Below are 288,358 nucleotides of genomic sequence, written 5' to 3' on the forward strand. Positions count from 1 at the left end.
TACTCAGAACTCAAAATGGACTCAAACTCAAAATGTACTCAGAACTCAAAATGGACTCAAACTCAAAATGTACTCAGAACTCAAAATGGACTCAAACTCAAAATGTACTCAGAACTCAAAATGGACTCAAACTCAAAATGTACTCAGAACTCAAAATGGACTCAAACTCAAAATGTACTCAGAACTCAAAATGGACTCAAACTCAATCGGACTCAAACTCAGTCGTGATCACTCGGCTCAAACTCACTCAAGCTCAAACTCACCATGCCACACTAGCCTCGCGCTCACTCAAACTCAAACTCACGCGTGAGTTTGAGTCCAAATGAGTCTGAGTGAGTGGACTCATGAGTGAGTTTGCCGACCTCTGGCTGTCATACACTTTCTTCATCATACACTTTCTTCATCAGGGACAATGGTAGGCTTCCATTATCTGAGAATGCCTACCGAATGCACTCCACCCCATTTCTTATCCTTCTGATTATCTCTGCCTCTAAAGCAGCATGAGGCAGAGATAATTAGAAGGAAAAGTATAATTTAAACTAAAAGCGTAAAAAGATACGAGTGAAAAGCTAGACTCCTGACACCACCGCCCTTGGTGTCTGGAATCTAAGACGAAACCTCTACACCACAGCGGCACACGCTCTGCCCTGATGCAGCCAGAGTTAAATATTCGAATGTCGTCGGACGGCACTCGAGTTTTTCAAGCAGCGCTGAGCTGGAGTGCCGTCGGACAAAGCAGCGCTGAGCTGGAGTCCCGTCGGACGGCACCGGGAGTTCCACGAGGACGCATATTTTCGGGTTTCTTCTTGACCTTTATCTTTCTTTCCCCTTTCTTTTTTCTCATACGCATCAACATGACTTACCTGCATATTTTGTTCTCTTTGGCGCCAGTATGACGTGTGTGGGCCTTAGGCCAGCCCAAACAGAAGCCCCCCGCCGCGGTGGCCCAGTGGCTAAGGCGTTTCGCTGCTGAGCACGAAGTCGCGCGTTCGATTCCCGGCCGCGGCGGCCGCTTTTCTGATGGAGGCGAAAAGCAAAAACGCCCGTGTGTTCGAGATTTCGGCGCACGTTAAAGATCCCCAGGTGGTCAAAATTAATCCGGAGCCCTCCACTACGGCGCGCCTCATCGCCTAGGTCGCTTCGGCGCGTTAAACCCTACAATCAATCAATCAATCAAAAAGAAGCCACATGTCCTTTAAAGCATTGTCTGCTCAATTCTCGATCTAACTGCTCAAATTCAAATTTTAGTGTTCGTGACGGTGGTGCAAAATTATACCGCTACGTTGCACGGCAAACTTGACGCGCATATCTCGAACCGCAGCCCTGCTCGGGAACCGCCCCCCCAAAAATGAGTTATTTTTACTTATTCTCTAGCTCCAACGTTCCACTGTGAGCGTGTGCTCCAAGTCCAGTAGTTCAAGTTGTGCAGTCGCTGCTTGTTTTCTTGCATACAATGTCCTCCGGACCATTTTAATTACTTGGAGAAGCGGCGTTAGGGTCTCCTCCAGAGTTTATTTGAGATGGCTCTGATGCATTCAAGCACGTATGCATCACTCATGGGGTACTTGGCTCAAGTGGCGGAAAATGCGACGTCATCACAGCGGTCGGCAACTGTGGACGGTCGATGTGGTCTCAACTCGTCGACAAAATTCCCCCTGACGAACGATTCCTCATTCGGCGTGGCGTGAGCTTACCTCAGGCGCGCAGTTTGTACCTGAAACGCAGCAACAGCAATGAAGGCAGGACAGGGGTCTCCCGAAGATGGGGTGGGGGTCGCGGGGGGGAAGGGGGGAGGGGGGGGGGGAGGGGCTTGAGCGCTCTGTTGTCGAAAAGAGAAACACAGGGCGTCCGCGCGCAGATACCAGGTGGGAGAGAAAGGAGGCGCGGGGAAGAGAAGGAGAGTGTGGCGTCGGTGTTCCGCGCTAATTGGAGCCGCGGAAAAAGGCGGAGAGGGAACGCGCTCTCTCCACCAATCGCGCGGATAGCGCTGGCCGACAAAACGAAACAGGTGGTCATCACTGCCGTCAACTCTCCCGTCACATGGCGGCACGAACGAGCAGCGGCGAAACACGTAGGAAACAGCTCGAAGCTATTCAAAAGCGCTTATTCGGACCGCAGAGCAACGCGTCTCAAGCGCCAAAGCCCTTCGACCATGCGAGGTGGAAGCAAAGCGCTCAACTGGGCATTCACAGTTTCCATAAAATGCTTAGGTGTCCTCGGAGTTGTTTTGTGACTGCGCATACCGATGAAACGAAATCAGCTTTGCTGTGTGATTCGCAATCATATCGATGTTCCCGCGGCCCTTGATTTTTTTTTTTACCCGAACGTGAACCCGACGTTATCGCATCAGTGCAAGGTAAAGCTCCGCGCGATTTCGGTGCCTCCTCAAGCGCTTTGTCAAAACACTTACAGGAGAACCTCTTTGGTGGCGCCATCTTCATGCGGCGGGCAGGGCGCGCACCGAGGCACACCAGGCCTTACATGACACGTATAAGGCGACTATAGGTATTCTTTAGAAGCGTGGTGATATGTTAATTAGAACAGCGTATCATTATTCCAACCGAAAGAGATAAAGTCAACAGCAAGGCACGCGGTTTCAGTAATCGTCTGCTCACGAAAAAGCAAGCAGTGGTGCATTCGGTAGCGGAAAATAATGACACTTCTTATTACAATGTAGCTACCAAAGCACCGAGGCTTGCCGCCGCAAATGTTCGTACAACACATTCTCCACTGATTTCCCCCACGTTAAAAACACCGTAGCCTGAACAAGGCGTTTCCCGTGCTTTAATTCCCTAAACATGCCCGCACCAACCAGTTTCCCACAGCGCTGAACTTCCGCTCAGCCTATCGTATAATTACCGACTACCCTGGATCAACCGTATGAGGATCTCTTGTGGTCGTTTTGGAGTGTTTTATAATGATAGCGTTAAACTTTCCGCAGGAGGGTAGCTCAGAGAATCCGAGGCGTCCGAAAAACAGCGCGTCCTGTGGCGGCGGGGAGCGCCGCCCGGCCCAGCCTGCCTCGGCGAAGCAGGTGACATGTCGGACCTGCAACCAGGGCCGTCCCCAACACGTTGCCCAACGGGAGCGCCGACCAACACCGGCTGCGACGATCCCTTGGGCGACCGACCCGCGTGCGGCAAATGCCCCGGAGCCCCCCACGCCTGTGCATCGCCGGCGCTAACGGTGGTGGCGCCTTCACGTCCATACAGGCCCCGCCCAGCTCCGTAAGTGCATGCAAGCGTGCACGCTGGACATGTTTTAGAACCAAGCCCGGGTTTCTCTTTCGGAGGCGACGATTTATGTACTCGGCACCGCTCCTCCTCGCCACCGCCGACGCCCTTTCAAAAGTTTTGTATCCGTCTCGCCCATCGATGTCTTTTTAACACGAAAGTTTTATTCCCAGATACACAAATATTTGAGTGACGTCATATCCGGAACGGAAGTGACGCCAATACAACAAAGCAAGCGGCCTGTAAAGGGTGCACCCCTGCACATAGGGTCTTGTTGCGGGGAAGCAACCTTTAGAACCAAAGAGTACGTTATACCAGTGTCCTTCAAGGGCGGGGCTTGTAATCTGAAGGCAAGATACCGTTGGTGATTAACCGTAACAGAGTGGATCCCTAGAGAGGGCAAGCGTGGCGGGGAGCGGCAGAAAGTTAGGTGGGCAGATGAGATCAAGTTTGCAGGGGGATAAACTGGTCGCAGTTAGCGCAGGACCGGGATAATTGGAGATCCATGGGAGAGACCTTTGCCCTGCAGTGGGAGTAGACAGGCTGGTCATAACGACGACGATGATGATGTGTGAAAGCGATTTTCTTCGCACACCAAGTTACGATGGATGTTTACTGCAGCAATAACAATCGCTACCTTCGCACTGCGAGTTCTGAAATTATGCAGCTTTTGGTCATCGAATTGGAACCAAATGCTAGCGAACTCTCCGAGAACATTCGTGCAACAGATTCGTGTGAGCTTTAATTGCAGTGTGCATTCCATCAGAGTGAGAGGAGGTCAAGTTGAGAGCGAAGCGGTGATGTCCAAGGGATAGACATCACTTCGGGAAGCATCCAGAACATTTTGAAACGTACAGGCGTTGTTGTGGACGCTGTGGTTGCCAGGACGCACTGTATGTGGGAGATCCACGAGTGCATAATTTGCTCGCTTACGTGTGAAACTGGAATAAATTGGAGTAGTAGGTTGTGTGGTAGGTAGGCATGTGACACACATGCCATGTGTCACATGCAAGTGCCTAGCGTCAATTTGCCAAAAATTCTCGCTCTCTATGCAAACTTTTGCCCTTTCGGCCCCAAAGTCATATCACGCAGTGTTTTCCCTCTACTGCGTGCTTAATCACAATTATGCCCGTACTATGCAGGGTCCACCACCGAGCGGTTTCCGTAGAAGCGAGCTGCCTGTCGGCCGACGGTTGCCTTGACGACCGTCGCTTCCGCGCTCTTCACGCCTACGCCCAGCCCCCCTGGGTGGTTCCGGCGCTGGCTCCCTCCGAGCCCAGCCGGCCATTGTGAAGAGTGTCTGTACCACGCCACGTGAGCTAATGCCTTTAAGCTGCGTGGTGTGGCCCCACAGGAGCTCTCGCCTCATCCGCACAGAGGTTCCCAGCGCTGTCGTCGCAGCTACTCTCGGACACTGCCGCCATTGAACGGCTCACAAAGGCGCCGCTCGACCCCGACGGCCTTGCGGTGCCGCCGTTGGGTCGAAAACGACCCTCGCTGCCGCGTGATGCAGCTGCGAAGCCTCGTTGCTTTCGGGGACGCTTTGATCTAACCCAGTGGGGGCGATCAATTATAAATAAAAAAAGCTCTCGGTTGCACTCAGCAACCCACTAAGTGTGCGTAATGTGTTTATTGCATGCTTGCCATACTACTGCGCAGTCTCGCAGGGCACACGCCTTGTACTAAAAGCTAACTAGAACATAAGGGTGCGACGGTGTGACGCTTGGTGGCAGGGCCACATTCTATTCAACAAGCAAATTCGAATTGTTGCTAAACTTACTTGAAACTCCTTGGATTCAGTGGGTTTTTTTTTCGGATCTTAGAAGCGCAGGGCCCAAAGCAGGTAGAAGCTGGTTAGTTTGAATGCAGAACCACCAAATATAGTGGCAATGTTTGCTTCAACGTTTCTCTGAAATGTAATGTCATCAGCCGGCACCCACCCATTTTTTACAAATTTGGCTGCTTTCTTGGAAACCACAATTACTGTCGCACGTGCACGTCCCTTCAATTACATTATTCTCCAGCCATGGCTAGAGCGCGAGACAGCATTATTTTTCAGACTGGGCTCGTGTGGCGAACGTCTGGCGTGGGCGTCCGCAGTAGTATTTCTGTTGAGGGTGGCCGAGCAGGAACGCCGAGGGACTGCCCCGGCAGAGCACGCAGCCCTGAGAGACTCTCACACACTCGATGCTTCCAGCAGGGACTTCCCCCGCCCCGGCGGGGAGCTTGCTTTATTAGCGCACCTAGAGTGCTAGTTTGTCCACTGATGACTGACTGACTGAATAAACTTTATTGAAGGAAAGATGGAGGAAAGGGGAAGGGGAGAAAAAGATGAAAGAATCATAGGTGGAACCCTTTGTCCAGGGCTCCAGTGGCTTCTGCTCCCGTCTTCGCCCGGCTGATTAGGTCCTTTTGGATCTGTAAGTCGGGGCTGGCGAGGGCGGCCTCCCATGATTCACGGGAAGTCAGTGGCGGGTTCTTTTGGTGTTCGGCCCCTGCCCAGAGGTGTGGGCAGGCCCACGTGGCATGGAAGAGGGTAGCAGTCTCTCCGCATAGCCTGCAGTCTTCCGTGTAGTCAGGGTGCCGTTGTTGGAAAATCTTCGCCCAGCGAGATTTATGTATGAAGGTGTTTGTTTGAATCTTACGTAGCATCTGGGCTTCACTTGCTGTTAGTTCGCGATGCGGGATTGGATAAGTAGCCCGCTCTTTTCTGGTATTTTGTAGGTATTCCCCGTACGTAGTAGTGCTTGGGTATCGTAAGGCATCAGTCACATGGGGGTGGTGAGTGAAGTCGCACGCTCGCCTGTTCGCCGCCTCGTTACCCGGCAGTCCCTCGTGTCCGGGGGTCCACGTAATGTTGTGAACTTTCTCGAGGGATTCCGGAAGTACCTTTCTAAGTGCAAGTGGTATTCTTCCTGCCGCTAGCATTCGCACAGCCGCTTGCGAATCGGTGATGATGTTGAGGCCGCGGCCATTTCGTTCTCCCCAGCGAATCGCGAGAAGGAGGGCTCCGGTCTCCGCGTGCTTTGTGGTGGTGTTTCGCATGGTGATGCAGTCTATGATGTCCCCTTCACGGGTGGTCACCACTAATGCCGCCGTTTCTTCGTCATACTTCGCTGCATCGACGTACACCGTATTATCGTGATGTTCGAATTTTTTGTGCAGGAAATTGACCCTGGCCTTTCTTCTTTCTACGTGGATATTAGGATGCATGTTTTTTGGAAGGGGCAGCGCTTTGATGTGGGATCGTTGTGCAGGGTTTAGGTCTGTTTCCTGCTCTTGGCGTCTGCGATCGGGTGGATCGCCTACTTGCCATAGGATCGCCCTCCCCGTGCGGGACTTTTCTAGTCGTATTCGTTGTGCTTGAAGGGTGGCGTTGTGCTTGAAGGGTGGCGTTGTGCTTGAAGGGTGGCGTGAGTGAGCTTCTCATTGGAGGTGAACTGGGGTAGGTTGAGGGCAGCTTTGAACGCTGTGCGTATTATGGCGTTGATGTGCTCTTCGTCCGACTTTGTGAGATTTTGAAATGGTAGACTGTAGCCGATACGAGGGATAATCATTGCTTGTACTATTCGGACGGTGTCTTCTTCCCTCATTCCATTCCGGTTGTTTGTTAGCCGCTTGATGTCCGCTCGAGCATTTCCTTGCAGGTGCATCCCGAGTATTCTTATTTGCCTCCTCTCTGGTATGGGCGCTGTTCCTATATATAGTTGAACTGGGGTGTTTTTGGACATTTCTGTGGTGCAGTGGATTCGTAGGAATTCCGACTTTTCTGGAGCGCATTTTAGGCCGTTCTCCAAAGCAAGCTTAGATATCCAATTCACTGCATTTTGAAGATTTTGCGCCTTTTCTTGTATGGAGCCTCGGTTTGCCCAGAGTGTAATGTCGTCTGCGTAGATCACGTGTCCGACATTTTGGAGTCCCTGTAGTTGTTTGGCGATTTTAATCATGGTGACGTTGAATAAGAGGGGGGATATGATAGATCCCTGTGGGGTACCGATGTTTCCCTGCTGGAAAGGATCTGTTCGTAGTTCCCCCAGGCCGATCGTCGCTGTCCTGTTTTCAAGGAAGGCCGCGACGTAATTGTAGATTCTTTCGCCACAGCCTATTTTGGTCAGAGAATCTAGTATGGCTCGGTGGGTGACATTATCAAAAGCCCCCTTTAAGTCGAGGGCTAGTACCAGGTTTTCCCCAGGGACTTTTTTGTCCGGTACTTCTTTTTTGAGTAAAAGGAAGGCATCTTGAGTTGAGAGATGTCGTCTGAAGCCGATCATGCTGTTGGGGAAAATATCGTTGTCCTCCATGTAATTGGTGAGTCGGTTGGCCACAACTCGTTCGTACACCTTACCCAGGCACGAGGTTAAGGAGATAGGGCGTAAATTTTCGATTGTGGGGGGTTTGCCTGGCTTGGGGATGATGGTGATGTCGGAGTGTTTCCACTCTGGTGGTACCTTGCCCTGCTGCCATAGTTCTTCGTTTATATATTGAGCGAGGGCTCGGATATGACCGTCACTTAGGTTTCGAAGCATTTTATACGTGATGTTGTCTCGGCTGGGCGCGCTGTTCCTGGTCATACTTGCCAGCGCATGAGAGATCTCCTCCTGCGTGATTTCCCGGTCTAGTGTGACATTTTTTACACCTCCATACGTTTTCTTTGGTTGTTCTGTTGTTCTTCCCAGGGCCCCGTATCTGTGCTGTAAGGCTTGCAATAGGTCAATGTCCGTGCCGGGGTAACTTCGTGCGGCTCTTGTTAGGTGGTGCGTCGTAGCACGTTTCGTGGACATGGGGTCCATCATTCCACGTATGAGTTTCCAGGTCTCGGATGTACTGAGGGGTGCCCCGTAAGCGCTCACAGAATGAATTCCAATTTTGCCTAGACAGATCACGGGCATGATTCTGGGCGCGTTTGGTGAGTTGCTTTATGCGTGCTTTTAATCTCTTGTTGTGCCTTTGCTTCTTCCACCGCTTGACTAATTTGCTGCGCTGTGCCCAGATTTTTTTCAAGTATATGTCGACGTCCGGTGTTGCTTCCGTCCTGGTGATGTGCTTGGTGCAGGACTCGTGAAGCTGTTTTATTCCTTTAGTCCACTCTTCTAGGTTTTGAATAGGTGATGGTCGCCGTGGCGCCATCTAGTCGAGACCCGACACACTACAATTTCCAGGGAGGGGGGGTGGGTTTACAAGTCAGTAAAAAGGCCCTGAGGGGGTGCAAAGAGGGAGGCAACCATACACGACAGCTGATCTAAAGTGCCTGAACAGGTCAGAAAAAAGGTAAGAAATGCCAAGGGGAAGGGTGTCCCCCCTTTGTCCCCCCCCCTGCCCCGGACGTCATGATGCCGGGCATAGTACTGGTGTGGTTATGTCTCGCTTTTGTGACGCAAAGTGTCGAAGTTTGAGTATGGCGCTCGTGTTTTTTTTTTTTTTTTAGTTTTCATTTCATTGTTTCTTGGTTCAGGTTAACAGTAGTTTTTAGGTGTTTTAAAAGGTCTGTTCTGTTTGTTAGCTACTGTGGCATTGGGTTAAGCTATGTAAGAGTAGGTTTGGTAAGCTTAGGCTGGCTTACGTGAGGCTGGTCAAGTAGGGTGCACGAAATTTTCGAGTTACCTTTTCTTTTTTTTTGCTGCTGTGTGCCTACCAGCCCACTAATAAAACAATGGCACATTAGATGGTCGATCGCAGAGTAAATAATTATTTACAGCCTCGTTTAATCGTGTCAGTTTCGAGGTGGCCGCCATAACGGTACGGCGCTCGTGACGTCACCGTTCTTGTTGCACCACTGCCGCTCTGGACGCGCGCGCGTGCCCACAGACCTCCATATGGCGGTCTCCACCATCTTCACGCGCCCGGGCAGCATGACGTCAGTTTCGAAACCATTACGTGCTACACACAGCGAAACAGCGCGCGCCAACCGCAGCCAGCGTGTAAGCCACGTCACGGGAGCCGTGACGTCGGCAGTTTGGGGCCAGAAGCAGATGACGTCATGTTGACGCCGATATTGAAAGGGTACCTGTTCTGAGCTTTCTCGCGCACGCGAAGATTAAAGTGGATTTAAGATATGTTATACTGAACGGCTACTGCTGAAACTTGCTGGAAGATATATCTCCATACACAAGCCTTTTACATAATGATCTCAGCTTCTAAATTTCGCGTAAGCACGTAAGCAGACTTAAGTGCCCATGCAATTTTTCTGTCGATTTCAAATGCTGTTGTGCTGTTGCAAGAGCCACTCAGAGATGGCTCTGCATACCTACCACCTGCAAAGCTACTACATAGTAGTATTTGCCTCCATTTTATCTCTACGTTACTGCACTGTAGCTGTTTAATGCCCTTATAACAACAAAGATACATTACTCTTAATTTGAAACAATAAATTTTAGTTGCAGACCCACAAAACTATTGCAATATTCGGTTGATCTCGTCATCAGCCAATCACACAAGCAGTCTCTGAGGTACACATACTTCTAGAAGGTTAATGAGCTCTGAATATGAAAGCTTCATAGCTTCCCTGGAAATACCTTTTCAGTGTGCGTGATGCTTGTTTCATAAAGCTGATTGATTGTGGGGGTTTAACGCACCGACGCAACGAAGGCGATGAGGCGCGCCATAGTGGAGGGCTCCGAATTAATTTTAACCACCTGGGGATCTTTAACGTGCGCCGAAATCTCGTACACACGGGCGTTTTTGCTTTTCGCCTCCATCAGAAAAGCGGCCGCCGCGGCCGGGAATCGAACCCGCGACCTCGTGCTCAGCAGCGCAGCGCCTTAGCCACTGAGCCACCGCGGCGGGTTGTTTCATAAAGCTACAATAGAGGTTCATAGCTTCTCAGTATAGAGTTCTCAATTGTGTTTCGACTGGTCACCTGCCGCTCAACAGGGTTGGCCAATGACCGACAGCTGCTGTCAGAAGGGCTGGGCCTATTCTCCAATTCTCATTTGGCTCAAATGTCAATTTAGGTACCATTGTAATTACCAGTGATGCCAGCTGCCATGAGAGGCTCAAGATCGATTCACCAATTCCATCCGCCACAATACCCGCCGCGGTGGCTCAGTGGCTAAGGCGTTGCGCTGCTGAGCACGAGGTCGCGGGTTCGATTCCCGGCCGCGGCGGCCGCTTTTCTGATGGAGGCGAAAAGCAAAAACGCCCGTGTGTACGAGATTTCGGCGCACGATAAAGATCCCCAGGTGGTCAAAATTAATCCGGAGCCCTCCACTACGGCGCACCTCATCGCCTGCGTTGCGTCGGCGCGTTAAACCCTAGAATCAATCAACCATCCGCCACAATGCTTCTGCATTCAGAGCACGACGCCAACACTGACGGCGACACGTACGAGTCAGCCAATACAAGGTTTGCTTGAAAGATATCAAGCCAGAAATGGGCAAAGCATGCCGGCCCAGTATAGGAAATGATTAACAATTAGCAAAGGCTACTAATGAGCAGGTTGAATAGCTGGACCTATCAAAGTAAATCAAAGTAAATTTCGTTGTAATTTTCCTGTGCTCAACCCTTCGACCCCTTCCCTATCATATTCAGTGTGCCCGTCAAGGTAGGGAAAAACCTAACTGAACCTAAGTGACAGCCAGTCACTTCGTGTGATCATGCTATTCAATGCCCATATGATGAACCTCAAGGGTTTTCGTGACCCCTTAGCCTTCGTTTCAAATGATGCACAATACAGCCCGCCTGCACCCAGCAACAATAAAATGCGAAGGAAAAAAAAAAAAAAGAAAACACCAGCAGGTGCTCAAAGGGGTCATGCAGAGAAAATACGTTTGTTTTATTCTAAAGATTTCCTGTTTTATAGTGGCCCCAGCGCTTGTCCGAAAGCAAACGATGCTTTATTCACCGAGAAATTACTCAATTTAGGTTAAAATTTTGATTCTCCCATCAAATCGTGTGTTTTCGCGACATCTGCAATGACATCACAAAAACCGCTTTGCAGCCAAATGAGGAGCCTCATTTACCGTTAGTCAACCCAGATGGTGCCACCAACCACAAAGGGCCATTTTCTGCCTTTGCTTTGTTTTTGACCATATTTGTACCTGGCCTGTTTTTGTTAAGGTAGAAATAATCGTTTCGTAAAACATGGTGTTCGCTTCACAACTATGGTCACGTAAGACACCATCGCTAATGCCAATCGGCCAGTGTCGTCTGAGAAAACCCCAAAGCGCTGCAGTGCTGTGCAGGTTAACCGAGCATAGTGCACGCAGTACCAACAGCAGTACGCATTAGTACTTCTATTCGCAACTCTCACTGTTTACCCCACAATTCTTACTGCTATAAAAAGAATGTGCCCTCAATATAAACGCAAATAGCTCGTTCGGCAAGCTTATATGCCGTGCGTAATTTGCGCTTGATTTTGCCGGCCTCAGCCAACCGGACAGCTGGGCACATGACATCGTAGGCTCTGTTGCGGGAAATGAGCTAGTGGGCCACATGGCCATTCCCTTTTTTCCTAATTATGTAGCTTATCTGAGCAAAGAGTGCATCATAAGTGGCATCAGCATGACTCTAACGAGGCTATCTTTCAAATAAACCAAACTTGTGCTTTGTCCGCATGGCCCCTTTAAGGTAGGCTCACAAAGGGCAACAATTGTATAACATTCTCACAATTGATCTGCACGGTAGCACGATCAGCTTGGGGAAGTAGCAAATTTGCCGAAATCCCATCTCTCTGAACGTCTATCGACCATTGCCTTGACTCTTATCTTTCCCAAGCTCAGAGCCAGAAGCAGGGGGACAGGCAGTGTAAAAAAATCGTATTTATTTCCTCCTTCTGAATAAAACGTTTCCACACGTTGGGGAGATGATTGGGAAGCAGGCAAGACAGTCCGTTTCGCGCTGCAGCGATCGCACGGTCACAAAGAAAATGGGGTGTCCCCTCCACCAGGTCAAATAAATAGAGTTCCGCGCTGGTAGAAGACGCACGGTTTGGTGTCCACAAGTCCGTCGAGACCGGTGCTTTTCCATGACCAGAAGTGTGCGCTGCAAGGGCAGCAGTCGACCGCGCACCGCTGAACGCGACTCCCTGCAGTTCCGCAACTGAGCAATTCTTAGTCCATCGCGCGAGTGGACACTGACAGGGCAGGCCTTGCCACGGTGCCATCAGTGACCACCAAAACCACATTTTGAGTTGGCTGCATTTCGCGACACTGCCAATGTTCCCATTCTAGGCTTTGAAATGATCTTACAATTGTTCTTTTTCAGGAATGACAACAAAAAAAACCTCGAGGTGCATGAAATTTGGTTTTGCGCCTGGATTTGCTACGGCATAATTTTGACACTAAGATCCATAGCACGTTAAAGTTGACTGAAACTCGCAGCATACATTAAAACACAAGAGTGTATGGTTTGCAACCATCGTCCAAATTTACACACTCCATGAATTCAGCCTACCAGATTCTTAAACAAGCAGATTAGCTCCATGTAGCAGCTTCTTAAAAGCATTAGTACAATCTTGTACCTAAACAAAAAAAAAATTGATAAAAAGATTAGAACATTTGAACTAGTTAACGATACAAAACTTGTGCCTGTCACCCATATGCAACTTGGGTACCGAAACAAATTTTTCGTGTCTCTCAAAATTTGTGAAGCTTAATACTGCAAGCCTGCGTAACAAATGCGTTGGCAGTTTTATATGATGTGTTCACTGACCCTCCTACTGTACAAATACCATGTAGCAAAGAGCTACAGACAATGGAAACACAAAGAGAGAGAGGGAGAGAATAAGAAAGCTGTCAGTCACCCAGCATACATTCAGATTACGAATACTTCACACACAACAAGATTTGGCAGATAAAATTACGATTCAACCTGAATCTGAGAACAAACCAAATAATTCCCTTCAAAATAAGAAGCTTCAGTCATACTTGCCACAGTGATGTTTAGACAAATGCTTCCAGTAGAGGCACAATAACTAGAGAGGAATGTGGCATTGCAGTCGTCTGCCCTGATGGATTCGGTGGTGGATTTGGATTGGCTTGCGACGAGTACTATCGATCGGATTGTAGAGCCAGTCCTGGTTTTGCTCTGCAGCCTTGCGAGTGTTGGTAAAATGCAGCATGTTTGGAAGAACAGTTTGGAAATGCATTTTTCGAAATGGGTAGCATTGATTTTAAAAAGTACCTTTCCCGCTGTTCGTGGCAGCAAATGGCAGACGTATTGAACAACTATTTTTAATCTATTTTTAATCTATGTGCACCCTTTGGTTCTGCGCAAATTGCCTAGATTTTTTGCACACAGTGTAAGTTGTAAACTTCAAATTCTTAAGTAAATGTTTTAGTTGTGAGAAATGCCCTTTGCCCTGGGGTAACAATGTTTTGAGCCCAAACAATCCAAATCAGCCACTACAGTGAATGCATGAGCGCTGTACCAGAGTTCACGTCGACAGTAAAACCAGATCCCTCTCTAGGTATTGTATGGAATTAATGAGTGCAGAGTTATGCCACATACGAGAGTTTAGTGCAAGTTTGGTGTAACAACAGCAAAGATAAGATAAAAAGCACCACAAAAAAAAGCAACTTAATGTTAGCCCTAAATTGCGTAGCTTGAGAATGTTGGCATGACTGTTGAGATACGTATTCGAGCTCTCAAAACAGCTTTGAAAAACTGCTTTTGTGATGCTTGAATAACTCCCTTCACGTACCACCAGCTAAATGTGAATGAATTGAGTTAGATAGGCCCCATTTGAGGCCTCAATGCTACGAACACATTAGTCAGCTGTGGTGTACAAGACAGCTTGTGGAAACCAAGCAGTCGATGCCACCGCAGCAGTTTTGTACTTTGCTTTAAAACCGCGCCTGCAGTCAACTCCTTCGACTGAAATGACATTGGCAATGCCGTCTAAGGGGTGCAATGACACAGCTTGTGGAAATGATCACAATGACAGCTGGCAGTGGGGGTGTGATTTAGGCTTAAAAAAGAAGAAATTTAGGCTTAAGAAGAACCGATTACTGCCACGTCAGCAACCAGGAATGAAAAAAAAAATCACAGGCCAAAAGACATTCAATGACAAATGAGCCAGCCGCAGCCACAAAAGAATCTGAATTGGTGGAGTGCCCAGTTCACGGCGTCAAGAAGTCTCCAAGTCTCCCAAGTGGCCGCGCTACAAACCGCACTTCGGAATAAAGAGGCCTCCTCTCTCACGGCGGTTTAATGCGCTAATGAGACAAATTTTTTTTGTTCACTGTTACACACCCATTTGTTACCGTCCACTTAGCAATCACCGTCCACTCGACGGAGCGATGACTCGATGCAGCAAAATCCTTTTTCGCCGCACGCACAGTAAAGACACTATACGACACTAACGGACCCAAGCACCTCCCTTCTCGCCTCGCATTTCGCTCCCATCTTGCCATCCTGCCAGCACCACACATCCACACACACACAAACACACACACCTAGACGCAGTGGACACAATCGGCAAAGCAGATGGAGCACTGTACACAGCACGGCACACAGTGGCACAAAGTTCAATGCCACTACGACGACACCACGCTGCCCGTTCCGTCCTCAAAGATGGCCGCCGTCTTTTGAAGCCCCCTCCCAGCTCAGAGGCAAGATGTGGCAAGAGGCGGCAATGAAGCAAGGTGGCAACGGCCGTCTGTCGGCCAATCCCCCGTAGTCGCACACTACGCCTCCCAACGTGCCCTCAGAGCTTGAACGAGCAGTCGGCTGGTGGGAGACACATTTTGGGCGAACCTTGAGAGAGACTCCTTGCTGCTGTTGTCATCTAATCAATGCACTCCAGGGCTGGACTACGGGAGACTGGAACGGGTGGTATGTGGCGCCGCACGCAGCTGGCTGGCCGATTAAAGAGAACACAATCATGGTGCAAGGGTGGCCAACTGCGGGCACACCAGTCACAGCAGCAGGCAATGGCGGCGGCACCTGCACGCATGAACAAAAGACCACCGCGGTGAGCTACGTTGCGTTTGTTTTTCGGCGCATCCCCTAGCAATTGCGCATTAGTGGGACAAGTGAGATTTAAAAGGAAAAACAAGGTGTTCCTAACTCTTTCGTTATGGCGGAAAAACGGCCAATTTTGAGCGCTTCCACAAAACTTTTTTTTTGTCTTGACCTAGCGGACACATTTAGCCTTGCTATGCATAAAATTGTAGCTTATAGACTGCTCTTTCAAACACATAACATCAGTTTTCTGAAAGGTACAACTACTTACGGTTATCCCTAGAAAAAGAAAGCGTTGCAGGGGTTGGAAGAAAGTTAGATGGGCAGACGACATCAAGAAGTTTGTGGGGATAAATTGGTCGCAGTTAGCACAGGACCAGGGTAATTGGAGATTAATGGGAGAGGCCTTTGCCCTGCAGTGAACGTAGATAGGCTGGCGATGAATTATTTACGGTTCAATGGTGAAATAATGCAAAAAAAAAAATGCACAAAAAGTATACACAAAACACAAATAGGCTATTTTACTGAGCCTAAACATTACTTAAGGAATTCTATGATATACAAAATGTTCCTACGTTCCTAAGCTATGATTCAATATATACATCAACGCTGTACACAAAGTTCTGAATCTCTGCAGACCCGTGAACCTAGCAGAACTGACGGCTGTGCCACTCCGCAAAGCCACTCGAGGGTAACTTGGTATCTCTAAAATATTCATTTAAGCATACTTTTATGTGCTCTCACAAAATCCTTACCACTTCAGTGGTAAAAAACAAGAAAAAGAAAAATCCAGTGCTTTTGAGAAGCATCACGCGTCACTCTACAGCGCTAATCCGAGATGAGCGCCAGGCTATCTTGAAGGCGATAACACGATACGGCGCGGTGCATTTTGCAAGATATCCCCGCCGTACGTTGTCCAGACCTTACACATCAAAGTAAAACTGCAGTCATCAGATAGGAAGCGCGTTTTGTTTATAAATACAGCGCAAAGTCAAAAACGAACCTACCCCGCAGCAGCTGTAGAAGTCCGAGGCATTTGAATGGGAGCGTCTTCAAGAGAACTGAAATCTAACGAATCCACGTCACTGATGGAGTCATCACCGCTGCTGCAGTAACAAAAATCAGCAGCAGCAGCAGCAGCTGCCGAAGTCCCTGCCACGGTTTTGCGGAGTGCGCCGTGAAGCGAACGCCATTTTCACACAACTTGCTGCTATCGCGGGCCCAAATTTCACTTTCGGCGCCATTTTCGCAAGCGAAATGTCAACAAAACATAATCAAATCAAAAAATGAGCTGTCAATATGCCAGATGGCGTCAGTTGTTCGCAAGGCACCGTTTTTAGGTTTCGCGGGACGTGTGAAATCATGGCTACACGAAAAGGTGGCTACACGTGGTCTCTTAACGTGACACTACCTTATGTGTCCAAACAATTCCGCCGATTTCAACGCAATTCAAACACCGCATAAAGGAATAGGAAAGGCTGCACGTTGTTGGTTTAGCCTGGGGTAGGTTTTTAAACGCCTCTTTCCATCTCACATGCAATTAAAAGTATATTGAAGCACGGATTACTGCCATGGTTGCCAGTACAGTTGACGACCGATTTTTCAGACACCTGGTTTTGTGGACATGCTTGATTTTTCGAACTTTTTTTCGGCACCAGGACGTCGAGCTTTTTGGGGGAACATTTGCTTTTTCAGACTGCCCGATTTTTCGGCCATTTTCGCCGTCCCTTAAGGGTCCGAATAATCGGCCGTCGACTGTATTCCGTTTGGCGGGACCTGTATGGCTGGTAGATCGAACAACTGCAATTTCAAAAGTTCTCGGGCGTAATCAGCAATATCGTTTGGGGTTAAGGTGCTTTAAGTGATGCCCTTCATTTGGAATAAAGAAAACATTCGACAAAAATCGGTTGTCTGTCCCTTTAAGGTTGAGTAGTGTGCTGTATGCTGAAAACTCGGCTTGAGAAACCATGAGCACACATGCCGGCTCATTTGCAAGTGCATTCGCTATTCTGAATCTAGCGAAAGTGGCCATGACACAACACGCAGCTTTGTTTCATTCAAGGACTGCCAGGTCGGAATTACAAATGCGTTAGTTGTAACAAACTGTAATCTACCGAAGAAAACTGAAAAAAGGGGTGGCAGGCAGCTAACCAGCAACTTTCCCACCCTTCCACCCCCTAGGAATAATTTTCTATCGAAGTGAACACCTAACCGATAATGGCTTCATTCTACTATTCTTGAATCAAAGGTAACCTTGCAGGGTAACCGTGTGTGTAAGGTAACCGTGAGTGGCCAACGCCTGGCCACACGCCGTTACCTTATGATTCCAAGCTGAAAGCAGGCATCCATCCGTTAACGGTGCACAGCGATCAAGCAGCAAATCGCGGCACTGGAGCGTTGTAATAAGCGGTTTGTTTTACCATAGAAAGTATACAAAAGTGGGCAGTGCCACTGTTGCTCATTGTTATATCCAATATATCATTATAAACAGTATTGTTATAAGGCAACTGTGAAGCTCCTACCAAAAAAAAAAAAAAAAACGCAAGTTTTGCCGTTTGAAACAAAGAACAGAACCCACGCCCTTGCCGTTACACACATAAAACATCCCACAAGACACCTATTGGGTTTACAAGGCAGTATCCAACTACAGGATTCTGCCGACACGTTTGTTGTCACGGAGTCAACATACTCACTGTCCATTTTAATGTGGCCCTTCTTTAGAGTAGTAGTTTAACCATTTGTAGTGGAAGAGGTGGTGCAGCCTGGCCCATTTGCCCTCACTAAACTACCTGCACCACCCAGCAGTGCATGCCTGAAGTGAGAAAGCAGGAATGGAGAATTCGCAAAAAACTGCAATACTAAGTCACAAACGCTTGCTTCTGATAGGACAATTTCAGGAGGGACGTGGCTTTCAAAATCAACTTTTTTATTTCTTTGTGGATTTTGATGAAAATTGGCACAGCAACTGGAAATGCTTCTGTGATAACACCATAAAAATTTGAAGTTAGTATTTTGATAACTTTTTTATGTATAAAATTTTCTTTCTGTTCCGCTTGTACCGAGCTTGAGCGGCTTATAAAACACGATAGAGAACTAGTTCGAAGTGCTTTGCATTCCCAAATGAATGGACGAGGTCGTGACAGTTTTAGAATTTTTTTTTTACAACACAATGTTTTTTAGTTTTTATTTTTTTAGAGGTTAATGTGCAACAGGCATGTCAACTGTCAACGATTATTTGAATAAAAAAATCACAAAAAACAAATCTGGAAAACCAAAAGTGTCACGACCTGAACAGTTCATCAAGGAATGTAATGCAAGAAACGGAATCAAAATAGACCCAGCGGTCACAAAGAAATCCCTGGGACAAGCGACACAGGTGGCAAAAAAAACTGTTTTGAGAAAACGGCTTCCGAAGTTGCAACGTAGGTTTCACATATCAAAAGTCGTCACGGTTGTAGCCTTTCATGTCCTTTTGAACATGGGGCTTCTGGAAGGCCTTGCCTTGAAATTGGAGTACCTTTTCAGCCTTTCTCTTTCCAGAAAACATCATTTTCAGCTCCTCCGTCAAGAGTACATACCCCCCTTTGCAAACCAAACGGAGGGGAGATGGGTTTCAATGGGCTTTCAATGCAAAGTAGGTTAGTTGGTTGGCTGTATCGCACTGGACAACCTCCTTTTGCAGTGCTGTCACCATGGCAACAAGTTAAGCATTTTTTTTACTTAAATTTGAACATTTTTGGCTTTTTTTTATGTTTTATCTTGCCTGGCACAGCAACTTAGTACTCATAGTGCAGGTGTTCATTGCCAAAAGTTTGCATACCACAAGGTTGAAAATGAGCTACTTTGAAGCTTGGTAGAGTATTCTGCATAACTCCCAACTTCAATGCAAGAGCTTATTTTTTTTTACTACTTTTGACATTCAAGGCATCCAATATTTCTCGCAGCACAGCCAGTATGCCCTGAGCAATGGTATCAATAATTTACCTAAAAAAATCACTGTTAAATGCTGCCACAGTAACGTACATTTTTAACGCAGAGAGCATATTTTTATTCCTATATTACTAACTCAAACCTGTTTGCATGAAAATTACAAGTGCACGGGAAACGTTGCGCAAGAAAGGCAATATGGCTCGCGCGCATCGCAGCGCACGCTTACCGCGACATATCGAGCTTTGATTATACCTGATATGGCTGGTCAGGTCGCTTTTAAGATTAAAACTAACGTCGCAGGCATTAATTACAACTACTGGCGTTCAATCGTAACCGGTTGCCCAGTCATGTGATGCTCCAATGCGCGTCGGCTATGCCGTGCGCGCCGCAGCGTTTGACGCGTCGACCGTTTCTTTCTCAAGGCTAGCGAGCCCACAGTCAAAACACAGCAATAACTAAGCATGTAAATATCGCAAATCCGACTAAAAGTTCACTTCACGAACCGCTATCGCAAGCGCGCACACCGCGTCACCCTCCGCGGTCTGGCGACGGTAGATTCACGCGCACCACGAAGCGTTCGATGACCTCCGCCTTTCGAGCCACACAACTTCCCGTAATCTGGCTCGTTATCTCTGGCATTCCCATCGCAATAACGTCCGTGTTGAATACCACAGATTGAACAGAAACTCGGCCGAGCGAAGCGGCGAAAATGAACTCGAACCGCTCGCTACGCAGCTCAGGTGGCCGCCATCTTGCGTTGCGCCCGCGACATCCAATCAGGAGGGTCGTTGGTCTGCGCCCCGACCGGAGGACCAATAGCGCTTCAGCATCTATTTCTAGCTTCGTTTGTGCGTCGTTTCTTTTCTGCCGTTTGTGCGTTTGTGAATGAACGAAGATAACAGAGACGAGCGGAACCGGAAAGACGATCGCTCGGCCGATCTAACCATATCAAAATGGCCGCGCCCGGTGGCACCGTTGCGGAGATAGAGCGCTCCGAAAATTGCCGTTTTTTCGGCCTTTTGCGCTGATAGTTTGTCACCGCGCCTGACAAAAGTATTTTTTTATGCCACTTTGCGACGCTTTTCAGCGTAAAAACTTTGCAGACGCACAGAATAGGAAACATAGAAGCCGAATATGTGGGTTTCAAAAAAACGATGTTTTGGTCATTTTTCCGAAGTTGAAAGCCGCGTCCCCCCTTCACTAGGAAGGTTACGGAAACCAGCCAAAATGTGAACCAAGAATAATCAAATCGGCAACGTCATCCACAATAAAGTCAGCTTCACACACACAATTCTACACCAAAATACCCTTTGGGAAGTGCAAATAGACACAATTACACTGCCTGGAGTACCCGAGACAAATAATACGTGAAGCGGAAGTGCACAAATCGCTGTGAAAGACGTGGAAAAAAATTTCTCCCACCTCCCCTCGCGGGAACCCCTGTGTAGATGGGACGCATAGGGGGTTCCGTTGTTGTTTCCGTTAGGTCGATTCTCCCATCGCGTGAAACGTGCTGTGAACCCCCTGCCGCGGCTATGAATAAACAAAATCTAACATAATCCACTTTAATCCAATCCAAGCCAATCCAATCCAATGCCCCTCGCGAAAGAGTGCTCGCTATCAGAGAGGAGAGGGGGTGAGCGGCGGAGAGCGCAGCTCGCGCGGCGAGGAGAATGGGGGAGGGGTGTGGACAGACAACGACAACGCCGTATGGAGGGACAAGGCGAGTGAATGAGATGCAGTCGCATCTAAAATTAACCACGCTCTCTTCAATTTCTCATTATGCACTGCTTTAATCACATCATTAAAGCGGTAGCTGTCCCACTGGCTGTTGCTGGTCAACTTCACGGTTTATTTCTTGCATTTCCTGTGATGATCTGCCGTTGTTGGCGCTGTGCACCAACCTCTCCTATGCTTGAACATGTACAAACAGTTTTGGTTTTTTTTTTTTTTGTTTTGTTTTCAGTGCGCGCAGACTGTGAGTGACGAACTCAATACTTCACTTCCAACCAGACCACTCGACAAGAAACGTTTGCCACTTCAAAAACGCCCTACTGGAGTGAGCGCGTGCTCGCGAGTAGGCAGCAATGCCCGCTTTTTTTGTTGCACCAGACCGGAAATAGGCCCCTCCACATTGCAGAGAAAAAGGAAAAACTCCCTGGCCTGCGATTTGTCAAAGGTCGCCGAAGAGAACGCCATGAGCCACCCCCATGTATGGGAGAGAACGTGCAGCTTTTGTTGGTAGTCTGCAGCAGAGTAGAGAGGGAACGATCATGCGTTATTTTTCATCTCGCGTATGCTTGGTGATAGTGAATAGACTTTTATAATTCTCGCGGGAGGAGATTGCTGGGACAATAGGCTTTACCCTGAAATACACTCCGAGTAGTCAGTGGTAAGTGTTGCAGGGCCCCTTTAAAAAAAGTTTAACTCGCTTTGCGTAAACAAAATAAATGTTGTTTCCCTTACTTTAGCACATGTCACTGGACAGAACTAAAGCCTCCTAGTGTCAACTATCCAGCTGCCCTGTTTGTGTATTCGGCAAAGGCTTGCAGCATGTGAAAAATGGAACCTGTCATCTGGTGAGCCATACCGGGCATGATGAACACTGAAAGGCCGTGTTCAACGAGCGCCCTCACTTCACACATGGCGCTGGTACCTGGGCTCTTCCCTCCTGCCCCATCCACTAATTCTACAGGGCTGAAACTCTATACTTTAAGAGCTCGTTCAGGGGCACATTGACGGGGTGAAGAACAGATGTCGGCCCAACATACACAATTGCCCAGCTCACGCCCTGCCTTGTGCGTGTTCTCCAACGCATGTCACAAGCGCTACCAGGTTCCTTAACCCTTTCACGGTCAATGACGAACATGTACGTCCCCGGCAAACACCTCCAAAATGGTCAACGACGTACATGTACGTCATTGCTAGTATGTTTAAAAAGCGCACCTCTTTCGATCATTTCTCTTGCTTGGCATGTGCTGCCACACTGCAGAAATACATGACATTTTTTTATTGCACCGATGGCTCTTCTCTTTTTTTACGCTTTATAATGCGGTGCACCAGCTATCACTTGCGCATATGGTCACGCGTGGGTGTGCGGCGGCTGTCATCGGTTTTGTCATCCGGACGCTTCCTGCTTCTTTCGTCTGCGAAACTTTCTCAGAATTTTGCTTACGCTACTCATGAATAAATCACGCGTACGTAACAACACAAATGGTTCTTTTTTTTTTCCTTTTATGATCACCTTAAAAAAATTACAATTTTTTCTCAAAATAGATTCGTCAGAAAAACTGATATCTGCAATAAAAAAAAATCGGCCCTCGGGGATCACATTTGGCAAAAAATTACTCCAACCTCCCCTCACAGGAACCCCTGTGTAGATGCGATGCATAGGGGGTTCCATTGTTGTTTCCGTTAGGTTGATTCTCCCATCGCGTGAAACGTGCCGTGAACCCCCTGGCGCGGCTATGACACAATTCGGCGCGGCTATGACACAACAAAATCCAACACAATCCACTTTAATCCAATCCAATCCAAGACAAGCCAATCCAATGCCCCTCGCGAGAGAGAGTTCGCTATCGGAGAGGAGAGGGGGTGAGCGGCGGAGAGCGCAGCTCGCGGCGAGGAGAATGGAGGAGAGGTGTGGACGGACAACGACAACGCCGTATGGAGGGACAAGGCGAGTGAATGAGATGCCGTCGCATCTAAAAAAAAATTTGTCCCTCAACGGGTTCACTATTCCAGAGAAACAAGACGCTGCTCACGAAATAAAAAAAAATTGCCATGCAGTGACCGCCTTGCGAGGGCCCCGCATGTGCACTCTGCTATCTCGATAGCAAGTTCTGTGCCAGAAAGTGGTGTGACGATAGTTTTCGCACACCGCTCGCTCGGTCCTTTTTATTTTGTGGCCACCTTCAGAAAAATTCACTGATTGATCGATTGCAGGGTTTAATGCGGCAATGCATGCAACACAGGCGATGAGGCGCGCCGTAGTGTAGGGCTCCGGACCAATTTTGACCACCTGGGGATCTGTAACGTGCACCCAAAATCTCGTACACACGGGCGTTCTCGCTTTTCACCTCCACCAGAGAAGCATTCCCATGCTTCTAGCCTTCCTACAACCAAAACCCTCATTGTAGGAAGGCTAGAAGCATGGGAATACTTTTATTGCGCTCCCTGGTTGCTAAGCAATGCAATGAAGTGCAGTTTAGAAGCATCATTAAAGCAGATTTTTTTTTTAAAATTGGGGATAGGCTTTGAACAATGATATCTATGAAATTAGAACTACTTGCGATATCCAAAATCTAAATTGATATTTGAAATCAGAATGCCGAAATACATCTGTTTGGAAGTTTTCATCTCAATAGCTTTAAAAATAAAAAAGTTTGTCTAAGACCAGCCTCCTCCTTAATTCGGAACTTAGCCCAAAAAACTGGGACACAGCGAAGCGGTGGCGCACGTCACTGGCCATCTTCCGAATATGACGCTACTTCCGGTCGCTGCCTCTCAGTTTCTCGCTCTTCCGGCGATGCGGCAGGGAGCAGTGGGCGGGGCGTCGGGTCAACTTTATCAACGCATACCGTTGTACCCAAGCTAAAAATGCCGAAAAAAAGTTCATACGCATAATCTGACCAAGGTAATAATTGTAGAAAGTAGTTTTATCTGGTTTTAAAAGCGCTTCAGTAGCCATTAAAGTATCTAACATCGGAATTTTATCTATTATATTACTGCAGTTTCCTGTGAGAAAACAGCACTCAAAAGCATTGTTACCCCAGCCCCATAATTGTGACACCCAAATGGTGCATTGGCAGAGTACGATGGGTGGATGGTTTTTGTCCAGCTCAACACCTTGGTTATGTGTGACATTGTTGTGGGTTCCCACGGATTAATCTAGACCACCCGGGGGTATCGACACGAGATAACCTCCATACCTCTTCTTCCTGCCTCCATGGCGGCCAGCAGCCGCAGCTCAGCGTGCCTCGGCGTGTCCGCCTCCGTCGGAGTGCGCCCCATCGGTGGAGGAGCAGGAGGCGTCCGACAGGCGCTTGGGCTGGAACTCGGTGATGATGACGGTGACGTTGTTCACCGTCACGGCCCGCTGCTGGCCCGACGAGCGGTCCACGTTCTTCAGGCGGGGGCGGCCGCCCGAGCCGTGGTGCGAGTGGCGGCCCCCCCGGCCCTCGCCCCCCTCCCCTCCGGCGGCCGAGCTGCCCCCCGTGGGGCTGCCCGCACCCGCCCGCAGCCGGCTGCCGGCCCCCCGCCGGCCGCTGCTTGGCCCCAGCTGCTGCGCCACCAGCTGCGCATTCAGCCGGGGCTTCCTGCACGCACGCACACACGAACACAAGTTCAGACTCCGAGGGTCTAATATCAGCCTGTGCTACACGGCAACTTTCAATTGACAGTTGAACACTCACCTACAAGTGCGTCCCATGTATTTACAATGCGGCACTCGAGAGACAATTGGTTCAAAGGAATTCAAAAAGCATTTGAAACGGCCGTGTAGCGCAGGCGTAACACCCCCAAACCTACACTTCGGCGTGCCGTAGTAGAGGGCCCGGGATTAAAGGGGCCCTGAAAGGCATTTTGAGCACACTAAATGAACTAGCGCAACCGTTAGATTGGGTCGTCAACGTCCTCTGTGCCAGGTACTACTCTTTTACGCGCAGCGGAAAGCTCACACTTTTGTTGCAAAGTTTGTCGTTTTTTTCTCACCCTTCCCTTCGTGTTTTTGGACGCCGCCATCTTCACATGTCTACATCATCGATTCCCCGATGTTCGTCATGAGCTAGACATCCTGCTATTGGGCGGCTTTTCACGCACTTCCGGCAAAGAGATGAGTCGTCTGCTCAGCGTCGGCTCGCCGGCTGATCTGCCAGCGGAGTGCCGGAGTGCTTGGGCATTTTACGACAAACGAAACAAGTGTAAAACAAACGCTTAACCGTTTGTATTGAATGCAACACGGCCATAACACGACATGGATATTCTGTTACCTGAGTACGTTCCATAAAGAAAGCGTTGAAGCCCCGTGGCACTTCTTTCGTGCAATCGCAGAGAACGCCCTGAGCCGAATGCCCGGGTTTGACGCATATTCAACTTCAAAAGAATCCAGAGATGCGTTTCTAACGAACACAACGTCACAACATGCGTTGAAAGTCTGAACCACGATTGACAGAGGATGGGTTGCCTCCTGCCCGTCGTAAATTCGGTACTCACCTCGCGCGCGCTTTGCGGGGACGAACAGCAAGTCACTTAACTCTGGCGCACAAGCCGATGGCTTTTAGCCACGCACACTGCACATACCCCATGCGAGGTTGAGTCGTACGTCGCTCGAGAAAGATAATCCAGACCATGGGAAGCACTATCCATTCGCAGAAGCACAACGTCGCATTTCATCGCGAAACAAAGGCGACAAAGGCGTCCACAACACACACACCATCGCCTCCTGTAATGCCAAACGCATCTCGCACTTCCCAATGGGAGTGAGTGGTACGCCTGCAGTGCCCATATGCCGCGAGGTGGGGCCCCAAGCTGAACCGGGATCACGCAACCGTAACTGACTTCTAGAGCGGTTTGTGCCTTGTTGCCAGGGCAACCGATGTTTGATATTGTCAAAGAAATGGTGCTCGCTCCAGCGTTAGAAAGCTCAGAGCCGCGCCGGAGCATGTTTTGCATAGAGTTAATACTATGTTTTGCCAACGTTGCCGCTCACCACCACGCGTCGCCCCAAGCTGAACTGGTCACATGATTGAAGCGTTTTGTGCACGGGTTCTGTATCGGTTTCAGATGACTTTTTCACATGCCGCCGGCAGGAATTACCACCGCCGCAAAATAAGACCCGGCACCAGCGGGGCCACATCTGATACGGCGCCTTTTGGATAAACAGTGCGAGGTGCATCAAGGGAACGAGCGCACGACCCTCCCCGTGCGGCTGCGAGTTCGCCGCCGATAAAAAGTCATGTGCCGCCAGCAACGTACACCGCGAAAGGGCAAGGCGAGGCCGCCGCATACATGCGGCCAGATTTTTCGTTCGCTTTTCCTGCCTTGAGGGATTCATGGTGTCAACAAAGCTTGCCCGTAGCAGACGACAGTCTGAGCAGCGCAATAGCGGAAGTACGTCACCGGTGCGGAGCTCAGCATCATGGGAGGCAAGGCTCGCGAGCCGTCAACAGCGGAGAGTAGGTCGAAAGGAGGAGGAAACGCGGAGCGACGATAATGCGCGGTTTTTGATTTACGATTTCTCAGCTAATACTCATCGCTTTAACAAAATTCTTGCGGGAGGAGATTGCAAATACATTGCTTTATTTGGGTACATGTACATCCATGCATCGGCGGAAGGTATTTCAGGACCCCTTTAACTTCAACCACCGGCGAATCTTTAACATACGCCAAAATGTGGGCACATGGGTGTTTTAACTTTCTGCTTCCACCGGTAAAATGGCTGCCACAGCCAGGACTGCACCTGCATCCTCAGGCTCAGCAATACCAACATCTTTCCAACTGAGGCACTGCACCGAATACCATCAACAAGACCGATTTGGTCCTTGGGTGCCGATGAAGTCCATCGGAAGTTGGCCATGGCAACCCCACAACCCTCACGCTCTACGCGGACACGCACAGGTGGTCAGGCATGTGCAAAAACGACAACACTCCCCATCACACTTTCTGCCATAAATGCAGGATCCCAGGGACCTCTCCCAAGTACTCTTTCCTCCACGACCACCTGCAACTGTCATGCAGCAAAGCATCAATTGCTCATTTCTCTTTTAGCACAGGATGTGAACCATGGGATACCTTCCATTCAAGCAAGAGGTACAGTTGATATGTAACTCTAATCTAAGCCAACAGAATTCTCTATACATATGTGAAATGCAAATCTTATAGGTCAGCCTCCATTCAAATGTGTCACCCTTATCGCTGCATCCTCCACATTGTGCAATGAGAAGACGCGTTAATTTTATGGCTTTCTTTTTGTGACTAAGGTGGTTAAAGCCACGTAGACCAAACATGCAGAATTTGCGCTTGACACTCACATTACCTTCCCTATTTTTAATTATAAAAATTACAGCCCCAGAACTACCAAATGTTGCCTTACCAACACCTCCCTATGGCCTGGGTGGAAACTGTATTGATCAATAGCGGGCACGGCAGAGGCGACGGCTGCAGCCGATGCAAGCCAACCTTCAGCAAGGTGCAAGACACCCTTCTGGCTTAGCGTGGGCTGTTGCACATGTGCTTGTACAAAAAGCACTGCTGTTTGCTATCTGCACTAGAAACAAAGTAACGGCTCCAACATGCTACCTCATTTACGCTGCCACTTTAGACCAATGCCTAACCTCAACAGGACTTCTGAGTAGGCGAAACAAGCAAAGCACCACTAGCAGCCAGATGAGCTGCTCACCCCGATGGCATTTACCGGACCACAGAGAAGCCGCCATCCAGACGTAGCGGCACACGTTGCATGTTCAGCAACATTAGAAATCACAACTTTGAGTATGAAGGATTCATGCCTCGCAACTTTTTTGTTAGCTTAGATTCAAGTATGATTTTTAAGGCAAAACTTTTTGCAATAACACGAAAGGAATACGGTCGCGAACGTTCAGTCGGGCCCTCCTGCTTTCTCCAGTGTGGGGAACACATCACGGCCCACAGAGAAGCAGCTTCTCACCTGGTAGAGGTTCCCTTGCGGACGTCGCACATGAGGCACTTGAAGGCCTCGGCCGTATTGCGGTAGGTGCACACGCTGCAGTCCCACACCTGCTCCTCCTTGCTGGGCGGCGCCTGCCGCTTCGGACGCCTGCACCACAAACACGTACGGGCAAGGGGACTCACTGGCAGATCGTTAAAGGCAAGTGTAGACTAATACTAAGCTTCAAGGAGTTGGAATTGGGCTTTGAGCAACAGCGGTCCATCCACACTTTGATCACTTATTGAGGCCACATGCAAGTCGCAAACACAAACACACAAGGCTTGCTCACAAAAGCTTCGCAATTTGTTTCATGACTAATACAGCTACCTGCCATGGGCCGTTCAGCCGCTAACCCTGTGGAGTACTAAGTAAAGCCCTACAGCTTGCACTTACAAGCTGTAAGTGCAACGAACATCCATCCAGGGGCATTTTGTGCCCATTAGAAATTTCGCCTGTTTTCATTAGCTGCCCAGGTGCCCACGCATTAAGAGGGCACTAAAGTGTGAAAACAAGTCCACTTATGTCATTAGGCTAGTGATCAGAAAACAATCGTCAACATGACATTTCACCTTGTACAATGAAACAAATTGCATGCACCTTACTGGGTGACTATGGGAACTAATGGGCCAAAGCAAGACGAAATAAAAAAACATGCAGATGCAATCACGTTGGTAATACCATCTAATCACCATCTCATCCTGCCAAAGCTTCCAGAATGCAACGGTTTTCCCCGTCAACCACGCAATAAGTTTACGGTTGCCCACAGTGCAAGCAACAATCGGTTGTACCAGAAGTGCAAAACAAAAATGTTTATCTTCCCCTTATTTGTGTTTTCTTGCCAATACCCTCATCTGCTGGAAGGCAAAGTAAGTAAATGCATTATTTTCGTCACATTTACCTTGAGAAACTGACACTGTTCAAAGTCAAAACAAGCAAACAAGAGCACGTTAAATTTTCATGCTTCTTTTGCGGCAATTTGCGAAGTTCCCACTGCACGTAGGTGAGCAAAATTTGGCTCAGATGTTCCTGGCCAGTGCGGTAAATTATGGGGGGTCAGGGGGGTTCGTTCTGACCCCCATTTTGTTCAGGGTTGGGGGAACACCCCTTGGAACAAGTGTTCCCCCTTAGATTTACCTTTCACACATCACATTTGAATTGCTTGACAGTTAATAATCTGAAGCCTTTCCAAAGAGCCGAAACAAAATCCAACCGTGAAGGCTGCTTTTCGTTTCAGAAGGCACTGTAAAAAATGAGCTTTCTGAAATGCTGCAGGTTACTTCTGACGTGGCGCAATTGTTTATTAGGCTGGCCCTTAAAATTAAAAGTAAATGAAGAAGCCCCGACAATCTACCGTTATTTATGTCGACGAATTTGTGGAAGCCATTAACAATGAAGCATGAATCCTATTTCTCGACTACAATTTTATTATTGTAAAAAAAATCCCTGGTGAACATAAACATGATTCACACAAAGAAGAAAGTTTCCTGAAGTTAACAAAAGCTGTTAACTTCACTGTGAAGCTGTGAAGTTAACTGAACCTGTACCAATACACGTTATAACAAAAAAAGTGCTGGCCTTTTCATCTGACGGTTCAAACTAGAAGTATGCTAGAGCCCAACGAGTTACACTTCGCAACTAACTTTGCAAACGCCTGTTTCTACTCTTGGCTTTTCAGCGCTACCATTAGGTTAGACTCCCTGACCGGCGCCAAGGCTGCGGGCCGTGCTAATAATTATTACCACAAGGCAAGCACTCATGTGCAAGCTAAGACCGGCCAGACCACTATGAGTTGGGGTTACATCCCTTTGAAATACCAGGACTCTAGAAATACGAAGCGAGCGGCAATGCCACCCTCTCGAAGAGGTAAATTCGACATTTGACCCTGCAGTGAAGCTCCTCGTTGCAATGGAGACCGCAAAGAATGATTCAAGCTTTCTAGTGCAGAAACCGAGCACAGAGGAGGCTCAAGGAGTTCATTTAAAGAAGATGCCCAAGCACCAGCCAGTAAGTTGCTACCACTGTGGAGAGGCGCACAACACAAATGCATGCCAGCATGCGGTACGGTGGGGCATTTAGCCGAAGTATGCCGTTCAAAGAAAGCGTGTGACGCAGGCAACAACTGCCACTCGAGCAGAGGGTACAAGAGGATATCCAGTAAATGCTGCAGGAAATGTGTCAATTCCTTTCCCTTGTCGGCAACACACAAAACGTGGTTAGTGGGAAGTTCCGGAACAGTTCCGCCGTTTTTTGCAACTGTTAAAGTGTCCGAAAAATCGCTCCGGATGGAGCTTGACACAGGTGCCAGGGTCTCCATCACCGGAGAGGCAGTGTTTCAAGAGAGTTTTCCCAAGCTAACAATAAAACCCTCAGACATTGTTCTGCAAAGCTAGTGCAGGAAAATAACACCTGTCAAGGGATAAGTTACTATTACTGTACAGTTCAGCAACCAGCAAGCGACATTGCCATTGTTTCTTGCCCCAGACAAATGCTCTGCACTCCTTGAAAGGAACTTGATTAGTGCTCTTGACATAGGCTTTACTGAAGTCACTTATGAGCGTGGAGGAGCTGCTTTTGCGCTACCACGTATTTTTCAAAGGTCTTGGGGCACACAAAGCCAAGTTATTCATAAAAGAAGGTGCACTTCCCAAGTTTTTCAAGCCCTGTACTATTCCATTCGCACTCCAAGACAGGGTTGCAGAAAAACTGGAAAAAATGTAGCACGAACAAGTATTCATATACCCGTAAGAACGTCGGAATGGGCGGCGCCAATGGTTCTAGTTTCAAGGAAAAACGGCAGTATTCGCGTGTGCGGAGATTTTAAGCTGGCGATCAATCCTGTTGCGGTACTAGAAAAGTACCCAGTCCCAAGAGATAAACTCCGGGCCGACCACAGAAAGCCATTATCTATTCCAGACAGTGAAGACACTCTCCCCACATGCTGAACTCATCGAAGGGTGCAGGAGTGTTACATTCCTACGAAACACCAGGACACCGGAAATACGAAGTGGGCGGCCACCTGAGCCGCCAACGGCTGCGACTCTGGAAAAGTGCATCCTGTCAAACCACCAAGATCTCGACGGCGCCCAGTGAAGTAGGAAAACAGGAGCACCAATGACGCCCCAGTTGAAGCAAGGGCCTACTTTTGACGTATATTCTTTCAACAATTGATGCAGCCGTAGCGGGAACTGAGAGAAGGTTTAATAGAGATTCGGAAGGAATTGTGACGTACAGGACACAGGAAATTGTCCTCCTGAACCGGCCATAAGAAGCAGATGTGGATGCAATCCGACAATACAAGAGTGTCGAAATAGGTAAAGTTGTGTCTTGCGTGCACTTATTGCATGGAGAACGCTGCAACCTTAAATCCACACATGACAAGGCAATACTGCAGAACATGCACACGTCCGCCCACCAGCACTTCAAGAAAGCAGAGAGTGTTGTCAGGATCGTCTTGGTGATGCCGGTCTCTTCCTGTGAAGCGGAGCGATTGTTCGGTGCCTTGAGAATACGGAAAACATGGCTGCATAGTATAATGATAGAAGAACACCTCAACTGCTTGACTTTGGCACATGTTCATCAAAACATAGTAGACCTCACACCATTACCAGAGTTGATGAAAAACTTCGTCAGCGTGTGCAAGAAACGTGCTCTCATTTTTGGACCCTTTAAAAATGTCTAAAGCTAGGAAACACCTCCTGTGATCATAACTAACATTGCACGAAATATTCCTTATTCATTCAGTCCTTGTTCAGTGCAGTCCTTTTCGTGTATCGCTCTCTGTATTTGTTTTTTTTTTTTTTGCGTTGTTCTGCCTAGATTATGTACCAACAGACCCAGTTTTTCACGTTATCCTTATTCATATTTTTTTAATACCTGAAAAACCACAGTGCAATTACGTGAGGTGTAAACCCATGCTTGTTTTTTTTTTATTCTATTTCAAAGCATGATAGTAATTGTTATATAATTGAAAATAAAACCTATATTCACAATAACAAAATTGCTGCCATGACAAGATGTGTCCCCCTTGTGAATTTTTTGGATTTAGGCCACTGTTCCTGGCCATATAATTTAAAGATCACAGCCCCCGTTCGTTTGCAGTGGAGTTCAAAAAGTGTCTCAGGGGACCTTTCACGAAAAAAGGAATGCAAAAGTACGACATTGCAAACTGGTTTGAATGTTTCCTGGAGACAATGATAAGACGTCTCTACAAACGTAAACTGGACATAGCTAGAAACTTCTGCTCGACAAATGTTACAAAAAACACTGCCCGTAAAAATTGCCAGACCTGCCAGCTTACTATCACCGACAATCCCCATTGTTTCAGTCCCAATTTTTTAGTCATGTAATGCGCTTTCCTTGAACAAGTCAATCAATGGTGAAAGAAGATTAACAAAGTGTACTGTTGGGCGAGTTGATAGTTCATTGTAAAAGATGCTACAGCGCGAAATAAAACACAGACACATGAAACACGGTGAAAGAAGAACTAACATTTCTTGACAGTGCCCGAACTGTTCCCCACGCCACCAGCAACCCGTCCATTTTCTCCACACACTGCTACCATGCACAGGCACCTTCGAGGCTTATGCCCTTGCCACACGTACACAAAAAATGACATTAAACGCTTAATGCCTCAAGTTTTAATGCCATTAATTCCCTGACACATGCAAAAATCTAATTCCATTCCCTCTAATGTAATTCTTGGTTTAAGGAGTTCCGGACAACTCATTCGCCTTCACGAACGTCATAAATCTGCCTACTCTCGAACGCGATGAGCACCAAATGAAACCAACAAAACTCTCAGCACCAGAGTGCTGACGCGGAAACGTAGCTGAACTTCGAAATAAGATGATTTTTTGTGCACTCTTGGTGGCGAAGTTCTGAAGAAGGCGAAGTTCACTAAAGCAGCAGCAAAAGGCAAAACATCGTGTTACGGGTCTTTCTGAATATTTCAGATTTGGTAACCGCTGGTAGGCAACAGCAGTTGCTGAAGCCACTTTTATAAATGGCTTGCCCCACATTTTAGAAAACACTATTTCTCAAAACATTTTCTTTCACAAGAAAACATTTTTAACACTTGTAAGACGTTTTTCCCTTTTTCTTTTTGGTCATTTTCACTCACCACCATACTTAACACATTTAACAACTTTGAATTTACACGTGTAGCACGGCCCGACCAAATATGGCCGTTCGGTATCTTAAGGCCCTAAATAATGTCATTAATCGTGTACGTGTGGCACGGGTATTATACTGCAATTCAACCATTAAACCTTTTTAATTTGTTTATATGCGGAAGTTTGTGCTCCAAGTAGTAAAATCGCTTGTGCGCTTGTGATTGTAGTTCGTTGGCCATGCACTTTTTTCCATGGCTACTTTCACACAGCAATCTACAGTTCATCAGGCTGACGGGGTGGTGCAAAGAGAGCAATGAAAAAAAAAAAAAAAAAAACGTAGCACTGAGAGGCAATTATCAGCGGTTACCAAGTAGGATTCCTTTCCGACCCTTTTTTTGAGGCGAAGAACACACTCCCGAGTTGACGACGTAGATTCGAATATACGCAAGTAAATACAAAACAGCTTTGTTAAAAGAGTGTTATTAGAATGATAAAGTAGCTTAGAAATGCTTGAACACTCTTACCGGTACATTAAATGCGAGTTATCGAAATACGCTTTGTGGGGCCTTTTGATACTACGCGAAGGTGTCTATTTGCATTCGCGACGAAGATCTAGTTCACCCAGTTCGTCGCCTTCGCAATTGTACCCCAGCAGTTTTGAATCACTTGAATTATTCGCGAAGAAAACAAAAGGCCCTTAAAAAACAAAAATATAAGTATAAATAGCTCGCGTAAACGAATAACACGCCGTTTTAAGTTCATTGACTTGTTTACCGCAAATGTAAACACTCTCGCTTAACAACTCGTGAGCGTGATTCGCGTGAACTAAAACGCAGGGCGTTAACGTTTCAACAAATCAAAAAAGCGTATCGCTAGAACTTTGCCTACGCGGTTGGGCTGCTTTCGACGCTGCTGCTCTAAAGGATGTCCATACATATTCGATCAGCGTCGTGTCACCGGGGCGATAAACTAGGAAAGAGTACGTTTCAATGGCTAGTAGGCTCGATGTGGGTAAACAGGCTTTCTTTTCAATTTTCCCTCCGCGTGCAAGGGGAAAGCGTAGGGTTTAACACACCTTCGCAGGTTTAGCACACCCCACCCGGCCGGACAGGAGGGGCGCCAGGTCACTTACCGGTTTGGACTTTTCTTGGAGTCCATGGCCTACTGCGAGCGGGCCGCGCTCGAGTGCATGCCAGGGCCGTCGGGCTGACTACGACGATTCTTGTGATGGGCTAAGATGGACGAACGTAGAAGCGGCCGGCACTGGCCGTCCATGGCTGGGGAGGGCCTAGATGTCTTGACGAGACGATGGCACCGACGACCGGGTCCTTTTTGACGCCGCAGAGGCCCGCTGGCACTTACCGCACCAGCCTCGAAGAGCTGCGGCGTCGTCATGAAAAGATGCGCAGGACGCTCAAAATGGCGGCCCGCTGGTTTTTTGCGGTCACGTGATCATGTTTTGGTCTTGGGCTTACCTCTGCAATCGCAAATTGTACGCGCGGTGTAAGTGGCGCTAGCGACGTCTTAAAATAAGAAAACAAAACCTAAACATTTTTTTTTAATTTTAATCTAACCGCAAATCATGCATCACTTAAAAATAGCAATCGTTACATAAGAAGCATGCTCAACACCACATAAAATACTTGTCTAATTTTAACAAAAAGAATAAGCTTCTTAGACAGGGTTACTCAATATTGAGTAACCCTGCTTCTTAGAGACACCCTTTTTTTAATCAGACAGTATTTTCACTTACAAATCAACCATCCCAATTCCCGACAAGACCAAGACACTCTCAATTCTAGAGCCCTTTTCGTCTTAGCGCATCTTCTAACCCTTTTCCCTTAACAGGCCCAGCTCTCTACCATCTTGATCTTCGATTTCTAAACTATACTGATCTTCAATAAATTTTCAGCTTTAGGTCAGCTTGTGGCGGCCGCATTTCGTATTGTGGTAGGGCGTAATTAATGTTTAATTAACCCCCCCCCCCCCCACCACACACACAAAGGAAGGGGGGTTTTTTTTTAGCATGCAGAAAAACAATAGAGGCTATGAGTTGGGACCAGCTGGTTTATGGTTAAAGTCCCAGCTGGGCCCTCTCTTGGGGAAGGGAATAATATTTCCAGTTTCAGTACAAAGTATATTACCTTTGTGCAAAGAATTTTAGCGCGATCAACCCAGTACTTTATCAAAGATACCCTAATTAACGCGAGAAAATGCCGGCCGTTGCGGATCCTAAACCCTGTGTGGTCCATGTGCGCGATCGATTGATAAAACATCCACTCAAATGCTAAACCTAACGCCCCCCTAACTGAATAAACTATATTGAATTAAAAACGGGGAATAGGAGGGGGAGAAAAAGATATGAAAGAATCACAGGTGGAACCCGTTGTCCAGTGCTCCAGTGGCTTCGGCTCTCTTCTTCGCAAGGCTGATTAGGTCCAAATTTTGGATCTGTAAGTCAGGGCTGGCTAGGGCGGCGTCCCATGATTCTCGTGAAGTTAGTGGCGGGTCCTTTTGATCTTCTGCCCTTGCCCATGCTAAAGCCCTCCATCACGGACAGGGCGGACGAGAGCAGTATGGAGGGGCTTTAGCCCATGCAGGGGTGTGGGAAGGCCCATGTGGCGTTTCATTCAGAACTCTCGCTGGGTGAAGATTTTACAACGGCACCCTGATTCCACAGAAGATAGGCTAGGTTTCTACCCTCTTCCAAACCTGAATTCCCACGCAGCGCCCGTGAGGACATCTTGCGGTTCCACCTACAAGTGACGTCACTCATCTATCGTGGCCTCCGCGATCGGCTACCGGCGGAGCAACGGCGCGCCGCCGGCAGCCGATCGCGGAGGCCACGCTCATAGGATGCCATTGTCGCGCCTGGTAGAAAACTATCCTCTGCTTATGCGACCGCGTGCTTTCTTGTGGCCAATATATTAGAAGCCTACTATATTATAGCTATTATAGCCATAGTATTTTAACATGACAAACAGGGTGCTTACGTCGTCTGTTAACTCACTATTTAGAAATTCAGTGACGCAGATGGTGTCGCGCTGAGAGGTGGTGTCCGGGTGCTTCGTTACGATTTCAGTGAGCGTATACAAACCCTTCGTACACCCACCCTCCGCAGGATCCAGGCCCTTTGTTCGTCTTCAGAGGGAACTCTAGGAGACGTACTTCGCTTGAGAAATACGGAGGAATATGTGTGGTCTGGTCTGGGATCGGTGCCAGGGCCGCGAAACACCATAATTTAAATATTTTCCCCAAATTTTTCTTCTGTCGAAGCGCAGCAGGAATTTGAGAAATTTATAGGGGACGAAATGTACACACTACGCACGTTTGTCGGAGTTGACCCGAAACGAATGCGCTATATAAAACATTTCCAAGATGGACCATAATATGAAAAATTTGCCCAATTACCCGATGAGTCAGCTGATTGAGCTCCACATATGCATATGCCATTTCAGTGCCACCATTCTCTTTATACTTTTGTATTTTTGAGCAATTTTGCTTTTCTTTTTTCTCTCTCTCTCTTTTTTTTTTTTTTCATGTTTGCAGGAGCAGTGGGTCGAGCTTCTGACGAGCTCCGGACCGACCTCTGACGACAACGGGAGCGGGCACGGATGGCCAGCACATCGATCCAAGGCACCTCGCCGCCGCGGGTATACGTCTCCCACCGGGCGGGTGCCCCAGCAGCAGCACATCGACTCGAAACAATCATGTTCATTCATCATCGCCATCCCGTTGGACCAAATACATTGCATGTTCGTCTTGCCCAAATGCAGCTCTGAAGCTGCATGCCCTACCGGTACCGCTGCAGTTTCGCGGCGTCCCTCGATGTAACCGAGAAAACGCGTACATAGGACACCGAAGAGAGAGTGAGGAGGAAAGAGGAGGAGGAGAGTAGGCGAAAGTGCGAGTGAGAGGGCGGTATTATAGTGCCTAGAAATTCTCCGCCGCGGCAACCCGCTACGAGATATATCTCCAGTACCGCGCGTCGTTTTTCCTGGGACGAAGGAAGTGCTTAGGGAGCATCGTAATCGTCAGCCAATTTCCTTTGCTGCAAGCGCATGCGCGAATTGCTAATAACTGAATTTAAAAACTAAAAACAACGTCATCAATAAAGCTTTATTGATGACGTTGTTTAATGATACAAATGCTTGCCATTGGCCTGAATGATAATTAGTGCATGCACAGGCATAACAACGATGAAGTGTGATATTAAAATGATCACTACGTTTGTTTACATGAATCACCCCATTTCTTCCGCGAAAGGAAATATTCAAACCGGTGTCAAATTTTACACCCCTTCCTTGACAGCCGGCCCGAGGGGGGGAATTCTTTCATTGTTAACAGGATTACACGCGCGAGAAAACGAAAAACGTTTAAATTGTCAGTTATGCCCACTTTAACGAATAATATAAGCCTGTTTATGCTAACAGGTACAAGAGAAACATTATCAGGTGGCGGCAGTAGCAGACGACGCGTGTTGCTTTTACAGGATAGGGACCGCAGCGCCAATTCGGCTAACGTTGGCCCCGCGCGGTCGTGCAGGGAATAATTGCGAATGGTGACTACGCCTCAACTCGTCGGCGCATCAGCAGTCGGCACCCCTTCATTAAAACTTTTGAACGAAGCAGTAGCATTCGTTATTACTGGCTGAGCAGTTTCCTTTCCTCTTTGAGCGCTCGCGCGAATTTTTTCTTTCTTTATTTCCTTCACGCTCGCGTGATCCCCATGGCGATCGGCAGCAGCGCACTGCTGCAGTGCGTGACGCGCATGAAGAAGTAAACAAGTGCGAAGTTGGAAGTTGGAACGAGAGCCAAGTTTCATCAGCTGCTGCCGCGCCAGTTTTGCTGCTCGGCGCACACCGGGCGGCCCGGCTCGTCTGACGGGGAACCCGAGGTGCATGTGAGAGCCCATGTTGCGAGCCCCGCAGCGGCTGCTGCTCCTGTTGCGGCGGCGGCCGTCGTCGCGGCACCTGCAGCGCTACTGCTCGAGCTCGACTACGTCGAGAAAGCCGGCGGCGGCGGCGGCTACCAGGCGCGGTGACCTGCTCTCCCTGCGGCCCTCGGAGCTGGTGGACTTCCTTCGTTCTCGGGGCATCCAGCGGTGCTTCGCCGTGACCGGCGAGGACGGGCGCGTGAGCGTGTCGCACCCCGAACTGCAGGAGCTGGGCGACTGGCTCAACTCGGGCTCCGAGCCGCAGTTCCGCGGTCACGAGGCCGTGCTCTTTCAGCTGGGACTGCGCACCGGCTGCCTGCTCTCCGCCTTTCTGTGGCGCACCGACCGCGGACAGGCCGTGCGATTTCTATCCGTCTATTCCCGCTTTGTAGACGTCGGTAGCCAGTCTGCCTGAAACGGGGTAACTTCGGGGGTACTCTAGATGTGCTGTCACTTCCTCTCGTTTGCACTGTGGTTTGGGGCCGGAACTTAACAGCTGAGGAAGCAGCACAAAGGACTACGTGTCTTAGAAGCAACAAATTTCCACAGGACACCCTGCAGTATTTTTTTTTCTTTTTTAATCTAAGAGCACCATGCGAGTTGCTCTTTAATGCAAGTTTCACCAGAAAAAGAAATACCCTTGTGCATCGTTCGTTTTACCCTCACAGTACCGAGGTTTCGTTGCATGTTGAGGGCCCTGCAGACAATTAAAGGGGTTGTTATTGGGTTCTAGACTTTTGGTCCCCTGCTTTCACTTCTCTGCGGAACCAATCGATACAGGCGCGGCCGCAAAGGATATATTGTCTCACACTGCTATTCTAAACGTCAACTCAAAGCAGCTGACACAGCTTGCGAATGTTTCGTTCAATAGACGCAATAGGCTGTTCAAAAATGAATTCAGTAGGGCATTAAAATAGATGTTACTGCCTGGAGAAATGTCCGTGTTGTAGATGTTTGAAAGCGCCCCTTTCTTTTTCTTCGCCAGTATGGAGGCATCCGGTTGCAGCCTTACTCCAGTGTGGAGCACCTCTTGCGAGATGGCCTCCGCCAGTCCACGTTGCTGGGAATCAAGGCCTCCCTGGCTGGTGTCTGGTATGTCTTGCACTTGTGTCAGCAGTATGATTGCGTCACTGCAATTGTAGCTATTTCTTGTGGGCTTCTAGGGCAACCAAGGCAGTGTGCAGTGGGGTGTGTCAAATTCCTTTGTGCTCGTTCGGTGCGCTTTCTGTCATAAAGTAGCATCTTAAACTTGGCGAATGTGCGCTAATTAGTTCCGTGCAAATAAGTTATTTTCAATGCACTAATTTTTAAAGGGATTTTGGTTGGGAGGCTTTAATAGTGACAGTCAACCTTGAGCTTGCACTTGCAGCAATTGGAATCTCACTACCATCGAAATTATCATGCAAGGGACATTGAAAACAGAGCTGTTGTGCAAAATGTGCAATTGTAAGACACCACACGTCTGCAGCTTTCGTTGAATCTTTGTGCAATAACACAAATCCAAGAAAGCATGCCAGCTATTTGCAGTGTAGGGAATATAGGGATTGTGCATATCACATATCACCACCAGGATTCATATGACTGCAGCTGCCAGCATGCAAATAACATAAGCGAGAGGTTGCAAGAGCAGACAGTGGGCGTTACTTTTCGACAAAAAGATAGACAACATGTAACTTCTTGGATACGTTTGAAATTCTTCAAATCTGTTGTGTAAGTACTGCGCCCTCTAGGCTGCGCATTCCAGCATCACTGGCGCAGATTTCATATTATAAGACAGGATGTAAAGGACAGAGATGTGCATGCTTTGTCTAAATATATTTATTTATTGATGCTGTGATCTTTTACAAGACCATAGCAGAGGTGGACAAAGCATGAATATCAGTGGTAAGTGGCAAACAACAACCAAAAGCAAACCAAGTACAAACGTAAATAACAGTGGTAGCTGCAGTGTTTCTTCAAAAGCAGAGAATCAACAAAAAACAAAGTACAAAAATATATAGCAATCATAACCACAGTGAATCTTCAAAAAGCAGACAATGTACTTAGCGTAACAACTATGTTATGTAGGTTATTCCATTCCATATAGTATTGTAGGTTATTCCATATTTGGTGCTTGAAAGTCTTATCGTGGGTTACCAACTAGCTACAAACCCACATGCTGCTGTGTTTTCTGTTTGGCTGCTGTGACTGTGCATGAAGCAGGCATTCTGTGAACCATGATTAGGCGATTATGACTGTGTTAGGGCAGTGGTGGTACAGTCAAACTCCGCTACAACGAACTCCGCTACAACGAAATTCCCGCTTCAACGAAGGTTTTTCGATTCCCCGCCCGCATCCCATAGGCCCCAATGTATTAAAACTCCCTCCACAACGAACCACTTTTTTTATTGTTCTCCCGGTTCAACGAAATTTTCCCGGGACACAAGTCACTCGATCTGCAACGGACTGAACCACTCTAACTAATTTTGATAAGTTCTAACAATGTAAATTATATAGTAGCAACATTTTCTCCGAACATCCGGACATCGAGAAGCTGCCGCTTCTCGATGTCCGGATTACCGGCGCTGACGGCGCTCAAAAGCGGCGGCGGCAGCGGAGGAGGAGGAAACCACTTCTCGCCTTTCTCGCGCTCGCCCGGCACCCGCCGGCGGGGCCCGCCGGCGAGAGCACGAGGAAGCCGGCATTGTTCCTGAGAACGTAGATTTGAGCGACTATGTAAATGCCGACGCGGACGTGATCGTCTACGAGGAGCTGAGTGATGCCGAGATCCTCAAGAGTGCTCGCGCCGCCTCCGCCGCCGCCGCCGATTCATCCGACGACGAAGAAGTCGGGCATGGCGTTCCGACGGTCCCGACGTCAGTGACCGCGTCGCAGGTCATGGACTCCTTGGACGTTTTACGTAGTTTCCTTGGCGCCCATGACGATGATGTCGCCATGCAGCTCCTCGCAGACTGTGAGCAGCGCATTCTCCCGTTGCTCGTGCGAAAGCGCAAACAGTCAAAAATCAGCGATTTTTTCAAGTTTTGGAAATAAAATGCTCCCAGAGTGTCGTGCATATCCTGTGCATATCCGTGACCGCAAATTAAAATATAAACTCCGCGCTGTGATTTCACGACGCCTGCTTTTGCGCGGATCTCCACGAGTACGACGCGCATATTACAACGCTGGTCTAAGCGCCGCGAGACGCGTTGTGACCGCAAATGACGATATAAACTCCGTGCTATAAAAAGGGTGCTATTTTTGGCGGAGCGAGCTCCAAGCAAGTTGGCAACATTGGGGCGAAAAGGTAGGTGGGAGATTTCACGACGATATAAACTCCGTGCTATAAAAAGGGTGCTATTTTTGGCGGAGCGAGCTCCAAGCAAGTTGGCAACATTGGGGCGAAAAGGTAGGTGGGAGATTTCAAAATTCTTGCTACAACGAATTTTTTCGCGATCCCCGTGAATTTCGTTGTAGCGGAGTTTGACTGTAGTACTGACAACTCTGCTTTGGCTAGGGAGTTTTTGGGACAGCTTAGTGCTTCCCTTTGTTGGTACTGTGTAGGGTATGGACTCAGTCGTGTGCTTGTGCAGGTTGGGCGGCGGCAAGGGCATCATTCCCCAGCCGGAGAACCGGCAGCATGTGCAGCCTGAGTTCCGACAAGCGCTGTTCTTCGACTACGGGGACTTCCTGTCCTCTCTCAATGGCTGCTATGGTGAGAAGAACCACTCTTGGAACCCTGTGCTTCTGTTCTATGACTGCCCAGAATACAGGTGCAACGTTCAAAACCTCGCGTGGGCCGTAACAATTTTATCGGGAGCATGAAGCGTAAAAGGTGCTAAAATGAAATTAGTCTTGTTCTGTATCACCGAGTGTAGCAGGTTTAAACTCGTGAATGATAAATGAATAGCACAGAAGCATAACTAAATTCTCCTCAGTAGACTGCAGTGAGAGGGACTCTAGGATGTTTAGGCACCTGGAAAGATGAGCACCAAATGAAAATGAAAAAAAAAAGTCGCGGATGGTCCCCATAGAAAGCTATTGAGGCACGGCCACTTCTTTATTTTATTTATTTTGTTTATCCAGTATTGCAGCTTTGACAGCCTAAGCAGGAGTGCTAGTAAGTGTACAAGGTAGAGTCCTGAACAAGTCACTTTTTGGAATACGAAGGAAAGAAACAAGGTAGAAAGATCAGAAAAACAGAACAATAAACAGCATGAATCGGGAAACAGAAGGATTTAGCATAGCTGAGAAAGAAAACAAACTGGAAAAGTGATATGCGAGCTGGTAAAAATAAAAGGCATCCAACAGTGGTGCTTTATTAACTTGAGACAGTGGCATTTTAACTTAAACATTGTTCAGTGGTATTGTATGATTGATTGCGGTCTTTTAAACGCGCCATAGCTACACCAGGAGTATGAGGCGCGTGCCGTAGTGGAGGGCTCCAGATTAATTTTGACCATTTGGTGATCTCTTAACGTGCGCCCAAATCGCAAACACACTTGCATTATTCCGTTTCGCCTCCATCAGAAAAGCAGTGAAGCAGTGACCTCTGTTGAGATCTAACCCTCATTCATGGGCTCAGCAGCGCAATGCCATAGCCATTGAGCCGTGACCTTTGCATGACTGACCTCTTTGATCGCAATTGACCACATGATGATTGCATGATGATTGCAGAGTGAAAGAAAGGCCTACTGTGGTCAGAGCAACCGATAATGGGGTTGGGCATTATCTCGTGTGATTGCAAGGATGACCATGTGGTTGGTGCACTAGTACGCTGATGTCCTGATAACATGGAAGCCAGTGCTCCTGTCAAAAGACAGTGTTGTTGCTATTAGGTGGGTGTTTACCACCAGAATCAACTTGAGCCTTTTAGCTGCAAACTCTGGCAAGTGCACGCAGGCTGTGCAGGGTTTGGAGGCAGCGCAAATGAGGTCACGTCAGCCAGCTGTTAATATCCGCCCCTCTCACCAAAATTGGGGTGCGAGAGAGGCTGCATCTGCTGGGGTTTCTGTGCCGAATGTCAAAATGACGTCAAAGCCATCGTCTCTAAGCGACAGGGCAGTGGAAATTGCATAGCTGGAGCAAACATGTGGCTGCGCTGTGGTCTTTGACCTCCTTCTGGAACACGGATGTCATTTTCTTCTTACTTTACAGAAAAGGGAGCATACGCTGTTAAGTAAAAAGGATATGAATTCCTTTCATGACAGTCGAGGTTGGGAGGAGTTTTATGTTGCCCAATAGAAACGGGCTTGTGTTGTGCTTTGTGCGGAATACAAATGCAGGATACATAGCTCCACTGGTGCACTACATCAGCTGGTGGGACCTGCCAGTTTAGTCAGGAAAACTTTCTTTCTGGCATCAAAACTTTTGTATTTGCATAATCACTTTTTTTCAGAATATCCACAGTCCCTATACAGCATGAATGTGTTTTAGTAGGTCACACTTGTATTGAAATATAAGCTCCGTTATGTGATTGCTTAGTGCAGTAGTGCCATTCAATACCACCATACCTGGGTCAAACTTCACCGGTAGGTGTCCAACCTGGGGTGTCGAACTGGGTAAAACAAAAAACAGTTCTGTTCAGGTTTGGGTGACTTCATTTCGTTCTGGTTTGACTAAACCTAATATCCAGCTGGTTCTCAAACCAATTCACCAGTGTTGAACCAAATTGGAAACCCTTTTCGACATTAATCTCATTTGCCAGGCCAAAATAGATTTGAACAGTTCCAGAAATGCAGTGGGCAAAAAAAAAAAAAAAAAACAGAAGAAGAATGGAGGAGCCCTGGAGCAGTTTTGGGCAGTCCAAAATGAAGAGAATGCCGACTGCCGCGCCACAAGGCGAGGGGAGCGGGAATATTTTACGCTTTTCTTCATGGCTCTGCGCTTGCCCAGGCATTGCCTGGCAGTGTGCACTTCTTTTATTTGTGTTTTGATGCATGATCATCACTGGCGCATTAATTGGTGTGGTTAGTGACAAAAAGACGGTCCACAGATCCGCATAAGGAACCTGTCGTCGAAATTTCTATTGGCTTGAATGAACTTTCAAGCAAATAGAAATAAATAAAAAATTGGTCCTGAGCTCTTCATATTTTGACATGGAGTGATTGTTGCCCCTGAAAAGATGTCTTTCTAGCAATGAATTTGTGTAGAGTAGTGAAAGCAACTTTAAAAAGGAGCTTGGAGAAAAGCCTGGTCACTGTAAAGTTGGCTTTCCCACATTCATGTGCAGTGAAGCCTACCCATGCAAAAAAAAAAAAAGAATTATTTAATCTTTTGCAACATGTACACCCAGCAACGCTCAACTCAGCAGCGCGAAATTCAGTTATACTAAGGCCTCATAACTTATCTAGGAGTGTTGCTATTTCTCTCTCACATCCAGAGAGAAAAATTAGGTGCTGCCGTAGTTTTTTTTTTTCTTTTTCATTTCTGATGTGCACACTAGGAAATGCATTGCAGCCAATAGGAGTTTGTGTCATGAATTTCTGCACCACATTTCTAGAATGGCCCCTTTGTTGTTCAGTGAGCCATTTATTGCTTTCGCATTATCAAAATTATGAGGCTTTGGTGTTCCAAGCTAGGTGTTTAAAATCGGGCACCACTTTGCAATATCGCTAACCACGGGCTTTGGTTTCTTTGGCATTGAACTACCATTCGCGCCCATTGCGAGGCAACAATGCGTGGGTCCCTGGACAATCAACCACAAAAGCTGGTGCATTAAAAAAATGGCTGCGTGCATGGTTTCATAGCTGCAAATGATGTTGACGATAGGGCTGTCCTGGCAGGTAACACACCTTCTTACCTCCCTCTATGTCTTTTGCTAGATCGCCGAATTTAACCATGAATAATGCAATTACGAGTGGAGCGAGGTGAATTGGGTGTAGAAGCAGAAGACGATTCTTTTTAAGGGGTGAAGCGAAAGGTTTTCCTTTTTGAAGAGCCCACCCACACTAAAATGACATTAGCAGACGAATAGGGAGCTTGGCTAGTTGATAAACGTTCATCTTTGGAAACAAGGCAGCGCTAAAGCGGACGAAGGAGCAAAAAGGGAGGTCGGATCAGTGCTTGACAAACAGAACAGTCTGTTTCTGAATGTTTCATCCGCTCTTGTAGTGCTGGTTTTTATTTGAACTCAAAGTACATAGTGTCAGGGGCTAGGTTGGAAGCAGTTTTTTTAAAGCCTTCGTAATTGCGCTTTGTCTCATAGAAAATGCTTTTTTAATTTCTGAGGGTGTTCCGCATCGTAGGTACACCTGGCAAGCTGTATTAGACAACTCTGGGTTGATTTTGACCGCCTGGGGATATTTAACGTGCACAGAAATCTCAACACACCGGCATTATGGTACGTCACCTCCATCAGAAAAACAGACTGAGTGTACTCGTAAAATAATCCCGGGACGTGCCGTTGATGTTCCTTCCTTTTCTCGGATGACAATGCGGTATATGAGGAAAACTTAGCTAAGTTTGTTGATTCGGTGTTTTGTTTGCAATAAACGGTCAAGGCTCGAAAGCATGAATCATTTTCTGCACGTGAAAATGCTCCGTGCGGACGCCAGCTGTGTGGATGCAGCTGTAAATGCGCTCGCACCTGCCTGCATGGCATGCGCCGGCAGGCTCGTCGCTGCTTGGCGACAACTCTTGGTGAAAACAAGTTTTTACATGTGGGGAAACAGGATGGTTGTGCTGGGGAAGATTGCGTTAGCGGTTGTCACCTGCGTTGCTAGTCAAAGGACCAATCAAATGTCCGCTACGATTCTGATACCCCTGTCACACGGCAGATAAAGAAAGTGACATGTAGAGCAAATGTCATGTGCTCTAAATGTCATTAGATGGGTGCCACATAAGAATACTGAATGACATTCGAGGAGAATGGCATTTAGCGACTAAATAAGGTTGGGGAGCCTATGTAGAGGCGAAATTAGCAGCCTCGACAGCTGTGGTGCGTCACTAGACAGGAAAGTTCAGTAATGAACTCAAGAATTGAGTTTCTTGACTTTACAACTGTCATTAGATTTATATTTTCCTGTTAATATTGTTTTTCCAATAAAGACAAACAAGTAGCACATACAAAAAAAAATCTTGTCTCCAGTGCACGGTAATCAGTATTTCTTGCCGACTTGTCTCTGCTTATGATGTCTACTTATGTCACCTAAAACGGCGAATTATTTGTTTTGTTTTAAAAAACTACTATGCATGAAAACATTCTAGATGCACTTAAACTAAAATTTTGCAAGCTTTCTTATTGTCACCGCTACCACAAACACGTGACTTTTGCTTCGCTGTGTAGACCTGCGTGGCCAAACCGAACGTCGTTAACAGCGAATGTCATTCTCTTTGAATGGCATTAGATTTTCCATGTGACAGAAATAGAATTCTTAAACAGGCCATGAAGGCAACGTACAAGTTTGGTTGTTTAGAAAGGCTGCTTTGTCCTGATAACGATGCCAACTTTATCACAAACTTCCAAGAATAATGAAAATATTGTTACGCCATCAAAGACGAGAAAGACGACACTTGCGAGTAGCGATGCGCTCCAGCATCTGCGATGAAGACGAAGCTGGGTGGGACACGGTGCCTGGCTTGGTCTCACCCATGGCCACCTTGTACATAAACCGTGTGTAGATAGATCGTTCATCATCCTACTATGGCTCCCCTCATCACTTCTGCCACCAACCCGCCGCGGTGACTCAGTGGCTAAGGCGTTGTGCTGCTGAGCACGAGGTCGCGGGTTCGATTACCGGCCGCAGCGGCCGCATTTCTGGTGGAGGCGAAAAGCAAAAACGCCCTTGTGTACGAGATTTCGGTGCACGTTAAAGATCCCCAGGTGGTCAAAATTAATCCGGAGCCCTCCACTAGTAGTAGTAGGTGGCTTGATGGAAAAGGAAAAGAAATGGACTGGGGATATTATTGAGCCCAGCTGGGGGCTCACCGGCATACAACCCAGTCCGGGGGGTGGGGAATATAGAAGGGGATGAATAGGATAGGGTAGAGAAAAAAGGAGATAGGTAAAGAGAAAAGTTTAGGCGCTGCGAGGAAAAGAAGCGTTGCCACAGTCACTGGGGGCCACCGAACACAGTACACATCACAAACACAGGTCCTGGCGTCGTGCTGCTGCGTCCGGGAGAAGTTCTCGATGGGAGCGGTGGAGCGTAGAGGCGAGGCTGTGCTGCGATGAGTCGTGCGCGGTGGTCCGAAGTGAGGGGAGCTTGCTGGGTGATGTTCGTGGTAGTGGAGCGGTTACTGGCGAGCGGGAGCAGGCGCTCGACGGCCCCACGCAGCAGAGCGCTCGACGCCCGAACGAAACACCCATGGCTCGCGACGCGTGGCCGGCATAATCGCGATACCGCCCCGGCCGCGCAGGAGCGAACGAAAAACACGTCCGCACCCCACGACGACCGAGGCCAAACTCGAGCCCTCCACTACGGCGCGCCTCATTGCCTGCGTTGCGTCGGCGCGTTAAACCCTACAATCAATCACTCAATGAACTTCTGCCACCACGTAACATCTGGTGAAGATGAACGATGTGATGAGAATGCACAGTGAAGAAGCTCTTGCCACCACGGATGTAAGTGAGGGGTTTGGGGAGCGCTGTCCCGCAGCAGCGACGTCCGCAAAGCAACGATGAACCGGTGAGGGCTTCTAACCATGTCGGACCACAGGGCTGGGGACCCGGCGTCGTCGTCTGGTCACATGTCGTCGCATCTTGATCGGCTGCTTACGGGCTGGGGACACGGGGCGGGGGACTTGGTCGATAGCTGGTTGGCCGCTGTTGGCTGGGGCTGGCCGACGCGGTTCACACCCCTTCGATGATTGCGCGGGGTGCGAAGTTGAGGCCAGGACGGGGATATACCCCGCACCTTACGAGATGTTGCGTGGTGGCAGAAGTGATGAGGCGAGCTATGGTGGGATGATGAACGATCTATTTACACACGATTTATGTACAAGGTGGCCATGGGTGAGACCAAGCCAGGCAACATGTCCCACCCAGCTTCGTCTTCGTCGCAAATGCTGGTGCGTGTCGCTACTCGCGAGTGTCGTCTTTCTCGTCTTTAATGGCGTAACAATATAAAGGAAAACAGGTCACTGCCCACTTTCCGGCAACTTTTCCTTGGCATCACAGGATCATGTTTGTGTGATTGGCGGCTGCCGAACTAACCCATCGCCAAGACGCATAACTGGACGACTGTAGTGCGCCCTCCAGTTCTGTTTGATTGCATCACTTGAATGCGGATGTACAGTTAACGCTCTGATAACTATGATAACAATAAATGAATGGCAGCCTACCACTGTCCCTGAAGAAGAAAATCTACGACAGCTGCATGTTACTGGTACTCACCTACGGGGCAGAAACTTGGAGGCTCACTAAGAGGGTTCAACTTAAATTGAGGACGACTCAGCGAGCAATGGAACGGAAGATGGTAGGTGTAACGTTAAGGGACAAGAAGAGAGCGGAGTGGGTCAGAGGAGAAACGCGTGTTAAGGACATATTAGTAGAAATTAAGCAGAAGAAATGGACGTGGGCAGGGCATGTAATGCGAAGGCAGGATAACCGTTGGTCATTAAGGGTAACACAGTGGGTCCCTAGAGAAGGCAAGCCCTTCAGGGGGTGGCAGAAAGTTAGACGGGCAGATGAGGTCAAGAAGTTTGCGGGGATAAATTGGTCGCAGTTAGCGCAGGACCGGGATAACAGGAGATCTATGGGAGAGGCCCTTGCCCTGCAGCGGGCATAGACAGGCTGGTAATGATGATGAAGATGATGAACTACATTTTTAGTGTTAGCCCATATGGCATCACCTTTGTCCATAACACTTCATTGTAGTGCGAGATGTGAAAGGTGTTCAACTCTTGCATTCTTTTTTTTTTTTTTTTTCCAACTAAAAAAACGTCTTTTGGGGCAGGAATAGAGCGAAGTGACGTACTGAAGCCTAGCTCTTTCAAGTTGAACGAAGTTGCATTTTGTCTTGATGGCCCTATGTTCCCTATGTGCACTGGCCACAGAAACCTGGTTCATGTGAATGCTGTGAAGAAGCCAGCACCACAGATATATCGGGTGTTGGGACCCACCCATGCAGTGTGTGCTGGTTGGTGCTTTGTATGCTAGCCTCGCTTTTAGGTGTTCAGCTTGCTCCGAAACTGAACATCTTTGATAAGGGTGCCTCAAATTCTCGTCAGGATGGCCGTTGAAATGCATATTTTTTTCTAACCCCTGCAGAAAGGTGCCATATGGTGTAAGCTAAGTTAGAAAATAAAAATAAAATCTAAGGCTTGACGAAATCTCATCTGGTTGTTTAGAAGCTTTATAGTTATAAACATGGGATTGCCAACCGAAGCTTTATTAAAAAAGACATTTCAGCTTCCATAAGGAATTTCTGTTCACTGAAGCATTGTTCAGTGGACAACGCTTCAGTGTGGAGGCCAAAACACCATTTTTTTTTTCAATAAACCTTCGGTTAACAACCCCACATTTATAACAGTGAAATTAAGTCAGCTTTCTGAATAACTATGAGCTATACTTTTCTGCTCATCCAAGATCTCTGGACGGTAGGGGTCCTGGGGAAAATATTGTAGTCTGACGTTTTTTTTTTTTTTTCGGCCGGCGTGCGTGCAGTGGCGGGCCTGGACGTTGGCGTCAACAGCCAGGACATGGCCAACGTCCACGTGAGGACCCACTGGGCGGTCAACGTGCCGGGAGACATGGGCGGGTCGGGCAACGCGGCACCGCTCCTGGCCAGAGGTGAGCAGGGCTTGGCTTGCCTCGGATTCTGTCTTGGAGCTGTGCCGAGTAGCTTGTGGGCTCAGTGGATCTTTTAGTGTGAGCCCTTTCGAGTAGCTATTTCTGCAGCATGAATAGAGACTCTAACTAGGGTTTGAGGGTTGTCAGTTTTTTGCTTTGTTTTTGTTTCTAAACTCTACTTTCTGTGTGCATTGGAAGAGAACAGTCGAGGAATGGTGTTGAGCACCATTCTTGTTTGTTCACTGTCAGGTTTCACACAAAGGTTGCACAGTATGTCTTCTTACGAGCAGAGCTGTTAAGCTTTTATTTCGGCAGTAGAGCGTTAACCGAAAACTTGTCATCACCGGTGAAGTGGAGAGGGTGAAAATGCTAGGCCAAGAAGGGTGAGGGGAGACGGACCGTTTCGTCTGCAGGCTTTCATGTCTCTCTGAAAGTGGGCCGTGTTAGCATGCATTGGAACCCGCAGCCAAGTCCAAAGCCAACAACCGTGCCACGAATCCCCCCAAAAATCCTGTGCTCCCGGAATAAGATGATAGCTCAATCGGTTTCGTAACGCGAGGGGCCGAGGTTCGATTCTGACCACTGGAAACATTTTTTTTTCTTTCCAATTGGCTGCACATGCTATCGTTCTCCCGCCGCTGCTAACCCTGTACACCTCAGGCCTCTGGGTGGCCCTGTGATTAGGTCGCCAGTTTCCCGGCGTATAAATCTTGGGTTCGGTTCTCGGGACCTCCCTAACCCCATTTTTTTCTTGAGGCTTTGAGGTCTTCTGGTGCAAAGGACAGACAAACCTTGGCCTAAACAAGTCTGCGGTTAAAAACAGTTTTTTTTACCTATGGCGCAGCTTTTGGCGGCAAAAACAGTTTTTGTTGGGGTGAAACGATGGCACTCTGTATTGGAGCCAAAACTGGCCTCTGTACCACCAGAGCTTTTCGATAAAAGCAGTTAAAAAGTTGCGCTTCAAAAAATGGCCCTCACCTGGACCCCCCCCCCACATACACAACTTTGGATCATGTGTACAGTGGCACCACTGTACTCATGATTAAAAAAAAAACTAATTATGAGAAACGTGACAATTTCACGTTCAGCTTTATTTTCAGTGTGCATATTTCTTTATTTTTCTACTATATCAAGTTATTCGTTACTTTTTTGACTCTGGTATATTTTGTGCTGTGATTGCTTTTGCGTCTGCACATTTGCCTCGACCAATTTGCACTTGTGCAGGCACCCCGGCAATTTAAACAGCAGTTCGACCTGAAGAGCTCAATTTGTAGTTGTTGCGTGTCCTACAGCTCATTGAGAGCCAAAACTAATCTAGGTGCAGATAAGGTGCCTCTAAATAAACCTTTCAAGCATGCGTAAAGCTGTCGAAATGAATCTTTAACTTTTTTTTGCCGTCAGAGGACAGCAGACGATGCGCAGCAGACGACAATGCACTCTCATGCGTGCTGGGTCGCATGTCGGCAAGAAAAAAAAAAAAAAGCTGTATTTGTTTAATAAAACAAATTGTTGACTTTTTTTTTCACAATAAAGGCTTGGTGATGCCTTTAGACGGTGACAGCAACTGCTATAGCAAGTAACTCTGCTGTATTCCATGTTGCGTCCACGTGCGCGCACGCACGCATGCACACAGTGAGAAAGAGATAAAGACAGAGAGAGAGAGAGAGAAAGATTATCGCCATGTATTTCCCGACCAATGCGAACTTTAAGTCTTAGTAAAAAGGGAGTACTGTTTGCTGAGGTAATGAATACACACAGCACAGGTCCCCAAATATGTTCTTTTAGTTCAGACGGAAACAGCGCATCCTCTCCACCTCGCGTTTTCAGTCGGAGAAAACAAAAATGTGCCAAAAACACTCTTGCTTTACTGCCATGCACGTCTGCTGATCTCATCACTCGTAAATAGCTGCCAGGTTGTAAGAAGCTACCCCTCTCACTTCTGCGTTGTGGCGTGTGAATGATTGGCCACTGCAGTGCACTCGAGATAAAGACAGGATAACACCAAGTCCTGGACTGAACATCGGAACTTCATTTTTGTTTGTCTGGCTTTTGACAGCAAGCTGGCTAGAATGAAGCACAGGGGCCAAAGGGCTGTGAGGATTGTTATGCCGCATGCATTCCAGCACAGCAGGCGTGCATTGCAGTGAACTGCACTTCAGGGCAGATTTTGCATATAGCACAGACCCCAACTTTACTCCTTCAGATTTATCTATTAGAGTGCGGTTTATACATGCGGTAAACAGCTCATCAGTGCTTTAACAAAACGCTTGTACATGCAGTACAAAACCTTCAACACCTCCCTCTCAATGCAGCAGTCCTAGGGGCAAGCGATGAGTAGATGGGTTGCGTGGTTTGAATGCAACAGCGATTGAATTTGAAAAACTGTTTTTGTCGGGGCTTTGACTTTGTGCTGGCTTGGATACTGTGTTTAGCCATGTGGTATGCAAAATTATTTTTTTTTTCACTGGTACTATTGTGGATTTTATGCCTTTAGTTTTGTTTTAAGTAGTGCAGCTGCGGTAGAACTTCAGCATGACCAAGCCAAAATTTGACGTTTCATTCGTTGTATCTGACGATTCACTAAAGTGGTTTTCATTATAACATGGTTTGACTGTACCTTGCTTTAATTCCAACTTTGTTTCATTCGTTTTTCTATTAAAAAGGGTCTGTGACATGTGTTAAAGGAGTAAATAAATGAGTGCGCCTGTTTCAAAGTAACTGCAATTTAGTTGCAAATTACTGGAGAACATTGCGTGTAGTGTTGTACTCGGAGGAATGACATAATGAAATGGTTGGCCACGAGGCTTGGCAGTGGTGTTCTGAAATGTAATTCTAGATAAAGAGGGGTTGATGTGCATTCTGTGCATAGGAGTGTCATGTCAAGTGGCTCACATTGTCCCAGTGTAGCCCCAGGGCAGCCCTAGTGTTGTCTCGGCCATGGCAAGTGACAAGAGGTTCGTGGCATCCCTCGCAGGGGTGGTGTGCGCCCTGGAAGCCCTGTTGGAGCACGGCCAGCTGGGGAGCCTGAGGGGAAAGCGTGTCTGCGTCCAGGGAGCCGGAAGCATTGGCAAGTGCTCTCTCTGTCCCTGCAATGCGTAAAGGATGTGGGCGCACACAGGCGGATGACGTACGGGCATGTGGGGTGATGCCCTGATCGTGGGAACGCTTCAAAAACTGATTACGTTCGAACCAGTTATTTGGTCAAGCTTTGAAGCTTGCCTCAAGCTTGCGTCTTGCGGCATATTTTGTTCAGTGTGAGTTGGCAAGCCGTACTTAGCCGTTTATTTATCGTTAAATTGAATAAAAATAACTTTCACCCGTTGGGCCAGTTTCCGAACCGGCCTGTTACGAAAAGGAAAGCCGTTCTTCAGCGTTTATTGCCGCCATGGAGAGAGCGTGCTAAGCCATGCACGGTGCTCCAAGCGCAGCGTTCCAAGCTTATGCGCGTGTCCCCGCAGTTCCTGTGCGTGCAAACGCGCCACTTTATTCTCAGCGTCTCTACAATCATTATCATTGGCCATGTTGGCGGCAAATTAGAAATCTACAATACGGCCCTTTGTGGGCAACTTTCCATAGGTGTCGAAACACAGTTCTTTGCTCTTTTGTGAATTGGCACCAACATGTTGGTTCATTTTATTTATTTAAACATACTGCCAATCCCATCAGGGATTTTCGCAGGAAAATCCCAGGTGCTCATGGAAGGCGCAATGTTCTGCAGTGTGTTAAACACGGTGCCTACAGGTGTTGGCTGCGTAGCTGAAGATTGTCATTTGATTTAAAAGTGAACCTACAAGTGTGGTCGCCGATGTTGACTTAGTGACAGCATACACCTGAGCTCGATTGAGCAAGTGGTTTACACGGCATCTATTTAAGTGTTCCCAAAAGTGTGGAAATAATACCCTGTTCGTAGGAAAATACTTTTGCTTGAATTCATGCATGCGTGATGTTCTACAGCGAGAATAACAGGTCATGTATAGCTTCCGCAGAGTGCTTGGCCTTCACTAGAATGTACTTGGTTACGTGTAGAATGTACTTGATATGTAGGTGGTTACGTGTAGGCCAGCAGTGGGCATTATACCTGGTAAAAAGCCAGGATAGGAGCTGTTAGAAGTTAGTGGGAGAGTCTTCTCACAGCAGAACCTTGCTGATGATTTGTAGTTTGTTTCTCGGCAAAGGAACCCTTTTCTTTTAATAGGCAGCGGTAATGGCAATAAAGCAGGAGGCCAGAAGATGCAGCTGATGGGATTAAGATGTCAAAGAGAGCTGCATTTTTAATAACATGCAAAAGGCTATTTACAAAAATTGGCAACAGAACATTGCTGTCTTAGCGATCGACTGCAACACAGTTATGCCCTAGATACCGTACTTACTCGCATAATCCTCGCACTTTTTTTTCGGAAAAGTCAATGCAAAGTTAGGGGTGCGAGAATTATGCGGGGGAAAAAAATCCAGTGCACAATGTTGCCAATTTGCCTTATGCCAATCCCGCTAAATATAGCGGTCGTTTTTTGTATATGTAAGCTCAGTGTTGCCAACAGCAGCTATTTCTTTTTATTTTATTATTTACAACGTAAACAGTCTCCCGTCGATCAGCGATCATGAAATTGCCGCCCTTGCTTTCTGGCGCGCGCCCTATCTCGTCGTCGTATGTGCGTGCCCTACTCCAGTAACGCACGTTGAAGTCGGTGACGCCGAAGTGCCTGCCTGCGGCACGGTTGCCGTGTTTGATCGCGTACTCTTTCGCTTTCAATTTGAAAGCGGCAGTGTAGCTGCCGTTCTTCTCCATGGCGAAGCGGCACCAAGCACAAAACAGAGATCAAAAAGTTCTCAAACAGGCAGCGAGCTATCCACCACTGACGCGAGTGACTCACTGACTGCTGCCGCTCAACGACGGGACCACGACGGCGACACGACAGCGGGCTGCGCGAACACCGTCTAGTTGCGCGCACGCGAAACCGGCTGAAGGCAACTTTCGTGAAACCGAGCAGGCAACTTTCGCCGCTGCAAAGTTGGGGGTGCGAGGATTATGCGAGGAACCAAAAAAGTTTTGGTGGCTCACATTAGGGGTGCGAGGATTACGCGAGTAAATATGGTATACTAGCTGAGTGATCGACTGTTAGCTACATAGTTACACCCTAGACATAGTGTTCTAACGTACATTGCACGGAGGCTCGCTGATCTTTTTTCCAAAACTGCAGCCCAGTCTGATGCTGAACGCCTCACATTGGACCAGAATTTATCGACTTTGTGCACAATGCGTGCAGCGCTGCAGGTCTGATTGGTCAGTTCGACCTTTCGGATAAACCAATGGCGGGGTCAAATGCTGCCCCACTCCTTGCCCTTAGTTTATTCGCTCTCCCAGATGCAGTGTTCAAAACAGGAGAAAGGGAATCACGCCACCGGGGTGTGTGTTCAGCCCGCGAGATTCCCAGGCATCGGCGTCGCCGCAAGGGTCGTTGCCCCTTGCAAGGGTTACGCACTGAAATTAGTCGACTCGTGGTGAGACGAACTTGAAGGGACCGTAAAAATTTGTTCGTATTATCAGAAATTCGCCTTCAGTGGAGGTTTTTTGCATTGCGGATGTTACAAGAGAGCAAAAAATGTTGCTCGTCTTAACGGGGGTCCACTGTATTGTGGCACGTGTTTGTGCCTGCGAGTTTGCAGGAAGGTGACCCACGAACAACAGCCCTTTGTTTCTCCCCCGCTGTTGTGTGCGAGGGAGACATGGTAGAGAGGAAGCACATTCCCAAAATTGCCATTATGGCGCCGAGTGGAAAAAGGCGGGGTTAACCCTTTGAGGGTCGAATTTTTTTGAAAAAAAATTTCCGCGGTGGTCAAATTAGTTTATTGCAGATTTGGAATGTACAAAATGTCTAAAGTCTAGATTAAATGGTAAAAAATTATCAGGAACAGTATTTTGGGGTCAGCATCACTCAGAACTGAAAAATGTTCAATAGTACTTCAGAGTGTGGTATTCCTTGAAACACGGCTCTACGCACAGTGCCTTATCGCAGTCTGCACACATAAAGCGCGTGTCCGTTCTCCTTTTGGAGTGACGAGTTGTGTTGGCACACACATGACATCTTTGCGTGCGGCTGCCTTGGGAAGAGGTCTGAGGCACCCTCTCTGGGAAGTGGCGCTCCGTCAGTCGCAGGGGGTCGTCTGTGGTTCGTCTTCCACGCCTTGGTCGTTGGATCTGGGCCTTGTACTGTTCCAATATTTGGGCCGCAACTCTTTTTCTAAACACAGCAAGCTTCACCGGTGTGCCAGTTCTCTCACGGTGGAGAATAAATGCATTCAGCAGGGATATGTCGAGCAAGTGAAAAAAGAACTTCTTGTTCCACTTCAGAGTTTTTCTGATGCTTTCACTGAAGCTCAGCTGCGTGTCAACTCTGTCAACCAGTCCCATTTTCTTCGTGTATTCAAGTACACATGCGGGCTTTTTCTTTTTCTCTCCGGTCACTCTGTCCACTTTATCGGAGTCTTGCATCTGGGGTCCATGCATTGATGTCAACATAGTGACTTCGAGCTTGTCCCACCATTTCAATGCAAGCAGAGTGTCTGTGTGGAAGCTTTCTATTTCACCCTTCATCTTTTTTTTTTTAAAGACGGCAGGCCCTTCCTGTTGATTCGCACAGTTCCGCATGCGTTTGTTCTGCTGCTCTGCAGAAATTCAAACAGCACTGGGCTTGTCTACCAATTGTCCCCAAACAGAGAGTGCCCTTTTCCAAGGAAGTCTGCGAGAAGGTCAGCAACAACAGAGCCCGCATATCGAAGCTCGTTTCTTTTGGGCAGGCTAAGTGTGGCTTCTGTATAAACTAGAAACCTCAGTACATACCCGGTTTTTACGTCACGCATCATGAACATCTTCACTCCAAACCGATCTCTTTTGGATGGTATGTACTGCCTGAACGAAAGGCGACCTCTCCAAGGCATCAGAGATTCATCAATGCATAAATCTTGGTATGGAAGGAAGAGGCTTGAAAATTTTTTCTGAATTGCCTCCATTACCGGTCTGATGGCCCTTAGGCGATCGGATTGCTCCGTTATCGAACTGAAGTGCAGGACGCGCATCAGAAGAGCGAAGCGATTCACAGAAAAAATCTTCTGAAAAAACGGGGTCACCAGCATCGGGTCCGTCGACCAATAGTCCTGCAAGGTGTTCTTGCGCACCAGGCCCGTCAGTAGCACTATTGCCAAGAAGCAGTAAAGCTCTGGCAGACCCACGGCCGCCTAGGCTCTGGGCCGCGATGCGCCGGAGTGACATGCACCTGCTTTTGCACTCCCGTATTTGTTCGTTTCCGTGATGATGACTGACAACAGTTGTTCATCAAAAAACAGTTGGAAATAATCCAATTCGGTTGCTTCTGCCGGAAGCAGAGAGGCCGCTACCTGCCCTGATTGCAAGTCGTCAAAGGTGAAAAGGGATGGCGAAAAATCACCTGTGTCCCACTGGGCGTCATCGCGTCTTGCTCGCTTTCGGGATGTTGCGGCTGCGCTGAGATCGGAGGTAGAACTTGTCGAATGCAGTTCGTCGTCCGAAGATGAGCTGTCTTCTCCCGAAGAAAGACTGTCTTCCGATTCAGACTCGGTGAACAGAGCAAACTCAGAGTCAGAAGAGTCATCGCTGTCGGTGCCATCAGAACGGGCAGTTTGTTGGGCCATGTCGCCGCTTTGCCGTGCATCTGAAGAACTCGAAGGCAACTGAGTAAACGAGGAGAGCGAGAATAATTCGTGCGTGCCGGTGATAAACAAGCTAATAGCAGCGCCAATATAGATAGAAATCACCTTCCGCCGCCCCCGCAACAGAGTCTCCGAGTGGGTTACTTCAGTTCCAAGCAAGGAGAGCAAGAATACCTAGTGAGCATGGGTAATAAACAAGATAAGAGCAGCGCCAATATAGATCGAAATCAACTTCTGCTGCCCCTGCAAGGGAGTGCCGATCAAGTTTCGCGCGCCTCCGTTGCGAACTGAAACCACAAAACACGTTGACACGTACAGTCGCCGTAATGCGCCGAAGCCAGAGAGTTCTGTTTTTCTTCGCAAGAAGGTAGCACAATCAAATTTCAAACACTTCTTGTAAGTCCCAGTAGGTGGCAGCACCTCCCAGGGAGCATGCATCGTTAGTATGGCGCGAAATTTCAAACGGATGCTCGAAATCGTACCCGTATGGCAAAGACCTTGTGGGATGGAAAACCGCCGCAGTACACGTACGGCAAAAACCCTCAAAGGGTTAAAGGTCGATCAAGTGTGAGTGACCCCTAGTGCATGTGTGTCTTTGAGCTCGCAACTCTCCCATTCCAGTGTAACAAAGGGGTCAGCAGCCTTGCACCCATCCTGCTGCAGCGGGCATAAATGATGATGATGGTGACGATGGAAGTGTCGTCTGCTGGTGTGTGTGCAGGCCGGGAGGTGATGCTGAGCCTGGCGAATCAGGGGCTGGCGCATCTGCACGTGACGGACGTCCACCAGAAGCGCTGCGACGACATTGCCGACCTCCTCACCCCCATGGTGAGTGCTGGCTGCGTTTAACCACAGAGTCTCTTGTACAGTGTTGCCCCTGGGGAAGAGCGGCACCTGGCATTGCGATGCTTTATACAGCACGAGTTTTCCATAAACAGGACAAAATAATGTGCAGAAGTTTGGAGAATTGCCTACTGATGCGTAGCATCTTTACACCCCTTGTCTTCATTGTGAGCTTATTGCCAGATTTGGGTATGATCGTGTATCCAAATATACATTCGGCGATTTTATTGTTTTATAGTTTTCCTTTGTACATTTACGCTACTATAATTCTTAAGTGCACTGACTCCACCAGTTATACATTTTTGTGCAAATGCAAGGTGTTGCACGGTTGGTCCATTTTCACAATTTTTTTATTCACGTTTGTGTGATTCTTTTCTGGGGTTTTTATTTTTGTTGTGTTTTGGGCTGAGGGGGGGGGGGGGGGGGGGTAGGTGTATAAGATGCATAGTTTTGGTTTCGGTGGCTCAGTTTCGTAATCTTTATTTTCTCTAGTCTCTGTATTTCTTGGTTTTTCAAATTTTTGTTTGATCAATCATCTCCCTTCATGCTACTATTGCTGTTGTGTACGCCAGTGCAAGCAACACACCGCTGCTCCAGCAGCCCTTCCTCTACTGTGCTTGCTAGCAAGACGTTTCGAATATCCACCTAGTGCACCTGCCTGGCTCATCACTGTTCACGCAGGCACCTTCCCCCTCTCCTCGTCTGGTTATCACGGCTACGTCGTAATTCATTCTTGTGAGCAAATTTTGTGTAAAATGTACTCTCTCTTCCTGGCACTCATGTCGAGTAGTCCTCGCTGCCTGGGCTCCCTGGGCACCCAACGTAACAGTTACAATTAGATATGTCAATTCTGCCAATTTTAGTCTTTTGTGGCAATGCAGGGCGTTACATGGTTCAGGCTGAGGGGGGTACTCAGAAAAGAAGGCTACACATTGAGAGTGTAATGTTGACTGTGACAGCAGCTTGTTGCGGGCGGGACTGTTTGTGTATGACCTTGCTGCGTGCCTTCTGCACACCATGTTGTTGCCTCTGGCAGTGGCCAGTGTTGGTCTGCGTGTCGGCCTCTCTCCGAAGCACATGCACAGTCAGAGACTTCCCACGGTGGAGCAGCAGCAGTCGGCGATGCCCCCAAGCCAGTAGTGGCGGACCCCTGCATCTTTCCTTGCGGGGGGCTCAAGTGCATCTTGTGTACAGAGATTAGGTAGCCTTCCTACTCGTAGTTTTTCTTTGTTCTACTTTTGGGACCCTGCCAAAGCCAGCATGTGGAGTGAGGTTGTGTTGGCAAAGTAACTGCTGGAGAGGCCATTATGTCTGTCGCTCCTGAAATGAACGATCTGCCATGGTTGCGGGGTGGAGAATACTGGAGCATTAGTGCTTGTCCCCTGTTTGTTGCCCAGAGGAGTAGAGTGCATGCTTATTAAGCTTGGTGTGTCGTACTAGTTGAATAGCATGGTTGGAGGTTGTGCCGGAACGTGTTACGGAGACCAGCAACACAAAAAAACTTTCACCTTGATGTGAGGATGGTGCTGTGTTCAAATCAAAGCGTACATAATTTTGTGTTGTCTGTCTCCGTAATATGTTTCAACGCAACCCCCCAGTTACGCACACTTGTAATTCAGTGCTCTGTGTGTATTCCAGCTCTTGTCTTCGAGCTACTGGAAAAGGATGTTCTTTGTTGTGGCTGTGTAAACAGTATGCAAATGTGTGAGCCCTTCCTCCTCCTTCTCTAATTTCCCCCTTTGTGCTTGCAGCTTGGCAGCCGCCTTCGGGTGTCCCGGGTGCCCGTTGGGGACGTGAGCCTGCTGGCCGAGCCCTGCGACATCCTCGTGCCCTGCGCCATGCCACACGTGAGTGGTCTGCTCTGTTGAACCCTCGGTTGCCCACAGGGTTGCACACTGTCTCTCTGTCTGTTCCTCTACTTGTAAGGTCAGAGCATGTGCAGAGGAGTAGGCAAAAACAAACAAAAAAGTGAATGTATCAGGGCTGCAAAAAGTTAGATAAGGCAATTCTTTATGTGGCGGGATTAGGTGGGGAGGTGCTCCCAATTGCTTCTGGTCTTGGGTGTGATACGGTACATTTACCGACAGCAGGAGGGCCGTGAGCATTGTAAGACTGCTTTGCGACTTGACGCACACAGGTTTTGTCCTTATTTGAAGGCGTTAAAATGTACAATAGCACCTGCGTAATGCTTTTGAATCTGTGCTGCACACCTCCGTTGTGACGTTGTGGAATAGATGGGTTCCTGCCTAGCTGCCTCTCCAGTGTAGGGCACCATGCTAGGTCCCAGTGCATCAACCACGTGGGCCACCTTACCTATGGCAACCCAGCAAGGTTTGGTGATACGAGAACGCAACAGACATTAGAGCTGAAGCATGGCCATTTATTTGGGATCTTCCAAAACGTGCGAGTGTGAAGCTCAATGGTATTCATGATTCATGCCATCTGGTCGGGATTGTAATGGGCAACACGGAAGGCTCGCGACAAAGACAGACCTCTGAGATGTTTGAGGTGTCGTGGGCCCTGTGCAGCTCACCATCTTCGCCGACCTCCCCTCGGACCTGATCTCGGATTTGAGTGACCTTTCGCACATGTGTTTACAGACCTCCACAATTCCTACAGCTTGCACATCGCTATAGGTGGCAGTTGTCGTCCAGCTGAAAGTTCTTCTCGAGTATGCGCCTATAATTGTACTAGTATGAAAAAAAAAGACAGGACGAAGTAAAGAACCACAAACCACAGCGCCTGTGGTTTGTGGTTGGTTTTTTACTTTGTCCTGTCCTTTGCGCTGCATTTCTTCATAGTACAATTTTACTAACTGGCCATTCAGCGAACCTATAATTGTTAGAACGGGCTGGTGTTAAAGCCATTTTTGTTATTTGCTTAGACCTATGCGGTCGGGATATTCACACTCAGTGTATTTTAGTGCTGTGAGTGCTGTGCGTCATAAGCTTAGCAACATATTTTGCTCCCTCCTGTTTGAGCCCCAATCTTTGATGTTGTACTGACAGAATAATTTCACTTGTTATGTGCCTTGGCACCCGAGGATCACCACACATTGCAACTATACCGCAGCCTCAGCTTTTAACTTTCTCATTGCAAAAGCTGTGCTGATACCAGATATTATGTCAGGGAACACTGATGTCTTGGGGAAATAAACCACACAATATCTTTCTCTTGCAAGAACAAGCACCAAGTTTTTTCTAGTTTTGTTGCACCTTTACATTTGCTATCAAATGCCACAAAATTATGTAAATTAGACCAGCACATTCCAAGATACTAGAAGGGGGGGGGGGGGGGGCAACAATTATCGTGACAAAAAAAATTAAGGTAAAGTATCCAGTGGAAACTCGCCCTTTTGCTGCGGACAGCTGGAGACAAACGAGTGGAATGGGCAGTGTCATTCCATTGTCGATACCAGCTTGAATTTGGTTCAGCATTCCCTGAACACTCTGAATGCGCCTTTAGTTAACCTTATCCAGTACGCCACTACAGAGGGAACAACCGATGGGGTGAAGTGTTCATGGAGGGACTTGCAAACGGCCAGAGACATCTTTTTGTTTTTTGCTGGAGCCAGGCACTTGTAACGAGAATGAGAGTAGCGAGGCAGCCTATGGGGCGAGTCTTCTCAGGTGTTTTCCAACCCTTCCTGCCCCCTCCGTGTGGTGTTCCAGATCCTGACTCCCGAGACCATTCCGGGCATCCAGGCCAAGGTGGTGTGTGGGCCCGTGAACGAGCAGCGAATCTCGGACGCCGAGTGCGACCTCCTGCTGGAGCACGGCGTCCTCTACGTACCGGAGTACCTCTTCAACCGCATGGTGAGGAGGGGAATGGGAAGGAAGGCTCGCTTGATTATGTTCGTGGGCTTGCGAGAACAGTTAGATGTCGACCTGCCCGATCGTGAAAATGTGTGCTGAGCCGTGGTGTGAAATAGTGTTGTGAAGATAAAGAAACTTGATACACTTGTGCTGAAGGCAACACTTTTCTGCAAACAGCCAGAACAATAGAAATAGAAAGGTACAAAAAGGCCTAGGGCTCTGCAGGTAGGAACTTATTAAGCCAAATCGTGTCGGCTTTCACTGAATATTTTGGTCAGATATCTGTATGACATTGATTCAACGTAACGTACTTGTTGTGTGCCTTGTTTTTTGTGTGCCCGCATGTTTGAAATTTTGAAATTTCTTGATGTGGATGATATTCCCAAAGCCACTACTAGTTGGCCTGGTGTGGTTAGGATGTCACTGTGACCTTGTTGAAGGCAATGCCATAAGGACCGTAGTTGGCCTCTTCAAAGGAGAACTTTTGTAAATTTGCCCAACTGGTTCAAAGTGGACACAAGTGCTATGGTGCAGAAGAAAAGGAACCTGTTGTTTAGTGTGACGTCTTTTCAGTGAAGCTCAGACTTATGAAAAAAAAAAGGAGTGTCTTGTCTTGTGCTTTACATTTGAAATGCACTATTTGGATGGATGGCAAATAAGATGTAGTCTTTTTCGGCTGGAAACGCTTTGCTTTTCACTTGTGTTGGCTCAATTGAAACATGTCAGTCATCTGCTGAAACATAGAAAGTGACATGAAAGTTTGGTAACATGCACCAGGCACTTTAGGACCTGAATTTCTGTCAACACTTTCTGCTCCTCTCCCAGAAAACCTATGGCGGGGCTCAGACAAACTCTGTGCAGAATACCACTCCTGGTAAAAGAAAACGTTGGCCCAGTTTGTGTACTGTAGAAATGGGAACTGTGCTAATACGAGTGTGAACTCGCTGTAGAAAGTGGGTTCATTTCCAGTTGCAGCGTTCTTTCCTTGTAGTGGCGACAACTTGTATAGACCTGGTTTTTTGCGTTTGTAAACTGCAGGAGGGAAGCTTGCAGGCACATGCTACGGTAGCATTTCGGCTGGCGTACCCGCAAATTTTCCCGCCATTTTTTCACGGGATACCATGGTTGCCAGACAAGGACTGCCCTCTGTTGATTAGCTCGCGTCATACATTCGCGGGTACTACAAACGTATTGGGGCCCGTTAAGGCCGCGGATCTGTCAGCCCGCTCTGGTTACAAACCCCTGCGCTCTCGGGCTCGATCCCTGGTTTTTTTTTTTTTTCGCTTCGTCCCCACGGGAGGTACTACAAATGTATTGGTGTCCGTTAAAGGGGTCGTGAAGAGATTTAAAAAAAAACTGTGTTGTGTGTGCGCTTATAAACGTGGAACCTTGATAAACAAACAATGCATACCCGTTTCGTTGCCAGATATCGGCAAATATGAAAACAAATGCAGTTACGGTTTCACCGAGGCTTTCCTCCTCAACTCGTGAAGTGACGTTTCAGTAAGTCAGTAAGAAGCCAATCACAGTTCTCCCTCATTTGCACAATATGTCGGCATAGAGCGGGCTTGCAAAGGGTCAGATAAAGTTACACCATCAGCGCCATGATGAAACTCGCCCTGCAACTGAACGGGAGACGTCTGATCTCTGATACGACTGATCAACATGGTCGAACTTTCAGTCAACAACACCGCTGAGATGCGCAGGCAGAGGTAACCACGTTTAATCTATACTGGGCATTCGTATACAGTTTGCGCTGTTTTCCACGAGTCTAAACTGTCGTTTTGCTAGCCGACATTCTTGCACAAGCTTGCCGACGTCTGTCTCACGTAGCCAACGTAGCCTGTAATGTGAGTTGCGCGAACGTGAAACTTCTGACCTGACGAGATACACGACCGAACGCTTAAAATGAGAGTTTATTACATAAACACGTTTATCGAAGGAACTTCAAGTAGTCGGAACTTAAAACCCGTCCATTATTCACTCATCAAGCGCAAAAATCAAAAATAACTAGCGAGAAGCAGCGATACAGCGCCGAGTCGCCGAGTCCCAACATCACGCAGTTCGACGATTGCTTTCCTGTTTCCTGCAATAAACAATGCTGTTAACGTTGTTTTTTTTTTTTTGTATACGCTCCGCTTTGGTTTACTGCAGAAGCGCTCAACAGTAAGTTGGCGGTTAAAGCTCCGTGTAGATTAGAATTTATGAAAACATGACAGACTTCTGGGTTACAAATGCGAAGAGGCTTTTATGCAGCAGTTTTTCATTGCGCGCGCCTTCCACGTCGATAGTGTAGTGGATAAAGTATCCGACTACACTGGCCATAACGTTGGGCTGGCCCGAAGGCCGCAAGTTTGAATCGCACATGGGGCACTTTTTTTTTTTTTTGCTTGAGCGATCTTGGGCCATTTCATATGAAAAAGATAAGATTCCGAAGAGAATTCGGGAAAAGAACGCGAAATTCAGGAGGGAAACTGGCTACAAACTGTACAAACACCCAGTAGGTCTGAGTTCTGCTGCAATGGTTGCCAGACAACTGAAGCGTTTACAACACCGCTCACGTGGATAGAAAACTATTTTTTGGCAACGAATAAAGGATGCATTATTTTTAAAATATTGGGTTTGCAGCTTTGCAGAATATTATACACAAAGAACATTGAACCGCGTTGAACTCTCTAATGTACTTAACGTGACGTCATTATAGTCACGCTGCCGACCGCCGGCGCGCGCATGGTCGCTTGCGATGCGCCTCAAAACGAGAATTTCAACGGCGCCTCCTAAATTCCAGAAGCAATGAATTGTGAAAATATTTGGGATTTATGTTCTTAAAAGGTCGTTCAAGCATACAAAATTAAGCAAAGACAAATGCATTTTCTCTTCACGACCCCTTTAAGGCCGCGTATCCGTCAGCCCGTTGTGGTTACAAACCCGTGCGCGCTCGCGCCAAGGGCTTGAGCTCGAGCCAGGGTTTTTTTTTTAAGACGATAGTCTTTCTTGGGCTACTTAAACCCAGAAATTTTTCGCTTCGTCCCCACGGGAGGTTCTACAAACGTATTGGGGCCCGTAAAGGCCGCGTATCTGTCAGCCCACTGCGGTTACAAACCCCTGCGCGCTCGCGCCGCGGGCTCGAGCTCGAGCCAGGGTTTTTTTTTCGCTTCGTCCCCACGGGAGCTACTACAAACATATGGGGCCCGTTAAGGCAGTCCGTAAAAGGGAGGGCAGTCCTGGTCTGGCAACCATGGCGGGAAAATTTGCGGGTACGCCAGCCGAAATGCTACCCATGCTACTGCAGTGCCTGTACTCCCATTGTTTTGGTGGCATTTACTGAACTGCTGTCAGGGGCTCTTTAGTAACTGTGCGAAGTTGCAATAAGTAGTTGGTCCATATCACCGGGTTATTTTTAAACACATAAGCATTTTTATGTGGACTCGAAACCCGTCTATACGCAGCACCTTGTCTGTAACACTTTCTCTGCATACGAAAACGCTGTTACTAAAAGGCCCTGGGAGCCTTCATGTTTTTGATATGACTGGTAATACTACCCCTGGTGAAACGCATTTCCAGTAATGCATGTGTGTGTAGTAGTGAAGCTAACTTAAAAGGGGTTTATTTTACAGCAGACCAACGTATGCTTACACATTATCCGAGTTTCTGGGATTTTTGCGTTCTGAAAGAAGTACTGTGTACAAACTAACGGTGGTGCGCCTAGAGGCATTTTTTTTTACTTGCACTGGTGCAAAAAGTGCAGAATTTGCTCATTTGTTTACAAACTTAGAACTGCAGTAGTACTCTGCACTGGTTTTCACCAATCTTCACCAGTTAAGGTAAAAACAAATGCCTCTCCTGGCTGTTGCAGGCGGTGGTGAGCTCGGCCTACGAGCTCTATGGACGGATGCGGGATGACCCCGAGCTGGAGAAACACTTTGGGGGCACCTGGGAGCACTCGGTGAGCGGGGGTTTCTTCCTTCATGCATGCAGGGGGTTGCCATTTTTAAATAGAAAATCAAAGCGAATATGTGGGGATTTCCTATAAGGAAACTGACATCTACAATTACTCAAGCATGCTTTAGGGGGGGACACTGCCCTCAAAACAACCTTCTAATTTTTAAGTAAACTCAGTGAAACTTGTCAGCGTTGCTGCTTTCCCCCCACTGATTTCAAATATGCCATCATTTTTTGAGTAAGTCAATTAGTTTCCAAGATAATTAGCGATAATTATTCATTCTTGGAGGAACAATAGACAAAACAGTGGCGGCCGCAAAACTGTAATCTCTATATTTTTACAACACTACGAAACCTGGTGAATGCAGTGAGAGAAGCGGTTTATTGATGCATCGCTTGGAAGTAATTTTACAGCTCATTAACTCTGGTGGCACCAGTGGCAGGGAACCATTTTGAATGCCCATTTCAAATGCCAAAGCTTACTGAGGACTAACACTTGACCTCGAGCTAGTTAGGTACTCATATTTAACATTTCAGAAACAGCGCAAACGAGGACAGAACAGGTGGCAAGCTAGAGCGCTCTAGTCTGTCACTTCCGTCCTTGTCTCTGGGCTTGTTTTTGAAGTGGTAATGAGGGCGCATATTTTGAGCAGCTAACGTCAACACATTTGTCTTTAAAAGAAATGCAAACGGCAGTTTCTTGTACAGTGGCATTTTGATAATATGACTTTTAAGGGACCACATGAAAGTGTCGTATGATTGGGGTATGAGTAATGCTGCCGTAGTAGGCAGTGTCACACAGCAGGTGGGCTAAGAACTTATTTAAATTGCTATACAGTCGAATCCCGCTACAACGAAATTGACGGGACGTGCGAAAAATTTCGTTGAAGCGAAAATTCGTTGAGGCGAAATCTGCCTCAACACACCACGGAAAGGCCAGAAAAATAGCCCCGTATGCTCCCGCATCATTGGCAGCATAATACAATGTTTAGAAAAAGGAGTGACGCGCAATAACGTCATGTTTATTCGGATAACAAACATACCAATGGTTATCTGTTCTTTCACTGCACGCGAAGAACGCGTTAGGGAGGGGGGTGAAGAAATGCAGGCGCAAAACTATTGCTGTACAACAAGGCGTGTCCACCGAGCTGATTACTTGCAGATAGCTGCTAGGCCATCGGAAGCCCCCCTCTCACTTGTAGCAGGAGCAGTGCCGTTATCTTATCATCTGACCCGGCGCGGCAGCTACTGACCTTGGCAGGTTAGACGCGCGCGCTTGCATTTAACACAACTGCGCACTCATGACTAAGATAGGATGACTTGGCTTCAGGACCAAACACGCAAACATGATTTTTGCTCTTGGCTATTAAGAATGGTACAAGGAAAACGGCAAGGACAGCTGCTCACAACGCATACATGACGGCGCCGCGCCGGCAGCGGAGCACATTTGTGCGATTTCAACTGGATACGGATTGGCTGTAGCTCCCGCTTGGCGAACCGGGCCTGCGCCTCATGTAAACACGGCCAGCCACATCGTTATCACCATCAAACAATGGCGTCCGCCTATTATTTTATTTTTTTTTTGTCGCCGTATGGCCGCACCGCGCATGTTTTCGGTGAAACTAAGCGCACTGAATGTATAAAAAGTTACAGATAGCTGGCGCTATGCTTATTTTATTGTAAAATAATTGTTCAAACCCAGCCCAAATCATCGAAAATTTCGTTGAAGCGAAAGCAAGCCAGACAAATGGTTCGTTGTGGCGAGGACTTTGTTGCATGGACTTCTATGGCTGGCTGACGGGGAATTGCAAATATTTCGTTGAAGCGGAAATTTCGTTGAAGCGGCGTTCGTTGTAGCGGGGTTCGACTGTATTTAGCGCCTTCTTGCGTTATTTGCAAATGGCTGACTGAAATCCCAAGTTTCTAAAACAAAAACACCTGTTGCAGGGGGTGTTGAGTAGGGCAGCTTGAGCGCGATCACATAATCGGAATGCTGAAAGAGAAGCAGGACTCGGGACTAGGCCCGATGCCAAGGAGACAAGACACACTCCCCAAAGACTCCTTCGTTCTTCTTGCCGTTTGGCCACACTTCACCGGAGCAGTGCAGGAAAGCCCATCACACTTAGCGGGGGAGGCCAGTTAATGTATTTGAATTTGAAAAAGCTTTGAAAATTTATTTCAAATTGTGGAATTGTACCTTTTAATTCAAAGCCAAATCGAGTATTGTGAAACGAATATTAATCCTTTTTAAATCCATGAGTCTGGAATCCATGGATTGGATTCATAAGGGGCAGAGAGGATACTAGGTGTTAAGAGTTCCTGGGAGAGGAGGCCTTGGATATGTGCAGGCTGACGGTCATGGCAGTGGAAGGACTGCAGAAGTTTTAGGGGGGACCACTGGTATTAAGGAGCGAAAAATTGCCAAAAAACCAATTTCCTATATTTTTATCCACAGTCTACAGGTCCCGAAGAATGTACGTGCAAAAAAAAAATTATAGCTGTACCACAAGCATTTCCAAATCTGTCACCCTTTGAAGTAGCCTAAAATGGCCATTTTAACCTGTGTTTGCGAACTTCATGCCTTGTTTTCTTGGGACCAATTTCTCCCCATGAGGTCAACTGTCGGGTACAATATCTTGGGACATAATGGTCAGACCTGTATCATTTTTACTACATTTAAAACCTTATGAAGTGAACAGTGCAATAAAACCACAAGAATATGGAATTTCTTTTTGCTAGCACAATTTTATATGCAGTTTATTTTACAAAAGCATTGCTAATTGGTAACCTAACATTTAAAAGGTTTGCAGCATTTGCGAAAACAATGCTAAAATTACTGCTGTGTTATAGTTGCACTCCCTGGTCCTTCTAGAGCACAGAGATAAAAAAAAATATTCGAGTATTTCATAGGTAGATAATGAAAATATTGGCCGAAATGGAATGGCATTACGTGTTGCGGAACTCTCAACTTACACCCAATAGAAGAAAAGTGACTACATACTTGTGCTCAGGATGTTAAAATACACTTCATGTGTAAATCTCAAGCAGAAACGCTACAAAATAACAAAAGAATCCCAGGCCATCTCCACTAAAATGAAACCTGGGGAGAGGCGAAGCATGCAGTGCGTAAGTGTATTCTTGGCACCTTGGCATTTTTTGCTAATGGAGATGAAACCATTGCGGGGCAGAGGTATACAGCTTTGCTGTAAAAGACTCTTGTCTCTCTAGCGCGAGGCATAAACGAGTGTCCCGGTGTTTTTTAGTATGCGTTCAGTTCTAGCGCAATGCGTGAACAAGTTTCCCTGTGTTTTAGTACCGTGACTACATGAGACAACGATTACGACGACGACAGGAGACGCCAACAGCCCCAGCCCCACAGGGTCTTCGCCCTCAAAATGTACTCAAGACCGGTGTGTCCCTTCTTAAGGGGGTACACTGGTCTTAAGGGGGGACGCGGGTCTTAGAATGGTCAAAAATGGCCAAAATATCGATTTTGAGAAAATCCAATTTTTGGAATTATTGTACCTTCAAGCACCTGCCTTCAAAATATCAACGCGAAATTCCATCGGGAAATACTCTAAAATCATGTTTTGAAACGCCTCGAGGGCCACGAAATGCCCCGAATTGGGCAAAAGTTGCTTCAAATTCCCGCGCGCCCCGCGGGCGAAGCAGCCGACCGATCGCCGCCATCTTGGTCTTGTTTTGAAGCTTGTTTCTTTGTGCGCATTTTGCGATATCTCAAAATGGCGTCGCTTGAGTAGAACGACCGCCCTTGCCAGTTTTCCGAAGGCACCTTCTCGGCCGCCGATTGGCTAGAGCGGGCGCGCGCGGTTTGAGTTCGCCGTACGACCCCTCCCATTGGTCGGCGCGACTGCTGTCATGGCGGTCGCCATCATGGCGTCTGCTACGCTCGTCTGACGGAGTCCGCTCTTCTGGCGCAGCGCTCGCTTAGAGCAGTTTTTTTTACAGTTTCTTTTAATTCTTCCATCGCGTACTTTCGTGAATGATGCCAGGAGACGTACGTTTGAAGAAGACGACCCTTCATGCGCACGGGAAGCGAAAGCGTCGTCCGCCTATCCCAAGGTCGCGTGGTGCGACTTCGGGCCGCTCGACTCCGCCGGATGAGAATCGTTCGCCGCCTCGTATTGCCTCGCCTGCCCCATCGCCTGACCAACCACCTCCGGAATCCATACCTGGTCCAAGCACGTCCTGCCGGCTTGACACGAGGTATTACACGGCGGAGGAGATCGCCGCGCATACGGAACACGCGGACGAGGTCAAGCGCGGAATGGAGACCAAGTCAGCAACGCAGCGGAAATTCGACCTCCTTGAAGTGGATTTGGCGCACTCAGAGGAAGAATCCGGCACAGATTTTGTCTTAGTGGATTTTGCAATGCTGAAGGACCTTCTTGCGCACGTCAGGTGCGGCAAGTGCGGGCTGGCGGCGCTGGATTTGAGGAAGCCTGACCGGCAGTACGGCCTCGCCGTGAAGCTCGAGGTGACGTGCTCGGTTTATGAACACCGTGTGGAACGTTTTTCCTCGCCAAGGACCGAAGGATCTGGCAATATCACTCTTTTTGAAGTGAAGGGCTTTGAAAAGTATTCAAAGCATCGGGAAGGGGGTGACTGCTCTGTCAGATTTTTGTGCTGGTATGAACTTGTCCCACAGAGGCCTGCACCACAAGACATTCCAAGCGCACTTGAGGAAAGTGGTTCAGGTTTGCGAGGACACTGCAGCAGCCTCTGAAGCTGATAGTGTGCGTGCCATCAAGGACTTGTACTCGGACCTTGGTCAGCCGCCAAACAACATAGATGTGATGTTTGATGGCACGTGGATGACAAGGGGACGGTTGTCACACATTGGAGTGGGCTGCATCATTGAAGTGTACACCGGCTTGGTGATTGATAATGTAGTCCTCTCTAACTTTCGCTTAGGTTGCGCCATCGGACCCAAAGCTTCAGATGAGGGCTACGAAGATTGGCTGGCAGACCATGAGTGTCAGCGAAACATTGACTGTGGTGCAGGACGCATGGAGGTAGAGGCAGCCCTGATAACGTTCAAGCGCTCGCTCTTCAAGAATGGGCTGCGGTACACAACCGTGATGTCCGATGGAGATAGCCGCACCATGCACGGCTTGAAGGAAAAAGGCGTCTATGGGTTTATCCCCATAGGCCAAGAAAGTTTGCCTTTCGGCTACATTTATTTTCCCCAAAAGACTTTTTTGAGGGCCAACAACATGATGCATTTGCGGAAAACGCACTGCGCAGTGTCCCACCCCTGTATCCTCTCAAACTTCCAGCATAAAAACCGCGAATGAAATAGCCTCACCAAAGAACAAAAAAAGGGGGCACCTAAAGCAAGTTTCACCCTCATACTTTTGCCGTACACAATATTCTGGGTACCACAGTGCACTGTAATAGATGATGGCACTTCACGAAGGACTGTTGCAGTTTTCACGACGCCAGCAAGACACCACCAGATTTCACAACGCTAACAAAATGCCAACCGATTCGAAGTCGATAAATTTTGCTAAATTCCTGATGGGGTCCGTTACTTGGCCTTTTGTATCTCCAGTTCTAGTTGACATTTTTGGAATCCAAAGACAGATCTGAAAATGGGAAGAACATGTCTTTGTTACTGGGAAATTTTGAAGCTACACTACTGACGGTTCATCTCATAACACATGGCCAAACTTCAAATGCAGTTTTCTCAGTTTCATATTTTTGGACACTTCCCTCAGCCTTACGCAGCTTTTTGGAAACTTCTTTTTGCTTCACAAGGTCAATCTTGGTACCATTTTTTTCAGTACAGCCTGAGGAAGCCGATGACATTCTTAGTTTTTCTGTTTAGGCTACGCATAAATAATGACTTGCAGTTATTTTGATGAGCCAAAATATCCAATACTGCCATTTTTTGTACTTGACATATTTTTTTAGGATGCCGTGACTTTAGAGAAAAACGAAGAATGTCATCGGGTATGGGAACTCTCTGGCTATCCATTCATGTAATTAAAAGCGACAAAATGCAATGCGAAAGTTCATTAAAGCTGCGTAAGAAATTACCTAATTGCGGTTTAGACTTTGTATGATAACTTTTGAACTAACAGCACCAGCTCAAATATAATTGCATATTTGAAATCTACAGAGAAAAGCACATCCGTGTGCAAATTTTCATAAGTTTCTACCCATAAATAAAAAAGTTAGTTTTAAGACCCTCGTCCCCCCTTAAAACAACTTCTTTTAATTTTCAAGTGAACTCTGTGAAACTTGTCAATCTTGCTGCTTTTCCCCCACTGATTTCAAATGTGCCAGCATTTTTTCAGTTGGTCAAATAGTTCCCAAGATAATTAGAGGTGGAGTTTTGGTCCAACAATAGACAAGACAGGGCTGGTCACAAAACTGTAATCCTTATATTTTCCAATACTATGAACCCTGGTGAATGCAATAATGGGAGCAGTTTCTTGATGCATCGCTTGGAACTAATTTTATGGCTCATTAAACTTCGGTGTTCGGATTGGGCACTGAAAATGGTTCCTTGCTATTGGTGCCACCGAAGTTTAATGAGCCGTAAAATTACTTCCAAGCGATGCATCAAAAAACTGCTCCCATTATTGCATTCACCAGGGTTCATAGTACTGGAAAATATAAGGATTACAGTTTTGTGACGAGCCCTGTCTTGTCTATTGTTGGACCAAAACTCCACCTCTAATTATCTTGGGAACTTATTGACCAACTGAAAAAATGCTGGCATATTTGAAATCAGTGGGAAAAAAGCAGCAAGACTGACAAGTTTCGCAGAGTTTACTTGAAAATTAAAAGAAGTTGTTTTAAGACCAGTGTTACCCCTTAACTGGGAATGAGGGGACGGTGAGTGACGCTAGGCCTACCCTGTGTGTGATTGCAGATTGGCTCCCTGGTGCGGCGTGTATTGCGCGAGTCGGACGAGCGCGGCTGCAGCACGGTGGCTGTGGCCGACGAGTTGGCGCAGCGGTGGTCACGTGACCAACACCCCCTGTGGCCGGGCCGGGCACGGGCGTTGCTGGCCGCGCTCATCGAGAACGGCTGGCACCGGGGCAACGACTTCTGGCGGCAGAGGCACAACTTCACCAACACGCACGGATACGCCTGACGACGACGCGTTTGAAACGGGTTACTATTATTATAATAATAAAGTTGCACCTTTTGCTTTATTTCTTTTTTGTTAGTAAAGCAGTGTGTGTGTCGTTGAGATGATTCCGTCGAGGGCGGTGGTGCTCTTTTGTGCCACCCATTGTGGCAGGCAAGTGGCTGCAGTGACACGGTTTGAAAAATTAAAGCCATTCCACTCAACGTGAAAGCTGTCGGAAGTGCAGAGCAGTGATTCGCCATTATGGGCTGCAGCGCTGTTATCCGCTCACTGCTACCACCCAATGCAATTCAAATTTCCCGCCTTCGCAGTGCTCACACGCCTCCTGCCTTAAACTGCGCCAACAGGAGTTCTGTTCTTTTTGTGCTTGCTTTTCCTCCTGCACGTGCCGGCGTTACACTGCCACGTTTTTCACTTACTAACTGAATGAACGGGGGCACTGCCAGTTAATTACATGTATATTTTGCCTCAAATGTACCTACACTTTTCTTCGCACTAAACAACGGCGAGATGTATGGCAAGCGCAAGTGGTTCATGAGTTTCGAATGCTTATGGCTATATAAACGCTCGGCTTTCGAAGCCTCTGGGTTACGCCACGATGACAAAACACCGTGTGGTTCTACTTGGGTCCAGCGAGCAAGCTACGATGGCAAGGCATGGCCCTAAAGTGCTTTGCACTTAAGTTTGAGTGTGAAGAACACTGCAGCAAGGAAGCGGGGGGAAAGGACAAGCACTTCACATGCACCCACTCAGTGAGATGGGCCAGTGGTTACGACTGCTGCAGTCAGTCTTCAATGGCTTGTCAGACGTGGCATTCCGTTCCTGTGGGGTTAGAAGCCAGGCATATCCTGTGCACACCCAGTGTCATCTACTAATCTGCTTGGGACGTTCCTATTCTCTTGAGAAAGTGCTGAAAGAAGCCCACCATTCACCCTCAGTAGCAGAGGGTACAGCTGTGAGTTTTCGCACTAACAATCTGGGTTCAAGCCACACCGATTCTAACATTTTCAAGAGAGAGTGAGAGAGAAAACATTTATTTTTATTCGAATTTTAAAGAGTGGATCCCTATTTCAGAAACGCATCTAGGGCGTCGGTCGCCCGGTCGTCACTTGGATTCCCAGATTAGGGAACCACTCCTACTTTATAAGGCTCATTAAAGTTTCATACTACTACTACTACCACAGCAAAGCCTGTATTGGCTGACTTGTGCTGTTGATGGTGGCGTATGCTAAAACGAGTTGCAGCAAAGCCAACTTTACCCACGTGCTCAAATGATGCTGATGATGATGCCCTTGAAGTGTGTCACACGTACCGACTTGGGGGAATTGGCCAGGGGTGGAGTGTTGACTGGGCCCCTGTTGGAGCTTATGGACTGAATTATAGGCTGAAACCTTCCCAAAGATACCCTTTCTTGGGTGGAGCTCTTGCGTGTTGCCCTATATTGCACCACATTGCGGGTATGGTCACTCGCTCTCATTGGGCAGTTCACCTTTTAGCGTAGCACTGGTAGGCCTTGCGTGATTCACTCCATGGAAGATTGGGCAGCCACTGTAGAATGAAAGCGTTGCTGATAGTCACAGAAGAATGATCTGCAATAACGTATACCAAACATTTGCGTTCGGGTAATGCTCAGTGATGGAACGGAATGGATGATGTGATGAAACAGTGAATGGATGATACGATGGATGATATGGTCAATGTTCAGCGATGGAATGGAGCAATAAAACGGAAGATGATAGGTGCAATGTTAAGGGACAAGAAGAGAGCGGAGTGGCTCAGGGAACTAAGGCGTACAAGGACACTTCAGTAGAAATTAAGAAGAATTGGGCGTGGGTAGGGCATGTAGTGTGAAGGCAAGATAACCGTTGGTCATTAGGGGTAACAGAGTGGATTCCTAGAGAAGGCAGGCATTGCAGGGGCAGATTAGATTAGGGGCAAGTTAGATGGGCAGATGAGATCAAGAAGTTTGCGGGGATAAATTGGTCGCAGTTAGCACAGGACCGGGATAATTGGAAATCTATGGGAGAGGCCTTTGCTTTTCAGTGGGCATAGACAGGCTGGTGGTAATAGCAAATAATCGGCGAAATGAAAGGGTTTTGTTTTGGTTGATTAATAGTTTCGTGTTTTCCTTTCGATCGTTGCCTTTTGATTTTGGCAGAAGTGTTTCCGTTTTGTGGTCATTGCATTTCCGTTTTGGCCGTTTTTGTTTTCACTGAGGCCAAGCTTCACGTGTACATATTTCTGGAGGGAAGGGGTTATTTTTTTTTTGCCAGTACCTGTGACATTTCTTACTGTAAAGTTTTCTTATGGCGATTCTCGCTTTCTTTTCGAAAATAAGGGTGGCTTGGCCCCTTTTTGGTCGGTTCCGGTGCGGGTGCAGTGTACCAACATGTTTAATGAGTGTTCTGCATCGCACAAAAAATTCAGGGAAGATTTCACTCACGCGCAAGACTTGAATGGCGAAGCTGTTGCGGGTGAGCATTGCCACACACGTAGTGAAGTTTCAGCATCACTGTTTGTTTGCATAGTTGCGGTGGTAGTAATAGGTAGTCGTAATGTGCATCGAAGAGGTCGTCGTCGTCTTTGTGATTAGCGGTGAATGCTAAGTCATCCTCAGCATTGTACACTTCCACCAGTTTAACTGGTGAAGCTTGCACTAAGTTGCACAAGGCCTGAAGCATAGCGAAGCTACAGGACTTCTTTATATATGAGGTAAAAAATTAATCGGCGCTAAAACAGGGACGAAGAAGACACACGTAACACACAACACGGTGGCGAACTTCCAACGAGAATTTATTGAAAAATGATGCTGCTTATATACACAAAACTAAAATGCTAAAAGCACTGTGACGTCAAAATGCATCACATTTCTAAAAAGGCCACTTCTTTATCTGTCAGTGATATGGACGGAGTACTAACGCAGTTATCCCCTGCGATGACGTGTATTCAAGAAGTCTTGAAAAAATCGTGTGTACACAAAGTAAGGCTAGTTTCCACGACCAGATTTTGAGGCTAAGCCGGGCCCGGTTCCCTTCTGTTCTGATTTCGAGCGTGTGTGAAGCTCTTATACAAAATATGAGGCGAAAAGATAGCCCTGACAAACTAGACAGGCGGACAAGAAAAAAGGTGCACATCATACCGTATTTACACAGTGTTACACAATGTAAAGAAAATGGTGCAAAGGTACGGGGTAAATATCATTTTCAGTGCCCCAGAAAAGCTTGCCCTTTGATGAGTGAAACTCAGAAGAAAAAATCCGAACCCTCTGCAAAAAACCACGCTGTTCGCTTCACAAACTGCAGCATGGGTGTAGTTTATGAAATTCCCCCGAGTTGCAAAAAAGTGTACATAGGGCAAACTGGAAGGTGCTTCAATGAGAGGGCAAGGGAGCACAACTGGACAGTTGCAACTATTGCTGGTGGCCACCTATGTGAGCACTGCAAAAGATGCAAGTGTAGCCCCCTGCTAGATAGGACAAAGTTTTTGTGGAAAGCAAGAGGAATGCTTGAGCGCGATATTCTGGAAGCTCTTTTTATCAGACAGGCAGGGCATAACTGCGTTAGTACTCCGTCCATATCACTGACAAAGAAGTGGCGTTTTTAGAAATGTGGTGCATTTTGACGTCGCAGTGCTTTTAGTATTTTAGTTTTGTGTATATAAGCAGCATCTTTTTTCAATAAATTCTAGTTGGAAGTTCGGCACCGTGTTGTGTGTTGCGTGTTTCTTCTTCGTCCCTGTTTTAGTGCCGATTAATTTTTTACCAGTATGTACCAACTCGCCCTCATCAAACTTTTGTTATATATGAGCACTGAAGGACGCATCACCACGTGTTTGTACAAGTTGGAAATTGACTATTACTAGCACAGTGGCAAGCAACAACAGCATGTAAATAAACATATTTGCATCGATACCATTGTGTTCCTCGTGCCGAGCAATACATTATGCTCGGTAGCACTTGACCATAGTGCCGGAGTTTTTCTTTTTTGTTAAAGGCACTGTGCGAACTGGAAACATGGCGGTCGCCACAGGTCACGTGCTCATGGGTGCTCGGCATATTCTCGTTCGTCGTGGTTTTCGCCTTTTTTTTTTGTTAAAGCCATTGCGCGTGCTGGGAACATTGCGGTCGCCTTGCAGCTGAAAAAAACAACAAAATGCCGAACAGTTGTGTGTGTGTGTGCCTTGCAATGACCACCCAGCGTCCCCGGCACACGTTTTTTAAGCCCTGCATACCCACTTGAGATTAGCCCAAGATTGGGGGGAAAAAAAAAAAATTGAGCTGGCTTGCTGCAATCGTGACAATACTTGCTCAAAATGAGAAAGGCATGTCGAAGTGTATGCCCCTCCAAGGTGATGTCCAATAATTATCACTTTAAAGAAAATTACGCAGACACTTATAGCAACAATGATAAAGTTGTTGTTGCAGCAGCAAAGAAGCAAATCGGCTGCAATCATGGACTTAAACCTTGCTGATGGTCACGAAGGTTGCGTACAGCTTTGCTACCTCCAAATCTTACGCGTTAGTGAGAGGTTCCTTCATTTTTTTGCTTTTCTCTGCAGATGCTACATGGCAGTGCAGGTTATATGCAGGAGTGGGTTATACAGACAAACATAGTACTTATTGCACAGCACAAGTCTTAAAGGAGCCATGAAGACAAAATACAAGTTGGGTTTATTAGAAAGACTGCTTAGTCCCGATAATGATACCAATATCATCAACAAATAACGGAGCTGTTAAAGAAATCGCGTGAAGCAGTCGCGACCCCCCCAGGCCAATTTCCCGCAACTTTTCTATGACGTCACGGAACCTTGTTTGTGCGATTGGCGGCCGCCTAACTGACCTGTCGCGACGACACGAGTGGACGTCTCTAGTTCCATTTGACCGCAGCACTTGAATGCTAACGTGCAGTTAACGCACTGAAAATTGTTTTATTGTTGGCCCATATGACGTCATTCTTGCTCATATTAACATTTGAAAGTTTTTAAATACTTTTTGCTTTTTTTTCATTAAAAAAACATCTTTTGTGGCTGTAATGGAGCTGAGTGAGACACTGAATCCTAGTTCTTTCAAATTAAACGAAGTTGTATTTTCTCTTCATGGCTCCTTTAAATAAGGGTACCGAGTGGCAAGCTCATTTTCCATTTCGCTCTCTGCAATTTAAATGCCAACTTTTACAAGTGATGTTGGGTATAATGAATGAACTTTTGCTCCTCGCATGATTTCGTTAGATCATGTCATGAAGACGTGACTGGCATGGTTCAGCGTGGCAGAGCTGGTCTGTTTCAAGATCTAGCCTGCTCAGGGTGTCTAGCAAATTGCCCAATTCAATTTCCCTGACTTTTCCAGGTTTTCCATGACCATTTTAGTTGAAATTCCCTGACCAATACAACACGCGCCATTTTGTGGAAACGGTCCGTGAAGCATATAAAAAGCGTAGAGAAAACACATTCTATCATACGAAAAAACAAATTTGTTGCAAGTGCCCTAATTCTCAAAATCCACTTTGATTAATTCCAGTTTGTTGTTTGAGGTTTGCTTGCCTTCAGTTACCGCTTCAGATAGTTTATTTCATCTTGCGGGATAGAAGCTTCAAGTTGCGCTTCAGCAAGCACCTTTTGCTTTTTTTTCTTGATTGTCCTGGCTTGACATGCAACGTGAACCGCATGGTGCGTTGCGCGTGCGATTTTTTGACGCCCGCGTCGAGGATTCGCGCGCGCGGCAGCTTTTGCCTCGCTCAGAAAATGACGCGCGTCGCGCGCGGCAGTGGGAGGAGCCTGACGACTTGCGCCAATGGGGAGCCGCGCGCCTCATGGCGGCAGTTTCGAAGCTCTCGAGGCAGCCGGCTGGCTCCGCCAGAGATGTTAAGGCTTACCACGCCGGCAGGTATTGCATGGGCCCTTTCAGTAGCGGCGCGGATGGTTTTATTGTACCGTTTTCTCCCACATTACAAGCTCTTTTACCTCACAAGCAACTTCGTGCGTGCCTTGTGCGGCATTATAGAGAGCGCTTAGAAGCGGTCGCTCGAACTCCCGTCACCACTTCACGGTCGAAGCCGCCGCCATGTTGTCGCCGCCGGCAGCACCCCGCGCAGCGTGCGGGCAGTTCCGCGCAGAGTTCCTCTATATAGCTATATATATAAGCTATATACATAGCTATATATAAAGGAACTCTTGTTCCGCGGCAGCGTCAGCGCGCCTGTGACGTGCGCGGCGCGTTTTCGCGAGCAGAAAACACCCCATGCGGTTCACTGGGTTCGCGCTAAACCATGTTCCTTTTTGATTATGTAATTCTGGCTCCTGATGTCATAAGTAAGTTCTTTCAAGATTAGCTCCCAAAAAGCACTGCCTTTTAAAATTCGCTGGAAAAAAAGCCCCGTTTTGCGTGCGATTTGGGCACCACCTAGATGTCCCTCTGCCGCAAATGCACCCAGCAACCTAAGCCAGCTGCGTGAACCGCACGGCGAGTTTCTGCACGCGATTCGTGCGCGGTATTTTCACGGCCGCTTCGACGATTTCGTGCCTGCGGTGGCTCCTTTCCTGCACAAGCAAGTGCGTTTGTGCCTTGACTAGCATTTTAAAGAGCGGTTAGAAGCGGCCGTTGGAGCTACCGCACGACTCCGCGGCCGGTGATGCCGCCATGTTGCCAACGCCTACCGCTCGGCACGCACCGTGCGGGTGGTTTGCGCGGCGGCATCAGCGCGCCTCGGGCGTACGCGCCGCGTTTTCCCTTGCAGAAAAACCAAAAAGCGTTTCATGCGGTTCACGCTTTCGTCGCGCGCGCACGTGTTGTGTTCGGTAACTTCTTGGGGGCCTCCAACACTGGTTTCCCCTATTCTAAAACTGTGTGGGCTGGCCCCAAAGTGGTTTTCCCTGACTGGTACTACTTGATTCAAAAATTCCCTGACAATTTCCTGACTTTTCCCGGTGGCTCAAAATTCCCTGACTTTTCCCGGTCGCTAGACACCCTGCTGCTTCACTGAACTCGCCACAGCAGTACAAAGCTGTGGCTTGCAAGCCATCTGTGACGAAGCTTTAGTGCCTCAACGTAAGTGTGGAAAAAAAAAAAAAAAGCACACCGCCCAAACAAAAGAACACCTGGTTGTTCTTGATAGGCCCATCTGGCATCAGTGACAACTGCCCAATACAACATTCGCTCACGTGAGCTGTCCAAAAGACAGAGAACACTGCACCTACCTACCAGGTGTTCCATGTAGTAGCCAGTAATCCAGCCGAATGAATTCGACACAGACTATCCTCGCATATGCCGATATCCTTGCCCACTATAGGCTACGACGATGGAAATACCCCCCCTCTTTGCCATACCCTCTCCAGAACTGACACAGTTACACTACGCAAGCCACAAACACCTTCCCCCACAACACGCTCTACCACGCCATGTTCCCTACCCAATACCCAGCCACATGTCAGTTTTGTCCAAACATGGTAAGTCTCTACCACCGTAGAATGCTCCCTTCCCAACCGCCACACCCCAACATTACCACACAGCAGTGGGTGGAGTTGGTGGCCAGCTTCGACCCCTCTAGCCAGTGCATGCTGGTAGAGAGGGCAATGAGAGCGGATCCCCTCCAAGGCATCCTGGACTGAGGATGCCTCTCACCGGGCAGGTGCTCTACTATCATGCTTACTGCCTTGAATAAAATTTATTCAATCAATCAGCCACACGCACCGCTGTCCACAGTTCAATAAAAGGCTCTCTTTATTACATATCACCCGTAGTAGTAGTAGTAGCAGCAAACTATGTACAGAAACGCAGAAGACTGAGAGCAGCGCGAGCATCACGGTGCCGCTGCCGTGGCAGCCTCTGCTGTGCCGGCCTTCTCCTCCTTGCTGGGGGCTGAGGGTGGGCGTGCCCCGAGCACCTTGACGTAGTTGGCGGGCACCAGGCCCACCCGGGTGCCGTCCACACTGGCCAGCAGCCAGCCACGCACACGGGGCTGCAGCTCTGCACCAAGAAAATAATTTTTTTTTCTTGCTTGGGCTTCAACCCAGGACATTTGTTCAAAACTCACAATTCGACCTCAATTCCACCTCTAGGCTACTGCGGCAGACCAGCAGATCTGCTTTAGCAGTTAAATAGAAGAACAGATGGAGCATTTTAAGTAAAGCTGTGTGCACAGGAAATGCCTGGCTTGTACCCAACAGGGAACGAAACCTCGCTTCCTCGTGTCGCAGCCTGCTTCAACTACTAGTTACCCCTGTCCAACCCACTCTTTGCATTTCACATTAAATGACAACTTGGAAGTCAGCGCAAGTGTCTTTATGGCATCATTGCTTCGTCCCGTTTCCACCCTGTATTTGTACACCTAAAGATTAGCACTAAAACAACTTACACCCAATTGAAACATTGCTGCACAACAGTACTTAATGGGGGTGCCCTGCCAGCACATTCTTCTCTCTGTTTGATGAGCAACCCAAAATGCTAACTAGGCTTAAATTTCCCAGGCCAGTTTGGTTCCACAACCAGAAAAATAATATATAAACAGACAAAACAACAACAACAACAAAAACACAAGCAGAAAACAGCGGCCATAGCAAAGAAGAGATTGCACAAGTGCAATGCCACCTTACTAAATCCATGTTTCTGCAGAGCACAAAATCCTTGGAGTACCACAAACACGGCTGATCGACCAGAAGTGTCAATTTCTCATCTCCCTCCTTGGGAGGAGAGGACACCAGCAACAACAGGAAAGCAAGCAAATAAAAGAAAAACGAATTATGACATTTGTCATCTCCCCCTTGGGAGGACACCCACAACAGAAAAAAAAAAGAAAACAATTCTGAGCCCTTCCACTCTGTGAAGACGGACGACAGTGAAGCTGTAGCTATGGTGAGTTTTGCTATGATGAATTTATATATTACCGTTACTCGCTCACACCAGCATTCCAAGTGGGCGAGTTACTCTTGCAACTTCAGACGGCAACAGTGGCAGCTCCACATTCTGCAGTAGCAGCTTCCTGTTGTTTCAGCAAGCATTCGCACTTCTCTGTGCACCTATGCTCCTTTAATTCCCGCTCTTCTTCCTCTGAGCAAAGTACACGCGTCCATCCCATAGCGAGTTAAAAGCGCGACTTCTGATAACAGCGCCACTGCTACTGTCAGCCGATTGCGGCGCAACTTGTGAAGGAGGCTACAGTGGTGGTCAAGAGGGGGAGCAAAGCAAATTGTTGCCTCCGAAATAGAAACCTGGGATCCTAGCCACACAGTACAGCTTTGCTGTAAAAAAAGGGGGGGGAGTAAAGAAATGGGACTGACCCCTGGGTGCCAGTCGGAGCTCCTGGCCGGTGACCAGGGACAGCTCGTTGGGGCCGTCAGCCTGGAAGTCGAACTGGGCCACAGCCACGTAGTGTTCGTCCGCTCCGGACGCCCAGCGGGTCTCTGCGAGGGGGGACAAGGGAGGCTTTCTTTTTCAAGAAGCCCTGGGGACTCTTCCTCTTAGCTTGTATAGGAACGGGAGCTACAAGATTCCCCTGATATGTCCCGCATGCTTCCAGATGGAAGTCTACGAAACATCCACAAGACATCCACAGGACGTTAATGAGATTTGGAGAGCCCTGCATTTGGCAGTGGACAGCACCGAGCCACCAATGCTGGTGACAATGAGACATTAGGAAACGTAAAGTGCTGAAGTTTACAGGACGACCCCAGAATAAAGGGACAAACGAAAACGGTTGATGGGCTTTACAGTTTCGTTTGTCCCTTTACTCTATGGTCATCCTGTAAACTTCACCGCTCTATATGCTTTCTAATGACTCGATAGCAACTAGCCCAACACTCAGGGTTCGTACAGGCTTCAAAAGCAAAAATTCAGGGGTTTTCAAGGACTTTCAAGGACCAGAAAACACATTTTCAAGGTCCCCATCGATGTGTTGTCTGGAATTATTTATAACTTTTCCAACACAATGCAAAAGCTTTTTATTGCACAATACCTAAGCACATTAGTGCACATCTAGATAGGTGCTAACTGGTTCATAAATGCTCCCCCAGCTTTATTTTTTTTATTTCATGGGTGGTATTTACAGGTTTTTCTTTTTTCTTTGTGTTTTTCTGAGGCTGTTTGATTTCAAAGCTTAGTTACTGTTGCCTGCATCTCCTGCTTTGTCAGCAAGAGTATCAGCTAAAATTAAATTGAGCAAGTGTTGCTTGAAGGCAGGATGAACTATTTACACGTCCACCATTTGCACGTAAAAGCAAACATAGATGGAGCGTATGAGGCACAGTGAACATGCAATGAGCAAGCGTCCACAGACTAGATGCAAGATAGAGAACAGAAGCTGGCTTTTACTGGATTGTATCGTGATATGGATTGGATCGACAAGTGCCTGCTCCCAATGTTGCCTTGTAATAATGAAAATCCACCAAAATTGTAATTTCACGCAATAGACTGAAACTTGATTGTTACACTGTTTCTTTACATTTGTTAGCACCTAAAATCCACGACAAACACTTCAAATTCTTGTGAAAAGACAGGGCCATTGGTTCTCTCCGGAAAAATCAAGGGTTTTCAAGGACCATGTAAAAATTCCAGGACTTTCCAGGCCTTGAAATTGACACTTCTAAATTCAAGGGTTTTCAAGGTTTTCAAGGACCTGTGCGAACCCTGAACACTAAGCTTTGAAGATAATGAGAAGCCCCAGTAACGGGAAAAAGTGTAGAACAAGAAAAAGCTTGCTTTCCAAGCACCGTTATAATGCTTGTACTATTCTGAACGCACAAGTAAAGGAGGCCATAAGTTGGACTATGCCAGTTATGTGCCAAGAACCAGCAATGTGAAGGTTCAACTGCACTTATGGATGGTATTTTGAAATTCGAGAGAAATACAACGTTCCCATCCCTTCGCAACTGTTGGCTTCACATGATCACTCACTTGATGGGTTTCTCATTTTGACACTGTTTCCAGAACAAACTGCTCTCCAACAGCAGCACACGCTGAACAAATGCTGCACCACCTAGATAGGCAACTCTTGGTGGTGCTCATGATTTTGTCAGTCAAGTATGCTGTCTGTCCTTCTACTGGTTCATTCTTCAGCACAAGTTAATCCATCAGACTCCATTTAACCATTTCAGTGTCAATGACGTACATGTACGTCCCCTGCAAACACCTTCAAAATGGACAATGGTGTGCTTGTATGTCATCGCTGGTATGTTTAAAAAATGTGCCTTTTCCGATCATTTCTCTCACTTGGCATGTGCTTCCACACTGCGGAAATACGAGAAATTTCTTTCTTGCACTGACGGCTCTTTTTTTCTTTTTTTTATGCTTTACAACAGACGTGCCCCGGCTATCACTTGCACAACCGGTTACGCGCGGGTGTGCAGCGGCTGGTTTCGGTTTCGTCCTCCGGGCGCTTCCCCCTTCTTGCACCCACAAAACGTTTTAGAATTTTTCTTGTGTTGCTCATGAATAAATTGCATGTATGTAACAACACAAATGACTTTTTTCTCACTTTACGGTCACCCTAAAAATATTACAATTTTTTCTATGGATGTGCCCGAAGAATTTAAATCAGCAATAAAAAAACTGACCCTGGGAGGTCACGTTTGACAAAAAAATTTGACCCTCAAAGGGTTAACAGAGAAACGTTGCGGCATCTCTGACTTCATGACAATATGAGCGTGACACAACACTAGAACTAGCTGTGCTCGCATCAATGCTCAAGTGGAAATATGAGGCAGCTAATGTTGCGTGGTGTTGCTTCCACACCGTAGAAAATTTTGAGTCTTCCACCAATGTTATCAGGCCCAGCAGCTTGTCTGCTCACATCACCTGATGACAGTACAAGCAGGCTTAGTGGGTTTGGCTAAGATGACCTCGTCTCTTCTGCACTGCTACAGTTGACACAACCTCTGGCAGATTACTATTTTAACAGACTGCTGCTGATCTAAAGACATGTGGACTTCTCTTTGTGTGGCCACAAGCGCAATGACATCACAAGTGTTTTTAGAATCAGGAGCACCTTGCAAGTTTAATTAATTTAATCCCTGTGTCGTTTCCTTGCTACTGCACTCGCTTTTAAGACTGCTGTTGTTTCTATAAAATGATGTCGCAGTTCAAATACACGTGCCCACTTGTGCACGAAACTTAACAGGCCGATGAAAACCACCAATTCTCTTTTCTTTTTTTCTCGCAGTTTGTGGCCACAAGCTGGATCTATGGTTCGAAAAAAACCCTACGATAGAATCGAAAATGTTTTCACAATAAATTTTGCCGTGGGAATGTTTCATCAGTGCACAACTGCTGTCACAAATAAAGGGCTGAAACAGCCGGAACGGGCTGATCATCATCCCCAGCGCTGTTGATCACTGTAGGTCTCACCCTTGTTGGCAGCCGCGGCGGCAAAGATCCTCCACAGCAGCCAGGGGGCGCCCACCACGAAGCCAAAGAAGGCCACGATGGGCCAGCTGGAGGAGCCATCCCCAGGGGGCGTGGGGGGGAGTCCAGCTCCGCCGCTGGCCGCCTGGCCCCAGGCAGCCTCCGCCGCCGCCACTCCGCCCCGCCCTGCAACCACCAAACGAATGGGCAATGCTATGGATCTGGTCACACCATGCGCTGCACGCTTCAGAAAGATGGTGGGAAGGAACAGGACAGTCAACAAGAGGGTGCCATGTTTCAGGCGGTTTCAAACAGGGCCTCCTCAATTTACAAGTCCCGGATGACAGTCCACGGGCAGTCCAAGGAGTGCTGCCTTCAGACCAAAGGGCCCACGGGAATGCATGGAAAAATCATGTGCCACATCACATCTTAGGCAGTCCGCGGACAATTTGGGACTGACAATTGTGGAGGCCCATAGTTCTTGGATACCTCAGCATTTCAGTGGGGACTCAAGAAGAAACTGATATGAGAAACAAAAAGCTAATGATGAAAATCCCAGGGGTTTTGTACTTTGATTTTCAACTCCTTACATGGCCTGTGGAAAAACATCCCCCTGGGAATGCATTTATCTATAATGCCAAAGCTGATTTTCATTGGGTTTGCTATGCCTACATCCAAAGATACTACTTGACAGGCGATCAATTTTTGCCCAAAAATAAACTGAGCCAGAGGTTACGTTCTAAGGGTCACCCCTTGCATACAATGCCTTACAGGCTGCTATTCCAACATAAAAAGTTCTCCCCCCAACCTTATAGGCGATGTTTCTGTTGCCTTAGGGTGCGTTCCAATTTACCGTTTAGACAGCTTCGTTGCTGTCTTCGCGGACAGTACGCCATGTTAAGCCCCGTTCCAATTCAAACGAAGCAGTCAACGAAGACTGCTTCGAGGAGACAGCATCGAAGTCAGCAACGATGCAGGCTACCTTCCTGTCTAAACTGAAAAACGACGCCAGCGCCACCTTTTGCGTTTTTATGTTGAAACAAAAGCCCTTGTTCCTTTATTTAAATATTTAGTATAATTTACTAGTGATGAAAATTACTTTGTTTAATTTTTAAATTGCATAACGTTTTTAATAACAACGGTAACATTACTTACAAAACTTGCGGCTTGCGCAACTCAACATGTCTGCTACGACGCTGCCGTCTGCACTGGTGTTGCGTTTGCGACCGCGACGCCGTTCCAATTTTGTTCCTTTAGACGTCTAGTTAGACTGCTTCGTAGACTGTTTAAGAAGCTGTCTGCGAATTGGAACGCAGCCTTAATCACTGGTGCATTGTCATGGTGGCGATGATGATGATGATGCCAGTACAATGTGTTGGTTGTTGGTTCCACAAACAACAACAACAACAACGACAACAACAAAAACAATTACGACAGGAACTTTGGCACCTTGAAGACACGACTGACATCGAGAGTTACTATCTATGGCCATGACAGGGTGAGTTACTATATGCACGAACATCATGATCATCACCATCCTCGTCCTGCTCAGGTCCATTGCAGGATAAAGGCCTCTCCCATTGATCTCAACCGCTTCTGTCCAGTGCTGCTCGGGTCCACAGTTTACCCTCAAAGTTTCATCCCTCCATCGTGTTAATGGCATTCCGCTTCTTCTAGACCGATCTCTTGGTACCCGCTATGTTACCCTAATTGTCCACCGGTTGTAGGTTCGTCTACTACATGGCCAGCCCAAGTCCATTTCTTTTTCTTTATTTGAACTATGTACACCCTTTTCAAAAGCAGTACCTTTCAAGGCATTCACCAAAGTTAGCGTTCAGTTTCCTTTGTAATCAAAAGCAACAAAAGTAGTGCAAGAAGAAAATGCCAAAGCCTCCTGGAGCACCAAATGTGCCCCTCTGCACCCCTTCCAACAGCTGTTCCACACGAGTTTAACAAAAGCCTGTTCCGGCATTGCTTATTATGCCACGCAAACCCCTTTCCGGCCAAACAGCCACTCACGGCCGGTCAGGAGGTACCAGGCGCGCGCGAGCAGCCAGCGCAGCGAGCGCAGCAGGGCCAGAGCCGACAGCGTCTGGGCCAGGTGCAGCCGCAGCCGGCCAAACTGGTCGGCCACCCCGACCACCGCCCGGAACGAGCTCTGCAGGGCCCCGTACGTCGACTCCAGCAGCAGGCTCACCGAGGCAAACGCCTGCGTCGAAGGAGGAGGGGGAGGAACAGCGGGTCAACAAGGGCTGGACACCGCTACCACGGTTGCGAAGAACCCCGAGTTTTGTATTTCTGACACACTTTTTAACGTGCACTGTATGGCTTTTTGTTAGAGCGATCTTTTAAGCCTGAAGTCCGCTGTCCTGGTAGCATTGTCTCACTTTTCTCAGAGAACGCAGAAGAAGCGATAATTTGGAAAAACGAAATGAAAACTTTGGAGTGCGATTTCTGAAACGACCATTTCCACTGAGAAAAGGAACATTTCCTCTTCAACTACTTCAGTTTCTGAAACCATTTTTTTTGTGAGTTCTTCATCAATGCTATATACACATTCTGAACTAGAATAAGCATGCCACCAAAATTTCTTTTTTTATTCACACTTTTTCTCTAAAAAATGCATAAAATCTGTGTTTGTGTTATGTATATAAAAAATTAACGGTTGTGACCACCATTCTTATTTTCGTTCAGAAGAAAGTCTGAGCCATTTAACACATATGATGGAAGAGGTTTCAGCCCTGTGCCCGTAAAAAAATTTCTGAAAATGTTTTTTAAGCCAACAAACAAAGCTAAAAAACTCCAGATTTTTATTTTAATAAATATTTCTTTTGTCTGCTCAAAAAGCAGCAAAGTTAGAGGGAGACGTAGTTGGACACCTATGTCCACTATCCATCCCCCCTTAAAACATGACGAACGTTGAAATAAAACTGAAATTGAACTGACGTTCCTAACATAACGTGCATGCTCTAAGATTCAAGTTTACCCAAAAGAATGTCGTGGTTGTTGGGACAAATATATTGTAAAAGGAAAGCACCTACAATGATTACTTGTTACCAACGTTCATTTGCAATCCCTCTTCTATTCAAATCTAAATTTTGGTGGTTTTGCACAGCAAAGCTACCCTTGGGCTCGGAGGCGTGCCGTAGTGCAGGGCTCCACATTTATTTCAGCCACCTGGGATTCTCCAACGTGTGCCAAAATGTCAGTGCATGGGCATTTTCGTTTTTCACCTCCACTCGATCAACGTCCACCACATCCAGGATCGAAATCTGCATCTTTGGGCTGAACAGCCGCACGTCCTAGCCACTGAGCCATCGCAGTGGAACACTACTCCGTTACGCTGAACAAAGCACCTTTTTTTCAACCAATTCGCCTTCCTCGAACCTGCAGTGTTTAGTTAGATCTTTCTTTTCCTCGCTCAACCAGAACCTAAGAAGTCTACTGTGAATAAACTGTACCAAAATTCTTGAGAGCACCAAAAGTACAGGGGTAGGGCCGTAATTTAGAGAACATTCTCGCCTGCGTATTTTTAGACAGCTGACATTACAACTACCCCCACCTGTTCAAGGAAAAGCTACCTCAGCATAAGATGTTGTTGCACACGTGAGAAAGGGGCACGCTGACAATGTCACGGGCTTCTTTTAGAGTAAGCCCACCAAAATGAACGCGCCTGCTTGCACATGTGTCGACATTGTAACGTGACTGCTTCAATGTTGCATGATGGCGCAGTCGCATCACATGTCTAAACTTCAGCCATGTGCGAGAGTGCTTGATGTGCTGCTTACCTGTACGACAGCCTCGACTGAGTGGAAGGCCCCCCGCGTGCTCTCCTCGGCGAGCTGAGTGAGGGGTCCCGCTCCCCCGTACATGCCGCCCGCACCATACATGCCGCCGGTCCCGTACAGGCCACCAGTCCCGTACATGCCCCCGTATCCACTGCCGTATCCATAGCCACTGGCTCCGTAGCCGTACCTGCTGTACAGCCTGCACATCCGTCGTACGGGCAACAAAAGGTTACGACACAGCCGACTTCCCCGTCAAGTAACAGAAGTCCCGACCGAGACTGTCTACTCTGTTGGTGCGCAAAAACTGGGGACCTGTGACAGAAAGGGCAGGAGAGTTCAAAGAAGGCGTTTGTATGAAAGACACTGCTCTGCCTCTTTTCATGATTCCATTTTTGGGTGGGCATTCAGGGTTCAGTTTGAAGTGAGCTGTAAGCCCCACATTGACATCTAGAATGCATACGTTACGTTCAAAATTGTTTTTCAGCCACTTTACACGCACTTTCAAAAGAAAAGTGCGTTCATAGGTGCAGTTTTCCTCTAACAGCTTTCTCCACTGACAAGCTGACATCATCTATAACATACTGGCCAGGTGACAGGGCTGAATTCAGGGGATTACCAACGTGTATAACTTGCGTGTAACCGTTGCACAAGAAAACAAATTTTTTACTATGAAATTGGCGAGAACTTCAATTTGTAGGGCCGAGATGGCATGAAAACACACTGGATATCAATTCGTGTGACGTCACTGCGGTGGATGCTATAGCAGTTACAAACCATGCACGGTGTTCTGTCATCTGCCACCCACTGCAGGAAACTAAAGCTCTACATTCACTAAATAGTCAAAAGAAAGAATAAACGGGTTTATATACACGATGCACACACAAATAAGCTTCCACACAATTCACTAGCAGTTACGACGGGAAAAACTTACGTGTAATATATGTACATAAGGTACCCAAGTAACCAGAGACGCACGAGAAAAACATTACAAATAAAAAAAAGGAAGCCTTCTTCCTGAAACGTCAGTACACTTTCATTTTTTAATATTTTTCTTGTGCGTCTCGTCTTTGCTTACCTTATTTTCTTACCTCTCACACACACACACACATGCGCATGCACGCACACACACACACACTCTCTCTGTCTTCAAAAGGAGCCTGAACACGATGAAGAGACAAGGAATAATAAAAAAAAAGACAAGCTTTGCCTCCTCTCCGGCTTTAACAAAACACCTTTCAATACAGTACATTAAAACGAGACAGGAAACGAGACGTACGTGCAATACAAGACATGCAAGTCAACAAAAATTTTCTGCTTTCTACAACCCGGCACCACCTGAACTCGTTACGAAGTTGCAGTCACTGATTAGGTCAAGGGGAACGTTGATACCGTGAACAAGGTTCTACCATGGGTCACATAAAATGTTAAGACCCCCCTTAACTTGGTCAGTGGCTGATACTTTGTAACGGACTTACCATTTGACTAGACACAATGCCCACTGAACCACTGCCCAACCGGAATGTTTTATTTCAAAACTGCACGAACGGCAGGCCAGAATATGTGACCCTTTTTGGGCTTTTCAGCTGGCACCAAGTGTGGCACAGGCCCTTTCAAGTCAAAAGGTCTTTTTTAAAGATTTTTTTTGCCCCTAATCGACATGTAATTAGCAGAAGCATGATGCTTACGCTAACACTAACGAAGCATACCATCTGTCATTCTGGGTACCTGTTACAGGCAAGTGCACTTAGTTTCTGAATAAGTTCTAAGGCTTCTAATAGGTGCAATTCTCTTGTACTCTCCTCTGCGTACTACCGCCCTGCCCGCCAATGTGGATTCTAAATTTGGAAGGGTGAGATGCGATTAGTTCAAGGATATCTTGACTACCCATTGTCCACTTCTCTATTCAAATTGTGGTTTTTGCAATTGCTAAGGGAGAAAGCAACAAGACAAATTTTGCATCATTACCTCCTTTAATTAAAGCAAGGAGAATGTTATGGAGGATCTACAACAAGTACTGAGCACAGCTGCCTTTGTGCCCGAAACGTAACTGCAGTTTAGTGAGAACTAGCTGGGCCTCAAATTCTCCTTATCACAAACCTGAATATTTGCTACGTTTTTTCTTGGGGGGGACACCAATATTTGGCAAGTGAACAAGGTATTCCTGCATCACTCAATATAAGTCGCACAGCTACGTATTACCCGGTGCAAAAGTTGACGGGATATGGGGCTAGTCATTACAGCTGAAAATGGTATCACCATGCAGTCTGCAGCATGAAATGGACTCAAAGAAAGTGCCCACGACTGGAAGGGCTAATTTCTTGGCTTACTCAAATTAACAGACACCGTGATTCTTCAGTCCACTTACCTTCCAAACCTATCCCCCCCCCACCACCCCGCTTGTTCCAAAATGAAATAAACAAACCAGAATTGCCAAATGCATCATGCATGGTATATGCAACAACGTCACCCTGGGATGATGTCACAACAATTCATGCTCTTCCCACATGACAGCAAGCAAACCCATGCGGAGGGGCACGTGGATGGGATCGGCAGGCAGACATACGGCCGAGCAAAGCATGCCGGGGAGAGCGCTTACGTGCTCCGCACGGGGTGGGCAACCTGGCTGGAGGGAGGAGGGGGAGGAGTAGGGCTGTGTGCAATTACCCTAACCCTGCCTGCCCCCACCATATCTGACCTGCACGGGGAGGAGAGACACGAGGGCTGTGACAGGGAACGGGCACCAAGCAGAGACTGCTGAGAGAAAGTCCCTTCACCAAGATGATGCGACAAATTGAACAGCTTGAAGCAAATTTTGCAAATGTGGTGAACTAGTGCACTGACCGCACTTACACTGGATGCAACATGAAAGCTTGGCCACTTTAAAATGACATACATTTGTTTTTTTGCTATCAAAGTTTGATGTGAGACTGAATGCGCACACTGCTTAAAAATTTTACAATGACCGGTGATTTTGAGTGAAGCTGCTTTAAATTTGGCATTACGGACTGCATTATAAGTTGGAAAGGGCAAGTCTGTGGTACAGGTAAGTCAGTGTGAGAGAGTATAAGCCAGAAGGCATCAGCCCAGAGCATGACCTCAGAAATTGATCTAATTTTTCAGCTAGTCCCTAAAGGAACCGATAAATCAAATCTGTCAAGTATTGGCAGTGAGATGTTTGGGTGGCGCCCCCTGGCTCTGACGTCGGCTTAGGGACTCGCGCCACCGCCGCCTGCTACCCTCCGCTTGTGAGGGGCAGCAGTGCCTGTGCTAGAAATCGGCCGCTTTGATGCTGTAGTGCAGGGCTTCTCAAGCATGTTGGTCCCAGGGAACCCTGCTAAGCTCCGATAAGTGCCAAGGAACCTCCCCTCGCTATTTTTAATTCCGCTCACGCTACATTCACGTGCAATAAATTCAAAAAGAAGCAAGCTTGCTTGCTTTCCCCAAACAGGATAAATGCGCATGGTGGTAATACAAGGCAGAGATTCAAGTGCAATAGTTTAACCATGCGGCCCGTTTTCGGAGTGTGGCTGGCTACAAGCTGCTGGCGAGATTTATTGCGCAGCTTGCACCTTTCTGTTATGCACTGAGATGTGCTTACTGACACTCGTGCGTGAGTAATGGAGGTTCCTTAGAACGATCGCACCTAGGGTTCGCCATCTAAATTACTTGGCGAGTGCGGAACCAGGGAAAATGTATCAGTGGCTCGCGGAACTCCGAGGAGGGGCCTGCAGAACCCCTAGGTTCCGCGGAACCCACTTTGAGAAACCATGCTGTAGTGCATTACAAAGAGTATTTCGAGTAATTCAGTTAGTTTTGCCAGCTTCTGACACGAACACTAAATAACTTCAAGCTGTATCCCCCACAAATTTGCAACACACGAGGAAAGAGAGAATAACTTTCTTCAGAGCATCGGTCAGAAGATCGTGTGTAGCTCGTCCTTTCTAGCTTATTCGCGAGGATCAGCACTCAGAGCTCCTCGATAAGTATTCAAGATGCGTAGGCTTCCCTGCAGTATTTTTGAGATGCTGTTATGAAGACTCAACAGTCTACTGCTACGTACTAAGCAGCTGGTTAGCTGGTTTAGCTGGTTAGATGATGTGATGTGCTCACAGTAGTGGCGATAAGGTCCAGCACCCCTTAATTATCAGAACATTTGGTGCCAGATGAAAATTATGATTGAGATGAGAGTTCTTGGTGTTTTTTGAGATGTGAAAAGCCGGCTTGCCCGTACAATGGTGATAGCATGTTGAAGAAATTTTAGCCGTTGGTCCCTCTAAACAATTCGAGATGAAATTTCGAACCCATAGTAGCATGTAGGAGAGCTTTAAATTAGACATGACAGCCTGCCCTATATGTATCTAAAAGGGCGGCACACTGGAAAGGATGTCCCACCAACACTGCTCACCAACGAGGATAATGCACAATTACTAAGTATCATAATTAGGTACTTGCTTCAGGTCAGTCACTGTTGCTACTAAATGTTTCAAAGCAAGAACAGATATTCACATGTTCCTTCTAGATTTCCCTTAAAAAGAAAGACACACACACACAATTGTAAAGAGCAAGTTCAAATCTTGGGCATGTGTTAACAAAATCTTGTGTAAGAGCCACTTTGAAGGCTGGCAGCACTGTCTTGATGTGTTGGATTACATGTGAATCTCTGTCTGAAGGATTGTGTTTGGAGCAAAACAGAGAAGGACTTGGAGGAAGAAAACGCATACTTGTCAAAAAGACTGCACACTGACAACTCTCTGGTGGAGCAAAAATACGTGACTTGAGATTACTTAAAACTGCCAAAATGTTTCAACTGTTTTTTCTATTCGTGTTAACTACTAGCAGTGATTTATACCTTCACGCGAACAACACCCTGTTTTTTGTCTCGAAACAAAGAACTCCCTTGACAATAATGCAACAATGTGCACTCCCTGCTATTCAATGCTCTTCTCCTTCAAAGCCCAGATGGCTCCCTGGCCATCCTTTGAGCACACGAGCCAGTGACGTGTTCACAGAAGCTCACACAGCAAAAGCAGCGTTAAACGTAGCAGGGTTCTGTGGAGCGCCAGCTGCTGTGTTACTACTCACGGGGAGAGTCCCGATCCGTAGGGTGAGGTGTAGCCATACCCAGAGCCGTATCCAGAGCTGTAGCCAGAGCCATACGTAGAGCTGGCCAGGAGCGGCTGCTGTGTGGGTCGCGGTGGTAGGGGCGGAGGCACTGATGGTGTGCCCAGGCTGGGTTGACCCATGGGGCCACTAGGAACAGCGCCACCGCCAAAGCTCTCCTCCCTGCATAGAACAGGGCACGGAACCATGAACAGAAACACAGTCAAACAAACAAACAAACTTTTCTGCTTGTGATTGTAATGTTCCAACCCTAGAACACACAGCTGCCCTCCGTTGCTTGCACTCTGACCAAAACAAACATCTAGTTATGCGATGCCAACTTTCAATCCAGGCAACCATGTGAAGGCAGTTTTAGTTGCTCTCACAGCTCACAGACTTTTGAGTAATTCTCCACAACTAACCGTGACGAACCAGAACCAGTCCAATGTCCGGTGCAAACCGTTTATTGGCGCCAATATTTCTTAAAGTTCGTTTTTTTTTCTCCGCCAGCACTGTAGAACAAAGGTCCTTTCCATACAACTTTTTGAGAACGATAAATTTTGTCGGATACTTGAGAGGCGTCACCACTTCTGTTGAAACTTTCTTGATCTAGAGTGCCTTCTTCAACATTTTGATGGTGCACATTTTAAGCTACGTACCGTTTGGTGCCTAAGTCAGCACATTGGCCTGCAGTAAAATAAAGTACGCAAGCAAAATTACTGGTCTTTCAATAGATTTTTGAAGTCTATTCTCAGCTCAAGAAGAAAAGTTGGTGGCGTTCACATCACGCTACCAACAAATGCTCTCAGCCTTGGGCCACTGAATATGCAGAGTCAATGGCCCTCTCACACAAAACATCCACCAAACTTTCCTCAATTTGTGAAGGTACGGTTTACAAAAGACGTAGCGAAGCTTTCCCTTTGACGCTCTTTCCTCATTTTTTTTTCCCCTCTGGCTAAGCATGGGTGACCCTTCTGAACTTGAGGCTTTTCCGCCAATAGCCAACATTCCTCTGAGCTTTTCCACACAGGAAAGTTATCCTGATGATGATGATTGCTACTGGTCTCCCCTTTGAAGCGGGGTGATGACATGTCATCTTACCAAAAAGGACTAATATAACCATGTTTTACACTCTTGGTTTAACACTAGCACTGCTTAGGGCAGGCACTAAAGCTTATTAGGCCCGAAATACTCTTTTTTCCGTTTTTCTTTTTTTCCCTCACGGCGCCAAAGCTGCACAAGGCATGAAGCAAGAGCTCACTAGCAAAGCTCACGAGCAACATTATTGGGAATGCAAAAAGCAAACTTTACCAGAACACTGGGCCTCAGCATCTTCGAATTCCATCCTTTCTAACGGGAATTCGGTTCAGAACGACTGTGTCAGAAAGGCACGTATAATTGTGCAAAAAGAACTTAACAAAACGACAGAGAACGATGGTTCGGAAGAACACCCACTGTTGTACTTGCCAAAATATAAACCTTTTGTTGCCATGTGGTTCCTGCATTTTTGCCCTGATGTAAGATGCCTCCCTCTGCGGGTATCCAAGTTTTCCAAAAAATGTCATCGTGCTTTGTGGCTGCATTCATCAAACCCAAATTCGTAAATTAATCCTCGGCTATTGCAAAGAGGTTCGGATTAGCGTGGCCTAGAACGGGTGACCTCATGACTGCAAAATGTCAGCTTACAAAAAGTTTTGTGCTTAAATTCCACCAGAAATCAGCTCACCAGGCAAGGGAAAAAAACAAAAGAGAAATCTTATGACGCACACAGGAAGGCATTAGTCACTCCGAAGTTAACATCCCTTGAAAACAAACTTGATAAAACTTTGTAAAAACATATCCCAATGACCTGATAACGGGTGAACAGAGAATGGAGTGGTCTCGATGCAGAAGTGAGAGCGGTCTGAGAAATGCAAGATTTGGGTGAGTTCCTGAAGCTGCAAACAGTGATTCAAACTGACGGAAATTCACAAACATACTGACTACAACAACAGTAGTGCAGTCTAATCAGTTGAAAACAGCACTGGGAATGCCAGTTTTGTGGGTTCTGCACAACCACTTTTTAAACATAAAATATGGCTTAATTAAGCCGATATAACCATATAAGGTCTCACTAACGCACCACGTGATGGTTGGGAGACCTGTGTAGTACTCCTTGTTACGGCCATTCGCAGCAGTAGAAATCGAACCCCACTTTACTGAATCATCGATCAGCTTTTTTTTCTCCCAATCTGCTAGTTTTGTGCGCACTGAAATTTCCTCGGATTTGCAGTAATGAATAGTTGAACACCGCTGACAGGTTGCACGAAGCTTTTTCGTGAGCGCATTTTGCAAAGTTTATGCCAAACGCAGCACTATGCAGGGAATTCTGCGCATTGAAGTACAGCTTCGGCTACGACGACAACGGCCACACAGAAACACTCCTAAGCTCCACACTCAGTGCGCTCCAACGGCGCGCATATGCGCCAGCGTGCCTACAGCAATGCAGTGACTAAATCAGTCTTTGCGCGAGACGAAACGGGCTAGATACCCCTACGAAATGACGTTTACAGCCGCCTTCTGCATCGTAGAATTCTGCAAGGCGACAGAATGCGCGTTGAACATTGTTCTGCGCTTTGTGTCCAATCGCCCTCATGAGTATGAAACCGTCTCCAGACGACGCATTAATCATTTCTCTCAATGTCGCGAGAGACCCGCATAGTTCGTAAACACGTGTTGTTCGGATGTATTCAACCTCCGCTCGCGACGCAGTGCGCGCGTTCAACAGAGCTCAGTTGTTGGTGTATCTCTGAAATGGCCTGAAGGAAGGTCGCGTCTCGGCCGCCGCCAAGGAGAAAGCCTCAGCGGCCCGCTCGCAAACCTTCCCTGGGCCGGTGGCTACAGTGAGCACGGCGAAACGAAACCACGACGGGTTCGGACAGCACTTGACACACTTTACGACTCGCCTTTCCTACGTGGCCAAAAACGAAACGCTTCCGCATAGTTAGCGTTACTTGCGATTGATGGAAACGCGGACAGCGAAGACAATTCAATTCTTGCGTTAGCGTTACTTCCTCAAACGCTGTAACCCCATGCGATCATATTCTTTTCCTCGTTACGAGCGAGCGAAGTCGCTGCCCGAACAAGCTGCGGCGCAGCATGGTGGCAGCAGTTCTCAGTCAATTTCTTATCAACAACGTCGCACAGCTGTCAAATCACTCACCACGACGAGTTGTGTACGGGGCCGTTGGTTGAAGCCGTCGGGCGACCCGCGGTGCAGCCTTCCCAAGGTTTCAGCGGCGACGTCATTGCAGCGGTCTCGTTGGCGTCGCACAAGAACGTTGCACGGATGGTGCTCCCAGAACTATTGCGACCACAGTGGGATCGAACACCAGACAGGCTTAAACCATTGGCGTGCACGCGCGGCCGACTGCACGTTCTTTTGCAGTTCGTTCACGACGCTTTCCCGAACGCAGCTAGCGCAGCGAACGCCATGTCGATTTGCACTCACTTGGTGAAGCCGTTTCCTGGCAGCCGCAGGGCCGCAGTTTACGACGATGTACTTACAAAAATAGTAAAAACATATTAATTTCAAACCAACTACACAAAATTTAACTTAAACAAAGAAGTGCAAAAAAAGACAACTAAAGCGGTCAAGTATTGATAATGTAACGTAACAACTTCATCATAAATAGGCTTATTTTAAAATCACACAAATCCAGTTCAATCCAAGAGACAAGTCGCACACATGTCGGTGAATGCGTGCAGGAGTGTTTGGTTTCGTTTGCGGCAGTTCGAACAGCACTTTTGCCACCGTTGTCCGAGTTCTTCGCCGGTGAAATTCATGTGCATGCTGGTGGCGGTGTCAACTCGCGTCGTCCGGCGAAACTGGGTGCGAGAAGCATGCGCCGTCGTGCGCTGTCTGCGGCTGGCGCCGCTGTGTAGTGGTACACGAACCGCCGCCAAAGGTGAACGGCACGACTTGCATTCGTTGCTGGGCTTTGCGAACGAATCGGAATATGCTTCCTGGCGTCGCGAGCATGAGCGTTTGCTGTCCAACGTGCCCGAGCGGCGGGTGGCGGCCGCCTGCAAATGGTTGCGAAGTCGGCACCTGCCCCCCGAACTGCTGTGCGAGAGGCCGTCGCTGCTCAGGGTGTCACGGAGCACCCTGGAACGCCGCATGGCCGTCATTGAGCAGGAGGTGAGAATGTAGTGAAGTCTGTTGCCGCTTCGCTACGCCTACAAATTGAATTGACATGAGGTTGGTTTTTAAGAGTGTAATGCGTTACGCGGTGGCGAGGGTATAAATTGATTACAGAGACAAGCAGAACTGACTGATCTATAGAACGAACACACACACACACACACACACACACACACACACACACACACGCACGCACGCACGCACAAAACAATTCGACTGTAATACTCTTCCGAAGGAATAGGCATACAATGACATGAAATATTTTAATACGTGCGTTAGGACTCTTGAGAAGAACACGGGCGTTGTTTTAGGTGTGCATGCACATATATCTCATCCGGCCTCCTATGTTCACATAACGCCGGTGATGTGAATGCCGGAGTAACCCGTGACTACCGATAATGGACCTCGCAAAAAGTCCACTGTTCGTCTGGCAGCACTCTCAAAATCGAGTGCTTCTCAAAACGAAGTGCTTTTCGGGACAAAGCACGGGGCACTTGATCTTGAGTGCATGACATCATTGAAGCGGGCATTATTAAGGTGGCATTAGAGAAGCTTGCCTTTCTTTTTTTTTTTTTTTGTAAGAATTAATACACAGGATGTCAATTAAACAGGTCTCCAGGAGGTGACGTCTGCCTGGTTTGAGCACACCTATATATAAGCTTCTGCAACAAGTTAACTGTCACCCAAACAAGGTTAAAATACAAGAGCAAGTCTTATTTGCACTCTGACGTGCATTCTTGTGCAATTAGGAGAAGTGGCACAAGAGGCGTCACGCGAGGTGTGCCTCAGGGGAGTGTTTTGTCTCCTGTACTCTTTAATGCGTCTATGGCTAGCCTTCCAGAATTGCTGAATGAGTATTTCAGGTCAGTTCATCTATAGATACGTGCAGGAGGTATATGCATTTGATTCTGTGGGTATCAAGACAAGTGATTGGCGGGGATAGTTCAGAGAGCGGTTTGATCTGTGCGAGCTTACGTTTTGTCTGCGGTGCTGGTGCTCTCTGCGGGAAAATCCCGTTTTGTTTTGTTTCCTGAAATTCAAGCCGTAAAGGGGTTTATTGGTGCTGAGGAGAGATCAAACACCAAAGAAGCAGGGAGGGGTGATGCCGAGCAGTCTGAACCACTTCTTCGAAAGCCCCTTCTGGTGATGATAGATGACGGGATGCCAAAAGCATGGTGGCGATGATGATTCGCGATGGTGCATGGCACTGGCGTTGCTGGAGAATTTCCTGTTGTCTTTGTTACAAACGTAAAGCTGCACAATTCAAGTTGACATATGCAAATACCCACAGGCTGCTGGTGTAAAGCTTATAGGCGTCACCTTGGACACAGGCTGTAGGCGGTTGGCCGTGGCATCAGTCATCGCATCTCAACTGGGTGTAGCGGTCGGCTTTGTTTGGAGAACTGCGAAAGAGAGCTTTGATTCATGCATCTTCAGAGGAGATGATTAATCAGCATGGCCATTGGAAGGCTTGGTGAAATATCTCGCACTTGGTCCGATGTCTGAAGGACACATTTCATGGGACCTTTTAGTGACGCACACGGGTAATAGTTTCTGAAGAGGTGCTGTTTGGATAAAGTGATTGCCTTCACGCCTTACAAGGGTAGGTCTGGCTGTTTGCCGACAGCGCAATCTCTTTCTCAGTAACTTGGAACCTCCAAACAGTGCCGAAGTGGGTGCCCTGAGTTTTCAGGGAACTCTTGTCGATGCAGCAGGGTAGCTATTTCAGAAAGTCTGCCACTTCATGGGGGATGAGGCTGGCAGATGAAACTGAGCTTTGGTAGAGCTGCACATGCATCCAAAATGTGCAGATATATTCACTGCAGTGAAGTGAACGTGTCTACCGTGAGGTCATTTCATGCCAGGCCTGCTTGGCCTCTGTAATCAATTGAGTGAAAGTTTGGCCACTTCTTGAGATTATGGGCGAGTACTACGTGTAATGCCAGGGCAGACATTGGCCGACTCAGCAGTAAGGCATCGAGTGCTGACATGTCCTTGCTGATTGCGGCATGGAAAACCCCTTAGCAGTGACAGAGTGCTTTCATGGCATGAGTTGCTGTTGCTGGGTAGTTTTTTTTTTGCGAGATGTATTTTAAAGGAGCCATGAAGACAAAATACAAGTTGGGTTTATTACAAAGACTGCTTAGTCCCGACAACAATGATACCAATATCATCGCAATGTTCGAACAAATAACGGAGATATTAAAGAAAACGTGTGAAGCAGTCGCGACCCCCTAGCCAATTTCCCGCAACTTTTCTATGACGTCACGGAACCTTGTTTGTGCGATTGGCGGCCGCCTAACCGACCTGTCGCGGCGACACATGACCGGACGTCTGTAATGGGGCCTCTAGTTCCATTTGACCGCATCACCTGAATGCTACCGTGCAGTTAACGCACTGAAAACTATGTTTTATTGTTGGCCCGTATGACGTCATTCTTGCTCATAACATGTCACTGTGGCACAAAATTTGAAAGTTTGCTTGCTTTTTTTTTCGTTAAAAAAAACATCTTTTGGGGCTGTAATGGAGCTGAGTGAGATGCTGAATACTAGTTCTTTCAAATTGCATGAAGTTGTATTTTCTCTTCATGGCTCCTTTAAAGAAGTTAGTAACCAGCTTCTGATCTCTGTATCAGAGCAGTGCCCATGGCTCCCGCAGCACTACTCGTTCATGACAGGCCAAACTTCTACATCTGATTTACTAGGAACAGCTCAATTGTCCTTATTTTAAAAGGGCCACGAAGAAAAAATTCAGCTTTGCGGTATTTGAAAGAACCAGAATTTGGTAGCTTACTTAGCTGCAATCCAGCCTTGCAAGACAGCTTTTAAGTGAAAATACGCAAGAGGTATTGAAGGACTCAAATGTTGCGACATAGTGGCGTAATATGGGTAGGAGTTGCGCTACGTACCGGCACTAAAAACATCTTTATCAGTGTGTCAACAGTGCGTTACCACTCAAGTTCTACAGTCGAATGTGACTAGAGACCCCACTTCAACCTCTGTCACATTTTTTGGCGTTGGCTAAGGTTCCGGGTGGCCAATCGCACAAACAAGACTCTGTGATGTCATAGAAAAAGTGCCAGAAGGTGGCTAGAGAGCCACCACTGTTGAGTATATTTTCTTTAATATGTAGATTATTTGTTTGAAGTTGGCTATAAAGTTGGTATTGTTGCGATCAGGACAAGGCAGCCCTTTTAATGAACCTCCAGTGACTTCAAATAATAAAAGAAGCAGCTTTCTGTAGTTGTTAATGAGTAATAGAAAAAAAACAACACTGAAAGAGCCGCTCAAAAAATTTGGTGGAACAAAAGAAGCTTGCGCTAGTTGGTAATGAGTAATACAGAAAAAAAAAAACCCCAAAACAGCCACACATAAAAAAAGTAAGTGGCACACTCCACATTGCAGATAATCCTCAAAAAGGGAGGGGGGGCATTAATAGTACACCTATACATGATGGTGCTGAAGCAGATAAGGAGCACAATATTATCATTTGCAAGTGTGTCATGGTGAGAGGTGAAGTTGTGAAGCATGCACATCTGAAGTAGCAGTCCTGACTTTTTTTTCATTGGCTTTGCTTGTTGTTATGTGGCTGGATTAATGCAGAGCCCATGCGCACCTCGTGGTCTAACTGTCGTTCTTGTATCTTTGGAAACCTAGGCAAAAAAATTGGAAAACCATTTGGACCTGCTGAAAACACAAATGGTTCAAATGGAACCATTTGCATTTATTTGCATTTTCAAATGGTTCCATTTTGCCCATTTGTGTTTTTGACAGGTCTAATTGGGCCTCCAATTGTTTTTATCACCTGGGAAATGGTGGTGCATCCCAGTTCCTTCTCTCAGAAAGTGGCACGTGCTTCCTTCCCGCTCAGCCGGAGAGTGCAGCGCTGAGCGGGCCAGCCATGCTGACGCTGCTGTCGTACTCGGAGTCCCTGCTGTTGTTCGTGTCCCGCAAGGGGGGGCTGTGTGCGGCGCTGCGCGAGCGAGCGGCCCTCCTGGGCAGCGCCCTGTCCCTGCCCGAGGAGGAGTGCCTGTCCCTGATGCACCGGGTGCCCTGCCTGCTGAGCCAGGAGACGGACCGGCTGGAACGGGTGCTTCGACTCCTGGTGGACTGCGGCATCACCAGGGACGCCGTGCTCAAGGTGGGCGTGCCACCCTGATGTGCGAGAGTCGGTGTGCAGTCCATGCGACACTTGAAGAGGGCGCACAACTCCTCCGAGCTTGTGGCACCAATTGTTGCGCCACTATCCAGTGGTGGAAGAGGCCCGAGACGCTCATGATGATCAGTGGAAACAAAAACAGGACACAAAGGGTAGGAATGACACAAGTGCTGGCAAGCAGCTGAAGTTTTATTAGGAAAACACATTCTATTTAGGCAAAACGTGCGATCAAAAACCCAAAAATTCCCCGCATTTCCCCGAGGGGAAGGATGTGAAAGTGCGAATGCAGGAGTTGAATTTGCGGGGTTTGGTAATGTTCGCGAAAGACAGATAACACACACACACACAACTACAAAGAAAGAAAGATGCATTTATTCACAGACACCTATTTGTGTTGTCGTCGTACTTGATTGCTAGAGCGGATCTCTGCTTTGAAATTTTGTGTCAGTACTCCTTTAAGCGGGTGCATTAGCCCTTCTCATGCCCGATTCCTGGCCAATCCCCCATGTGGGTATGTGCCATGTCAGCGGCCAGGCAGCGCGCGCCCATCTCCCCCCGTTGCCAAGGAAGACGAGGAGATTCCTGGCCAATCCCCCACGTGGGTATGTGCCATGTCAGCGGCCAGGCAGCGCGCGCCCATCTCCCCCCGTTGCCAAGGAAGACGAGGAGCGCGTGCACCCGCAGCTGTTGCTATGTGGACGGACGGCGGTCACCGGAATTCAGGGTCGCTTATAAAGTGCATTCGCACTTAAAAAACAGATAGCCCCCTCTTACTGCTGTGGCTCGGTGGTGAAGGCGTTGCGCTGCTGAGCTCCAGGACGTGGGTTAGATTCCCGGCCGCGGCAACCACTTTTTTGATGGAGGCAAAAAGCAACAAACGCCCGTGTGTTCGAGATTTCAGCACATGTTAAAGATTCTCAGGTGGTCAAAATTAATCCGGAGCCCTCCACTACGGCGCACCTCATCGTCTGCGTTGCGTAGGCTCGTTAAACCCTACAATCAGAATCAAACAGACAGCCCCCCAAAATTATCTCACACAAACACTTATACTTGCCTAGGAAGGCAACCGCATCTTCTTTTAGCGCAATAGAAGGGTGGCTCACGCATGTGTCCGCTTTTTATAATCTTATATTCTTCTGTAATTTCCCGCATGCACTGGCTTTCGTGTCTCATCAACCGGACTGTCCATTTGAACTTAGGAGTGCAGCCACACTCCAGACGCCTGGCTGATGAGCTTTCGCCATGGTGAAAAGTGCAATAAAATGGGCTGGATTGCGCCAAACGTACAGCTGAGTTTTCTTTTCTTCATCACAGACTGCCTTGCTGGAGTCCACACTGCCATCGCTGACTGCGTCTTTGGGTTCACAGAGCAATTCATTCTCTGTGGCGTCAAGCGAGTGTGGTACCTACATCCTCTTGAAGGTCTTGATAATCTGTTGCACAATTCAGCACCACCTCTCGAATGCACAGAAACATGCCTGTCTTCGACTCATGGAAGGTCCAGTGTGTATTATTTGTTGCCTTCAACTTGCCATGCTGGCGTCTCCAGTATTGGAGGCAAATTGCGAAATGCCAGCTGGCCTTGCAGTTCTGTGCTTCGGAGCATATACAGTAAAGCCCGCTTATATCGAACAAAGATATATCAAATTATTGCCTATATCGAACCCTTGTATAATTCTGGTAAAAATTACATGCATTTAAAACTTTTTATATCGAACGCGATTTTGCTCACAGTGGATATATCAATCTCTCCCGCGTGGGATTTTTCGCTCTCCTTAGGCATGTGGCAGGCTTTTCCGGCAAAACATCGACGCGGCGGTGGTGCGGGTGTCGCTTGCGACTCCTGCGCGAACTCGGGTGCGTCCAAACTGGCCGTGGCAGAGTCGACCAGCTCCACGCATGCATGCCGTTGGAGCCGAAAGCGCCACATTGGGCGCTGCGGACTGCGGTGTCACCGAACTTCAAGTCCCTGACACTCGCACAGCGCACTTGCTCGGTTCGCTGGGTTGGCCGTTATTCGCTTGTATTTATGCTTTTCTCCGCTCTGTCGAAGACGGCGAGGACTCCTTACCGCTTCTGAGCACGAGTGAAGCCGTCGCTGCCGTGGACCTGCTACGGCGATACTGCAGTGCTATTGAGGGCAGCGGTCTTGTGCTTGTCGACTGTTTAGATACCAGGGAGCAAGCAGTCACCAGCAACGCGTTGCGCTCCAAGAAGCAGGCTACACTCATGCAGTTCTTCCGCCACAATAAATTATTGTTTTCTTTCCGAGAAAGTGTCGTATCAATAGTGAACTGCAGGGTGGTAAGAGCTCAGCGTGAGCTCGTCACTCCGTAGGCAGGATTGCTCCCATGTAAGTTTTTTTTGCTTCACTTTCTATATCGAACTATTTTACAATCCTTGCGCTGTTCGATATAAGCGGGCGTTACTGTAGTCAGTCACTTTTATTTTAAAAAGCCATGTAACTTGCATACCGCTCCATAGCTGAACAAAAGTGGGACAGACAGATCTAGAAGTCAGCAGCATCACAAACTATTCAGCAAGTTGTCATTGCAGTTTTCATGACGTGTTGACTACCAGGGGATAGTGAGGGCTGTGTTCTGTTTGTTCTTCCTGGCCTTGTTCAAGATGATCTTAGCAATGAACGAGCCCTCTCGATCACAATCAGCCGGCATTGGACGACACCCGAATTGACACCAAAGGCCTGCTCAGCAGTAAATGTTTCATTTTTTTTTCATCACAGGACCCGTGGGTGTTCCGGCACAGCGAGTCGCTGATGGCATCCCGCGCCGCACGCTGTCGGGCGCTGGGCGTGCCGGTGCGCACGTGGATGCTCCGCTGCCCGGAAGACGTTCTGGAGCGGCACCTGCAGCTGTGGCGGGAGTCGCGGCGGGCCCTGGGCACCCACCCGGACACCGCGGAGTACCTGGCTGACCGGCTGAGCTGCACCCACATAGACGAGCTGGTGCACCGGCACCCGCGGCTCCTCAGCATCCGACCACCCAAGCTCAAGGAGGTGGGGTGACACTTTACATCACGGCAGGGGCAGGAGGGTTGTGGGGAAGTTCCTGGAACCAAAGTTGCGCGCTCTGGTTGCCACAGGACATTAGCATATAAAGAGGCCATTAAAAGGGCCCTGCAACAGGTGAACTGCAAGGGAGTTTAATAGGGGCTATTGTCACAAAGGAGGGGACCAGTGGCCCCTGGTAAGCTCACAGTTACGTAAATCATGGCTCTAAAATAATAAAAATACTGGTGCTCTTTGACTGTCATTCTCAGTCTTAGCATAAAATCCCCGAGAAGCAGAGAGATAGAGAGAGAAAACATTTTGATGAACCCAAAAGTGAGTGAAGCCCTAGTCCAGGAATCCATGTGTTGCCCTAGCCTTCTTAGCCTGTGTTTTTTGGCTGAGGTACTTTGTGACACCCCGTTTTAGTACTGGATGCGCTTGTTTAGTACGTTCTAAAAGCATTTGAGATTTAGAAAAAAAAAAAAAGGGAAAATACTATGTAATTTCAGAGTAGAGTTGGAAATGTCAGACACAATGGGATCCAAGACCATGGAGTTTGTTTGATTGTGCAATAGATGTACGCCGCCAACTGGGCTGTAGGAGTTGAAGTGGATTTGGGTCGAGGCAAGTTTTGAGGCGCTAGGCCATCCTGTCGGCATGTAGTCACACATCTGCACTGCTATCTGTGGTATCAGTTTGTCGGTGATGAGTTTTGCTGCCAGAAAACGAAAAGTTGTGGCGCTTTAATACAAGCCAGGGGTGGAACGGCTGCGCCATTTGCGCCATTGAGTGCCAAATTTGTTTACCTGTGCCAAACCACCCCTATTGCGCCAAAATCGTTTATCAGCACCGTCCTGTGCCACAGAGCCCGAATTAAGCTGGGAGATACGAACGCCATGATGCTCTGTGCCCGAAAACGTGCCTGAAACACCGTTTTTTCAGTTTTAATGTACAGCAATCCCTCGTTACAACAAAGTCAGCGGGACGGCAAAAAATTTCGTTATAAGCGGGATTTTGATATAAGCGACCACCCGAAAAAAGCTAACGCAGTTGAGCTTTAGTTGCACCACAACTGCAAGGAATCAAAACAGAATGTGTTCAGTGAAGCAAAGCTTCATTCAGGTGCAAAAAAGGCAGTGAGCTTTGGCTGCTTCAAGTTCTTGCCGGGCGCGAACAACCCCTGCTCCAATTTGACCAAGCATTGCGTGAGGCTGTGGTCGCCGTCCATAAAAGTGCCAGTGGCTGTGGCCAATTTACAGCGGGCGTGCGAACGAAACGGAAAGCTACGGGAGTGTTGCGCTGGAAAGTGCTGCAAATGCCGTGGCTCGAGTCCGAGGTAGTGTTAGTTGCGCTCAAAAAACACTCAACCGCTCATTCTGGGTGCACAGTGCAATCATGACAACTGAACGGCTTTGCTCTAGGGGCTTTGCATGATTTCTGGGAAACTTTTTTTTCGAGTTGTGCAGCAGCGAAGTTTGCTAAGCAAGTTTTTCGGCACCCCGTTGTCGACGAAACTGCTAATTCTACTGCTCGAATGTCGGTGTTCGCGCAGCGTCACGTCCACGCTATTGACCAATGTCTAGGAACTAAATTCAATGACCCTACCACGCATTTGGATCGGTTTTCTAAGGTTGGATAGCGCGAATCGAGCATGACCGGCTCGAGAAAATAGCCGGGGAAAGACCAGCTTGCGTTGACCCGCCATGTTGGCAGCCTGGCTCGCCGCTGGGTCGCCGCCGCTCGGCCATGCCTCCGCTGGCCACTTCTCTCTAAGCGGGTCAAGCTCTTCGTGTAATTCGAGTAATGCGGCCTAAAATGCATGCGTTTGGGTTGGGACCAGAATAAATTTCGAATAAAGCGATATTTCGTGTAAAGCGATTTCGTTATAATGCGGGGTTACTGCAGTTATGGTTTCGGTTTCATTAAGGATACATGAGCTGCTATGGAAGGTGGCTTTCGCCTAGCTGTATGGCCGCAGGCACTACCTGCCTTCTCCACCTTCACTTTGGATTTATATTTGTGTCGCATTCGCACATTTTATTTTGTCGGTGCCGGCCGCCGCTCCAGAACCAATTGAAAATGACCAAGAGTAAGTGAAATGTTTTTTGTGTTGCATCGCAAATAAGAAACAGAATAATATTCACGTGAAAGGATGTAGTTTTTCGGAGGTGAACTTCAATTTAGTCGACCAATATTGACGAGTGTAGCTGCATGTATCGAACAAACAGGGCCTTCAATGTTTAATTCAGTTCGCCTTGGTTGTGGGGTAATTACTCCATTTCGCCTGTAAACTTTGGGGTTAGCTTTGCTTATGTGGAGGATGATCCAGCATTAATGGTATTCTAGCAAGTCTATGGGGTACGTTCATGGACTCTCGCAACCCTGTGATGGGCAAAGACAAGGCTATGTTCTGCTTAGCATGCGCTGAAACTGCTGTTCGATAGAAGAAAATTCAAGCCAAACACCTTGTTTTACGCAGTGCGCTGGGTGTTTAGGGTGCCTCAATTCACGCTCGTCCGCCGTACAAAGTGGAGACACGTATGTGGTGACGCCGCCTTTTTCGGTAAATCGCTGGCCACCGCAGCAAGTCACTGTAGCAAGACCACACTATGTTTCTCACAGCAACATGGTTTAGACCCGAAGTTTGAATCATCTTATTTGTTCCGCGTTGCTGGGTCTTGTGGGCAACAAAAACAACTGTGTGTTGAGCACTTCGACTTAATTGAGGCGGCATGGAATTGTTCAAAGGGTGTCTCTACCGTGTACGGCGGCACTGGTATCATGCTGGTATCGAGGTACCTTTTGTGAGTTTGCTTAACTCTGCCGTCTACCGGACATGGAGCGAGGCCTGTTATCTGATCCCTTTCAACTCTGCGCGTTACAGTAGAACCCTGCTGTTATGTCCCCCGGACTTATGACGACCCGCTTCTTACGAAGAATTACCGCAGTCCCTGAAACTCTCCATAGAAACAATGCATTAAAAACCCAGATGTTATGACGCTCCGGTGCACGCAGTCCGCCTCATACAACAGACCCTGGCATGAATAAACCGGTATTTTTCCCATATTTTGCACCACTTCACCGCCTCGTCCCAACCTTTCTTTATTCTGAATCCCCATTTGACGCTGCTTGATGGGCAAAGGTCTGTAGGCGGGCGGGCCAAACCACTTATTCAACAGACGCAAGCGAGCAGGCAGGTACTCGCGAGCAGGAGTAAATCGGCGACGGCCCCACGTGGCAGAAGTATGCCAATGCGCCAGCCGGGAGAAGTCAAAGTTTATGTGGCAGGCGGACCGCTAATTTGAACCTGCCGTCGAGCTGCCGTGGAACACGAAAACACATACAATGCAACCCCACGGCGATGACTGAACACCCGCTTTCCTCGCCCGCTCGATCCAAGTTTCTTCCTTTCATGGTGCTCTCTTTGCCTGTATCTTTGCTCTAGGCTAATCAGCGATTTCTAAAGCCGCATTGTCACTCGCTCCTTTTTGTAGTAGAGTGCCTCAATTCACGCGCGTTCGCCGCAAGGGTGGAGACACAACACGGTTTACACCCGAAGTTTGAATCATCTTATCTATTTCGTGTTGCTGGATCTTGTGGGAGACGAAAATAGCTATGTGTTGAGCACTTTGACCCAATAGCAGCGGCACGGGACCGTTCAAAGGCTGTCTCCACCATGTACGGGTATGTTATTTTTTTCAACTCCGCTTGTACTATCGTTCGTTTCGCTTGGCCTTGGCAGTTTTACTCTCACCTTTTCCCCTCTCAATTTGCTCGACCACGTCGGCCTTATCTCGCGCGGGCAATAGCACAGGACGGCACAGGTGTTGCGTAGGGCGCGGCGCTTGGCTGTCAGGCTAGCTTGGACGCACGGGGTGGGGGCACAACATAGGCGTTGCATTTTTTTACTTGAAATTTCAGCAAAAGGTTCGCAAATCACGCGAGAACGCGATAAATATCGTGGTTTAAATAGGTTCACAGCGCTCCTGTCACGTAAGACCGTTTATTAGGCCGGCATTTAACTGCACCCCGGTTGTACGACACCCCGGTCATGCGACGCTTTTTCGCGGTCCCTTAAAAGTCATAATATCGGGGTTTCACGGTATCACACTTTGAACGGTGATAACTTGGTGTACTCGCTGGAGCCGAAGGCATATTGTAAATTTCCAGATATAGTCAAACAGCTGCATTCCTGGTTCGGAGTATGTTCTAGTGCACAGTAGGATGCCTAATGTAGCAGATAAATAGATTACACTTAATTGGCAGGTGGCTGGCCAAGCAGCCTGTGCCGGCCCCCTGCCAGATGGCATCTCTGGCTGCTCCAAACCTATTACAAAGGCAGTTTTTCCTGCTCCCAGGACTGCTCCCAAAACCACGTACCCTGTTCCACCCCTGTAAGCGCACAATTTTAAGTGCGGCCTCTGCCAGCAAGAAAGAAGCATGTCAGCGTGCCTGGTACAGTACTATTCCAGCTAGCACCCTCTCAACGATTCTGAGTGTGGTAAAGAGAATCAAGTTCGCAAAGAGGCACCCTTTGAGCATAAGTTTGGTTCTTGCTACACGTTAAGGCGTCGAAAAGTGTCGAAAGGCAAAAGTGATACTTAAGTTACGCTCATTAGTACGGGTTAAGTGACCTTGCTTTTTTTTGAGCACCGTTGCAGTGCCTAAGCTCGTTCGAAATCAGCAGGCACCACTCACGCACTCGCGGAGAAAGAGAGGACGCAAGGCGTCCTCTTTTTCAACATCTTCCTCTGCGCGAAAATGGCTGCAAGTTTCGCTGCGTGTTTACATTCCATGGCAGGAAATCTGCCCATTAGGCAGGCAACATCATTGATGTCCGTAGAAGCAAGCAGAGTCAGGGACCTCACTGCTTCTGCTTCCACCAATGATAACGCTGCTTCCTAGCATGCCAAAGTGTAGACCTTCTGATTTGGGGAATCACCGTTGAACTGTAGGAAGGAGTTCGCTACCCGATTTTTTTCATTGCCTCTTTTGGGTGGAAGCTTCGTTCGCCAGCCGGCGGTCATTTTGTCCATCACAGACCTTGTCCTTCTTCGTATGCCCTTGAAGCGCCTCGTAGACATCCCTGTAAATAAATGGACTGTTTGTCTTTGTCTTTTCTTTCGCTTTACCCTCGCTGTCGCACTTAATTAGCTGTTTTCCGCTCGGTTTTTCCTTTTTGTCCTGACAATCCGCATCCTCTGGTGCTACTTGCGTCTTGAATGAGTTGTGTTGCACGATGAACCAGTCTCTCTTTTATTTTCTTCAGCTATGACAGCTTCTTTCACACTTTTCTCGCGACATTTGAGAGATTTAATGGGATGCACTGCAGCAGGGAACCGAAATATGCACGGACGAAACGGAAACATGGTGTTTTTTTCCTCTCGCTCTTCAAATGGCTCGCGGATTTCTACTTCATGCCAGTTCTCATTGTCGGTAATAAATGTTGCTTCAACAAGACATGTCAGCATTTCAGTTGTTTCCAATGTAAGTTCATGGCGGTCGGAGTTGTCAACTGTGGTTTCTTGTTGCATGGGTCTTGCTGTATTCAGAACCAGTCCTATTTCTCTGGGGCAGTCATTGCCCATCAGAGTGCACAGGGTATTTGGGACACAGAAATCAAGACTGTTGTCCTTTATAGGTTGTATATACCTTCGGACTTCAATTCTCGTTTGTACTGGCCTTCATGTTTTTGGGATACCAGATTATTATGGCCGTTTGCGGTTTCCGCATTTCCTCAATGCTGTCGGATCTCTGGCCTAATTCGGGGTTTGATGGACGCAATGCGAGCTTGCTGGTTAGTTTTGGTCTCAGTTATTCTCATTTCCAGCTTCACTTTTGCAGATATTACCACACCTTCAACATAAAACGGGTCAAACGTCTGTGCTTCAAGGTTGTCTACGTCAACAGCGTTTTAAACTTCTCGGTTGATCTGGGCCAAGTAATCATTCTGTTTTGTCAAAGTCTTTAAAAGATCAGTCAACTCGCGTATTGGTGGTCGCCTGATGAAGAGAAAGTCCTTGACCTTGCCTATTAGTTGCGTTAGTTGTTCCCGGACAATCCACCGTCTTTCGAGTAGGGCCTCCATTGTCCTTGAACCTAAGGTCGGACGTTTTCGAGTCGTTGAAGGGGTTTCATTTGCAGGTGTCAGCACCAATGTTGTGGAAAACCAGAAGACAAAAGACCGGGACGTGCAGAGGGAACCATGAATTCTATTTACATAGTGATGGTGATAATGTTAGCTTGCACGGGAGTTGGGGAACTTTTTTCACAACAGACGCCGGCTTCACAACGTGATGGACCCAGGTTCGATTGCAGCCGTTGAAGCGTTTTTTCTTTCACTTTACCCACTATCATTCATCATCATCGTCGAAGAAAGTTGGCTTTCCTGCAGGGCTTTTTGCGTTAGAGACAGCCTCAGTGAGAGCACCAAAGCTCCGCCTTGAAAGTCAATAGTGCGCTGAAGCTGCTCCCCAGTGGTGCCGCAAAATGTGAGGCAACTGTAAGATGATGTTTAGTGCCAGTTGCATTGCGCAGGGAGCAGTACGGACACGTTCGTTCAGCTGTCGTTGGCGACGTGGTGCGGTGTGGCGGACTCACTAAAGGACTAACAGTCTAAGTCACTCGTCACAATTTCCTGGTCCCCATGAAGCGACGCGGCTTCACGGTACTTGGGATCGAACTTGTGGTGCGAGCGAAGTGCCCACTTTTCTTCGAAATGCAGCTTCACCACACTGCGTGCTGCGTGGTGAAGCATGCGTCGTCAGGAGTCGTCATTGCAATCTTTCCACTTGTGTCAAAAGCAAAAAATAAAGCAGTCGGATCCTCGCCATTTTATGTCATCATGAATGCACTTGCCGTTCCAAAGTTACGTGCCACCGTGCCCTGTCGAACAATATGAGATGACAGGCCCTGGTACAAGCGAGAGTGGAGATTCTGTTAAGCTAGCAGGTATCTGCAAATAATCACCGTGGCAGGTGTGTCTTGCCCTACAGCTCTGGTTTCTTTCTTAATTAAGGGGTGGGGGAGTTCCATCCTCACTCTGGCAGGCCCACAGTTTACGCTGGAAAAAAAAAAGACAAATGCTGGTACGTTGGTCATCTGGGTTAACACAGTGGAGTTGCATGGTATTTTTTTTGTAGATAGAGGCACGCATTAATTGGTCAATAGAATGGATAGTTAGGGTATTTTTTTGTACAAACATACCAGCGATGACATACAAGCACGTCATTGACCATTTTGAAGGAGTTTGCGGGGAATGTACATGTACGTCATTGACCCTGAAAGGGTCAAAGCGAATCCTTGGCGCTTTTGCAATGAAATATTGCATACATGCAAAATACCGACAGAGAGAAGTTTTTGGTGGAGCAGAAAAAAAATTGCTTTCGCAGTTACGAACAAGAGTTTCTTGCCTAAGTTGGACCAAACATCGAAAACCAGAAAATTTCTATTTTGCGCAGCAAAGTGATAATTATTCTTTGTGACGATTTGGCAGTTACGTATTCTTATTTTTGAATTACTTACTGTATTTGCACTATTCTAACGCACACCCTTTCTTGATAAAATTAGCCTTCAAATTTGTGTTCACGTTACAATTGGGCTCAAAGCCAAAATCAGCTTGAAAGCAGCCAGCTGCATGGCCATGTACACGAACCGCTCCCCAAGTATAATTTTAAATATGCATGGTACAATCAGCGTGGAAAACATTTCTTCAAATTTTCCTAAGTAAACTTACCTGCACATTACAATCAGGGGCGCGTTAGAATCATGCAAATACGGTACTTCAAAATTCAGGCTTAATTCCCATTTTGAAGGAGCTGGCAAGAACAGAGGTACAATGACGAGTACCATAGTTATTTGATTAGAAGGCAGTCACGATTATAAGGCGAGGGTGCAGTTTGTAGAAAAAAAAAAATTGCCATGCATATATATATATATATATATTGTAAAGAACCAACGTCCGATGCCTATCATCATCATCATCATCACCACCAGCCTATCTACGCCCACTGCAGGGCAAAGGCCTCTCCCATTATTCTCCAATTACCTCGGTCCTGTGCCAACTGTGACCAATTTATCCCCGCAAACTTCTTGATCTCATCTGCCCATCTAACTTTCTGTCGCCCCCTGCAGCGCTTGTCTTCTCTAGGGATCCACTCTGTTACCCTTAATGACCAGCGGTTATCTTGCCTTCGCATTACATGCCCTGCCCACGTCCATTTCTTCTTCTTAATTTCTACTAATATGTCTTTAACACCAGTTTGCTCCCTGACCCACTCCGCTCTCTTCCTGTCCCTTAATGTTACACCTATCATTTTCCGCTCCATTGCCCGCTGAGTCGTTCTCAATTTAAGTTGAACCCTCTTAGTGAGCCTCCAAGTTTCTGCCCCGTAGGTGAGTACCGGTAAGATGCAGCTGTCATACACTTTCTTCTTCAGCGACAATGGTAGGCTGCTATTCATTATCTGAGAATGTCTGCCATATGCACCCCACCCCATTCTGATCCTTCTAATTATCTCTGCCTCATGGTTGGGATCCGGGGTCACAACTTGGCCTAAGTATATATATTCGCTTACCACTTCCACTGCATCGCCATCTATCTCAAACTGCTGTGCTGTCCGGAGGTTATTGATCATTACTTTAGTTTTCTGCATATTAATTTTCAGGCCCACGGTTCTACTCTGTTCGCCCAGTGCGGAAAGCATGCTTTGCAATTCGTCCCCCGAGTTACTTAGCAAGGCAACGTCATCAGCAAATCTGAGGTTACTGAGGTATTCTCCATTAACCCTTACTTCCACCTGTTCCCAATCCAACATTCTGAATACTTCTTGTAAGCAAGCTGTGAATAACATTGGAGAGATTGTGTCTCCTTGTCTGACACCCTTCCTTATAGGTATTTTACTGCTCTCCCTATGGAGGATGATGGTAGCTGTAGACCCATTGTAGATATCCTCTAGTATTCTTACATAATGTTCATCTACCCCCTGGTTCCGCAATGCCTGAATGACTGCTAGGGTTTCGACTGAGTCAAATGCTTTCTCATAATCTATGAAGGCTATATATAGGGGTTCAGTATACTCAGCGCACTTCTCTATCACCTGATTGATCGTGTGAATATGGTCCATTGTTGAATAACCTTTACGGAACCCTGCTTGTTCTTTAGGTTGACTGAAATCTAAGGTTGCAGAGATTCGATTAGCGATTACCTTGGTAAATACCTTGTAGACGACTGACAGTAAGCTGATCGGCCTGTAATTTTTCAAGTCCTTCATGTCGCCTTTCTTATGGATTAGGATGATGTTCGCATTCTTCCAAGATTCCGGTACCATTGCGGTCATTAGGCATTGCGTATACAGGTTTGCCAGTTTTTCAAGTACAATTTCTCCGCCATCCTTCAAGAGGTCTGCTGTTATCTGATCCTCACCAGGTGCTTTGCCCCCTTTCATTTCTTTCAAAGCCTTCCTTACTTCTTCGGTCGTTACTGGTGGGATGTCTATCTCCTCTGAGCTACTGTCTCGTTCGGCATTATCCTGTATGTCCCGGCTACTGTACAGATCCCTATAGAACTCCTCGGCCACTGTGACTATTTTATCCCTATTTGTGATGACATTGCCTTGCTTATCCTTAAGTGCATACATCTGATTTTTCCCCACGCCAAGACGTCTCTTCACTGCTTTCAGGCTACCTCCGTTCTTTACAGCCTATGAAGCCATGTTTATTCTGCCCCTGAACGAGTTCCGCGCCGCTTCTTCCTTCTCTTCCAGCTGGCCGCTGTCCTCTTTGCTCTGCTGGTGGCTTGGCCGCTGACCACGCCTGCAGCCTTTCGTTGGCGAAGCATCACGCCTTTACAATATATACATATGTATATATATGTATATATATATATATATATATATATATATATATATATATATATATATATATATGTATATATATATATATATATATATATATATATATATATATATATATATATATAGTGCACTTCGAATATGAGACGGGGTATGACTTACGCCTCGCCTTATATTCGAATACTCTTGGGAGGGAGGAATGGGGATTGCATTGAGGGGGGGGGGTGTAAGCAGCGGGTTGTCTCCCGCTCGCTGCTCATTTACTATTGCACATCATGAGGAGTGGGAGCTTGCCTCCGCTCCTTTGTTCTTCCGCTCCTGACTCTTTTGAGATGTTGGATGATTCATCTTCTGTGCGCGGTAGGATCCTTGTCATATTCCTCATTTCTGTCCTGGCTTTTAAATAATTCTGCGGTCTGACCTAAAGCAAATTCTTTTAATGCCTAGTGGGTTATCTGCTCAGATGAGCCGGCTTTGCTGTGGAGTGATCCATCTGCTCTGTGTTACCCTTGGTCTAGCCAGGGCCGATTGTGTTTTGCCGGTCCATTTGGATTCGCCCGCTCCACGTTGAATTTGGTTGATGTCTGGGAGAATTGGGTGGCTGACTTGAGCGGTTTTATGGAGTTCACTGTTATTAAGAAGCAGGTAGGGATTGTGATTACAATGTAATGGGGCGTTAGTACAGAGATCTGCTTGGAGTAGGAGCACATCATATTGTTTCAGGGTGGGAGCAGGAAAATACAATGTTGTGAGCTCCCTTGGCCTTTGAACCAGTGAAGGTTGGTGGAGCCACCCTCAGTGCGAGGACCCTGGACTGCCTAGAATGCACCCTCTTCTTGCGTATGTTGTCGTCATCCCTAGCGGATTTACCAGTGCTTCGTCCTCATCCACTGTAGATACTGATCATCACGGTGTGTGCCGCTGGTTCCTCATTCGAGCTTCCGAATAAACGGTCACCCTGAACATAGACCTCTTGAGTGAACCTTGTTCTCCCAATGTATTTACGCTATTCACAACGCAAAATAAATTCAACAGGAGAATGTAGGCTATGGTATATGAACCATTTTTTGGCTTTCTTAAAAGATAAATAATAATAAAAAAAAACGGGCCATATCCACTTACATGAAACTTCGGGTGGGACGAAGCATGCAGTGTATCAGTGTATTCAAAGATTGTAGGTTTCTCTTATGCCACACGGCGTGCACTGATATACGCGACATCCCAATTATGAAGACTGAGGAGAAGTGAAATTGAAAACAGAGAACTGCAAATTTTAAAGTTATCTCTTTCGTTGCCACGCCTATTCAAATTGATCACCTGTGCACGTGCTTTATATTGCCGATTTAAATATGTTGTAGTTGTTTCTCTTACACCTAATGCACCCCAGCGGTTTGCCAGGCACTGCGATTTTAGTATAAGTTTAAATTTTCCCGCTCCGGTAACACTGATATTTTTGACAGATTTTTTTTTTTTTGCGAACTGAGGTGCTTACCGTATTTTCTCGCATATAACCCGCACCAAAAATTGAAAAAAAATCGTCCGAAAAGTGGGGGTGCGGGTTATCTGCGAATATTCTGGAAGCAGAGGTCGGCTTCACGGCAATGCACGGCCTGCCATGCAGTCCGCATCTCCATCGTCATCATCAGGTGCAAAGCCAATAAGAAGCCAACACAGGCCATAGACAGATCCCCTACATAGCGTGTTTATTCCAGGGGGGTAAAGCGAGCTCCGAGACCGTACGAATCGTGGGCGCTGACATGATACAATTTTCATGGTTGCCAGATCAATTGTATTCAGTCTTCTAAAAAGTTGTTCCGTAATTATTTGACTAAAACAAAAAACTGAAGCAAAATAGTTACAAATAATCCCTTCAGTAATTAAAACTAGCTTTATAAAAAACTTCTAGTGTAACTAATCTCTTATTAGCGGAGAAAGAGTAAGTGTGTAGTTCAGTTTTGGTTTCGATTTTCTTTAAGTGTGCTAGGAAGTGGCGAGGCCCTTGCGCCTGACTGCGTAGTGTGTGTGCAGTCTTCAGGTCAGATCGGCATGCGTGCAAAACGTGTACAACTGGTACAACTTGGATGCACGCGCTGAGCAAGTGCCTCCCCGGGCGCTTGCGAGGCTGTCATTCTTTCTTCACGTTAAGCACCCTATCTATCGACGCCGGAACAGCGATTCTGATCTGACCTTGACTACCGCAAGTTCACTACAGGCTACGGAGTGGCAGCCGGCGATCGTTCCCGTTGGAAGAGAAATAAAAGGAGCTTTTATAATCGTTCAGTTCCAGTTGTTTTATTCATGGAACTTCTTACAGCTCTTCGTGCTTCGAACTTTCGCGCAAACGTTCGTGAAGGTAGAACGAAAAAATAGGTAACGAAATGCGGTTTCTTTTTTAATCAGTCAATGTTCTCTCCTCACGCGCTCTGTTCTCTCCTCACGCGCTCTGTGCGGTAAATTAATGCCCATTCAAGACTGCGCATTCAGCCCCGCAAACTTTCCCTTTGAAGTGGTGGAAAGCAGCTAGAACTTGAGGAATACAGACAGCAGAAAAGAAAACGGGACACGGCGCGGACTGTATTTCGCATACTCCCTTGGCATGCATTCTTCCACTCCATTGGCCTGCGATCGACCGCGCTCTTTCATTCCTGTGCTTCAAAGCGCCGCGACTCACCGGCAATATCAGCGTTGGCCCATGCGATGTCTTTTTCGTGTGTCCATAAAGGTTTTACATTGAGCTAAAGCCACAGTACGTCAGTTCACTACACTTCGTTTGAAAAGCATTGAGCGACTCGCAAAAGTCACAGAATGGCAGATAAAGCGGCACAGCGCAAAATGCACGGAGATCATACGGAGATTCATTTCTGTGCACCCAGTACGGATCAGCTGACTCCTTGGCGTCCTCGCGCATGCGATCAGTCGCATTCGAGCTTGCGCGCAAGTGTTGCGTGAGCGTTGCCACATCTTGCTCAAATAGTATCAGTACATACAAGTCGCACGTACGCTAAACCAAAAACACGTCGGTTACCTACCCACAGGAGATAAACTACGCAATGCTGTTGACGCCGCCTACACAAAATCCGCCTGGCCGGCCTGGCCAGCGGTCCGCCATGTTACAATTTCTCCCGGCATGCTTCGCTAGCCGGACGCGGAAACGCCACAGTAGCACGTTGCCAGATTACAACCCATCGCTTTCGTCGTTTTTAGTAAGCAAAAGCTCAGCTGGCAACCTTCAAATCGTTGTATCATGTCTGCCACCATGTGTCGTACGGTTCCAATCAGGCGGGTAAAGCTGGCTCAAAAATGTGTCTAAACACGAATGCCGCCATGATGCCACGCTGTAGTTGCCAGATCAGTAGTTTAAGATATTGCTAACAATTTTTTTTAAAACTGAGGCACAAATTTAGGGCCCTAAGCTAAAATTAGGCAACTTTTATGGCAATAACTGAGTTTCTTTACGAGCTTGTATGCTTTTATTAGTTTTCTTGAAGTATTCATGCTTGACGAACAAAAATAAATGAAATTATAAGCAAAAAGAAAACGTCGGGCTGAGGCGCCAAATTCAGTTTCGGTATATTGTGAGGAGCGTCAGTCGTGTGGGGCTAACTTACAAAGGTTCACTCTAACACGCCTTAGTGTCTGCTGTGTCACTTCGTTGCTTGCGAAGACACGCTTGCGAAGACTACCGACGATACGGAGTAAAGCCGCCGCCGCCTATCTTCAAGGACACCTTCTCTACATGTCCGTAGTGGCTGCTGCCGATTTGAACTCGCCGTCAGCCGGTCATATCATGTTACGCGAAACATGTCTGGGCAGATCGGCTCCTTTTAATCGTATATGATTCGTAAATTAAAAACAAACAAATGTACGAACCATTTTACCATGCCTAGCGTATAAATAGGCTCTTGTTTACGGGTGCTGTTATACTTTCACTGAACGGTTTTTTACTTGAGTCAGAGATAAAACAACCGCCAACTAATAATAATAATGGTAACTTTATTTGCACGATAAGGTGGTTTTCTAGAGGAGGACAAGACGAAGCCGAAAGGTAATTCCGAATGTAGGTGCAGAAATCTCCTGTATGGGTGTGTGCGATTGGTGTATGCTCCTTCGATTGCTGAAACACGCAATCTGAAATTTTCGAGAATATATTTCATGCTTTGCATGACACATTTCTTAAATTCGGCGGGTCAGCGACGTTGTTTAATTACGTATACTTGCACCTCTGCTCTCATATGGCCCATGTATATACCTGCACAGAGGAGGTGGGGGAGGAGTAAACTTCGTTCATGTGAGATGGGCACCCGTGTGGTGGGGCGTTAAGAAAAATTATTCTGTCCTTGCCTGGGTGCCTTCGCCAATGAACGGAAACGGCCACTTCTGTTCACGCCCAATTATCAGGACCACCCCGCCTGCAGGCGGTTTTGCCTGAAATGCCTGCGGGTTCGGCCGGAAATCTGTCTGTCAACAGAGACCGCCTAGGAAGCATGTTGAGGTAACACACATATGCGCTTTCTTGGGTCGCGATGGGACCGTCATGTATGTTGTGCAAGGCGAAGTCGACGAAGGATATACGTCTCCCTTGAAAAGTAACTTAATTTGAGTGCACCTATAAATTGTTATTGCCGCTCATTAGTTCAATCATAGTGGTTAATTTTGAAACAGCTGCCAAACATAACTATAGCAGGTGAATCAGACTGCCTAGCATGAGACTATCAATCGCTAATATAGAGTATTCAGGCACTTAATGTGCATTGCATATGGCAGTCATTAAGAAAGCCGACAATAAATTGAACTCTCAATTTTATTATTTGCGACAGTTACATCTGCACGTATCGGTTGAGCCAGGGCCTTCTGGAGACGTTCTTCAGCTGTATACACTAGATAAAAGGAAGGAATGCGATATGCGAATGCGATACGCGATAGAACGAAGGAATTCGATATGTGTAGTACAGCCTTCTCATTTATGCCAACATCAAACCGGTGGCCACAACACCAGACCTTGTAAAATTTCCACGCTTCCATTCCAGCGTGCTCACAGCAACAAGGATGATGAAGAAGTTGCATTACCGAAGCTGGGTTCCAGTAATGCTGTAGCTGATTATGAAAGTTCCGGCTAATGCTCATTCAGATTGTGGTCATCAGCATTCTTATTTTCATCAAAAATAATGGGCCATCGCAATGCCATCAGTCCGTGTATCAGAAGCAAAAATAAACACAGAAAAAGCAAGAGGGTCATATGTACAAGCAATTCTTATCCAACAAATTTTATTTCACCACCAGTAATACCACCAGAGCTCTAGGGAAGTTTGTGGTGGTAAGAGCAAGGCTAAGATGACCTAATGTGCGACTTCAACAAAAGGAAGAAACTGTAGAAGAAAGCTAGGGAGGTTAACCAAGGAAAGAAGAAGAAGAACTGTCCAGCTGGCTGTGCTACATGTGGAAATGGGAACCGTAAGCTTGAAAGGAAAGGAAAGGACTGGCATAAAATAAAGGATAAAAAATTCGGGAGAAAAAAAAAACATGGTGAGGAAATGGCCAGTACAAAGACAGCACCATGGGCGAAAAAAAGATAGGCATAAAAGAAGCAGGCAAAATGACAAAATGGGCAAACGAAGGATGCTGCATGCTGGTAACACCCTTACAACACCTGTGACTGTTTTTCTCTCTTAATCACTGCAATCTGCTTCTTCAAGGCAAGAACTGATTTGGCTACTTCAGCTCCATCTTGTCTAAAACCACTGAAATATGTCTGATTTTCTGTGTACATAATGTAAATAGGGTACATAATTTCTAATTTTTTAAAATTTCTCCTGAAGTGTCTGCTCCTTCGTGGAAGCTTTCGTGACTAACTGCCTCGTAGAATTGCATTTGCTTTGTTGATTTTTTGCTCTTTTATGCTGCCTCTGCTTGTATTTGTTTATTTCGTTCTTCTCCTCTTCTCCAGTGCTTAGGTTTTTTATCATGAAATTGTTTTTTCTTCAAAAAGGTTTTTTGGCTTTTAACCCTGTCTGTTTATTGGCTTTAAACCTGCCATAGCTTTGCTGGAAATAGTTAGTTCCTCACACAACTTTCCTCTTTCTTTATTCTGGGAGAGGGGGCATGAAATTTTAAAAGGTAAAGAGCCCTGCAGCAACTATTGAACACTTGCACTACTTTCTTTGTAGTTGGAAGTACAGAAAGCTATAGTTCCACAAACCCAGAATGGAAATGCGCGTTCTACATGATATCTTCTAGTCTCTGGTTTGCTTTTGTCGAGATTTTGTTTAAGCTGCTATTAAATAGAATTATTGTGACCTAATGTAACCTGACAACATTAATCATGTAGCTGGTGTGACGTCCCCAAGCATACAATCAATGACAAATCCTCTAAGCATACCTAGAAAAACGGAAAATCTCTTGAGAGAGTTTCAGTAATATTAGGCTTGGGTATTTCACGGTTATTGAATCTAAGCTAATGCAAGGGCCACTACCTAAAAGCATTTCAACTGGAGAAAAAAGTTGACACACGTGCTGCAGGGGCCTCGTAGACAGGCACAGGAACAGGCACAGAAAGCATGTTTGTTTAGCATAAAGTGCAGTCACAAATACGATTTCCATTTACATGCATTTCTTGGAAGCGTTGTCCAGTTCGAACTTCCATTCGCTAGAAAAGCAAGTAGTTGTAAAGAGCACCTCAATAGATTGCGAAAACAATCAGCTGACGCATACAGAAGGGGGGGGAGGCGTGTGAAACATGTTAAAATAGCGCTGTACAGACGGGACAACAAAGAAAATACTACACAGGACTAGCGCTGCATATCAACTGAACTCTTTTAGCACACAAAATGATATATACAGAAACAGCGCATGCGCGGATGCAGGGGAAGCCACCAGGAAAAAGATCAGGGGAAAAAAAGCAATCAGGGGGAAGGGATTTCTTTTTAAAGGAAGCAGGAAAATAAATGGACTGGGGATATTACTAAGCTCTGGTGGGAGCTCACCTGCATTTAACACAGTCCGCAAGCGGGAATAGTTGGGGAAATAGGATAGGAGAAAGAAAAGTAAAGATTAGAAAGGTGAGGAAAGAGTAGAGAAGAGTAGTTCCACTGTGGTCGATTCCGTCGCACACAACACACCACAAACACTGTTGGCTGGCGTAATGCTGCGTCCGGGAGACGAGAAACGTCGAAGGGAACAGTGAAGCGCGGAGGCGAGCATGGTGCGACGAAGAGCGAAGTCTGCGGCGGTCCGGACCGCTTTGGAGACGGGTACTGGGAAGGGGGGGGGGGGGGGGGAGCTGGCACTCGACCGCCCACACCAGCAGGGCGAAAGCCAGGCGACGTCCAGCGGCCCGCGCTTGCAACGGGCCGCCGAAATGAAGCCCCTCCGAAGCACAGGAGCACGAAAAAACACGTCCGCTCAACTCCGAAGCGACGACCGAACTCCCCTGACGCACCCGCAAAAGCTACCTCTCCGAGCGTACGAAGTACCCGCTAATCTAGGTGCTACCCTTCTCAGTTGCGGAGAATGCAAAACTGCATCTAACGCGGCAGCATGGCACAAAAGTTCGCTACCTACCACAGGAAAAACTTCACACAACGTTTCTGCACAGCAAAGTTTTCACGGCGCACTCACAGCGACGGTGGCTGCCATGATGGAATGCGGTGGTTACTAGGTGAATACCGACTACTGCCGCCAACTCTAGTAGGCAAAAAGGCAGCGGGCAACGCTGTGAGGGTGGCATCATGTCAGCGCCCGGGTGTAGCACGGTTTCAATGCACGGGCTGGCCGGGCAGCTTTTGCTCTAGAGTCAGTAGTATTAACTCTATGGTTCCAATGCATTGGCTCAGCGGCGCGCTTTCCCTCTAGAGTATATTATCTCTATGGTTTATTCGGACTTTTCACATGCTTTGTTTGGTTTGGTCAACAGCGTCTGTTGCGGTGATTTGCGTGCGCTTTGTAGCGAAGTTGTTGGGCCCCCAACTCAGGTGTGGCCAGTTTGCACCGTTGGTCAGCCGTGTCTGGTGAGGCACCATGAGTGGGTCTCGGCGTCAATCTTTCACCGCGAAAGAGAAGCTGAAGATCATAGCTGCTGCGGAGGAAATCGGTAACAGAGCTGCTGCGAGAAAGCACGACGTCGACGAGTCCTGCATTCGCGACTGGCGGAAAAAAAAGGCCTCTCTCGAAAGTGCACACAAGGAGAAGCGAGCATTTCGCGGCCCGAAGACTGGCGCGTACCCCCTTCTTGAGACGCAGCTTGTCAAATTCATTGAGGAGCGGAGGAGTCGTGGCCACGCTGTGTCCACGGAGATGGCACAGATGGAAGCTCTGAGGTTGGCCCGGGAGATGAACATCCCACGCGAGTTTCGTGCGAGCCGTGGATGGCTCCAGCGATTCATGGCCAGGCACGGATTTTTGATGCGGCGGCGAACGACCATGTGCCAGCGGCTTCCCAACGCCTACGAGGAGAAGCTGTTGAACTATCAACGTTACGTCATCGGGCTCAGGAAGGAGCACAACATACTTGCTCTCCCAGGTGGGAAATGCCGACCAAACGCCCGTGTACTTCGAGATGCCCATGGACACCACTTTGCAGAAAAAGGGCTCGAAATCTGTGAGCGTGCTCACGGGCGGAAACACCAAGCTGCGCTGCACCGTAATGTTGTGCGCTTTGGCGGACGGCACCAAACTGCGCCCGTATGTAATCTTCAAGCGCAAAACGCTACCCAGTACCCCACTGCCACCAGGGATTGTTGTGCGGGCCGAAGATAACGCTTGGATGAATAGTGACCTTGTCGGTGACTGGCTTCGCACGATCTGGGAGAGAAGGCCAGGAGCCATGTTGGCACGGCGGTCGATGCTGGTGCTGGACTCGTTCCGAGGCCACTGCACTGACGCAGTGAAAGCGCGCCTCGCCGACAACCGCACGGACCTCGTGATCATACCCGGTGGCATGACTTCCAAGCTCCAGCCACTGGACGTGTGCCTAAATAAGCCATTCAAGGCGCACGTGAAGCGGCTGTATGCCGAATGGATGGCCGACGGCCTTTACGCCCTCACACCGACGGGACGCGTGCGGAGGCCAGACATTGCGCTGCTGTGCCAGTGGATCGTGGATGCGTGGGGGGCGATTCCAGCCGACATGGTGCGCAAAAGCTTCAAGAAGTGCGCCATCAGCAATTCCTTAGATAGCACCGAAGACGACTGCGTCTTTGAGAGCGGCGACGAAGCCTCGGATGGCAGCAGCGACAGTGGCCAGTCTGGCGATGATTGACTGAACTGACTGAACCGGAATCGGCGCTGAGAACGTTGCGGCGATCATTTCGAAATAAAGTTCACCTGTAAACGAGATTGTGACTGTGCAATTGTGACTTCCTAGACCAGTTTTTTTAGGTAAGCATGCGGGTTATACACGAGGATTTTTTTTCTTTTTTCGGGGAGTTCAAAGTTAGGGGTGCGGGTTATATGCGAGAAAATACGGTATGTTTTTGCAAAAGGGGGACGTGGCTGCAGCACTTGATCAAAAAGAATGCCACTCGTGGTTATGCTGCATTATTATCAATTTTTTGTATTATCAAAAGGCTCCTAGCAAATCAAATACCAAATTATGTTGTCAGGTTTGTAATCCGACGGCGTTGAGAGGTGATAATTAGCTGGAAATGACACGAACTTTTCACTAGTGACGTTTGATCAGGAGAAAGGGTAGCTTAGCTAATTTTAATGTTCCTCGCATGTCTAACAAGCGGACCTGGTATTTTCACCCAGTTTCGAGCAGTTTCGGTTTCGTTCTTGCGTTGTGAAATTCATATTTGGCGCTACCACCCAGTTACCCAACTTCAAACCGATTTCCCATGGCACCTCCGTTGCCCACTACTGTTCTTCAATAAAAGCACACCGCTAGTGATTTAACTTCACCCACGCCTTACTTCTGCAATAACTGCTGCAGCTCAAAGTCGAAAGATAACACCGAGTCATCGGATACCAATTCAGACGAGGAGAGCGCTTCCAGTCGGACTTGAACACTGCCAGCTGTTCACTGGCCAGTTTCATTTCCGTACAAGGGTATTTCCGGAGATCTAGTGTCGCTTCTTAGTAGAACTGTTTATTCTGACAAAGTCCCCAACAGGCTTGATATTGTTTATTTTAAAAAAATTTACGTGGCGCTGCAATGAGGAGGCTCATAGCAGCTGAGCTCTCTTCATAGTGCGACAGCTGCTTGGTGAAAGCTTGCCGGGCATGATTCTAGCACATCGCACCTTATTCCTGCAAGCAGGACTACCATAGTGAGTCAGACGATGATGATAAAGTGCGAATGAAAGTTCTGATAGATAAGTGGGGATCAGAACGTCAACAAGCATCGACCACCGAGTTTGGTTTTCAACTCCAAGTGGATTTTTGCATCGCTTGCTCGACTTGAATCTTTTGCTGGCCGTAATCATTGACAAGGTGTTTTTACATTACGTGGGGACTAATTGGTGCCTTTAATAATGACAAACCACCAGATTTCTCCCAGAGAACCATACAAAGTCGGGAAATTTGAAACGGAGGTTGGGCTTCACCACAAGGCACGGGCACCGTGCGTGCTAAAATTTTTTTTATATCGGAAAAATCGTTCTACGCGAGTCAATTCTTTTTTTAGGAGGAGCTTTCGAAATGTTTACCGACAAAATGTATATTATGAACTTTTTATACTACTGGTGGTTTATTATACAAAGCTTCATTTTTTAATTTTTTGCAATGCCTGGACAAAAAAATTTGAATTTGATAATTTTTTTGACAATCATTACTCACGAAATCATTTTTAAACCTGCTGTCGTTGGAAAGGGCGTGGAATCATCTGCATTTTGTCACTGCAATATGTGCTGAACCAATATGTTTATCACAGAAAAAAATGTTTTCATAGGCCCCTAAAAATCAGGCAATTTCCCACGGTAACAAAAGTGGTAAAGCGAGTACGGAGCAAAATAGAAGCAAGCAAGCAAGCGTGAACGAAAAACAAGTGTCTCTGTGTGTTGTTTGAGCTGACTTTTTTGGCCATGGAGATGAAACGTTCTAGTGCGAGGCGTTGGAAAATGAGTGCCCAATGTTTTAGTACTGTGACCACATAAGAGTACGACTACAAACGACGACGACAGGAGGTGCCGACAGCCCGAGCCCCTAAGGTGCTTTGCCCCTAAAAGCAGCCCCAGAATGGATAGCCGTAGCCAACATCTCCCTTGTCTTCAGTTCTCTGAACCATCTCATGACCGTATTTTGTGATAAATGAAAGAGCAAGCTCTTTAACTTGATTACAAATGCAAATTCAAATTCAAATTTACTCAAATTGTGTACAATGTAGAGGAGTAAGTCCCAAGGTTGCCACACTGCAGACGGGACCTCCTACCCTATTAAAGCGCAAAGTTGTGCAAGTTGGTTGCTTCCTAAGGAATTCATGGCGCTAGCGAATATTTCAGAGGACACAGAGAAAGGATGGAACGTGCTAGATTTGAACTTGGTTTATTGCCAAGAGAAACAAGGAAATGGGCAGTTGTTTCAGCGGACGTATGTTTGCCCATTTATCTTGTCTTATCTCATGTACATATAGGCGTGTTTGTTTATTAGATGCGACGCTCAGAGCATCTCTTGTCGGCGGCCCTGTCCTTGCGTCCGTTGTTGTCCGTTGTTGCGTCCGTTGTTGTCCGCGTGCGTCCGTTGTTGTCCGCAGCCACTCTCCCCCTCTCCTCTCCGATAGCGAACACTCTCTCGCGAGGGGCATTGGATTCGATTCGATTGGCTTGGATTGCATTGGATTAAAGTGGATTGTGTTGGATTGTGTGGCGTCATAGCCGCGGCACTCTCTCCGCGGTCTCCTTTCCTTCGGGCGCGCTGCACATATAACCGGTGTGCCGCTCTCCGGCGGCCTTTCGGTCGACGGTTGCTCTCCGCTTGCGCTTGAACCCCCCCTCAGCGTCGCATCACACCAGGGTTCCCGCGAGGGGAGGTGGGCGTAATTTTTTTAGCATATAATAAGTGGAGGTCAGAAGAGAATTTGAAGGGGGCGGTGGGGGTGCCCACCCCCCCCCCTCTTCTTCCCCAGCCCCGCTCTGAGACTACTTGAAATAGTTCTCGATTAGGGCCCGTGTATGCATTCCACTTCGCTCACTAAAGGAGAAAATTCCCTTTCATAATAGTGATACTAACAACAATGTTAGCAGTAGTGGTATGAGTAGTAGCAGTGGTGTTATTATGATCGTTCATTGCACTTCATCATCGTCATTACAAAATTCCCCCGCATTTCCCCGAGGGGGAGAATGTGAAAGTGCGAATGCACGGTTGTCGGCCCGCTTGCGGCGCTTGCGCTCGGCCCCCGCAGCCCACCGCTTCGCCGCCTTCTCTTCCATCTCTTCCATCGGGTTTGTAGTATCACGTGTACACCACGCAGTTATCAAGCCGCAACGCCGCTGAGTCGCCAACGCACGCCGCTGACGACGTAGTTTGAATGCGTTAAAGATATAAGGCGCGTCACTAACACTGATATCAGCGTCGCGTCCGTGGCTTGGTCGGTAGAGCGTCGCGCTGCGGCCGCAAAGTCCTCGGATCGAAACCTGGCGCCGGGTGCTGTTTCTTTGTTAAATATAGAGGAGCACTGCGGACGCCGCCGCCGCCGCCGCCGGCGGTGGATGGTTTGGGGTCGCTTATAAAGTGCATTCGCACTTAAAAAATTTCCACTGCCCCCCCCCTCCCCCTCCCCCAAGCAAATGTGCTTCTTAGTGAGCACAGCCGCTTTCCAAAGGCGCACCCACAAATCCACCCATGGTTGAAGTTTAGCTTGTATGTCGTTGGTGATTTCATTGTAGGGTTTAACGTGCCGGCGCAACGCAGGTGATGAAGTGCGCCGTAGTGGAGGGCTCCGGATTAATTTTGATCACCTGGGGATCTCTAACGTGTGCCGAAATCTTGTACACACGGGCGTTTTCGCTTTTCGCCTCCATCAGAAAAGCTGCCGCCGCGTCCAGGAATCAAACCCGCGACCTCGTGCTCAGCAGCACAGCGCCTTAGCCACTGCGTGTGGGTCGTCTTTATTTTAGCTTCGCCCTGCAGAATTTTCGCGAGAACTATGAACTCGTCAGTTAGCAGTACCCAACTGAAAAAACTCCCACCTCCCCTCGTGGGAACCCCTGTGTAGATGCGACGCATAGGGGGTTCACGTTGCAGCGTTGGACAGCGGGGGAACGGCGCAGGAACGATGGAGCGGAGCGGCGCAGGCACCGCGTTTGATAGCGCGCATAACGGTGAGAGGACGCGCCGGCGCAAGTGCGTCTGCCGCGGCTATGACGCAACACAATCCACTTTAATCCAATCCAAGCCAATCCAATCGAATCCAATCCAATGCCCCTCGCGAGAGAGTGTTCGCTATCGGCATGGAGGAAAAAAAAGCTCCATGGTTATCGGAGAGGAGAGGGGGCGAGCGGCGGGGAGCGCAGCTCGCGCGGCGAGAAGAACGGGGGAGGGGCGGACGCCGACGACAACGCCGACGACGCCGGATGCAGGGACAAGGCGAGTGAATGAGATGCAGTCGCATCTAAAAAATGCGCCTGTCCTTGTGGCCAATCTGCAACCCGTTGCCAAGCACGCGGGGCGCTATCCAACGAGGGTCTGCATTGCAGGTGCTCGACCTGCTGTTCGCCAGCGGGTACAGTGCGGAGCAGGTGTGCCAGTCGCCGCGGGTGCTGAGCTCGAGCGCCAACAAGCTGCGCCGACGCCTGCAGTGGCTGGCCGCCCGCAAGGCCCTGCTTCCGTCGCTCTACACGCTCGGGCTGCCCGAGAAGTCCTTCGAGCGGGCCTGCCGCAGCATGCAGGAGGAGCACAAGTACCGCCAACCTCCCAACGGCCGCTCCGACGACGACAGTGGTGACGATGATGACGATGGCCGACAGCAATAAACTCCACGCTTTTCTTTTAAAAGAGAACAGTCTTGTGCTACTTAATTGCGAAAATTTTCGTGTCTGTCTGTCCCTCCGCCTGTCTGTCTGTCTGTCTGTCCCTCTGTCTGTCAGTCTGTCTGTCTGTCTGTCTGGCCCTCCGTCTGTATGTCTGTCCCTCCGTCAGTCAGTCTGTCTGTCTGTCTCTCCCTCCGTCAGTCTGTGTCTGTCCATCCGTCAGTCAGTCTGTCTGTCTGTCCCTCTGTCTGTTTGTCCCTCCGTCTGTCTGTCCCTCTGTCTGTCTGTGCCTCTGTCTGTCTGCCTGACTGTCTGTCCGTCCCTCCGTCAGTGTGTCTGTCTTTGTCTGTATGTATGTCTGTCTGTCTGTCTGTCTGTCTGTCCGTCCCCCGATTCAGCCACACAGAAGAAAGTTGAAACAATTCATCAAAAAGAAGTTTACATAGCCAGAACCATTCCAGACTACTGCTGGACTAAGTCATGCATGTCCCCATTTTTAGCACAAACAAAACATCAGGCACATTTCAGGCAAAATGTGAGTATAAACCCCGAGTTCCTCCCGCATCCTTTTAAAGGCCAGCTGCACTGAAATTTCACCTCGGACAAGTTTACTGTGAACGTACAGTACGTACCACCAAACCAGCTGAGACATGAAGAAACGTACAAAATAGCACCGTCGCAGGCGACGCTGCACCTGCCGGCGGTTTGCGCAAACAGCGAAGGAACGGACGTGACATTGCGGCCGGCCGGATGGTTGTCTCTCTGGCCAGCCAGGAGGACCGGTCGAGCTCCGCCGCGCATGCTTCTTTTCCTAGGGTTGCTGCGAGTGCGAAGTGTTGTGCACAGGTTTGCTCCGGCCGGCCGACCGCTCACTGGCCGGCTGCAACGTCACTTCAGCCCGGCCGCGCTGTTGTCAATTTCAGTTTCAAAATCGGCGATTTTAAATGCAGAGCATTTCTTTAACTCACGATGTCACCCGGCGTTGGCGTGCCTCGGCGTCCGCAACAGCCGTTCCAGGTGCGCCCTCTCCCCCACTCTTCCTCGCCTACTCTCCGCTGCTCCTCGCGTGTTCTCTGCGTGCTCGGATTGCGTTCAGCAACAGGTGGGGCGCGCATGCGTCGTTGTTTGGTGCGGGAGCAACAACAGTTGTGGCGTGATCGTGACGTAGTCGTGACGTGGTCGTGGCGCGGTCGTGCCATGATGGGGCGGTTCTCGGCGTTCGCTCTCGCTGTCAATTTCTTTCGAACCAGATAAAATGCCGCAAAAGCGGCGCGAATAACGCCTTTACAAGCGCGCGCACTCCGTGCCAGAAAAAAGGAAAAATAGAAGACCACTTGCACGCACAAAGTGTCCAGCCTGGAAGCGCTACGCTTTTAAAACAACCAACAGCAACAACTGCAACAACATTAACGTAACCCAACCTACTTAACGTCGTGCGCCCCCCGAAAATGCTCTGCATTTGACCGTGCCCATCGCGAGGGGGATTTTTTTTTGGTGGTTCGCGCCCTGGATACATGTGTTTCAACTGCCATATTTTGTATCTTGCTGTCTTTTTACGCAGACATACACGGAAGTAAGGTTTTCATACGGGCGAAATTTTGAGTGCAGTTCGCCTTGTATTTGCGACAGCAAGTGTAAAAATAACTAGTAAAAGATGGCGTGGATAGGCTTTAGCTTGTGCGAGATAACAGCGAGAAGAAAGAGAACAGAGCCCACATGCTCATACTAATGCAGGCTGAATAAAAGCAAAGAAAAAAAAGATCCCGGTCACAACAGATGGCTGCACGAGCAGTGTGCTCATGAATGCGGAAAAATTAAGTGAGGGGTGGGAGTCGGAAGAGGGCAATAATGGGAGCGGAGAGCAGAGGAGGAGTTGTCTGTCAGGGGCGGCCGACGACAATTGTCTTTCTACGAAATTCACAGGGAAGCGTGCAGATGTGTGGCCAAAACCATTAGTTAACTCAGCAGGTTGAAAGTCCAGCGTCGGCACCACGAAAAGGTAGTAAAAACAGTGGACGAAGAGTGTGGAGAACTGCCCTTTGCATCTTTTTACCCATCGTCAAGCCAGTACGTGCCGCTTCCCCTCCCATCTTTCCAAAGTTTGTAATGATAATGATGAGAAAAGTTTATTGTGCCCAAACTGGCCCAGGGAAAGGGACGAAAGGGAGTGCTCGGCGGTCCTTCCCCGTCAGGTGGCGGCCAGGAGCCCGTGAGCCCTAGCGGCATCTTTGGCCAGTTGGACAAGGCTGCGTTGAGTCTCCTGGTCGGAGCTGAGCAACACGGCTCTCCCGTTGCTGTAGAGTATTTATCACTATTGCTTGTGACGTGTGTTGTGGATACTGGGGACAGGCCCATACGATGTGCTGCAGGTTAGCTCGTTCCGAGCACCATCTACACTGCTCTTTCTAAAGGTCTTGGTATAGACGGCTATAACTAGGGTATGGGGTAAGGGAAGGTGTTAAACTGTCAGAGTTGCCACGCCACAGACTGCCACTGACCGAGGGAGGAATGCGCCGCAGGGTATTTCAGGCGGCCTAAGCGATAGTGAGCGGTATAGGCGTGCGCAGGTTTTCGATTAGGGGGGGGGGCGAAGTCTTACCGCAACACCCATCGGCTCCCGACCTGTTCCCCCAAAGGCCTAACGGTCAGAACGCAGTGCAAAGACGAGGAATGGTTATAAAATTTTTATTTCAGTGAGATGGAATTGCAACACATACGAAACATTTCTGAGCACAAGTTCTGAATTCTTACTGAGCGGAAGCTTTTACCGTCAAGGCCGGTGCGGACCTGCCCGGATTGACGGGTTCCAGCAACATGGTTCACGCGTGTGTACCGTTCAAGCACTAGCTTTTTGAATGCGTATGAATTCATGGAGTTAATATTGTCTATTCGAAAACTCTTTTTACGGGGCTGTAATTTTGCTCGGTGCTACGCAGGTTATTTACGACAAAAAGTAGAAAGAGGACAAGCTCCGCAATAGGTGCGAAAATGCTTCACGCGATAAAATTTTGAAGCGCGAAATATTTAGACACAGTGAAGGACAGAGAGATGCGCTTCTCTGTTTCATATGTCTCATGTCGGTCGCATGCCTCTGTCCTTCACGTCCCGTGAGTAAATATTTGGCGCTTCAAAACCTTATCATATGGATTACCAACCAACTCGAACCCACACAGCGGCCTGCTTTTGGTCCGACGAGCGCACGCTAACATGCACTCGGTATTTTCTTGGTATTTTTTTTCTAGTTTATGAACGGTGCAACCAAGAGCACGAACAGCTCTTCTGTTAAAAGTAAAATAATTGAGTTGAAAAGAAAATTCTGTAAATTTGGGTCTAGTAAGAAGTAAGCCCAGTGGGAAGACGAGCATGAATCCGCAATGTCACGGCAGCTACATGCATTTTTAGCTGCTTAGACGGAAACCGAGTGGGTGTGTTGGACTACTGAAGTGTGATTAGAGACATTTACGAAGGCCTGCACGTGTAATTTGAGCATGGCAATTTCGGCAGCACCGATTATAGTGAAGTTTGTTGCCACTAAATTCCCCCATTTCGCCGTGTACAATGCTAGAATGCATCATGCGGCATTCACCGAAACCTGCGGGGCACGGTGCTGCCCCAACAAATTACGAAATGGCGATACAAAGGCACGAATGTTCTTGCTAGGGGAGCTACACTTCCTGGAATGTAATTTGGGCCGTACCAGAGTTACGAATTGGTCATGCCGTTACTGCTTCACGATTGTAGCAACGCAAATGTTCTGCAGATATCTAGTTAGAGAAGCCATATGTTGTGGATAGTTAGCTTTTTTATTATATACGTCTTGTTTAATGGCTCTGCACGGGGACCCTTTTAGTCATAGCGTCACAGAGTTCAGTAATAGCCAATAGTATGACTGCAATGGAGTGTTCAGCGAAATTAACAGAGAACATGTTCGTATTTCGAGGGAGCTGAATCTTGGACTTTCCATTTTTTTCGTGTTGAGCAAGATGAATTGTTTCAGCTAAGACTGGGACTAGAAACTCCAGAAATCAAAATCGTTCTGCAGTTGTAGTATATATATTGCCATCCCAACTATGGCGGTGCGTTAGTAGGCTTGTGCTATTGAGTGATCGGCCATTCACACCTACCTTGATGAAGCCAATGGAATTGTCTGCTTGCTCTGCATTGTCTACTTCCCCATGTTGGTTGTTGAAATCAGTGCATTAAGTATGAATCAAAGAATTGCAGGTGAAGGCATGCAGGCTATGCCCAGGGCAGCTTGGCCGCCGACAGAAACTTGGCTGCCATCTTTCGTGGTATTTCAGTTGGTGGGTCAGCAACCGGGAGGCCGACCGAAGAGTCGCCTAACGGATGCACAACAGAAACGCTGGGATATTAGCCAGGGGCACCGTGCTGGGGTCTCCGCGGCTACCAGCTAGCACACGTTGTAGTGGTAGGCATAGCTTCGAATTCGCCATGGTCACGATTAAACAGCCTAAATTACAAAAATGACCAAAAAGATAGCTTATTTTTGCACTCGCAGTGTGCCTAAGGACATCCACAGTGAGCTTGAAAATTATGGGAGAGTTGCAGAAGCTTCAACTGAGGCTTCGATCCGGTTTGGGAGAGATGCGCAGATCGTGTGGAAAGAGCGGTGTTCAAAGCAGGGAAGGATGTAGAAATCGCATGTGGCGCCAAGAAACGGGCGCACAGGACGGTACCTGACTGAAGAAAGCGGAGGATTACCAAATCGTGCTGATGCTCCTTGTGGAGTGCAAACGCCGAAGTATAAAAAATGTCCCGATAGCCGCAAGCGTGGATGGCGGCTGCAGGAAACAAACGAAGGCAGCAAACAAGATGGAGACGGCTGCGAAAAGGAAGGTTCTGAAGGAGCGAGCCTTGCATGACCCTACAAGGATGGCATGCACGCCTGTCCTGGAGCGGGATGACCGCATCGGTTCCGGCCTCCATGCCGCACCCCTGCTTGGGCATCGACGGCCCGAGAGGAGGGGCCTTACGAGATGAGAGAATCGATTGATTGATTGTAGGGTTTAACGTGCCGACACAACGCAGGCAATAAAGCGCGCTGTTGTGGAGGGCTCCGGATTAATTTTGACCACCTGGGGATCTTTAACGTGCACCGAGATCTCGTACACACGGGCGTTTTTGCTTTTCGCCTCCATTAGAAAAGCGGCCGCCGCGGCCGGAAATCGAACCCGCGACATCGTGCTCAGCAGCGCAACGCCTTAGCCACTGAGCCACCGCGGCGGGTTAGGAGAGAATCGAGCCCCATTTCACGGCGTCGTCTCTCCGTGGCATTACGTGCGCTTAGGGCGTCTGTGGCAACGCTTCTGAACCCACCCGGTGCGTTCAGCCGCCACAATTTGTATGGGAATAGTTAGCCACTTACGGCGTCCCCTACACGCGATGCTACCATGATGCCCAAACCACCACAGCATAAATTTAAGCTGCAGTGCCCAAGCCACGTCCTCACGGCTACGCCACGTGGAGACCGGTAACATTTATTTGAAGTGATCGCGCTATGGCCTCATGGGGAAATTGAAAGTGCGACGAACGCAGAGAGTGGGCTAGTAATGGCCCCCCGCGGTGGCTTCACACATGAACTTCTATAAGGATGCCAAAGTCTCTTTTGTGTGGCTTATTCGACGTATCCATTCGTCATAAGAACGAACCCAAAAGGTACGATGTTCGGCGCGAAATTCATTGAGGCCCACGCTGTCTCTCACAAATTGCAACTGCATGTCCTGCGTCAACGTTGGTAGTGACGCTTCTGAAAGGACTTTTCTGGTTACTCCATCGATGGTACGTTCATCAGGTGACACCTCGCCCGCAGTGTGAGATGGCCGCGACAATGTATCCTGCCGCCATGCGCGGCCAATGCGCAATCACAGCGTCTCTCCATACATATCGTGTCCGCTCTGGCTTCAAGAGCTGTGCTGCGCGGGAAAGGCCAGGAGGTAGGTGATCGGTGCTTGCAATTCTTGTAGACTTGTAGCTTGCAATTCTTGTCGCTTGCAATTCTTGTAGACGACGCTCTCCTCCGCTGCGGCGCTCGTCATCGGGGTGTCAGGAATTGAAGCTCTTGGTCGGCGGACCATGAAACTGGGAGCGGAAATTAAAAGCATTGCTTGCCGGGGGAAGGGGGGGGGGGGGTAGTGTGTGTGCCCTATATACGTGCCTGGTCAAAAAAAAAAGAATGGTGACGGTTCTGCCGGTAGAGAGTGTAGGGTCTTGACGTGGCCTGTTGATGTTATAAGCTATAGAGCGTAGCCGGGGAGTCCAGTTGGTCCCGCATGGCCTCAGGGCCGTGCATAAAATGCAACCTGCCTGAAGGCGTGTCAGCTTCCAGGACCCGGCGGGCCAACCGAACATCATCTTGCATGGTCGGGAGTTTCAACTCTGCTACCCAGCGCTGTGGCCACATCGGATGCGTTGGCGCAAGTGTTCACAGTCATGGTCCGTTACCCCCGCCATAACCGTTGCCTGCGATTTGGGTCGCCATAAAGGGTCCACGCCGACGCGGATGATCGTGTGATATAATTGGCGTCAGGGGCTGGCGTTAAACACCCCTTATTAATCATCATTATCATCATCACACTTTTCAAAAGCCCAAGTGTGGTCTTTCGCTGGCTTTCGGGTGAACCCTAGCCATTCCAGTTCTCTCGTGATGACACATTGTCTGTTCAGTACAATTGCGGTCGCATAAGTTGGTATGCCGATTAAGGCCGTGCTACCGACCATTTCTCGCCATGTTTACGAACGGGTTGTTTCGGATGCTATTGCATCGTTTAAGAAAAGAATGCCTCTAGTATGTTCACCTTAATGAGTGAAGGTTGTTTTGTTAGTTGCGTTCGGGGAATTCTGGATGTTATTTTGCAGCACGATGAAGTAGTTGGACGTAATACGTAATTACGTGGAAATAAGCAGACGTGGGGTTCAACGTTACCCGACCACTGATTCGACTGAGAATATTCAAATACGCTGTGGAATGACGGTTTGCGGACATACCCACCTTATACACTGTCACTCGGCCAACGGACTACTTTGCTTTGTGATAGCTGTTACTGTTCAGTAAGGTGCGATGGAGCGAAACACACCTACGCGCGTTATATAGCTTGCATGCTACTTCGAAAAGATCCTTGGGCAGTCACATTGAGCGAGAACTGTGTTGAGATCACTGTCTAAGTAACTCTCAGGCACCATCACCAGTTTGCTCGTCACTGACGGCAAAAAATTACACCATCTTCCCGTGGGGAACCCTGATGAGGATGCGAAGCATCGTGGCGGTTCCGTGTGGTTCCATTGTGTTGCCGTTATGTTCACGTGATCTGGTTTTTACTAGCGCCAGAGGGAATTCCGCGTCCGGGTCCACACCGGTGGCAAAAGCACGCAAGTGCTGTTGTGTTACGGTGAGTAGGCGGTGGTTCTCGAGGCGCCGAAACTCGTCCATCATGTTCTTGTCGATGTTGTCTCTGTGGTAGAATCGGTAGTCTCCGTCAGCTTTGGTGAGGTAAAGGTTGTTGACATTGGTGCACCGGCTGAGAGAAATGTGCACGCCCTCCTCTTCGCAGCTTTGTCTTCTCGTTCTTCTTCTTCGGCGGTTCCCCTAAGTTCCCCTAGCGGAAGATGACGACGGTGGTTGAACGCGAACCTATCTCGTGATGGATTCTTTGGTTGGACAATCTCTAGGGGCATCCTGCCACAATCAGCATCAGAGGCGCTGCGGACGGGACTGGTTGAGCTGCAAGGCGCGTGGTGCTTCCCGCCACAGCTTTCCCACGGGAAATTCAGCATCCCTCTCTAAAGTTTTCAGTTCGTCGTTTCCGTTGACGTTCAGCTTCGCGTGCCTTCGTTGTATCAGTACCTTCTTGACGTAGTTTGAATGAGTCAAGGACATAAGGCGCGTTCGCAGCACTTGCTCCTGTCCCGTCTATTTCTGATGCCCTGGTTTCTGGGCTTTTTCCCACACCTTTATATCGTGTTCTGTACCTACAGTGTCCGTACCAGGATGTCCTCAATAGAGTGTGTAAAATGTGTGTTCCGCCAGGTGTTAAAACATTTTTCTTTAAATTACACACTGGCACGGTCCCTGTTAAAACTTGGATGAAAGATCGGGGTCTGTTTATAGCTTGGTCGACAGACTGTCGGCTCTGTACTCGACCAGAGACAATTGATCACTGCTTTGTAGACTGCAGAGATGCTGTCTTTTTCTGGGACATTTTACAGCGAACGCTCAAAAAAGACATGGATATTACGCCTTTCTCTATCCGATTTTTGCCATTCGACTATCCTGGTGAGCCACCTTATGACATGTTCGTGTTGATTGGTTTGTACAGTCTGTGGCGATGCCGCTTATGTGATAGGCATGCTGAGCCACCAAGATCAACTAAGTCTTATTTCCGAGAAACTGTGGAATTTGTACATAGTGTGTATAGTTCGCTTGACCAACCACCTGACTGGTTCCCTCTTTTGAACGCTTGTGTGTGTTTGTCTGAATTTTGATGTATATTTGCTTCTCGTAACTTCAGGGTATTCTTTTGTTTGCTTGTATTCGTCGTACTGCAACGTCTGAGCGTATTTTCCCATGTAATAAAGAAAAAAAAAGATTTGTAGCGTAGTGGGAAGAGCACCGCGTACCTCCCGTTGCGGCCAGAGAGTCGTGGCACGGCCGCTCGATGGAAACTAGGTCCTAGTTTCCATCGAGCGGCCGTGGTCGTGGGATCGAAACCGGGCGCCGCTAACTATTTCTTTTTTTTTATAGTGTAGTATCGCGGAGCTGTGGGTGTAAGGAGGAGAGTTGCGCATGCGCAGTGAGCGTGTGGACGGCGCCGCCATCAACGACGGAAGACCAGGCGAGCCTAAGAAATGCTCCGCATTTAAAAAAAAAAAAGCAAATGAAAATTTAGGAGGGGTAAGTAGATGCAACCATTTATTATCGCATCGGCTTTACTGCTTCGACATTACCCCTCCGGCCGTGCACCAAGCGATTTCCATTATTGCGAGGGAGTCTCTTCGGCGCGTGCCATGGCGTCTTCTGCACGGAAGCCGATTCCACCGGTGCCACCGACTCCACCTCCGAGAGCAGCCCCCGGGGTGGCCAGAAGAGCTGCGATGAGAGATACATAGAAATTGAGAGGCACTTTGGAAGCGATAGCCTTACGTCGCCCGCTCTGCAGAAATTCTGCGTCAGGATCTTCGTCGTGGCTACAGTGGTACCAAAAATTCTACTGGCTGGCATATTACGTATCCAACCGCAAATTTAAAATCCCATTGGCTTTCAACGCGGCAATGCGCCGGCCTAGAGTACCGTTTGATTGCGAATAGAGGTATGCGTCGGCCTGACATTTCCATCGGGTATGGACGCCCTGACACAGTCATCCACACCTCTTTACTGACCCTACTTGTCCAGCCTGTGGGGACTCGACACTCACTACCATTCCCTCTGCGAATGCCCCGCAGACCCGTACCCCCCGTTCTCTCCCCTCACCACTGGGAGCAGATGTTGCGTGACCCGGGGGAGTCAGGCCAAGTCCTGACCACCTCCCGGGCCCTGGCGGTCGCGGTGGCTCTGTGGGCCTCCTCCACCCCCAATACCCGATCCCGATAGACGAAAAAACGTATTCCTTCCTTCCTTCCTTCCTTCCTTCCTTCCTTCCTTCCTTCCTTCCTTCCTTCCTTCCTTCCTTCCTTCCTTCCTTCCTTCCTTCCTGACGTTAAGCTTAACGTTAACTCTTTCAGCTCTAACGTGGTCAACCGGTACCCGCAGTGACGTGTAGTAGTTTGACGGGGCTTGCCATGTCCCTAAGCATAACGTTAAGGTTACTTGATGCTAGATGTGACTATAGGCCTAACAACATAGCCACGCCGGAAGATAGGACAGTAAACGAAGACAGCTATCATTAGGAGCTTTTACATTTGGCTGTGACAAGAACATATCCAACCAAACTTTTCCGATACCAACTCAGAGAGACTGCCTAGGGGCGATGACAGTTATCGTAAGTACCTTGGTGCGTACTGAAGAATCGCAGTTAGACTGCAACCTCAACATAACCAACCATAATACTCGCACACCACTTGAGGGGATTAGTAAGTGAAGGTGACCGCTGCTGTCCGTTATTGCTTTTGTTATTTGTGTCATTTATTGGCGCATCGGCAACTTGGACGAAGAGCGCCAAAAACGGGTTTTATGGTCTTCAGATTACTAAGTTCAAGTTGTGGACTTGTTTATGTGCGATTCGGTGGCTCATGGCTGTATCACCGATTCCCGTTGTCTGCAGCGTCGATATACCCCTTCTAAAAAGCACCCAGTGGCGTTAAACTGGGGAATGTTGGCATTCAGAACTGAAATGATGTGCGAAGGCGTTCTGCAGAGTCCCTTTATTTTTAATTAAGCCTAGCGTCAAAATTTTCAAGAAGTTTGTTCTGCCCAGTGTACTGAATAATGCCTCACTCGCACACTTCTGTAAAGGTAATGGTGAGTGGTCCTTCACTGACACTAAAATTAGGCAACAACACATTTTGCCCTCATAATTTTTCGTGAACCCTGTGTTATATCGAAAAACATTTTCTGCGGTTATACTGAAATGTTTTGAAGTTTTACGGGTAAAGAATGATAACTAGACCCGTAAAAACTCCCAACCACACAGTGTACTCCTAGAAGCATAGTTAACAACCACCACAACAAAAAAGCAACTAAGGAATGCTGTCGAGCATGAAAAGGCTTTGTTAAAACTAGCATTGCGGGTCTGATTAAAAAACTGCATCCTTACCTAGGATGACTGCAAGCACAACCAGAAGTTGGAGTCCAAAGAGACGGAACATGGCGAAATTTGCTTCTGAAATAAAAACACGAGTTTCTTCGACTGTTATATGAAGATATTCTTAAACTTTGTAAAATTTGCACTATAAAGATTTCTTTCAGTAAAGCTAAGAAATTGTGCAAGAAGGCTGTGACGATCCCAGCAAGTAATCGAGAGACACCCTGCTATAATTTCTTAACATATATGCGGTTAGTTTAACGATAGCACTTCAAAACGAGGGAGTAATTACATATTTCTGAGACGACGGGCGAACATGCCTTCTGTCACTGAAAGGTAAGGTTTGTAGATAATTAAGATACCTTACGGGTATACTGCGTTATTTAAACAGTCAGAGCGACTTCTTATTTGTGTGTGAAAGCGTAAAACGATATTTCAAACAGCTTCTCGCAGTTATCTCAATTTCCTGCAATCATAGATTTGAAGGGTCCACATAAAGCGCCACCACACAGAGTAACCGAGAGAGTGTATATTCCAAGTTTTTAAATACCAAAAAAGCATGTCTACTTCGGTCTGAAAGCACAATGGTTAGAATGAATTGAAAAGACACCAGTAATTTTTTTACTGAACATCGTAGCGAGTTAGTCTACACTTACCGAACGAATTTCACGAAGAAGGCTACGAAGTTCCTGAAATAGCTGACAATAAGCCAGGCGCAGTGTCGTGCTTTTATACAACACGAACCAGGTATGGTTTTGTAGTTTTTTATGCTTCCGAACGTGGGCAACAAGGCAATTTATTCTTTCCTGTTTTGTTCTACAAAAAATATCTACGCCACGGTTATTTCCAATTATGTTGGAGGCAACACAGGTCAATTGGAAATGCCACAACTGCATGACATATCTTTCTGGAAAGGATTTTAATTGGAATAGCAGGATTTGATGCCACTATTTCTGAACAAAAACTTCGTTCGCAACGTTGGAGATAGCAGTCTATTAGCCGAATTAACACAAACCGGCCCTCTATACCGTATGAGCTTGTAATTGGATGGCCCTTCTGTCGTAATCGGATTATTTCAGATCTAGTTTTCTACTGAAATTGCAATTATGTCGTACGTTGTATTATATTTATTCTTTTGTGCCTTTATATGTCAGGTGGAAACGCCGCAGGAAACTGTCACGTCAACAAAAAAAAAATTACCTGCAGACAGGCACCACTTCACATGCAGCTCTATACCTCCTTAATGTTCCATGTTACATAGAGATGGTGCATATATGTGCTTGAAAATTTTACCATTCGGCTCTTATCGGAACCTTGTACGCTCCTTTACATCGCCATAAATTTGGTGGCGCTACATGCACTGGCTATTCGATGATACGAGTAGACGGATTGAGCAGTACCGTTTTTTGAGAGGCAATATTCAATAGTGCTCAAATAAAAGCTGAATAAATAACATCAGTTGTTTAGAAAGCACAACAAGAATTCAGAGCGCACGTCCTTACGTTGCGGATCGAAGCGGTTTAGACAAACGAAAACTGTGGCCTCTTTGGCGAAGTAAATTGTATTTCCCTTAGCAGAGAATGGTATGAGTGTTCACCGAATAAACCAAAGGTCTTACGGGGCCGCATATTAATTTAGAAGGCAAATTTTGTCGTCAAATAGTTGAGTTGTGTTTTTGGGTAAAGGCGAGTGTCTACATAGAACCAGAAACACAACTACACATTTCCTAGTTAAGGTATGTCATTATTGTCACCACCTTTGAAACGACGTTTTTTTAATTACCATCTCTTCATTGTTACATTTTTAGAACCCCCCCAAGATTCAAAAATGTTCTACAGTAAGCACCGTGTCCTTGTCTTAGTTAGTTCAATAGTTATAGCCAAGTTTATAACAGCCGGTGAAAGGTTCTGAAACCGAAACTATAGGGGTGCGGTAACAGAAACTGACAACGCCGCGAATATCAGCAGCGTATTTTGGAACTTTACTTGTTTCTTTGAGTCTTATACGCAAAAGATTATTCAAAGACAATTTGTATAATTTTCTGATTCGAAACATTGCTATAAATTTCCGTAAGGGGGATGCATGACCCCACAAGCGTCTCTGTTGTTTACTTAGTGCTCGCTTTATGCTCCCGCTGCGAAAGCTACCAGGCTCGTAATTTTTAAACGTACTGTTCTTAGTAGAAACAGTAATAACACAGGCTGGACGTTTTAATAAAAAGGCGTAGTCAAGTCCAGGGCAAAAAGGCGACAGAAGCGAACGTTTCGATACAATCGGTACACAGTGCATGCTCGAGCAGAAGACCATGTTGACGTATAGTTATCGGAAAATGCTTCAAAGCTTGGGAGCTTAGAGAGCTATTGTGGAATGCCGCTGCGAGAACCTTTGCTGCAAGGAAATAGTTTTAATAAGTGTGCGTACATTACCATCTGTTTTTTGCACAACTGGCCTGGGTTGCTCAAGACGTCCAATTGAGGCTGCACATCCTTCTTTTTGGTATATGTTATGCTGTATGACCCTTCAACGTTAGCAAAAAAGTGCAACAGATATTTCGAGGGAAGCGGGCATCGAACCTGGCCACCAGACTCCCGTAGCATGTGGTACCAGTGACCAGTGCCAGGTGAAGAAGGGTGTGCCAATCAGTAGATAAGGTTTAACATCTCAAGGAAATACTGACAGCAACAAAAGTAAAAAAAAATGTATTGTGGCAGCTAAGGAGGGTCCTAGCTATGAACCTGGTGAATTTTAAATTTCCAGGGCAAGATTGTCTGGTTTGTACACGGATAAAAAAAAATTTACTCTTGTTTTTCTCAAAACTTGATTTTTCGCACTTTTTTTTACGCGAAGACATAACTTTCAAATGAACAACTCTTTTCAATAGAACTTCGCAGCTGTTCCTTCATTACTAGACTGTAAAATGTTTTAAAACGGATTTTAAGTTTTGATGTAATCATGGTTCAATTAGGGGAATACAGATAACAACGACAGATGCTATTGTTTTTTGGTATTTTTCCTAAAACCTGACCTCCAAATATTGGATGGCGAACGTCCTAGTTATTTGCACCGCATGGTTAGTTGACTATCGGTGTGCAAAAATTGTGCAATTGCTGCACTCAATTCAATAGTTGCGAATGTTCCCATAACAGCCAAGTCGGGGTATTTTTGTCAATAACAAGCAACAATAATATTATTTTTACTGTTTTTAGCTTTTGAATATCATTAAAGATGCTCCTTAATAAGGTACATGTGAAATAAAAATGTAGTTTTCGAAATCTTGATCCCGAAGCATAAACAATAATGAAGGTTGCATTCCGCACTAAGCAAGAGAAAAATGCAAGGAAAAGGAACGAATGTCTCTGCTGTAGCAGGAAAGAAGGTTTTATTTCACGAGAAAAACGTCCGTACTCCTGTCAACACATCGAGAGGAAGCAAGAATAACATTGCAAAGTCGAGGTCGTACTGACGCGACTCTTGCAGGTTTAATGTTGCTTGTAACCGGATCTTGACTGTGGTTGAAGCTTTTGCGATCTATTATTGAGCTCTTCAGCACCTGTGTAACTTCAGGGATGGAAGGATCGACAGCCCGACCTATTAGCGCCTTGCAAATATTTTCTTCGGGGTGGTAAAACGCACAGTAAATAAATAAATAAATAAATAAATAAATAAATAAATAAATAAATAAATAAATAAATAAATAAATAAATAAATAAATAAATAAATAAATAAATTGTAATCAAGATTGGTTGAAGTGCTGTCGCCGTCCAATTCCTATTCACCAACCGGTCAATCTCCGAATGAGCATGTAGCACGGATCGACGGCTGTCATCACCGGTGCGTGATCGCGTGGCACGAGTCGAATCCTCTGGCTGGTTCACCTCGGAAGGTTTTGCCTCTTGATCCCTCTACAGCGGACTCTATTTTCCTTCCAATAAACCCGCTCGCAATATAACGAATAAATAAATAAATAAATAAATAAATAAATAAATAAATAAATAAATAAATAAATAAATAAATAAATAAATAAATAAATAAATAAATAAATAAATAAATAAATAAATAAATAAATAAATAAATAAATAAATAAATAAATAAATAAATAAATAAACAAATAAATAAATAAATAAATAAATAAATAAATAAATAGTATATACCAAGGTCTCGAATCGGAAATGAGCTGAACCGAGTACCGGTACCGAACCGGTATTTTTTTTCCGGAACTGAACCCAAACCCGAACCGTTACTTTTTGAGGCCGCTGAATCCAAACCGGAACTGAATCGAAAAAACAAGTAACAGTTACCGGTTCACCCCATTGATGAAAAGGAAGGGTAGCTGCCATTCGGGGCTCTTCTTTTTACGCACCCTCGATTGCGCGATATCTTGCCCACTTGGCCCCTTCAGATAAATCAAGACGTTACAAACGCTATCTTCGTTGTCGCAACATGGTGAGATTATTGGGAAGCATTATTGCAATTGCATTTTGCAGTTGGTAGATCAATCAGGTTGTAAGGCTGGACAAAAGAAATGTCACTTTCTCGGCAGTCTCCAGGAGGTTTGAAGCACAGACTGTGCCCTTCCTTTGCTGGGAGCGTGCAGTGCAATTACGCCGCGAGATTGCTGCACTGCGCAACGGCCAAACTTCAAGCCCTAATTCCGTCTACATATAGCAACACAATCGTGTTAAAATTTCGGCCGGGTGGGATAATCGTATAAGAACGAAAACAACAGCGCGACGGACTGGACATAGGAAGACAGACGCGCACTGTTATTCTGACTGTAGAAACCATTTGTTTTTATTAATTAGGGGTATCCGCTTTGTACAAGCCCGGTGAGAAAAAAAGAGGAAGAAAAGAAATAAAAAAAAACGAAAAAAGAACAAACGAGCCTACGCAAAAAACGAACAAAAAGAAAAGAAAACACGTAGCAAAAAAATTGGAAGGAAAAAGAAAGAGAAGGGGGCGCGGTGAGATAGGTTTGTAAAACACAAAACAGGGGATAACAGAAGACACATGCCATTTCAAAATGTTGAGTGTCAATTCAAAATTCGAGAGATTGCATTCTTTCGAATTGACAGTTGTGCTCTTCGCTTGACACTAGAGGTTGGAGTTCACGATTGCCATTACAGCCTTTCGTGCTATGGTATCTTATAAAGGAAAAGCTGCTCTTCGCTGGCGGATGGAACACCCTCTTGTGTGTGTGTGTGTGTGTGTGTGTTTGCGTGCGTGCGTGCGTGCGTGTGTGTGTGTGATTTAGGTGGTGATTTTCTGTAGATTGGTTTGTTATAGGGATAGAGGCAGCATTACCTCTAGGTTCACGTGTTAGCAAGCCTGATACCGAAGGTGCCAAATCCCGTGGTCACCGATATTTCTCTGCTGAATGTCTTAGCACGCGTGGCTTCGGGTGGTAATGGAAGTCCATCCTTGACTTGTTTGAAGAAAGGAACCTTTGGTAGATCGCTCAACTCGCTCAACTCAAAATAATTAAACCTCAAAAACTTTTACATTCTCTACTACAGGATTTCCGAAATGTCTGCAGTGACAAAATAAGGAAATAATTAAAACAGTAGAAAACCTTTGACAGCATTTAAGTGGTAGAACGAAATGGGACAACAGGCACCAATAAATGCTCAAGGTCATGTCTCTTGGTGGTGGCTTGACGTAGTCTATAAGACGAACGACGCAAGGGCTTGTCGAAAAGGTGGCTAATACGTTTATTTAATACCTGGCGTAATTGTTTAAAACTCACTTTATTATCGCACCATGCTCACTGAGAAAAAACCCTATTTTCAATAAATTAAAATTTAACTTGAGTTTTATGGTGACTTAACAAAAGTTTGTTTGCACTTCGGTATTTAAATTTCACCCCATTCGGAGGCTATTCAGATAGGGTGAGAATACTTCTGCTTCGAACATCAAAAACTTTGGAATTTTCTACTACAGGATTTCCGCAATGTCTGCAGTGACGAAATAAGGAAATAATTAAAAAGGTTTTAGCAATGGGTTAACTCCTTGCTAGCATTCAAGTGGTAGTACAAAATGAAACAAGAGGCACCCATAAATCCACGCTGTCATTGTCTCTTGGTGGTGGCTTTATGGAGTCGCTTGGTCGACATAAGGGCTGGTTGAAAAGGCGGCTGGTAAGTTTTTCTTAATATCTGGCCCCAATATTTAAAGTTCACTTTAATATCGCATCACACATATTGAAAAAAAAAACCCATCATTTTGAATAAACAAAAATTGTATTTGAGTTTTATGGTGACGTTAAACAAGGCAAATCTTTTTCGCACTTCGATAATTTAGCTCTGAACCGGTTCGCCAACTGCTTCAAGCTTGTGAACCGGTTCGCGAAGTGGTTTGGTGCATAATTTGAACCGGAACTGAACCGGAACATAATGAATTACCCGTACCCGAACCTTAACCGAACCGCTATTTTTTCTGTTTCGCCACACCGGTATCTCCATAGCGGCTTGATTCCCAAAAGCTGCCATCTATCCGTCGACAAATGTCGTTACGTATTAAAATACCTGAGAAATAAAAAAAACTGCAAAGTCTCTTGTAATTACTTTCCTCACATTTTTCCTCAGTTAAGCGCGATTAATATGCCAAACTTCTTACTGCTTACTCCAAACTGCTATTGTGATGCGCATTTTGAGACCATTTCACAGCCTAAATTGCATCAGAGTAACATTTCAGCTAGAGGTGTTTACACACTCAGCTTTTACTTACAGCCGTGTGTCATAATTAGGGATTTTTTGAGATAAAAATTTACACATGATAACTGTCTCACAAGCTGTTTAGAATCCCTTGCTGGTTTCTTTGGTGCACCATTAAACGTAATAAGGTAAAATCTGTCATGCACAAACTAGGCTTTTAACCGGGAGTGTACAATTCCGGGGAAGCAGCAGTCATTTTAATGGTATCTGGAGTAGTAATTTACGGCAATTTGAACATGAACTGAACAAACTGCAACCCAGCGTCTTGTCCGGTCGTTTCTTCTTTCCGTGTTCTCGTCTGCGTGCACTGATAACCCTGTTATTATGCTTCAAAAACTAGCCCACAAAGCCATCCTCGTGAACGTAGCCCAGAGTCATATTTAAAGGTTACGCAAAACCAGTGGCCTGGAGAGTTCACTCCGTCTCCTTTGTGAATCTTCTTCATCACCCCGTCTTGCGCACACGATTGGTAAAACTCTGGAAGAGTAAGTACTATGGGAAAGTAAAGCCGATGTGGTTGTATTTTTTGTGGGATTGGTAAAGGAACACAAAAACTGGTGACAAATACGAGGCCTCGTGAATAGGAAGAATATTCGGGCAAAAGCAACAGACAAAAACAGCACTGAAACATGTACATTTTTGGAGCAAGTGGTTTAAACATTCGCCTGCATGAAAATAAGTCTTCTCCGGTGCGAGAATGTTCCTATCAATTTTGCTACCATTTTATGGAGATTCAAAAAGATTACAAAAATTTAGTAATAGTACTATTAAAGTTTGCTTTACCTTTAACCTGTCAGGCTTCCAGATTCGGTCAGAATGCTTTTGATTCGGACGTACTATCCACGCGAGTCACTTTTAGGCAGATCAGTTAAACGTACTTAACGTGGGAGCCTGCGTGGATGTTATAGACTAATAGAACTCTACTAGTAGTTTTGAACGTTTTTACGGAACAATGTCGGGCACAGGAATATCTTTCGGTAGCTCGAAGACACCACTAATAATAAATGCTACGAAATGCTTTTGAAATGTGCCTGTTATTAAAATTTCGGTTTAAACATCAAAAAAGTCTCCTCAACGTAACGTTTTTGTGGAATTTATTGCAGGATAAGCGTAGCAGCCGGATGCACCGTCTTACGTTTATTTTTGCATATCTGTAAAACGGACAAGGTGCTTCTGGTAACGGTTATGTGCTAGCTAATTTCTGCACGTTTCGTATCCCAAAGCCTGGTTATTGATGGCTCATGGCTGTAAAAAAATATCCGCTCTCCTACACGCCTACATTGGAATCTATTTTTAACTATTTTAAGTGCAATTCCGTCCCTTGAATGTACGCAATAAGTGGAACTTCTGCTTGCCATTTCTTGATACAAACACGTAAATATTTAAGTCATAAATGACTTAAATGGAGCTGTCTGGAATTTAATTTTTGATACCATCACCTACAATATGGCACGAGTAACTTCCTTGACATCACCTCGATCGTACTCGTGTTTTCTCGTCACGTTGTTGCAGGAATAATAAAATTGTTCTCCGGAAAATGCAAGCATGTTGTCTACTAGTCGGTTCTCAAACACCCCACGCCGCCTCCTTGGGTTGTTTTTTGCCTACTCCGTACAAAACTGACAATTTGTATCATTCGGTAGCGAAATTCTGCACGAACGTTATGAAACGTGTGATTGCGTTTCCGTTTTGAGAGGAAATTTTTACATCTATTCCCCAGAAAACCCTGTGGCGTTATCAAAAGTGTCGCGTTGAAAATTTATTTCACGCTGCCGAGTAAAGGAGCCGTATTATTTTGCGCATAGTAGTCGCATGCTTCATTATACGACATAAGACAAATTCAGCTTGCCAAAGAGCCTCATTGCGAAGCCCATCGCAAATTGCGTTCCCGTACAACAGTCTCCAGATCTACAGCTTCTATCGGCGACATAGGCGCATTCTACCTTGTAGTGGTGTTCCTTTAAATAGCCGTTCATTTGAAGACCATTTATTTGGAACTAAATTACTTCACGGAAAAGAAGTTTACTTTTGTGTCAGCCCACTTGTATCCATGATCGGCCATCACGTCTAGCACAGTGAAATTTAGCCCAAAGGATATAGGTAGGCAAGATGCCGTTAGGAGATAACGTAATTATGAAAAAAAAAAAAATGTCGAACAAGTAGGCCCTATGTGCATCTGATGTGCAATTTCAAGGCGGCATAGAACTGGGTGGTGCCGTGGTGCCTGGCTGCAGATACTTCTAGTTGACGAGGTTTGCCTTCTTGATGTTCGGCCGCACATAGGAAAAAAAACAATAAACTTGATAAATCGTACAATTTAATTGCTGTGTCGGTTCAGAACTGGAGCAGAATTATTTGTGCTAAAGCGGAAGGGTCGTTCAATGACAGGCGCAGAGTGTATACGAGGCCGGCATGAGGTTAATTCCAATAATGGTGTCTTTTCCCCTGTACTTTGCGAACACGGTTGTTTTTTTTTGGCAACTCCGGACATTCAATCTAAGCATTGCAATTAAAAACCTTCCCAGAAATGCGATGTCATGTAGTTTGGCATTTCCAATTAACCTGTTTCAACTACAACAAAACTGAAAACGGCCAAAGGGAGAATGACAAAGGAAGGAGTAAATTGGCGTGTTTTTGCCTTTTTAGAGATGTCTCTCCGTCGAGTTAAGAAAAAAACCACAAATTCATCGTTCGTTCGCGTAGTATAAAAGCACGTCATTGCTATAGGTTTATTATCAACTACTGTCTTGATATACTTCGAGCCTTCTTCTAGAAGTACCTCTGGTGAGTGACCACTTTTCCACTCGGGCACACTTGTAGCTCGTCATTATGGAAAGGCGAACTAGAAATTCACAGCAGTAAGCCTCTAGCAGTTGCGTTGCAGTTTGACCCCTGAAATATATGATCGCAGATTATTAGGATTACTGAGTGTTTCGCAGTAAAGTTTTATGATTGGTCGCAGTTACATGGCGCCGTGTTTGCTGTTGAAACAGCCAAAGAGGCTCTTGAATCATTTAAATTAGTACAAAAAAGAGCCGTTTTGCCGGCAACGTGAGCAGGAAGTTTTCCTCGCGCTCAATAAACTGACACCGCAGAAATATCAACAATGTCCCCAAATTTAATGTGCTTACTATATAACCGCCATTCATTTTAATGATTCACCGTAACGTGGGTCTTTTGAACTCTACTATTATACAAATATTTTTTTGCATTTATGGCAGCATGCTTGTAGCAGCTGCCGCATTTATTGGAACAAAGCTTTCAGGTGCACATTTTACAAATCATCAATTTATCCAATTTGAAATCCAAAAGCAAGTCCTTCTTTTATTTCAGCTTCAACCCCCGCCATGTTCCGCGTATTTGGAATCCAGCTTTTGGTCCTGGTTGCCGCCATTCTGGGTAATGCTGCAGTATTGTACTCAACTTTGCGTGGCTAGGCATCAGGGAGCGTTTTCAGGCTCGAAAGCATTCTTGAAGTTTTCGTTGACCTGGCAAAAAGAGAGTGAACATTATGCAAGGTTTTTATTGGTGTGAGTAGTAATAGCTGTTGAAACAACTTAGAAAGTGCGCAAAAAACGCTAAAAACGATGCTTGTTTTAACTAAACAACCAGCAATGCTGGGCAAAAAAAAAAGACATCGGGACGAAATGCGTACCTGCATAATTTGTATGTGAGGTAATGCACAAGTGTTCAGTAACTTTTAAAACATGTGCTAATTTGATTATACTTGATGAAGTTCACGGAAATGCAGTGCTAATTCACTTTGACTCTTGCAATATAGGAGCTTTGTACAAGGCGTGGCGAAAAGTAGGAGCTGGAGGTAGAAAACACTTTAGTGACACCAAAGGGCTCAGGATGCGGGTTGGCGGAAGTCCACAGGGCCTCTGCGACTTCCAGGGCCCGGATGGTCGCCACCTCCTGGGCAGCTAGAACCGAGCTCCCCAATCCCTGCTCCCAGTGGGAAGGGGTAGGGAGGGGGGCAGGAAAGGGGGAATTTGAGTATTAACGTAGAGAGTGATAGTGATAGTCCAATACTCCGCACGAAGGGCAGTGGTGTGTGAGAATTGAGAATTGATGTAGGCATGAGTGTAAAAGGCGGCCGATCCGAAACCAGCACGAAAACGAGAACGTTTCATTTGCAACATATAATCTTTGAAGTGAAGCCATTGGCATTGGGCAGTTGCAAAACATAAATTAAGGTAAAATATTTCCAGCCTGTCTTTTTAATGTAAGTCACTTGTTGGTAAAGGTTCGTTATTTAGTCAGTAAAAATGGCCAACCAAGCGTAAGAACCATCGCATTGAGATGCACCTACTTGTTCCATTAACGAAACGATGATTTATCACTCCGCTGAGGTAGCCAAAGACTTTCTGAGAGCTATAAATATATCGGAAGTATTTTACAGGACAGTGGTTAGCGGTGAAAACCGTCGCTCAGATTTGAAGGGACGAGTATAGGCCAATCAAATATCAATACCATGGTGTGGGCTCTTGCGTGTATTTGCGCGTGTATTTCAACATGAATTTTGGATGAGTATATTGAAGTGGCTGAGGCGGGGTTTGTTCGTTCAGTTCGACACCGACTACAGGTTAATTATAAAGGAAATTTGTGCACATAGTCTTAATCTATGCTGTTACGGGTAATGCGTCATTACGGTTAGCTTAAAAAACCTCTTAACACCAAGGGACCTTTTTATGCAAATAGTGAATCCAAATCTCCCGCTCATGCATATTATCAGTTATGTGAAATGAGGACATCTGTAAGGATTCTTGTTTGCAGGATAGTAGGAAAGTCTCTACTGTCCGCCCGGGGCCACTGAGGCTGTCACCGATATGCTTGCAAGCTCCTGACACGTTCACTGGTGCGTCATATGAGAGGTTCAAGGAGCCGAAGAATGTTCAGGATGGGTACATTATTTGCCAAAAATTTCTAGGCCATGCCAAAAGTTACTACGTTACAGAAAGTTCCTTGCTTTCTTGCCGTCTTAGAAGTGTGCCAGACTTCAACGTTAGACTTCTGCTTTGAAATCGTTATGACGCACAAACATTTTTAGTGGCCTAGATAATTTTGACTAAGACTGTACAGGATCCCGTAAAATTAAATGGAGCAGGCTTTGGAGTTTTGGAGGGGATTTCTCCGCATGTGCCTAGCCAGCAACCTCTAAGTGACTTTTCAAAAAAGTTATTTTAAAATAAAATCGCGCTCCACATATTCTATTTATGCTGGCAGCCGCATAAAATAGAAGTTACTGTGATTTCACGAAGCCCTGCTCCGTATACTTTTTAGAGCACCTGTACATGGAGGAATTAAGCCCACAAGCTCAACAGGAATTAGGTTCGCAGTTGATGGGCTCAGAATTGTGGGCTGAGTTAACAAGTCATCCATTACAATTTTAGTTACCACTGTGGCCACGTTGGCTTCGATGACGCCGAATTTTCGCGGAACAAGACAATTAAAACTGTCGCCTCAAAAGTGCTTTCTGATTTCTCTCTGTTATTGCAGCCATGATCGCCACCCCGGGTGCTGCCCTAGGAGGTGGAGTCGGTGGCACCGGTGGAATCGGCTTCCGCGCAGAAGAGGCCATGGCACGCGCCGAAGAGACTCCCTCGCAATAATGGAAGCCGCTTGGTGTACTGCTGAAATAACAGCCACAATGGTGGTAGAGAAACCGTAAAGCCAGTGCGATAATAAATGGTAGCTTTTACACAAAGTACATGAACTTGTCTTGCATTCACCGTTTTGCTGTCACTGACGTGCTAGCTGGGGATGATGATTCAGACGTACATGGTTGGTGACGCGTTACCTAGGCATAAAGTTCTCGTGCTATTTCGTAGATAATGAAGGTTTTCTGGATGTAGGATGCAATACAAGAAGCAACGGTGTGTCTGTTTCACCCCATCGCACCTTAGTAACCAGTCACAGCTACCAAAGGCGCACAATAGTCCAGAAGCTGTGCGCCAGCCTATTATTCCTACTATACAAGGTTGATATGTTTGGAAATGTCATGACAACCGACTAGGTGGCTCAGGGGTTATGGTGTTGTGCTGCTACACACAAGGACGCGGGTTTGATCCCGGCCGTGGTGGCAGCTTTTGTGATGGAGGCAAAAAGCGAAAACGCCCATGTGTCAGTCTTTCGGCGCAAATTAAAGATCCCTAGGCGGAGAAACTTATTCGGGAGTCCTCGGGCCCCACGGCGTGGCCTTATAGGCTATGTGCCGCATCGGCGCGTTAAGCCCCAAAATCAATCAATCAATCAATCAATCAATCAATCAATCAATCAATCAATCAATCAATCAATCAATCAATCAATCAATCAATCAATCAATCAATCAATCAATCAATCAATCAATCAATCAATCAATCAATCAATCAATCAATCAATCAATCAATCAATCAATCAATCAATCAATTTCAAGAGCAGGTAAAGCTTTAGAGCCGAGGAAATGGGCGCCACTGTTCCGAGTAACAAATGGTCCATTCCTTCACGCCCCAGAAAGCAAAAATGCTACGACGGAAATGTCGAATCACACAAAGTTCTAGCCGGTGTGAATATCACCACTCAGCTTATAGCGGCAATCAAGTGCGCAGTATCAAGCATTTTATCGGTCGTGAGTGAGGGAAAATCCCGGAGGAGACTGTCAGGAAGAAGACACCAAGAAGAAAAGACGGCCACGAGAAAAGCTTGGCGCGTGAGAACCACGTGATGAGAACGAGAACTGCGCCAAATAAAGAGGAGGATGTAGGAAAATCTGGCGCATAGGAAAGAACGAATACGATGCGACATTCCGTTTCCATGTCAGTGCAGCCGAGGCACTTCTGGTGCGATGCAGAACTTTAAAACTTTAAACATAATGACGGTCTCCTCGAAAAATTTCGACTACAGCGACCCTGCGAAGAGCTCCCTCGACGGCAAACCCTGAGCGTAAAGTAGGTCCCCGGCTTGGTCGAGCATGTGGACACTGGCGAGTTGGCCTTTCCTGGAGATAACGTGAGCTATTTGGTCCAGCCACCAAAGGACAGAAAGAATTTAAGGGACACTAATGTTGTATGATCCGCTGGGATTTCTGGCCCCTTTTATTTGGAGAGCCAAACTTTGTTTAAACGAATTTGGAAACTTGAAAACTTGAAACTTGAGACCAGAGGCTACCACAAGAAATGATGAGAGAATGACAGAATTGGTGCAATGAGATTGCTTCATTGAGCACAACAGAAATTCCCCGGTTTTTCCAAGACCATCATCTGTCAGGAGGCACAAAAAAGGCCATTAGCGCTCTTTTCATCAGCATGGAGACTATTTGTGAACACTGCTGCTCAAGAGGTCTCGTAACGGTGCTGTCCAGGAGATGAACCTGCTGAGATCAGAGCTGCTGATTTGCCTTGTAATAGCACGACTCTCTGTGTACGTAAATACATGCATGTTTGACGCTTTCAGTGACGTACGTTTAGGAACCGACTCCATGATTGCGCTCCACTGGATAAAGAAAAATGTCAACCAGTGGAAACAATTCGAGAGAGATTGGAACAGGGAAATCCACACCGTGAGGTACCTAACCAGACTGGTGGCCGTATTGCCCGAAAAAAGAGAACCCGGTGGACCTGGTCACAAGAGCAGCCACATCTCAAGAGCTAATTTGTCGGAGTTGTGGTGGCATGGACGGCAGTGGTTGAGCAAACGTAGCGAATGTTAGCTACCAAAAGCCCCGTGCCTACTGACGTCGGTGCCCTAGTAAAAACGAACACTTTTTATAACGATGAACGGCGAGTGCTCGTGCCTATTTCTCATCCACACCAGCTGGTCATTACGTTCTGCGTTTCAGCTCTACATTTCGTTTACTCCGGACAAGGGAATGGACTTTTCCCTTCGTCGACACGGTACGTCACACGAGCTTTCTGAGCGTACCCCTGACCTTATATGAGATCGAGAACTCAAAGAAGTTCTGGATTTGAACCGTTCAAGCCAACGATTTTCAGGACGACCTTAGAGCTGCACGGAAAAAGAAATTGCAACCTCGGGCTTCTCCACATCGAAACGTTTCTATTTTCGTCGATGACGAGGCTCTTCTTTGAGTTAATGGCAAATTACATAAAAGTCGGCGGTCGTATTCTGAGCGCCATGCCGTTATTTTGGCGTAGTAGAAATACTAAAGTATGCTTCTCGTGATAAATCATTACCTTACATCTTCTACACGTTGGTGTAACAAACACATTCGTGTACCATATACAACGATACTAGATGCTTAATTCACGACAGTAGTGAACGGTTATTACTGAATACGCGGTTTGTATGCGACACAATGTAAAACTGCCGGGCTGAGTATTTACCCTTCTATCAAAACACACTGTTGCGGAAAACGACCTGTTTATCGACGTCGGCCCCGGGTTTGCAGGACCGTTGTTGTACGCTCATCACTAAATTCTCGAAAGTTTACATTGTGCTGGTTTCTTGTACTGTGAATAAAGCTGCACATCTCGAACTCATTTCGAGTCAGTACCATTCTTCTTCAAGGCGTTTACGCGCCCGCAGTGGTGTAGTACAGTAGCGCCCTCCTCGTCGAACGCAGCAAGAAGGAATTCTCACCGATTTTGCAAAACCTTCGGAGCAAGTAACGAATATCTTTGCAACAAGGACTGAATAGAAATTTACCTTGTAACGGGCACAGTAGCGGGGAGAATTTTACGAGCGCCTGATCCGTTCGTCGATGCTAGCACTAAAAAAGACTCCTGGACGACAGTGTGTCACAAGAGACGGGCTAATTGTAATCCGTACGAAAGTGGAGGCAGTTTTAAACTCCAGGCCAACCACTTAACGTTTTCAACGGCAGCCCGAAACTTGAGCCGCTAACTCTTGACTATTTTGTCAGAGAAAACCGGCTGACCTCTTTTCTTTGGCCGGCGTGTTCAGAACTTTGTCGTATCCGGCTTCCGTATCTTAACGCACAGTTCTGAAAAAAGCAAGATCAAAGGAGCACTGACACGAAAATTATGTTATACTTTTATTGCTTTTATCGATGCTAAATGGTCTGGCGAACCTGAAACAGCACTTCAAATACTTCAGCGCGCGATAGTTAATTACGCTGAACCGCCTGAAAATCGTTTGTTTCAAATTCCCGCGCTTTCATCCCCAACGGCGCATATGACAGACTCCCTGCCTGACCTCACCGCTTTGTGCGGACGTCACCGGCGCCCGCTTGAGAGGGTGTTGCGCCCGCTCCTCGCTCGTGGGGCCGCGCGCATGAAGTGACGTCACGAGTTTTTGACGAGCGCTGTCGCGTCACTTCTTTTTCCTATCCTGGAGTGATGTCACGCTGATGTCCATTTCCTGAGTGCCGCTCCGCGCGCTGCTCCGTCGGCGCGATAAATGAGATCTAATTGAACTATGTTCTTCGCGTCTCAGGCCGCTCATATTTCAGCCAGGGTATTCTGTTGAGTGAAGGAAGCGAACTGTGCAATAATATTAACGCCGAAAATTGGTGTCAGTGCTCCTTTAAGGGTCTTCATGTAGGAAAAATGTAGTACTGGTTTGGCCTTCCGGTGTATTGCAAAGCCCGTCTTTCTCTTCCCGTCAAGGAGTTTGGGATGATACGCCTTGCTGGACAATACTAGAAGAACCACGGTATAGAAAGTATAGTAAAGAACCCCAGGATGAATCAGTCAGGCTGTACAAAATAAAAACAAAACAGGGAAGCTTGCACTCACGCGCACGACTTGAATGGCGAAGGTGTTGCAGGTGAGCATTGCCGGACACAAAATTAAAGTTTCAGTAAAATTGTTTGTTTGCATATTAACGCAAGCAGCCCTTTAGACGATCCCTACAGTGCAGATTGCACGTGCGTTGCCTAACAAAGCCGTGGGTGCATAATAAGTTTCACTGAAACGCAAATTGCAAAGTGTTTTGCAATAGAGCTCTTCCGCTTAGAAAATTGTCTTACCCATATGACAGCATGGCATGAGTGTTGTCAGAATAAACTGGTGGCCTTATGGGGTAGGGTGGATTCCATTTTTTAAAACAAGTTCTCATCAAACAGTTGTATTTCGAGAGTTTGAGAGATAAAGAAGTAAAGGTGCCCTGGCCATGAAAATGAATAAACCCCATATTTGATAAAGGACAACCTCAGAACCAAATGATCGTCGCACTATTAAGGTTTCATCTGGAACTAAGCAACAAGAAAAAAAAAACGCACGGCGATGTTAAGAATCTCCCTGAATAGAAGAAAACAATGTTTTATTTTATGAGAAACGGTTTTGTACTCCTGTCAACACACCCAAAGAAATTAAGAATAAAGTTAGAAAGTCGAGGTGATACTCGGGATATTTTTGCGTGTTTTCTGTTGCGTGAAACTGCATCTTCACTGTAGGTGACGCCTTTGCAATCTGTCACTGAGCGTTTTAGCCTCCGTGTAGGTTCAAGGATGGAAGGATCGGAAGTGTGATAGTTTATTGCCTTTCAAATATATGCAGATTGTCGCGTTCCTTAAAATCGGTCATCTACCCGTAACAGGTCGAAAAACATAACAGAGAATACGTCAGGATTAACCTGAAAAAAATGGGTCATTATGTCGTTTGTACAACAGAAATGCCTGTTGCGCGAGAGACATTCTGTAGTTCTACAACAAAAATTTCTGTCGCAAAACAAGTCACCCAGTACTCCCATCAGAGATCGTTGTCCTATCACAAATATTCCTGTTGTACAAAAAAAAATTATGTTGTACGACAGAAACTTTTGTTCTGCTTTTTTGACGGGGTACTGCTTCGGATTGTGTGATAAAAAAGCCGCAATAATTAAAAAAAACTTGGAAACTTGGAAGGGTTGTTGGATTTACTGGCTCCAAACTCTTGCTTTTTTACGGGCAATTAATATGGCAGACCCGATACTCCAGCTATTGTAAATGATACATTAATTCCATGCGTTTTTACACATATTTTTCAGGGCCCAAATTGGCCCAGATTGGCCCAAACAGAGAGGGCCAATCTGTGGCGGAGTTAGTAATGAATACATCACGTAAGGACCCTGTTGTCGGCGTGACTCGTGCTGGGGACGTGATGACGTTTGTAAAGCCATTGCTCTGGATAATTGATGAAAGCTCATTGGCAGGGGTGGGGTGTTTTTGATTCATTGTAGGGTTTAACGCGTCGACGCAACGCAGGCGAAGAGGCGCGCCGTAGTGGAGGGCTCCGGATTAACTTTGACCACCTGGGGATCTTTAACGTGCGCCGAAATCTCGTACATACGGGCGTTTTTGCTTTTCGCCTCCATCAGAAAAGTGGTAGATTTCAGGTAGATGTGTTTATGTACTCAGTTTCTATTTACAGCCACGGGTCGTATATATGAAGGTTTTGTGATCCGAAATGTAAAGGAGAAAACTATTTGTCTGATCAGCTGTTTACAGAATTCGTTCAACAGTTTTATGGATTCACAAATAAACGTCAGAGGGTTAACTCTACCATGGAGTACAGTTATTTTATACGAAAGTGCAAAAAACGTGAAAACGGCAGTCATTGTAACGGTGTTCCGCTGAACAGGAATGTAACTAAGGGAAACGTTTGCAGACCAGTCGAAACGTTTACGACCATTTATACTTTTAAATTGCAGAAGAAATCACCCCGTACACGACATTGTTCGCGTAACGATGATAACAACAGGCAACCTCAGTATCAACGTAATTCGCCATGTAGCTGGTCCCCACATTCCGTACACATAATTAATTCGCTTGAAATTGACTCGTAAAGATAGTCTAGCCGACGTAGAAGCATTGCCATCGTATGTAGACAATATTTTTGAAAATTGCAATCACAGAGAAATGAACCAAACTGCAAGTTATGTGTAAACTAATTCAGTGTGCTCGCAAAATCTTTTGAGAAAAATTTACGCTGCAAATGAACGCTTCCGTGTATGGATCTGTTTACATGATCTGCTCCATAAATTCACCTTATGCGATTTTTTTTTCGCACGAGTAAGTTTAATGCACACAATGACACTGTTCATTATACGTATCCCCATCTTTTCACGGGCCCCAAAAGCAATAAAATATTACTTGCCTTAATTTTTATGTGACGTGCACTTCGGATATTTGTCATAAATCTGGCATTTATGTTAGGAAGCGCTGCTTATTTGTAATATACAGGCTTCCTGACTTTGCTCTCCAAAAAAGAGACAGAAGGCTCTTTATTTAAAAGGCGGAAAATGTTGCAGGCGTTTACAATCGCCTACATTGTTCTCTCCTGAGGATTGGGGATGTAGGCAAGAAAATATCTAAAAAGAGGTGTGCAGGATGAAAAAAAAACAATAACTGACGTGGCTTGACGTGCTTCATGAAATATTTTTTTCAGAATGCTTCGCAGAATTCCCAAATTTGAAGTGTGACCGACCTCCTCCGAATAGGAAAACAAACTAAAGGAACTACACATGCCGAGTAGTACGGAAACAGTGCTGCTTCGTACGCTGTCGTACGCCATCTTATCAAATCGGAGGGGCCGTTGTACTGAAAAGTACACACTTGCCATCGGTGCGCCAAAATTTTTGAGTTGAATTTTTTCTATTCTGTTGCGGCTACATTCGGACCATATGTTCGCGTCACCCCTCTCCACTTTTTTTAGTTCAAATCAATTTGCTGATGGGAACTCAAAGATAACCGCACGTTGCATCCTACGAACCCGATTTGGCTCAGCCACGGCCGCTCGATCCTAATAAACGCAAAAAAATGCATTCTTTCAAATGGAAGCTGGCCGGGAACGAAAACAAAAACGTGTTAGGCCGAAAAACGTAATACTCCGAATCGTGTGAACGAGATTTCACTGGATATGCCGATGACACATGTTTATTTTTTTCCGGTAGCTCAGGTATTGATATCGCAAATCGCGCAAATAAGACCCTTGCACGTATTAGCAGCTGGGCATCCAACAATAATTCAAACCAAAGCAGTACTTTTTCATCCGCGTCGTAAAATTCGCGCAGTTGAACCTATTGTAATCACTCAGACTCCTGTCGAAATTGTTAAATGTATCAAAACACGAGGTGTATATTTTGAAGAAACTATGTAATGGAATAAGCACACTGACTATTTATTACAGAAATTATCCCAGGCCACTGGTCTTATGCGCCGTTATTGCTGTTGTTTTCGAATCTCAGTTAAGTTTCTATTTTGCAACTGTGTTTTTAGCTCTATGCTTAAAGGAGCCATGAAGAGAAAACACAAGTTTGGTTCATTCGAAAGATTGCCTCGTTAGAACCATAACGACACCACTTATAACGCAAACTTCGCTCAAATAAGCTACATAATTAGGAAAAAAGGAAATGACCATGCGACCCACCAGCTCATTTTCCGCAACAGAACCTGTGATGTCACTTGGGAATGCTGTGCGATTGGCGGAGGCCGGCAAAAGCAAACGCATGTTAGGCAGGGCTTACAGTTTGCATAGCGAGCTAAATGCCCGTGAAACATACTGCACATTCTTTTTATGACAAAGAACGGTGGAGTAAACGGTTGAAGGTCCGAACGAACTCGCAAGCGTGTGCGCCAATGCGTACGAAACTAGCGCCGGCCGAGCTCAACATCTCGCCGTCACGCAGACGAATTTTCGGGTTCGAGGCTCTTCGGGGCCAACGAACCGTTCCAGCACGCACAGCCGCGACCTTGCTTCGTATCGTAATCCCTTCACAGGAGGTTGGCCGTCATATCGCCAACCAGCAATGGTAAAAATAGAAACAAGGGGAGTAAGGAACAGCAAGAAGCGACGAGATAGTGCCAGTCGTCGCGTAAGTTTCGAATGGTGTTGGCTTGCTGCTGTCGTTACGAGCTCGTTTCCTGTTTACAACCACTGAAAACTTCAGTTTGTTCAGTTACGGCAGGGACCCTTACGTTAGCTCACTCCTGGGACATGCTGGCGCTCGTCGCCGACTTCGTCAAATCGCTCTGACCTTGGGGAAAAAATGCCGTAAACACTGCGCATTGACGCTCGTATCTTTCTGGTCGAAGCAAAGAGCTCGCGCGAACGGCTTTCCATACACGACACCGGCCAACTGGCATAAATGATACTGCTACTGAAATTGAACTATTATTAACCGTAATCAAAATACGGCACATACGTACCAGTCTATATTCGTCCGTCGCGACGGGGCTGACGAGGCAGCGGTGCCGACAGCTGGGCGTTCGTCTGTTGTGGCTATCGCGGAATGGTCGCTTTCCCGTCCACCGCGTACCCCACAACTCTTGCCGCTCGTGCACTTAGAAGCATTGAGCGTTATTGTGGTGTGAGGTTGTTAAATGCAAGCCCGAGCTCCTCGGCGAGAGTTTTGTTCTCCGGATCAGGCGATTCCATGACTAGGGCTACGGGTGCACTAGGTTTTACTAGTATTTTTAAAATGGCCGCCGTCTCGATCGACTCCCGTGTGTGGGTGCTATATGGAGTCGACATACTAAGTATCTGTTTCATGGACCGGCTCTATGAAGCCATTGTACACGTCACGGAATGTTCAATTTTAGCGGGAGATTTGAAATTTTGGCTTAAATTGCCTTATTTCTCAGTGAATAAAGCATCATTTGCTTCCGGGAAAGCGCTTGGAGTACTATGAAACACCTAATCTTTCGAATAAAACAAACTTTTGTTTTCTCTTCATGGCTCCTTTAACTACGGCGTACTAATCTGGGCTACCACGACTCGGGAAATATAAGAAAAATAACAGTTTCAAAAAACGAGCTATTCACCCAGTCACAAAGTTTCGTATCTTTCTCCTACACGAGAACTATTTAAAAAGTACAATGTTATTCGCATGGATTCTATTTACTGTTATACACTTTGTCGATGTTACAAACAAGCAGTAGTAAATACCTGCTCCTTAAGTAATCTAGCTGCTCTAGAAGAGCTCTCTTCGACATGTTGTACGCGCAATCCCGAAACCTGGAAAGTAAAAAAAATGCCGGACAAATTATTGCCGGATTGCTGTCTTTACTAAATAATTTTCAAGAAATTTCTACCCCTCCTTTTAACCATATATGTACGCAGCATCTTTGTACTTACTCATTATGTTGTTATAAAGATCTTTTTCTCTTTCTCGCAAGTGTATTTATAAGTTCCTGTTTTTCCAAACCCTGTTTAGTATGTATTTTGAGTACTGTTTATAGTCAGTGGTTATATTGCATATATGTTGCGTTTTCTGTTTGTGTTGATTTTTGTTAATATTGGTCAATGCCGCTTGCCGCCTGTCGCACCGTGGGGGTGGGGCTTGTCAAGCTGTTTTCCGGCTTTTTTCCCGTCTCCATTTGCGCGAACGTGTTTGTTGTTTATCGCGCAAGAATGAAACGAAATCAAATCAAATCAAATCAAATCAAACCATTTATTTTTGCATCGGCTTCACGAATGCTCCATCACCACTGTAGCTTTTGCTTCAGCAGAACACCAGGGTGCCTCTACTATTGCGAGGCGGTGTCTTCGGCGCGTGCCATGGCGTCTTCTGCACGGAAGCCAATTCCACCGGTGCCACCGACTCCACCTCCGAGAGCAGCCCCCGGGGTGGCTGTTAGAGCTGCGACCAGAGATGCATAGAAATTCAGAGGCAGTTTTGAAGCCATAGCCTTACGTCGCCCGCTCTGCAAAAATTCTGCGTCGGGATCTTCGTCATGACTACAAGGAGACCAAAAATTCTACTGGCTGGCATATTACGTATCCAGCCGGAATTTTAAAATCCCATTGGCTTTCAACGCGGAAATGCGCTGGCCTAAAGTGCCCCTTGGCTGCCAATGGAGGTAAGCGTCGGCCTAACCTTCCCATCGGGTATGCAACACTTTGACGTCAAGCCTAAAGTTTCTCTTTCAGCTCTAACAAGGTCAACCGGTACCCGAAGCTGACACGTGTAGTGAGTTTGACGGGGCTTGCTATGTCACTGTACTTAACGTTAAGTTTACTTGATGTTAATGTGAATATGGGCCTAAGATATAGGCCTAGAATATAGGCCTAATGTGAGGCGGCATTCTTCACGAATATGGCCATGCAGGACGAGTTTCATGCTATATACGCTTCATAGCTATCACTGTACAATAGGTGACATGGAAGGAAACACCTCAATGCTTTTTGATAGCAGTTCGCTTGCAACGCACAGTTGTGTATATCGGTCTATTTTTCCGAAGCGAATAAACCATTGCTGTTTACATGTAGTTTTTGACATCAACTGTTTGTTCGTCGCATAACGACCAGCAATGGTTCAGTCATGTGTGAACCTTTATCGTAGCCTTTCTTCAACGCCAGTATGTGTTACAGACAATAAATTGATAAAAAGGGCACAGCAAACATTCTCAGATGAACGCACAGTTACGCGGCATCAGCGCATGCCGCACGATGCCAGCTGCTTCCAAGCACCACGCCGCTCGTTAGGCGCGCCGCGCAAGGCGCCGCCGCGCGTCGCATTCGAGAGGAACGAAGTGCTGCAGCCGAAATCAAGGAAACGGACATGCACAAACTATAGGGAGGGACACGCATGCGCCCTTCGCTATCTCGACAGCAGGCGCTGGGACGGAAGATGTCGCGTCGTTAGTTTTTGCGCACCGCTCGCTTGGTCCGGTTTATTCAGTGGCCACCTGTACATCCTATTGTTGAACGGTAAAGCTACTGTTTATGCCAGCATCCAGTATAATAATGGGGCATGCAAAAAGCATTACTGTAACTAAACTAGTTATCAATTAACTACTTAGCAATTTTTATTCAACAGAACATATCGGAGTACTTTTAAAATTTTCAGAGTGTTGGTAAAGAAAGTCAGATAAATATTTTTTAATACGGTGGGTGTTTTCTTTGTTTTTTTTTTAACTTGCGATGCTGCTTAGCGTGTGACTGGGGCCTGCCGCACCCCCCAAAAAGATAGAGAAAAAACGCCGTGCCTCAAACACTCGCTCACGAATTTTAGTTCCATTGCTACGTTCAAATGTCGATATGTCCGCAGTAAGCGATAGCGTTCCCAAAAACTATCGCGTTAGTCCGAGAGAATTTCCAAGCGTCTGTTTTCTTCGTAACTTATTGCGACGTCCAAAAAGAAAAAAAAAAGATATGGGCAGCAGAATATTGGAAGCAATGTGCCCTTCGTTCCAAATTTTAGCGCAATTGAACGAGTTGTTATGGCAAAACAAAGTTGTCACGAAAGCGACGTAAAATTGCAGCGATCGAAATTAAATGATGTCCTGGCCTCTGCAAACTTGCGGATGTCAATAAACGATTTGTTCTCACTTGCTGCTCGTTGCGGTCTGTGCCAGTCGAGGCCATCTGGTCACCTGGCATAACATCACTTCACTGGCGCGGCGCAACTAAACACGCGGCCAGCGTGCCAGCCAGGAGCCACCAGAAGCACCGAGCCGGCGGCCGCCGTGAGAGGGCAGCCATGTTCTTGAGGAGCTCAAGCGGCCTGTGCAAAAAGCATCCGCCATGTTTACAAAGCCTTGTTTAAAGCGCCATCAAGCGGGCGTCCTCGGTAGTTCCCTACGCCGCCATTACGCTTTTCTGGCAGTTCAGGGAAAGCTAGACCTTCGCTTCAAACAGCTAGGCAAAGCTAGACCTTGGGATGTCAAACAGCCCAAGCGCGGTATTTCGGGTAAGCCCGAGGCAGTCGAGTGCTGCCATGGTGGCAAGAGTGTTGTCTGCTCACAACAATAGCTTTTCCGAGAGCAGGCATGCCAAATAGCCTTCTCATCCGAGGATTTCTCGAGATATTTTCGAACAGACTTCTTCGGATGCCATCAAACTGTGTAAAAACAAGATACTTGTAACTACGTTCACCCAAACAAATTGAGAGCGCTTGGGTTGGAAATATCGATGTTCTCGTGCAGCACTCGTCGCGTGCAAAGGAGCAAAAGAGGGAACTAGCTACGGCAGATACCTGATTTGCTGCGAATAGACTTCACAAGCCGTGTGTCACGACAGCTTTCAGAACACCCCCTTCCCTGCGTAATCAGAGGACATGAAGCTAATTACTGAACGTTTCTACACCAGCACTCGGCATATGGACTATTCTGTGCCGGTGATAACTATGACTGGTAAGGTACGACCGCATGAAGCACACCTGTCGGTGTTGCGTAGCCTGCATCGTGTTTGGAAAATATCCTTGACATACACAACATAGAGTGAGAACTTCATCAAGAGGTGACGCACCACTAACCAAGCACTTCACAACCATCACCAGAAGTTAGGACGTCAGGGACAGCAAAATGTTTATGAAAACTAGTTCGTGTATGTTCAGGAGCTGCAGCCATTTATTATCGCATCATCTTCATGGTTTCTCCACCACCACTGTAGCTGTTGCTTCAACAGCGCACCAAGCGGTTTCTGTTACTGCGAGGCAGTCTCTTCGGCGCGGGCCATGGCGTCTTCTGCACGGAAGCCTATTCCGCCGGTGCCACCAACTCCACCTCCCAGGGCAGCACCCGGGGTGGCGATCATGGCTGCAATAGACGTACAAAGAAACAAAAAGGCAGTTTTGAAGCGACATCCTTCAATAGCCCGTTCTGCAAAAACCTTCTGTTTGGGTCATCGGCGTGACTACGGTAATTCTATTAGCTGGTATATTACGTCACCTGCTGCAATACAGATCCCGTTGGCTGGGATCGCGGACTTGCAAGACCTAAGTGGCCTATGGCTGCGAATGAGTGTGTGCGTCGGCTTGCCGTTCCCGTTGGGTATGTGAGGCCTCAGAGTTAATAATGTACGCTTCAAGGTCTACCGTGGTCAACCCGTACCCGCAGCCGACGTGTAGCGAGGTTGACAGGGCTTGCCATGTCATTAATTTTATGTTGTATTACTTGATGCTGGATGGTAAAATAGGCCTAACAAGATGGCCGCTCAGGCACATTGGGCAGAAGCGATAATAGCTCCCATTACAGCTCACTACCGATTCAAAAATTCCCATTTGGCGGGGACAACAACATATCTCACCCACAATTGTCATATACGCACTTAACGGTACTGCCCAAGGGCGACAATGGCTGCTGTCAGAACTTCACTGCTTATTAAGTAATCGCAGTTGGGCTGCGCACTCAACATAACGAAGGAAAATACTCATTGATCCATCAAGGGGATTGGCAAGTGAACATGATCTCTGTCGTCCATGGCTCAAGGCCAACTCACCTATTCAAATTGGCTGCCGTGTCTACATACCTCGTGAAAAGGACACGGAGCGGTGTTCAACCGAACCATATTGCATTTGCTTGCAGAACTCAAATAAAGTGCTTAGGTATCCTCGAAGTCCCTGTGGTCCTATTTGTGGATAACCTCAAAGTTTCCAGGACAAAAAAATCCGTGTCGATTACGATAACCTTTGCAAAATTCGAGCGCAGCAGGAATTGCAGTCTTCTCGGTGACCACGTATGGTTGCTGCATCTCAGGAAGTAATGGCGTCGTCAGCGAACGCAGGAAGGCACGCGCTATTGTGGCGTTATTCTGCAGCGCGTGGCCGCCGCCGAGAACATCTCGCACGGTCTCGCCATACCGTATTCCGGTCACACTTTCTCCATAATTGCCTCCGCTTTCTTGCTCCATCTAATCAGTCTTTCTTCGGCGTCTTCTTCACTCACCCCCTTACAACGAGGCCGAAAGCGATGTGAAAACTCAGCCACCGAACACGTCTTGCGCGGCCTGGGCATCCCCCCCCACCTCACATTTTCGCCATTCTTTCCTCCTTCACTTTCTTGCTCGGCGTATTTTGTCTATCTTCGGTGTCCTATTCGTCCCCGGGACTACACCGAGGCCGTCGGTGAAGCGAAACCGCAACAGTGGGTACCCAGTAGCTGCGCTATAAAAGCCAGTTCTGCTCTTATATACTGAATATTGTTTCACTCGCACGCCTCTGAAAAGCTTATAATTAGATGTGATTCGTTCATACTGAAATTAGGCAGCGACGGTTTTGGACCCATAGCGTTTTCGGAGTACTGGGTTTCAATAGGCCAAAAACCATTTTTGGATTTACTCCGCATTTCTTGAAAGTCTTCTTGGCAGGCAATAATAATTGCACTGGTAAAAACTTCCAACCACCCCTTTTGCTCCTAGGAGCCGAGCTACAAAGCAAGTATTCTATCGGACGTGGAAAGGCTCCGTGTCACCTATAAATGAGAGTAAAAAACGGCATTGTTACCTAGGATGACCGCAAGCACAACCACAAGTTGGAGTCCAAAAAGACGGAACATGGTAGAATTTGTATCTGAAATGAAAACAGAATTTTCGTTGATGGTTAAAAATGATATACTTAGGATTTTTGAAATTTGCAGCGTAAAAATTTAGTCGAATAAAACACAGGGAAGCTGAAAAAATGCTATGAAAAGCAGAAATATTAATAAAAAACGCACATCGTATGACGAATCCTTAAACATATGGTTTGTTTAACGACACTACTTCAAACTGGATGAGTTATTCAAAATTTATTAGGGATAATTTATTTCCCATGGACGAAAATCTGTGCTCTCACTGGAAGGCAAGCGCACCATTTTAATTCGGATATTTCTCCCGTTTGTTCGGTTATTTAAACAGTTAACGCGACTTATTGTTTGTAAGTGCAAACATAATAAAATATTGCTAACGGCTTTTCAGGGAGATTCCAGTTTCCTGCAATCACAGTTGTAAATGGTCCAAATGAAAGGCATGTGTAGGACTCTGCACTAAAAATATATATTTTAAGTTCTTATTCCTCGAAATACATCGCTACTTCAGCCGGCAAGAGACAAATCTTGGAAATCATTTAGAAGAAAACGGTTATTCCGCCTGTTGTATTGATCAGAGCGAGTGATTCCACACTTACCGAAGGATCTTCACAAAAAGGCTGTGAGTTTTTCTGGGGAATAGCTGACAATAGGTCTGGCGAAATATACCGTGCTTTTATAACGCGAACCAGTGATTGTTTTTTTGCGTATTTTTCAACTTCTGATGACAGCAATTTACGAAGCTGCCGGCAGAAAGGAAATTTATTCCGTATTCTCTCATTTTCTTTTTGAAAGATTAGGATGTCAGGCCTTTTTTTAAGTATGTTGGAGGCGGAACAGCGTAATTGGAAATGCCAGTGCAACATGAGATCGCTTTCTGGAAACGTTTTCGTTAATTGCAGTGCTCAGATAGGATGCCAGTTGTTCCCAAAAAGCAAGTTTGTCTGCAACGTCGCAGAGCTAACTAAATTATCCGAAATAACTTGAAACCGGCCCTGTGTGACGTTTTGTCAGTATATGGATGATCCTTCTGACGCGGTACAAATAGTTCTGCTCCAGTTCAGACCCGACAGAGCAATTAGGGCGCACGACGTATCAATTTCACCATTTTTTGTCTTACTATGATCAGAAGGAACATCGCGGAAAACTACCTCACCAACAAAAAAAGTAGCCAGGCATCATTTTACCACAAAACCCGAAAGTTTGTTAAAAGTTCATATCAGAGGCAGCTAGTGCATAGTCGTTTAAGTTTTTTATGATTAGGCTACCTTTTATTGATATTTGGTCCACTCTACTGCATCTCCCTAAATATGGCTGGAGTCCATGCAGTCGTGAATCGGCGACACCATTGGAGGAATAGAAAAGTACCGACCGGCGTGCAAGAGTAATTCGATAAAATGAAAGCCATTTTAAGCTTTATCCCATGAATATTAAGTGAAAGTCTAAAACCGAACCGCTTTGAACATGTCGGAATTGTCGGTTTCATTATGCGGGGGACCCAGCATCTATTCCGTCAAAGGGAAGCGTTTTTTTAGGTGCTTGATGAGTCTCCGTGGTGAACCCATCATCATCATCACGTGTCCTCTAGTTGTGTAAAGTAGTCCTTCTTTCAGTGCGTTTTCACTTGCGGTCACAACCACTGAGGCAAAGAAACGTTCGCTTTAATAAAACCAGAGTAAACGCAAGCAGCCCTTTAGAGTATTCCTACACTGCAGATGCACGTGCGTTGCCTATCGAAGCCGCGGGTGCATAACGAGCTTTGTTTGAATGAAACTGCAAAGTGTTGTACACTATGGCTGTTTCACTGAGTAAACTGTCTTACCCGTAGGACAGCATGGCACCAGTGTTGTCAGAATAAACTGGCGGCATTACGGGGTGGGGTAGATTCCATTAAAAACGGACTCTGACCAAACAGTTGGGTTTTTAGGGATGGAGTAGTAGAATTGTCCTGCCGAAGCAGAAGAAAAAACCCCACATTTGATAACGGACAACCACAGGCCCAAAGGATCGTCGCATCATTTTGGTTGCATTCCGGAGTAAGCAAAAAAAAAATGCACGGAGGTGGGAAGAATCTCCTGGAATAGAAGAAAAGAAGGTTTTATTTTGTAAAAACGCTTTCTTACTACCGTCAACACATCCCGAGAAGTCGAGAATGAGGTTGCAAAGTCGAGGTCGTACTCGGGATGTTTTTACGGAATTTCTGTTTGGTGTAAGTGGATCTTGACTGTAGTTGAAGCTTTTGCAATCTGTCATTGAGCTTTTTAGCCGCTGTGTAACTTCAGGGATGGAATCATAGCGTGATCTTTTATTGCCTTGCAAATATTTGGAGAATGTCGCACTCCTTAAAAGCTGCCTTGCACCGGTCAACTGGTCCCGCTATGTAATGAAAGCCGAGAAATGAAAAACGTGAAAGGTCAATAAAAATGGCTGGCTCCAAAATTTTGCTTTTTATTTACGGGCATTGTGATACATGTATTCCGTCAATTTTGACAGGATTTAGGGGCCAAGATTGTTGTAGAATAGAATATCAGGTAGATGTGCTATACACTCTGCTTTTGTTTACAGCCATGGGTCATAATTGTGAATGTTTTGGGATCCTAAATGTACAGGAGAAAACTAACTGTCTCATTAGACGTTTCCAGAAGCCTGTCAACAGTTATATGGATGCACACATCAATGGAAGAGGGTGAACTCTACCGTGGAGTACAGTTATTTTATACGAAAGTGCAAAAAGCGTGAAAAGGGCAGTCCTTGTAACGGTGTTTGACTGAGCGGAAATGTAACTCAGGGAAACGTTTGAAGACCGAATGAAACGTTTACGACTGCAGTTGTACTTTTCAGTCGAAGAACAAATCACCCCGTACACGACATTGTTCCCGAAAGCATGATCCTAACACGCAACCTCTGTATCTATGTCGACCAACATGTAGCGGGTTCCTACATTCAATACGCTATAATGATTTGCCTGAAATTGACTCGTGGAAATAGTCTAGCCAACGTAGAAGCATTGTCATCGTATGTACACAATCGGATTGAAAATTGCGATCACGGAGAAATGAAGCAAACTGTCGGGGTTATTTGTAAAGTAATTCAATCTGCTCGCAAAATCTTATCAGAACAATTTACGCGGCATATCAACGTTTGCGTGCATGTATCTGTTTATATGATCTGCTCCATAAATGCACTTTATGCACTTTTCTTCGCATGAATAAGTCTAATGCACACAACGACAATGTTCATATATTATCCCCATCCTTTCACGGCACCTCAAAAAGCCATAAAAAGATTGCCTGTCTTACTTTTTGTATCACGTGCACTTCGGATATTTCTCACCAGTCTGGCATTTAAGTTAGGAAGCGTTGTAAATTTGTAATATACATTGCATATTGCATAATATACATTGCCTAATATACGTTGCATATTTGTAATCTGCCTAACTTTTCTCTCCAAAGATGAGACAGAAGGCTCTTTATTTAAAAGGCAAAGAGTTTTTCAGGCGTTTACATTTGCCTAAATTGTTCTCTGGTGAGGATTGGGGATGTAGGGAAAAGAGGCCCTAAAAAGGTTGGCAGGAATAAAAAAATAGCTGGCGCATCTTGACGTGATTCACAGAATATTTTTTAGAGTGCGTCATAGAATTCATAATTTCGAATTGTGACCAGCGTCCTCCGAATACTAAAACAAACTAAAGGAAACACTTATGCCGTATAGTATGGAGCAGTGCTGCTTCGAGCCCATCGCGTGTGCAAATCGGGGTGAGGAGGGGGTGAAGGACTCTGTTTCCCCTCGGAAATTGAAATTCGGGAATCAGAGGAAGACCCTGATTTGGCGTATTACATAATTAGGACTGCAGCAAAATATTTTTAAGTGCGAATGCACTTCTTAAGCGAGCCTGAAGCGTCCGCCGCCGTCCGCATAGCAACAGCTGCGGGTGCGCGCGCTCCTCGTCGTTCTTGGCTACGGGGGGAGATGGGCGCGCGCTGCCTGGCCGCTGACATGGCACATACCCACGTGGGGGATTGGCCAGGAATCTCCTCGTCTTCCTTGGCAATGGGGGGAGATGGGCGCGCGCTGCCTGGCCGCTGACATGGCACATACCCACGTGGGGGATTGGCCAAGAATCGGGTGTGAGAAGGGCTAATGCACCCGCTTAAAGGAGTACTGACAAGAAATTTCAAAGCTGAGATCCGCTCTAGCAATCAAGTACAACGACAACACAAATAGGTGTGTGTGAATAAATGCATCTTTCTTTCTTTGTAGTTGTGTGTGTGTGTGTGATCTCTCTTTCGCGAACATTACCGAACCACGCAAATTCAACTCGTGCATTCGCACTTTCACATTCTACCCCTCGGGGAAATGCGGGGAATTTTTTTTACGAGCGGTGGGTTGAGCGTAACAGGTATATTGGCTTATTTTCCCGAAATTACATATTCTAAAATTTTTTAAGACCTTCCTCTTGCGCTGGTAGCGTGTTTCTATGTCGTGTGTTTGTCCAGTGTAGTATTTGTGTTGTTTGTAAATCTTAGAATGGACGGTATCCAGCTAGGGAAGGGTCCGGGATAGTTCATCGAACGCCGTATTATCGATGTCCGTATAGATAGAACGGCGTACAGTTAAGTATCCCGGACCTTTGCCTAGCTCATAGTTACGTTTGAATAAAGTTTCTCCAGCTCCTTATTTTATCGTGCGCCACTTCATCGAAGGGATGCCCCATTAGTGGAAGCCGTTACACCGAGCACCGTTTTTTCGAATCGGAGGTACTCTTTTACTGAAAAGTACGCATTTGCCATCGGTGCGCCAAAGTGTTTGAGTTGAGTTTTCTCGATCCTGTTGCGGCTGCATTCAGACTTTATGTTTGCTTCATCCAGCTCCCCCCTCTTCTTGTTCAAAACCATTTACTGATGTGACCTGAATTAAAACCGCACGTTGTGTTCCACCAACATGTTTTGGCTCAGAAAACCAACGAAGATTATACAGAAGCGAAATATTGATTGGTTTTATTAGAGCGAAATGAGTGACGCAAAAATTGACCCAGGATGGGTGAAAAATGGGCAGGCGAAACAAGCACGCACGCTATCAGCCCATTAGGTTATGAGCTATTGCTCTTGGGAAATCTCTGACCGGCATATGACGGCCATTCAGGCGAATGCAGCTTTTATGTCGTGCAACGATTGCTTTTTTCTTTGCTTGGAAGGCTTCTGGCTCCGCAACAGGGGTTTCATTTAGTGTTCAGTCGCTTCATGTTCTTGCTTCAGGATGTTTGGGAAAAGGCTGAAACCCGGTTGTTACGTGCCCACAGCTTTGACAATGCCACTGTGCCATCATCTTACCACGGCATAGTTTCCCCGTGGCTGCCCTGCAGCTATCAAATGATGGGAGATCACAACTGTGGAGGCAATCGTCGCAGTGTCTGAATCATAACTTGGCCCGGCAGTTGGCCTGCTTTGCCCACGACGTAATTATTTTCAAACCACGACGAAAGTTGCTGCGACTCCGCCGGGAGGAAGTTATTATCTATGTCGTCGAATCCTTGAAGAAAAAACAAAAACAAATACAAACACTGGGTACATTTGTTTGCGCAGTTTATTGGCGCAAGGGCAACTTGGATGAAGAGCGGCAAAAATGGGGCTTTATGGTCTTCAGACTACTGTGTTCAACGCATGCAGTTCTTTATTTGCATTTCGATGGCTCACGGCTGAATCACCAATTCGCATTGTCTGCAGGCTCGACATACCCCTCCGAAAAAGCACCCAGTGGCGTTAAACTGGGGAATATTGGCATTCAGAACTAAAAATATGCGCTTAAGCGTCCTGAGATTCCCTTTGTCTTTGATTCAGCTTAACGTCACAACTTCAGAGAGGAAGTTTGTTCTGCCTAGTATACTGAATAATGTCTCACTCGCACACTTATGAAATGCTAATACTGAGAGGTCCTTCGCTGATTAAAAAATTAAGGAACAACACATTTTGCCCTAATCCCTTGTCGTGAACCCTGTGTAAATACAGGAAAACATTCTATGCGGTTATTCTGAAATATTTTGAAGTTGTACGGGCAGCGAATGATTACTACACCGGTAAAAACTGCCAACCAGCCCTTGTACTCCTAGAAGCATAGCTAACAAAAAACAAAAACAAAACTAACAAATGCTGTCAAGCATGGGAAGGCTTTGTGACACCTAGCAACACGAGTCTGAGTAAAAAACTGCATCATTAACTAGGATGACCGCAAGCACAACCAGAAGTTTTAGTCCAAAGAGACGGAACACCGCGGAATTTGTTTCTCAAATAAAAACAGGAGTTTGATTGGTTGCTACATAAATATATTGTTGAAATTGGTAACATTCACACTTTAAAGATTTATTTCAGCAAATGTAAGAAATCGTGCCAGGAGGCAGGAAAGATTCCAGCAAATTATGGAGACACGCCCTGCGATATTGCCTTCAAGATATACGCGGTTAGTGCAAGGACAGAACTTCAAATTCGCGGAGCAATTAGAGATGTATGAGAGATGGGTGAATATCGTTCTGTCACTGAAGGTGAGCGTCGTAGATAACTACGTTACTTTGCGGTTAATTGCGTTATTTAAACCGTTAGAACGACTTCTTAATTGTGTTTGGGGGCGTAAAAATATATCTCAAGAAACTTCGTGCAGCTATCTTAATTTTCTTGCAATCCTAGTTATAAAGAGTTCAAATAAAGCTCAACCGCACGGAGTAACCCAGAGATTGTATATTCCAAGTTCTTTTTTCTCAAAGTACATATCTTACTCAGTGTGCAAGCGACAATTGTTAGTAGGAATTTAATAGAAAGCGGTAAATTTTTTTGCTGAACATCGTAGTTAGTTAGTCTACACTTATAAGGAATTTCACAAAGAAGGCTCGAAATTTGTCTAGGAAATAGCTGACAATAAGCCTGGCGCAATGTCGTGCTTTAATAGAACGCAAACAAGAAGTGATTGTTTTAGGGTTTTTAATACTTCAGATGACAGCCACGTAGTAAAGCGCATAAAACACGGCAAATTATTCAGTTTTTTTCAAAACGAGCCAATGTCCACTTTAGATGGCGTTGAGAAAAACGTCGTTTTTTTTGCTAGCGAAATAATGGCTGCAGCTACAGAAATATTGTTCTGCCTTGGTGTAGAAGGGAGGAAAGGATCTTAAGGGAGCACTGAAATAGAAATGTTGCTGCATTACGTCCTGAGGTAGGTATTTGTAAAATTAGGATCTGGCACAGACAGATGTGATACGCAGGATTTGACCCATTTTGAATAAGAAGTCGTTTATTGCACAGATACTTGCTACTGATAAGCGGCAAGAAAAGTATTACTTGAGGACGTTTCGAACTACTATGCACAAAATATGTAACATGACTGTCAGTTTAAAGCTGCAATCCCTTGCTGCACTGGAACAGAGGTCACTGGGTGTCGACACCACTACTAAATGTGGACAGAAGGAGAGTCACCTTGGCACCATCTGCACTCTTCCAGTTAGTCAGCTGCCCTTTATTTATTTTGAAATCTCCTGAAAACACCGGGAAAATAATTGAACTCTTCATGATGCTTCCATGGTTCTCCTAGTTGTTTAAGGACAAGCCCCGGGTTGTCCAGAAGCGCAAAAAATTACAATAAAAGAACCACAATTTGTTATCGGAGGTCACCAGAAATTTCTTCTTGGAACTTTTTGCTGTAGGTGGCAAAAAAAAAAAAGGTCCCTTGAGCGTTTTCTTCGTGTCCGCGCATTTTTGCAGTGCTTCATTTCGCGTTCATTGTGCGTTACGTAGTCCAGGACCACTTCTAAGAACGAACCGGCCACCAATCTCTTCGTTGCCGTCGTCTTCCATTTGAAAGGAGTAAACACGCCAGAAAACAGCAAAACAAGGCAAGAGGTGGAGGCGCGAAGCGACGATGTGACAGCCCTGTTGGCTGCATGATCACGAAGCTCGCACAGTGATCGCACTTTGGTTGTGTGTATTTGGCTTATATTGATTAAAACAGGTCGCATACTTGGCTGGTTTTTGAATCGAAATAACCATTCGTGATTATCTGTATACTTGGTTCATTGTGTTTTAAACGTGTTTTCGCATGAACGCTTTTTACAAGTACTATTTTTTATACCCAAATTTAGCTTAGTTCCGGTTTCGAAGTAGGGCTCAGTCTGAAAAAAAAAAACTCTTCTCAATCCTGCTTTGTTCTACAAAAAAAAATGGCTATGCGACAGAAACTTTCAATCATGTCAGAAATGAAACAGGTAAATTGGAAATGCCCCAACTGCATGACATCGCTTGATGGAACAGATTTAAATTGAAATAGGTGGATTGGATGCCCACTATTTCTGAACAACTTTGTTTTTTTATGTTGGAGATACAACTCTATAACCCGAATCAACTGCGAACCGTCCTAGTATAACATCTGAGTTTGTAATTGGATGGCCCTTCTGCCGTTATCTAAGTATTACTTCTCTAGCTTTCTACCGAAATATATTATATCGTACGTCGTATTACATCTGTCCATTTGTGGCTGTATATGTGCGGTGGGAAACGTAACAGGAAACTGGCTCTGCAGCCAGGCACCACGTCACCAGGCAGCGATATACCTTCTTAAAGTTGCATGCTACATACAGACGGTCCATATGCGTTTGAAAATTTTATATCATTGGGCTCTAATCGGAACCTTGAAGACTCATTAACATCGCCATAAATTTGGTGGCGCTACGCGCTCTGGCTATTCGATGATACGTGTAAACGGATTGAGCAATATAGTTCTTTGACCGGCAGTATTCAATAATTCTGAAGTAAAAGCTGACTAAATAACAATAGTTGTTCAGAAAGCAGAACTAGAATGTAAGGCGCACGTACTTACGTTGCGGATCGAAGCGGTTTACGCAAAAAGAAAAGTAAGCCTATTTTGCACGTGGCCTCTTGGCGGAGTAAATTGTATTCCCCGGGAGAATGGCATGAGCGTTCGCCGAATAAACCAAAGGCGTTACGGGGTCACATATATTTAATTTACAAGACAAATTTTGTTGTAGAATAGTTGAGTACTGTTTTGTGGGCAATGGCGAGTGTCTCCATGGAATCAAACGCAGAACTACACATTTGCTAGTTTACAATCAAAAGCTCGACATCGAATTATAACCAAGAACCCTATCCTGGATAAGCAATAGAAAAAGCAAGGAAGAGGCAGGAATGTCTGTGAATAGTAGGACAGAAGGTTTTATTTCCCGAGTAAAACCTTCGTACTCTTATTAATACATCCACAGAAAACAAGCGTAAGTTCGTGAAGTCGAGGTCGTACTCCGGCTACTTTTGCAGGTTTTTGTAGCGTAAGCGGATACTCACTGTGCTTGAACCTTTTTCAATCTCTTATTTTGCTCTTAAAGCACATGTGAAACTTGAGAGATTAAAGGATTGAAAGCCTGACCTTATAGCGCCTTGCAAAAATTTGCGGACCTGCCCCGGTGGCTCTGTGGCTAGGGCGTTGTGCTGCTGAGCCTAAGCACGCGGGTTCAATTTCCGACCGTGGTGGCTGCGCAGTTGACATGGAAAGAAAAGGCGAAACGCCCGTGTCTCGAGATTTTTGTGAACGTTAAAGATCCACAGGTGGTCAATAATATCCGGTAGCCCTCCTGCCCTACGGCGCGCCTCATAGCCCGAACATTAAACTGCTCAATAATAAATAAATAAATAAATAAATAAATAAATAAATAAATAAATAAATAAATAAATAAATAAATAAATAATCTACCATAGTGTCGAACCGGAACCGAAGAGAACCGAGAACCGCAGCCGAACCGGTATTTTTTCCGGTACTGAATCCGAACCCGGACCTTTAATTTTTAAGGCCGCTGTACCGGATCCGAAACTGAACCTCAAAAATTAATAATGGTTACTGTTTCATGACGAAACGGTGCGACCACCCATTGCTGAAAACGTGTGGTACGTGTCATTCGAACTTTTCTTTTATACTCACCCTAAGCTTCGCAAGATTTTGCGCACTTTGCCCCTTCAGGTGAATCAAGACGTTACAAACGCGGATCTGATTGTCTGATGTGATTGTGGGTTTGAACGTACCGATGCTGCTCAGGTGATGAGGAGCGCCGTAGTGGAGGGCTCCGGATTAGTTTGGACCACCTCGGGATCTTTAATGTGCGCCGAAATCTCGAAGAGTCGGGCGTTTTTGCTTTTCGCCTCCATCAAAAACGCGTTACACATCCTACCTCCGCGGTCACAACCTGGTGAAAGTACTGTGCAGCGTTATTGCAATAGTATTTTCCGGTCGGTAGATTAATCAAGATGCAAGGCTGGGCAAAAGAAATGTCGCTTTCTCGGGAGCCTTCAGGAGGTTTGAAGCACCGACTGTGCCCTTCCCTTGTTGAGAGTGTGCAGGGCAATTAGGCCGGGAGATTGTTGCACTGCGCAACGGCCAACCTTCAAGCCCTAAGTCCGTCTACACATAGCACCACCATAGTGTCCAAAATTCTGCCGGGTGTCATAGTCGTATAAGAACAAAAATTACAGCTTGACGAATTAGACATAGGAAGACAGACGCACACTGTTGCGCTGACTATACAAACCATAGGTTTTATTGGTCAGGGGTATCCGATTTATACAAGCCCGGTGAACCACATGCCACAAGAAAGAGGAAAAAATGAAAGAAAAAAATGGGGGGGGGGGGGGGGCAGGAGACATATGTTTCTAAACCACACAACAGGGGATAACAAAAAACACGTGCCAATTCAAATTTTCGAGTTCCTATCGCAAATTCGCGAGATACTATTCTTTTGAATTGACAGTTGTGCTTTGCGATTGACACTAGAGGTTCGAGTTCACTGATTACCATTACAGCCTTTCGTGCCATGGTAACTTATAAAGGAAACCCTGCTCTTCGCAGGCGGATGGAACACCCTCGTGTGTGTGTGTGTGTGTGTCACGCACGCGTGTGCGATTTAGGTGGTGATTTTTTGTAGATTGTTTTGTTATAGGGATACGGGGATCATTGGCTGTTGGTTTACGTGGTAGCCAGCCTAATACCAAAGGTACCAAAGCCCGTTGTCTGTGATATTTCTCTGCTGCACCTATTTACACGCTTGGCTTCAGACGCTAAATGGAAGCCCAACCTTGACTTCTTTGAAGGAAATAACCTTTGGTAGCTCGCTCAACTCTATTATGGCCTTAAGGATCTTGTTATAACTAAAAAAGCAAAACATCAAAAACTTTGACATTCTCTACTACAGGATTTCCTAAATGTCTGCAGTGACAAAATCAGAAAATAATAATAAAGTTAAAAATGTTTGCTAGAATTTTGATGGTGGACCAAAATGAAACAATGGGCACAAATAAATGCACACAGTCATGACTCTTGGTGGTGGCTAGTCTCTAAGACGAACGACGCAAGGGCTGGGTGGTAGGATGGCTAATACATTTGTTAATACCTGGCGTAATTGCTTAAAGCTCACTTTATTATCGCTTCACGCCCATTGAGGAAAAGTAGTGTTGTGAATAAATTAAAGTTGTAATTGAGTTCTATGGTGAGTTAAAAAAATTTTGTTCGCACTTCGATGATTTAACTCTCAACCTATTTCGAGGCTATTCAGATGGGGGCAGAATACGTTTGCTTCGGCGGCACCATCTCTTCGAGACAGTTTCAGGCGAATCATAAAAACGTACTTAACGTGGGAGCCCGGGAGGGAGCGTTATATAGGAACAGAACGATATTAGATGCGACTGCATCTCATTCACTCGCCTTGTCCCTCCATAGGGCGTTGTCCGCACCTCCCCCTGCACTATAAAAAAAATAGTTAGCGGCGCCCGGTTTAGATCTCACGACCCTGTGGGCGGAACGCGAGGTACATGGTGCTCTTCCCACTGCGCCACAAAACCGAGACAGAATCAGATTTTACGAACGCGCCTTATATCCTTGACTCATTCAAACTACGCCAAGATGCTACTGATACAACGCATGATGGGACAATGATTAACACTTCCAATAAAAGAAAAGAAGCTCCCACTTACAGCAACAATGATGGAGTAAAGGTCATTGCGACAGCGAAGCCCCAAGCATACCATTTAGAGATATTGACCAAGATTGGTGAATAAAACATAATAATAATCATAAAACATAATAATCATACGCGTTCCCGACACGTTTCACGCGATTTCAGAATCAATCCAACGGAAACACCAAGTGAACCCCACGATGCGTCGCATCTACACAGGGTTCCCCTCTCGGGGAGGTGGGCGCAATTTTTTCTTGTGAACGTTTTTGCGGGAGCAATGTCAGGCACAGGAATATTTTTCGGTAGCTCCATAGCACTACTGATTATAAATGTTAGAAATGCTCTTGAAATGTGCCTTTTATTAAAATCTCAGTTTAACCAACAAGACATGTCCTCCAACTGCTAATCTTATGGAATTTATTGCAGGATAAACGTAGAGCTATTGTGTAGTCGAATGCACCGGCTTACAATTACTTCTGTATATCCGTAAAACGGGCAAGGTGGACATGGTAACGGCTATGTGCCAGTTTATTTCTGCACCTATCGCTTCCCAAAGTCTGCATATTGATGGCTCATGGCTGTGAAAAGAATCTTCGTTCTTCAAAAAACCTAGATGAAAAGCTATTTTAAACCATTTTAAGTGCAGTAACGTCCCTTAAATGCACGCAATATGTTGCACAACCACGTAAATATTTAAGGCTAGGGATTTAAACGGACATGTCTAGCATTTCATTTCTGATACCATCACATACAATGTTAGAAAGCGTCAGAAATTTTAACAAGTTGGTAAGGAGCCACATTGTAAATGCTTATCTAAAGGCTACATTGGTTCTGGGGGGCTTCATGCACACATTGCTAAGAATACAAGCATAACAACATCAGGTTACACACTGTTGTAAAAGCAGAGAAACTGCCTCGACATCACCTCGATTATAATTACTGTTGTTTTCTCGTCACGTTGTTATAGGAAATTAAAATGTGCCGTTGGAAAGTGCGATCCTGTTTTCCACTAGTTAATTTTCAACCGCCAACCTCCTCTCCTTGGGTTGTTTTCGCCTGCTCCGTAAAAAAAAAAAAAAAACAACGACGCACAATTCGGTTGAGATATCTGCACGAACTTTATGAAACGTGTCATTGCGATTCTGTTTCGAGGGGAAATATTTATATCTATTCCACACAAAATCCAACTGCTTTTCAACGGCACTTTCGTTGTAAATTTAACTCACGCTGCCGAGAAAATGCACCGTATTATTTTGCGTATTTATAGTAGTCGCATGCTCCCTAGCTATACGGTCAAGACAAATTCACCTCGCCAAAGAGACTCAATGCGAACCCATCTCAAACTTTGTTCCCGTACACCAGTCTCCAGATCTGCAACTTCTATCGGCGAGATATCTGCAAGAACTTTATGAAACGTGTCATTGCGATTCTGTTTCGAGGGGAAATATTTATATTTATTCCACACAAAATCCAACTGCTTTTCAACGGTACTTTCGTTGTAAATTTAACTCACGCTGCCGAGAAAATGCACCGTATTATTTTGCGTATTTATAGTAGTCGCATGCTCCCTAGCTATACGGTCAAGACAAATTCACCTCGCCAAAGAGCCTCAGTGCGAAACCCATCTCAAACTTTGTTCCCGTACACCAGTCTCCAGATCTGCAACTTCTATCGGCAACGTGCAAGCATTCTGTTTGAAGTGGAGTTTCTATAAATAGCCATTCATGTAAAATCCATTTATTTGGAACTCTAAAGTAGTTCACGCAAAAGAAGTGTACTTTTCACTAAGTCTACTTGTATCCATGGCCGGCCATCACGTCTATCGCAGTGAAATTTAGACCAAAGGATACGGATAGGAGGTAACGTAGTTATTAAACATTTCGAACGCATAGGCCTGATGTTCATCTGATAGGCAATTTTAAGGTATGGGATTGTGTGGTGCATTGGTGCCTGGCTGCAGATACTTCTTGTTCGCGAGGTTTGCCTCCTTGATGTTCGCCTGCACGTAGGAAAACATACAAGGATAAGATTGATTGAGCGTACAGTGTAATTGCTATGTCGGTTTGGAACTGGAGCAGGCAAGACTGGGCATCCAATCTAAGCATTTCGATTAAAAAATATTTCCGCAAAAGCGATGTCATAGTTTCGACATTTTCAATTAACCTATTTCGACTACGACATAACTGAAAACGGCCGTGGCATATCTAGTTTTCAGTAAAATACAAAAGAGAGGAACATTTTGCCTTGTGTCAAGCCTTATGAGAGGTCTCTCAATAAAGCTCAGAAAAAAAAACATAAATTTATCTTTAGTTCGCCTAGTTTTTAAAGCCCGTAATTGCTCAAGGCCTATCACCAAATACTGTCTTGCCACATTTCCAGCCTTCTTGAGGCTTCTTCTGTGAGTGACATCTGCAGTCGTACACACTTGTAACTATTCGTCTTAAAAACTAAAAACTAAAAATTCCCAGCATTAGGATAGCCCCGAGCAGTTGCGTTAGTTTGTCCACTCAAAAATATGATCGCGATCATAGTTTTCTCCGCAGAGAATATTGGGATAGCCGAGTGTTTCGCAATGGAGTTTTATGCTTGGCCACAGTTACATGACGCCTTGCTCGGTGTTTAAAGGGGCACTGACACAAAATTTTGAAGGCGAGATAACTTCGGAGATAGATTGGTGGGAACGTCAATTGGTTGATTGGCGAAACGTCAAAAGTTTGTTTTCTGCACAGTCAATTTATTGCAAGAAATTACATAAGTACGGTAAACGTGTGAACACGTTAATAAGACAATAAAAACACTGAATAAACAAAACACCTACATCGAGAACACAAGGTATCTTGGTAAGAACTTTATCTAGTACAACACTCCTCAACGAAAAAAATTTAAGCTATTTGCAAACAAATAGGTCAGCATGTCGTCGGTGCGCTGTTTGCTTGCACCTGCCTCCCAAACCCTGACGTTGCCGCACCTCCTGGCACGTTCTCCAGGAAGCCACAGCAGCACATGCATTAGAGGGATAGCAAAATGCTTTAAATCTGCGGCAACAATTACAAAAGCATATTGGGCATCTGACCTGGAAAAAAAAAAAGAAACGGCACTGTAAAGGCGCTGAACTTGTCACTCTTGTGTCCAACCTACCGTAATGTCTGAATGTTTATTTAAAGCTACGCAAATTTGCACTTTCGTCCGATACACCTGCGCTCACTAGTTCGTCAAAACGAAGTGCTGTGCTGTTCAAAAGCGTGCGCGACCCTTGTGGCGACCAACTTCTCAAAATGCTTCCTTTCCCTCTTTACCTTGCGTGAAGCGAGCTCCAGGTTTTACCTTCCGCACTGCCCCTCTCGCCTCACGCAAAGTTAAAGAAAAATTTCGGTCGGTGTGACGCCTGCGCCTGCCCCCCTTCAAAAAAATAAAATAAAATAAGCAGTCGTCCGCCGACTCTACAGAATGCTCCCTTGAATGGCGTTTGCTGGTTTAGTTACAGGCCCCTAGCGTACGGAGAGCTCCCACGGGGCCCCGACATTCTCCCTTTCCAGTGAAAGCAATTATTCGGCGGCGGCATGCGCCAGTCACCCTCCTCGTAGCAGGCGCGGCTGGCACCACACGTACTTCTCAAGAAAAGCGGCCGCCCTGCGACGTTTGACCGGCCAACTTCACCTTCGCCTGCCACTAAGCCACAGACACAGCCTAACCAAAATCAGAGTTCGGACAGTTTTCATTCTGCTCGCGAGAGTGAATGAGTGAGTGCTCTGCTCGAGACCCACGCAAATACGCATTGCTTTCACACCGTTCGGCCTCCCGAATGACGTTCCGGGCATGGAGGCGTCTTTCACGCACAACGCTCACCTCCACTGGCGGAGAATCGCCCGTGCAGTGACGCGGGAAACACGCTGAGTTTATTTGACGCAAGAAGGGGCACAAGACTCCCAAAATGTTGGGTACAAGAAAAAATTACACCATCTTCCCGTGGGGAACCCTGATGAGGATGCGAAGCATCGTGGCGGTTCTGTGTGGTTCCATTGTGTTGCCGTTATGTTGAGTGATCTGGTTTTTACTAGCGCCAGAGGGAATTCCGCGTCCGGGTCCACACCGGTGGCAAAGGCACGCAAGTGCTGTTGTGTTACGGTGAGTAGGCGGTGGTTCTCGAGGCGCCGAAACTCGCCCATCATGTTCTTGTCGATGTTGTATCTGTGGTGGAATCGGTAGTCTCCGTCAGCTTTGGTGAGGTAAAGGTTGTTGACATTGGTGCACCGGCTGAGAGCAATGTACACGCCCTCCTCTTCGCAGCTTTGTCTTCTCGTTCTTCTTCTTCTTCGGCGGTTCCCCTACGGGAAGATGACGGTGGTTGAACGCGAACCTATCTCGTGATGAATTCTTTGGTTGGCCAATCCCTAGGGGCATCCTGCCACAATCAGCATCAGAGGCGCTGCGGACGGGGCTGGTTGAGCTGCAAGGCGCGTGGCGCTTCCCGCCACAGCTTTCCCACGGGAAATTCAGCATCCCCCTCTAAAGTTTTCAGTTCGTCGTTTCCGTTGACGTTCAGCTTCGCGTGCCTTCGTTATATCAGTAGCTTCTTGACGTAGTTTGAATGAGTCAAGGACATAAGGCGCGTCCTGTCCCGGATTTGCAGCGTAGTGGGAAGAGCACCGCGTACCTCCCGTTGCGGCCAGAGAGTCGTGGGATCGAAACCGGGCGCCGCTAACTATTTATTTTATTTATAGTGTAGTATCGCGGAGCTGTGGGTGTAAGGAGGAGAGTTGCGCATGCGCAGTGAGCGTGTGGACGGCGCCGCCATCAACGACGGAGGACCAGGCAAGCCTAAGAAATATTCCGCATTTAAAAACGTGAAAATCTTACCTTCAACCACCTCGCACAAGCACAACCGCGTTGTTTTTAACGAGCCACACTCAGCGATTACTGCATTTAGGCCTCGCGTCGGCTCGCTGGCGTATTCCGTCGGCTCGAAGGTCGGTGACTCGGAGGCGACGTTGCAGTGTGTCGGACGTCAGTGCAGGCTGGTTCCACAATGTTCGCAACGCGCTTCGATTACCGGGAAGCACTTCACATTCATTCGTGCGGCCGCAAGTTCACATCGACAATAAATTTTCGGGGACGCTGGAGCTCACACGACATACGACATCAACTGGCAGCCATTATGTAAGGAGGCGTGGAGGAGGAAGAGGTGAAGGAGGAGGAGGAGAAGGAGATAAAGGTGGCGTGGGAGTTTTTTAAAACTCCCATTATGACAAACGCAGTATTCACAGCTAGACACTGCGTTTTGTGAAGAGGTACAATCGTGCACCTATTTACAACGGCTTGTGGTCCCCGGTGTAAACTGGCCGTTTTTCCACCATCATACTACCACACGTGGGAGCAGGCCGCCTACCGTGGGGAGTTTAAAAGACGTATTCCAGCCAAAAAACTCCCATTCAGGCTAACTTGTGTTTTGTGTGTACGCCCATCAACATGGACACAAGCCCACCTTACATCGGGAAATTCAGGAACACATCAGTGTGGCACCGCTCCCCCGCAACATGCATCCATCCCACAACCAAGAGCGTAGTCAAGCAAGGGCCATGGCGCTGCACAAGTAGTACCACTCTAATCCAGAGGTCTGCTACGTAAACATGGCGAGCTACCCTGGTCGAAGCGCGGGAAGTGATGGTTGACCACGAAGATAATGCGGTATCGTCGTGTTCAGTCAATACGTCCTGCCCAGATACGGGAGAAGAAGTGGCTATCGCACTCACCATCGCGAGTACATGTGCCGGCATATTCATATTGGATTCTAAAACCGCCCTGCGCAACTACGCAAGAGGCAGGGTTTCTACGGAAGCGGCACATATACTACCGACCTGCTCTGAGACAACAGCAAGACAAGTCCGTCTAGTTTGGAAAGCAGCGCACCCGTCCCTTCCGGGGAACGAGACAGCACACGAGGCAGCCAGAGGACTTTTCAACCAGCCTGATTCCGAGTCCGAAGAGGTGCCATCTGACACTGGGGGAAGGGATAGGCTCTGGACATATCAGGAAATTACTCAGCGCTATAGGCTGAGTCGTCTTACACTTCGGGCAGCTCACAGATCCCTCACAAGAGAACAATCAGTAGCGTGGCGTAGGCTGCAGATATTCACTTTTCCCCAGCCCGCCCTATTCAATCGACAGTACCCAGAAAGGTACTAGGACACATGCAAATGTTGTGGACTGTCAGCTGCTTCACTCACACACATGGTTTGAACCAGGAATCTCAAACCCCAGTCCGCCAACCCCGGATTCCACATCAGTAATTCCGAGCAGTTGGAGGCGCGCTGCTCAGCTGCATTCCCCAAGTACAAGTTGCGGTCGTCCAGGTGGCGGAAGACGCCGCCAGGGGCCATGGGATCCTGGCCGCCGTCTGACGAAACGCCCACCCGGAACACCCCTCTCGGGTGGTTACGCTCCGCAAAGATGACAAAGTTTTATCTCTCTTTCTTCTGCAACAGCTAACTTAACGCCATTAACAACAGCTCCGCTGTTAAAATTTTTTTTGGCCACTTAGGTATGCTCAGGTACTTCCGAGGGGAAAGCCTGGCGATACTTATAAGCAACTGTTTTTGTTGCTACATATTATCCGCGTCCTTTTTTCAGTTTCCTTTTCTTGTTTGGAGAACGAATCAATTCACCCCACTTCTTTTCTTGTTTTTATTGTGACAGCACACCTTACGGCATAAACTAAATGTAATTGACCCTTTCCGTCTAAACAATGAAGTGCAGAAAGGAGACCGTGCCTTGGGGACTGTGCATTGGGAACCGTGCGTCCAGCAGCGAAGTTCAGGTGGTCGTCCTGGGGCGACCCGAGGCCGCCGGTGTGGCCGGCTCGTGCGCACTGGGAAAGCGGATTGTCCCCAACGCGTGGTCCAGAGTTACCTTAATAGCAGGTCTGCGAAAAAAAAGACATTTCTGGGGAAACTTGTGTCATCAAAGAGGTCTTAATAGCCGAGGTCACAGATGCGCCACCTCCTCGCAGCGGGTAACACAGTCAGCACGGTCCGGCCCACGCGGGGAAAGGGCATGCTTCGAGAGCCCGAGAGACTCATTGTGAACGAAGAGGGCGTCACTCTAGGACCACTGTTGCAATGGGGCGACTGAGTCATCCTCAAGGGTGGGCAGTGTCAGCGTCGGTGTGGGCTGGGGTCGAGCTTCGATTTCAACGGCGCTTGGGAAGGAGTTCACAGTGCGATGCATAATCGAGGGTTCGACGAAAGGTCGTCTGATCAGGCATGAGAGAGTACAAAAGAAAAGCAAACACTCACCACGTATAAAAAAGGGCCCATCTCCCCGCGAGGGGGACTCGAGTAAATGCGTCGCATAGTGGGTGGGTGTATTGCGTTAACGTTTAGTGTTTGGGGAGTTGGTGGTAGTGAATGCGTTGTATCAGCAGCTTCTTGACGTAGTTTGAGTGAGTCAAGGATATAAGGCGCGTTCGTAGCCTTTCATTCTGAGTCGGTTTTGTGGCGCAGTGGGAAGAGAACCATGTACCTCGCGTTCCGCCCACAGGGTCGTGGGATCGAAACCAGGCTCCGGGAAGTATTATTTTTTTATATAGTGTAGGGGGAGGGGTGCGGACCTGTTGTTGAGAGCGAGGAGGATAGCGTGATGCGGGAGAGGAGGAGTTGGGGAGAGGGCGCACCTGGAACGGCTGTTGCGGACGCCGAGGCACGCCAACGCCGACAACGCCGGGTGACATCGTGAGTTAAAGAATGCTCTGCATTTAAAATATATTTGACGTTTCGGAACCGCATCCTAGTTCCTTGTCCACTGAGTAAGCCAAGATATGTTCGTATGTTCGTCAATTATTTAGCCAGACCGTGACATAAGGAGCATGCATGGGCTGCCGGCAAATTCCCATTCATCCAGTTCATCGCGGCTTGCGTTGAGTGAATAGGAGGAGATTCCAACAGCCGCCAGGGTGACACTTTGTTTTCTTGAGCCAAAAAAGCCGTGCTGTCCCTGTCAGTCTTGTGGGAATATTTGTGCGCTTGTTCCGCTATGGCATTCATCGTGTGATTATTATTCCTCACATCACATTGGTGCGCCGTCTGTCGTCGCAAAGACTTCCCTGTTTCGCCGATGCACACTTGCCTGCAACCCAGTGCAGTCCAGTCTACATTGCCAGAACAGTTCAATATACATTGGCGGTCCAACCCACTCATGCAATCCGCTTCATCTACAACAACCTTGGATATAACAATGAATAGTCGCGGCACCATTAACTTCCCTACATGTTGTATGGTAGAACAAACCGCTTAATAATTACAATGGTTATTTTCCTCTTCTTTGTATAACAATTGAGCCTGATGGTTTGAGCCTACGTAAAACATAGTATATGGAGATCTGCAAAATATCATGGGTGCATTGTGCGTGTGACCGGGCGGTCATCCATTTTATCCACCATTTATAAGTTACTGTGCCGGATTTCAGGCACCGAGTCAAGCTATTTTTTCAAATTTGTAGTGCACAGCAATGAAACACCAGACGTGAGGGGCCGAATTCTTTAAAACCATGGCTGTCATTCCAAGTGATGTGGCATTCATCAATGTGCTGTAACGGATACCTGTGGAGGAGCAGGAGATTGAATGTGCATTGTTTTGCCCGTCGTTTCAACGCCTTACAGGTGTACAGTAGAAAGACGTACTGTACGATTTCTACAATCTGCCGCTACTGGAACTTCCGAACCCAGGAACACATATATTTGTGCGCCGTATATGCCGGATCACTTCAAAATGATGGACATCGTTTTAGAGAATCTGATAACAGTTCAGTCTTAGTCAGAAGCAGATAGCCGCTCAACATAAATGCACCAATTGAAAACAATTTCTCCCATTACCAGCTCAAAGACCGCAAGGCCCTGAACCCTGGGGCGTCTGCAGTATACACTCTCTTGGACTAAGATGGCCTCCCGCTGCCAATAGCTTCCTCTCCCATACTACGTTTCTCCTTTGTTTCAATAAACGTTTACTTACAACAAGACATAACACGACCAGAGCAGCCTAAAGAATTTATATATTTGCCTTACGAAAGATAAAGAATACGCACACACAATACGAAAACCTGAAAATAACAAAACAACAATAGGAGAGCCCACACGCAAAATGTTAAGCCAGGCCACTTACACAAGCTGTCCAAGCAACGCGGTAAGAAACATCGATCTTTCACCTAAAATGTGAATGCATGCAGGGCAAGAGTAAGAGTATTTCAATAAAAGAAAACAAATAGATTAGTTGGTGGAAAAGCTCTGGCAAGTTGATCTTTCTATCGGCAGGTGGGAGGGGTGAAAAATGAAGCCCTTTTTCTAAAGGTACGTTAGACATACTCGCAAAATGCCTTAAAGGTACGTCTTACGAACCCGCAAATTTTTTTCAAGATACGTTAGACATACGTTAGATCCACTCACAGCTATATGCATTGGGTTAAAACAAATACACTGTCCTCTAAGCGTCTGTCTCGTCTGAATCCTTTTTGCAGTTCTCCCAGTGTGACGTACCCATCTATCCAATCTTGTAGTTCCGCTTTTATGGCTTGCATTGCCAGCCTGTATGCCACCGAGGTAACATTAATAGGCCTGTATCAGTTGGCATCAGCTCTGTCTGCTGTACTTACATATTTCAGGTTCATCCTGCTCTTACGGGAATCTTCCGGTACTTGCTTATTTTGTATCACTTTTTCAATTGCGCGAATCAATTGTGCTTTCCAGTTTGGGCCAAGCAGGCTCAGCAGCCGTATAGGAATTTCATCCGACCCTGTCGCCGTATTCGCAGGGCCATTTTATTCGGCTTATTTCCAGTTAAGTATCTCCCACTTTAGCTCTTCATCTGTACGCGCTTCAGTTTCCCCACTTTCCAAATGCTGTAGTACACTGTTCGTTCTTCTGAACTTCTCTGCTATCATTGAGCGAATGGGAAATACCGCCTGTTTCCCTTTTCGTACCCGACCTTAGCCGCTTATGACGTGACGTTTTACTTCTTCGGTTTTTGTCGTTAGTTTTTTTACATGGTTCCAAAACTTTCTCGGCACGCCTTTATCCATTGCAGGCATGTTCCAGACCTATCGCTCACTTTCTCGTCTGCGTTTTTGCCGTCCTGTTTTTTGTACTTCTAGCTTCCTTAGGTGGGACCAATTCCATTCCATAGTTATTTATTCTGCTTTCATTCCAACTCGCTTGGCCTCCCCGTGCTCTCTCAGTCCTTGCTGTCCTTGTGTTACAGCTTTCTTGATTTCCTTGTTCCACCAGCTTCAAGGCTTTCTTTTTCTTTTGCAGTAGTCACGTGTTTTTGCGTTCCTTATCTCTCCTTTAATGAAACCAAACAGTTTGGTATATTTCCAATCCTTCGTAGATTGTCTCTCGATTTCCTTGTCCGGATTTTTGGAACGGTGCCGCCCTCAGAAAAAACAACGGCTGCAACCATGCCGCAACTGTCAACTCCGCGGAGACGCGCTCTCCCATTGACAGCGGCGCGACTCGGTACGCCGCGTGCGTTTGACCGGATGGCCGAGCTACTGCGCACATATTGCAGAAGTCGTACAGCAGTGCCGGAGCTGAGCTCTTACAGATGCCAAACAGCCTAAGCGCGGCATTTCCGGTAAGCCCGAGCCGGTCAAAAGCTGTCATAGTGACAACTGTATTGTCTGTTCGCTACAATAGCTGCCCCACAAGAGGGGATGTCCATGAAAGCCATCTGAGCCAAACATGTCTCGAGATATTTTCGGACAGAGTTTTTTTTGATGCCATAAACTGCTCCCTCCCTCAAGATCAAGTTCTGCTGGTCGAGCCGGGACAGCACATGGTTACGTGAAATGAGGAACCACCCTACCAAAAGTTAGCTCAAAAACGTTTTGCCTCTCTCTCTCAAAAGGCGTAAAAAATAATACTTGTAACCACGTTCACACTAAGAAATTCATATTGCCTGGGTTGGAAATATCGCTGTTCTCTTGAAGGAGTCGTAGCGTGGAAATGAGCAAAAGGAAGAGCCAGCTGCGTCGGACAACTGATTAGCTACGAATAGATTTCACAAGCCGTGTGACACGGCAGTTTGCAGAACACGCCGCTTCACTGCGTTATCAGAGTACATGAAACATTTTACTGAACACTTATACACCAGCACTCGGGATATGAGCTACTCTGTGGCGGCGATAACTATGACTTGTGAGTAAGGTACGATTGCGTGAACCACAACTGCCAGTGTAATGTAGCCTGCATCCTGTTTAAAAAATATCCTTGGACATCCACAGTTAACACAGAGGGAGAACTTCATGATGATATAACGCACCATCAACCAAGCAAATCACCACCATCATAAGTTAGAACATCAGCGATAGCAAAATGGGGATGAAAAAGAGTTCGCGTACGTTCAGTAGGTGCAGCCATTTATTATCGCATAAGTTTCATGGTTTCTCTATCACCAGTGTAGCTATTGTTTCAGCAGCGCACCAAGCGGTTTCTGTTACTGCGATGCAGTCTCTTCGGCGCGGGCCATGGCGTCCTCTGCACGGAAGCCTATTCCGCCGGTGCCACCGACTCCACCTCCCAGGGCAGCACCGGGGGCGGCCATCATGGCTGCAATAGAGGTACAAAGAAACAAAAAAGGCAGTTTTGAAGCGACAGCCTTCAATTGCCCGTTCTGCAAAAACCTGTTTTAGTCGTCTACGTGACTACGGTAATTATTTTGGCTAGTATATTACGTTACCTGCTGCAATTCAGGTCCTGTTGGCTATGATCACGGGCTGGCGAGACCTAAGTAACCTATGGCTTCGATTGAGGGTGTACATATGCTTGCCGTTCCCGTTAGGTATGTCAGGCGTCAAAGTGAATCATATGCGCTTCAAGGTCTACCGTGGTCAACCGGTACACGCAGCCGACGTGTAGTGAGTTTGATGGTGGCTTGGCCTGTCGTTAAACTTAAGGTTAAGTTACTGGATGCTAGATGCGAACACAGGCCTAACAGCATGGCCGCTCAGGCAGACTGGACAGAGGCGATGATAGCTACCATTACAAGCTCACTGCCGATTAACCAATTCCCAATTGGCTGCGACAAGAACAGTTGTTCTATACGCACCACAAGGTACTGGCCAAAGCCGACTATTGTTGCTATCAGAACGTCGCTGCTTGTTGACGAGTTGTAGTTTTGCTTCCACCTCAACATAACCAACCAAAATGCTCAGACTCACATCAGGAATTGGTAAGTGAAAGTGAGGACTGCCGTCCGAGGCTCAAGTCCGATTCGTCCATCCACATTGGCTGCTGCGTTGACATCACTTGTGAAATTAACATGGAAAGGTGTTCAACCGGACAATATTGCTTTTTCTTGCAGAACTCAAATGAAGTACTTAGGTATCCTGGAAGTCCATTTGGTCCTATTTGTGCAGAGCGCTAGAGTTTGCCATTGAAAAATTGCGTGACGGTTACGATACCCCCTGCAAAATTTGAGCACAACGTGAACCACAGTCTTTTCTGTGGAGATGGCGCATTGCTGCTGCGTCTCAGGAAGCAATCGCGTTGTCAGCAGGAAGGCACGGGCTATGATGGCGTTATTCTGCTGCGCGTGGCCGCCGCCGAGAACGTCTCGCACGGTCTCAGCATACCGCCCTTCCGGTCACACTTTCGCCAAACTTGCCTCCGCTTTCTTGCTCGCTTCTTTCTTCGGCGTTCTCTTCACTCACCCCCTTACAACGAGGCCGGCAGCGATGTGAAAACTCACCCACCGAACACGTCTTGCGCGGCCTGGGCGTACCGCCCCCGTCACATTTTCGCCATACTTTCCTCCTTCGCTTTCGTGCTCGGTGTACCTTGTCTATCTTTGGTGTCCTATTTATTCCCTGGGTTACAAAGACGCCGACAGCAAAGCGACACACAACCTTGGATTCTGAGGAGCTGCTCAATAAAATCCTCCTCTGCTGTTATATAGGGAATATTGTCTCACTCGCACTCCTCTGACAAGCTACTAAAGAGATGTGATTCGCTGATACTGAAATAACGTAGCGACGCTTTGGACCCATAGCGTTTTCTGAATAATGTTTTTAAATGAAACAAATACGCTTTTTTGATTTACTCTACATTTTTTAAGAGTCTTTTTGGCAGGCATAATAATTCAACTGGTAGGAACTTCCAAACACCCCTCGGGATCCTAGCAGCAGAGTTAAAAGAAGCTTGACGAATTCTGTCGGCCCTGACAATGCTCTGTAACACCTAGAAATTGGAGTGAAAAAACTGCATATTTACCTAAGATGACTACAAGCACAACCAGAAGTTGGAGCCCAAAAAGACGGAACATGGTGGAATTTGTTTCTGAAATAAAAACAGAATTTTTCTTGATGGTTAAAAACGATAGACTTGGGATTTTTGAAATTTCCAGTGCAAACCTTTAGTGTAATAAAAGGAAGTGCGGCTAAAAAAATGCTATGAAAACAGAAATAATATAAAAACGCACATCAATAAACGACTCCTTATAAATATGGTTTGTTTGAAGACAGCAGTTCAAACCTAGGGTTATATAATTTCCCATGAGAAAAAATTTTTCCTTTCACTAAAAGGCAAGCGCACCCTTTTTAATTGGGATATTTCACATGTTCGTTGCGTTATTTAAATAGTAAGTACGTGCAAACATTAAACAGTATTGCAAACGGCTTCTCAGTAAATTTCAATTTCCTGCAATCACAGTTGTAAATAGTCCAAATGAAAGGCATTTGCAGGACGCTGTTGTAACTAAACATCAAGTTGTTATTCCTCGAAATACATCGCTACATGAGTCTGCAAGAGGCAAAGCTTGGAAAGAATTTAGAAGAAAGCAGTAATTCTGCTTATTGTTATTATCGTAGCTAGTTAGGCCCCACTTGCCTAAGGAACTTCACGAAGAAGACTCTGAGTTTGTCCGGACAACAGCTGACAGTATGTCTGGTGAAACACCGCGCTTTTATAGCGCGAAGCACTGATGGTTTTATCTGTTTTTTCAAATTCCGATGACGGCAATTTACCATGATTCACACAAAAGGTTTTATTTTCATTTTGAAGAATACGTATGTCACGGCTGTTTTCAAGTATGTTGGAGGCAAAACAGCGTAATTGGAAATGCCAGTACAAAATGACATCGCATTTCGGAAAAGTTTTTTTCATTTCAAGTACTTAGATCGTGTGTCCGTTGTTCCCAAAAAAGCAAGCTTGTTTGCAACGTCGCAGAACAGACTCAATTATCCGAAACAATTTCAAACTGTCCTTGTGTGACCTGTTGTGCGTAATTGGACCATCCTTTTGGTGCGGTACAAAAATTTCTGCTCCAGGTCAGACCTGACAGAGCAATAAGGACGTACAACGTATCAAGTTTGCTATTTCTGCCGTCATATGATCACAAGGGACGTCGCGAAGAACTACCTGACCAACAAAAAAGTAGTAGCCAAGAACCATTTTACCACACAGTCCCGAATTTTGTTAAAAGTCCATATCAGAGGCAGATAGTGCATAGGGCTTTAACGTTTTCATAATCAGGCTACGTTTTCTTTGTATTTGGTCCACACTACTGCATTGCCGTAAACTTGCCTGCAGTCCATGTGGTTCACAATCGACGACACTAATGGAGAAATGGAACAGTGAGGACCTCTTGCGTGAAGTAGAAATTTAAAAAAATCAGAACAATTTTGAGCTTTATCTTATGTAAACTGAGTCAGTCACAGTCCAAATCATCACGGTTTTTACCATGTCGGAATGGTCGGATTCACAACGCGGGGGACACAGGATCGATTCCGAGAAGGGGTGTTTGATGGCGTGCGTGATGAGCGTCTGTGAAAACCCACCACCATCATGTGTCCCCTCGTTGTGTAAAGTTGTCCTTCTTCGAGTGTGTTTTCCCTTACGGTCGCCATCAGTGTGGTCATAAAGGTTCGCTTTAATAAAACCAGTGTAAAAGCAAGCAGCCCTTTAGAGTATCCCTAATGTGCAGATTTCACGTGCGTTGCCTATCGAAGGCGAGGGTTCATTACAAGGATTAGCAAACATGAAAGTGTTTTGCACTAGGTTCCTTCCACTTAGCAAATTGTCGTACCCATGGCATGAGTGTTGTCGGTATGAATTGGTGGCATTATAATTTAGGGTAAATTCCATTTGAACCAAACTCTGACCAAACAGTTCCGTTTCGAGGGATAAAGAAGTAAAAGTGTCCTGCCGAAGCAAACTAAAACCGCACATTTGATAAAGGACATTCCCAGAACCTAGGGATTTTCACATAATTAGGGTTGCATACCGGACTAAGCAAAAAAAAGCACGGAGAAGGCACGAATCTCCCTGAATCACCGAATAGGAGAAAACAAGGTTTTATTTTATGAGGAACGCTTCCGTACTCCTGCCAACACATTCAGAGAACGCAAGAATAAGGTTGCAAAGTCGAGGTCCTCTCGGGATATTTTTTGTAGGTTTTCTGTTGCGTGTTACCGAATCTGCACTGAAGTTGAAGCTTTTACAATTTGTCATTGAGCTTTTTAACCTCTGTGTCACTTCAATGTATCACTTCAAAGCGCGATCTTCTAGTGCCTCCAAATATTTGCAGAATACCGCACTTTTTAAAAGCTGCCATCCACCCGTCAACTGCTCCCGTTACGTAATAAAAAAGCCGAAAAAAACTTGACAGGCTTATTCGAATCACTGGATCCACACTCTTGCTGTCTATTTTCGGGCAATAACTATGTAAAATCTATACTCTAGCTATTGTGAATGATACAGTTATTCTGTCCATTTTGACTTATGTTTCGGGGCCGAAATTGTGTCAGAATAAAATTTAAGGTAGACCTGTTTATACACACAGCTCCTGTTTACAGCCATCCATGGGTCTTAGTCATTAAGTGTTTTGGTTCTGAAATGCACAGGAGAAAACTAACTCTGTCATAAGATGTTTACAGAATAGTCTCACTAGTTTTATTAGGGATGAAAAAATAAATGTCAGAGGTTGAACTCTACCATGAGGTACAATTATTTTATATTAGAGTGCAAAAGACGTGAAAATGGCAGTAATTGTAACGGTGATTAGCTGAACAGGAAACCAAATTAACGATTGAGAACCAAATTACTGAGAACCAAGCAATTGAGAACCAGATTGAGAAACGATTGAGAACCAAATTAAACGTTTACGACTGCTTATACTTTTCTTTCCAGAAGAAATCACCCCATGCACGACATTGTTTCCATAACGATGATCATAACAGGCAATCTCAGTATCAATGTTCCTCATCATGTAGCAGGTTCCCACATTCCGTCGACTTTAATAATTCGCCTTAAATTGACTCGTGCAGATGGTCTGCCAACGTAAAACTATTAACATTGCATGTACACAATCGGTTTAAAAATTGCGATCACAGTGAAATAAAGCCAGCTGTTGGGTTATTCATAAAGTAATTCAATCTGCTCACAAAATCCAATGAGAACAATTTACGCGGCAAATGAACGTTTGCGTGCATGCATCTGTTTATATGATCTGCTCCATAAATGCACCCTTTGCAATTTTTTTCGCAGGAATAGGTCAGATGCACACAAGGACACTGTTGATTATAAGTACCCCCGTCCTTTCCTGGCACCCCAAAAAGCAATAAAAAGATTGCCTGCCTTACTTTTTGTATGACGTGCATTTGGGATATTTCTTATTAATCTGGTATTTAAGTTGGGAAGCATTGCATCTTGGAATATACAGGCTACCTAACTTTGGCCTCCAAGGAAGCGAGAGAATGGTCTTTGTTTTGAGGCAGACAGTTATGCCGGCATTTACAAAATACTACACATTTCTTTGCGAAGTATTAGGGCTGTAGGCAAAAAGGCCGGGAAATGGTAGGACACGAAGAAAAAGAATAACTGGCGTGGCTTTCCATGCATGACGGACCATTTTTTTTAAGTGCGTCGCAGATCCCACAATTTCGAATTGTGACCAACGTCCTCGAATAAGAAAACAAAATAAAGGAAATACACAAGCGGTATAGTATGGAGCAGTGCTGCTTCGAGCCCCTCGCGTGTGCAAATCGGGGTGAGGAGGCGGTGAAGAAACCTGTCTCTCCACAGAAATTGAGTTTAGGGAATAATTGGAGGACCTTGTTTTTGGGAATTACAAAATGAGGAGTTCCACAAAGGACAAAAGTAGGACTTCCACATATTTGTTCGCAAGCGACAGGTTTAGGTCAACATGTATGTTGGTTTTCTATCCCTAAAATATTCTCCAAATTTTTCAGACGTTCTTTAACCGCTTGTGGCGTGTTTCTAAGTCACGTTTCCGTTCCAGTGCAATATTTGCGTTCATTGTATATGCTACTATGAGCAGTATCCATCTAGACAAGGGTTCGGGACAGTTCATCGAACCACATTTTATCGCAGGCTATTTTATTTGGATGCATGGCCGTTTTTTCGAAGCCTTCAGGTCGAACGTTTTGTCTAATCGGCGGGCCCGTTGTACTGAAAAGTGGGCAGAGGCGATCGGTGCAACAAAGTGTTTGAATTTTTGCGATCCTCTTGCGTGTACGTTCATACCATATGGTCGTTTCCTTCCTTCCACCATCCTACTGGTGAAAACATTTTGCAAATGGTACCTCAGTGATAACACACCTGGCGTCTTCGTAGCACGGTTTGGTTAAGCAAACCGACAAGATCAACGAATATCAATTACCCAGAAGCAAACGATCCACCGCTTTTATTAAAACGAAATAAGTGACGTAAAAATGGTGCTAGATGGGTGAAACTGGACAGATAGAACACACAAGGAGCTGTAAGTCCTTTAGGTTATCACATATCGATCTTGGGAGATCTTTTAGTGGCATTTGTATCTGTTAACGGCATTTTTGCACGGCATTCAGGCAAATGCGCCTTAGCTGTCATTAGAACAAAATGTGAATCTTTGAACGGCATTTATTTAACATAATTTTGGAACGGCATCATTGATTCGTATTCAGGCCAATTCAGCTTTAATGTAGCGCAACAATCGCCTTTTTTGTGCTTTGGCTGATTTTGGGTTCGTAGCAGGGGTTCTATCTAGCCTTCAGTCGCTAGATGTTCTTGCTTATGACGGCTTAGGAAACGAATGAAACCGGGGTAAACGTGACCAAGAAATTTCCAAGAACAAGAAGGTCGGTGCTACCACTTTCCCTACCACTTAGAAACAGACGCATGGCCCGTCTTCCAAGAACTTTGTTGGGTTACTTCCCTGTTTCGCTTTTCTGTCTTGGGTTGTTGAACCCGTATCTATAATCTTGTTCGAACACGACACCCTACTTGCCCACTCTGGCTTGCATTCTTTGTTGAGCTTTGCTAGATGTAGGGACCAAAGTACAAAAAAAAAAAAAAAAACTAAATAAACCTGTGCCTAGCTTCTCTCTTTCGAATCGAGAAAAAAAAACACGTGGACATTCATTTTGTGCACCTGTGACAAACTGGCCCATGACGAATGATCCTATGTGACCAAACGGCATATTACGAACCGGCCTATGACGAATGATCCTATGTGACCAAACGGCCTATTACGAACCGGCCTATGACGAAACGGCATGTGACGAACGGGCCGTATCCCGCTCCCAAGAGCAGTAGGGCCGGCAGTTTCGACAGGAATGAGTGTACATTGGTATACAAAGAGCGGGGAAAACAAATTAACAAGGTAATTTTCCCCTCCCTCGTGGCAACCAGTTGAACCGCACCGACATTCTTCGAAAAAAAGCTCCAAAACCCAATCAACAAACAAACCTCGTGTTGACCCATTCGGCCTCTTCTCCGAAAGTTGCATCCATACTAAGGAAACATCACAATATCCTTGCTCAAAGTGAACGCCTAAAGAGAATATTCCCCGAGCCGCCACGTGTTGTTTATAGACGCAGCAAAAATTTGGGCGACGTTGTCACTAAATCCAGCATCAGCCGACCACAGACTACTGGTTGCATGCCCTGTAACAAACCACGGTGTAAGGTATGCCCACAAATGACCACCACACAGCGCGCCGCCAGCACAGCTTCAGACTATTATGTTAATGTAAAAGGGAACTTTAACTGTGATTCCGCCAACGTCGTATACCTGCTGAAATGCACCCTCTGCGGCAAACAATACATCGGCCAGACTGAAACACCCTTTCGTTTGAGGTTTAACAATCACCGCTCTCATGCAAAAACCTGCCCTTCTTTGCCTCTGTCAAAGCATGTTAACACTCCTGGTCATTCTTTTGAACAACTGAAGGCCACAATTAATGAATCTAGTTTTAAGACGCATCACGATCGCGAGGTTCGTGAGTCCTACCTTATCTATAAGTTTAAATCAGCGTCGTTTGGCATAAATGAAAGTCATGGGAAATTAACGTGTCTTTCCTCCGATTAAAATGTCGGCTACATTTCTCAGGCTAGTATTATGCCTGTTCATTTCTTTCCCTCAATAATACGCTCTCATTAGTTTGCGAGCTCCCGTAATTGGGTATAGTTTCGTGCTAGCACGACGTTTTTTAGCAAAATGGCTTCACTGAACCTAATTTGATGACAAGTCTGGACATTGTGTTCTGGGTAGAAGGCTGCAGTACCATTTTTAGCTTTGTTATTTTCACCTTGTAATTAATTTGTGAACGCGAGCGTGTGTGATTGCTTTCGTGTCCTCTTTCTTTTTTGTATTGTTGTTTTCTAATATTCGTTGCTGACCGCCTCGGCATTCCCTGAACTGGCACCATGCGCCGCCCAGATGAATACCACCTGCTGCCGCGTCATACGCGTGCACCTGCCTGTTTTCTTTCTTTTCATGACGTGTTTCACCTTGACCTTTTTTCTCTTTTTTTCTTTTTTTCTTTTTTTTCATACCAATGTACACTCATTTCGAGTCGAAACTACCTGTCCTACTGCTTTTTGGCGTGACCTTTGCCTCCCCCCAACGGAAGCCACGTGTCTCATGTTTCAATGACCTTACCCGGGTTCTTAGAACGGGTGTGTAAGGGCAGATCTTCATCCTTTGTGTGCATTTGCATATCTTCTTTTCCTTGTTCCGCCTGACTAATCTTTTTGCCCATGTCAAACACGTGCATGGGCATATCTTATTTTGACCCCTCTTTCACCACCGTTGCCACGAGGGAGGGGAAAATTACCTTGTTAATTTGTTTTCCCCGCTCTTTGTATACCAATGTAACACTCATTCCTGTCGAAACTGCCTGCCCTACTGCTCTTGGGCGCGACCCTTGCCTCCCACCAACATAAGCCACGTGTTTCTTGTTTCAAAGACTTTACCTGGATTCCTAGAACGGGTGTATATCTTCTTTGGAACGTCTCTGTTCCGCGTGACTAATCTTTTCGCCCATGTCAAACACGTGCATGGGCATATCTTGTTTTGACCCCTCTTTGACCCCCGTTGCCACGGGGGAGGAAAATTGCCTTGTTATTTATTTATTTACTTATTTTGTTTTTCTCTGTGTTTGGTTCTTCTCTCTCTTTTTTTCCCATGTTCGTACCGCGTGACTGTGTGTTCTTATTATCCTTTTTATAATTTATTTTCCCGCTCTCTCGTCATTCTTTTGCTACCCACCAACCATGAACCATTTGTACAAACTCTCCCTCCTCTCACCTTGCCCTCGCCCTTGCTACATTTTTCTGTATATTGTGAGCACCAGGGATGTGCATTGAGACTGTTCCCCGTGAACCTGGCATCATCATCATTCATTCTGGTCACCAAGGGGTATGCTCCTCAATCACTCACAGCTAGCCGCCCATCGGGATTATCATCTGCGGATAATCATCATCGTGGGTTCGGCTTCCTCGGAACGGTCGGAGTCAGCAGCTAATAAACGCGGCCTCGAGGAACAACCCGTCTCTCTCAAGTGGCGGAGGGTGCTTTTCGTCCCGCTGTCTACCTCTCGCAGTCGCACCACTGGAGCTCCGTTCAGGTCGGAGGTTGCTTCTGCCCACCACCCCCATGCAGCACGAGAGCAGCCAGTCGGGCAGCACCGCTGCGGCCCCGGTCCAGCCAGTTTTTGCCCTCACCGGCCGTGAGCGCGAACCTCCGTTTTTCTCTGGTCTCCGCGGTGACGATGTTGAAGACTGGCTTGATCAGTTCAACCGGGTAAGCGCATTCAACCGATGGGACGACAGATTCAAACTTCAGATCGTCTCATTTTCTCTGATCGAAGCGGCGAAGACCTGGTTCCGCAATAATGAGAAAGACATGTCTGATTGGGCCTACTTTGTCTCAGAGCTGCGTCGTATTTTTGGGACGTCCTCGAGCCGGTCGGGTGAAGCCAAAAGGCAACTGGCGGTCCGTGTCCAGCTCCCGAACGAGGCGTACGCGTCGTACATCGAAGATGTCATCGCACTGTGCCGTCGGGCTGACAGTAACATGTCCGAAACAGACCAAGTGCAGCACATCATGAAAGGGATCGCCCCTTTCGCCTTTAATGCTCTGGTGGTTCAAAACCCTACCGCCATTGCGGATGTACGCACGATCTGCCAGCGTTTGGACCACCTGCAGTCTATTCGCCTGCAACATGATTGTACGCGTTCTTGCTCCCTTCCGGATTCAGAGCTCCGTACTCTAATCCGAACAATCATACGAGAGGAGCTACAGCAGCGTGACACTACCTGCTCCCAGAACACTCCCGTACAAGCCCGTTGGCTGCGTGACTTAATAAAAGAGGAGCTAGCGTGCATGACCGACGTTCCACAGCCTTGTTGTCCTGCTCCTACGCACGTCCATTCGTACTCCGAAGCTGTTACGAGACCATCCCAGCCCATGGAGCGAATTCCCCCTCCTACTACTCATGGCCACTTGACGGCTATTTCTGCGCCTTCGCCGTCGCCCCCTCCATTCCCAGCGTGGCGACCACCGCGTCCAGCAAGCGAGCGGCCAGTGTGTTATTACTGTGGCATCAGAGGGCACATTTCGCGGTTTTGTCGGCGACGCCAGCTGGACGAACGCCGGGGCTACGCACCGTATGAGCGCGACGCCTACTTTGGATACGCCCCTCGTCAGCGCCTGTACTCGCCACCTCCGCGCCAGCCTTCGCCCGTTTATGACGCCAGAAGCTTCCCTCGCGATTCCCGCCCGACACGACGTCGTTCCCCTTCACCCTTCAGTCGTGCTCTGTCGCCTCTCCGTCCTGTCTCCAACTCAAATGTCCCCAACCAACACCAGGAAAACTAGACGATGCAGTTATTGGAGGGAAAACTGCATTTTGTGGACTGACTACAACTCCTCCCGAACTTCCGTGTAACCTGTTATCTGTTCTCGTTGAAGGAATTGAAGTGGAAGCGTTAGTGGATACTGGAGCTAGTATTTCTGTGATTGCTGCTGATCTGTGTTCCCGTCTGCGAAAGGTCAAGACTCCGTATGGCGGTCCCTATTTACATGGCGCAAATAATCAGGACATCAGGCCCTCCGCTTATTGTACCGTGCGCGTATTAATTGGAGAACTCCGCCATTCTATTCAATGTGCTGTTCTTTCACCATGTGCTCACCAGCTTATCCTCGGATGGGACTTTCTTTCCTCTGCCTTTGCCGTTATTTCCTGCCGTGAACCCGCCATCAGTATTGACGACACTGAAAATTCCAGTTGCCTAGATTCGCCACAGCACACACTCAAGCTGAAATGTGATCATGTTTTGGAAGCTGGTTGTGAGGGAATTCTGTCGGTCTCCTCGGACGAAATTAACGCTGGTGATGTTGTGGTGGTGCCCTCTACCCGGTTCTTACACCAGGGAATCGCCATCCCAACCTGCCTTGTTCGGTTTGCGCGCGGGGGTGCGGTGCTTGCTGCACTGAACACTACGAATGAGGCGATATTACTGGCCGAAGGAACCACTATAGCTTCAGTTGCCGACCATGCCCCTGCGTCAGTAGTTTCCGGTGACGTGCCCCTTCCAGTCAGAACTTATTTGGCCCGCTCGGTAATAATTCAGCTCTTGCGTGCACTATCAGTCAAGACCTGACGCCTAATCAGAGAAAGTCATTAGTGGACGTCCTAACGAAGCATTAAGCGTCTTTCGACGCACACTCATGTAGCCTCTCACAAACATCTGCAGCAGAGCACAGAATTAAAACGGATGGTTCAGCCGTGATCCGCCGCAGGCCATATCGCGTCTCCTCGTCTGAACGGAAAATCATCGAAGACAACGTCGCTGACATGCTCAAGCGCAATATTATTCGGCCGTCGACTAGCTCCTGGTCTTCCCCAGTGGTACTCGTCGAGAAGAAAGACGGTTCTGTACGGTTCTGCGTCGACTACAGGGCACTCAATAAGATCACGCAGAAAGACGTCTACCCTATGCCCCGCATAGACGATGCCTTAGATTGTCTACAGGGGGCCGAGTACTTCTCTAGTCTGGACCTTCGATCGGGGTACTGGCAAATCCCGATGCATGAAGCTGACAAAGAAAAAACCGCATTTACCACCCCCGATGGTCTTTATGAATTTAATGTAATGCCATTTGGACTATGCAATGCCCCGGCTACATTCGAACGGATGATGGACACTGTGCTTCGTGGCCTAAAATGAAAAACTTGCTTATGCTATCTGGACGATGTTGTTATCGTTTCGTCCACATTTTCACAGCACCTTGAGCGCCTTGACGAGGTACTTACTTGCCTGTCCAACGCGGGACTTCAACTTAACACAAAAAAATGCCATTTTGCGAGCAAGAGTATAAAGGTGCTGGGACACGTCGTCTCCAGAGATGGAATACGCCCGGATCCGGGCAAAACAGCTGCCGTTATTAATTTCCCTCGACCCCTTCAACAAAAAGATCTGCGAAGCTTCCTTGGCCTGGCATCATATTTTCGGCGTTTTATACGCAACTTTGCCACCCTTGCGTCTCCCCTGCATCAGCTCTTGCGCGCCAACGTGCCCTTTATATGGACGGATGATGCCAAGCCGCATTTGAAGCTCTGAAAGATTCACTTACCTCTGACCCCGTCCTGTGTCATTTTGACGACTCAGCGCCTACTATATTACACACTGATGCCAGTGGGTGTGGCATTGGTTCCGTTCTTCTCCAGCGCGATGCTCAGCTTCGAGAAAGAGTCATAGCGTATGCCAGTCGTTCACTGACGCCCGCTGAGAAGAATTACACCATCACGGAACAGGAATGCCTCGCTGTCGTCTGGTCTATACAAAAGTTTCGCCCGTACCTCTATGGTCGTCATTTCACCATCGTTACGGATCACCATGCCCTCTGTTGGCTATCCACGATAAAAAACTTATCTGGGCGCCTCGGCCGATGGATACTGCGTTTGCAGCAGTTTGACTTCACGGTTACATTCAAGTCCGGCAAAAAGCATTCGGATGCGGATGCCCTTTCGCGATGCCCGTTATCCTCCCCGTCGCAAGCTGCGTCTTCCGGGCCACGGCCGCCACGTTTACCCATGGCACCCCTCAACCATGCTGCAGTAGAGACGGCCACCGAGCTGCCTTCGCTTCAGCGGGCCGATACATACTGCCGAACTTCAATGGACCGCCTGAGTGGCTTGGCGCGACCACCCAATAGCCGGCTGCGACGCCAACTGAACAACTTTCGGGTTATTGATGGCGTGCTCTACCGCGCCAATCATCATCCTTCCGGTCATAAATGGGTGCCTGTCGTTCCTCGTCAGCTCCACCTTCGCATACTCGAGGCTTTTCACGATGACGCAACAGCTGGGCACCTTGGCTTCCAGAAGACTTATGACCGTGTTCGGAGTCGATTTTTCTGGCCAGGCCTCTCCACGAGCGTCGCCAAGTACGTCGCCTCTTGCGCGTTGTGTCAACAGCGCAAGCGACAAACGACACCTCCTGCCGGATTTCTGCAGCCGGTTCCTTGCCCTTCTGTTCCATTCGACACAGTAGGCATAGACCTGTACGGGCCGTTACCTGTAACATCGACTGGATGCCGCTGGATCGTGACTGCTGTCGATCATTTGACCAGGTACGCAGAGACCGCTCCTTTACAGTCCGGGTGTGCTCACGAAGTCGCCGACTTCCTCCTGCGCAACATCATCCTGCGACATGGAGCACCTCGAGTTTTGCTCAGTGACCGCGGCAAGACGTTTCTTTCACAAATTGTTGCAGAAGTTCTTCGCGCTGCCAATACCATCCACAAAACTTGTTCTAGCTACCATCCGCAGACGAATGGACTTACTGAACGGTTCCACCGCACGCTCTCTGATATGATCTCCATGTACGTCAGCCCCGACCCCCGAAATTGGGACATCATTCTTCCCTTCGTTACATTTGCCTATAATACCGCTGTCCAGCGCACCACCGGTTACTCGCCCTTCTTTCTCGTTTTCGGCCGCCTCCCCTCTTTTGCGCTCGACACCGTTTTTTTCTCTGCCCCAGTCTCCGCTACTTCGCCACTTCATGAACAGTTCATCGATCGGATCGCCCATTATCGACGTATGGCGAAAGAAAACACAGATGCGAGCCAGCAAGAACGAAAGGGCAGATATGACGACACCCATCGCTCCGTTAAGTTCTCGAAAGGTGAAGAGGTCCTGCTTTGGACACCTGTTAGAAAACCGGGGCTTTGCGAGAAGTTCCTGCACCGGTACATTGGTCCGTACGTCGTCATCGACCAGACTTCTCCAGTCAATTATCGCGTGTCACCAGTTAACCCTTCTTCAGACCGTCGCTGTCGTGGGACAGAGATAGTGCATGTCTCCCGCTTGAAACCGTTCAACCGTCGCCAAACGTAACCTTCTGCGGGCAGGCGCCCGCTTTCAGCCGCGGGGGGAAAAGTGTGAGCACCAGGGATGTGCATTGAGACTGTTCCCCGTGAACCTGGCATCATCATCATTCATTCTGGTCACCAAGGGGTATGCTCCTCAATCACTCACAGCTAGCCACCCATCGGGATTATCATCTGCGGATAATCATCATCGTGGGTTCGGCCTCCTCGGAACGGTCGGAGTCAGCAGCTAATAAACGCGGCCTCAAGGAACAACCCGTCTCTCTCAATATATATAGCTCTGAAACGAACTTATTTTGTACTCTGAAGAAAGGGAATCCTCTCCCTGAAACGTCAGTAAACTTTTAGTTGTATGTTCAATGTCCTTCTCGTGTGTCTCTGTCTCTACTAACCTAATTTTTTCGCGCTCTGTGTGAGTTTTTGATTCCAGACTCTCTCTCTCTCTCTCTCTCTCTCTCTCTCTATATATATATATATATATATATATATATATATATATATATATATATATATATATATATATATATATATATATATATATATATATATATATATATATATATCTATATATATATATATATATATATATATATATATTTATATATATATATATATATATATATATATATATATATATATATATATATATATATATATATATATGTATATATATATAGCGCCGCTATCATCTTCTTCAGCGCCACCATCATCATCAGCAGATTGACCAGCTGGCACGGAACACACTCGGCACCCGGCACACCTCTGGAACGGCACCCTCGTTCTACCCGCCTCGTCCTGTCTATGGCACAGCCAACTCAACCCCAATAAACGTGGGCTTGGCCGCACCACCGCATCGGCCGCCTACACATATATCTTTGCTGAAACGTAGGCCACAATCGTGCTTTTACCTTGTTCGAAGTTTTTCTGCTCTTGTGTTCTCTACCATCTTCAAAGTTCTACTACTCCCTATATATATATATATATATATATATATATATATATATATATATATATATATATATTACCACTTTCTTTTCGACTCAAGAAATTCGTCATCTCTTTCTATGACCCCCACAACCTCCCCTTTGCTTTCCGAGGTTTTCTTGACTGCCACCCCTTATTTTCTGTCTTATTTCACGGAGGCCCTCATTTCCCATTTTCTGATTCGCTACATGCTTAGCGAGGGCCTCTGTTCTGGCAGTCTTGGTGCCAAAGGGAGCTTAAGAGGGTTCAACGCTGGTCGGCCACTCTCGACATGTCGTAGACACTCCAGTCACGGCCCGGGGGTTAAAAAGAAGGTCCCCTTCACTCCGAGTAGTCCGAGTGGCGCTGGCTACCACCCCCAAGTGCAGGAAACAAAAATACCTTAACATAAATACCCGAGAAAGCGCTGGGGAAACGCCCCGCCGGTAGCGTAGTGGTTATCGCACCAGACCGGTATTCTGGAGGTCGTGGGTTCGGATCCCACCCGGCGGGCATTTTTTCACCACTTTCATTTCGACTAAAAAAAATCTTCATCTCTTTCTATGACCAACCACAACCTCCCCTTTGCTTTCCGAGGTTTTCTTGACTGCCAACCCTTATTTTCTGTCTTATTTCACAGAGCCCCTCATTTCCCATTTTCTGATTCGCTATATATATATATATATATATATATATATATATATATATATATATATATATATATATATATATATATACAGAAAGAAATGTCGGCAGTCTACAACGCCAAAGAAGGCATAGGGGAATGGTTGGACTATTTTTTACCGTTAGTGAAATAATATTTCTTTTATATTAATTCAAGCGAGAAAGAAAGAAAGAAAGAAAAACACGCGCCCAGAGTGGGGACCGACCCACGCCTTTCGAGATATATATATATATATATATATATATATATATATATATATATATATATATATATATATATATATATATATATATATATATATATATATATATATATATATATAGAGAGAGAGAGAGAGAGAGAGAGTGGTAGAGAGCGAGAAAGCGATGTTTATACATGATATGAGCTACGCTCTGGGCAAACAATTCCTTGTCCGGGATTTGTTCACTACAACTGGCTGTTCTTCCTCGGTTCACCACAACGTATTAGCAAAGGAGTCATTGATAAGTATCACCAGGCGTTCGCCTTTAAAACGCGTAAACAGACTTACATGCGCCATAGAATTTTGGTATAGGTGTTGTTGTTTTATCGGGCACAAATTGTGCTTTCGGGCCTAAACACGCATTGCCGTTGTGAAGGTCATTTTGTTTAATAAAAATATGACAATTGAAATAACAGAGTTTAGGTGAAGTAAATAAAAATTTATACCCGTTATCTGGGCCCGTGGTATTGCACTGGAAACGCATTTTTGTGTACCGTGGCAACAAAAGGAACCGGACACACACCTTAGAAACACGCCACAAGCGGTTAAAGAAGCTCTGAAAAATTTAAAATTTGCGGAATATTTAGACAGAGAAAACGAACATACCGGTTATCCTAAACCCGTCGCTTGCAAAAAAAAAAAATACTTTGTGAAAGTCGTAATTTTGTAATGTTCAAAAACAAGGTCCTCCAATGATTCCCTAAACTCAATTTCTGTGTGGAGACAGGTTCCTTCACCGCTTTCTTACCCCAATTTCCACATGTGAGGGGATCCGGCTTGTGTATTTTTTTAGTTTGGTTTCGTATTCGGAGGATTTTGGTCACTATTCGGAATAGTGAGATCTGCGACGCACTTAAAAAAAATGGTCCGTCAAGCACTTAAAGCCACGCCAGTAATTCGTTGTCTTCGTGTCCGACTATTTCTCGGCCTTTTTTGCATAGATTCCTAATCCTTGCAAAGAACAATGTAGGCTATTGTAAACGCGGGCAAAACTCTCTGCCTTTAAAATAAAGAGCATTCTCTCTCTTTCTTGGGGGCAAAGTTAGGTAGCCTGTATATTTCAAGATACAACGCTTCCCAACTTAAGTACCAGATTTATAAGAAATATCCCAAGTGCACATCAAACAAAAAGTAAAGCAGGCAATCTTTTTATTGCTTTTTGAGGAGCCGGGAAAGGACGGGGGTACATATATTCAAAAATGTCCTTGTGGGCATATGACTTATTCCTGCGAAAAAAATTGCATAGGGTGCATTTATGGAGCAGATCATATAAACAGATGCATGCACACAAACGTTCATTTGCCGGGTAAATTGTTCTAATAAAATTTTGTGAGCAGATTGAATTACTTTACAAATAACCCCAAAAGTTGGCTTTATTTTGCTGTGATCGCAATTTTGAAACCGATCGTGTACATACAATGACAATGGTTCAACGTTGGCAGACCGTTTCCACGAGTCAATTTTAGGCGAATTATTAAAGATTACCGAATGTGGGAACCTGCTACATGATGAGTTACATCGATACTGCCTGTTATGATCCCCGTTATGAGAACAATGTCGTGTACCGGGAGATGTCTTCTGAGAAGAAAAAGTATAAGTGGTCGTAAACGTTTTATTTGGTGCTCAATCGTTTGTCTGAGTTACATCGCTGTTCAGCTAAACACTGTTACAATTACTGCCGCTTTCACGTCTTTTGCACTTTCGTATAAAATAATTCTACTCCATGGTAGAGTTCACCCTCTGACGTTTATTTGTGCATCCATAATAAAACTAGTCAGACTATTCTGTAAAAATCCAATGAGACAGTTAGTTTTCTCCTGTGCATTTCAGATCCTAAAAACATAATGCTTAATACCCAGGGCTGTAAACAGGAGCGGGGTGTATAAACACGTTTAACTTAAATTTTTCTGATACAATTTCGTCCTTAAAATATGTGTCAAAAAGGGACGGAATAACTGTATCATTCACAATAGCTGGAGTATACGGTTTCGCATATTAATTGCCCGTAAATAGAAAGCAAGAGTGTGGAGTCAGTAACTCATATGAACCTTTCAAGTTTTTTTCCGGCTTTTGTATTACGTAACGGCAGCAGTTGACGGGTGGAGGGCAGCTTTTAAGGAGTGCCATATTCTGCAAATATTTGGTAGGCACTGGAAGATCGCGCTTTCAATCCTGCATACATTGAAGTTACTCAGGGGCTAAAAAGCTCAATGACAGATTGCAAAAGCTACAGCTTCAGTTCGATCTGGTTACACGCAAAAGTAGCCCAAATAGGACCTCGACTTTGCAACCTTATTCTTGCTTTCTCTGAATGTGTTGACAGGAGTACGGAAGCGTTTTTCATAAAATAAAACCTTGTTTTCAACTATTCGGTGATTCAGGGAGATTCGTGCATTCTCCGTGCCTTTTTTTTTCCTAGTCCGGTTTACAACCCTATTGATTTAAAAATCACTTGATTCTGGGGATGTCTGTTATCAAATGAGGGGTTTTGGATTTGCTTCGGCAGGACACCTTTACTTCTTTATCCTTGAAAAGAAAACTGTTTGGTCAGAGTTTGGTTTAAATGAAATCTACCCTAAACAGTAATGCTACCAATTCATTCTGACAACTCTCATGCCATGCTGTCCTATGACTAAGACAATTTGTCAAGTGTAAGGAGCGCAGGGCAAAACACTTTGCAGTTTGCATTTCAGTAGTCCTTGTTATGAACCGGCGGCTTCGATAGGCAACGGACATGCAATCTGCACTTTAGGGATACTCTAAAGGGCTGCTTAAGTTTACACTGGTTTTATTAAAGCGAACCTTTCTTTGCCTCACTGATGGCGACCGTAAGTGAAAACACACTCGAAGAAGGACAACTTTACACAACGAGGGGACACATGATGGTGGTGGGTTTTCACAGACGCTCATCACGCACGCCATCAAACACCCCTTCTCGGAATCGATCCTGTGTCCCCCGCGTTGTGAATCCGACCATTCCGACATGGTAAAAACCGTGATGATTTGGACTGTGACTTTGACTCAGTTTACATAAGATAAAGCTCAAAATTGTTCTGATTTTTTAAAATTTCTACTTCGCGCAAGAGGTCCTCACTGTTCCATTTCTCCATTAGTGTCGTCGATTGTGAACCACATGGACTGCAGGCAAGTTTACGGCAATGCAGTAGAGTGGACCAAATACAAAGAAAAGGTAGCCTGATTATGAAAACGTTAAAGCCCTATGCACCATCTGCCTCTGATATGGACTTTTAACAAAATTCGGCACTGTGTGGTAAAATGGTTCTTGGCGACTACTTTTTTGTTGGTCAGGTAGTTCTTCGCGACGTCCCTTGTGATCATATGACGGCAGAAAAAGCAAAATTGATACGTTGTACGTCTTTATTGCTCTGTCGGGTCTGACCTGGAGCAGAAATTTTTGTACCGCACCAAAAGGATGGTCCAATTACGCACAACAGGTCACACAAGGACAGTTTGAAATTGTTTCGGATAATTGAGTCTGTTCTGCGACGTTGCAAACAAGCTTGCTTTTTTGGGAACAACGGACACACGATCTAAGTACTTGAAATGAAAAAAACTTTTCCGAAAAGCGATGTCATTTTGTACTGGCATTTCCAATTACGCTGTTTCGCCTCCAACATACTTGAAAACAGCCGTGACATACGTATTCTTCAAAATGAAAATAAAACCTTTTGTGTGAATCATGGTAAATTGCCGTCATGGGAAGTTGAAAAAACAGATAAAACCATCACTGGTTCGCGCTATAAAAGCGCGGTGTTTCACCAGGCTTACTGTCAGCTATTGCCCGGACAAACTCAGAGTCTCCTTCGTGAAGTTCCTTAGGCAAGTGGGGCCTAACTAGCTACGATAATAACAATAAGCAGAATTACTGCTTTCTTCTAAATTCTTTCCAAGCTTCGCCTCTTGCAGATTCATGTAGCGATGTATTTCGAGGAATAACAACTTGATGTTTAGTTACAACAGCGTCCCGCAAATGCCTTTCATTTGGACTATTTACAACTGTGATTGCAGGAAATTGAAATTTACTGAGAAGCCGTTTGCAATACTGTTTAATGTTTGCACTTACTTAACTATTTAAATAACGCAACGAACATGTGAAATATCCCAATTAAAAAGGGTGCGCTTGCCTTTTAGTGAAAGGAAACATTTTTGCTCATGGGAAATTATATAACCCTAGGTTTGAACTGCTGTCTTCAAACAAACCATATTTATAAGGAGTCGTTTATTGATGTGCGTTGTTATATTATTTATGTTTTCATAGCATTTTTTTAGCTGCACTTCCTTTTATTACACTAAAGGTTTGCACTGGAAATTTTAAAAATCCCAAGTCTATTGTTTTTAACCATCAAGGAAAATTCTGTTTTTATTTCAGAAACAAATTCCACCATGTTCCGTCTTTTTGGGCTCCAACTTCTGGTTGTGCTTGTAGTCATCTTAGGTAAATATGCAGTTTTTTACTCCAATTTCTAGGTGTTACAGAGCATTGTCAGGCCCGACAGAATTCGTAAAGCTTCTTTTAACTCTGCTGCTAGGATCCCGAAGGGTGTTTGGAAGTTCTTACCAGTTGAATTATTATGCCTGCGAAAAAGACTCTTAAAAATGCAGAGTAAATCAAAAACGCGTATTTGTTCCATTTAACAGTATTCAGTAAACAGTAAAAACAGTATTCAGAAAACGCTATGGGTCCAAAAGCGTCGCTACGTAATTTCAGTATCAGCGAATCACATCTCTTTAGTAGCTTGTCAGAGGAGTGCGAGTGAGACAATATTCCCTAAATAACAGCAGAGGAGGATTTTATTGAGCAGCTCCTCAGAATCCAAGGTTGTGTCTCGCTTTGCTGTCGGCGTCGTTGTAACCCAGGGAATAAATAGGACACCAAAGATAGACAAGGTACACCGAGCACAAAAGCGAAGGAGGAAAGTATGGCGAAAATGTGACGGGGGCGGTACGCCCAGGCCGCGCAAGACGTGTTCGGTGGGTGGGTTTTCACATCGCTGTCGGCCTCGTTGTAAGGGGGTGAGTGAAGAGAACGCCAAAGAAAGAAGCGAGCAAGAAAGCGGAGGCAAGTTTGGCGAAAGTGTGACCGGAAGGGCGGTATGCTGAGACCGTGCGAGACGTTCTCGGCGGCGGCCACGCGCAGCAGAATAACGCCATCATAGCCCGTGCCTTCCTGCTGACAACGCGATTGCTTCCCGAGACGAAGCAGATATGCGCAGTCTCCAAGAAAAAGACCGTGGTTCACGTTGGGCTCGACGTTTGCAGGAGGTAACGTAACCGTCACGCAATTTTTCTTCGGCAAACTCTAACACTCTGCAGAAATAGGACCAAAGGGACTCCGAGGATAACTCAGCACTTACTTTGGGTTCTGCAAGAAAAAGCAATATTTTTCGTTTGAACATCTTTCCGTGTCATTTTCACAAGGGATGTCAACGCAGCAGCCAATGTGGATGGGCGAATTGGCCTTGAATATCGGAAGGCAGTCCTCACTTTCACTTACCAATTCCTAATGGGTATCTGAGTATTTTGGTGGGTAAGTTGAGGTCGAAGCCAAACTACAACTCGTCAGCAAGCAGATAAGTTCTGACAGCAACAATTGTCGGCTGTGGCCAGTACCTTGGAGCGCGTATAGAACAACTGTTCTTGTCGCAGCCAAATGGGAATTGGTTAATCGGCAGTGAGCTTGTAATGGTAGCTATCATTGCCTCTGTCCAGTCTGCCTGAGCGGCCATGCTGTTAGGCCTGTGTTCGCATCTAGCATCAAGTAACTTAACCTTAAGTTTAACGACAGGCCAAGCCACCATCAAACTCACTACACGTCGGCTGCGTGTACCGGTTGACCACGGTAGACCTTGAAGCGAATATGATTCACTTTGACGCCTGACATACCCAACGGGAACGGCAAGCAGATGCACACCCTCATTCGCAGGCATAGGCTACTTAGGTCTCGCAAGTCCGCGATTGCAGCCAAGAGAACCTGAATTGCAGCAGGTAACGTAATATACCAGGCAAAATGACTACCGTAGTCACGCCGACGACCCAAACGGAAGGTTTTTGCAGAACGGGCAATTCAAGGCTGTCGCTTCAAAACTGCCTTTTTTGTTTCTTTTACCTCTATTGCAGCCATGATCACCGCCCCGGTTGCTGCCCTGGGAGGTGGAGTCGGTGGCACCGGCGGAATAGGCTTCCGTGCAGAAGACGCCATGGCCCGCGCCGAAGAGACTGCATCGCAGTAACAGAAACCGCTTGGTGCGCTGCTGAAACAATAGCTACACTGGTGATAGAGAAACCATGAAGCTGATGGGATAATAAATGGCTGCGCCTACTGAACGTGCACGAACTGTTTTTCATCCCCATTTGGCTATCTCTGATGTCCTAACTGGTGATGGTGGTGAATTGCTTGGTTGATGGTGCGTTATATCGTCATGAAGTTCTCCCTCTGTGTTAACTGTGGATGTCCAAGGATATTTTTTAAACAGGATGCAGGCTACATTACACTGGCAGTTGTGGTTCACGCAATCGTACCTTACTCACAAGTCATAGTTATCGCCGCCACAGAGTAGCTCATATCCCGAGTGCTGGTGTATAAGTGTTCAGTAAAATGTTTCATGTACTCTGATAACGCAGTGAAGCGGCGTGTTCTGCAAACTGCCGTGTCACACGTCTTGTGAAATATATTCGTAGCTAATCAGTTGTCCGACGCAGCTGGCTCCCCCTTTTGCACCTTTCCACGCGACGACTGCTGCAAGAGAACAACGGTATTTCCAACCCAGGCAATCGAAATGTCTTAGTGTGAAGGTAGTTACAAGTATTATGTTTTTACGCAGTTTGAGAGGGAGAGACAAAAGTGCATTGAGCTAGTTTTGGTGGGGTGGTTCTTCATTTCAGGTAACCATGTGCCGTGCCTGCTCGACAGGCCCTCTCGGCCAGCAGAAGTTGATCTTGAGGGAGGGAGCAGTTTGATGGCATCAAAAAAACTGTCCGAAAATATCTCGAGAAATATTTGTTTAAGATGGCTTTCATAAACATTTCCTTCTTGCGGAGCAGCTATCGTAGCGAACAGACAATACAATTGTCATTATGACAGCTTTTGACCTTGCCGGGCTTACCAAAATACCGCTTTTAGGGTGCATGGCATCTGTAAGGTCTCATTTCTGACACTGCCGTACCATTTCTGCAATATGTGCGCACTAGCTCGGCCACTAGGTTAAACGCACGCGACGTGCGAGTCGCTCCGCGGTCAATGGGAGAGGGCGTCTCTGCAGGGTTGCGGTACGGTTGCGGTACGGTTGCAGCCATTGGTTTTTGCGAGGGCACCACCGTTCCAAAAATCTGGAAGCGGAAATCGAGAGACAGTCTACGAAGTATTGGGAATACAACAAACTGTTTGGTTTTATTCAAGGAAAGATAAGGAACACAAACAAAAAAAAAACGCGACTATGCAAAGAAAAAAGACAGACGAGAAGCTGGTGGAACAAAGAAATCGAGGAATCTGATACACAAAGACAGCAAGCATTGAGAGAGCACGGGGAGGCCAAGTAAGTTGGAGTAAAAGGAGAATAAATAACTGTAGAATGGAATTGGTCCCCCCTAAAGCAGCTAGAAGTACAATAATTTGTACAGCAAAAACGCAGACGAGAAAGTGATCGAGGGGTTTCGAACATGCGAGCAAAGCACAAAGTCGCGCCGAGAGAGTTTTGGAACCATGTAAAAGAACTAACGAAAAAGACCGAAGTACAACGTCACGTCATAAGCGGAGAAGGTGAGGTACTAGAAGTGAAACAGGCGGTATTTCCCATTCGCTCAACGATAGCAGAGAAGTTCCGAAGAACGGACAGTGTACTACAGCATTCGGAGAGCGGGTAAACTGAATTGCCCACAGATATATAGAGAGCTAAAGTGGGAGGAACTGACCTGGAAATAAGCCGAATAAAATGCCCGTACCAATACGGCGACAGGGTCGGATGAAATTCCTATACGGCTGGTGAGCCTACTTGGCCCAAAATGGAAAGCACAATTGATTCGCGCAAATAAAAGAGTAATAAAAACGAAGCAAGTACCAGACGATTCGCGTAAGAGCAGGATGAAACTGATATATATATATAAGTACAGCTGACAGGGCTGATGCCAACTCATACAGGCCTATTGGTGTTACCTCGGTGGCATACAGGCTGGCAATGCAAGCCATAAAAGCGGAACTATAAGCGTGGATAGATGGGAATGGCACACTAGGAGAACTACAAAATGGCTTCAGACGAGACAGGCGCTGAGAGGACAATGTATTTGTCCTAACCCAATGCATATAGGTGTCAGTGGATCAAAAGTGACAACTATGGATAGCATTTCTGGATATAAAGGGAGCCTACGACAGTTTAAGTAGCGAACTTCTATGGATACTACTAGAGCGCGAGCTAATAGGCCATGACATCATGCAGCTGCTGCAGGGAATTCACAATGAGAATGATGTGAAAATTACCTGGGAAGACTACAAGCCCTTCAAACCGGCAGTTAGAAATAAAGGTTTAAAGCAGGGTTGTTCTCTGTTGCCATTGCTGTTCGTGCTGTACATTGCAAAACTAGAAAGAAAGCTTGGAGACAGTAAAATAGGTTTCAACCTTGCTTAGCCGCAAGGGACCTGGAGTGGAACAACATATTCCGGTACTGATATATGCAGATGACATAGCACTACTAGCAGATAGCAAACAGTGTCTGCTACAGCTCACAGATATATGCTGAGAAGAAGCCACTGAACTGGGGTGAGAGTTAAGCACAGCACAGTCTGGAGTTATGGTTTTAAATTACGACGCCTGTGACGAATCGGTATTCGTTCAAACAAGCACCAATACCGTGGGTAACAAAATCGAAATAGCTGAGCGTATGGATAAACAAAGGTTAGGCCAATCTAAAAACTCGTGAGGCACGTTTAAGACTAAAACGAAAAATCAATGCCTCTATCAAGAAGCGCACAGCACTATGGGGATATATCTAATAGGAAGTTGTGAGAGGAATCGACGAGGGTGTAGTGGTACCGGCACTCACCTTTTCAAACCTTGTAATATGCATCAAATGAGAGATACAATCAGGGCTAGAACTGATCATGGGGCGTTATGTCGATAGGCATTAGAAGCACACAGGTGAACAGCAAATAAGGCAGTGCAGGGAGACATGGTACGGGCCTCTTTGAAGTGAGTGAAGCGCAAAAAAAAATATGTTTTGAAGAACGACTTAAAAATATTGATGGCCATAGATGGGCGGCCAGACTGTTACGGTATCTTTACATAAAAAGCGTGGATACACAGTTGAGAAAAAGTACAAGAAGACTCAGGACAAAGTATATGAAACATGGAAGCGCAGGTAACACGACCTAGGCATCAAAAAATCAAGTGAAAGAATGAGAGACAACGACCTCAAAAAAAGGATGGACGCAAAGAAGTCCTTAGATATATACAGAATCGGGAAGCAGGAGATGACGAAAGAAAAGTGCTTTAATTAAAACAAAGGGAGTGCATTGTCTTAAGGGCCGGGCGAGTTTTTTGCGGACGAAACGCTCATCCACGAGCAGGTACTTGAAGAACTGTGCGCAGGTTGTGGAAGGGAGCCAGAAACCATGCGACATAGTGTAACGGAGCGCAAAGGTATCCGTCCAGTCCTCAGTGAGGAAGAGATCGAGAGTCGGGAAGCCCTTGGCTTTAAGGCTAACGGAAAAGTTACTGGAACAGCAGTAGAGGTTAGTAAAAGAAGATTGAAATGTTAGTGGCAAAACAGCAGAGAACCATCTTGGAGACATAGGAACAATGAAGTCAGACTAGCACGAAAATTCTATACAAGCTTTTCTTTTCTTTTAGATGCGACGCTCAGAGCATCTCATGTCGGCGGCCCCGTCGTTCCTGCGTGTCTCCGTTGTTGTCCGCGTGCGTCCGTTGTTGTCCGCAGCCACTCTCCCGCTCTCCTCCGATAGCGAACACTCTCTCGCGAGGGGCATTGGATTGGATTCGAGTGGATTGGCTTGGCTTGACTTGGATTGGATTAAAATGAATTATGTTGGATTGTGTTTCGTCATAGCTGCGGCAGACGCACTGGCGCCGGCACGTGTCCAGGTGAGAGCGTGAGCGGCCCAGCGCGCTCTCACTCCGCCGGTGGGTGGCGCTGCGCGCGGTGCTGCGCATGTGCAGTACTCTCTCTCTCCGCGGTCTCCTCCTTCGGGCGCGCTGCGCATATAACCGGTGTGCCGCTCTCCGGCGGCCTTTCGGTCGACGGTTGCTCTCCGCTTGCTCTTGAACCCCCCCCTTCAGCGTCGCATCACACCAGGGTTCCCGCGAGGGGAGATGGGCGTAATTTTTTTTGTGAGGTGATTGTACAGTAGCGTAACGACTAAGGTCGCTGTGCAACGCTACCCCGTTACAAAGAGCTGCTAAGCATTATCATCAGCCGGACTGGTGTCGCTATTCGCACGTCGCGTGGGAATGTATATTTTAGAGTTTGCACACTGAGTGTGAACAATTTTATGTTTAGTTCGCATGCCGTGTGCCAAGAGTTTCTATTTGTAGTTCGCACGCAACTGAAAGGGGGAAGAGGGATACACTGCTAGCAGTCGACATTTCGGGACGCCTCGTGTTCGGGGTGCTCTCAAGATTTAAAGAATTATTATTTGTAATTGGTCGTAAACGTCGGAGTTCTAGTTCATTGTTATCGGCAGCTAGCTTCGTGACTATATTGCAACGCCACGTGTGATACATTCAAGCAGTGTTCACAAAGTTCGGTGCTTTAGTTTGCCGGGTGTTTTTGTGACGGCGGTGACGGCGGTGTTTCTCAACGGATGTTTGTTATCTCACGAAGATGTGGCGTCTGCGTACTGTTCGGAAAAGGAAAAATGTGCGGTCGTGTTATGTACCCAATGAGTGTCATTTCCTTCATACATGTGTCGTCTTGACGCGGTCGGCAAACGGGCTGCCTGTGGGCCTCCGATGACCGCGTGTTTTGAGTCCTTGAGAGTTATACGCAAGCGAGACAATGAAGAAAGAAAAAAACTTGAAGAGGCCACTTTCGAGCTTTCAAGTGTACTGATGTCTGGACTTCATATTAGGCCTCTCTTTACTTTCAAAAATGCACTTCCGATGCTAAGCGTTCTGTTGCCGGCCTTTTCTTAAAGTAATCTCGAATGGGATATTCGCGCAAAATTTGAGCGATAGTTGGGGAGTGGTTTTTCTGGAAACTTTTTTTCATGTATGGTGCCGCACATCTATGTATATTGCACGGTATTGAGCAGCATAAACTTTATGCTAGAACATCCTGTACATTCATTATTAGAGGGCAGTATTAGAACTGTAGATCACGGCGTACAAAAGCCGACTTTTGGATAGCTCTGCGGGATTGGACCAGATAGAGCATTCCAACAAGGGCGCCGCAATCTCGCGTGCGCAGTGCCCTCTGATAGATCACCGATTTGCTGGCTTGAGCCATTGCACCGCGGCGAATCGGCGCCAGCTGCGTGTCGACGAAGTTTTCGTTGTAGCGCGTTGTACGTTCCCTCGTCATGTTCGAACGCCCTGTTCGTACACTGTGTTCCAACGTGCCTCGCTTGAGCTCTGTGTTTTTTCGCATCGTACGGCAAAATTCTCCTCCCGGACTCTCAAATCTTCTATTCATCGGCGTCGCAACCTGGGAGGATTTACCTTGGCAACTTTTTCGATGATGCCTCGCACTTCCTTGGTGAGAATTCGCAGTCTTCACCGACCACGTCGTAGCTAGGCTTAGCCAATGGGCATAGCTCCCAATTTCCCTCATGGCAGTTGCGGTGGAGGGCGAAGAGATTCACCCTAGCGAACTCGAAGATGCAAACTGCGTTCAAGTACGCAGGCGACAACGCGCCTTCAACGAATCGAAAACCGCAGTACAGAACCCGCCTTCGCTGAACAAACACCACGCTCAAGAGCCCCGCAAAAGCCGACAGGATCGTCGAAGACCGCCGATGACGCACCTGCCAGAGGCGCATATCAAGGTGGTCCTCCGGCCCAGAGGAGGACTAAACGTCAAGTCGGTGTCCCAAGGTTCTCTTGCCGACGCTATCTTTCAAGCAGCCAACGTCCCCCAAAACCCGACTGACCAAATTCGTGTACATCATATATAATTATCTCCTAATCAGCACCCCGTCAGAATGAACGAGACCAGAAAAACACTAGTATCCAGTCGCTCACTGTCACGAACAAATCCTACTAGATGGGCACGCATGTCTCCACACTAGCAAGCACGACCATGGGTGTCATTTTTAACATCCCCGAAGAGGACACACCGGAGGAAACTACCAGCATCATAATAGAGTACAACCCAGGTCTGCAGACCTTGGAAGCTAGGCGTCTCAGCTTCTCTAACAACGTGCAAACCCTCTTATATGGCACCAAGGCCCCTGTTGGATCAGATACAGGGCTGCTACGCAACAGTGTAAGCAATTCAGACGCAAGACAGAAGCATGCATCGCGTGCTGGCAGCCTGGGCACCGTCAAGATGTGTGGCCAAATAAAGGGCCCACTGCCAGATGTTCCAAGTGTAGATCAGCTGACCGTGTAGAACGACATAACTTCTTTCCCAAGTGTGTGGTGTGCGAAGAAGTGCAGATAACGGGTTCGGCCGACTGTCCCAAGAGATTTCAGCCGCGACCAAAACAGCAAACATACGGTTCAGCTGTCGCAGAGGGAAAGGAGGACACCTCTGGCACACAAGACCCCCATACCGGACGAGCCCTCCTTTAAAGAAGTGCCAGATCAAACACCCCCCATGGAAGAAGAAACCTGTCCAAATCTGAAACCCTCCACCAGTCAAGAAGAAGCTGGTGCAAGTGCCAATCTCGACACCAGTCAAGATCACCCTCACCTAATCGGCAGAACATCCCACAAGCAGAACGGGGAAGATCCACCTCTACCAAGAGCACGGCTCCGGAACCAACCCGAGACATGAAGCCGGGCAGCGACAAGTCAGTAAGCTTTGCGGGTGTATCCTCTCACTGCTCTTCAACTCCAGGAAATCCCCCTCCCCATTATCCCCCATCCAGCGAAAGAACTAGCTAGCATCGGAGCCGAAATCATTCTGCTGAGGCTGGAAATTCAGGCCTTCAGACAAGAGAACAGAACACTCCTAGGTCAAATTCAAAATTTACAGCACGACGAATCGGGGTCTGCTCCGCCGGCTGCTAAGAACGAGCAACCACTGAAACAGTCTCAGCGACAGAGAATAAAGAAGCAGCCCAAATAAGTGGCCATGAAAGTAGGTTTACCGTCTTAGAAGAAAACGCCTCATTGACTGGGAAATACATAACAGAGTTCCATAGCGAGTTGAAGGAAATCCAAGAAAGCTACTACACATTACATACCAAATGGGAACCCTGCAAGCTGCTATAGAATCCCTCCGAGGAGAGCTTCACACTTGAATTTAGGGTGTTTAAACACAGTAAGCAACGCCGCGGTGCAGGCTCCTAAAATAGATAACCAAAATGGCCAACAATTCTAATAAAAAAACTCGGCACCGCGCGTGTCTCTTGCCAGTCTCCGTAAACAGACATCTACCCACCCATAGAGCCAAATTCGACAGCGCACTTCCGATGATAGCCATATACTAAAACGTATTGAACAAGGAAAGTCATTCAGAGTTTTTTTGAAAATGAGGCGAGTGATTTTTAGATGGAATTGAAAAAAAAAACGCCATTTTTTTCTACCCAAATATAAGCTGCACATACTGAAGCAATGCGCCTTGGTGTAGAAGGCGGGAAATGATCTTATGCGAGCACTAAAATAGAAATGTGGCTGCATTACGTACTTAGGTAAGTACGTGCAAAATTCAGATGCGGCACAGACAGTTGTGATACATAGGAGTTTTCCTATTTTGAATAAAAATTTGTTGTTTGCACAGATACTTGCTACTGGTAAATGGTTGGAAAATATTACTTGAGATTATTTTGAACTTATACGCGCAAAAGTAGTAACATGACTGTCATTTTACAGCTGCGATCCCGTGCAGCACCGGAACAGAGGTCACTGGGTGTCGAGACCACGACCAAATTTTGACAGGAGAGTCTCTTTGGCGCCATCTGCACTCTACTTGTTTTCCAGCTGCCCTTTATTGATTTTGAAATCTCCTTAAAACGTCAGAAAAATATTTAAGCTCTTCTTGCTGCTTCCATGGTTCGTTCAACTGTTTAAGGACAAATCCCGTGTCGTCCAGACATGCAAACATTGAAATAAAAGAACCACAATTTTTTTGGGAGGCCCCAGAAGTTTGCCCTTGAACCTTTTTGCTGTAGTTGGCGAAACAAAAGGTAACTTAGCGTTTTCTCCTTGTCCGCGCATTTTGGCACTGCTTCGTTTCGCGCTCATTGTGCTTTACGTAGCCTACGACCCCTACTTCTAGGAACGAACTGGCCACCAATCTCTTCGTTACCGTCGTATTCCATTTGAAACGGGCAAACACGTCATCATGATGAATAAATCTTTATTTGTCAAGCTGGTGCAGGTGTTAGGGCACCCACCTAAGGGGGGTGGGTGGGGGGGCTTCCCTATTCCGGATACCCTGAGCTCGGCTGGCGGTCCAGGCCCTCTTCACCAGTTCAAGCTGGATCCCAAGGTCCGGGCTCGTCAGGTGGTTCGCTCACCTCTTGCAGCAGGGTGAGGTTATTGGGGCAAGGCCTGGGGTCTTTTTGCACTCCCAAATCTGGTGGAACAGTGTACTGGGCGTTGGACAGAAATTGCAGGTAGACGGGTATTGGGGGTGGTAAATCGTGGATTAAGGTTCTGTGGGGGTACGTATTTGTCTGTAGTCTTCGAAGGGTGGTGGCTTGTTCTTTTGTTAACTGGGAATGCGGAGTCGGGAAGGTTCTTCGGCCTTCACGGTAGTAAATGAGAATGTCAACATACCTGACAAGCGGTTCTGTTTTTGGGGCTGCAAGCGGTGCTTGTCCATCTATGGTAATGACCCGGTGTATAAGAGCGCGTGCAGCGGCATGAGCCGCCTCATTACCTTCGAGAGATTCGTGACAAGGTATCCAGATGAGCCACGTTTCAGGTATGTGGGCAGTATTCTTCAGAATTTGAAGTGCCGTTTTGCTGATGCGGCCTCGCTGGTAACTGCGGCACGCCGCCTGCGAATCCGTCAAAATTGTAAATGCATCTTTTCCCGTCGTGATGGCCAGAGCAATAGCGGCTTCTTCAGCAGCTTCCGTTGATGTGCGGATGGTGAGGGCGGTATACTTGCCCTGCTGCTTCGGTGACACACACGACGTGGGATGGCTTGTGTCTGTATGGAGACGCGCTCGTATACCTTGTTGTTGGATTGTCGCCGTATTTATTGTTCATGGCTCGAACTCTTTCTATGCGTCGAGCTTTGTTGTGTAGTGGGTGCATATTTCTTGGGATGGGGGCTACCCTGATGGCTTGTCTGAGTTGGAGTGGAATCCGCTCCTTATGGTCTTCCAGTGGCGGTATGGCATATCCCAGCCGTCACAGTGTAGCTCGTCCCGTTGGTGTTAGGCGTAAGCTTTCCAGTTGAGAGCTATGATGCGCCTCCTGTATTTCCTCCCATGTGTTATGTAGTCCAAGATGCAATAATCTCTTCGTCGATGTTTTTTTGGTGCAGTCCTAAGGATGTATTATATTCTTGACGAATGATGACATTCAGCCTGTGTTTTTCGGATGTTTTCAGGGCCAAAAATGGGGTTCCGTAAGCTACCCGGCTTATGAGTATGGCTTGGACAATGTGCACTGTGTCTGACTCTTGCAGGCCAAATAGGCGGTTTGACACGCGTCTTATGAGGCGGATTAGCTGACTGAGTGTCTGCTGAAGCGGTGCAACTGTATGAAGGCTTCATCCAGATTTTGGTAGTGTAAGACTTAGGATGCGTAGTTTACATACATTTGGCACTTTCTAGTCATTGATGGTAAGCTCCGGGTCAGGAATGCTGCGCTTTCGTTGGTGCGCCGTCCCGATGCAGAGAGTGAGGAGAGACGACTTCTCCGGAGCAGATTCGAGCGCTTTATCGTGAAGGTAACGTTGGGCTTCGTCTATGGCTGCTGGCAGATCATCTTGTTGTTCCCCTATTGATCCTGTTGGTGTCCACAGGGTGAGATCGTCCGCATAGAGAGCAGGTCTAAGATGCGGGATATCTTGCAGTAGGGCAGGAAGGTCCTTCATAGTAATATTGAATAAGAGAGGGGAAATAACTGAGCCTTGGAGAGTGCCTCGGGAAATTGTATTGAATTTTGTTGAGCGTAGGTGTCCGAGGCCAATTGTTGCTGTACGGTCGGTTAGAAAGGCTGCGACGTAGTCGAACATGGGCTGTCCGCAATCAATGGAGGCGAGACCTTGGAGGATGGCCTTATGACTGATGTTATCAAATGCGCCCTTGATGTCCAGGTTTAAAATGCATCTTTTGTGGGTATTGGTGAGGCGATCAATGATCTCTTCTTTCAGTTGCAGCAGGACATCTTGCGTGGATAAGTGTGGCCGAAATCCGTACGTAGTGTCTGGGAAGTGTCCACCATCGTCGATATAAGGAGAAAGGCGATTGTGCACCATGTGTTCTAGTAGCTTTCCTACACTAGATATGAGGGAGATGGGCCGGAGGTTGCCGGGAGCGAGCGGTTTTCAAGGTTTGGGTATTAGTGTGACGTCTGCATGCTTCCATGAAGGAGGGAGCTTCCGGATCGTCCATTGGTCGTTGATGTAATTTAGAAGACCCTCTAATGCTTCTGTATCCAGATTCCGGAGTAATTTGATGGGAATTTTGTCATTTCCTCGCATTCAATTTTGGGTTAGATGGTGCGCTGCTGACTCTATTTCGACGAGGCTGGAAGGGGCGTCCATTTCTGGGTTAGGAGCGCCCGTGTACGGTGCCGTAGGGAGTGGTGCCGTTTTACTTGTATCCTTCCACGGTTTCTTCAATTCCTCGATGAGGTCTTCGTCTGTGCCTTGGTAGTTATGTATCAATCTTTTAGGTTATGTGTTGTTGCCATTTTACTCTCTGTTTTTCCCATTAAATACAGAAGTAGGTGCCACGTACGACGAGTGCCGAGTGTACCTTGTAGTTCTGTGCCGAATTGGGACGAATTTTGCTGGCTGAGCTGCTTTGCATATAAAGCTGCTTCTTTCGTTAGCCGAGCTATACGGACCCGAATCTTCCTGTTGGTTTTACGTTTTTTCTACAGGTTGGTTAGACCTCTTCAGGCTTCCCAAAGGTGTAGTAATTGCGTATCTACAGCCGACAAATCTAATTTCCTTCGTATGTTTCTGGGTGGCTGCAAGCATTTGTGCTGTCCATTCTTCTATTGCTTGGATGGGGCAGGCTGGTGCCGTTTCGCGGAATTTTGGCGAATCTGTGATGCGAGCTGTTCCTGTTTTTGAGGATCGGGCTTTGTGATGGGGTAGCTGCAGCTGGATGATGTAATGATCGCTGCCGAGTGTTTCTTCTAAGCATTCCCAAATTGCATCTTTAATGCCATGGGTCAGCGTAACGTCCGGGGTCGTGTCGCGAGAGACACTGTTGCCGATTCTGGTTGGGGTATCAATTTTGTTACACACATGAAAATTGTTATTACAAATCGCATTGTATAATTTCTGCCCTTTCTGTTGTCTCTTTGATACCCCACGTAGTATGGTGCACATTAAAATCACCGACGATAATCAAGGCATGTCCTTTGGCGCGCTGCATAACCGTCTTGAAAAGTTTGTCGATTTTACCCAGGGATGATGATGGGGGACTGTAAATATTCAAAATGAAGATGCTGGCTTGTATCTTCCTGTCCGGGATGATCTCGACAAATGTATATTCCAAGCCTGTTGGTAGGGTATGCATCTGTGCTGTTTGGCTTGCTTGAACCAGGATCGCTGTCCTTGCTCTCTTATCAGTAGCGTACGTTTGGTAACCCAGGACAGTCACTTGTTCTGTATTTGTCTCTTGAAGCACCATGACTGTTGGTGAGTATAGCGGTACGAATTGAGATAGCGAGCTTTGTTTACTTCGACACGACCGACAATTCCACTGCCATACAAGCGTTGGTCCATTGGGGGTGCCCTTGTGGTTCCCCATTTTAGCCTGACTCCAATTCATCATCAGACGGTATTGTGCTGGGCGGGTTGCTAGAGGTTTTCTTTTTTTTTTGACTGCTTCATTGGCCTCCAGGCGTTTTTCCAAAGTCGTCATCCGGCTGTCCATTTGCCTCCCAAGGTCGTAGGTTAGTTTTTCGAGCTTGCCCATATTTTTCAATGTAGGGAGCGATGGCGCCTTTTGCGGTGGTGTGGGTGTGTGCAGGTCTGGTACCGATGTTTACGTCGGTGCCTTCGTAAGACCTTCCAGATGTGTTAACAACTCTTCAATACGGCGTTCGAGTTTTTCAGTGCGAGCCGTTTCCACATCTAGCTGCTTCTTCAGCTGTTCGTTTTCTGCTTCGATTTTTTGTATGCGGGGATGATTATCTTGCCTTGAGGCTTGTTGTGCAGGCAGCGTGAGAAAATCTTCTCCGGGTGCTGCTGTAGGAGCGGCCACTGAGGGCCAGCTTACTTGATGCTGTGTGCAATGCTGTCGCGAAGTGGGGGCTTGCACTTGCTGCTGAGGCGCCCTGTGAAGTGCTGGCGACTGGTGTTGGTACACTGGCAATGTCCGAGAGAACCATTCCCGTACGTGCAAGGGTGGCCGCGGCGGGCGGGCTTTCTTACGGCACTCCCTGCTTGCCGTTGGATGGTCGAGGTTGCACAGTTTGCACTTCGGGGTGCATGCGTGTTCTGGGGGTGGGTCACGCTCGTGACACTGGGCACATACGGACACTTCCAGCGTCGGGCAGACGTCTCGTCGGTGTCCGATATCACCACACAGTGTTCAGCACTGGATAGATCGGCGAGACGGTCGGCAGCCGGTATGAAGTCCATGCGCACGAATGTAAAAAGGCACATGAGGTCCTTCAAATGTCACCCCAGCCGAGGTGGACTTTCCGAGCATTCGGGCTTGCACTATCCTGAGTCCTGAGGAAGCGATGATGTAGGGCAGCTGCTCGGTAGTTGTACCTACATCCTGGCCGTGTATCACTCCACGGACGGTGCCTGGAAAGGGCTTTATTTAGGGCAGGATGTTATACGTTGCTGAGCCGAGTTGGAGGGAGGTGCCTTCGCTAAGAAGTTCCGCATATTCATCATTGGGGGTGCTAGCGACAATCAAATTTTGCACTTCTTGCACTTGGATCACGCTCTGTTGGTTAAAACTGCCTTCTGGTAACCTGCTGGCTGTCTGTAACCCTGCGGTGATCTGGCGATCACTCCAAGCTGCTAAGCGCAACCCGTCTCGTGGCCGGTAGATGATTTTGTAATCTGACTCTGGTAGTTTCGGAACATGCGGAGCGCGAGAGAAGCCGTGAGGCTTACCTGGCGCTTGTGCGGCTTGTTGGTAGACTTGTTTTGCTCGCCGTCGATCGCACAGCATTTGTTTCCACGGGCCTCGCTGCGGGATAGTGCGACCGCTCAGTTCGTCGAAGTCCATCGTGTTGTCTTGAATACTGGTACCCACCTTCCTCGGAGATTGATCGCGCGCCGAGAGCTAAGGCACAGCAGCTGCAGTCGCAGCCGCCATGGCGGTGCTAGCCGTTCTTAAAATGCCGATTTCAGGTGTCCGGGTGCTCCGATGGCGATAAAACTGGGTATTGAACGATGGAGCGAAACTTTATACAGCTGAAGGTACTATTCTAGTGGCAATAAACACGAGGATGGTGCTGCAAACGGAGTTCGATGCGGGAACCCATGCGTTGCCGCTCTGAGCTAGATCTTCCTCGTCGTAAGAAAACAGCAAAACAAGGCAAGAGGTGCCATCACGAAGCGGAGAAGTGACGGCCTTGTTGGCTGCATAACCACGAGGCTTGTGAAGATATCGTACATTGGTGGAGTCTATTTGACTTATTTTTATTGAGACAGATCGCATACTTGGCTCGTTTCTTGATTCTAAATAACCATTTAGGGTTCATGTTTCTCTGTATATTTGGCTGATTTCGTTTTGAACGAGTTTTCGCATGAACGCTGCTTCCAAGTACTATTGGTTACACTCTAATTGAACTTATTTCCGGTTTCTGTATTGGTCTCAGTCTCAGAAAAAAGAAATTCCTCTCTTTCCTGCTTTGTTCTACTAAAAAAATACATATGCCGCGGCAAATTGAAATCATGTTAGAGATGAAACAGGTAAATTGGAAATGCCAGAACTGTATGAGCATCGCTTTATTAAAAAAGATTTATATTGCAATAGCTGGAATGGATGCACAACTACTGAACAACAACTTTGTTTACAACGTTGGAGATAACACTCTATTACACGCATTACTTCAAACCGGACTTATATACCGTCTGAGTTTGTAATTGGATGGCCCTTCTGCCGTGATAGAAGTATTGCTGCCCTAGTTTTCTACCGAAATTGCAATTATATCGTACGTCGTATTATATTTGCCCTTTTGCGCCTTTTTATATGTAGTGGAAACATCGCAGAAAACTGGCACATCCATGAAAAAAAGACATCAGAATTTACTTCGCATCCCAGTAGCTTTCTGCATATTTCTGCACAATTTGTTTTATTGCGTAGCATTCTTCGCCCAGCTCCGAACCCCCCGCCCCCCAGCAAGGCCTTCGTAACGCCCAGCATTTCCCCAAAAATGCAGGTTTGGCGGAAGTAACACCGTAATCTTTGTAATAGCATAAATTGAATTATTTGACTGTACAAAATATTTGAAAAATCCAGAAATAACAATAATACAAACAATAACATTTTCGCAATAAAGATCTGACAAAATAAAAAAGGTTAAAGCCGTTCGACTCAATGTGAAAGCTGTCGAAAGTACAGAGCAGTGATTCACCATAATGGGCTGTAGCACCGTAATCCACTCACGGCTACCACCAAATGAAATTCAAATTTTTCGCCTTCGCAGTGCTTGCGCACCCCCGTCTGAAAGTGCGATACCTGGAGTTCTTTTTGTTCTTGCTTTTCCTCCCGCACGGGGCGGAGTTGCACCGCCACTTTCTTCGCCTACTATCACACAAACAAACCCAGCGAGCGTTCCTAACTTATGGACGCGGGCACTGCCAGTTAATTACATGTATATTTTGCCTCAAATGTACCTGCACTGTTCTTTGCGCTAAACAACGGGGATTTGTATGACAAGCGCCAGCGGTTCACGAGTTTCGAAGGCTTATGACAACATAAACCACTTGAGTTTAGAATTGGAATCTGAACCTGGCAATGTTTAACACGAGAAACTTATCTAGCGAGTCTAGAGGTGTTGTTCGAGGAATTAAAGGGCAATAAACGGGATGTCATAGGGCTTACTGAGGTTAGGAGGATAGGTGAAGACTTTGCGGTACTCACAAATGGACACGTCCTATGTTACCGTGGTCTTGTAGACAGACGAGAACTGGGAGTGGGATTCATAGTCAATAAAAGCATAGCTGGTCACACAGAAGAATACTATAGCATTACGAAATGGCAGCAGGTCTTGTAATTAGGCTCAATAAGAGGTACAAGCTCAAGGTGGTACAGGGCTACGCGCCCACATCCAGCCACGACGATCATGTAGTGGAACGCTTATATGAGGATGTGAATCAGCAATGCCAAAAGTAAAAACACAGTATACCATAGTTATGGGGGACTTCAATGCTAAAGTAGGCAAGAATCAGGCTGGAGACAAGGCAGTTGGGAACTATGGTCTGGGCTGTAGGAATAGCAGGCGGGACCTACAAGTCGAATTCGCAGAACGAAATAACCTACGCATAATGAATACCTTCTTCTGCAAACGGCAGAGCCGGAAGTGGACGTGGAGGAGCCCGAATGGGGAGTATAAAAATGAAATAGAATTCATATTATGCGATAACCCTGGCGTCATTAAGGATGCCGAAGTGCTCGGAAGGGTAAGGTGTAGTGACCATTGTAAGGTAAGATCTCGAATTATGCTAGATTTAGGAGGGACCATAACAGGCTAGTACGAAAGAAGCCTATTAATGAGCTAACAGTAAGACGTAAAGTAGAAGAATTCAGGATCGCGCTGCAGAACCGATATTCAGCTCTTACCGAGGAGGCAGAGTTTATGACACAGGAAGCCAGCGACAACCTTACACGCATTAATAGCATTAACACGAGGTTTTTAGTAGAATTCGGAGGCAGAATGGCTAGACCGGATATGTGTAAACATTCCCAGGAGACAAAAGATCTAATAAAAATGGTCAAAACATGACAATTTCCACCCCAGCTGACAGAATGGAACTAGCGGAGCTTTCGAAGTTAATCAGTAAGCGTAAGACAGCTGACATACGGAAGTATAATATGGAGAGGATTGAATACGCATTTAAGAACGGTGGTAGCCTGAAAGCAGTGAAGAGTTGTCTTGGCGTCTGGAAAAATGAGATGTATGCACTTAAAGACAAGCAAGGCAATGTCATCACAAATAGCAATAAAATAGTCACAGTAGCCGAGGATTTCTAGGAGGGATCTGTACAGTAGCCGGGACATACAGGATAATGCCGAACGAGACAGTAGTTCAGAGGAGATATACATCCCACCAGTAACGACAAAATAAGTAAGGAAGGGTTTGAAAGAAATAAAAGGTGGCAAAGCACCTGGTGAGGCTCCTCTTGAAGAATGGCGGAGACATTTTACTTGAAAAACTTGCAAACCTGTATACGCAATGCCTAATGACCGCAAGTGTACCGGAATCTTGGAAGAACGCGAACATAATCCTAATGCATAAGAAAGATGACATGAAGGATTTGAAAAATTCAGGCCGATCATCTTACTGCCAGTTGTCTGCAGGGTACTTACCAAGATATTCGCTAACAGAATTTCTGCAACCTTAGATTTCAGTCAACCTAAAGAACAAGCAGGGTTCCGTAAATGCAATTCAACAAGGGACGATATTCAAACGATCAATAAGGTGATGCAGAAGTGCGCTGCGCAAACTGAACCCCTATCTGCCTTCGCAGATTATCAGAAAGCATTTGACTCGGTCGAAACCTCAGCAGTCATTAAGGAATTATAAAACCAGGATGTAGATGAGAATTATGTAAGAATTCTAGAGGATATTTACAATGGATCCACAGCTACTATAAACCTGCATAGAAGAGGAGTAAAATACCTATAAGGAAGGGCGTCAGACAAGGAGACACAATTTATCCAATGTTATTCGTAGCATGTTTACAAGAACTATTCACAACATTTGGGTTGGGGGACAGGTGGCAGTAAGGGTTAATGGAGAATACCTGAGTAACCTCAGATTTGCTGATGACGTTGCCTTGTTAAGTAACTCGGGGGAGGAATTGAGCATGCTTACGCACTGGACAAACTGAGTAGAACTGTGGGCCTGAACATTGATATGCAGAAAACCAAGGTAATGATCAATAACCTAGGGACACCACAGCGGTTTGAGATACGTGGCGAGGCCGTGGAAGTAGTAAGCGAATATATCTACTTAGCACAAGTTGTGACCCGGGATCCCAAACGTGATGCGGAGATAATTGGAAGGATAAGAATGGGGTAGAGTGCATTCGGAAGGCATTCTAAGATAATTATGGCGGTCTACCATTGTCCCTTAAGAAGAAAGTGTGACAGCGGCATCTTACCGGTACTCACCCACGGGGCAGAAACTTGGAGGCTCACTAAGAGGGTTCAACTTAAATTGAGAACGACTCAGCGCGCAATGAAACGTGAGATTAGTGTAACATTAAGGGACAAGAAGAAAGCGGAGTGGGTCAGAGAACAAACGCATATTAAGGACATATTACTAGAAATTAAGAAGAAATGGACGTGGGCAGGGCATGTAATGCGAAGGCAAGATAACCGTTGGTCATTGAGGGTGACAGAGTGGATCCGCAGAGAAGGCAAGCGTTGCAGGGGGCGGAAGAAAGATGGGCAGATGCTATCAAGACGATCATAAAAACTGGGATTAGCGCTTTAAAGAACAGGACACACGTAAGAGAAAATAGACAGGACTGGATCATGGACCAACTAGCCCAGCAACAAGTTTTACTAAGCGATCAAGACGTTTTCGGGGATAAATTGGTCGCAGTTAGCACAGGACCGTGGTAATTGGAGAATAATGGGAGAGGCCTTTGCCCTGCAGTGGGAATAGTTAGGCTGGTAATGATGATGATGATGAACAGTGAGGTATGATAGTTTTCGAATATGTGATGGTGCCTGCTTTAGGTTATGTTTTATTACGCCTAGTGTACGATTGGATGATGCGAGATTCTGATTGATATGGTCCTGCCATGTTAAGTTTGATTGAAAACGCATTCCAAGATTCTTGTAGGTAGGAACTAGTTCCAGTGAGGTGTTTTTGAGCAAATATGTAGTTCAAATTCTAGATGAGGAACGGGTGAATGACAGGCACTTTGTTTTAGAAAAATTAATAGAGTGAGCCTATCAAGATCAGTCTGAACAAGCCGGCAGTCGGCGTCATTTGAAATGTTACGATATATTCGCTATTATCGGCAAAGAGCCTTACTCTACATGCTAGACCATTAGGTAAGTCATTATTATAAACTAGAAAAAGAAAAGGGCTTAGCAAACTGCCCTGGGTCACCCAAGACGTCACCTGCACGAAAGACGAAGTTGAGCTGTTAACGGATGTAAACTGTGTTCGGGAGGATAGAAAATCTGTTACCCATATAAGTGCGTTCGTTGAAATATTAGGACGTCTAATTTGAAGCAGAAATCGGTGGTCAAGAACACGATCGAAAGCTTTAGAAAATAAAAGAAAATGGCGTCAACCTGATTACTGGCGTCAACAGATGAGTGTAAGTTATGAGTAAATCCGGCGAGTTGTGTGTCAGATGAGTAACGCCTGCGGAAACCGTGCTGATATTTGAAAATAATGTTGTGTTCTTCAAGGTATTGGATGATTTAGGAATATATGATATGTTGTAATTGTTTACAGATCGTATTAGTTATTAAAATGGGCCGGTAATTTAACGGTGATGTCCAATCGCCTGATTTGAAAATTGGGACTACTTTAGCAATGCGCCAGTCACCCGGAATTGAATCATGAGGTAATGACTGAAATAGGTGCTGTTAAAAGTACAGACAAGGTGCACGATATATTTTTAAGTAGTTTGTTGTTTTATCCCAGATGATCGAATGGCAAGGAAATTTTTATTTTTCTTTAATAGCTTGAATATACCGGCTTCTTCAATTACTATTTCTGCAATAGGGCTATTTGGGAAAATATTCGATTTAAAGGAAGGGACGCAGAGGCATCTTCCCGAGTAAACACTGATGCAAAGGCATCATTTAAAACTCTGCACACTCAGAATCTGCGATTGTTGCACCATTAGAATAGCTGAGGATGATATCGGGATTGTGTTTTGGAATAATTACACACCAGAATTATCCCGTGATGATGCCGTGATCAGAATCTCCCGTGATGATGCCGTGATCAGACAGCCCATTAAGATGAATTATGTGTGAAGAAATGTGTTGATCATTCGTCAGAATAACATATAATATGTTAGAAGTAGAACCAGTCTACCACGCGGGCTGGGTGACTGTTTCTGTTAAGGTGTGATCAAGGCATGTCTGCAGGAATGAATGTGTTTTCTTGTCACTGGAAGTAACTGATAGTGATGACCAATTGATATTAGGAAAGTTGCCAAAGATAATTAGTGAGCACTTTGGGTACCCAGTATACACGTTACTCGAAACATGATTAAGCTCGGCAGAAATAACATTATCCATATCAAGCGGGTGATAAACGGCGCCCACTACTAAGTAGAATTTTTACATTTCAGCAAAATCCACATGCATCACAAAACGAAGTAATATTTAAACGAGCACAGATAAATTCATGTTTTATGGCTATCAGTACACCACAACCTTTGCGGTGCTTTCTGTCGCAACGAAAAATGTTAAATTTTGTACTAGAGACAAAAATATTGATGTCAGAAACAGTATCACTAAGCCGATTTTGTGTTAAAATAAATAATAACGACCAACATGAGCCAGCAAGAGATGAGAGCGCGATATTTTTGGGAATTACGCTCCTGCTAATAACGTAGAGGAAAGAAAGACTGTTAAGTAAGTTATTCCGGTTCGCGGTTGTGAAGCTGGCCGTGTTTGGAGGACAGAAAGAAGCTGAGCTGATGTGTCATGGCACAACCTCTGGCGCGAGCGAAGCATTCGCCTTTGGAGCGACAGGTCGAGATACACATATTGCACGATTTGTCGCTGCATGCCATACGTAACCAGTGTCATTCAGCATTAGCTTGTTGAGCGCGAGGCGAACGCGGTCTTCCTCTTTTTTATCGCTCGCAAAAACTGGTAGCTTACGATGTTTTTACCGCACAGGCTACGAAAATCGCATGAAATACTGAAAGTGGCGTTCTTAAGTTTTACAAAATTACTTTGAACAGTTTCCACCTCTTTTTCGTAGTAAAACGTGGCTATGATTGGACGCATTTTATCAGGTGAGAACCGCGCAAGTCTCTGAGCCCTGGCAATTGAAGTCGCTGTCACACCAAGCTTATTTGAGCAAAACTCGCGAACATGTGTTTCCGACGATTCACATGATTCACAGTGGTCAGTGTCTGCGATGGCGAAAAAAAGACGTTCTACCTTCGCGAGCGGTTTTCCAAGTCGTCAAGTTTTTCCTACAGGCCAACTTTGCATCATGACTAACGCGAGTTAGAGTTGAAGCAACCACCACGGATTTGGTTTCCTCATTATTGACAGGTTTAGTCAACGCATCTATGTCGTTCTTTTATATCCATATAGGTTAGCAAGACTTTGTTGACCGCTTCGAATAAGGTGGCATTACTGGCTTGAAGGCATTAGAAAGTATTAAACTATGTCCAATTAATCTTGTTGTGCATTAGTCATTGGTCCCGGGTTTTCTTCTACGTCGCCGCCAAGCAGCAGTAGGCGCCAAGTGTACAATGCAATTGAACGGATGCGCTTAAGAAAACCGAGGGGCCACGACACTGCAACAAGACAGACATCATAATCTCGGTAACAGCCCGTTTTTAGTTTAGAAACCTGTCCAAACGTGAAGGGTGAGCGTGGCATGCCGAGTGCGGCAGCGCGGCTCGAACCAGCGTTGAAGTTCAGGCCGCTATTTGCTGCCAAATCTTGTGAGAACACCCCGCTTTACGGCGTAATCAGCGAATATGAATCATTTTACTCAACACTTATACTCCAGCACTCGACAAATGGACTACTCTGTGCGGGGGAGACATATGACAGGCGAGTAAGGTAAGAACGCGTGAAGCACGTCTACCGGCGTTAAGCAGCCTGTACCCGGATTCGAGGATATCCTTGGATATCCACAAAACAAAGTCAGAACTTTATGACGGGATAACGCACCTTCAACTAAACAATTCACAACCATTATCACAAGTTAGAAGCACCAGTGGTAGCAAAATATGAATTAAAACTAGTTCGTCTAGGTTAAATAGATGGAGCCATTTATTATCGCATCAGCTTCACGATTTCTCCATCACCACTGCAGCTGTTGTTTCAGCAGTGCACCAAACGTTTTCGATCACTGCGAGGCAGTCTCTTCAGCGCGGGCCAAGGCGTCTTCTGCACGGAAGCCGATTCCACCGGTTCCACCGACTCCACCTCCCAGGGCAGCACCCGGGGTGGCGGTCATGGCTGCAATAGAGGTTCAAAGACACAGAAAAGGCAGTTTTGAAGCGACAGCCTTCAATTGCCCGTTCTTCAAAAACCGTTTGTTTGGGTCGTCGGCATGACAACGGTAATTATTTTGGCTGGTATACTACGTTACCTGCTGCAATTCAGGTCCTCTTGGCTGCGACCGCGAACTTGCGAGACCTAAGTAGCCTATGGCTGCGAATGAGGGTGTGCATCTGCTTGCCGTTTCTGTTGGGTATGTGAGGCCTCAAAGTGAATCATATTCGCTTCAAGGTCTACCGTGGTCAACCGGTACCCCCAGCCGACGTGTAGTGAGTTTCACGGTGGCTTGGCTTGTCGTTAAACCTATGTTAATCTACTTGATGCTAGATGCGAACGTAGGCTTAACAGCATGCCCGCTCAGGCAGACAGGGCAGAGGCGATGATAGCTACAATAAAAGCTCACTGCCGAATAAACAATTCCCATTTCGCTGCCACAATTGTTCCATACGCACTCCAAGGTACTGGCCAAAGCCGACAATTGTTGCTGTCAGAACTTCGCTGCTTGTTCACGAGTTGTAGTTTGGCTTCCACCTCAACATAACCAACCAAAATACCCAGAAACCCATTAGGAATTGGTAAGTGAAAGTGAGGACTGCCGTCCGAGGCTCAAGGCCGATTCGTCCATCCACATTGGCTGCTGGGTAGACATAACTTGTGAAAAGGGCACGGACGGGTGTTCAACCGGACAATATTGCTTTTTCCTGCAGAACTCAAATGAAGTGGTTAGATATACTCGAAGTCCCTATGGTCATATTTGTGCGGAGGGTTAGAGTTTTCCAGAAAAAAATTGCGTCACGGTTACGATACCCCCCTGCAAACGTCGAGCACAGCGTGAACCAGTCTTTTTCTTGGTGATGGCGCATTGCTGCTGCGCCTCGGGAAACAATCTCGTTGTCATCAAAAAGGCACGGGCTATTCTGGCGTTACTCTGGAGCGCGTGGTGGCCGCCGAGCACGTCTCGCGGTGTCTCCGCATACCGCCCTTCCGGTCACACTTTCTCCATACTTGCCCTAGCTTTCTTGCTCGCTCTAATCAGTCTTTCTTCGGCGTCCTCTTCACTCACCCTCTTACAACGGGGCCGACAGTGATGTGAAAACGCAGCCACCGAACACGTCTTGGGTGGGCGTACCGCCCCCCTCACATTTTCGCCATACTTTCCTCCTCCGCTTTCCTGCTCAGTGTACCTTGTCTATCTTTGGTTTCCTCTTGCTTCCCTGGGTTACAACGATGCCGACGGCAAAGCGAACCACAACAGTGGATACTCAGGAGCTGCTCAATAAAAGCCTGCTCTGCACTTATATACTGAATATTGTCTCGCTCACACTCCTCTGAGAAGCTAATAAAGAGGTGATTCGCTGATACTGAAATTAGGTACCGACGCTTTAGAACCCATAGCGTTTTCTGAATAGTCGGTTTAAATAGAATAAAAAGGGGTTTTGGATTTACTCTGCATTTTTAAGAGTCCTTTTGGCAGGCAATAAGGATAGCAGTGGTAAAAACTTCCAAACACCCCTCGTGCTCTTTGGCGCCTAAATAAAAGAAACTTGACGAATTCTGTCGGGCTTGAAAAGGCTCTGTAACACCTAGAAATCTGAGTAGAAAACTCCATATTTACCTAAGATGAGTGCAAGCACAACCAGAAGTTGGAGTCCAAAAAGACGGAACATGGTAAAATTTTTTTCTGAAATAAAAACAGAATTTTTCTTAATGGTTGAAAACTATAGACTTGGCATATTTGAAATTGGCAGTGTAAAAAGTTAGTCTATTAAAGGCGGGGCAGCTGAAAAGATGCCATGAAAAAAAAATTCTATAAAAACGCACCTCATATGACGACTCCTTAAACATATAATTTGTTTAAAGGCAACACTTCAAACTAGAAGTGGATTCGAAATTTCTTAGGATAATTATTTTCCCATGAGCAAAAATGTTTGCTTTCACTGGAAGGCAAGCGCACCCTTTTTAATTAGAATATTTCATATGTTCATTGCGTTCTTTAAATAGTTAAACCAACAAGTTGTTTGTAAGCGCAAACATAAAACAGTATTGCAAACGGATTCTCAGCTAAATTCCAATTTGCTGCAATCACAGTTGTAAATAGTCCAAAGGAAAGGCATGTGCAGGACGCTGTCGTAACTACATTTCAAGTTGCTATTCCTCGAAATACATTGCTACAAGAGTATGCAAGGGGCAAATCTGGTAAAGAATTTGGAAGAAATCGGTAAATATGCCTGTTGTAATTATCGTAGCTCGTTAGACCACACTTGCCTAAGGAACTTCACAAAGGACACTCTGAGTCTCTGGGCAATAGCTGACAGTAAGCCTGGTGAAACACCGCTCTTTTATAGCGCAAACCAGTGATGGCTTTATGTGTTTTTTCAACTTCTCATGACAGCAATTTACGAAGATGCACACAAAAAAGAAATAATTGCCTATTGTTTTATTTTCATTTTGAAGAATAAATATGTGAGGACTGTTTTTAAGTATGTTAGAGGCGAAACAGCGTAATTGGAAATGCCAGTACAGCATGACATCGGTTTTCGAAAAAGTTTTTTTCCTTTGAAATACTTCGATCGCATGCCCGTTGTTCCCCAAAAAGCAAGCTTGTTTGCAATGTCTGAGAAGAAACTCAATTATCCGAAACAATTTGAAACTGTCCTTGTGTGACCTTTTGTGTATAATTGGACGATCCTTTTGGCGCAGTTCAAAAATTCCTGCTCCAGGTCAGACCTGACAGAGCAATTAGGGCGTACAACGTATCAATTTTAACATTTTTGCCGTCACATGATCACAAGGAACGTCGCGAAGAACTACCTGACCAACAGAAAAGTAGCCAGGAACCATTTTACCACACAGTCCCGAAGTTTGTTAAAAGTCATTATCAGATGGAGATAGTGCATAAGGGTTTAAACTTTTAAAATGTGATCCACCATACTGCATTGCCTGAAACTTGCCTATAGTCCACGTGGTTCTCAATAGACGACACTAATTGAGAAATAGAACGGTATATCAAAACCCTTTTGAGCTTTATCTCACGTAAACTGAGTGAAAGGCACAGTCCAAATCCTCACGGTTTTGACCATGTCGGAATGACCGGATTCATAACGCGGTGGACACAGCATCGATTCCGAGAAAGGGTGTTTGATGAGGGGCGTGATGAGCGTCTGTGGAAACCCACCACCATCATACGCCCCCTCGTTGTGTAAAGGTGTCCTTCCTTTAGTGCGTTTTCCCTTACGGTCGCCATCAGGGTGGCCAAAAAGGTTGGCTTTAATAAAACCAGTGTAAACGCAAACAGCTCTTTAGAGTATCCCTACAGTGCAGATTTCACGTGCGTTGCCTATCGAAGCCGTGGGTGCATAACAAGGACTATAAAACCTCAAAGTGTTTTGCACTGGGCTCCTTTCACTTAGCAAATTATCTCACCATGGCATGAGTGTTGTCAGAATGAATTGGTGGCATTACTGTTTAGGGTAAATTCCATGTAAACCAAACTCTGACCAAACAGTTCTGTTTTGAGGGATAAAGACGTAAAGGTGTCCTGTCGAAGCAAACAAAACCTCACATTTGATGAAGGACATCCCCAGAACCAAGGGATTTTCACATCATTAGGGTTGCATACCGGACTAAGCAAAAAAAAAAAAAAAAGCACGGGGAAGGCACGAATCTCCCTGAATCACCGAATAGGGGAAAACAAGGTTTTATTTTATGAGGAACGCTTTCGTACTCCTGTTACAACAATCAGAGAAAGCAAGAATAAGGTTGCAAAGTCGTGGTCCTACTCGGGATATTTTTTGCAGGTTTTCTGTAGCGTGTTACCGGATCTGAACTGAAGCTGAAGCTTTTACAATCTGTCATTGAGCTTTTTACCCTCTGTGTCACTTCAATGTATGCAGGATTGAAATCGCCATATTCTAGTGCCTACTAAATATTTGCAGAATATCGCACTCCTTAAAAACTGCCATCCACCCGTCAACTGCTCCCGTTACGTAAAAAAAAAGCCCAAAAAGCCTGAAAGACTTTTTTCGGCTTTTCGGAAAAGGGTGGACACGCAGTGGTTAAGAAAGACTAGAAGGCTAACGATGAAATACGGAAACAACAGTGGAGAATCCAAAACAGCCAAGGTAACCAAAAAAGAGGCAAGGCAGATTGAAACGGATAAATGGAGGTGAAAAATGGAAGGTAAAACGTCGTTAGAGATGTACAGGGCTGAGAAAATGAACATCAGAAAGGAAAATTTCTACGATAATTCCTCGGGCAGTGCTTTGGTTTTTGAGGCTAGAGAAGGTTGCCTGCGAACTAAGAGTTTTGTGGGGAAGTATTCACAAAATGATGGGGTATGTGTGGTCTGCGGAAAAGAAACAGAAACTCTGCGGCACATAGCGTTAGAATGTGAGGGTATCCATCGAAAACTGCATGAAGGGAATATTGGGCTTCCAGAAGCCCTAGGATTTAAGGGTATCAGAGAGGAAGTTAACTTCAAGGCTGTCGACTGGACGAAAAGAAGATTAGAATGCTGGTGGACGAAAAGCAGAGAGGGGAATATTGCCCAGGACAGGTACCACCTGTAACAGGGAAAAGAAAGTATTTCGGGCCTAATAAGCTTTAGTGCCTGCCCTAAGCAGCGCTAGTATTAAACCGAGTGTAAAGCATGGTTATATTAGTCCTTTTTGGTAAGATGACATGTCATCACCCGCTTCAAAGGGGAAACCAATAGCAATCATCATCATCCTCTAGCTTATCCGAATTACTGGATCCACACTCTTTGTGTCTATTTACGGGCAATCAATATGTGAAAACCTATACTCTAACTATTGTGAATGATAGTTATTCTGTCCATTTTGAGTCATGCTTCAGAGCCGAAATTGTGTCAGAATACAATTTAAAGTAGATCTGTTTATACACCCAGCTCCTGTTTATAGCCATGGGTCTTAGTTATTAAGTTTTTTGGTTCTGAAATGCACAGGAAAAACTAACTCTCTCAACAGATATTTACAGAATAGTCTCAGTAGTTTTATTATGGATGCACAAATAAATGTCAGAGGTTGAACTCTACCATGGAGTGCAATTATTTTATACGAAAGTGCAAAAGTCGTGAAAACGGCAGTAATTGTAACGGTGCTTAGCTGAACGGGTATGTAACTCAGACAAGTGATTGCGCACCAAATAAAACGTTTACGACCACTTATAGTTTTCCGTTACAGAAGAAATGACCCCGTACACGACATTGTTCCCATAACGGTTATCATAACAGGCATCCTCGGCATCAATGAACTCCTTATGTAGCAGGTTCCCACACTCCATACACTTTAATAATTCGTCTAAAATTAACTCGTGGAGATTGTCTGCCAACGTAGAACCATTGTTATTGTGTGTACACAATCGGTTTGAATACTGCGATCACAGCGAACTGAAGCCAACTATTGGGGTTATTTGTTGAGTAATTCAATCTGCTCAGAAAATCTTATTAGAACAATTTATGCGGCAAATGAACGATTGCGTGCCTGCATCTGTTTATATGATCTGCTCCATAAATGCACCTTACCCAATTTTGTTCCCAGGAATAATTCTGATGCACGTAAGGACACTGTTGATTATATGTATCCCCATCCTTTCCCGGCACCCCAAAAAGCAATAAAAAAATTGCCTCCTTTAGATTTTGTATAAGGTGCAGTTGGGAAATTTCTCATAAATCTGATATTTAGGTTGAGAAGTGTTGGTGTAGTGACCAAGCAGAGACTGCTGCTGCAACAACAAGAACGTTTATTGAAGAGATAGCGGGGCCTAAATAGTTCAGCGCCGATGCTTATCGGCGCTCACAAAAAGAGAAGAAAAGGCGCATGCTCGCCTGCCCGTTCTGCACGTCACCGCACGACGTCACTTGGAACGATTTCACATCCCTCCGTCCAAGTCATCTATGCCGTATCGGTGCACTGGACGACGCTGGCGAGAAGAACGCCTCAATACGGGAGTCGAGGCCACAGGTGACCTCGCCCCCAGACTTGATGGGCCCGGAAGAGAAGCCCAGGCTTCCAGAGGGCCAGGCTCCGAACCGGGCGTTTCCGGAAAGGCAAACGAAGCTCTTGTCCCACCTGTTGGAGTTGTTGGTTCCCAGGCCCTTCGCACGTGGTTCCGATGGTTTCGATGGATACTCCCGTCGGACGTCTGAACCTCGTACATGACGTCACCCCGACGCCGTAGCACCCGAGCAGCTACCCACTTAGGACCTTGGCGAAAATTTCTTGCGTAGACAGAGTCACCACACTGAAAACTTCGTTCTGGAGGCTTCACGTCCATCGCATCGGGGTGAAGTTTTGACAGGCCCGAGCGCAGGTTCCTGACCAGCATAAGCTCTGCTGAGGTCTTGCCTGACTCGGAGTGAGGCGTTGAATGTTGCTTGAACAAGAAACGAGACACTTTGCACGCTAGAGAGCCTTGACTCTGTTTTCTTAGTGCACATTTAAGCTCACGAACCATGCGTTCTGCTCTCCCATTACTTGCTGGGTGGTAAGGAGCAGTGTACATGTACTCAACGCCGTTCAACTTCAGAAAGGACTGCATGTCTCGGCTGGTAAACGCCGTGCCATTATCTGAAAGAATCAAATCCGGCAGTCCGTATGTTGCAAACATCTTACGCAGCCGCTCGATTACGGCAGATCAGTGTATTGACGTCATTATTTCCACCTCAGCCCAGTTCGAGAAAGCATCAACTACCACTAGAAAAACGGCACCATCGACAGGACCCGCAAAATTGATATGCACTCGGCTCCATGCTCGCTCCGGTTTCGTCCTGAAATACGTAGGCGCTTTCGGCTTACTTTGCGGGTTCTCCTGGCACGCCTTGCAGTGCCGCACAAATTCTTCGATCTGCGCATTTATCTTAGGCCACCAAACGTAGGACCTCGCGATAGCTTTCATTGCAGTCACTCCCGGGTGATTAGAATGCATCAAGACGAGGACACATTTTTTCAGCACCTCAGGAATTACCACGCGGTTTCCCCAGACCACACAATGCCGATGCACACACAGTTCGTTCTGTCTTATCTCGTATGCGCCGTAGTCTTTCGGTACCCCTTCTTTTGGCCAGCCGTCGATGATCCATTTCCGTACTTCCGATAGCCGACTGTCTTGCGACGTGCAGCAAGCAACTTCTGCGGCGGTGACTGGCGGGTACTCGGCGGCTTCGAAAAGCAATACGTCGCCTGGCGCTTCAGCCTCTAACCGAAATGCTGAAACCGGTAGCCTGCTCAAGCAATCCGCGTTCGCGTGATCCTGAGTTTTGCGGTAGTCAACCTGGTATTCGTACGCCGACAGCATTAGGCTCCATCGTAGCATGCGTGGTGACAGAAGATCTGGTATTTGTTTCTTGCGCCGAAATATTCCTAGCAGCGGTTTTTGGTCTGTGAGAATTGCAAATTTTCGGCCGGCTAGGTACTGATGAAAGTGACACACTCCAAACACCACGGCTAATGCTTCTCGGTCTATTTGAGCATAATTCCGCTCAGCCTTCGTTAAAGTCCTTGATGCATAGGCAATGGGTTGCTCATTTCCCGTCTCGTCACAGTGAGCGAGTACAGCACCCACACCCACCGGAGATGCGTCACAGGACAGTATCAACGGAGCACTTCCGTTGACATGCACCAGCAAGGACTGCGATGTTAGCAATTTTTTTAGGCCTTCAAACGCCCGTTGGTGCTCTTCGCCCCACTTCCAGGTAGCATTGTCATCAAGCAAACGATAAAGCTTCTCGGCTATTTCGGATCTGCCCCGCAAAAAATTGTTGTAAAAATTCACCATACCCAAGAATGCCTGGAGTTCCTTCTTGTTAGTTGGGGCCGGGGCTTTATGGATGGCCTCGACTTTCGCCTCGGAAGGGTACATGCCACACTTATCAATGCGATGACCCAAGAACTCGAGGCTTTCCTGAAACAACTCGAATTTGTTTGCTTGCACTCCGAGTCCAGCCTTAGCTAGGCGGCCGAATATCTCCGTGAGCATGCGTTCATGCTCCTCTGCCGTTTCGCTGACCACCAGGATGTCGTCCAGGTACACAGCTACTTTAGGTAGTCCAGCAAGGATAGTGTCCATTGCCCTTTGAAACAGTCCCGGTGCCACAGATACGCCGTACGGTAGCCGGCGAACTCTGTAGAGCCCTTGTACCGTGTTTATCGTGAGCAGTTCGGCAGTTGTGTCGTCGACCACAAGCTGCTGGTACGCCTGTGCCAGATCAAGCTTCGAGAAGAACCGCCCCTTTCCTAGCTTAGCGAAGAGCTCCTTGCTGGTGGGTAGAGGATATACATTGCTCTTTACTGCTTGGTTAACTGTGCTTCGATAGTCTCCGCAGATCCTGAGCGAGCCATCCTTTTTCCGCACCACGACAATGGGTGTTGCCCATTCGGAGTATTGGGTTGACTCCAATATTCCTAACTGCACAAGCCTATTCAGCTCGGTCACAACATCATCTTTCAGCGCAAACGGAATGTTTCGGCATTTCAGGAACCTTGGAAGGGCGCCGTCCTTCAGCTCGATGTGAATGGGCGGTGAAACAGCGCCAGGCAGAGACCCGCTGAACACCTGCGGAAATCGGGCAGCGAAAATTTCTCGGCTCCTGCCGATGGAATGTAGACCCATTACTTCTATCTCCAAAGGTCCGAACCAATCGCGGCCAAGCAAGGTGTTCCCGTCATTCTTGACAACCAGCAGCGGCAACTCGCAGTTTCGACGCTTGAACCTCACTGGCACCACAGCTTTTCCCAAAATCTCGATACCTTCTTTTGTCCAGGTTACCAGCTGCGTGTCCGGCTCTTCCAGCTTTCCACGCTTTGACACCAGCAGTTTTTGAAACTCCCTCTGGCTGGTAATAGATCGCGCTGCCCCAGAATCCACTTCCATTTTCACATTCTCTCCGCCAATCTCGACATCAACTACGTACTTCGGGACAGGGTTTGCGACTTGGCGGATGCTGAATAGGCTATCGTACTCGGTTCCTGTGCCACCCGTAGTCTGAGCCAGCTGATCCTGTGCTCGCGTCTTATTTGCTTTGCATGCTCTTTCTATGTGTCCTTTTCCGGAACACTTGAAGCACTTGGCATTTTTGAACCTGCACCGCAGAGCAGCGTGGTTGCCCAAATACCGAAAACAACACTGCTCACCCTGCTGACGCGCCCCCGCGACACGTTGGCTTCCGTGGTTTTGCGCGTTCGGCATTTTAGCTCGCGAGCCTACTTCCGCGGTCATTTCTAGCTGAGCTTCAGCTCCTCGTCGTCTTTCGTTTATAGCTTGGTGCTGCTTAGCTGTAGCCTCTGCCGTGACTGCGAGATCGTACGCTGCTTCGAAAGTCAGTTTTTTTTTCCGCCAGTAGCCGTTGTTGCACGACTCCGTCGCCGATTCCGAAAACCAACCGGTCACGAAGCATTTCAGTAAGCGGCAACTTGTCCCCGCCGAACCCACAGTTTCCAGCTAACCTTCGCAAGGCAGTGACGTAGTCGGCCACAGACTCGCCAAATTCCTGGTCCCGTTTCGAAAACACGTACCTCGAATACAGCTCGGACGGCTTTGGCTGAATGTGGTTCTGTACGGTGTCGATGAGGACCTGGTATTCCACGTTCGGCGGTCGTAGGGGCTTGACGAGCGTTAATATCAGGGTGTACGTTTCCTGCCCGCAGCAACTCAGCAGCACCTCCCTCTTGTCCACGGCTTCCGACACCTTGTTGACGGCACAGTACAGTTCGATGCGCTCGACGTATTCTTCCCATGTCGAACTTCCATGCACGTCAAACTCCGAAATGTGGCCACCCAACGCCATCACGCCTGTTTCCGGCGGCTCGCACGGTCCAGACCGTGCCACGTCGCCAATGTAGTGACCAAGCAGAGACTGCTGCTCCAACAACAAGAACGTTTATTGTAGCGATAGCGCGGCTTAAATAGTTCAGCGCTGATGCTTATCGGCGTTCACAAAAAGAGAAGGAAAGGCGCATGCTCGCCTGCCCGTTCTGCACGTCACCGCACGACGTCACTTGGCACGATATCACAGTTGCATCTTGTAATATACAGGCTACCTATCTTTGGCCTCCAAGGAAGAGAGAGAATGCTATTTGTTTTAAGGCAGACAGTTTTGCCGGTGTTTACAACAGACTACATTGTTTTTGCCAAGGATTAGGGCTGTAGGCAAAAAAGGCCGAGAAATGGTCGGACACGAAGAAAAAGTATAACTGGCGTGGCTTTACGTGCATGACACCATTGTGTCAAGTGCGTCGCAGATCTCACAATTTCGAATTGTGACCAACGTCCTCGAATACGAAAACAAACTAAAGGAAATACACATGCCGTATGGCATGGAGCAGTACTGCTTCGATCCCCTCGCGTTTGCAAATCAAGGTGAGGAGGCGGTGAAGGAACCTGTCTCCACACAGATATTGAGTTTAGGGAATTATTAGAGGACCTTGTTTTTGGGCATTACAAAATGAGGATTTCCACAAAATAATTTTGTCCTAGCGACGGGTTTAGCTTAACAGGTACGTTGGGTTTCTCTCCCTAAATTATTCTCCAAATTTTTCAGAGCTTCCTTAACCACTTGTGGCGTGTTTCTAAGTCGTGTGTTCCGGTCCAGTGCACGATTTGCGTTCTTTGTATATGCTACTATAAACGGTCTTCAGCTAGACGAGGGTTCGGGACTGTTATTTTCGAAGCCGTTAAGTCGAACGTTGTTTTGTGTAATCGGCTGGGCCCGTTTTACTGAAAAGTGGGCAGTGGCGATCGGTGCAACAAAATGTTTGAATTTTTTCGATCCTCTCGTGGGTACAATCATACGATATGACCATTTCATTCCTTCCAGCTTCCTTCTGGTGAAAACACTTTGCAAATTGCACCTCAGTGATAACACACCTGGCGTCTTACTAGCAAGGTATGGTTCAGCAAACCAACGAAACCAACGAATATTAATTACACCGAAGCAAACGATCGACTGGTTTTATTAAAACGAATTTAGTGACTCCAAAATGAGGCTGGGTGGGTAAAACGGGACAGATAGAACACACAAGCAGATGTCAGTCGTTTGGGTTATGAGATATCGCTCTTGTGAAATCTTTGAATGGCATTTGCATCTTTGAACGGCATCTTTGCACGGCATTCAAACAAATGCGGCTTCGTTGTCATTTGAACAGAAAGTGCATCTTTGAACGTCATTTTTTTACGAAATTTTTGAACGGCATCTTGGATTCGTATTCAGGCCAATTGAGCTTTAATGTAGCGCTACAATGCCTTCTTTTTTGCTTTGTCGGATTTTGGGTTCGTAGGAGGGGTTATATTTATTCTTCAGTCGCTGGGTGTTCTTGCTTAAGGCGGCTTAGGAAATGAATGAAACCGGGGTATGACGTGCCCACAACTTTGAGAAAGCCACTGGGCCATCTTTCTACAGAATCTTTTCTTCGTGGTTGACACGCAGCTATCAAAGGATGGGCTGATCAGAACTGTGGAGGAAATCGTCTCAATGTCTGAATCATAACGAAGCCCCGCAGTTGGTGTGCTTTTCCCGCGACCTAATTATTCTGAAAGCACGAAAAGCTACGACGCCGCTGGGCTGAAGTTATTGTCTATATCGTCGAATCCCTGAAAAAAGCGAATACAGGCACTTGACACCTTGAAACCCAACTTTCGCTACGGGACATACTCGGCAGATTCTCTGAACTGGCAGGAAATGATTTCATAGCAGCAGCTTCAGAACCGGTAATGATGAATTAGGGGAAAGATAAAAGCCTTGTTTGTCGGATGCATTCACAAGATCCTGGGGGAAATCAGGCGTAAAAAAGATGGTCACCTAAAATCAACGATAATAAATTTTAAGAGGACCAAATTCCAGTGGATCTTCTTATTTAGAAAAAATAGTTGTAGGCTTCGTCCGTTTTTGAAGATACTAGGCAGTATGCAAGAGTCTGGTAGAGTCGTATCTCTAATGCGTTTTTACGTCACTAGCAGCAAGCTTGCTCAAGCGTTAGCACTGTGCCTAGCTATCTCTCTTATTCGTGGGAATAAAAATCGACGGAACGGCGTTCCATGAAACGCTGTTCGATGAGACACAATTCAATGAAACAGGGTTCGATTAAACGACATCTACAAAATCGCGTTATATGAAACGACATTCGATGGATAGTCCAGGACCAGCTAGGCAAAGTTTCGACGCTTTTGAAGGCTTCTACATACCAGCAAAAGGTTTGCGTATAGAAAACTGAAGACGCTGACTGCATAAAAAAGTTTTTCTCTGAAATTCGTATTTATTTGTTGTTTTTGTATTTTAAATTGCCATTTCCTGTTCATATTCTTTTTGCTCTCTTTGGAGCGCTGCCGCTCTATTCAGTCCTGCTAACGGCATGAGTTAAAGCTCCAAACACTCAATTTTTGGTTGCATTCTTTTGGTCTTGTTTTCTGGCCAAAGCGCGCCCCATTCTGCAAAATACTGTGGTTGTTGTCCGGCATATGAAATAACCGCCGCGCTAAAAGTGAACAAAAAACTCAATTTTGTGAGTGATTTAAGCCCAGTAATCCAGGGTAGGAGATCAGCTTGTGGCCACCGCGTTGTATAGGTATGTTGCCTGTTCAGGTACAAGAGTTAGAATAGTAATGCGTGCAGCTTGATGCGTGAACATGGCGGCACGAATCTAGAACATGGGCAGCGAGACGCCCAGAAAAAACACATTGATTGGGATAAAACACACTGATGGGGGAATTAGTTGACGTTGGTGGCCGCCATTCTGGCTGTGATCATTGTTGCCCCGACGATCAGATTATCTTCAGCCTCCAGGTCCGTGCAGCGAAGCGCGGCCTCCCAGTGCGGAGACGTGGTTATTGTTGGATGGGGGCACCTCGGAAACAATGACCTAAAGGCTACCGAATAATAGACAGGCAGTGCAGTTAAGGCAAAGGTATATGGCAGGGTGGGTTAGGTGCAATATGGCGTGATAGGAGAGCATGTTGGTCGGAACTTGGGCCCTAAAATACGTCATATGTGTTCTTGATGAATAGCTTTTGGTTTGTGCGCAGAGGTATAATTGTGTGGAAGCTGTATGAAACCAGACCTATTACCATGTGCGGGGTTTTAACCCAGCCGAGAGAGGGAGGCATGATTTTTCACAAACCTTGTATTGGCTGTTATGCCTCATTCCATATCAAAAGTGGATTACTTTTGATCATGCACGTGTACACTTCTGATTGGTGATTTCAATGAATTCCGCATTTTGCCCTGCCTATCTCTGGCTATGATGGTTTCCCGGTTGCATATCTTTCTTTCAAACCAAGGCTTCTTTCAGCGCTAAACCTTCCTCCATTCTTGTTTCATTTTCATTTAAATTTTCTGTATATATTCCCACGTGTTTCGTTTTTTCCTTTTCTTTTTTTGTTTGTTTGCAAACCCTTTTTCTCGTGTATGCCTCTGTTTTTACAACAGTTATACTTACGTGGTACCAATAGTCACCTACGCCTGTTTAAGAAATGTTGGTAAACTGTAGCGCAGTTACCAGTGGGCGGTTTTACTTAACTGAATCAATTTTGCGCCGAAGAGGAATAAACCTAAGCGAAAAAAGAAGCACAAACACGATGTAGCTACAAAGGAACCTGTCAATGTAATTCGCGCAAAACCGAAGATGTCAATGCGCAGAAAAAGACGTGGGTAGCGATAGAGAGAGAGATAGAAAGAGAGATAGAGAGAGAGAAAGCTAGAGAGAGAGAGAGAAAGAGATGTTTATACATGTTATGAACCACACCCTTGAAAAACCATTCCTAAACCGGGTTTTGTTGACCTCAACTGGCTGTCCTTCCTCTGTTCAGCACAATGTATTACAAAGGAGTCATTGACAAGTATCGCCAGGCTTTCGTCTTTAAAACGCGTAAGTAGACTTACATGCGCCGTAGAATTTGCTTTCGGTGTTGTTGTTTCATCGGGCACAAATTGTGCTTTCGGGGCTATAACACGAATTGCCGTGGTACTGAAGGTCATTTTGTTTATTAAAAATACCATAATTGAAATAACAGTTTAGGTGAAGTAAATAAAAGAATATACCCGTTATCTGGGCCGTTGTTATTGCACTGGAAAGGAATTTTTGTGTACCGTGGCCACAAAACCAACCGGCTAACACGACTTAGAAACACGCCAAAGCGGTTAAAGAAGCTATGAAAAATTTTCAGAATATTTAGGGAGAGAAAACCAACATACCTGTTAACCTAAACCCATCGCTTGCAAAAAAATATTTTGTGGAAGTCCTAATTTTGTAATGCCCAAAAAGAAGGCCCTCCAATGATTCACTAAACTGAATTTCTGTCTGGACACACGTTTCTTCCCCGCCGCGTTACCCAGATTTGCACAAGCGAGGGGCTCGAAGCAGCACAGCTCTCTACTATACGGCCTGTGTACATTTTTTAGTTTGTTTTTGTATTCGGAGGACGTTGCTCACAGATCGAAATTGTGAGATCTGCGACGTACTTCAAAAAATGGTTTGTCAAGCACGTAAAGCGACGCCAGGTATTCTTTTTCTTCGTGTCCGTCTATTTCTCGGCATTTTTTCCTACATCCCCAATTATTGACAAAGAACAATATAGGCTATTGTAAACGCGGGCAAAACTCTCTGCCTTTAAAATAAAGAGCATTCTTTCTTTTCTTTGCAGGGCAAAGTTAGGTAGCCTGTATATGACAAGACGCAGCGCTTCCCAACCTAAATACCAGATTTATGAGAAATATCCCAAGTGCACGTCATACAAAAAGTAAAGCAGGCAATCTTTTTATTGCTTTTTGGGGTGCCGGGAAAGGACGGGGATACTTATAATCGACAGTGTCCTTGCGTGCATTAGACTTATTCGTGCGAAAAAAGTGGCATAAGGTGAATTTATGGAGCAGATCATATGAACAGATGCATCCACGCCAAACGTTCATTTGCCGCATAAATTGGTCTAATAAGATTCTGTGAGCAGATTGAATTACTTTACAAATAACCCGAACAGTTGAGTTCATTTCGCTGTTACCGCAATTTTGAAACCGATTGTGTACATTCAATGACAATGGTTCTACGTTGGCAGACCATCTCCACGAGTCAATTTCAGGCGAATTTTTAAAGTCTAGGGAATGTGGAAACCTGCTACATGATGAGTTCATTGCTACTGAGGTTGCCTGTTATGATAACCGTTATGGGAACAATGTCTTATACGGGGTCATTTCTTCTGTAAAGGAAAAGTATAAGTGGTCGTAAACGTTTTATTTGGTCCTCAATCGTTTTTCTGAGTTACATACCCGTTCAGCTAAGCACCGTTACAATTACTGCCGTTTTCACGTCTTTTGCACTTTCGTATAAAATATTTGTACTCCATTGTTGAGTTCAACCTCTGACCTTTATTTGTGCATCCATAATAAACCTAGTGAGACTATTCTGTAAACATCTTATGAGAGAGTTAGTTTTCTCCTGTGCATTTCAGAGCCAAAACACTTAATGACTAAGACCCATGGCTGTAAACAGGAGCTGTGTGTCTAAACAGGTGCACCTTAAATTTTATTCTGACACAATTTCGTCCCTAAAACAGAGTCAAAACAGACCGAATAACTGTATCATTCACAATAGCTAGAGTATAGGTTTGTCTGTACAAATTGCCCGTAAATAGAAAGCGAGAGTGTGGAGCCAGTAGTTCGAATAGGCCTTTCAAGTTTTTTTCGGCTTTTTATTACGTAACGGGAGCAGTTTACAGGTGCATTGCAGCTTTTAAAGAGTGCGATATTCTGCAAATATTTTGCAGGCACTAGAAGACCATGCTTTCAATCCTGCATATATTGAAGTTAAACAGGGGCTAAAAAGCTCAATGACAGATTCGAAAATCTTCCACATCAGTTCAAATCCGGTAACACGCAACAGAATACCTGCAAGAAATAGCCCGAGTAGGACCTCGACTTTGCAACCTTATTCTTGCTTTCTCTGAATGTGTTGACAGGAGTATGGAAGCGTTTTTCGTAAACTAAAACCTTGTTTTCAACTATTCGGTGATTCAGGGAGATTCGTGCCTTCTGCGTGCCTTTTGTTGTTAGTCTGGTTTGCATCCCTATTGATTTGAAAATCACTTGATTCTGGGGATGTCCTTTATCAAATGTAGGGTTTTTCATTTGCTTCGGCAGGGCACCTGTACTTGTTTATGCCTCAAAACAGAACTGTGTGGTCATAGTCTGGTTTTAATATAATTTAGCCTAAACAATAATGCCACCAATTCATTCTGACAACACTCATGTCATGGGTAAGACAATTTGCTAAGTGAAAGGAGACCAGCGCAAAACACCTTGAAATTGGCTAATCATTGTTATGGACCCGTGGCTTCGATACTCTGAAGGGCTGCTTGCGGTTATACTGGTTTTATTAAAGCGAACCTCTCTTGCCACCATGATGGCGCACGTAAGTGAAAAAGCACTCAAAGAGGGACAACTTTACACAACGAGGGGACACATGAAGGTGATGGGTTTCCACAGACGCTCATCGAGCACCTCATCAAACACCCCTTCTCGGAATCGATCCTGTGTTCCTCGTGTTATGAATCCGGCCATTCCTACATGGTCAAAGCCGTGAGGATTTGGACTGTGACTTTGACTCAGGTTACATGAGATAAAGCTCGAAAGGGGTTTGATTTTTTAGAATTTTTACAGCACGCGAGAGGTCTGTACTGTTCTATTTCTCCATTGGCGTCGTCGATTGAGAACCACATGGACTACAGGCAAGTTTACGGCAATGCAGTAGAGTGAACCAAATGCCGACAAAAAGTAGCTTAATGATAAAAAAAGTTTAAACCCCTATGCACTATCTGGCTCTGATATGGCCTTTAAAGAACTTCGGGACTGTGTGGTAAAAAGGTTTCTGTCTTCTTCTTGGCCAGGTAGTTCTTCCCGACGTTCCTTGTGATCATATGACGGCAAAAATGGTAAAATTGATATGCTGTACGCCATAATTGCTCTGTCGGGTCTGAGCTGGAGCAGAAATATTTGAACCGCGCCAAAACTATGGTCCAATCACGCACAAAATGTCACACAAGGACAGTTTGAAATTGTTTCGGATAATTGAGTTTTTTCTGCGATGTTGCAAGCAAGCTTGCTTTTTGGGATCAACGGGCATCCGATCTAAGTATTTGAAATGAAAAAATCTTTTCCGAAAAGCGATGTCATGCTGTACTGGAATTTCCAATTACGCTCTTTCGCGTTCAACATACTTGAAACATCTGTGACATACTTATTCTTCAAAATGAAAATAAAACCTTTTGCGTGCATCAACTTACATTGCCGTCATCGGAAGTTGAAAAAACACATAAATCCACTACTGGTTTGCGCTATAAAAGCGCGGTGTTTCACCAGGCTTACTGTCAGCTATTGCCCGGACAAACACAGAGTCTTCTTCGTGAAGTTCTTTAGGCAAGTGTGGCCTAACTAGCTACGACCATTACAAAAGGAGTAATTCCTGCTTTCTTCTAAATGCTTCCCAAAATTTGCCTCTTGCACACTCATTTAGCGATTTATTTCGAGGAATGACGACTTGAAGTGTAGTTACTGCAGCATCCTGCACATGCCTTTCATTTTGACTATTTACAACTGTGATATCAAGAAATTGGAATTTAACTGATAAGCCGTTTGCCATACTGTGTAATGTTTGCACTCACAAACAATTTGTTGGTTTAACTATTTAAAGAACGCAACGAAAATGTTAAATACCCCATTAAAAAGGGTGCGCTTGCCTTTCAGTGAAAGCAAACATTTTTGCTCATGGGAAATTATTATCCCTAGGTTTGAACTGCTGTCTTTAAAAAAAACCATATGTTTAGGCAGTCGTCACATGATGTGCGTTTTTGTATTATTTATATTTTTCATGGCATTTTTGCATCTGCCCTGCCTTTTATTGGACTAAATTTTTACAATACAAATATCGAAAATCTCAAGTCTATCGTTTTTAACCATTAAAAAATTCTGTTTTTATTTCAGAAACAAATTCCAGCATGTTCCGTCTTTTTGGACTCCAACTTCTGGTTGTGCTTGCAGTCATCTTAGGTAACTATGCAGTTTTTTTACTCGAATTTTTAGGTGTTACAGAGCCTTTTCAAGCCCGACAGAATTCGTCAAGTTTCTTTTATTTAGGCGCCAAAGAGCACGAGGGGTGTTTGGAAGTTTTTACCACTGCTATCCTTACTGCCTGCCAAAAGGACTCTTAAAAATGCAGAGTAAATCCAAAAAGGCGTTTTTGTTCTATTTAAACCCAGTATTCAGAAAACGCTATGGGTCCAAAAGCAATTGCAGTATCAGCGAATCACATCTCCTTAGTAGCTTCTAGAGGAGCCCGAGTGAGACAATATTCACTTTATAACAGTAGAGAGGCTTTTATTGAGCAACTACTGAGTATCCACTGTTGTGCCTCGCTTCGCCGTCGGCGTCGTTGTAACCTAGGCAACGAACAGGACACCGAAGATAGACAATGTATAGCGAGCAGGAAAGCGAAGGAGGAAAGTATGGCAAAAATGTGAGGAAGGCGGTACGCCCAGGCCGCGGAAGACGTGTTCGGTGGCTGAGTTTTCACATCGCTGTTGGCCTCGTTGTAAGGGGGTGAGTGAAGAGAACGCCGAAGAAAGATTGATTAGAGGGAACAAGAAAGCAGGGGCAAGTATGGCAAAAGTATGACCGGATGGGCTGAATGCCGGGACCATGCGAGACATTCTCGGCGGCGGCCACGCGCCGCAGAATAACGCCAGAATATCGCGTGCCTTCCTGCTGACAACACGATTGCTTCCCGAGAAGCAGCAGCAATGTGCCATCTTCAAGAAAAAGACTGTGGTTCACGCTGTGCTCGACCTTTGAAGGGGGTATCGTAACCATCACGCAATTTTTTTCTGGCAAACTCTAACGCTCTGCGCAAAGTTGAGGTCTTAAGAAAAAGAAATATTGTCGTCTTGAACACCCTTCTGTGTCATTTTCACAAGTGATGTCAACGCAGCAGCCCATGTGGATGGACGAATCGGCCTTGAGCCTCCGATGGTAGTCCTCACTTTCACTTACCAATCCCTAATGGGTTTCTGAGCATTTTGGTTGGTCATGTTGAGGTCGAAGCCAAACTACAACTCGTTAACACACAGAGAAGTTCTGACAGCAACAATTGTCGGTTTTGGCCAGTACCTTGGAGTGCGTATGGAACAATTGTGGCAGCGAAATGGGAATTGTTTATTCGGCAGTGAGCTTGTATCGTAGCTATCATCGCCTCTGCCCAGTCTGCCTGAGCGGCCATGCTGTTAAGCCTACGTTCGCATCTAGCATCAAGTAGAGAAACATAAGTTTAACGACACGCCAAGCCACCGTGAAACTCACTACACGTCGGCTGCGAGAGCTGGTTGACCACGGTAGACCTTCAAGCGAATATGATCCACTTTGAGACCTCACATACCCAACAGGAACGGCAAGCAGATGCACACCGTCATTCGCAGCCATAGGCTACTTAGGTCTCGCAAGTTCGCGGTCGCAGCCAAGAGGACCTGAATTGTAGCAAGTAACGTAATATACCAGCCAAAATAATTACCGTTGTCTCGCCGATGACCAAAACAGAAGGTTTTTGCAGAACGGGCAATTGAAGGCTTTCGCTTCAAAACTGTCTTTTTTGTTTCTTTGTACCTCTATTGCAGCCATGATCGCCGCCCCGGGTGCTGCCCTGGGAGGTGGAGTCGGTGGTAACGGCGGAATAGGCTTCCGTGCAGAAGACGCTATGGCACGCGCCGAAGAGACTGCATCGCAGTAATAGAAACCGCTTTGTGCGCTGCTGCAACACTAGCTACAATGGTGATAGAGATACCATGAAGCTCATGGGATAATAAATGGCTTCACCTACTGAACGTACACGAATTATTTTTCATCCACATATTGCTATCTCTGATGATCTAAATTGTGATGATGGTGGTGAATTGCTTGGCTGATGGTGCGTTATATCGTCATGAAGTTCTCTCTCTATGTTTATTGTGGATATCCAAGGATATTGTCCAAACAGGATGCAGGCTACATTACACCGACAGTTGTGGTTTACGCAGCCGTATCTTACTCACCAGTCATGGTTATCGCCGCCACAGAGAACTTCATATGCCGAGTGCTGGTGTATATGTGTTCAGTAAAATGCTTCATGTACTCTAATAACGCAGTGAAGTGGGGTGTTCTGCGAACTGTCATGTCACTCGGCTTGTGAAATCTATTCATAGCTAATCAGTTGTCCGACGTAGCTGGCTCCCCCTTTTGCTCATTTCCACGCGGATGACTGGTGCAAGAGAACAACAATTTTTCCAACCGAGGCAATCTAAATTTCTTAGTGTGAACGTAGTTACATGTAATATGTTTTACGTGGTTTGAGAGAGTGATAAAAGACTTTTTATTGAGCTAAGTTTTGGGGGGGGGGGGGGTAGTTTCTCATTTCAATTAACCATGTGCCGTCCCGGCTCGAGTGGCCCTCTCGATCAGCAGAAGTTGATCTTGGGGGAGGGAGCAGTTTGACGTCATCTAAAAAACTCTGTCCGAAAATATCTCGCCTATGCCTATGCTTTTGTGCATTCGTAACACGTGGAGAACGTAGTCTCTCGCTAGTTAGAATTCCCGTTCTTGCGCCACCGAGCACGCCAAATACCACTCTGCAGAGGCAAAGTGCATGAAATTAGATTGGCTAGGATCAACGGTTCCAGGCGAGGCCTCCGTGCTCTTATTATTGTTTGTTTCTAGGCGGAAACTGCCCTTGTTGTGAAGGCGAAAATAGGAATCGAATTTCTAGAGCTTTAGCGGCTGAAAGGGTCAGCAGTTTTCGGAAAACCTGCCAACCGCAATGAGGAGTGTACTAAAGGTCGGGGCTTCTATTTCTAGGCAGATTTGCTTGCTAAAAAAGTGTTATTCCGACGTGTTTGTGCATAATTGAAGTGTATCAATATAGAAAATCCGAATCGGAACATGCAAACCTTCATCAGCGAGTCTTGACGCTTCTCTTTAGAGGTGCTATGGAGACAAAATACAAGTTTGTTTTATTAAAACAAATTGGAGTTTTATAGTGCCCCTGGCGCTTTTCCGGCAGCAAATAATGCCGTATTCATGGAGAGATTAGTCCATTCCGGTGAAAAGTTTGATTCTCCCGCCAAATCGTGTTTTTTTATGACGTATGCCATGAAGTCATTATGCGCGTATTCAAACAAACGTCCACTGCGTCCTTCGGTTCTGTAGCCCTACTCTCCGTTATTCCTCCTACATGGCGCTACCGCATTAAGCCACGGACCGTTTTCCTCCATTGCTTTGTTCTTGACCGCATTTGCACCTGGCTTGTGTTTTTGTGTTCGTGAAACATGGGGTATCCTGGACCAACAGGGTCCCGTAAGAGAACGTCGGTTATGCTAATCGGCCAGTGTCATGTAATACAACTTCAAAGCGTCGGACTGCAGTGCAGCTAAACCAAGCATAGTGCGCCCAGTACCAAGGGACGTGGACATTGGTACTGCTATGTTTACGTCTATTTTCGTAACTTTGATTGTTTCCCCACCATTATTACTTGTAAAATGAATACGGATTACATTTAAGCACAAATAGATTGTCTTGCCAGCTTATAAGCCCTGCCTAATTTAATTTTTATTTTGCCGGCCTCAGCCAATCGCACAGCTTAGCAAATGGCATCATAGGTTCTGTTGCGGCAAATGAGCTAGTGGCCTTTTTTGTGCCTTTTTGCCTAATTGCATAGCTTATGTGAGCGAGGTTTGCGTTGAAAGTTGTGCAGTATGATTCTAAACGGGCAATCTCTCGAATGAACCAAACTTGTGTTTTGTTTGCATGGCCTCTTTAATGAGTTGATGCCGTGATGGTACTGTCGTTAGTATAGTGAGTGCCCACACGTGGACTACGAGACCAGCCCCGAATATTGCTTCAGTGGCTGCCGTGTCATTCCGCCATCCACGGGGACGTCATCTCGGACGCAGCAGCGAAAGAGGTGCACAATGTGCTTGTGTCTGCAGGAATCCGGTGTTCAAGACAAGGCGGAAGTACGGCCGTCTCTGCACTGGGAGGGGAAATGCAGTTGTCAGCTTGGCAGAACCCTCTTAGGATACCTCTGCCTGTGCATGCGATTGGCGCTCACTGCGATTTTCAGTTTTCACGAAGCCTAGCAAAGCAAACTGACTGTGTTCCACCCGAGGTTTTAGGGGTGAAGCACCTTAAGGCCGAGGCTTGTCCGGCGTCCGGCGTCCTTGTTCACGCCACAGCACCGTGTAAATCGAAACACCTGTGAACAAAAGTCACACAAGGTTAACAAGGACAAAATGAAATGTTCACAAAAGGTTAGAGAGGGAGAGAGAGAGAGAGAGAGAGAGAGAGAGAGAGAGAGAGAGAGAGAGAGAGAGAGAGAGAGAGAGAGAGATTGAGAGAGGCACACAGCACCGTGTAGATCGAAACATCTGAGAACAAAAGGTTCATAAAAGGTTAACAAGACCAAAATAAAAAGTTCACGAAAGGCTAGAGAGAGAGAGAGAGACGCACAGCACAGTGTAAATCGAAACATCGGTGAACTTAAAAGTTGACAGAAGGTTAACAAGAACAAAATAAAAGGTTCAGAAAAGCTTAGAGAGAGAGAGAGAGCGAGGTTCACCAGTTTCGCGTGGCTCCGGGAGAGCCGTGCTGCTTATCCGCGAGGATTGAATTGGGTTGGATTGGATTGCATTTAGGTTTAAATTGAATTGGATATGATTTGAGTGGATTTGTATTTGAAGGTTGATTTGGATTTCGATTTGGATTAGATTTGATTGAATTGAAATGAATTGAATTGAATACAAATTGATTGGAATAAAGTGAATTGTATTTGATTGGATGGGATTGGAACTGTATGTACTGTACACAGGCGTTGTCACTCATTTACATGCGCGAGCGGGAATGCCACGGGTGAATTACGGTAAGAACGATCCCCAGTGCTTCGCCTAGACGTCATGATTCACTTCATGGAGACGCGTAACTTTTTTTGTTTATGGTAGGCTGGGCGGCCTCGCTTTTGTTCTCTGTGTGCGAGGACATACGGCACCTCCTGTGCTAGGGTGCGCAGCATGCAACCCTACTCGAAACAGCGAAAAGAACGCTTGTGCGATTGCTACGAGGAAACTCCTTAGAACTGTATCGCTTTCGTGGACCCAGGAAGAATCACGCTGACGCGCTGCTGGAGAAAAAGCCCTTTCGACGTTTTTACCTGACTCAGGATCGATCGAGGTTCTATAACCTCAAGATCCTCAGACCATTTTTCCTTTTTCTGCAATTTTTTTCTACATTCCTTATTGATTTTCTTTTCTTCTCGTTCTTATTCATTGTTAATACGCATGGTTTTTTTCTTTTCTTTTCTTTTTTCGCCTCGTTATGTTCCCCCATCTGAAGGAGCAAACCCCGCCGTTTGTGGGGCTAGCATCTCCAGTATATATTAAAATTCTCCCTCTCTCTCTCTCTCTCTCTCTCTCTCTGTCTGCCTCTATCGACCCAATGCACAGAGATACTAGCATAAGAGGTCGTTTTTTCGTGCAAAAAATAGGGAGGAAAGTGGTGTTGTTTGAACGTATCGTATTGAGTATCGCAGTGTAAAGTCTACGTCTCTGATGATAATGAAATATCAGGAAGCAGTGGTTACAGCACAGGCCGATGAAGGGAGATTTTCTGTGTGCGTAGTGCTTAAGCGGTAATAACGTTTTAACATTAAAAAATCGGAATCATCTACGGCTGCTTTTGAAAGCACGTAACTGCCTCCCACCACTTCCCTCCGCAGCCGACCCGTTCAAATATTCACACCCTCACATTCGCAACGTGGTCATTGATGTTTTAGGCCATTTTATAAATTCGTGAATTTCGACCTGACGTTACGCATGTCGAATTTTGAGAGGAAGTGTGTTTTTTACCCTCTCCAGTATTTGGTGGACTTTATTCACGATGAAAGAACAAATGGCTGCGTATCTGCCCCTTTTGTTGCAAATGTCGACAAAAGATGATAGCCTCTTGTCGACATTTGCTAAGTGAATGCCTCCCTTTGCTTTCCCGCTCACCTGTCATGCTGTTCCTCTTCTGTCGCGCTCCTCCGAAAGTAAACACACTAAAGCTTTGCTCAAGTCAATTTAAATTTATTGCGTACCACTGCCCCAGGCCGGGTACCTCGATGCCGGCGCTGCCATACGCAGGAGATGCGCCCTACTTCAACGTTTATAGAACCACGTTTCCCTACTCTACGTGCGTCAGAAGCAGAACGTGGAACCTATCTAGTGTAAACTTTCGTAACTGTTGCCGCTTGACTTCTCAAAATACCGTCAGAAGCTATAGTGGCGCGGTCGACAGCTGGCGACGGAGGGTACTTTTTCTGCAGTGGATGTGGCATTTCATTTCGCAGAAATCAAGCATCTATGAATTTGTCTATTAAGGAACACTGTGAATCTCACTTATGCATTCATTTTTTCTCTTATATTTGCGTAACGTCTTGTTCAACAATGTCGACAGGTATAATCATTACACCCGACTTAGACGTTTAGACTTGGCTTTGAGTTTGTAAAACTATTGCGCAGATTTTGTTTTACTTCGGCCGGGTGGCTATATCGTGTCACAGGCAGACAGTCAGACCGAAATTTATGGGTTTAAGTAGCCCAAGAAAGACAACAATCTTAACAAAAAACCTCTTGACACAACCAACCAAAAGCATGCGGTTATGGTACACAGTAACGGACGGCCTAATCCACCTAATACATGTTTCCATTTCTTTCGCTCTTGTAGTTACAATTATTTCGTGGATCCTTTAGTCCCATACAACAAAATTCGCACCCCTTTTGATACACCTTACTCATAGAACTGTTTTAAGGAAAGGCGGTAATATTAGATAAGGCAGCTATGCTAAACTGTTTTGCTTAAAGATTTGCGGAGCTTGTTGTTTTGATTGGTTGATTTTGTAATATTCTGCTACACATCCTTACTGTCTTTTCTCTTTTTTCTTGGTTTTGTGAATTTTTAAGTCAATGTATGCGGTTTTGTTTTTAAAACTTATACTTGAGGGTGCGTTGCTTATACAGGGCTCGGTATTTTGCTTGTTATAACTATGTATTGTTAAGTTTTTGTTAGTTCATAGTGTCTGCAAGCTTTCATTTTCGTTTTGTAGGTACACATGGCCCTCATTTATTATCTTTATGCTCCGAGTGTTGTAAAAGAGTTATATTATGTATCCTGGGAAAAATGCACGTGCTCTTTTCAGCACTCATTGTCTGCCGGTTGGGGGCATAGACCCAGTCAAGCCACATTATGGCTTTTTCTCCATGCTCCCAAACATCACTGCTGTTGAAAAAAAAATAAATTTGATTGAAATAAATAAGCTATCATCATTTGGAACTGAAGAGGCTGTTTATAAACGGGCGCGGTTTTATTAGGCGGGCTTCGTGAGGGGAGTTTTATTAGAAAAGGCTTAAGCTACGCAAAAAATTTATTGCGTAGCCTAAAAGCCAAGAAACCAACTCGCAGCATAAATAAATTACAATATTCCCGCTGAGCCGTGACGCGGGCTTACCGCCTTTTTATCATATTCAGATATTAGTCCATGAACTGCAATCAACAACAATTTAAACATTTCAAAAAGTTCATTGATCGTTTGTAGGGTTTGAACGCGCCGACGCTACGCAGGTGATGAGGCGTGCCGTAGTGGAGGGATACGGATTAATTGTGACAACCTGGAGATCTTCAACGTGCGCCGAAATCTCGATCACACGGGCGTTTTCGCCTTTCGACTTTATCAGACCAGCGACCACCGCGGTCGAGAGTTATCCGAAAAGCAACCGCCGCGGTCGAGAATCGAACACGCGTTCTTGGGCTCAGCAGCATAACTTCATGCCCCATTCTGATATTTTCAAATACGTTTTGGAGATGGCTGCTTGATTTCACCTTTTGTATGTATTTTCGAGATTGAATTGGGGGAGACGCGCTTTTAAACACTTTTTGAACATTACATTGTTACTCGTTTTTCAGTCGCCGCAGTGGATGAGTGGCTAAGGCGTTGTGTTGCTGACACCAAGGATGCGGGTTGGCTCCGGGCCCCCTAGGCCGCTTTCCGGATGGAGTCGAAAAGCGAAAACGCTCGTGTGTTCAAGATTTCGGCGCACTTTGAAGATCCCCAGGTGGTCAAAAGTAATCAGGAGCCCTACACTACGTCGCGCCTCATCGTCTGTGTAGCGTCGGCGCGTTAAACCTCATAATCAATCAGTTGCTCTTTTCCCACGCACTTTATCAGAACTTTATCAGAATTGTACAAGCTGAACAGCTGTCGCCTAGCAGAAGAAAAGAGCAACCGACGACCGACGAACAACGCGTTTCCCCCCTTAAAATCGTCGCGGCAGTCTGCCGGTCGAGCGGCGGGAAGCAGGCGGCGCGTCTGTAGCAGACGACAAGACAAACGTCGACAAAAATGAACTCAGTAACTACGCTACGTTTAATACGAACTTGCTGGACACGTGCTGACGCGTATGGCTTCATAAGTAAAAAAAAAATCTTGCCCAGCCCTCTTCCTAGCGCGAAAAATGCAGCACGCGTGCAGCGGAAAAAGCACGTGCCAAAGCGGCGGCCGCCGCCGCGTACTCCCCCGGAGGGAGAGGGCAGCGCTTCCCTCGCCCGGCAAACTTTAGCTTCGCCTCCCTATGGCAGCCATTGTTGCCGTCCTTTTTGCCCAACCCTCGAAGGAAGGAGATCACCAGGCGCGTCCTGACGATTCACTTCCCGAGCTCCGACTCCCCCGCGCAGCCCGCGTCCCGCGCGTGCTCGCCGGCCCCCAAGCCACTCGTTCGGTGAGGAGTTAGAAAACGCCCAAGAAAAAGCATTCTGCGAGCTGCAACAGCGCCTGCAAAACCCACCCGTGCTCGCTCATTTCGACGAAAATGCCGAAACGGAAATGCACGCGGATGCCAGCGATATAGGTTTGGGTGCCGTACTCGTCCAAAATCAAAGCGGTTGCGAAAAGGTAATCGCCTACGCCAGCCGTGGTCTGTCGAAGGAGGAAAAAAACAACTCTGCCTCCAAAAAAGAGTGCCTGGCTATCATACCGCCCATTTCAAAATTTCGCCCATATGTGTATGGCAGACCATTCAAGGTTGTGACAGGCCACCATACGCTGTGTTGGCTCGCCAATTTGAAGGACCCCTCTGGCCGTCTTGGGCGGTGGAGCTTGCGCCTGCAAGAGTTCGACGTTACAATAGTCTACAAATCCGGCAGGAAACACTCCGACGCCAACTGCCTGTCCCGCACCCCCGTCGACCCACCACCACAAGACACCGATGAAGAAAGCGCGTTCTTCGGAGTCGTGACAGAGAGCGACCTAGCCGCCAAGCAGCGTGCCGACCCCGACCTGCACGTCATGATCGACTACCTCGAAGGACGCAACGTCGTCGCGCCTAGGGCGTTCAAGAGGAACTTACCAGCCTTCACCCTCAAAAACTCCGTCCTCGTGAAGAAGAATTTCAGCCCCGGAACGAGAACGAATTATCTACTTGTCATCCCCGCAGACCTTCGTGACGAAACCTTGGAAGCGTGCCACGACGACCCATCTTCCGGACATCTCGGAACAGCTCGCACTATTGCAAAAATCAAGGCGAAGTACTTCTGCCCCAGACTTACATCCGACGTCACCCACTACGTTCGGATTTTCCGTGACTGCCAGCGACGAAAAACGCCGCCGACAAGACCCGCCGGATTACTGCAACCAATCACCGTCCCGTCGAGGCCATTTCAACAGATCGGAATGGACCTTCTAGGCCCGTTCCCTACGTCACGATCACAGAACAAGTGGATTGTCGTAGCGACAGACTACATGACGCGCTACGCAGAGACCGCCGCTCTTCCGAGGGGGACTGCACAAGAAGTCGCGAAGTTCTTCATGAACCAAGTTGTGCTGCGACATGGAGCCCCGATAATCCTAATCACAGACCGCGGAGCGGCCTTCACTGCGGAGCTTATGCAAGGAATCTCAAGCTACAGCAACACGGACCACCACAGAACGACGGCGTACCACCCCCAAACGAACGGACTAACGGAACGTCTCAACAAGACGATCGCGGATATGCTGTCAATGTACGTCGACGTTGAACATAAGACTTGGGACGAAGTGCTCCCGTATGTAACGTTTGCGTACAACACGGCTACACAGGAAACTACGCAAATGACGCCGTTCGAGCTTGTCTACGGAAGACTGCCGACTACGATGCTTGACGCCATGCTTCCGGATGTAGAAGACGACAACCTCAACCCGGACGTCCAAGGATACCTTCAGCGCGCGGAGGAGGCCCGCCAGCTCGCTCGAGTTTGTACAACGGACCAGCAGCTGGCGGATGCCGGGCGCTACAACTTCCGACGCCGAGACGTCGTGTACCACCCAGGGGACCGTGTTTGGGTTCGGACTCCCATCCGACGACGCGGACTCAGTGAGAAGCTTCTGCGACGGTATTTCGGACCCTACCAGATTCTACGACGTGTCGGCCAACTTACCTACGAAGTGATCCTCGATGGCAATTCCGGAACATCACGACGACGCACGCGGCCCGAAGTCGTCCATGTGGTTCGCTTGAAACCTTACGATGCAAGATGACGTACTTTTTTTTGTTTGTTCGAACTGTCTTTTATTTTAGCATCGGATCGATACACTCTTAGAGGGGGGGTAATGCCAAGAACCATGTATTGTATATTTATTGTTTGTTTTTACGGCCGGGCCAAGCCCGGCTTTGTTATCTGCGTTCCAAGCTAAGCGCAGCTTCCATTCTTTATTTTTATGCCGCACGGGCTATCACATTCAGATAAGCACACTCTTTCGCCCTAACGTCGCTAGCCCAGAATAATCTTCTGTGATCTACAATGTTCTGGATGTGAATCGACGGTTCCAGAAACACTTTCGCCGAAAGATAAAAGCCTGCAGAGCAGACGCCGCGGCATTCGAATTGCCGGAGCTCGCCTTCACGAGTCACTTTGTTGACTGCCTCTTCGCCGCCTCTGTATTCTTTGAGTTGTTAGGGGAGCACAAGTTCGCTCCAATAAACTTGTTTTCCTTGAAGACAACTGCGTCGTCTCTCGCTTCGTGACAGTATTGAGTCATCTTGAGCGTGAGCGATTTCGGCAGCTTCCCGTCGCCACAAACACATCAAAATGTGCTGACACCGTGCCTACATATAAAGATTCCTACAAATACAGTGTTCTTGAGGCCCTCAAACACTGGGTTTTCTTGTGCATCCTTGTGTCATGTTATGTACAATTCAGCCTTTTTTTAAAAAAGTTCTCATTGAAGACAGATTCGCCTTTCGGAGAGGTGTCTTGTATGACCAGCTGGACGGATTTTTTGAGTTCAAGACATCAAAATGGCGGTCAAAGATCCTTGTGAATTCAGGCGTGCTAAGCACCTTTAAATTGCGGATTGAAGCTTTAATGTGAACTCACAAAATTCGATTGCGTTTGTCACAGATGAACTGAGCGTAAGAACTGTAAAGCGAACTTTCATCTTCGGTGATCTAACGTTCGCATGCGCCACAGAGTGCACAAAGGCGAGATGAGGTGGGACCAGCCAAGCGGATATACAAGTTGAGCATAGGAACTTTACGTCGGAAGCTGGTTAACGGGACCTTGCAGCGACGAGATTCAGAAAAACTGTCCTATTGCCGCGTGGAGATAAAAGCACTTATATAGGCACTGCTTTCACAAACTCGTTGGGTCGTTTTTGGTCGAGGTAACACGGCACAGTAGTTATAAAACTACGCTTAAAACGGTAATTGGATTAGAAACTACCGTACATGAAGTTAGACGATGGCCGCGGCGGCCGCTTTTTTGATGGAGGCGAAAAGCAACAACGCTTGTGTGTACGAGATTTCGGCGCACGTTAAAGATCCCCAAAAGGTCAAAATTAATCCGGAGCCCCCCACTACGGCGCGCCTCATCGCCTGCATTGCGTCGGCGCGTTAAACCCCACAATCAATCAAGTTAAACGCAATGTAGACAGTTAAAATATAGGCCGACCGTCGATTCTTAGCTAGCTAAGGAGCTGTGCTTGCAGGTTAGTGCATACAGGCGACCCCACGCATTTCCACTTAGAAAATGCACAAATGTGATGCGGTAACGTGACTAGAAGAATGAAGGCGTTTAAGCTAGTCGACTTGAAAGATGATAGATGTTTAAGTTTAGCAATAGCAGTACTAGAAAGCTGCCGCGGTACGTCTGCGCGGCGGCCCGTCGCGGTCGGATGCAGCGGCCGCCCGCCGCCGAAGCAGACGACGCGCCGGGAGTAGCGCAAGACTTGACTGCAGCGCCGCTAGTTCTCGCGACCGCCGTTTGGCCCACCCTCCTCCGCTTGCGGGAATGCGGAGCTCCGAAACGGGGCTTATTCTAGAAACGTTGGTTATGGGAGCACAAGTTTGCTCCAATAAACTTGTGTTCCATAAAGACAACTGCGTTGTCTTTGGCATTGTGACAATTCGAGGGCTCCTTAAACATATATAGTTTGTGTATAGGCAGCACTTCAAACTGGATAACTGATTCGAAATCTCTTGGGGGTAATTAATTTTCCATGGACAAAAATGCTTGATTTCACCGAAAAGCAAGCGCATACTTTTTAATTCAGATATATCATATGTTCGTTGCGGTATTTAAATAGTTAAAACGACAAATTGTAAGTGCCAACATAAAACAGTATTGCAGACGCCTTCTCAAGGAAATTCAAATTTTCTGCAATCACATTCATAAATAGTTCGAATGAAAGGCATGCGCAGGACTCTATCGGTACTATATTTCAAGTTCTTATTCCTCGAAATAAATAGCTAGATGAGTCTGCAACAGGAAAATCCTGGAAACGATTTAGAAGAAATTCGGCCTGTAGTAAATATCATATCGAGTTATTCCGCCCTTACCGAAGGACCTTCTCGAAGAACACCCTAAGTTTGTATGGGGAATACTTGACAATGAGCCTGGTAAAATACCGTGCTCTTTTAACGCGAAGAAATGATGATTTTGTCTGTTTTTCAACTTCCGATGGCAGCAATTATGACGATGCATGCAGAAAGAAAATTTATTCCGTATTGTTTTATTTTCTTTTTGAATAATAAGTATGCCAGGGCTGTTTTTATGTACGCTGAAGGTGAACCAGCGTAATTGGAAATGCCAGTACAACATTACATCGCTTTCCGGAGAAGTTTTGATAGTTTTAAGGCTGAGATGGGATGCCTCTTGTTCCCGAAAAACAAGCTTGTTTGGAACATCGCCGAACTAACTCAATTATCTTAAGTAACTTCAAACCGGCGTGGTGTGGCGTTTTTTCTATAATGGAATGAAACTTATGGCTTGGTGCAGATAGTTATGCTTCAGTTCAGACCCGACAAAGCTATTAGGGCGTACGACGTATCGATTTTACCGTTTTGCGTCGTCCTACGTTCAGAAGGAACGTCGCGAAAAATTACCTCACCCGCAAAAATCGTGGCCAGGCGCAGTCTTTTCTGAAAATCCGGAATTTTGTTAAAACTTCATATCGAAGGAAGATAGCGCATAGGCGTTCAATGTTTTTGTTATCATTAGGCTACCTTTTATTGGCGTTTGGTTGACTCTACTGCATTGCCCTAAATTTGGCTGTGGTACGTGTGGTCATCATTCGAGGATACCAATGGAGAAATAGAAGACTACAGACCTTTTGCGTGCATTAGTAATTCTAAAATTGTAAACCCTTTTAATGTTTATCTGATATAAACTGAGTCCAAGTCACAGTTCAAATCCAAACTGCCTTGACCATGTCGAAATCGGGAAGGGTTTTTTTTCTTTTGGCGTTCTTGATGAGCGTCTGTGGAAACCCATCACCATCATGTTTCCCTTCCTTTTGTAAAGTTGGCTTTGTTTGAGTGCGTTTTCACTTACGGTCACCATCAGTGAGGGAAAGAAAGGTTCGCTTTGATAAAACCAGTGTAAACGCAAGCAGCAGTTAAGACTATCCCGACAGTGCAGATTGCACGTGCGTTGCCTATCGAATCCTTGTGTGCATAACAAGCTTTACTGAAACGCTACTGCAAAGTGTTTTGCACTCGAGCTCTTCCACTTAGCAAATTCTCTCACCACTTGGACAGCATGGCCTGAGTGTTTTCACAATTAAGTGGTGCCATTACGGGGTAGGGTAGATTCCATTTAAAACAAACCGTGATCAACCAGTGGTGTTCGGAGAGATAGAGAAGTAAAGGGGCCCTGGAAAAGAAAATGAAAAACACCACATTTGATAAAGAACATCCTCAGAGCAAATGATTTTGACATCATTAGAGATTCACGGCGGTATAAGCAAAGAAAAACAAGCCACTGACAAGGCACGTATCTCCCCGAATCCCTGAATAGGGGAAATGAAGGTTTTGTTTTATAAGGCACGCTTCCGTACTCCTGTCAACACATTCAGAGAAAGCACGATTAAGGTTAGAAAGCCGAGGTCCTACTCGGGCTATTGTTTGCACGTTTTCTGTTGCGTGTCACTGCATATATACTGTAGTAGAAGCTTTCATTGATCTTTTGAGCCAACGTGTAACGTTAGGGTATCCAGAATTGAAAGCGCTATCTTTTAGTGCCTTGCTAATATTTTCAGAATGTCGCACTCCTTAAAAGCTGCGACTCACACATCAACGTCTTCCGTTACGTAATAAAAAGGCGGAAAAATAAATAAAAAACTACAAAGGCCTATTGGAAATACTGGCTCCAAACTACCGGCAACTAACAAGTCAAACCCGATACTCCAGCTATTGTGAAGGATACCGTTATTCTGTGCATTTTGACACATATTTCAGGGGAGAAATTGTGCCACAAAAATTTAATGTAGATGTGTTTATATACTCAGCTTCTTTTACAGCCATGGCTCATAACAGTAAAGGTTTTGGGATCCGAAATATACAAGAGAAAACTAAATCTCTCATCAGCTATTTACTGAAGCCTCTTACCAGTTTTATGGATGCACAAATAAACGTAAGAGGGTGAACTCTACCATGGAGTACAATTATCTTCTACTGAAGTGCGAAAGACCTGAAAAAGGCAGTCATTGTGACAGCAAGGGGCCCAGCGTTAGCATCAAGGGTTGCTGGGGCAGCCATTAACGCTTCTTTTATGGAATGTGTGGTGGCCTCAGCCATTGGCACTGAAGAGGCATGTGGTGTCCCTTGGGGCCTCACTGGGAGGGTCGCAAAAAGAGCTGTAACCGATTGCATCGCCGCCCCCCGTCGCGCTACACTGGCAAAGCTAGTGCGCGTTGTGAACAGTCTCTGCAGTGCTTCCCGAAAAATAATGTTTTCCTTATACTTCAGAGCAATTATTTCTTTTTATTTCTTCCATTGCGGGCACAAGCGCGAGTACGCGGCGTGCTCTCCTTTGCAATTAACACGGTGAATTGGAGCGTCACAGGTGGCATACGAGTGATCGGGAAGGATACACTTTCGACATGCTGCCTTGCCTCGGCAGCTTAACAAACCATGGCCAAATCTTTCGCAGTTATAACTCCATCGGGGGTTCGGAATATACAAACTGATAGGGATCTTGACATAGGCAGCCTGAACCGAATCGGGAAGTACACTGGTTGAGAATTTGAGGATTACAGGCTCCGTTGGAATTTCCTTCTCATCTCTACGTATTTTGATTCGTTGAACATTCACAACATCATGGCTGCCTCGACAGACTCGGAGAGTGCACTGGTCGAGAATGTGAGGATTACATGCTTCGTGGGAATTTCCTTCCCATCTTTATGTATTTTGATTCGTTGAACATTCACAACATTGTGGCTGCCTCGACAGACTCGGGCAGTACACTGGTCGAGAATGTGAGCATTGCAAGCTTCTTGGGGACCTCCTTCCCATATCTATGTATTTTGATTCGTTGCACATTCACAACATTGTGGCCCTCTAACCTTTCCAAGAGTCCTTGCTCAGGCAAGTTCACAAAGTCTTCATCAGAAATAACACCTCTGGTAGTGTTCATATATCCGTGGGGAGTGATTCGCCCGGGGTTGTCACCAACATTAGTTATTTTGGTCAACAGGGCACACTGATCTGCGTCTTTGGCTTCTAAGGAAAGGTCACCGCTTGCCAACTTGCTCACTTTAGAGCCACTTCCTGTCTCATTCCTAAGAAAATTGACTACCAAGAATGGTGACAGACGTCTCACTGACATGCCTTCTGGTTCACAGTGCAAAATGTGGAACTTGAGAAAGTTTTCTGACTTTTTTGGTGTGAGAAACCGCTGGACTGATTCCTTGCGCCCCTGTTTTGGAGGACGATCATTGGATGCAGAAGTTCTTGTTGCCATAAGAAGTTCAATCAGTTAAGCATCTGTGCTGGCCGTCCACCACCGAGCCGAACCTGGGTACGGACGACATGCACGTCAGCCATGCAAACGTGCTATTACCCTGTTTAGGTACTTAAGGTTGATTCCTAACCCACATTTAAACCTCGCCACCTGGAAATGTGTGAAAATGAGGAAAAGAAGACATGACAGGACAGCGGTAGCAAAGAAGACAGGAATGTGAAAGAGCTGAGAGGGAGGCATGTAAAGGCGACTGGCTGATTCCCGCCGCGCGGGTCAGTCCGGGGGCACCTTCTGCGAGGAGCAGGGGCTAAAGAGGCGTCTGCCACTACCGGGTTGCCGTGAAGATCCAAAATAACCAGGCTTTGGCTCAGCCACCATTACACGGCTCCGTACACGTTTTCCGGTACACGACCCTTTTACCGTACACGGCTCAGCAACGCACAGACGGGGTGTGGGTGGGTCCAACCCATCAGTGCTCGGCGTCCGCGGTGTCGCCACTACCATCACTTTGATTACACAAGGTTCTGCTGCAGCGACTGCCAGTAAGGTCCGACTTCGCGGAGGAAGAAGGGAATGCTTGGAGAACCGGGGAGACTCCTTGTCAATGATGAGGACGTCACTCTAGGGTCAGCGCTGCAGGGGGAGCGATCGGCTCATCCTTAGGGGTTGGCTGGCCGCGTCAGCACCGGTGTGGGCTGGGGTCAAGCTTCGATTCCAATGGGGCTCGGCAAAGAGTTCACAATGCGATGTACATCACTGGTAAAGCAGTGAGACACGGCGACACATCGGAGTTCCCTAACTGTCTGGTGGAGTCTATGTACGAGTGAAGGCACGGATTCGGGTATGCGGAGACGAGGCTCAACGAAGCTAACGCTTTCAAGATGGCCACACGTTTTGTCATTATTGAAGGAAGAAGTACCTTGGTGAGCTATGAGCATGCCGGGTGCACTTTCGGATGAGGGCGGCGCAACAGGATGGTGTGTTGCTACACCGTGCTCGCGTCTCTTTCTCGGCTATCGTTTCTTCGTCTTACTACGGACAACGTCAGTCAGCAGTCTGGCACACACGCTTCCCAAGAATCAAGGTTTTCCGTGCTGGTGTGCACCTGTTTCACTAACGCGGTATCACGTGTCCGTGTGACCTGGGAAGTCCTACTTTCATACTTTCACGTTTCCAGTTTACTGTTTCGGGAATTTCGTGTAGTGAGCAGATTACCACTCTAAGCTGATCCTCCAAATGGTATGTGCCACGAAAGAGGAAACGGAGAGGAAACGATAACGAAAGCAACTTTTTTCGCACCGCTGGGAACGTGCGAAGATAGCAGAGGTTTGACACAGCAGGATGTCATTGTGGAGACCCTGGTTCAAGTCCGATGTTATACCACATGTGTTTTATTTGCAATTTACAGCGGAGGCCATTTTCTTGATCGGAGTGCAATAACAACAACGAGGACGATGCAGGCGCATGCCCAATGTGCCATCAACGAAAACATGCCCTCTACCTCACCAATGGGAATGCCAAAGCACAACTGCTGTTCCGACAATCCGAAATTCTAGAGCGGAACACTGGGAGGCACTGCTGGCCAGCGACGGCTGTGAAAACAAGAATGGTCTCATTCAGCGGGAACACAAACAACAGAGGCCGTGGAAGCCCTGGACCAAGTGTGCCACCCCTGATGACCCCGTCGGGAATTGTAGCACGTTGCACAAGGCCACTGTGGAGTGCCGCCCAACCACTGAAGATGTAATAATAAGCATTTTCCCTCCTCCCGCTACCTCGGAGCGATGCACCAAGGTCTTTCTTTTAAAAGACGAAATCAGTACGGCCTTCAGGGCGTCAAGTGAATTGGATCTTTACACTGAGCAGGTGACTGTGTGTAAAAAAAAAACATAAAGTTTCTATAGTAACGACAAAAAAAGTGTGCAAAGGCGCAGGCAAGCTGTAACTATTAGAACCTAGGCGCTGGAGTAACATCAATATTATTCTTAGATTGAACCTCGAGGAAGTAATTTTGAGGAGTCAAATGGTGTCGCGAATAACTTCACCGAGGGGGGTCGTTGATTCTGTTCACAGAGCGCCAAGTGGAGCGGACGGCAAAATAGAAAAACAAGTGAAATGTACAATAGTTGTACAGGCCTTGAACTGAACCAGATAATGGTAGGCCGTTTGGCCTTAGGCGCGCATGAAAAAACAACTAACGGAGCAGTGCAGGGAGATATGGGATAGGCGTCGTTTCAAGTTCGAGAAGCACAGAGAAAAATGTTTTAAGATGAGGTTGATCGCCATAGATCAACGTAAAAGGGCAGCTAAGGTTTTTAGGTACCTATGCTTGAAAAGCGTGGACACGCAATGGTTAAGGAAGACTAGAGGGCTAACGATGAAATACGGAAAATACAGTGGATAATCTAAAACAGACAAGGTAACCAAAAAATAAGCAAGGCAGATTGAAAGAATAAATGGAGAGCAAAAATGGAAGCTGAAACGTCGTTAGAGATGCATATGGCTGAGAAATTGGACATAAGGAAGGAAAATTTTACAATACTTCCCACGGCAGTGCTTTGCTTTTTGAGGCTAGAGCAGGCTGCTTGCAAACTAACAGCTTTGTGGGGAAGTATTCTCCAAATTATGGTGTACGCGTGGTCTGTGGAAAAGAAACAGAAACTATGCGGCAAATAGTGTTAGAATGCGAGGTTATTCATCCAAATATACATGAGGGAAATATTCTGCTTCCAGAAGCTCTAGGATTTAAGGGTAGAGCAGAGGAAGGTAACTTCAAGGCTGTCGAGGTGACAAAAAGAAGATTACAATGCTGGAGGACAAAAAGCAGAGAGGGGAAAATTGCCTAGGACAGTTACCACCTGTAACAGGAACAAAAAGGATTTTGTGCCTAATAAGTTTTTTGTGCCTGCCCTAAGCAGCGCTAGTATTGAACGAAGTGAAAACATAGGTATATTAGTCCTTTTTGGTAAGATCACACGTCATCACATCGCTGCAAAGGGGAAACCAATAGCAGTCATCGATCACCATCAGCATTGGCAGCTCCTAGCTGCGACAGAAGTAAACATGATCTTTGAGACTCCTGCCACGGCCCCTAGATCAAGCGCACGCCACCCGTGGCCTGCGACGTGATGCAAAACGGAGTCCTGAGTCTAGTTTTCTCTGCAACCGTTGTGGCGCTACCATTGAGGAGAGCGTAGGTTCGAAGAACGCACGGCCTATTCTGTGCAGCAGACCACTGAATAATGTTGAGCCTTCTTCTGTGGTCAAGACCACGGGTTTGTTGTATTTTGACCTACTGGCGTTCTGTCGTGATCTTCAAGCGTGGCTCAGTGGTAAAGCATTGGGTTTTGAGGCCAACGTCCTTTGTTGAAGTCCCTGCACTTATGTAGTTTTTTTTTTTGAAATGGAGTTTTTGCTGCAACCTGATCTCTTAAGTTCATTCTACGCAGTATTTATGTAAATAATAGTTCATTCGTTTCCTTAATGTTGCTGTAAACTACTAAGGTTTCAATGACTGTTGTAGCGCTGATAGGTCGTTATGCTTGGCTATGTTTACAACAAACGAATGTGATTTCAGTTTTTGTATAGTTTTGGGAGCTATGATTTATTGTGCGAATGGCGTCCGATCCCACAGTATCACTTCTGGCTGCTATCGTGCGCCGGAACTCCCAACAAACGTTCCAAACGTCCGCCGAGACGGGGTGCCAACATGACGCACGGCCGCTCGTTGCTAACCACACACTGCCCGAACCCATCGAACTTTTGAGTGCTAATGGTTGGCCCATGATGCCGTTGAAGAATTTGGCGGCTACAAATTGCTTATAAAGAGCCTCAGCGTGTTTTCAAGTTACAAACTTCAATAGCACGAACTCTCACAGCGTTTCATATAAAACGCGTTCTCTGCGCGTTCGCAATCATCGGTTTTAAACGCTTTCACGTAGTATCGCTTTGCTTTGTGAATTTACTCTCCGGAAGTGTCACTGACAGCCGGAACTTCGCGCTATCTGGACTTGCCTAAGTAAAAATCACTTGCAGGCTTAAGTGTGTAACGTCCTTGTGACATTTCTACGCCGATTTGTGGAACGCTGTTGTTGGAGCAGAAGCCAGACAAACTTATGATTGAACCAGGACCCTGCACCGGGTGTTTATTTGCCTATAAAAACCAGAACAAAAAAAAACGTATTCACAGCCTGAGATTCTTTCTTGAGAAAAAAATGCATGCTTTCTGAAGCCCACATTCGCGCAGCATTTCCTTATAGTTAGAGGTCTCTTGTTGAAATAAGCCACTTAATTGGTAATAAAACGAGTAGATTTGTCCCGTTCTTTTGTCTTTTGTAGTTTCGAAGATGCAATAAATATTCAGGTTCCTTATTGTTTTCGTATGACTGAAGGCGGTTTTCTTTCATGCGTTCGCGCTTTGCAACTTTTGCACACCGTTTAATTGAAGAGAAATTCTTTTCTTCTCGTTATAGCCAGTGTTTCATTTTGTTCTCTTCTACGATGTCTACGGCGGTTGGGCACCCCTCATCAGTTGACTAGTCTTTTTCTGCGCAGGCTGCTCCGAGAAAGTTGAATGTAAGCGCTTCACTTCATAAAGCAAGGAACCTCCGCAGGGAGTTCCTCTAAGGCCTCTATATTTGCATAATATTCACAGTTGCTTCTACGACGTTTCCTAGACTTTGCATTGTCCTTTTGTGTGCACAGGATCTGTCAAAAGTAATTGAAACACGGTTTAGTAGATATACAGGAATGTTTTCACCTGGAAAATGCATGGCGGCCTTAGTGCACGTTTTCCGGAGTCTTACTTAATAGAAGAAGCTTCTTGTAAACGTAATGGTTGTCATAAAACTAGTAAAACAAATAGTAATAATAACAATAATATTAATAATAAAAATAACAATAATAATAATACCAGTAATAATAATAATAACTATAATAATAATATTATAATAAGAATCAATGTTTATTAAAGTGCCCGAGAACAGCCAAGGCCTTGGTGCTGGCGCACAGAGGAAGGCAAAATGCGGCACTAATTTACAGCAGAAGCTCACAAAATAAACAGTCAACGAGAAAGACGAGCGAAGAAAAAAAAGCAATAAAAATAGACCCAAAGGATAATAAAAAGGTATTCCAACAAAAATTAGACGATTAAGAAACTCTAATGATGGATCAATGGCAAAAGTATGTGGAACAATGGTCACAGCAGTTGGGTGAAGCAAGCAGACATGAAAACATATGAGCAGATATACGCGAAAACACGAGGCTTCCATTAAACACGAATGTATGAAACGAAATACCGGAATTGATTTATGCAATTACAGCAACAGAAGATTAAAGTACCAGACACATCACTGTGGCTCCTCGTGGCACGATAAATCGTGTGCGATGGAAGGCAGCTAGCATACCGTAAAATATGACAAGTCAATGAAGCAATTACAGCCAAAAAGTCACAAACGTACCGGAATTACAAAAAAGAAACAAGAACTATGAAGACATTGCACACATAAAAAGGACATAAAAAACAAAAAACTGTGCCGAAAAGAAGAGTAATTATTTTATCTCAGCTAACAACCTAGTCAAAAACTCCCGAAGGAGACGTTGAAATATATCAAGTTTCCTAGAGTGACAGTGATACAGACGCTGCACTCTTTGGAGGGGGGAATGGGTGTTGAGTGCTGTAGCATTATGGAAAGTGGGGGTAAACCTTGTTGTTTTTTATGAAACACGAGGGCTGAGTAGTGGAAGTAGTTCCTGGCATGATATAATACTATGAAGCAGTTCATATAAAAAAAGAAGATCTAGGCGGGTTCGCCGACAACTCAGAGAGACAGGTAATGGGGATCTGGATACTGCTAAGGCAGTCTCTGGAGGCCCAGAGGAAAAGCGATGCCTGTATATTGTCACGTGTACAAGAAGTTTAAAGAGGACGACGACTAAGGGAACGCCTCCAGCCAGCTGTCTTCAGCGCGTGCCGACGAACTGTCGACGACGACGAGGAGGAGCAGAGTGTCTCGGGAAGTGGCGCGCGAGAGCACGTGGACCGAGCTGGACGATCGAGAACGCCAGTCTAGCGCGTGGTGGGCCGGAGGAAGCAACTTCTTCGCTGAGTGACTAGGAGGCACAAGTTCGCCTTATTAAATTACCATCACTCACCCGGACTATTTCGTCATTATTCTTGTTACGTGTCACTGGTGGAGGTGCGGGGTAAGCCTCTAATGTTCAAGACCCCTCCTGCCTCTCGTCTGCCCAGCCCCGAGCGGCCTACCTTCGTGGACACACCAGTTCATCGCTCCAGCCGGCGCCTGTTAGGCTTATCCCCCGAGTTCAGCGCCCTGTCTGGAACACGCTCTGCTCGTGGCCCCCAAGCGATGGCGTCAGCGAATGCAGCGCAGGTGACGCTCCAGCAGCCTCGTGAACCCAACTGCTTTCACGAGGAGGCCTTCGAGGATGTAGAAGACTGGTTGAACCACTTCGAACGTGTAGCCAGATTTAACCAGTAGAACAACAACAACAAGCTGCATAACGTCTTTTTCTCTCTTAAAGACGGCGCGGAGACCTGGTTTCTAAATAACGAGGCGAGTATGCGGACGTGGGAAGAATTCCGTGAAAAGCTTCTAGAGAAGTTTTCGAGTACAGACCGGTGTGACCACGCGATGCGTTTGCTCGACTCCCGCATCCAACAACCAAACGAGAGTGTTGCCATGTTCGCCGAAGATATGGCACGCCTGTTCAAGCGGGCTGATCCTGCGATGGCCGAAGTCAAAAAGTTGCGCTACCTGATGCATGGGGTGAAAGAACAATTTTTCGCCGGACTGGTGCGAAATCCTCCTCAGACGGTGCAGGCGTTCATTAAGGAAGCCACTGATTTTGAACGCGCCCTTCAAGACCGGTCTCGCCGGTACAACAGGCATACGAACCATGCATCGAGCAACGTTGCCATGCTGTCCACTGTCAACGATAGGGACCTGCGTGACCTCGTTCGGACCATCGTCCAGGAAGAACTGGGGAAATTGAAAGTGAGTTCCCCAGAGCCGGTAATCGCTTCTGCCTCTTCGATCGCCGAAATTGTACGCGAGGAACTCCGACAGACACTTGTTACACCGGAACACAGTGTAGAAGCGCCCCAAGTAACCTACGCAGGGGCCCTCCGTCGCCGCCAATTCGTCCCTGCAGTGCCACGTCAGGAGCCGCTAGCCGACTTCATGCCTCCCCCACGGCCTACCTTTCGTCCTCAAGTCCGCAAGACCGACGTGTGGCGCACCGTGGACAACCGCCCCCTGTGTTACCATTGTGGAGAACCAGGTCATGTCATCCGTCGATGCCCGTACCGCGAGATAGGGCTGCCGGGATTCTCACCTACTGCTCGCCGTCCACGCATCGGGGAACGACCAGCAGCAATCAAAGATTACCTGGCTAGTAGGCCCGCCAACGCGCCGAACCATTATCGGTCCCGCTCTCCGTCACCGGCTCGTCCAAGTTCCCCCTATCGCAGCAGCGAGACACGAGGACCAAGGTCGGCAAGCCCCCTTCGGGGAAACTAGAAGCAGCAACCTCAGGAGGGAAGGTTGCCGACGGCCGAATTACTAATGTCCCTCCATCAGCGCCGCGATGCGATCCACAGACGAATTCCCACGAAGAGGTGAGCGCGGACCTCTCCGTATGTGTCGACGGGCACCCCATAGTTGCTTTACTGGATACCGGTGCAGATTACTCAATTCTAAGCAAAAAACTGGCCGATCGCCTGCGGAAAGTGAAGACCCCATGGAGTGGACCCCAGATCCGTTCCGCAGGAGGTCATCTAATGACGCCCATTGGAAAGTGCACCGCGAGGATTGCCATCGGTAACTGTGATTTCGTTGCCACCTTCCTCGTGCTCTCACAGTGCTGCAGAGACATGATCTTGGGAATGGACTTCCTGCGGGAGCACGGTGCCGTCATAAACTATCGTGAGCGTTCAGTCATTTTTTCGCCAAACGGTACGTCCACAGAAAGTGAAAGAAAGCGAATTCACGTACCTCTGCGCATAGGTGGCAGCGACGTACTAATGCCTCCTAGGTCATGCGCGCTTGTTTCAGTCGTCTGTGACAATCCGCGCAGTGGTGATGGCATAGCCGAGCAGATAAGCGGCCTTTTGCTCAACCAAGGAATTGCCATTGCCCGCGGTCTGGTGCACCTTACCGAATGCTGCGCGCAGGTGTTGCTCACAAATTTCACTAACGAACGTCAGCGCATCGTGAAGGGAACTGCAGTGGCCTGCTTTGAAGAAATTGACGACGGGCAAGCCTGCTTTGCACTACAGAGCGATACGTCTAGCGATTGTACATCTCCTGCCACTGTTGACGTGAATCCTGACTTGCCACATGATAAGCAACAAGTTCTCTACGGGCTGCTGAACCAGTTTTCCGACTGCTTCTCCACGACATCAGGCGTCCGTCAAACTGCACTAGTGAAACACCGCATCATAACAGATGAAACTGAGAGACCTATTCACCAGAATCCATACCGTGTATCCCCAAGAGAACGCGAGGCGATACGGGACCAAATCGAACAAATGCTTAAGGACGACGTCATCCAACCGACAAGGAGCCCATGGGCGTCACCTGTCGTGTTAGTCAGGAAGAAAGATGGCAGCCTCTGTTTTTGCATGGACTATCGCAAGCTGAACCACGTAACGAAGAAGGACGTATACCCTTTGCCAAGGATCGATGACTCCCTCGACAGGTTGCGCCATGCGCGCTATTTCTCATCCATGGACCTAAAAAGTGGATATTGGCAAATAGAAGTGGATGAGCGTGATCGCGAAAAAACAGTCTTTATCACGCCAGACGGTTTGTACGAATTTAAGGTTCTTCCTTTCCGACTATGCTCTGCACCAGCAACATTCCAAAGGATGATGGATACCGTTTTGTCCGGGCTAAAATGGCAAACATGTCTGGTGTATCTGGATGATGTGATTGTATTCTCGCCGACGTTTGACGAGCATGTCAAGCGGTTGTCCGCAGTGCTACATGCTATACGGTCCGCCGGACTCACACTGAAGCGAGAAAAATGCCACTTTGGATTCAAGGAACTACGCTTTCTAGGTCACGTCGTCAGCCGTGATGGAGTTCATCCAGATCCTGATAAAATTGCAGCTGTTTCCAAGTTTCCTACGCCGGTTGATAAAAGGGCTGTTCGACGGTTTTTAGGACTCTGCTCCTACTACAGGCGCTTTATCGCAAACTTTTCCCGAATAGCGGCCCCACTTACTAACCTTACCCGGGATGACGTTCTTTTCCAGTGGACCGCCAAGGAGCAAGTCGCTTTCGACGAACTTAGACATCGTCTACAGACACCACCCGTCCTAGCCCACTTTGACGAAAAGGCTCCTACGATCATCCCCACCGATGCAAGCAACGTCGGACTTGGAGCCGCTCTTATACAGCTACAGGATGGAGTCAAAAGAGTGGTTGCTTACGCAAGTAGGTCTCTGTCCCGTGCGGAAATGAACTATTCAACAACCGAGAAAGAATGTCTAGCGGTTGTTTGGGCCACAAGCAAATTCCGTCCATACATATACGGCCGGCCATTCAGTGTTGCGAGCGATCACCACTCGCTCTGCTGGCTAGCAAATTTGAAAAACCCTTGTGGACGTCTCGCACGCTGGAGTCTGAGGCTGCAGGAATTTGACATGGTTATCCAATACAAATCTGGAAAGCAGCATAGCAATGCTGACTGTCTCTCACGAGCCCCCGTTGAGCCTGCAGGTGGAGAAGACGAGGTTTCATTTGTGTGTGCGGTGCAGGCGACAACCGTTGCAAAGCAACAGCGGAATGACCAGGAACTGCGGCCGCTAATTGATTTCTTGGAGGGACACACTTCGACTGCACCTAGGCTATTCTCCAAAGGACTTTCCTCCTTTTGCTTGATTAATAACGTACTGTACAAGAAAAACTTTACCCCCAACGGCAGAAGCATCTTGCTTGTAGTTCCAACTCCCCTGCGAGAAGACGTTTTGCAAGCCTGCCACGACAAACCCTCGGCCGGTCACTCGGGCTACACTCGAACATTAGCAAGGATACAACAAAGTTATTACTGGCCTAGGCTGTCCAGCGTTGTCAGGGAGTACGTCCGTACCTGCAGGGATTGCCAGCGACGCAAAATGCCCCCGAACCGACCTGCCGGCTTGCTCCAGCCAATTCAAATACCTGCGAGGCCATTCGAACAAGTTGGAATGGATCTGCTTGGCCCCTTCCCAACATCTTCGCAAGGTAACAAATGGATTATCGTGGCTACAGATTACCTGACCCGGTATGCGGAAACAAAGGCTGTCTCGCGGGGCACTGCAGAAGAAGTAGCCCAATTTTTCGTTGAAAACATCGTGCTTCGACATGGTGCTCCTGCTTGCGTTGTCACGGACAGAGGCACAGCCAGCCACAGTCACCAGCTTGGCTGTAAAGCCAAGCTGGTGAGCGCCATCATGACGCTGAGTGGCACATCCCACCGACGAACGACCGCCTACCATCCTCAAACCAACGGGCTTACGGAGCGCATGAATAAAACAATTGCCGACATGTTAAGCATTTACGTGGATGCCGAGCACAAGACCTGGGACGTCGTTCTACCTTACATCACGTTCGCCTATAATACGGCACAACAGGAAACGACGCGGATGACACCTTTCCAGATTCTTTACGGTCGAGAGGTTTCTACCATGCTGGACGCCATGCTCCCTCACGATTGAAGGGACGACGCTGCACCTTCCTTCGACTTCACCCAGCGCGTCGAAGACGCACGGCAGATTGCGCGTCAGAGGATACGGCAACAACAGCACTTTGACGCTGCGCGTTACAATCTCAGGCATAGACACGTGCAGTTTGTAGAAGGCGACCAATTCTGGATATGGACGCCGGTTCGTCGACGGGGCTTATCGGAAAAGCTGCTCCGGCGATTTTTCGGGCCCTATACAGTGCAAAGGAAGTTAAGCGACGTGACTTATGAAGTTGTTCCGTCCTGCCCTTCTCCTCGAGCACGCCGCCGGCCACAACCTGAAGTAGTCCACGTGGTACGCACGAAGCCTTATTTCTCCCGATGACGACTTTTGTGACCTCAGCGCTACGTGACCCCGCCATCTACCGCGCATACCATACGGTGACTCTACGCATCGGGACGATGCTCTCTTGGGAGGGGGGCAAATGTCACGTGTGCAAGGAGTTTAAAGAGGACGACGACGAAGGGAACGCCTCCAGCCAGCTGTCTTCAGCGCGTGCCGACGAACTGCCGACGACGACGAGGAGGAGCAGAGTGTCTCGGGAAGTGGCGCGCGAGAGCACGTGGACCGAGCTGGACGATCGAGAACGCCAGTCTAGCGCGTGGTGGGCCGGAGGAAGCAACTTCTTCGCTGAGTGACTAGGAGGCACAAGTTCGCCTTATTAAATTACCATCACTCACCCGGACTATTTCATCATTATTCTTGTTACGTGTCAATATTGATAGAAATGTGGTCTGAACATTCTCTATACGTTTACTGTTAGAATGACAGGTTCTATTCCACACGACAGAGGCATATTCTAGTTGAGGAATACAAAGTGTTTTGAATAGTTTCAGGAATGAATTAGGAGACCTAAAGTTCTGTGAAAATCTGCATACAGCACCAAGAGAGCGAAGATCCCGCCGAGTGAGTTGATCGACATGGGGCGAGAAAGTGAAGGCGCTGTCAAAGATCATTCCAAGGCCTCTGATACCATCAACTCTAGACAGGGGACCGTCGTCAATGGTGTAAGGAAGGTAAAGAATGTTTGTTTTTCAGCTATAATCGATGTCCTTTGTTTTCTTTGGATTAAGATTTAATCTATTCTCTGAACACCATTTAGAGAACGAGGACACATTTTTGCTGAGGGAAACAGAGTCCTCGGCGGACTCAATATGTTTGAATATTTTGGTGTCGTCAGCATAGATTAGGAACGAAGACTTCTTAATTACAGCTGACACATCCTTTATAAAAATAGAAAACCACAGAGGGCCCAACACAGAGCCTTGGGGCACACCACTTGTTGTCCTGTACATAGCGGACTTCTTGCCGTGAACACTCACATAACAAAACTGGTTGTGTAGATAGCTCCACAACAATGGTACGAGTGGTGCATCAATACCAGACAGTAAAAGCTTATTTAGTAACAACGAGTGGCAGGCAACATCGAATGCCTTGCTCAGGTCGCACTATACAACGTCCAACTGGCACCTCTCTGAAACTGCTGCGGAGGCCTGCACCATGAAGCAGGCGAGGTTTGTTGTTGTCGACTTTCTCGATATAAAACCATGCTGGTTAGGTATAAGGACGTTTTGTACAGAACTTGATAAGACTTTGTGAAGCATTGTCTCAAACAGCTTGGAGCAGGCACAAAGGAGAGAAACAGCCCTATAATTTGTTGCGTCAGACGTCGGGCCTGTCTTTAAAATTGGACGCACTCGAGAGATTTTCCACGTGCGAGGGAAGACGTTTGTTTTTAGACAATTATTGAATATATAAGTTAGAACAGGTACAAAAATTCTGCCATAGGTTTTAACAATGGCTGGTGGGATTCCCTCAGGGCCACAGGACAAAGATGGTTTCACGCGCTTTAGGCTCTCAAGAACCAGCTTTTCGTCTAATAGTATAAGGCTTGGGCCTTGTACTTGGTTTAAAAAAAGGTTCATTACCGTCTCATCGCGCTGGCCATATGTAGCGCTAAATGTCTGCGCAAAATAATTGGCGACGTCATGCGCCTGTTCCCCAGAAGAATTACCCCGGCTGATGTGATCACATGGGTTGTTTTTACGAGACCGGATATACTTCCGAAATTCCGCAGGCTGGGAATTCATGCTGCTCTCCACGGAATCTAGATAGGAGCGGTTGTCACGCTCATATAGACTGCTACATATTTTTCGGTTCGAGGGAAAGTCCTCCTTCCATTTATGAAGTCCAGTGCTCTTTTACTTTCTGTGGGCCCGGTCCTTTTTTTTTAAGCGCGGTACGAAGTTCTATGGAGGACCAATAAGGGTACTTTGGGCGGCTGGGCTTGAACTTGGGGATCAACTTGTCCATACCGCTTTTGACAACTTCAGTGAACCGCTCGACCTCCGCATCACAATCAGGAAGATCTTGAATTGCAGACCAATCAAAAGTACAAAAGAAGTCATGCAAGCCAATGTAGTCCCCACGAGCATAACAGTAGCAAGCTAATTCGTTATTCTTCAACGAGACCCTACGGCGTTGAAAAGAGATTGGAGTAGAAACTAAAACCGAGGATGAAACTTGTCGGGTTTAACAAGAGAAATACCGGAACCTGATACTCGTGCATTCTGAATGTTTGAAAAGCAGAGGTCTAAGATGTTTTTGGAGCTATTTTTGATATTAATAAGTTGCATCATTGAATTGAAGGCTACGAAGTCTAATAGCAAGCTGTATTTCTGTTGCACGTAATAGTTGTAGTCTTGAAGAGTAAGGCTATCCCATTGCACACCAGGTGCATTGAAATCACCTAAAATAACATGCTGATGGTTTTGGTGAGATGCGAATACTTGTTTTATAGATGTAAGAACCTGATTAAACGCTGAAGGAGCAATATCAGGAGGAATATAAAATGCCCCCAGTAAAAGCATCTCACCACCATTTAGTCGTATATCTAGTCTAGTCAAAACATACTCGTAGTCGCCTTCCAGTTCATGACGCCGCAAACATTTAAAAGCACTGTCAACCGCAACTAACACCCCCTCCCTTTTGCTTAACCCCACCAAAATCCGTATCTTTACGAAAGACTTGGTAGTTTGGTGGAAAATAATCCAAAAAGCTAATATCACCGCAGTGCCAGGTTTCGGAAATAACAATAACCTGAATACTTGAAGAAACTACATTTGAGAAAAATTCAGACGTTTGGTTGGAAGACCGCGAGCATTCTGATGATAGATGTCTATTCTATTTCTTCTTTTTGTCATCATACGCGACATCGGTAGTAAGTATCATCTCCGGAAGCAGCTTTCCTCTGAACGGTATAAAAGACAATCGTTAGGCCACAAGGAGGGATCTGCCAGACGCTGAAAAGAGTCCTCACTTACAGTCACGCAGAAGGAGGAATAGGAGTCGTACTTTGTCTTCAGCCGCTGGCACGATGAAGGTGTGCCATCTACGGACGACAAGTGCGTGGTCAGTTGCGCAGAGGTGGTGCAGGGAGGTAGCTTCGAAACGAAGATGCGCCTCGGGTGCTTCGGTCGCTGCACAACGGAGGTTCGAGTTGTGTCTGCTGCGCCTACACACGCCGCACTCCCGTTTTTTTTGTTGGATTTCACCGAGTCGGTGCGAGGAGTCGCACTGGATGGGGGACTTGGTAGGGGAGAAGTCGAAGAAGTTGTTGACCCTGGCATTGGCTGGTCGGGAACTGTGTCCGCCACCATCCCGTTCGTATACGCCACAGCACCGGCCAACGTTGAAGAGGGCTCACGCCGTAGAGAAGCTGCCGCCGCCGTCCCATTGAGCGTGGGCGTCGAAGGGGGGGAAGGCACGGGAAAAAAGGAACTGGCCCGTCGCGACAGCTCCCCGTGCAAGCTGCGAACCTCTGCCCGCAGTGAAGCAATAGGGAGGCGAAGCTAAAGTTTGCCGGGCGAGGGCAGCGCTGATTCTATCGCGAAGCGCCGTCCTTTTCTCTTCGAGGGTGTGAGGAGAATTCTCGCCGCCCTTTCCACATGCTGGATTGAGTGGCTCGTGCAGCCGGTGGCCGCTTCGTTCGCATTTGGGAGTAGGGGGGACGGGGGCTTCCAGCGGTGGGGGAAGGCGGAAATGGATCAGGGAGTGCGACAGCGTGCACACTGAGCTGCACGTGCCGTTGTAAGACGGACCGCGCGGGCGGGCGGGTGGCTCCCTCGGATAGGGTGCACGGGGCGAAAGAACGGACGCTCCCGCAGTCGTTTGGCGATGTCGAAGGTGGTGAAACTGAAAGCGAAGGAAACCCCCCATATTTTTGCATGGTCAGCTTTCACGACAGTAACAAGATGGCGAAAGAAGAGGATCCATTCGTTAAATTCTGCAAATTCCCCGCGAAAGCGCACCAAAAGGAAAGACGGCAAGCATGGATCACTGCGGTTCGAAAGGTGAAATAAGTTTGCACATTTTTGTTTGTACCTGTGTACTTTCAGTTTACATTACCTGGCTTTGAAAATGCGAACTAGTGTTCTAACGAGTCCTCCCCTCTACACTTTTTTAATACATGCTGCCAATGATTGTTTTTTGCTATAATAAATGAACGTCGGAGTTGTTTGGCTGGTGCCGTTCGATATCGTCCATATATAACACAATAGGTTGACATTTTGCATGGGTGAAAAAAAATAGTTTCTAGCGATTTACCTGGCTGTAGAAGCTCCGGTCCGTCTTGTCATTGTGACTTGTGTTCTGGACGGGATTGCTGCGTTGTTCGTTTTTTTGTTTTTTCCAACATTTACAAATACTGGTAATAAAAAGAGGTATACATCAAATACTGTATAATAATAGTAATAAAAGTTATACGCCACAAGCAGTTCTGTTGTTTCCTTGAACTGTCATTCTAACCCATACTTGCACTCCAAGAGCGTGACAAATATTGCGAACAAAAATTCCTTCAAGGACAAGTAAAATGGAAATGCGGCGCTGTAAGCGCACCCCTAATTAGCTTGTGCCTTTCTAATGCGTTTTTATAAGATGCAGCTGATTGTTTTAAGGGTAAGAAATAACCTATTAACCATAATCAATCACGTTTATCTTACATCTCTTGCAAGCGTTAGTGTTGCTGCAGCCCAGAAAATCCGGATGACCAAAGCGCGAGCACACGAAGGGAGTAACAAACAAGAGAAAAGTACGCTGTGACACGCTTAACAGCTGTCGCCTTGCAGACGAAAAGACAGCAGCTAACGACTGCCGAACAACGCGTTTCCCCCCTTAAAATCGTCGGGGCGGTCTGCCGGTCGAGCGGCGGGTAGGAGACGGCGCGTCTGTAGCAGACGACAAGACAAATGTCGACAAAAATGAACTCAGTAACTACTCTACGTTTAAACCGAACTTGCTGGACACGTGCAGACGCGTATGGTTTCATAAGTCAAAAGAAAATTTTACCCACTCCTCTTCCTAGCGCGAAAAATGCAGCACGCACGCAGCGAAAAAAGCACGTGCCAAAGCGGCGGCAGCCCCCGCGTACTCCCGCGGAAGGGAGAGTGCAGCGCCACCCGCCGATCGTTCCGGAGCCTATTACGTCTGACTGCTGGGCGAAAGCACAGGCATCGTCCCTGCACAGGCGCTCGTTCCCCTCTCGCAGCTTCGCCAGCTCGTCCGTCAGGAAAGAGATCCCCTCGAGGGCGTTGAGAAGCATGAGTTGGAGACCCGCCGAGTCTTCAAGATCACCCAAACAGGGGGTGCTTTTCTATGTAAGGAGTGGTTGCGCCCAGGGAGGCAATCGTTGGCTCTCGTCGCCGGAGTCGATGCTAGGCCTACCTTCGGTATCCAACGCCGAACACGAACACAGACGACACTGGAAAGGTTGCTCACCGGTCTTCAAATATTGTAGCTCCTCATCCGGTAGCTGAATGCACTTGATGTTAGCACATTTTTTTGCATGATGCACATCGAAAAAACTGAGCAGCACAGTACACACACGTCTGTGCTGGGTGCCAATAATAATAATTTATTCACTGTAAACATGCAAATAGATATTCCAGCCCGTATAAGTGTGTGGGGGTCGCCTGCGTGCGTGGCTGGTCAGCCCAGCGAATCACAGTTTGTAATTGATCATAATAAATTTACATATAGCTATTTACAACCAAATACAATATTTTCAACATATAACAACAAACTGGATAAATATTAACACAAGGGCGGGAACATACAAGACACTCTATAAAACACTGCGATTAAGGAAGCTTTGCTTGAAAGAAAAAAATACAATTGTTACATAGACGAATGCAAAGCTTGGTGTTCAAACACAATAAGAATTACAAACTGAGTAACACACCGGGTGCAAAAATGGGAAGCTTTATGCGTCGGTGTTCAATGCTATTCAATGAGCCTGCAAGGTGTAATAAATAAAATACACCATAATCGAAGCAAGCGTTTCACCGTGGTGAAGTTAGGGATATTGGGGTCAAAGTGAAGCTGAATAAAATAAAATGCAATATAGAAGCCGCGACTTCTTTTACCGAAATTGGTGTACACACGAGTTAGCACGAATCGTTCAGTGTAACGTAGCGGCTTTAATTTAATGTTGACTGCTTTGAATGAATCATCAAATTAATTTTTCATTGTTACATTGAAGGAACCCCATCCGAGCGCAAGGGGTTCGCGAGCCCGAACCCGCCCGACGAAGTAACACCGATCCCCATGAGAAGAAATCACGGGTTTATTCCGGGACAACCAAAGTGGAAACAACAAAGAAAGCAAGTCGTGGGGCAATATAAAGAAAACACAGAAAGCAAGTGCGCAAAGCGCGCAAAGAAAACATTCCGGCAGTTGAAGCCCTGCTTGTCCAGAAAGTTACAGCATGGTGCTGTACACTCACGACGACGTCTTCAGTCACTTGTGCCGACGTAGGGTGCACAGCGTCCGCTGCAGACGCTGGTTGCTCCTCGCTGTGTGGGGGTCATGGTTCTAGCTCGCCGCCGCACGCGGCCGCAGCTGCTCCCGCGTGTCCCACTGCTCCCACTGCTCTTGTGACCACCGCTTTTAAGCTATTCCGTTGGTTGTGCACATGTTCCGGGTTTTGTGCGCACTACACGTGCTCGTTGTGGCACACCGAAGCAACTATCGGTGTTCCACGGGCACTCAATACACTGTAATCATCCTCCGCGGGCGCATTAGGGGCAGCGTCATTACAACATCAAAAATACACTGCTGGCGCGCAGACAACACGTCAACAGAAAGCATAATTGATAGAATACCGTAATCATGGTGTTGCGTACCATACCCACGGTTAACAGCAATTTTATTCAGTATTTGGTTTATAACGTGTAATTTGCAAGGGTAACCAAACCCATAAACTTTCAAACCATATGTGATAATAGACTCACCCAGACATTTGTACACCATTTCTCTAACGAAAACGTCAGAGTACGACCTCAGAGATACAACTATAAACAAATTAAACGCCACCGTTTAGCCGCCTCCTCAATTTGCAAACTCCAAGATAATGTCTCGTCAAAGATCAAACCAAGGTATTTAACATTGTGTACCAGATCAAGTTCATAGCCGGAACAACCGAAACATTGAGTACCATGGAGAAAAACAGAGTAAGTCGGCGTTGGAACTTTACGCGGGCTATGAAAACATAACTTTGTTTTTGATGTGTTAACAAAAATACTGTCACGGGACATCTAGGCGGCCTATGTGGCGGCAGGGCAATGATGAGGCGAACCATGGGCCACGATGAAGTGATGTATTTACAAGATGTTGCCGCAGAGCGATGCGATCTATTTACAAGCGGCCATGATCGCTCGGGGCAGCCGCATCCTCTTCGTCGTCTTCGGTGACGGGTTATGGCGCTATGGGGCATTGATAGGTGTTCCGTGACAATACTGTTCATATTGAACCAGTCGACCAAAACACAAATGTCTTCTTGAATAATTTCAGCTCCATCATCATATGTGTCGCAGGCCAATGCAAGAACTGTATCATCTGCGTAAAGAAAACCGTTTGATTTAAAAGGAAAATCGCCCAGTTGGCTGCCATAAATGTTAAATAATAAAGTCCCTAGCACACACCCCTGTGGTGCTCCATGGTCTATGGGAAACGTATTGCTGATGCAGGTTGAAATGCGTACACATTGAGCACGATCAGAGACGTAATTATTAAAAAACTGCTTATACGGTCCTCTGAAACCAAAGATATCTAATTTACTCAGCAAAGAGTGGTGGTTAATTGTGTCGAATGTGATTCTCAATTCGACGAAAAGGCAAATTATCATTTTGTTGTTATCAAATATATGCAAATGTAATCGTTAACGTCTTAAAATAAATGTGTACTGCTTAGTCCTCTGCGAAAACCGAATTGAACAGGGTTTATTAAAACGTATTTAGTGCAAGTTGAAGTCTTGGAGTTTAAGACAATTTTCTCTGAAATACGTGGCAAGGAGCATAAAACAGCCATCGCTCGGTAGTTACCTGATCATACAGTTTTTTAGAACCTTTCTTATGAAGGAGTCTAATCACAGTGACTTTCATTTTATTCGGAATTTCACAAGTGGCCAAAGATTTGATTTAGTATATCGAGTAATATATTTATAAGTTCCTCAAAGTTACCAAACAGGTCTCGAATTCTAATTCCATCAAATGAAGCAGATCTAGTTATCGGTATCGAATTAGCAACATCCCATAACTGAGACTCATTGACTGTGGGAAAATAGGCTGATTTTATATTTGATAATAATAATAATAATAATAATAATAAACTTTATTTTTCATATACAATGTACAATACAGGCCTGCCTAAGCCACAACATGGGCTTGTAGGGCAGCGCCCGGCAGCTGGGGAGCATCTAGGAATAGTATTAACATACAAAAAAAATTAGTTGAGCATTTGTAGAAGCTGCGACTTGATTTGTTTGCGGGTAATGTCATAACAAAAGACATCAGGCAACTCGTTCATAGTGCGCGGGACATAGAAGGAACGAGCATGTTCCCTGAAATAAGTGCGAACACGTGGAATAACAAAACGATCACGTGGGCGCAAGTCACGAGCAGGAGTGTATGCGTGACAGAATTCTTTTGTGTACAGATATTTCAAAACAACAGTCTCCTTAAACAATGAGTCAAATGAGTGCATTCTCAAACAGGCAAAGACGCTCAGGTTTTCATCCCTTGACATACCATACATAACTGAGCGAAGAATTCCTTCCAACATAGCATTAATTTTCTTACGCCAGAAAGCAGTACAAAAATAAAAACAACAAATGCCGTAACGGAGTACACTGT

The 288,358-nt window shown here is 46.5% G+C and overlaps 5 protein-coding genes and 7 long non-coding RNA genes across 18 annotated transcripts in view; 6 read left to right on the forward strand and 6 right to left on the reverse strand.

Annotated features, from left to right (window-relative positions):
* Window positions 1–5,317, forward strand: part of LOC144157718 (uncharacterized) — a 32,376-nt gene extending 27,059 nt beyond the window's left edge. Inside the window, exons 4-5 of the mRNA XM_077688500.1 lie at window positions 2,942–3,227; window positions 4,376–5,317. Of these exons, the coding sequence (XP_077544626.1) occupies window positions 2,942–3,184 (243 nt within the window). The 3' untranslated portion in view covers window positions 3,185–3,227; window positions 4,376–5,317. The remainder of the gene's footprint in view (window positions 1–2,941; window positions 3,228–4,375) is intronic.
* Window positions 5,318–14,978: 9,661 nt separating this feature from the next.
* Rybp (ring and YY1 binding protein) lies at window positions 14,979–34,304 on the reverse strand. The gene is made up of 4 exons (XM_077689318.1): window positions 33,994–34,304; window positions 27,730–27,858; window positions 23,996–24,382; window positions 14,979–15,116 (listed from the first exon to the last, which is right to left on the reverse strand). Exons 1-3 carry the CDS (start codon window positions 34,017–34,019, stop codon window positions 24,034–24,036), a joined length of 504 nt encoding a protein of 167 aa, XP_077545444.1. The 5' UTR covers window positions 34,020–34,304; the 3' UTR covers window positions 14,979–15,116; window positions 23,996–24,033.
* Window positions 34,305–37,488: 3,184 nt separating this feature from the next.
* LOC144158439 (phenylalanine dehydrogenase-like) lies at window positions 37,489–72,982 on the forward strand. The gene is made up of 10 exons (XM_077689319.1): window positions 37,489–38,154; window positions 38,782–38,888; window positions 41,369–41,490; window positions 49,384–49,509; window positions 52,484–52,576; window positions 57,914–58,020; window positions 59,787–59,882; window positions 61,707–61,850; window positions 65,707–65,796; window positions 72,697–72,982. Exons 1-10 carry the CDS (start codon window positions 37,774–37,776, stop codon window positions 72,919–72,921), a joined length of 1,491 nt encoding a protein of 496 aa, XP_077545445.1. The 5' UTR covers window positions 37,489–37,773; the 3' UTR covers window positions 72,922–72,982.
* Window positions 72,983–80,612: 7,630 nt separating this feature from the next.
* Pex13 (peroxisomal biogenesis factor 13) lies at window positions 80,613–97,642 on the reverse strand. Of its 4 annotated transcripts, none has more exons than XM_077689323.1 (8): window positions 97,337–97,642; window positions 94,156–94,317; window positions 91,631–91,729; window positions 89,035–89,233; window positions 87,266–87,455; window positions 85,250–85,432; window positions 82,189–82,311; window positions 80,613–80,878 (listed from the first exon to the last, which is right to left on the reverse strand). In XM_077689323.1, the coding sequence occupies exons 1-8, from the start codon at window positions 97,420–97,422 to the stop codon at window positions 80,712–80,714; spliced, it is 1,209 nt and encodes a 402-aa protein (XP_077545449.1). In that variant the 5' UTR covers window positions 97,423–97,642; the 3' UTR covers window positions 80,613–80,711. The 4 variants fall into 4 exon arrangements, with proteins under 4 accessions (XP_077545449.1, XP_077545448.1, XP_077545451.1 ...); XM_077689322.1 differs by having other exon boundaries at window positions 94,117–94,317; XM_077689325.1 differs by lacking the exon at window positions 91,631–91,729.
* Window positions 97,643–97,838: 196 nt separating this feature from the next.
* Mttf (mitochondrial transcription termination factor) lies at window positions 97,839–129,254 on the forward strand. 2 transcript variants are annotated; one of them, XM_077689321.1, is made up of 5 exons: window positions 97,839–98,314; window positions 102,188–102,457; window positions 105,219–105,491; window positions 109,844–109,940; window positions 128,962–129,094. In XM_077689321.1, the coding sequence occupies exons 1-4, from the start codon at window positions 97,862–97,864 to the stop codon at window positions 109,895–109,897; spliced, it is 1,050 nt and encodes a 349-aa protein (XP_077545447.1). In that variant the 5' UTR covers window positions 97,839–97,861; the 3' UTR covers window positions 109,898–109,940; window positions 128,962–129,094. The 2 variants fall into 2 exon arrangements, with proteins under 2 accessions (XP_077545447.1, XP_077545446.1); XM_077689320.1 differs by lacking the exon at window positions 109,844–109,940 and having other exon boundaries at window positions 97,840–98,314; window positions 128,962–129,254.
* An 8,878-nt stretch (window positions 129,255–138,132) lies between these two features.
* LOC144157719 (uncharacterized) lies at window positions 138,133–140,735 on the reverse strand. Its single transcript, XR_013319836.1, has 3 exons — window positions 140,645–140,735; window positions 140,001–140,066; window positions 138,133–138,337 (listed from the first exon to the last, which is right to left on the reverse strand). It is a non-coding gene; the product is annotated as an uncharacterized LOC144157719 (long non-coding RNA).
* An 8,674-nt stretch (window positions 140,736–149,409) lies between these two features.
* Window positions 149,410–152,411, forward strand: LOC144157721 (uncharacterized). Its single transcript, XR_013319837.1, has 3 exons — window positions 149,410–149,482; window positions 150,032–150,097; window positions 152,201–152,411. It is a non-coding gene; the product is annotated as an uncharacterized LOC144157721 (long non-coding RNA).
* Window positions 152,412–164,908: 12,497 nt separating this feature from the next.
* LOC144158442 (uncharacterized) lies at window positions 164,909–167,589 on the reverse strand. The gene is made up of 3 exons (XR_013320064.1): window positions 167,465–167,589; window positions 166,805–166,870; window positions 164,909–165,119 (listed from the first exon to the last, which is right to left on the reverse strand). It is a non-coding gene; the product is annotated as an uncharacterized LOC144158442 (long non-coding RNA).
* Window positions 167,590–190,243: 22,654 nt separating this feature from the next.
* The window catches only part of LOC144158447 (uncharacterized), a 107,395-nt gene continuing 9,280 nt past the window's right edge, over window positions 190,244–288,358 (reverse strand). The window contains exons 1-3 of one of the 2 annotated variants that reach the window (XR_013320069.1): window positions 192,728–192,848; window positions 192,113–192,178; window positions 190,244–190,450 (exon numbers count right to left, since the gene is read on the reverse strand). This is a non-coding gene — a long non-coding RNA (uncharacterized LOC144158447). Of the gene's footprint in view, window positions 190,451–192,112; window positions 192,179–192,727; window positions 192,849–288,358 lie in introns of those variants that run through there. The other variant, XR_013320070.1, reaches the window with a different exon arrangement.
* Window positions 210,166–212,753, forward strand: LOC144158443 (uncharacterized). Its single transcript, XR_013320065.1, has 3 exons — window positions 210,166–210,248; window positions 210,799–210,864; window positions 212,547–212,753. It is a non-coding gene; the product is annotated as an uncharacterized LOC144158443 (long non-coding RNA).
* Window positions 233,851–236,444, reverse strand: LOC144158445 (uncharacterized). Its single transcript, XR_013320066.1, has 3 exons — window positions 236,371–236,444; window positions 235,721–235,786; window positions 233,851–234,063 (listed from the first exon to the last, which is right to left on the reverse strand). It is a non-coding gene; the product is annotated as an uncharacterized LOC144158445 (long non-coding RNA).
* On the forward strand, window positions 251,452–253,971 carry LOC144158446 (uncharacterized). Of its 2 annotated transcripts, none has more exons than XR_013320067.1 (3): window positions 251,452–251,518; window positions 252,083–252,148; window positions 253,765–253,971. It is a non-coding gene; the product is annotated as an uncharacterized LOC144158446 (long non-coding RNA). The 2 variants fall into 2 exon arrangements; XR_013320068.1 differs by having other exon boundaries at window positions 251,478–251,557.

Source organism: Haemaphysalis longicornis, unplaced genomic scaffold (assembly GCF_048455015.1).
Source record: "Haemaphysalis longicornis isolate Haplotype H1 unplaced genomic scaffold, Haemaphysalis longicornis Haplotype H1 scaffold_10, whole genome shotgun sequence".
NCBI classification, from domain to species: domain Eukaryota; kingdom Metazoa; phylum Arthropoda; class Arachnida; order Ixodida; family Ixodidae; genus Haemaphysalis; species Haemaphysalis longicornis.

Coding starts and splice junctions, on each gene's coding strand:
- Rybp (XM_077689318.1), bottom strand. CDS start 34,019: ATGGACTCCAAGAAAAGTCCAAACCG. Junction 27,859..33,993: donor TCCAAGAAAAGTCCAAACCG/GTAAGTGACCTG, acceptor TTTGTGGTGCAG/GCGTCCGAAGCGGCAGGCGC. Junction 24,383..27,729: donor CGCAAGGGAACCTCTACCAG/GTGAGAAGCTGC, acceptor GCGTGCGTGCAG/GAAGCCCCGGCTGAATGCGC.
- LOC144158439 (XM_077689319.1), top strand. CDS start 37,774: ATGTTGCGAGCCCCGCAGCGGCTGCTGCTCCTGTTGCGGCGGCGGCCG. Junction 61,851..65,706: donor AGTACCTCTTCAACCGCATG/GTGAGGAGGGGA, acceptor TGGCTGTTGCAG/GCGGTGGTGAGCTCGGCCTA. Junction 65,797..72,696: donor GGGGCACCTGGGAGCACTCG/GTGAGCGGGGGT, acceptor GTGTGATTGCAG/ATTGGCTCCCTGGTGCGGCG.
- Pex13 (XM_077689322.1), bottom strand. CDS start 97,422: ATGACGTCGCCGCTGAAACCTTGGGAAGGCTGCACCGCGGGTCGCCCG. Junction 91,730..94,116: donor TACGGATCGGGACTCTCCCC/GTGAGTAGTAAC, acceptor CTCCCCGTGCAG/GTCAGATATGGTGGGGGCAG. Junction 80,879..82,188: donor GCTCCGACTGGCACCCAGGG/GTCAGTCCCATT, acceptor TTCTTGGTGCAG/AGCTGCAGCCCCGTGTGCGT.
- Mttf (XM_077689320.1), top strand. CDS start 97,862: ATGTCGGTGAATGCGTGCAGGAGTGTTTGGTTTCGTTTGCGGCAGTTC. Junction 98,315..102,187: donor TGGCCGTCATTGAGCAGGAG/GTGAGAATGTAG, acceptor CTTCCCGCTCAG/CCGGAGAGTGCAGCGCTGAG. Junction 105,492..128,961: donor GACCACCCAAGCTCAAGGAG/GTGGGGTGACAC, acceptor TCTGCATTGCAG/GTGCTCGACCTGCTGTTCGC.